This window comes from Carcharhinus amblyrhynchos, chromosome 8, assembly GCF_965287045.1.
Source record: "Carcharhinus amblyrhynchos chromosome 8, sCarAmb.v2.hapA, whole genome shotgun sequence".
Lineage (NCBI taxonomy): Eukaryota > Metazoa > Chordata > Chondrichthyes > Carcharhiniformes > Carcharhinidae > Carcharhinus > Carcharhinus amblyrhynchos.
Window position 1 is genome coordinate 12,991,849 of NC_137331.1, and position 223,817 is coordinate 13,215,665.

General features: G+C 41.5%; 1 protein-coding gene across 9 annotated transcripts; it reads right to left on the reverse strand.

The window, feature by feature from the left end:
• Positions 1 to 1,389: 1,389 nt before the first annotated feature.
• On the reverse strand, positions 1,390 to 186,019 carry lrrfip2 (leucine rich repeat (in FLII) interacting protein 2). 9 transcript variants are annotated; one of them, XM_080193702.1, is made up of 28 exons: positions 185,809 to 186,019; positions 183,012 to 183,188; positions 124,496 to 124,582; positions 111,350 to 111,397; positions 107,960 to 108,010; positions 102,170 to 102,229; positions 80,083 to 80,136; positions 79,663 to 79,728; positions 79,377 to 79,448; positions 76,302 to 76,349; positions 76,162 to 76,206; positions 71,858 to 71,914; positions 71,705 to 71,758; positions 68,985 to 69,053; positions 66,913 to 67,026; positions 49,044 to 49,073; positions 30,665 to 30,796; positions 30,410 to 30,481; positions 27,990 to 28,160; positions 24,885 to 24,977; positions 23,531 to 23,623; positions 22,994 to 23,086; positions 18,735 to 18,867; positions 18,144 to 18,193; positions 12,979 to 13,099; positions 10,166 to 10,245; positions 3,691 to 3,795; positions 1,390 to 2,502 (listed from the first exon to the last, which is right to left on the reverse strand). In XM_080193702.1, exons 2-28 carry the CDS (start codon positions 183,099 to 183,101, stop codon positions 2,392 to 2,394), a joined length of 2,199 nt encoding a protein of 732 aa, XP_080049828.1. In that variant the 5' UTR covers positions 183,102 to 183,188; positions 185,809 to 186,019; the 3' UTR covers positions 1,390 to 2,391. The 9 variants fall into 9 exon arrangements, with proteins under 9 accessions (XP_080049828.1, XP_080049829.1, XP_080049830.1 ...); XM_080193703.1 differs by lacking the exon at positions 185,809 to 186,019 and adding an exon at positions 185,484 to 185,753; XM_080193704.1 differs by lacking the exon at positions 30,410 to 30,481.
• Positions 186,020 to 223,817: the final 37,798 nt, after the last annotated feature.

Sequence of the window (223,817 nt, forward strand, 5' to 3'; positions counted from 1 at the left end):
GTCCTTTTCTAACATCCAAAACTTTTGGTACATTTATCACTCTCTCCAAATGTTCCCCACTGACATTTGATCTACTTGGCTCATTTCATCTCCAAGAATCAGATCTAACAGTGCGTCCTTGCTTGTTGGACTAGACTTACTACTGTAGAAAATTTTCCTGAACAATCGAAGAACATTTGCCCCTCTTCATTATTTATACCACTACAATCCCGGTCCCAGGGTAATTAAAGCCTCTTATTATAATTAATGTTTGCAGCTCTCTGTAATTTTCCTGCAGATTTGTTCTTCCATATCTTTTTCACCAGTTAATGATCTATAGACTACACCAAACAGTATAATTGCACCCTTTTTGTTCTTAGGGACATGCTCTTTCTCCAGCACTGTAATGCTCTCCTTAACCAATACCTCCATCCCTCCACTTTTCTTTCCTTTCCTATCTTCTCTGAACATCTTACCCTCAGGAATATTTAACACCGCAGTCCCACCCTTTCTAACATAATGTAATGGATGGTATTCATTGATCTTATTTCTCCCCACCCCCATTGTCAATGAGAAAGAAGAATTTAGTGTTCAGCCAAAACTCAATTCGCTGGAACAGCATTGGAGAATCCTGGCCACAGGCGAGATTGGAAGTTTCTGGCATATATTTCCACATGACAATCTGCATCTCGAGCTGCCTAATCGTATTCACTATGCTTCATGCATCATTATAATCTATGCAGTCACATACATGCAGTGTAACACTGATTTAACTGAGTAATTCTCCCTTTCTGACTCCATCTATTATGTAGGTTTGTATTATGTCTTTCTCATCATTTCAAGCTTTAGTTCAATTGTTGCCTAGATGCTCCCAAGCTTGTATTTTTGATCTGGACTGGTTCCCTTCCCATTATTAGATGTAGTGATTCCTCTCATTGGGTCTCATAACCTGAGTAATAAACAAGTCCTACAAACTGCCCCCCTTTCCCGATCTCTTCCTGCCCGTTTATCAATATCACAGTGTATTGGAAATCTCCCGTGATTATTATTCTACATTGACTTTACACTTCCAAAATACAGCCTCATACTGAGGAAAAGCAACTGGAGAAACATGAGCTCCCACAGGACTGGCAATCAGCCACAACACTCATCATGTATGCAAAGCTATAAGGTTGTATCAGGCCAACTGTGCCAAGTCAGCAGCAATCAATTTAGTTACTGATCTGTTACAATTAGTCAAAATAATTTACGATTTGCTTCCTTCTAAAACTTAAATGGTCGGTTGCACAAATGTTGAAGGTATTATTCTAAGATGACTGCATGCATACTGCAAGCTAAATAGCTATTTGCTTCTATGGCTTGAAGACAGATGTAGCAATCACAAAAATAAAATTCTGTGGTCTCATCATATAAAGTGCCCACAGTTTCATTTATTGTCAAAACCCCATTCACAAGCCTGTTTTTTTTTCAGAAAGATCAAACCCTTATACACAAACAACACAAGTAATACTCTGAAGATGCAGTCCAGTATTTTATACAGCAAAGGAAACAGTTCTTTCCATTTGTTATTTTTAACTCCATGAAGTGAGGAAAATGCAGCAGCAGAGATGTCCAGATTCTGCATTTTAAAACTAAACTGCAGGGACGTTTGCAAAACGTATCAATCTTACCTACAATCCTTTTGCTTAATCAAATAAGTTGTATATAATACAAAAGACAATTTGAAATTGTATTTTTGATGAAAAAATTATGTATGTCACTTTTGGCAGATACATGTCTTAGAAATTTACCCACTTTGCTTTTAAAATATATTGATTACAATATTTTAGACTGAATGATTAGTCCATAACTTATGCTGAAAGAATAACCAAATCAAGATAATCTCCTTGCACCATGTAAAAGGCACTTGAAGTGGGGATTCCTGCATTGTGGGGTGCACAGAACTATTGGCAAACGAGAGCAGTCAGATTTTCAAAAGGGACTAACGAGGTTATCTTGTGTATCAGTTCCGTTCATGCTGTCATTCAAGGTCTTTAAGCAACCACTATAACTTCTAAGCAGCAGAAAGGTTTATGTAAATCAATTTGGCGTATTAAAGCCATGAACAATTAAATCTATTTGTATTTACCTGCTAAAACCACTCATAACAAGTACACAACCCATTTCAAAGGCTATTAACCCACTGAGCTAAACAGGCATTACAATTCACAATTATCAAACATGTAGACATTAGACAATGCCATCATTCGCTCATAAATTACAAAATCTTTATGCCAACATGTATAAAACTGAAGCCTTAATAAAGGACATCTTTCAGTGTTTTAAAGTGGTTGCACCAATGGAAAAGGTCTATAAATTGTGATGCATTGAAGGTCTGCTAGTTATAGATAGAGTACATTGGCTCTTCCGTCTCTACTGCTGAGAGAATAGTGCATTTCTGTTCGCCTTCATCTTCTCTAATCGTTTCATCAAGTGGCTATTGGTCATTTCCATTTCCTCATTCTTATCCAATGCTGATCGTAACTGAGGAAAGATTAAGAACATTTGGTAATTATCATTAAACTAACACAAACGCTCAAAAATAACGAGAAGTTATAACTCCAGTTTAAAAACTTTATATTAAATGTCCACAACCAGTCCAGCTAAGGAAAATGACACTAGGTTGTTGTATATTCTGGTCTAAATGCAAAAATAAAAAACAATGCAAACATTAAATCGCTAAAAGTTTAAAGGTCACCAGCTTTAACTGGGTATATGCTTAGTTTCAATTGCCTTAAATCATTAGCAACCACGTTGAAAATTGCTTCATGTCTCATATCCTGGAAAAGCAATGCTTTTCAGGCCAACCAAAAGCTTTGATGTTCACATAGGGACTGCAGCATTCACATTAAGTGAGATCAAAGGGCAGGGATAAATCGACTGTGTGCAAAGATATAATTCAGTGACATCTGAAAAGGCATACATTTGCCTTGAATTTTACAAATTACTTTGATATTACTTACAGTTAATCAGAAAGATGACTAGCATGGTTGAAAACAGGAAAGTAAAATTAGTGGGAGCATAGGGGCTTCTGCACAATTCAGGTTAAGGGGTTTTGGAAGATGCAAATTTAAGGCACAACAGCACCACTACTGGGATGATGTAATTACAGCTGGCCAACTCTACATAGGCTGTTACATTATGAATATTGACATAGCCAAGAGTGACAGAAACACACAAAGTAAGTTTGTGCAGTTAAGAAGTTTGTGCAAGGTTTGTTTAATTAAGTATTCCTGAGAGCCTTGACCATTCTTAGCAGCCTGTAGAGAAATTTTAAAAATATTGATTTTGACAATGTAATACAGAACTGAAAATGGAAATGAAAAATAGGTATTCTAGTAAGAAAAGCCAACCCTACTGACTAGTTGTTTCACAGGAGGTCTTGGAGTTGAGCAAAAGTAATATTAAAACAATGTACATAGATTTTAAAAGTATTTAAACACTGAAATAATATTGCACAACATTAAAAGCAAAAATCTGGCAGCTAATATTACAACAGCAGACTGCAAACATGAATGAAGCAGGTGAAATGTGCGAAGTCAAAGAATGGAAAAGAATACTTGAAGAAGACCATTGATCTCCAACACGAGCACTGTGCAATCAAAGAGCTATTAATTTAGTTCCCATACAGAATGTCTATGAAATGCAACTTTTAGTAAGCATTCTGCATACCTCTCGCTGCAGTCTTCTCTTTTCTGCTTTTAGTTCATCCTCTATTTTTTCTGAGTTTTCTGTTGCTGTTTTATAACGAAGCACCTGTCCTTCGAGTCTGATAACCTGAAAATTCATACAGTAAACAGAAGCTACAATATTGCTGCCAGGGAAAACTGCAGGAATATTTTTCCACAGAATTATTAAAATTTGGATGAACTAGTGTTTGTTATAATCACACAGCTCAAAATTACATTCAAGGGTCAAAATCTTTAAACTCATTTATAATTCAATATTTTGAATAATCCTCCAAATAACTAAACTGTTAACCAATGGAGGGAAATACTTGGCCTAACAAAGAACGAAGAAAATTACAGCCCTCCAAGCCTGCACCGACCATGCTGCCCAACCCGCTACACTTCTGGGGACCATAATCCTCTATATCCATCATATTCACGTATTTGTCCAGACAGCCCTTAAAAGTCACTATCGTATCTGCTTCCAGTACCTCCCTCGGCAGCGAGTTCGAGGCGCCCCCCACTCTCAAAAAAAACTTGCCTCATACATCTCCTTTAAACCTTGCCTCTCGCACCTTAAAACTGTGCCCTCATACCAGGCAACATCCTAGTAAATCTTTTCTGTACCCTCTCCAAAGCCTCCACATCCTTCTGGTAGTGCGGCCTAAGTAAGGTTCTATAAAGCTGCAACATAACTTGCCAATTTTTAAACTCAATGCCCCAGCCGAAGGCAGCATGCATGCCGTATGCCTCCTTGACTACCTTCTCCATCTGCGTTGCCACTTTTGACTTGTGCAGTACCTGTACATTCAGATCCATCTGCCGATCAATACTCTTAGGGTTCTGCCACTTACTATCTTCCAAAATGCATTACCTCACATTTGTTGGATTAAACGCCATCTGCCATCTCTCCGCCCAAGTCTCCAACTGATCTATATCCTGCTGTATCCTCTGATGGACCTCATCACTATCTGCAAAAACCAACCTTTGTGTTGCCCACAAATTTACTAATCAAACCAGTTACATTTTTCTCCAAATCACTTATACATATATTACAAACAGCAAAAAGTCCCAGAACTGATCCCTGAGGAATGCCACTTGTCACAGCCTCCTTTCAGAAATGCACCGTTCCACTGCTACCCTCTTTTCTTTGACCGAACCACCTGTATCCACCTTACCAGTTCCGATGCTATGCGACTTCACCTTCTGCACTAATCTGCCATGAGGAACTTTGTCAAAGGCCTCAACGAAGTCCATGTAGATAAATCCACTGTGTACCCTCATCAATCATGTTCGTCACTTGCTCAAAAAACTCGATTAAGTTAGTGAGACATGACCTCCCCTTCACAAAACCACGTTGCTTCTCTCTAATATGTCCACTTATTTCCAAGTGGGAGCAAATCCTTTCGCGAAGGATCCTCTCCAATGATTTCCCTACCAGTGACATAAGGCTCACTGGCCTGTAATTATCTGGATTATCCTTGCTACCCTTAAAGGAACAACACTGGCAATTCGCCAATCCTCTGGAACCTTTCCTGTAGCCTGCGAGGCTACAAAGTTTTCTCTCAATGCCCCAGCAATTACCTCCCTTGCTTCTTTCAGTATTCTGCGGTATATTCCATCAGACCCTGGGGACTTGTCTCCCTTACTGTTTCTCAAGACCCCCAATACCACCTCCTTTTTGATCTCAACATGACTCAAATTACCTACATACCCTTTCCCAGACTCATAAGAACATAAGAAGAATTAGGAGCAGGAGTAGGCCATCTAGCCCCTCGAGCCTGCCCTGCCATTCAATAAGATCATGGCTGATGTGAAAGTGGTTCAGTTCCACTTACCCACCTGCTCCCCGTAAACCTTAATTCCCTTATTGATCAGAAATATATCTACTGTGACTTAAACATATTCAACGAAGTAGCCTCTACCACTTCAATGGCCAGAGTATTCCAGAGATTCACTACCCTCAGAGAAGTAGTTCCTCCTCAACTCTGCTCTAAACTGACTCCCCCTTATTTTGAGGCTGTGTCCTCTAGTTCTTGTTTCCTTTCTAAGTAGAAAGGATCTCTTTGCCTCTACTCGATCTAGCCCCTTCATTATCTTATATGTCTCTATATAGATCAACCCTCAGCCTTCTAAACTCCAACGAGTAAAGGCCCAATCTACTCAATCTCTCCCCCTCGTGTCCTTTATATGTATAAAAAGGCCTGGGATTGTCCTCAATCCTGCTGGCCAATGACTTTGTAATCTCTTTTAGCCCTCCTTACTCCTTGCTTAAGTTTCTTTTTACTTTCCTTATATTCCACGCTTGCTTTGTGTGTTCCCAGCCTCCTAGCCTTGACAAATGCTTCCCTTTTCTCTTTGACTCAGCTCACAATATCTCTCATTAACCAAGGTTCCCAAAACACTATACTTATCCCTCATCCTTACAGGAATATGCTGGTCCTGAATTCCTATCAACTTACACTTGAATGCCTCCCACATGCCAGATGTTGATTTGCCCTCAAACATCTGCCCCCATCTACATTCTTCAGTTCCTGCCTAATATTGTTACAATTAGCCTCCCCCCAATTTAGCACCTTCACTTGAGGACTACACTTATTCTTATCCATCAGTATCTTAAAGCTTACTGAATTGTGGTCACTGTTCCCTAACTGCTCCCCTACTGAAACGTCAACCACCTGGCTGGACTCATTCCCCAATACCAAGTCCAGTATGGCCCTTTCCCTAGTTGGACTATCTACTTACTGTTTCAAGAAGCCCTCCTGGATGCTCCTTACAAACTTCCCCATGCACACCCCAAGCACTAAGTGAGTCCCAGTCAATATAGAAGTTAAGCCACAACAACCCTGTTACTTTTATACCTTGCCAAAATCTGCCTACGTATCACTTCCTCCATCTCCCGCTGGCATATAATATGGGTGGCTTATAATAAACCCCCAACATTGTGACTACACCCTTCCTATTCCTGAGCTCTACCCATATTGCCTCGCTGTATGAGCCCTCCAAGGTGTCCTCTCACAGTACAGCTATGATATTCTCCTTAACCTGTAGTGCAACTCTCCCATCCCTTTTACATCCCCCTCTATCCCACCTTAAACATCTGTATCCTGGAATGTTAAGCTGCCAATCCTGTCCTTCCCTTAAGGAAGTCTCTATAATAGCAACATCATAGTTCCAAGTACTAATCCAAGCTCTAAGTTCATCTGTCTACCTGTTATACTTCTCACATTGAAACAAATGCACTTCAGTCCCCCAGACCTTCTTGATTAGCAACCACACCCTGCCTGCTTTTTGAGTCTTACTAGCCCTACTCTCCAGTTCCCCTCCAGCTAATTCACTTTTGCTTTTGTTCCCACCTCCTGCCAAGCTAGTGGAGTTTGCGCATTCTCTCTGTATCTGCATGGATTTCCTCCAGGTACTCTGGTTTCCTCCCACAGTCCAAAGATGTACAGATTAGATTGATTGGCCATGTTAAATTGCCCCTTAGTGCACTGGAATGCACAAGTTACAGGGATTAATGAGGTAAATATTGGAGTTACAGGGATAGGGTTTGGGTAGGATTGTTGCCAAATGGCCTGCTTTTGCACTGTAGGGTTTCTAGGAAGTCACTGCAGTTACAGATGCTACAAAGATTTCCTTATTTTGATGAATCCAAAAAAACAATATTTCTATGGCACTACAAGAAAATCAAAATTGGATATTATATCCATTTTAACCAAAGATTGCAAAGCACAGTGAACAAATAGGATCTAGTAAACAATTAGGAGAAGCATAGTATATTCAGAGTCATTACTGCATTTGACTCCTTAAATTTGAAATAGCCATCTATGAAGAAAAACATGTGAATTAATATACTAGATTTCACAACTGCAGAATAACCCAAAACGTTTCATAACCAGTTAGATACTTTTAAAAGGACAGTCATAGAACATAGAACAACACAGCACAGTACAAGCCCTTCAGCTCTTGATGTTGTGCCGAGCTATGTCCAAACCCAAGATCAAGCTATTCTACTCCTTATCATTCTGATGTGTTCCATGTGCCTATCCAATGAATGCTTGGAAGTTCCTAAAGTGTCCAACTCCACTATCACAGCAGGTAGTGCATGCCACACTCCAACCACTCTGAGTAAAGAATCTACCTTGGACATCCCTCCTATTATCTCCCACCATGAACCTTATGGTTGTGCCCCCAATAACAGCTACATCCACCCGAAGAAATAGTGTCTGCACATCCACTCTATCCCCCTCATCATAAACCTCTATTATATCACTTCTCAACTGCCTCCACTCAAGAGAGAAGCCCCAGCTCCCTCAACCTTTCTCATAAGATCTACCCTCCAATCCAGGCAGCATTCTGGTAAATCTCCTCTGCACTCTCTCCAAAGCTTCCACATTCTTTTTATAGTGAGGTGACCAGAATGCACTAAATATTCCAAATGTGGTCTCACTAAGGTCCTGTATAGTTGCAGCATAACCCCATGATCTTAAACTCAAACCCCCGTTAATAAACGCTAACACACTATAAGCCTTCTTCACGGCTCTATCCCCTTGAGTAGTAACCTTCAGAGATCTGTCAATATGAACCCCAAGATCTCTCTGTTCCTCCAAATTCCTCGGGGGAGTTGGGGGGGCCGGGGGGGGGGGCTTTCTCTGATCTCGTCAATGGCCGCCCTGCTGCCAGCAAAGAATCCTAGCTATGGATGAGATCAGACGTTTTTGTGCAAGTGAGCTCATCTTGTCAGTGAACACTTATACTCACCTGCAAAGAGAAGGTGGGAATATAAACAGAAAAATGGTGGAAAAGCTCAGCAGCTCTGGTAGCATCTGTGGAGAGAGAAAGTCAACGATTCGGACTCAAAAAGTTGACTGTTTCTTTCTCCACAAATGCTGTCAGACCTGCTGAGTTTATCCTCTAACTTTCTATTTTTATTTCAGATTGCTAGTACCTCTGGTATTTTGCTTTTGTACAAGACAGGACCTTGGTTTAAAGTCTCATCCAAAAGAAGTCCCCATCCCTTTCTCCTCTCAGTACAGCAGTGGGATGTTGGGTGGAGGTGTAATCAAGTTTCTGGAGTGGGACCCTAACCTGTTGACTCAGAGGCAAGTCTGCTATCACTGACCCTAGCTGGCAGCTCAGAAGTTTCAGATTCATTTCCCTCCATTGTGACTGTAAAAAATATTCAACACAACTGCACAACAAAGGATCGTACCCAACTCTGCAAGCAGGAGTTCTTAGAGCATGATGGAAAAATAAGCTCTTTGAAAAGTTGAGATCTTAAACACAACAGACTGGTATAACTAAATATGCCAAATGGTGGTAAAACACTCAGAATATTGATTCTCTTAATGGAGAAGTGGTGGGGGAGGCAAGATTTCTACTCTTTGCTATTTACCAACTGAACTCTTTGAATTTAAATTTACAATTGATCTACATTTATGAAATAGCAAAGCAAGTTGAGGCAACCCAGCTGGGCCACAGAGAGTGCTTGCATGAAAGCAAGGTCTTTTGCCAAAAGGAATGAACAAATCCGTCATTCTCTCAGACATCCCCCAACATTCAGCTGCGTGACAGGTTTGATGGAAGCCTGCATGTCTTTTCTCGTAGAAGAAAGAGCAGCACTGCCTTTATGGCCCATGGAGACTAGGGGAGACACATAAAATTTAAATCCATCATCATCTGTACCTTAGGAGCCTAGTTATATCATTAATGCTTTACCCACTAATTAAGCAATAATCTTTTCCAAAGAAGCAGGATCAGAAAATGCAAAGATACTATCAAATCAGGGAATAAAAGCGTAAGTAAGTTCAAGTATGGATAATCAAGAATGACGGAATGTATGTGGTCCTAAAATGGAAATCTCAGGGGTGAGTGGTGAAAAGGAACAAAAATTCATGTTTAATCAGTAGTGAAAATTAATACAGGACAAGTCTAACACTGAATAAGCAGATATTTAAAATTTCATACATACATTGCATACAGAGCATACAGCACTCACTGAATGATTAAGAAATTTACTTTTTTTTACAATCACATATAAAAGCATTTAAAACTGGTGTGCTAAAACAAGTGCTAAAGAACTATGTCACCACTTTTTCCTCAAAGTGGGGAAAATATATCAGTCTTATCTCAGTCATGAATGTCTTCAATTTCAGATACTAAATTGATTTTTTTATATAAGACATCAACACAAACTGGTGACACTTGTATCAGTTACTTCATTTAAATTCACCAGCAGATCTCCCATGTAACCACAATTTGCAACAGCATCATTCCCAGGACATGTTCGTATAGCAATTGTTCATTTGTTGTCATTGTAAATATTTTAATGTTAAATGTTGCATCAAAAAATTAAAATGCTGACAACAGGGATGAACTTGCATATCTGTGGAAATACGGGCAAAGAACTTTTGCACATAATTACAGGAATAAAACTGTTATACTTTCATACAAATGGTGACAATATGAAAGGTACTTACATTTTGCTCAACAGTGGCAATGTCCTGTTCTGCTTTAGACAGTTTAAACTTATATTCACTCAACTGTCTATTTACATCTCCTGAAAGGAAAAAAAATTGAGATAGAAAACAAAACAACTCAGAAAAACACAGTATTGTATGATTAGAACAAGTCAACACGGCTTTACAAAATGAAAGCCCTATTTGACAACATTTGAATTTTTCAGAATGCAACTAGCTTAGTAGATAAAAGGGAAATAGTAGATGTAATATATTAAATTTGCAAAAAGCATTCAATAAGGCACCACATAAAAGGCTAACACACACAGTGAGTGCTATTATGTTCTATAGTAGAGGCATAAAAGATTATCAGAGGATTAGGTAGGGTGGACAGTGACAGCCTTTTTCCTCGGATGGAGATAGTTAGCACGAGGGGACATAGCTTTAAATTGAGGGGTGATAGATATGGGACAGAAATTCAGAGGTAGGTTCTTTACTCAGAGAGTAGTGAGGGCGTGGAATGCCTTGCCTACAACAGTAGTGGACTCGCCAACATTAAGGGCATTTAAATGGTCATTGGATAAACATATGGGTGATATTGGAATAGTGTTAGATGGGCTTTATATTGGTTTCACAGGTTGGTGCATTATCGAGGGCCGAAGGGCCTGTACTGCGCTGTAATGTTCTATGTTCAAAGTTGGGGGTACAGATTAGCATGGACAGACCACTGGTTTGAGGACAGGACATAATAAGTAATTAAATATTTTCAAGTTGGCAAGCTGTGGCTTGTGGAGTGCCACAAGGATCAACGCTGAGACCTCTGACATTTACAATCTATATTAATAACTAGAGAAAGAACCTGAGGGTAATGTATTTAAGTTTGCTGACAATACAAAGCTAAGTGGGAATGCAAGATGCAAGGAGGACATGACAGGCTGGAAAGTGATAATGGAGAGGTTAAATGAGTGAAAAATAAAATGGCAGATGGGGTATGATGTGGGGAAATGGGGAGGTGATTCAAATTGTTTGTGGGAGTGGAAAAGCAGATTTTTTAAACAAGTGACTTAGCTTGTATATTTTGATGTCCACTGAGACTTGGGTGTACTTGTGCAAGGAGCACCAAAGGTGAGCATGGAGATACAGCACACAATTAAGCAAGCAAATGACAAGTATGATCCCAACCAACTGGTCATTTCAAATCATTTTCTTGCTCTTATGCTAACATTGCTGTCCTTGGCTGCTGCATGTTCCAGTGAAGCCTAACACAAATGTGAAGAACACCTTTCACCTGAAAATTCATCAAGGAGCCATAGCAAAATTGAAATCAATGGAAATCAGGAGGAAAGCTCTCCACTAGTTGGAGAATTGCCTAGCACAAAGGAATGTAGTTGTGATTGTTGGTGGTCAATCATTTCAGTCATGGGACATCACTGCAAGCTTCCCTCAGGATGATGTCTTAGGCCTAACTATCTTCAGGTGTTTCATCAATGGCCCACCCTCCATTATAAAGTCAGAAGTGAGGATGTTCACAGATGATTGCACAATATTCAGTGTCATTTGAGAACTCCTCAGATACTAATGTAGTCTGTGTGCACCTGCAACAAGATCTAGACAATGTTCAGGCATGGACTAAATGGCAAGTAACATTTGCACCACACAAGTGCCAGACAATGACCATCTCCCCATGATATTCAATGGCATCACTCTTGCTGAATCTCCCACTATCCACAACCTGGGGGTTACCACTGAACTAGTCCAACCATACAAATACTATGGCTACAGGTCAGAAGTTGGGAACTCTGCAGTGTAACCCACTTCCTGACTCCCCAAAACCTGTGTACCATCTACAAGGCACAAGTCTGGTGTGCGATAGAATACTCTCCACTCATTTGGATGAGTGCAGCTTTAACAAACTCAGGAAGCTCAACACCATTCAGAATGAAGCAGCATGCTCGTTTTTAACTAACCTAGTAAACCTTCGCTACAATACGTCCAATGCAAATATATTCTTAAATAAGAAGACCAAAATTGCATGCAGTATCCCACTTTTGGTTACACCAAAGCGCCATACAATTGTAGCAAGATCTCTTTATTCTTGTACTCTAATCCCTAACATACGGCAACATGCTATTTACTTAAATCAAAATAGGAAGTACTGGAAAAATTCAGCAGGTCTCGTAACATTTGCGGACACAGTAAAAAGTCTGACAACACCAGGTTTTAGTCCAACCGATTTAAAACCGAACTAAAACCTGGTGTTGTCAGACTTTTTACTGTGTTTACCCCAGTCCAACGCCAGCACATCCACATCATAACATTTGTGGGGGCAGAAACAGGTCTAACGTTTCAAGTTTGATATGATTCTTTGCAACTGAGAGGTAGAAATGTAATGGTTTGTACATCACTGAAAAAGAGGAAGCTGGTCAGGTGGAGCAAAAGGAAATGTCAGGGGAGAGTAAATTCCAAAGATGTCATGGAACAAAAGGAACAGGGAGTGGTTGTAGTAAAGAAACAGGGTTGAACAGTCTGTATGGTTTTCTCCCGCTTCTATTTTTTGTTATTTTCTCATATTAACAGCTAATGATCTTATTCATCCCTGCAAATGCAGTTAATTGGGAAATGACACATGCAGCTCACAGACATTCACTGGCTCAACTACTTGGGTAAGGGACCAGAATCTAAAAAGGCAGGTGGAACTGCACCCCAGCAAATGTCAGTACCTTCAGACGAGGGCAAGCTGGAGAGATGCCCGATTATTAATTTTTTTACTTTGATTAGCAGGCATAATATTTTTAGATTCCATGACATATACACAGAACGTGTATTGAACTTACTCTGCATTTCGAGCATTTGTAGATCTGTGCCGTTTTCTAGTCGATCAGAATCAGTGAGCACGTTCTCAATCTTGGAATTCTTCTGTCGTTCCTCTTCAAACTGCAATTTCAGTTTTCTGATCTACCAAAACCAAGTGGTCAAAGGATAATAAACTCAAACAACTTTTCAAAGGTGGAAAATGTTATCCAAATAAGGCACTAACAGTAAAATGTTCTTTACTGAGGGAAGTAAATAGATACACTATATATGAGCAAAACATTTAAATACTAAAAGCTCCTCTGGAATTCAGATTCAACATTGATCACACACAAATACAGAATCTCCTTCAATTAGCTGAGAGCATTTTTGCAGTGCAAGACTGATCTTAGTTTTTCAACACTTCACTTTCCTCTTTCTCTGCCTCTATCCCCAGGCCAAATAATTGGTCTGTTTAGTTTAAGATTTATATTTAGAATATATTAACAGCCTTCATATTCTGTACCCGTACACCTTGTTCCATTTCACCTGACGAAGGAGCAGCGCTCCAAAAGCTTGTGATTTCAAATAAACCTGTTGGGCTATAACCTGGTGTCGTATGACCTCTCATTTTATCTATTTATAAGAGAAGGAGATTTTGAATGAGTGACGTGAGTAGGAATTGAATAGTCCGCTGCCAGGATTTGAGGTGTCTTAAAGATTTGCACTTGTGAAAAAAGCTTAAATAGCATTTCAGAATGAACATAATCTACTGGCTATAACCATTTAGGTACACAACAGTAATTTGTTTGCTGTCAAGCAGCTTAGTTATTTCTCCAACAGCAACTGGTGCATTTCAAGAAACAAAAATAAAAATCACAAATAATTTTTAACTTTGATAAGTCACTATTTCCCAGAAACCTCATCACCAGATAATCTTAATCAGGTGAGGGAGATGGTGTGTGTGTGTGTGTGTGTGTGTGTGTGTGAGTGAGAGAGAGAGAGAGAGAGAGACAGTGCTAATCACCAAGGTGTGCTCTAGTGGGCATGGGCTCATTGCCCATCAATCTGGATGGTCAGAATCCAAAGCAGCCGATCTGATATGTTATCTCAACTGACAGACTACCCAACCAACAACTGCACAATTCTGAACCACAACAATCACTAGCTGCGTTATGGGTTTGAATCTTAAATACCCTCTGGAATGGCCTAGCAAGCCAGACAGATATAGAAAACCATTACCAAGTCCACAAAGAATGGAACTGGATGGACCACCAGGCATTGCAGGGTCACCAGTTCTGGGTTTGTCATTGTCGTTCCAGTGACCAGGTCAAAGTCCTTGTACTCACATCTGCAACTTGTGCCAGAATTTAGAGATCTGTCGTACAGTCAAGCAACAGGCTGACATTGTCACGGTCACAGAATCATACCTTACAGACAATGTCCCACACACCACCAACACTGTCTTTGGGTATGCCCTTTCCCACTGGCAGAGCCAACCCACCAAAGCTGCTGGCATGGGAGGAAACAATGGAGAGATGGTTGCCCTGTGAGTGTTGACTCCAGATTTGATCGAGTCTCATCCCAGATAAAACATGGGCAAGGGGACCTCCTGCTGATTACCACTTACTGGAACCTCCCCCAATCAGGTGAAGATCAGAATTTCACTATATTAAACACCACTGGAAGAGGCATTGAGGGTGGAAAGGGCATGGAGACTTCAATGTCCATCACTGAGAGATCTGTGGCAGGTGGTAAGGGATCCCATAGGAGGGGAAAAACCTACTTGAACTCAACCTCACCAAACTACCAGTCACACATGCATTTGTCCACTACAGCCTTGGTTTGGGTTGAACATGGTACAGTCCTCATGGAGACAAAGTTCCACCTTCATATTTGATGATTCTCTCCATTGTGCTGTGTGGCACAAACACAATGCTAAACAGGATAGATTTTGAATAGATCTTGCAGTTCAAAATTGGGCATCTGTGAGGGTGCTGTAGCCATCAGCAGCAGAACTTTATTTGACCATAATCTGCAACTTCCTGGCCCAGCATACCCTCCATTCTACCATTACCATCAAGCCAGGGAATCAAGCCTTGTTCGATGAAGAGTTAGGAGAACATATCAGGAGCAACACCAAGCATACCTAAAAATGATGTGTCAACTCAGTGGAGTCACAGCATAACAAGCCAAACAGCAGAAGCAGAATACAGTAGACACAGCTCAGCAATCCACAACCATCACCTCTGATCTAAGCTCGACATCCAACTGTGAATGGTCTTGGACAGTTGGACAACTTACTGGAAGAGGGAACTCCATAAATATCCCCATCCTCAATGATGGGTCAGCCGAGCATAAGACAATGCAAAACCACTTGCAACAATCTTCAGCCAGGTAGGATGATCCATCTTAGCCTCCTCAGGTCCCCAGCATCACAAAATCCTGGAGCTTCCTTACTCAAGAGTTGTTAACGACACCACATTTGCATCAGCAGTTCAAGAAGGTGACTCATCACCACCTTCACAAAAGCAATTAGGGATGGTTAGCACTGCTGTATCACAGCGCCATGCACCCGGGTTCAATTCCAGCTTTGGGTGACAGAGTAGAATTTATACACTCTCCCTGTGTCTGCACGGGCTTCCTCTGAGTGCTCTGGTTTCCTCCCACAATCAAAAGATGTGCAGGTTAAGTGAATTGGCCATGGTAAAAGTGTGGGGTTACAGGGAAAGGGCGAAGGTGGAGAGGTGATGCCTGGCTAAGATGGTCTTATGAACAGTCAGTGCAGACTCAATGGGCCAAATGGCCTCCTTCTGCATTGCAGGGATTGTACGGTTCTAAATGTTGGTCTAGACAGCAATGCCCGCATTGCATGAACAAATAAATAAAGCGGGATGCTCCGGATTCCCCAGTCGCTCCTTTCTTGCTTATCACCTGACAGGACTTGTTTGAGGACTGTTCTATTTCTGTTTTGTTGGAGATTTCTTCAGTTTAGATCTGGCTAAAGACTGCAAGAGCTAAGCCAACGTCAAGCAGTGAGATTAGAGCCTCACCTCTTGACCTAGAAGGTCCTTGCTGACCTTCACCTTTGGTAGTGTGGGCTCCTAGGCTGGACCTTCCCGATTTGTCGGCTTGCACCTTGCCTGGCCTTTTGACCAATCTCCTTCCTCTTGATGGTGTTGTGTAGTCTTTTCCCTATTTCCTGTCTGATCTCCTCCCTCTTGATGGTGTACTCCTGACCCAACCTAATCACTCTCAATGATGTCAGGCCACTTCAGGGATCCATCATGCTGTGGTCCCAAGGTGAATGCAAGTGACTAAGGAGAAGCAGGTGTTTTCCACTGTACCCAGGTCAGTACTCAACAGTAAGGCACTGCAAAGTCTATTGACAGCAACAGTATGAAGAATTAGACTGCAACTCACTTGGACATATTTAAAACTGTTATCCTGACAGCTAGACAAGTAATCTAACCTTAAATAGCCTTAGCTTGCTTTAATCCTGGACACTAAGTGGAATCCTGTAATATATATAGCACAGGTAATAAGTTATCGTTCAGCATTAAATCTGTAAGGGCTTTACTGGTTAAATTCTATCAAGCATTTCGTGTACAGGGCTGGGCCGAGCCCTGCCTGAGCTGACCTCTTTTCCCTTGATGGTGTGGCATGGTTCCTTCCTCAGCTTTCCCACACAACTTCCTCATTCAATGGTGTGGCTCTAGTTCCACTTTACCTGCCAATTGGTTCATCGAGTGCCTTTCACAACCTCACAAGCATGCTTCTCAGGAGTCCCAGTTATTGACCTTTGTCGTTGTTAGGCAGAGAACTCTGACACCCAATTTGCATTCATCAAGATTCTCAAACAGAAAGGACAAAATGCTGGGATTGTATCCAGGGAAAAATAAATAATCTTTTCTACTGTAAATTCTACACATCATACGACTTTATATACCAAGAGTAGCAGAATTCCACACTCAGGTTTTTCAAACTGGACTTGTGAAATTTCACATGCTGACAAGGATTCAATCAATGACTTACAGGGAGTATACCCACTGCCCACATCAGGACACAATATTTATAATTAACACCACTGGACTAGTCTGTTACACTTAACAGATTGAAATATATACACAAACTTTACACATTCTCCATTCAGAAATATGAACTATGAAGTTAACCAAGGAATAATAGCTAATATTCCTATGTTACGTTTAATTAGACAAAAGAATCCAAGCTCAAGGACTGGATTCCACAAGTACATAAGGAAATGTACTTTGTACTTCCAATAAAACTACTTTAAACAAAATAAACAGCCACAATGGGAAGACTAGCTTTTAATGTCTACTCCTTCTTGCCCAGCAAATGTTAATGATGGATCTTTTGCTTGAACTGCTGCACGTACTCCTACACTGCTGTTAGGTAGTGACTTTCAGGATTTTTACACAACAAAAATGAAGAATGCTACATCTGCTCAGAATACTGCTTTGGCTTGACACTGTTGAGATTCTTGAGTATTGTTGTAACTCCAATCCACTGCCCTACTCCCATTGGTGGAGGTATATTGTATTATTCATTATGTACTTAAATTATATTTGATGCATCTATCTACATACGAATAATACAGCTTTGAGTGATTGATTGCATGCCCAAAATATTTTAAGGTGTTCTCTAGAAACAGGTGAGATATTACAAATGCAAGAATCTTTGCTCTTTGTTCTTTTCGTTGGCACTAGGAAATGGAATTCTTCCCATTTCAGGTAGGTTGCATGCACATCAAGCAGGACCAGATCAGATGTGGCAAAGCGGAATAAACTTTTTTCTACTCTGTCCCAATCTCAGATTAAGCTACCATCGCTAGAGTGGAATCGGCTGCCATCGGTGGTGGTAGAGGCGAACTCGCTGGCGTCTTTTTAAAAGACTTCTGGATGAGTATATGGGATCTAATGGCATTGGGAGTTACAGATAGTTCTATGGCTTGGTAGGTATAGATGTGATCGGCGCAACTTGTGGGCCGAAGGGCCTGTTTGTGCTGTAGTGTTCTATGTTCTATTGCACTTCCTCCCACATCATAATTTCCTAGTTCTGAAAAGCAGTGAAAATCTATGCTACGTTGCACCTTTAGCTAATCACAAAGGTCACCAAGAATAAGTCTTCCTTTTGAATACCACAAGCTTTTTTCTGATTGCCTTCTGCTTTCTTCTCATGCAATTACCTGTGCAAGTAATTCTTCCTTTTCATCAGCCAGTTTCTTTAGCCGCACATCTATAAGACAAAATACATGTAAAAAGATTGCAAATGACAAGGTTTAAAACATTTCTATTATTTGATTTGTTATTTGAACAACTTAGTTAATAACTTTTATTTCCTGTGCCAAAAGGAAAATACTGCAAATGCTGGAAACCTGAAATAATAACAGAAAAAGCTTGAACTACTCAGCAGGTCTGGCAGCATCTGTGGAGAGAGAAACAGAATGAACAGCCTCCTTAAACTGAAACATTTACTCTGTTTCTCTCTCCAGAGATGCTGGCAGACCTGCTAAGTAGTTCAAGCTTTTTCTGTTATTATTTCAGGTTTCCAGCATTTGCAGTATTTTCCTTTTGGCATGTTTGCAAAGCAACTCAAACTCCCTGAATAAGTTCAATTGCGCTGGTGTGACAATAATTGGCATTCTGGCTTGAACAAATTGAAATAACAATATCCAGCTTGATTAAATGTTTTATAAATAGTCAGCAACCAGAAGTTTTTAAGGGTTAAGGTCTATTGTTCATTAAAATGAGGACAAGGTAATTTGAACAAGCACTACCTAGTGGTCCATCTCCTGCACCTTCAAGCACTTGAGCAGCCTCTTGAGACACAACTGTAATCGCACCAACAACTGGTTCATGATTTACATCACCATTAGGTGTGCCTTCTGGAATTATAACCAAACCGTATTTCTGAAAGATAAAATAATTTAAACTGTCAACTGCTGGAAAGCAAATACCTTTGATTTTCTATGGTTAATACAACTGGCAACCATTTCAGTCTGTTACCTTGAATAAACTGTGGAGTATATTTTACATGATAAGTAGAATATGACAATATTATTTTGAAAAAGAGCACGCCTGATAATGACACCAAAAAAGTGAACTTAGCAGATGCTGTTACATTATTTCCTTCTGCTTCATGGATATAATTTCATCAGATATGTTCAAAAACATGTGACATTAAAAAATAATCAATTCTCATCAGAGATTTATATAATCACTGGGTCATAGCAGAGTTAAAATATTGAAGAAGCCAGATTGTACCTCAGCTAATTACCTGATCCTGATGGAATGAGATGTTTTAATATAGAATTTCTCTGTTAATGAGGTCAGAAAGCTAAAAACCGATTTACCCATGCCTCAGATCCACAAACAGATCTAACCAGCAAAGTAGATATTTTAGTGCATTATATTAAATTAAAATAGAACTAGTCACTTGTAGTTTGAGGGGTAAATTGGCTTAGTCATGTTCCTGGTTTAAACTTTAAACTCAAGAGGAGGCTGTGTAGCAGTTTCCCACTGGGTACCACGATCTCCACCCACCAGATTTCTGGGGTCATCAGCTCCATGCCAGAAATAGGCACTGAGCTGTACAAATTATTTAAATGGAGTTTTAGATGTCATCAGCAGGACTGGCACAGGCCCGCTTGCGTTCCCCCACCCTCTGCCAGGCGTTTTTCACTCCAGCAGGATTTACAACAGCTCCCCACAAGCAGGGAATTGATGGCGCAACTCCCATTACACTCTGACCAATACACCTCCCCACCCCTCCCCCCCCCGAGGGTCACGGGTATGGGAGTGCCCCTGGGGCATTGTCAGTGCCAGCCTTGCTCCCAGCACTGCCCAGGGGCACCTTGGCACTGTCCCCTGTGCATCAAACAGTGCCAAAGAGGTACGGCCTCTGTGGGACATCGGTGGGGATGGGAGTCCCCGCTGCCACACTACACTCTGACTTAGTGACAGAGGGAGGGAGGTCAGCAATTGGGGCTGGATATCGGGGTGTGCAGTGTCTCACTCAGTGCTATGCTGCTGGCATCTCCAGTGGGAATACTGCCCACTGATTTTTAATGAGATTCATGCTGATAATCTCTGCAGTACACAGAGGGTGGGAGATTCTTTTTGAAAATCCTGTTGTAAAACTCAGTGGGATTTACTCCAGTTTTTAATGTGAATTTGATACTTAGAATTTTAAGAGAATTTCAGCCATTGTCTTTCTGAAGAACAAGATTTCACATTTCAGACTTCTTGTTCCTAACCTACTAAAATAAATGTTAAGCAGATTTGAATGTAAATACACATTATCATGAAAATACTCGAACAAAAAGCACCATGAGAGAGAGAGAGAAGCATCTGGTATTTCAATTACTTGCAACGTACAACTTCCTCAAAAGGTCAGCAGTGATACATGGAGTCAGTTCATTCATTACGCTGCTCAATGATGATGCGAAGCTCATCAATCTTGTCTAAGTTTATTAATTTCATTCCTTGTACAGTCAACATCCCTTGCATTTACAATAGGTGCCAAGACAACCGTCAATGACATGTTTCTAGCAACTGATGTTAATATTGCTCTTTGGTTCTCATGTTAGCTTATGATTCAGTTTTGGAACCGTTGCAATACATTCAACATTTTCTGCTTCTAGCTGGCATTTTTGTCATGATCTGTTGCAACTGCTGGGTGAGTTCATTCTTCTCTAGGTTGTCATCAGCATATCGTTCCAGACGATGATTTTCTGATTTGAAAATTCCTTGACACACTACTTTGGATATTCGCAATACAAATTAGTAGTTCATAGCTGAAAATTGTGCAATGCATAGTGCGTATGTTGCAATTTGATTCATCGTCAGGTCATCTCCATCTTAAATGTAAATGATCTTTAACTTTAAACAAATGATCTACCTCAACTCCATTCAGGAGCTGCCAAGGACCTAGGTTCTGCAGAATTTGCATCAATAGTTAACCAACCCACTAACCCATTGAACTGGCATTGGGAGCGAGATAAAACAGAATTCATCCATGTCCGAGAGAGAGTATAATGGCGTCAGGAGGAAAACCATTTTCAAGCAACCAATGGTTAGAATCTGGAATGCACTGCCCAAGTGTTTAGTGAAGCCTGTTTAAATCACGGCATTGAAAAGTGAATTGGACTATCTGAAAAGGAAGAGTGCGCAGGGATACGGGGAGGCGGTAGGGGGCTAGCATGAGGTGACCTAATCCTTCAGTTGGCTAGGACATACATGACAGCTGAATGGTCTCCTTTTGTGTTGTATCTGTTCTATAATTCTAAAATTCACTATAAATCCAGCAGAAAATTTTGTGTGGAATCTGAAATTAAGGCAATACTAGTTACTTCACAAGATTAAACAAACTGAATCGGTACCACATAGAAATCAAGGCCCATTTCTGATGGGAGGGTAACATTGGTCAGAGGTGCCTTTATTTTCAAATTCTCATTATTGTTTTTAAGCCTGCCCTCCCTGTTGTTGTAACTTCCCTCAACCATACAACCCTCTGAAATATTTCCGCCTCTAACTCAAGCCCCTTGTGGTTCCTCAGTTTTAATTTTTATTCCACCATTCATAGCTGTGCTTTCTGCTGCCTAGACGCCAAGCTCTGGAATATTCTCATTACACCTATCTGCCCCTCTACCTCACTTCCTTCAAGAGTCTTCAAACACTTTCTCAGACCAAGTTTTGGGTCTTCTCACCTAATGTCTATGTGGAATGCTGTAATACTTGATTTTATAATGCTCCTGTGAAGGGCCTTGGAATGCTTCATTGCATTAAAGGTGCTTTATAAATCTAAGTCGCTATAATAGTAATCTGGATCTGGGGCATGAAAATTTTTACTCCTCTTTAGGAACCGTCACAACACTGTCATAATCACTACATCTGCTCTGTTTAATAAGAGAATCCTACCTGGGTTTTATAAACATTGGAGGTAATTTGTGTCACTTCTCATAAAATACAGATTACACGTAGCACGCACAAGTTCAGCTAAAGAGTACTAAGTTCCAGATTGATCCATTATCTTTGAGAACTTAGAATCATAGAAACTCTACAGTGCAAAAAGAGGCCATTTGGCCCATTGAGTCTGCACTGACCACAATCCCACCCAGGCCCTACCCCCATACCCCTATACATTTACCCGCTAATCCCTCTAACCAACACACCTCAGGACACTAAGGGGCAGTTTTTAGCTTGGCCAAACAACCTAACCCGCACATCTTTGGACTACAGGAGGAAACCAGAGCACCCAGAGGAAACGAACTGTCACACGAGGAGGATGTGCAAACTCCACACAGGCAGTGACCCAAACCAGGAATCAAACCCAGGTCCCTGGAGCTATGAATGCTAACCACTGTGCTATCATGCTGCCCTTAAATAGTTAAATCGTGAAAACCTAGATAGCATAGCTGTCAAAGGTAAAACAATATAGCAGAGAGATCCTGCTTCACCAAAGAGGGAAGAAAATTGAATGGATGGAATGCTACATGAACATGGTGAGCTAGTTCTGCCTCCGGGTTACTATATGGTCCAACAATGAGAAGCATGCATTGAATGAAAATGCTATGAAGAGTCAGGAAAACAAAATTAATGAGGGAGACAAGCGAAAGATTAACAGCATCCCATTTTAAATTAAAATGCTAATTTTCTACTTCATTGTTTCACAGAGGTGGTTTTATTCTTCTTTTGCATCTCAGCATTTAAAAAACTCAGCACTGGTACACTTGGTGGGACAAGGGTAAACTTGTGGTCTAAATTCAAAGCACAAAGGAAAAATGTATTTAAAAAAGGAATTCTCCCACAGTATTCATTAGTTTATATAACAAAATAACGAAACATGTCTAGCCTTCTGCTGCTGAGAAATGGAAGAGATGGGTTTATAACACTGAAGTTTAAAAGTAATAGTTAGCCCACTTTTAAATGTACAAATATTCAATTTTCAGTCACCACACCTTTTATTGCTGCTGATTTTAATCAAAATCCCCCGCCCCAAAAAATCTTCAACACTCTTTAGCCTAACATGTCCTACCTTTGTGTTTTCCCTGAGATCAGCCAACTCATCTCTCAGTTCATCACGCTCATTTCTAATGCAGTCAAAGTAGTCTTTCTGCCTCTCTAGAGCCTGAGCATAGGGCAGCAAGCAGCATAAAGAACATGGCAGAGAAAAGAAAATGTAAATTGCAACAAAGGCATGAATATAGCTGATGAGACAGTAGGAAGAGAGAAAGCAATGGGTTGAAGTTTGGAAAAACAAAATCTCATTTTCAACTGTGACTTTTCAAGATTAACCTCTCCTTCACAGTGAACAACTATTGTAATCTGTCACACGCTTTGACTTGATTAAGCAAATAAACTACAAAAATAATTCTACATCACATTAAATATTGAAGGCAAATGGGTAAATTACATTCAACAAGTTGTTTGCAATGAAGCAATTTGTCTATGCTTAAATTCTTTACGCAGTATATCATGCTCCAACACACTGAATGGTAGAAAGGGACATATTGTTCACTAACCAGTCAACAAATAACACCCCATGCAGCCACTGCTCAATATGACCTCCTACCCCAATTTTTTTGTCTTTCCAGTTGACAGTTTCCTGCAGATCAAACACATCCCTGGTGAGGGTGTCCACCCTCTGCTGCAGACACTTGTTCTCCTACAGAAAAAGCCACAGGCGAGGAAGCGAAGTTCAGCATTGGTTGGAGCATAAAACAGATTAGGCAGTTAAGAGAAAAAAGTTTTTAAAGGTATTGAACAAAATGAACACACCAGGCCACAACAGTGTATAATTAAGAAATAGAAAACTGCAGAAAGATAAATAATGCACATTTTAAAAAGATGTTAGATGTGAGTATAAAGTTTCTCTCATTTACATAGCCAGGGTTTGTTAATGAAGGCAGCAGCTTGTAACATTGCCCAAGTATTTGCAGTCATTCCCTAAGGATAATCAGCAGGTTGCTGAAACAGGATGTAAATACAGATTATAGACATAAATGATGCACAAGTGACTTGCAGCAGCCACTTTTAAACCTATTGAAAATGCAGATAATTCGGTGCAATAATCTGAGAATACATAAACACAAAACTTAGTCAATTTTTCTTAATTAGACAGTTTAGTTTATTTATTAGTGTCACAAGTAGGTTTTCACTGCAATGAAGTTACTGTGAAAGTCATCTAGTTGCACACTCCAGCACCTGTTTGGCTACATGTAGGGAGAATTTAACATGGTCAAAGCATCGAACCAGTTTTTGGACTGTGGGGGGAAACTGCAGCACCCAAAGGAAACCCACACAGAGGAAGAACATGCCAACTCCACACAGTCACCAAGCCAGGAATCAAACCCGGGTCCCTGGTGCTGTGAGGCAACAGTGCTAACAGTTGTGCCACAGAGAATAGCTGCAGCAGATTCGTCATATCCTAAGAAGATACATAAACAAACTTTCAGGTGTGCCTGAATGAAATTTTTATTTTTCTCAATTGTTAAAGGTGACAGCAGCTAAAATACTAAAAGAAAATTCAGACCATTCTACAAATAGGGATTACTATAATTGCGTATGAACACAAAATAAACACGCTGAAATCCATTTATTTGTTTCTGCTCACATGAAAAACCCAGTTCATTTGCTGACATTATGTAGTGAACATACTATTGAGATCTTACTATCATCCATATTAATCCAATTTTTTACTAAACTATTGCAAAACTATTTGATCATATGATGATAAAACTCCAAAGATATAGGTTGAAATCTTAGCTTTTGAAATACATAGCACCCCAAAACATTCAACTCGTTGGTTACATAGATTCAAATCCTCAAGGCAGTTACCAATAAATTTTTAACAGCAATCTCCAACTTGACAATAACAAGACAAGAATCTTTGATGTGAACACAGGCCTCCTTCACCCTCCACCTACCTCTATTAGTTTGTCTCTTTGCAGAATACCCTCTTTTAGTTCTTCTACTTTATGTTGTGACACACTACACATATGTTTTTGACGTTCCAGTTCCTGAAAGATACCAAATAGTAATTTTTTCAAAACTAATTTACAATTTGTTACAGCAGTTCATCCATGATTCCTTTGAAGGCACCATCACATTTTTTTTCTGCTATATCACTGATTAGATCATGGTATGACAAGTAGCACTGTGGGCTCGTCTGCAATTCTTTCAACTCTGGGACTTGATTTAAACGCAGCACGTGCGGACACAAACTCACCTCTTATCACTGACTGAGACTGGCAGTCCTAATTAAGTAACAATGTTGTTGCGTTCTTTACCAGCCAACTTTCTTCCTTTACTAAACATATTGAAGCCTTGCCTGAGTGGTGGAGATTGAGCAGCACATAATGATGATGTTTTTCTTCTGTCTAAGCACAGTGTTGCATCTGAATCCAATCCAGATTTCATCCCACGTACACACTGGCTTGAATGCATCAGTGAACGCTGGATGATAGTTAATCTGGCGAGGCCGACTGCAGCAGCCCCTTCACCAACTGGCTGACCTCAACCAACTCAACACTAGAAATCAAATCTTGATTCTTACTAATTTGTGCACTTGGTTGTGAGGCCATATAGTCATGTTCCAATTTCTTATGTTCCTGCACGTGGCTCAGCTGTGCTCTCCTCGACCAGATTCCCTCACCATTTTACGAGCATTTGTGCCAAGTGAGGAATGACGAGAACGGGAATGAAATTCATTCACCATTAAAGAAATAAATGCATTGGAAGCAGTTTAGAGGGGGTTTACCCAACAACTAGTTTGGATGGGGATGTTATCTTACAGGGAAAGATTGGACAGGTTGAGCCTATATCTACTGTAGTTTAGAAGAACGAGGGGTGACCTGGATAAGGTGGATGCTGAAAGGATATTTGCCTTTGTGGGAGACTAGAGTTATGGATCTCCCACTTACAATGGAAATTAGTTTTTTTTCAAGGTCCAAGTGTCTTTGGAACTATCTTCCCCAGAAAGTGAATATTTTTGAAGGCAGACATAGATAGATTCTTGATGAACAGGGGAGTCATTGGATTTTGGAAACAGGCAGGAATATGGAGTTGAGGCCACAATCAGATCAGCCATGATCTTATTTAATGGCAGAACAGGCTTGAAAGGCCGATAGCCTCCTCCTGCTCATAAGTCAAATGTTCATATGTCAATGTCAGCACTACACACTCCTTCCTACGTTAAATATGACTGACGGTTTGGCCAGAAAATATTCCCCATTATAAGAAACTGGTTGTTAAAGTTGAACTATGTAGAACTGAAGGCAGATTATTGACCTAGTTAGGGAAGAGTTTGAATGGCACAGAAGAATCGGGAATATGGCAAGTACTCTAAATGCAGCATATGACCTGTGATGCCCCACAAGTGCCTCAAATAGTCACCATATTTATTAACTACTGATGATTCCTATTTGTCTGTTCTTGGGCTTCCAGTGGGCACAGAATTTTCCATGGCATTAACTAAAGAAGTGTCAGTATCATAAATAGATCAAATGGTCATCGCATATGCTGCTCATAGGACCATGGTGCGCAGAAAATGAGTGCTGTATTCACTAACACACTGATAGAGACTGAATGTCAAAAATCAATAACGGCAAATTGCGCGGAGGGTGTGGAGAGTCTGCAGAAGGATCTAGATAGGCTGGGCGAATGGGCCAGGAAATGGCAAATGGAATTTAATGTTGGCAAGTGCGAGGTGGTACACTTTGGTAGGAATAATGGTAGGAAGGACTATTACTTACGTGGAGAAAAACTGCAGCAGGCGACGGTGCAGAGGGACCTCGGGGTCCTTGTGCATGAGTCGCAAAAACCTAGCCTGCAGGTGCAGCAGGTGGTCAGGAAGGCTAATGGGATGCTGGCCTTCATAGCGAGGGGGATTGAATATAAAAGTAGGGAGGTCTTGCTGCAGCTGTAAAGGGCATTGGTGAGGCCGCAGCTGGAGTACTGTGTGCAGTTTTGGTCGCCGCACTTACGCAAGGATATTTTGGCCTTGGAGGGAGTGCAGAGGAGGTTTACTAGGCTGATACCGGAGTTGAGGGGGCTGAGCTATGAGGAGAGGCTGAATAAACTAGGCTTGTACTCGTTAGAGTTTAGAAGAATGAGGGGAGATCTCATTGAGACGTATAAGATGATGAATGGGATGGATAGGGTAGAGGTGGAGAGGCTCTTCCCGCTCAGAAAAGACAGTAGGACTAGGGGTCACAGCCTCAAGATAAAGGGGGGGTGGTTTAGAACGGAGTTGAGGAGGAACTTCTTCACTCAAAGGGTGGTGAATCTCTGGAATTCTCTGCCCGTTGAGGTGGTGGAGGCTGCCTCGCTAAATATTTTTAAGACGCAGGTTGATGGGTTTTTGATAAGCGAGGGGATTAAGGGTTATGGGGAGAGGGCGGGAATGTGGAACTGAGCCACGACAGATCAGCCATGATCTTATTGAATGGCGGGGCAGGCTCGAAGGGCTGGATGGCCTACTCCTGCTCCTATTTCTTATGTTATGTTTGGAAACTCTTTGTTTCTCATCCCACCTTTCAGTATGTTTCAAAAAAAAGCTCCATTTTTATTCTTTCTTCATTCTGAATTAGATTAACAAAGTATTTCAATTTCTTCATCATGGACATACCAAATGTAAATCAACCCTGTTCCTCAGGTACCACCCTTCAGCCAGATTTAGTGCTTAGTAGGTTTATTTCTATTTGAGTTTAAGTATGCTAGCGGTCACTTTTTACATGGAATATCTTTGGGGTAATATCAGAGATTTAATACTTCACATAAAGTATCTTGCCAAAAATAGTTTTAAAACTGTCAGAATTTTACATACAATCAATCCATTTCACGTCTACCTGAATGAAGGTGATTGCAGCTCTTGCTGCAAAAAAAAGTCAAGTTGTTTCAACTTAAAAACAAATCTACAAAATTACAACTGTTACCCGAAAGGGACCTTTTGAACAACATATTAAGAAAACACATCTTAAGGGCAAAACAGTAACTCTCAGGCACTGCTGTGGTTGCTCAGAAGTGATTACCTTTGATTTTTCCTCATTCTCTCTGTATAGTTCAGCCATCTGCTCCTCCATTTCTTCAATGACATCTTTTAGTGTATCCACTTGGTAGATGAGGTTAGATTTTTCATTGTCTAGTTGTGCATTGGAGACCATTGCTTTTTTATATTTTTCTTCTACTTCTGATAATGAATCCTGCAATTTGAAAACAACTGATATTCTGGTGACAGAATCAATGACGTTGAAAACAAATATAATCATAAGAATATGCATGCAGCAATGTATTAGAAATCTGATTTGATAGTAACATGGAGAATGAGAGGAAAGAAAGTCAACATGATTACAGGTCGCCAATTTATCATTGCAATAAACAAATATCATTTAATCTCCACAGTTGTTCACTCATAAATGTAAGAGGAACTAGAGGGGAAAGTTTGTACTAAAAGCAAATTTATTCTGTTTTGTATTAAAAGCATTTAAGGATAAGACAAGGCAAAGAAACAGCTGACAACTCATGCAAAAATTTTACCAAGTGCATTCCAAAGTCTAGGAGTCAGGTTATCTAAATCTCCTGCAGGTTTTGGTTACAGAACACAAGAACAAGCTCGTCGAAAACAAGGCATGATTTGGGCTCATGGAAAGCCTTCAAATTAAACTTTAGAAAGTAGATCTGAGTTTTGGATTTGTTTTTAACAATGCTGGTTGCCACACGTGAATATTAAAACCATCCGTCTATAAATACAATTCATATGGATTTCACAGAACCAAATGTTAAAGGGATGTTAAGCTTTTCCTAGATTTTCAGTAAACAATCTGTGAAAGTTATGCAAAAGTGAATCAATGCTCAATTTTAGAAAAAAGAAAGAAGTCTCTAACATTTAGATGAATTCCTGTGAGTATGTTGGACATAAATGCCTTCCTGTTTGGAGAAGCAAGTCAACATTTAGCTCCATAAAAATTAGATGTTGAAAACAAGCCTAACCAGCTAAATGAAACAACTCTTTCCTTCCTGGTAGAGATTACACTTTAGCAGTTTCTTGGGGGTTTTGTTCAACTTTTGATTTCTTCACCTGCATGTAGGTGAGTCTTAGGTTTTCCACACTAGAAATTATTTTTGAGTTGCCCAAATTCATTGCCTTTCCAAGTGCAGTATAGAATTTCCTTCTATTCTAGCAGTGACAAATAAAGGCTGGCAGAAAGCAAAGTCCAGGTTTGAAAAATCAAGTGACGAGATTATTAATAATGATAGCTTTGGCTATTCTGATGAGCAACCTTAATACCAGAAACCTTGACTTAAATATAGGCAGGCAAAGGAAATGTGAGGCATTGTTACAAAAAACTATTGCTAGTACTCTCGCCATGCAGAAGCACAAACTATACTTAGATTATGTTTGTTTACAGCACAATTACACAATAAAGAGCAATTATGTCAAAGATTGTTGAAATGAACATAGTCCCTTACATTTCCACGACGAAAAGCAATGCATTTTTACAGGTACTGGATATGAAATTCTTCCAAATTTAAAGGGTAGGAAGCTTATTTGCTTATTTGCCTATTTGGAAACAATGAAGCATCATCTTAACTGTCCCTTTGCAAATATCCACAGGCTCCACTCTTCCAGCTTTGAAACTAAAATAAATTCTTTTATTTTATCCTTTAGTTAGTTATTCCCTAAATTTGACCTCTTCTGAGATTTTAATATTTCCTGATTAAAATCCTTTCTCCAATTATTTTACCAAAACAATTACGGGAACTGTAAAAGCATCTTCTGGCTTTCTAGAAATATGTACTCTCTCTTCTCGCCTTGCGAACAAGTAGCAGAACAATACTTTGGGCCTTTAGAAAAACCATATCTTTGTACTTAATGGAACGCATAAAAAATTATTTACGAAGGTAAGCATTTGAAAGAACTATGCAAAATCATTTCAGACTCCGACTGCCACTGAAATTTTGACTTTACCTATCCCACATTTACAAATTTTGACCCATTTCTGACAGTTTCTAATCAGATTCGCAAATGTTTCGAAGACTGAAAATGCAGAGCTTTCTTATTGCTGTTCTATACTCACATTCCAAATGTACAATAAGTTACATAAAATGCAACCTACTGTTATTCAAGCCAAATCAGCTAATCACTCAGGTTTAAACAAGTGGAATTGTCTTTCACCTTTGTGGACCACAATTATTTTGTTCAAATACAGTTCTGTGGCTAATTGCTTTGAGATAAAGAAGTTATCAAACACCACACAGAATGTTGCTGTAAGGGTTACATTCAGATAACAGCACATGCTACAATAAGAATCCAAAATATCTATCAATGAGCGAAAACAAAAGTTAGTCAATGCTATAAAGGGCTCTGCTCTAATATGTTAATGAAGTGCAGCTTAAATTCCCAGTGTAACAGGAAACAGATAAAACATGCTGGGGGACATGGCCCTGATACCTTAAGTTCTTTTAATCCCTGCATGTATCTCCCCTCTACATCTTGTATCTGGTCCTTAAGCTCATAGATATCCTGTTGGACACATGGAATGAACCATTGGATAAATGGGAGGGGGAAGGGAACAAAAAAAAACATTAAACTGAAATAATTTTATATTTTTTGTGAACATAATGCGATAAGAATTTGGTCAACAGATAGAAACATTACAATTTACAACACTTCACCAGCTCTATGCCGCAGTTTAATAAACCTTACCCGCAATTCGCTGAGTGAAACATCTGGATCCAGTATGCTACTCGTATCCCCGCTCCCACGTCGAGAAGATGATCCCCCAAGTGAAGCCAGTGTTGCTGCTGACAACCCTGCAACTGCATTTCGAGAAGCAGGCTGCTAGGTGAAAGAGAAAGAGACTAGTAACTGTCATGGAAACAAAGAGTGAATTTCAGGATACACAACTTCTGCTCTGACTGTATGATAACTGGTAAAGCAGAGTAAGTTTAAATATTCTAAATTTGGGAGCATAATTTGGTACATGCTTTAGGAAAAGAAAGCTCAAATTTTTTTTTAGGAAAATTAGGGATCTAGGTGTATGTGTACATAGATCCCTGAAAGTTGGGAATCAAGTAGATAAGGTTGTTAAGAAGGCATACGGTGTCTTGGCGTTTATTGGTAGGGGGATTGAATTTAGGAGTCGCAGCGTCATGTTGCAACTGTACACAACTCTGGTGCGGCCGCACTTGGAGTACTGTGTGCAGTTCTGGTCCCCACATTACAGGAAGGATGTGGAGGCTTTGGAGAGGGTGCAGAGGAGGTTTACCAGGATGTTGCCTGGTATGGAGGGGAAGTCCTATGAGGAGAGACTGAGGGATTTGGGGTTGTTTTCGCTAGAAAGAAGGCGGCTAAGAGGGGATCTTATTGAAACATATAAGATGATTAGAGGTTTAGATAGGGTGGATAGTGATAGCCTTTTTCCTCGGATGGAGAAAGCTAGCACGAGGGGACATGGCTTTAAATTAAGCGGGGGTAGTTATAGGACGGATGTCAGGGGTAGGTTCTTTACCCAGAGGGTGGTGAGGGATTGGAATGACCTGCCTGCTGCAGTTGTAAATGTGCCTAGTTTGGGGGCGTTTAAGAGATCCGTGGATAGGTTTATGGACGAAAAGGGATTGGTTTAGATTAGTGGGTCATTGTTTTTTAACTGGTCGGCGCAACATCGTGGGCCGAAGGGCCTGTTCTGCGCTGTAATGTTCTATGTTCTATGTTAGTTGAAAGTGGTACGATTTTGAAAATGGTAAATGGAACTACATCCTCATTACCTCAGATATCATTCACCGCCTGAAAATATCCTTTCCACGATCTGTATATTGGTCATACTTTATGATGTGGATACTATGGTTTTGGGCAAACTGGTTTATTGCAGTCTAAGATTAGGTGAATGATTATAATGCTAGATAGTGGTTAGCACTGCTGCCTCTCAATACCAGGGACCCGGGTTTGATTCCAGCCTTGGTTAAGTGTCTGTGTGGAATTTTCATGTTCTCCACATGTTTGCTTGGCTGCTCCAGCTTCCTCCCACAGTCCAAAGATGTGAAAGTTAAGTAGATTACCCATGGTACATGTACGGGATTATGGGAGGGGTCGTCTGGGTAAGACGGTTTTTTCACAGAGGCAGTGCAAACCCGATGGGCCAGGTGGCCTCCTTCTGCAATGCTGGGCTTCTGTGGTTCTATTAACAGTGGATACTCACAAATCGACATTATCATAGGAATCACTCTCTCCATACACAACTCTCCACCACCATGAACCAGGTGGATGGTGGAATGTGAAGTCATGCTTGTGGAAGAGTCAAGAGCTTTCCTCACACCTCCCTGGCAATATCATCATTCATTAATGATTTTTGGCTACGGTCAGATAATATCAGTTGTGGCTCAGGAAGCAGCACTTACACACCTCTGAATCAGAGAACAAGCCACACTCCAGGCACTGCAGCAAATAATCCAGGTTGACATTTCATTGCAGTACCAAAGCAGTTTTGCCCCGCTGGAGGTGCTATCTTTCTAAATGAAGGCCCTCTTAGCAAAAGGTTCCATGGTACGATTGTAAGAAAAAAAGCAATGGATTTCTCCCGATTTCATTTCTAGTACTTATTACTTAGCGAACATTAGGAAATCAAGTTGTATTGTTGCTGATCATGAGACCTTGCTGTGTGCAATCTGGCAATTATATTTCTTGCACGATAGCAGGTCAAAACTATTTCACTGAGTATAAAGCACTTTGGAGATGTCTTGAGGTCAAGGAAAATGCTATATGATGCAAGTCCATTTGGCTTTCTTTTGAACAAAAGGTTAGGACCAAAAACCCAGAGAACATAAACATGAATATTTCAAATTCAGATTAAAATTTTGGAAATAAAAAGCTAGTATGAAGAGAATGCTGCAAAACTCGACCTTGCAGAATAATAATTGCAATAAAAATGGGTGGCATGGTGGTTAGCATTGCTGCCTCAGTGCAAGGGATTCAGGTTCAATTCCAGCCTCGGCCACTGTGCGTGGAGTTTGTTCATTCTCCCCTTGTATGCTTGGGCTTCATGCGGATGCTTCAGTTTCCTTCCACAGTCCAAAGGTGTGCAGGTTAGGTTGATTGACTGTGCTAAATTGACCCTAGTGTCAGGGATTAGCAGGGTAAATGAACATTACGGGAATAGGGCCTCCTGTTTGACTTGACGGGCCAAATGGCCTCCTTCTTTACTGTAGAGATTCTATGAAAGTCTTTTAGGGAAGGAAACCTGCTATCCAGTCAATATGCAACTCCAACCCCACAACAGCTCAACTCAACTCCTCTCTGAAAAGATCCAACAATCTACTCAGCAGTATCAAACAATTAAGCATAGGAACTAAACACTGGCCTTGCAGAAAATTAGTTTTAAAAACAAAGAACAAAATGGTCCTCATGAGTTGGTCTATTTTCAGTGGTGGCCTTTCCTTCTACTAAATTAGATAAAAGCCATGAGTTGGGAGTCCTACTTATTTCCTGCCTTTTGAAAGTGTTTCTACTTGATTGCGGGAAGCAATATTTGAAGTACATGAAGAAGGCTTTGTACAAAAGGCTTCTTCAACAGAGTTGTAACTTTACCTACGGTCATTAAGCTAAAATGTACAAGGTGATTCAGAAAGCCAAATATCTAATTCTTTGTACAAACCACCATGAAGTGAAACCTTAATGATGTGAAAAAGATTGAGACCTTCTCCAAAAAACCTGAAAATCGCACTGTAATTAAGAATCATGCAAAAACAACATGAATTAGAAACTATATACATCTTCAGTAAAAATATTATCCACCTATCAAACATTGCAACCACTTTCCCTGGTCATGTTTTAGGTGTGAACTTGTACAAAGTTTATTTCTCATCAATTTGACTCAAATTAATGCATCCTTAGTTAATGTTTCCTGGAACATTACCCCACACTGGAACAACTGGACACACTGGCATGCAATTAGAATGTTGTATTTCACAATGGTACACAGGTGACCTGTACCAAGCAACCTGCACATTGCCCATCCCTTCAAGGAAACAGGCCTTGGGCAGGAGGGATTTTTGAAATAATAATGGTCACAGCTGGCACACTCACAGGGAAGGCATCTGTAGCCTTCAGATTTGGAAAGGAATTGTAGGGGTATCCAAAGGTACGTGTGGGGGAAGGGGTGAAGGAATTTATATTTAACTGTGTAAGTGACCAAGATGAGGAAAGGTGAGAACCAGACAGCACATAGGTACGTCAACTTCAAAATGTTCAAGTGCTACCAAACTGATGTGCACCGCAAACACAATGGGATCAAGGAATACAGGGAGAAGCTTGAAAGATCTCAGGGAGGGAAACCTGAACATTAGCTCCTCTAGGACAACGAGGGGTTTCCATACTCACACAGGGGGAGTCCAAGTTGGGCTGTCAGTGAGAATTCTGCAGCACCATCTTCCAGTCTGCAACAATGGCATAATACAAACTTAAAATGGGGAAAAGCACTGCTGGTGAGGGCTCTGCAGACAGACTGTAGGATAGGTGCATACACTGGGAGGTGAGATTAAAGAGACACCCAACTGAACTCTGCATTCCCAAATGAGAAAGGCAAAACCGAAACATGTTAGGAGCCTTTCAATGACATTGAAGGTAATCAGAAAGTGAAGCAATGATGCCCTTTCACACGGCACTAATCTTGCAAAGGGGCACTGATCAATCCCTTTGTTTAAACTCTTGTTCACGGTATGGCAATTCATAACTCCAAACTCCAGAGCAATTAGGCAGCAGGACTAGCTTCAAAAGCTCATTAGAAAATTGGAGCCAGACAGTTCACAGATCCCCTTCAAATAACCTAATATCGTGGCTAAACATTTACCCTCATGTTTATTCCAAAGAACATAGTATTAGAGTACAGTGAATAAGGGTCTCAGTGCCTGGGATAAGTGCAGTACATCCTGTGCCTCACCAGAGCAATGTCACGGCAGTCAGTCATGTTAGGCTTAGCAGTTGAGGGTGGAGGAGACCTTGCTAGGCACCCTGCATTCACCATCATTTCAGGGCAAGTACTTTTCAATTAAGAAACAAAATCCTTGAATCCATATTCACCGATGAGTTATTGACAAAAAGAGGACTTTGAGACTCATGATGACTCACGTCTGTTTCTCACTGATATTGCAGAGAGGAAACCATGAGGAAGAAGAAGTCTGGCTTTATCGCTCCCAGTATTATCACTTAGAGGCAGGAGAGAAGATGATGATTGCAACAGGTTCACCAAAGAGAGGAGCAAAATCCTCAAGACCTTGGCTCTCTCCAGACTTGACGTCTCTGAGCGCTTCATCTTTTGTGTGGGCAGCAAGGAAAGAGGTTATAGCACTGACCAACCTGCTACTGCTTCCTTCGCAAAATCCAAAAACAGGACTGCCTTGGCAGTCTGATTGTAGAAGCCTGTTTCTACCCCACTGAACTAATTTCTTCTTATCTCAACACCATTCTCTCTCCTATGCACAGTCCCTTCCCAACCGATTTGTGATTCCTTTATTCTGGATACCCCTCCATACTCCACCAAGGTGGTGTGAGTACTCTCTGTTTCTTGCTTAAACAGAGGCTCAAACAATCCCTGTCCACCATTATTTTCCTCTGCCTCGCTGAACATTTTCTTGTACACAAGAATTTCCCCTTTAACTTATCTCACTTCCTGCAAATAAAGCACGTGGCTACGGGTACCTGTACGGGCCCCAGTTATGCCTCTCTTTTTGTAGGGTAAATGAAACATCCCTTGTTCCAGTCCGACTCAGGCCCTCTTCCACAACTCTCTTACTGTTACATCAATGACTATATAGGTGCTGCTTCATGCTATCATTTGGACCTGGAAAAACTTAGCGATTTTGCTTCCAATTTCCACCCTTCTTTCAGATTCTCAAGGTTAATCCCCCACGCTTTCCTTCCCTTCTTTGACTTTTATTTCTGACCTCCAATATTTATTACAACTCACTGACTGCCACAGCTACCTCTTCACACTCTGCTTCCTGCAAGGACCCTAATCCATCCTCCCAATTTCTCCACCTCCGTCTCATTTATTTTGATGATGCCACCTTTGAAAACAGCACTGCTGACACATCTGCTTTTTCCTCAAACTAAGATCTCCCTGTTGCAATGATTAACAGGGCACTCAACCATGTCCGACCTATCGCCTGCACCTCTGCCCCTCAGTCCTTTTCCCACTCCATCCCAGAATCATGATAGGGTCCCTATTGTTCTCACTTTCTACCCTATCAGCCTCCACATGCAAAGGATCATCCTCTGCTTTTTTCATGAACTCCAGCATGATGCCACCACTAAACACATCTTCCCCTAATCCCCATCAGTATTCTGTAGGGACCACTCCTCCATTGCCCCAACCTGTCATCCATTTCCCACAGCAACTTTCCATGCAAACATAGAAGATGCAACATCTGTCCCTTTACCTCCACCTTCTTCACTGTCCAAGACCCCAACATATGTTTCAGGTGAAGCAGCATTTCATCTGCATCTCCTTCAATTTGGTCTACAGAATATGCTGATTCCAACGCAGTCTCCTCTATATTGGGGAGACTACGTTGTGGAACACCTTTGCTCAGTCCACAAGCATGACTTCAATCAGGCCAAGCTCAAGAGCATCCTACCAAGATACAACCAACACATCTCCTGTTTCACCAGAAGCCCAAGCATTCTAAACCACTGCTACACAAATATTAAACATGCCTACCGCTCTATTGCCCACTCACACTTTGGCAAATCAGAGCACAAGGCTCCCAGCTGACAGCTCCCAAATCAGAGCACAAGGCTCCCAGCTGACAAGCAAAAAGCTGAAACGGGAGAATCTGTCAAAGAAAATCATGCAATGGTGGTCTGAGAATCGAATGCTGTCTTACAGGACTGCTTAGAGTCAGTAGACTGGTCAGTATTTAAAAACTCTGAACAGTATGCCACTACAGTAACTTCATTACTAAGTGTGTAGAAGATTGTGTACCGAAGCAAATCTGCATGTTTCCCAGCTGGAAAATTTGGACGAACAGGGATAGCCACTGCTTGCTCAAGTCTATGTCTGAGGCGTTCAAGTCAGGCAACACTGACCTATACAAGAAAGCCAGATATCATCTAAGGAGATCCATTAAAGATGCCAAAAGACTGTACCAGACCAAGCTAGAGTCCCAGGCTAGCCACACAGGCCCCCGCTGACTATGGGAAGGTCTGCAAGACATAACAGGTACAGGACAAAGGCATGAAAAATCATCAGCACAAACTCAGCACTCCCTGATGAGTTCAGCACATTTTATGCCCGTTTTGAGCTAAAGGTCAGCAAGAGCTCAGAAACCTCAGATGAACCTGTATCAGAGATCACTATTGCAGATGTCACAGCAACCTTCTCGAAGGTCAATCCACGGAAAGCGACTGACCTGGATAGGGTACCAGGACGAGTATTCAGATCCTGCACAGACCAGCTGGCGGGGTATTTGCTGACATCTTGAACCTCTCTTTACAACAATCTGAGGTCCCCAACTGCTACAAGAAGATGACCATCATCCTGGTCGGGATTGAATATAAAAGTAGGGAGATCTTGCTGCAGCTGTATAGGGCATTGGTGAGGCCGCAGCTGGAGTACTGTGTGCAGTTTTGGGCGCCGCACCTGCGCAAGGATATTTTGGCCTTGGAGGGAGTGCAGAGGAGGTTTACTAGGCTGATACCGGAGTTGAGGGGGTTGAGCTATGAGGAGAGGCTGAATAAACTAGGCTTGTACTCGTTAGAGTTTAGAAGAATGAGGGGAGATCTCATTGAGACGTATAAGATGATGAATGGGATGGATAGGATAGAGGTGGAGAGACTCTTCCCGCTCAAAAAAGACAGTAGGACTAGGGGGCACAGCCTCAAGATAAAGGGGGGGCAGTTTAGAACGGAGTTGAGGAGGAACTTCTTCACTCAAAGGGTGGTGAATATCTGGAATTCTCTGCCTGTTGAAGTGGTGGAGGCTGCCTCGCTAAATATTTTTAAGAAGCGGGTTGATGGGTTTTTGATAAGAGAGGGGATTAAGGGTTATGGGGAGAGGGCGGGAAAGTGGAACTGAGCCACGACAGATCAGCCATGATCTTATTGAATGGCGGGGCAGGCTCGAGGGGCCAGATGGCCTACTCCTGCTCCTATTTCTTATGTTCTTAAAAGCCAAGCAGCGTGCTTTAATGACTATCATCCAGTGGCTCTGACATTCATCATTATGAAGTGCTTCGAAAGGTTAGTCACGGCACAAATCAATTCCGATCTCCCAGATTGCTTGGATCCATTATAGTTTGCCCACAACAGGTCCACAGCAGACGCCATCTCCTTGGCCCTATACTCAACTCTAGAACACTGGATAACAAAGTCACCTATGTCAAACTTCTACTTATCGACTACATCTCAACCTTTAACACTATTATTCCCACGAAACTCATCTCCAAACTCCATGGCCTGGGGCTTGGCTCCTCCCTCTGCAACTGGCTCCTGAACTTCCTAACCCAGACAGCAATCAGTGATGATAGGCAACAACAGCACCTTCACAATCAATCATTCTCAACACCAGTGCCCACAAGTCTGTATCCACAGCCCCTTATGATATTCCTGAGACACGTATGACTGTGGCCAAATTCCCCTCCAACTCGATTTTCAAGTTTGCTGATGATACCACCATAATGGGTCAGATCTCAATGATAAGATGGAGTACAGGAAAGAGATAATGTGGTGAACTGGTGTGATGACAATATTTTCTCCCTCAATGTCAACAAACTAAAGGAGATAATCATTGATTTCAGGAAGTGCTGTGGTGGACATGCTCCTGTCCACATCAATGGGGATGAAGTGGGGATGATTGCGAGCTTCAAGTTTCTAGATGCCAGATCACCAAGCTGGCTTGGTCCCCCCATGCCAACACTATAGTTAAGAAAGCCTATCAATGCCTCTACTTTGATTTTTTAAATCACACGTCAGTTTGGCACGTCCGCTACAACTCTCACCAACCTTTAAAAACACACTATAGAAAGTATTCTTTCTGGTTGTTGCGGTCTTGGGCAGAGATGCAAACTACAAATGATCGTGAATGAAGCCCAGTCCATCACACAAACCATCAACCCATCCCCCCACCCCAACAACACTGACTACACTTCCTGCTGCCTCAGAAAAGCAGCCAGCATAATCAAGGACCCCATGCAGCCCGGACATTCTCTCTCCCACCTTTTTCTTTTGGGAAAAAGATAGAAAAGTCTGAGGACGTGTGCCAACAGACTAAAGAACAGCTTCTTCTCTGCTGCCATCAGACTGTTAAATGGACCTACCTCACATTAAGTTGATCTTTTTCTACATGCTAGCTATGACTGTAACACTACATTCTGCACTCTCTCCTTCACTATATGATTTGTCTGTATAATGCACAAGAAACAATGCTTTTCACTGTATGTTAATACCTGTGACAATAATAAATCAAATCAAATCTAATCTTCCTATCGCTTGCCTTTTCAACTCACCATCTTGTTTGCATGCTCACCCTTGGCCTGTTGCAATGCTCCAGTGAAGCTCCATGGACCAACACCTAATCTTCCAATTAAACAGGTTTCTGTCTTCTGGACCCAACAATGCATTCAACATCTTTAGATTGTGAACTTTCTCCTTCATTTTGACCTTTTATGCACCCCTCCCAATCAGGACCATCTGTCATTTGTTCTTCAATAGTGCTTTCACTGAGCATTGACCTTTGTTCTCCTATTAACACATTCTGCTTCTTTAAAAAAAAATTTACGCCACTATCAGCACCTCTTTTTGTCTTAAGCGCTACCACTAACACTGCCTTGGTCTTGTGTCCATGACATCTTTGTCAATCTCTCATCTGTAACCTGTCCCTGATTTTCTATTCTGCTCCATTTTTGCTACCCCGTTCTCCAATTACATAATCCATTTCTACCCCTCTTTAATTTTGAATACATATGGACTTCAAGTGTTAACTTTGTTTCTCTCTCCACATGTGCTGCCAGACCCGCTGAGTTTATCCAGCATTTTCTATTTTTATTCAATTTGCCTTCCTAATGACTTGCTGTAGCTGCATGCTAACTTTGTAATGTGATCCACATACAAGGTCACCCAGATTACTATGTTCTACAGCATTCTGTTTCACTTAAATAATATTCTGCTTTTCTATTCTTACCAAAGTGGACAACATGTTCCAACAAGAGGCAAAACATACGTGACCTCACCCTCCTGCCTGCCGCAGATGCATCTGTCCATGACAGTATGGGTAGGAGTGACCACTGCACAGTCCCTGTGGAGACAAAGTCCCATCTTCACATTAAGGATACTTTCCATTGTGCTGTGTGGCACTATCATTGTGCTAAATAGGATAAACTTCAAACAGATCAAGCAGCTCAAAACTGGGCATATATGAAGCACTGTGGGCCATCAGCAGCATAAGAGTTGTGCTCAACCACCATCTGTAACCCCATGGTCCAGCATATCACTACTTCACCATTACCACCAAGCAAGAAGATCAATCCTTGTTCCACGAGTATCCTAGATTATTCAGGGAGACAAGAGATGAAATTGCTGGGCCTCTGACAGAAATCTTTGTCTCTTCATTGGACACAGGTGAGGTCCCAGAGGATTGGAGGATAGCGAATGTGGTACTGTTATTTAACAAAGGTAGCAAGGATAACCCCGGTAATTATAGGCAGTGAGCTTGACATCCGTGGTAGGGAAATTGTTGGAGAGGATTCTTAGAGATAGGATGTATGCACGTTTAGAACAGAATAATCTCATTAGTGACAGACAGCTGGTTTTGTAAGAGGGAGGTCATGCCTTACAAATTGGAGTTTTTTGAGGAGGTGACAAAAACAGTTGATGAGGGTAGAGCCGTGGATGTCATCTATATGGATTTTAGTAAAGCGTTTGACAAAGTCCCTCATGGCAGGTTGGTGCAAAAGGTTAAATCTCATGGGATAAAAGGTGAGGTGGCTAGATGGGTGGAGAACTGGCTTGGCCACAGAAAACTGGGGGTCTTTTTCCAGCTGGAGGCCTGTGACTAGTGGTGTTCCATAGGGATCTGTACTGGGACCTCTGCTATTTCTGATATATATAAACGATTTGGAACAAGGTGTAACTGGTGTGATCATTAAGTTTGTGGACAACACAAAGATGGCTGGACTTGCAGATAGCGATGAACATTGTCAGAGAATGCAGCACGGTATAGATAGGCTGGAAAATTGGGCGGAGAAATGGCGGATGGAATTTAATCCAGATAAATGCGAAGTGATGCATTTTGGTAGAACTAATGTAGGGGGGAGCTATACAATAAATGGCAGAACCATCAAGACTACAGACACACAGAGGGACCTGGGTGTGTAAGTCCACAGACCCTTGAAGGTGGCATCACAGGTGGAGAAGGTGGTGAAGAAGTCATATGGTATGCTTGCCTTTATAGGACAGGGCATAGAGTATAAAAATTGGTGTCTGATGTTACAGCTGTATAGAACGCTGGTTAGGCCACATTTGGAGTACCGCGTCCAGTTCTGGTTGCCGGGTATCAGAAGGAAGCGGAGGCTTTAGAGAGAGTACAGAAAAGGTTTACCAGGATGTTGCCTGGTATGGAGGGTCTTAGCTATGAGGACAGATTGGGTAAACTGGGGCTATTCTCCCTGGAAAGACGGAGAATGACGGGAAACCTATTAGGGGTGTACAAAATTTTGAAGGGCATAGATAGGGTGAACAGTGGGAAGCTTTTCCCAGGTCGGAGGTGATGATCACGAGGGGTCACAGGTTCAAGGTGAAGGGGGGTGAGGTTTAACTCAGATATCAGAGGGACGTATTTTACACAGAGGGTGGTGGGGGCCTGGAATGCACTGCCAAGCAGGGTGGTGGAGGCGGACACGCTGGGATCATTTAAGACGTATCTGGATAGCCACATGAACGGACTGGGAATGGAGGGATACAAAGGAATGGTCTAGTTGGACCAATGAGCGGCGCAGGCTTGGAGGGCCGAAAGGCCTGTTTTCTGTGCTGTATTCTTCTTTGAGTGCAGGAGGGCATGCCATAGGTAAACCCAAAAATGAGTTGTCAACCTCGTGAAGTTACAACACAGGACTACTTGCATACCAAACAGCAAAAAACACAAGTAATTGAGATAAACGATCCCACGACCAGATCTACCTTTTACTAAATAACGTCCGGCATTTTTCTTATGTCAGATGTTGGGCTTCTGCCCTATAATCATCTACTTTGTCTTCTTTCTTTCTTAAATAGGGGTATTACGTGCAAAGTTTTCCAACAACTGGGATTGTCCCAGAATCTAGGGAATTTTGAAGATTACAACCACTCCATCCAGTATCTGTGCAGTCACTTCCTGTGGCCTACGATGCAGGCCATCGGGTCCAAGGGACTTGATGGTCTTCAGCCCCATTAGTTTTCCAAGTACTTTTTCCTCCAGTGATAATTTTAAAGGTCCTTCCCACCTTTGTTGATTATCTGGTATTCTTGGGATTTTGTTTTATCTACTGTGAAGACAGATGCAAAATACAGTTCAACCTGTCATTTTCTTGATTCCCCTTATTAATTCCCAGCCTCTGCCTCCAAGGAACCAATGTTTATTTTAAGTTTTTTTTTCCCATATTTTTGCACATATTCTTCCTCCCTGTCTTAATGTTTCTTGTTAGTTCATTCTCATATTCTAATTTCTCACCTGATTATATTCTAAATTTTTATTTTTATACCTTCTTTTGCTAAAATATTCTCCATCTACTAACTGAGGAATTGTTTATCGTTCTCAATACATAAAACGTCATTTCATTTGAGACTTTGAAGAAAGCTCTGGATGGTTTGAAGAAATCCAAATATGGATTTCTGAGAAAGAAGGGCATAGATTTGGGAGGTGACTACTTTGAAGTAGAGAGAAGTCATTGAGAGCATCATAGTTTGCAAGAACAGAGGCACATATAACTTTGGAGCTTCTTTGGTGCCATTATTTATTTGTTTAATCCAGACCCTCAAACTGGAGCTTATTAGCACAGCATCTATTTAGCTTCTGTTTTTACTGATATGATCCTCACAATGCTTCACCACAAGCAGACATTGAACAGAAAGCATATTATTTAAAAGAAACTGGGTAAATATTTGTAAAGGACGAAAATGAAAGGGCAAGGGAATGGAATTAAAGTAAACACCTTCAATTAAAGGCCTAACTCAGCATAAGAATAACGGGTTGATTGGACCAACTATGAAAGGTACAGCTGACAAGACGTATTTGAAAGAGACGACTATATGCTCAGCATAGATTCCAAATAAATGTATTTTTGTTACTAAAAGATTATGGTTCCTTCTTAGAGTGTGGACAATATTGGCAAAGCTGTAATTATTGCCCTAAGATGTATAGTTTTTACAACTGAGGTTTTGTCAGGCTAATTTGGAGAGTGAACTGTAAATCCTACATTGTGCGAATTGAATTAAAGCATGCGAAAAAATGCATTTTCTTTCCTGAAGAGAGACACTGATTTTCTGATGCTTTTCACGGCCAATTTCAATATTCATCTTCTGAGACTTGAACGTCTAATATTGGTCTCCAGCCTTGACTATTCCATGCACTCCTGCCTGGCTACCTAGATCCTACTCTCCATAAACTTGAGGTCATCTGAAACGCTGCAGCTCTGTCCTCATTTGCATGAAGTCTCCTAGACAAATGGCTGATTCATATTGGCTCCCATTTAGGCAAAGCCGCAAATTAATAATTTTTATAGTTTCCAAATCCCTCCATGGTATTACTCTCCCTATGTCTAATCTCCTCCAGCCACTAGATCCAAATCTAACACCTTCATCTAATTCTGGCAAAATTTTAATTTTTCATTCACAAGATTGGTGCATGTCACTGGCTAGGCTTTTGCTCATCAATAACTGGCCTCAAGGAGATTGAGGTGAGCTGCCTTCCAGAACCCATTGCAGCCAACGTGCTTCAGGTACAACCACAGTCCTATTAAGAAGAAAGTTACATAATTTCTATCCACCAACAGTGAAGGATGAAAATATAGTTCCAAGATGGTTTGCCTTAGAGGGGCACTCATCTGATGAAGGAACAGTGCTCCAAAAGCTTGTGCTATCAAATAAACCTGTTGGACTTTAACCTAGTGTTGTGAAACTTATTACCATGCCTACCCAATTCCAATGCCAACATCTCCACATCATGTCTTACAGGGGAATTGCAGGGAGTAATCCCATGCCTGTCACACTCCTGACTTGTGCCTTGCAGATGTTTGACAAGTTTTGGGGAGTTACTTGCAGCAGAATTCCCACCTCTGACCTGCTCTCATAGGTGCAGTATTTATACAGCTGATTCGGTTCAGTTTCTAGTCAAAGATGACCCCCAGTATGTTGATTGTGGCAGATTCAGCAATGGCAATTCTATTTAATGTCAAGAGGTAATGGCTAGATTCTCTCCCATTGGAGATGGTCATTGACTGCCAGTGGTGCAGTGTAGATGTTACTTGCCACTTCTTAGCCCAAGCCTGAATATTGTCAAGGTCTTACCTAATTTGGACATGGACTGCATCAGTATCTGAGGAGTCAGGAATGGTGCTGAACATTGCAATCATGACTGAACATTCCTACATCTGACTTTTTGTTGGAAGGAAGATCATTGATGAAGCAGTTGAAAATGACTGGGCTGAAGGTCCGAACACCTGCAGCGATACTCTGGGACTGAGATGCATGACCTTCAATAACTACAACCACCTTCCTTTGAGATAGTGATGACACCAACCCATAGGGATGCCACCATACAAAAAATTCCCATTCTTTTGTTAGGATTCTTGGATGCCACACTCGGTCAAATGTTGCCTTAATGTCAAAGGCATAAATACTCATTTCACCTTGAGTTCAGCTCTTTGACCATATCTGAACCAAGGCTATAATGAAATCAGGAGCTGAGCGGCCCTGGCAGAATCCAAACTGAGCACCAGTGTGTAAGTTACTGCTGAGTAACAGCAGCTTCATGACACAGTTGATAACACCTTCCATCACTGATAATCGAGAGTCGACTGATGGGGGTAATTGGCTGGGGTGGATTTGTCCTGCCTTTTGTGGACAAGACAAACCTGGTAAATTTTCCACATTTCTGGGTAAATGTCAGTGTTCTAACTGCACTGCAAGAGTTTAGCTAGGGGTGCAGCAAGTTCTGGAGCACAAGTCTTCAATACTGTTGCCAGAATGTTGTTAGTGCCATAGGCTTCGCAGTATCCAGTGCCTTCAGCTGTTCCTTGACATCATGCGAAGTGAATTGAATTAGCTGAAGACTGCAAACTATAATGCTGAGGATGTCAATAAGCTGCCAAGCATTTGAGATTTTTAATTGCTCCAGTGTTGGTGCTGTATCTTGAACTGCCTGGGGCCAGAATGCAGGAATTCCCTCCCTAAAACTAACTTAGTTCCTTCAAGATGTTCCTTAAAGATTATCCCTCTAACCAAGCTTTTGGATAGCTGCCTTAAAATTGCAACACTTGGCTTGGTGCTAGATTTGTTTCATAATGCTGCTGAGTAGTGTCTTAGGACATGCTTTTAAAGGGGCTGCATAATTATAATTTGTCAACGTTGTAATACTGAGGGAATGCTGCACTGAGGTACGGTATTTTGGCAAATTAAACCTGATTAACTTTGCTCTCAGACAGGTGTGAATGGTTCTATGAGGCAAGCAATTCCACTTGGATGTCCACATTTCACGGTAGTTAGCATCGCTGCCTCATGCGCCAAGGACCTTTGGTTCAATTCCCAGCTTGGGTCATTGTGCAGAATCTGCATGTTCTCCCTGCATCTGCACAGGTTTCCTCTGGGTGCTCCAGTTTCCTCCCCATAGTCCAAAAGTCATGCTGGTTAGGTGCATTAGCGATGCCAAATTCTCCCTCAGTACCTGAACAAGCGCTGGAGTGTGGCAACTAAGGAATTTGCGTAGTAACTTCATTGCAGTGTTAATGTAAGCCTACTTGTGACATGAATAAACTTTAAAAAAATGTCCATCTTTATGAAAAGCTACCAGACATTTCATCATCTACTCTTTCAAGTGTCTTCCCATAAATTAACAGCAGATTTTAGGTTCATTGACAACAGAATCACTGAATAATTTCTCTCCCCTTTTTTGAAGTTATTATTACTTCTAGACCCTCAAGTTTTAACTAGATTGCAACTAATTCTCTCGAAGTAGTGCCAACAATGTGACCAGGAACAGAAGCCAGTTCTTCAAGTATCCTTGTATGAAATTATAAGAACATAAGAAATAGGAGCAGGAGTAGGCCATCTAACCCTTCGAGCCTGCCCCGCCATTCAATAAGATCATGGCTGATCTGTCGTGGCTCAGTTCCACATTCCCGCCCTCTCCCCATAACCCTTAATCCCCTCTCTTATCAAAAACCCATCAACCCGCGTCTTAAAAATATTTAGCGAGGCAGCCTCCACCACTTCAACGGGCAGAGAATTCCAGAGATTCACCACCCTTTGAGTGAAGAAGTTCCTCCTCAACTCCGTTCTAAACCGCCCCCCCCTTTATCTTGAGGCTGTGCCCCCTAGTCCTACTGTCTTTTTTGAGCGGGAAGAGTCTCTCCACCTCTATCCTATCCATCCCATTCATCATCTTATACGTCTCAATGAGATCTCCCCTCATTCTTCTAAACTCTAACGAGTACAAGCCTAGTTTATTCAGCCTCTCCTCATAGCTCAACCCCCTCAACTCCGGTATCAGTCTAGTAAACCTCCTCTGCACTCCCTCCAAGGCCAAAATATCTTTGCGCAGGTCTTGTACCTTGCTGCACAATAACTTCCTTTATTTATTTTAATATGTCCTCAGTTCTTTGCATTACCTCATCCAAAAATACAGTTATGTACTCAGGAGACTGCCCAGGGAGCACAGCAAACACAGGAGAATAATCTCTCAGGAAACATATGATTCTCTGGTCATTTGTTAAATCCCTTTGGCATCTTTCAATGGTAAGAAGTCTCACAACACCAGGTTAAAGTCCAACCAGTTTATTTGATAGTAAACCCACAAACTTTCGGAAACGTTGTTCCTTCGTTAGATGTGTGGAAAGTTCTGATCAGAGAAGGGCCCATAAAGGCACACACAGTTTACAGAATACTGATTAGAATGCAAGTCTTTACAGCTAACCTGCTATTCAATTCTTAAAGGTGCAGACAATGTGAGTGGAGATAGCACTAAGCATAGGTTAAAGAGATGTGTATTGTCTTCAGACAAGACAGTAAGTGAGACATTGCAAATCATAGGGGTTACAGATAGTGCAACATGAACCCAAGATCTCAGTTGAGGCCATCCTCACGTGTGTGGAATTTGGTTATTAGTCTCTGCTCAGTGACTCTGCGCTGTCATGTGCCGTGAAGACCGCCTTGGAGAACGCTTACCCAAAGATCAGAGACCGAATGCCCGTGACCGCTGAAGTGTTCGCCAACAGGAAGGGAACAGTCTTGCCTGGTGATTGTCGAGCGATGTTCATCCATCCGTTGTTGTAGCGTCTGCATGGCCGCCAGCCATTTCCATGCCACTCAGCATTCCCTCAAAATGGATGCTACTTGCACCATTCTCAGCCTTTATCACCACCATTTACATTTCCTTTCCCTTTTTGTCGCTGACATCTGAGTCAATTACACAATCCCCTAAGTGGGCAGTTCTGGAATTAACATCTTAGGAAGGATCTACTGGCCTTAGAGTGCAACGTAAGAGAACATTTCAGAATAATAGCCAACTCCAAGGACTAAACCACGAGTTGCTACACAAAACAAGCTGCACTGCCTGAAATTTAGCACATTAATGGATGATTTAGTCAAAATTGACATGGTATTAAGGGGAACAGGTAAGTTAGAGACCATTTCTGCTGGTTGGCAAGTCTCAGACAGATAATCCTGTAGCACAGTTTCAAAACTGAGACTTTAACTAAAATCTTTGAATTGAAAAATGTTTACATTCAAGAAAATTTGAAAACATCTGCTATCCCATGAGCTTCCATTGACATTAAAGAATTTAACAACATCTGTTACAAACATGTTATGATATTTCAGGTTTTATGGATAACTATTTGAAAGGTACATTTTTGTTTTCAAACCTTTACATCAAGCTTAAAACTCTTCAGAATGGAAGGATGGACACACAACCTTCCTGCATTTGTTGTTTAAATTCTTGTCAGGCTGGTATTTCTAGAACTGGCTACAAAGAATCATTAAAATGCAAAGACTGCTCCAGGGGATGCCCATGGAATCTTCTAAAAAGCTTAAACAACGATTTAAGCTTTTAAATCTTAAAGGAATTGGGAGCAAGGCAGGGACTTTGAAGGGCCACAACATAATTAACTTATTTTCCTGGTGAAACAGTGGCAGATTAGAAATTAACATTAGAGCCCTTTTGCATTTTTTTGAATTATATAAAGGTAGCTGTAAGAAGCCATTTTGAAAGACAGGGTGCACAAGCCCCTGGGAGAGTTGTGACAAGGACAAAGAGTAAGATATTAAGAAATTATTCTGCCAAAAGAGTCCAAGCCACCTGTAGATGCAGAATTAGTGAGGAATCGGAAAGATTCTCTCTCTCAAAAATCTGATCAGCTGACTCCATCTGAAAAGACAAATCCCCAATCTTGAACTATCAAAGCCATCACACTTGACGAACACAGCCTGTCAATTCCAACTCTTCATTCCAGGTAACCCACAAGCAACGGGCCTGCAACAATATCTCAGAGTCAAAATCTCATCTTAAATGATGCTTATTTCTTTAACTGCATTTTAATCTCTGTATCTGCATTTTAGTCAATAATTTATATATTTTTAGAAACGTTCAGCAGCAGTTTTTGCAACACACTAGCCTTTTTTCTGGACTAAAGTTTGTCTGCAAGTTATTTTTAAATTGAGTCAATCACAAAGTAAAAAGGGAGGGGGGGTTGCACATAAAAATTCTTGGTTCACAAACCATTTTGGGAGCGTCTTTAAAGGGTTTGTGATAGTAATTTTATGCTGAGCATATATATTAGCAAACTATTTTCTCAGCCCTCAATGGAACTGACAAAATTCTTAATAGAATACTGAGATTAGTACTCACCCGAGAAAATGATTCCGTTTTCTCATCCAACTGTAAAGAAAAGAAATCAAGTTAAACATTAACAAAATACTAATGGCCTGATATAAAATTAATCATGCCAAACTAACTTAATGAAAATAAACTCAACATCACTGATCTATCAAACTTGAAAACAATTACTTCAGAAAAAATACAAATTAATATTTGTGTAAACTGAAGAACCAGATTATTTATTTACACAAGTACCAGCTAATCTAATGCAATGGATAACCAACAGCAGAATTTCAGAACCGTGCAGAGTTAAATGCATCACGCTAAATGAAGACTATTTAAGAATTTAATTTCTTTGTGCCCAATTTGGTCCTGGTTTCACTTTTGTCATCTTAAGTGTATTTCAACAAGTCTTTCAATCTTTTAAAAACCTTAACATTCATCAAGTGTTATAATTTTACAGTCAATCAGCTCATGTGAATCAGAAAATTAAATTAAAAAAGGACTTTTTGCCCACTTACTACTTGGCAGCTGGTATTTAAAAGTCATGAACCATGTTGATACTGCTCCAAAGTTACTGTCCCGTGGTTTAAGACATAGTTCTCCCACAGCCAACAACCATATTCATTCTGTCAAAAGTTCTTTTTCTATCAGCAGCCAGGAAGACCCATTCCTGAATGGGTTACCCCAACCTCGCTGTTGCAGTCAACAATTGCAGTAGCACAATTTGGTGGCAATATTGTGACATTCCATTCTGACCTAATTATACATAAACTTACTCATTACCTGAGTAGAATAATTACAGCATTCAATTACAGAATCTATATAAGCAGGAGGCCAGTTGGTCCAATATGTCTGTGCCAACCCACTAAATTAACAATTCATTTGGTGCCTTGCTCCTGCATCTCTGCATATTCTTCCTTTTCAAATAACAATCCAATTCCCGCCCAAATGCCTTGACTGACACGGCTTCCACCAAACTGTCAGGCAGTATATTCCAAATCTTAATCATGCAGTGTACATGGATGTTTCTCATGCCTCCAATGCTTCTTTTGCCAATTCCTTAAATCAGTGCCTTCTCACTCTCGTCCTTTCCAGTGGGGATAGTTCCTTTCAATCGACTTTGTCCAATTCCTGCATGATTTTGACTACCTCAAATTTCCTCTTAGCTTTCTCTTCACCAAAAGAGAAAACTAGCCCTTTTTCTATCTATTAGGTTTTCAAAATCCACAGTTTTTCAATTTTGATTGTGCGCTTTGGGTTTCATTAAAAAAACTCTGAAGTATACATTTCAGGAACTCCTCCTTTCTTTGCTCTTCACACTGACTATCTCAATCCACATCAGAATAATTGATGTCCTTCGTTATCACTACTAAAGATTTATTTGTCATTTGTATGCAATTACTTTGTTCCAGGGTTAACCTTGAAGCTTCTGAATGCCATTGTTCAGTCTGCTTCCATCACAATCTTGATAAGATTCTAGATTCCAGTCATTTGCTTATTTTGCCAATCACCTTACGTCTGCACACTCTGGTTTTCAACCTCCCATCAACTGTTATAGCTTCTCCTTATATACTTTGTCCAAACCTCTCAAAGTTTTGAGTAACTGAAGATTTTGAATACATCTATCAAATTTCCTCTCGAACTTCTATTCTCCAAGTCTCAAGTTCTCCAATTTATGAAGTTCCTCACCCTGGAGCCACAGTCACGAATACTTTCTTTTCTCTAGCTTCATATCCTTACTGAAGTGTCGTGACCAGAATTGCATACAATAATTCAGAGTGAAGTATGTTGCAACATCATAACAATAACTCTAAACATGTCAAAACGTCATGGTCAGCACTGGGCACGCATGAACTATTGGGTTCAGATAAAGGTACTCCTGTGCCAGAAAAATAAATGGAGCAAAGAGCTTCACTCACCCAAGATCCAGACAGCAATGCTCTTAGTTTAAATACTGTTTTTTGTTCCGTTCCTTTTATACAGAAACTCAATTCCAGCAGTAACCATTACTTGCCAGAGCTTTAGAGCATGTCATCATGACTCACTGGACCTTCTGATTTCTTCACATTACCATATTCCAAACTAAGCAAAATATCTTACCTTACTGCACCAGGTACATTCTCTGTTAAGTACTACATATTAGTACAAACTTGGGTCACTCTCTGTGTGGAGTTTGCATGCTTTTCCTGCGTCTGCGTGGGTTTCCTTACAGTGCTCCAGTTCCCTCCCACAGCCCAAATACATGTGGGTTAGGTTGATTAGCCATGTTAAATTGACCTCAAGTGTCAGGGGACTCGCAGGATAAACAGATGGGGTTCCGGAGGCAAGGCCTGGGTGACGTTGTCGTCATGCAGGCTTGATGGGTCGATTGGCTTCCTTCTGCACTGTAGGGATTTTATGATAGCATACTCAAAAATTTCTCCACTGACCTCATTGGTTAGTTAGATAACTGCAGCTGAACTGCTTTTGAATTCAAGTTCTCTGACCAATTAAGGTGCTCGCTTTTTTATTCATACATACAAAAGATGTGGGCATCACTGGCTAAGCCAGCATTTATTGTCCGTCTCAAAACTTCCCTTTGGAAGGTGGTTATGAGCTGCCTTCTTGAACTGTTGCAGTCTCTGTATCGTAGGAACACACAATGCTAATAAGAAAGGAAACTCCGGGATTGAGATCCATTGATACTAAAGAAATGGCAATATAATTCCAAGTCAGCATGGTTGGTGACTTGGAGGGAAACTTACAAGTGGTTTTGTTCACATGCATCTGTTGCTCTCATCTTTCCAGATGCTAGGGGGCATGGGCTTTGGAAGGTGCTGGTGAAGGAGCTTTGTTCAGTTGCTGCATCTTGCAGACGTACACACATCTGCCATTGTCCATCAATGACGGAGGAAGTGAATGTTGAAGGGATGGGTGGGGTGCTAATTAAATGAGATGTTTTGTCCTGGAGGGTGTTGAGTTTGGAGAGTGTGGTTGGGGCTGTACCCATCCAGACTAATGGAAAGTATTCCATCATACTCCTGATTTGTTGATGGTGGGCAAGCTTTGAGAGTCAGGCAGTAAGTTACGCGCTGCAGAATTCCTATCCTATGAATTGCTCTTGCCACCATAGTATTGGTTGGTTGATTCAGCTCAGTTTCTGGTCAATTGTAACCCTCCCGGGAAGTTGATAGCGGGGGATTCAACAATGTCAAGGAGAAATGGTCAGATTCTCTTTTGTTGCAGATGGTCATTGCCTTGCACTTGCATAGCACAAATATTAGTTGCCACTTCTCAGCCAAAGCATGAATAGTCTAGGTTTCATTGTATAAGGATACAAGCCACTTCAATGTCTGTGCATTTGGGAATGGTGCTAAACATTGTGCAATCATTAGCAAACATCCCCGCTTCTGACCTTATGATGAAGAGAAGATCTGATGAAGCAGCTGAAGATGTTTGGGACACTAGCCAGGACACTACCCTGAAGAACTCCTGTTAACAGCATCTCTGCACTGAGATGATTCACCACCGACAACCATAATCATCTTCTTTTGTGCTAGGTATTACTCTAACCAGTGGAGAATTTTCCCCAATTTCCATCAATTCCGGTTTTGTTAGAACTTCTTTATGCAATACTCAACATGTGCCATCTTAAAAGCAAAGGCAGTAACTCTCAACTCACCTCTGAGCTTCATTTCTTTTGTCCATGTGTGGATGAAAGTTATTGAGGTAATGAGCTGAATGGCTCTGGCAGAATTTAACCTGCTCGCTGACGCACAGGTTATTACTGAGTTAAATGCCACCTGATAATACTGTCACTGAATCCATTCAGCACCTGCTGATCATAGCAAAAAGAGTGATGAGGTGGTAATTGGCCATGTTGGATTTGCCTCTTTTTTTTAAGTGGACAGGACGTGCCTGAGCCATTTTCCATATTCCTAGGTAGCTATCAGTGTTGTCATTGTAACAACTTAGGTTGGAGCACAGATTGTTTTGGAACATAAGTCTTCAGTACAATTGTCCAAATGCTGTCAAGGCAGTATCCAGTAACTTCAGCCATTTCCTGATATCAAATGGAGTGAATCAAATTGGCTGAAGACTGACATCTACAATGTTGGGGACCTCAGAAGCCATTTTAGATGGAGCATCCACTCGGCGCTTTTGGCTGAAAATAGCTACAAATGTTCAACCTTCTTGTGTTTTGTGTTGGGGTTCATTGAGACCCCCCATCATTGAGGAATGGGCACCCCCCGTCCCCATCATTGAGGAATGAGATGCCCCTCCATCATTGAGGGGTGAGAGATCACCCCCAGAGAGCCTCCTCTTGCAATTAGTTGTTTAATTGTCCACCACCATTCATGACTGAACGTGACAGGATAGCAGATCGGATTCTATGGCTGTGAGATCACTTAGCTCTGTCTATCACATGCTGCTTCCAGTTTGACACGGAAGTGTGTTGTAGCTTCAATGGTTTGACACATATTTAGGTTTGGTTGATGCATTCCTTCCTGCACGCTTCACTGAACAGGGGTTGATCCTCCACTTTGATGGAAATGGTAGAGTGGAGATATGCTAGGTCATCAAATTATATATTGTGACGAGTACAATTCTGCTGCGACTGAAAACCCACAGCTCCTCATGGAGACCCCATTTTGAGTTGCGAGATGTATTTAAAGTCTGTCCTGTTTAGCAATATGGGAGACTTCAGAGGATAGTTAAGAGTCAACCACATTGCTGTGGTCTGGAGTCAGATGTTGACCAGATCAGGTGAGAACGACAGGTTTTCTTACCTAAAGGATATCAGTGAAACAGATGGGTTATGATAATTGACACTGATTCCATGGTCACTATTACTGACATTAGAATTCAAATTCCAACATACTGGGATTTGAACCCCAGAGGATTAGCTTGGACCTCTGGATTACTCATCCAATGACAATCCACTAGCCTCCCACTAAATAAATATAAGCACTCTTAGTGAGGCTTGCATACAATCAAAATTGTTAAGAAAGCAAAATAGAGAAGAAAAAAATTAATTACAAAAAGATACAATGGTTCTAATTTTTAAAAAGGTTTGTCAACATATTTCCAGCATTATCCAGAGTGACACTGCTCTGCATCAAAAAACCTATATTTCTAAGTGCTCAAAACAAAAGGAAAGAGAAAAGTCAGTGAATAATTCAATCCAGACCTTTCTGCGGCATTACATGTAACGAGTTTTGTAGATGCCTTACACCAACTTGATGATTACCTTGTTTACCCTGACCGTAAACAAGTGGAATTGAAAAACAGAAGAAAACACCTCCAAAACAGGGAGGCTAATTCAATCTCAAAGTAGAAAATTTGCCCATGTTTCAAATGCAAAATTATACTCTGCACACATGGCAAATTACTGCACTGTAAAGCCTTGCCAACACACTGGATTAAGCACCAACTGATCATTCTGCACAACACACAATATTGCCTTGGCCAGTAATTACACTCTCAGTCAACATCATTAGATTATCTGGTCAGAGTCGCATTGCTATTTGAGAGAGCTTGTTGCGATTCAAAATGCTGCCACATCCACATCATAACAGTGATTGCACTTCAGAAATATTTCATTCACTGTAAAGCATTTTAAGGTGTCCCAAGGTCATGACAGGTACTATGTAAATACAAACATTTCATTATTTAACTAGGCATGTCCCCAGTCCCCAATCTCTACCATCTCCAGACACAGCCTAATTTTGGCAAATAAGTTATACTTTGATCTTCCTTCAGGATTCAAATGTTAGGAATGAAAACATAGAAATATTTATTTTGTCTTTAAACAAAATACTAAAGTTAGTTTTTAACTGGCATAGTTTAAGGCTTTCATTAAACAAGGTGTTCCTGGCTACAGCAAATCTAGCTTTGCATGACATTATTGATAAATGTGGGGGACCCACTTGCCAGGACAGGACAGCAAAATTACTCTGACAAGATAGGATTAAAAGACCCTAATTCTGTCAGCTTGAATTCTACACCTTGGCAAATAAATTATCTTTCAACTCTTCTGACAACAATCACCACTGAAGTACCTAAAAATTTTATAAAGGAAATAGAGTCATATAGCACAGAAAAGGCCCTTTGGTCCATTGAGTCTACACCAACAATAACTACCACAAACGTCACGCTTCTCCCATTTTCCAGCATTTTTCCCACATTCTCGACTGTTATGATGTTTCAAGCATTCATCCAAATACTTTTTAAGGGTTGTAAGGTTTCCAACTTCCACTGCCTCCCCAGGGCATGCATTCCAGATTGTCATCATCCTGAGTAAGAAAAAAGTTTCTTCAAATCCCCTCCAGATCACTTGTTCCTAAACTCTCAGCAGACTAAGGAAATTTGGCACGTCAGCTACGACTTTCACCAATGTTTACAGGAGCACCATAAAAAGCATTCTTTCTGGTTGTATCACAGCTTGGTATGGCTCCTGCTCTGCCCAAGACCCTAAGGAACTATAAAAGGTTGTGAATGTAGGACAATCCATCATGCAAACCAGCCTCCCATCCATTGCCTCTGTCTACAATTCTCACAAAGCAGCCTTGACAAAGCAGCCAGCATAATTAAGGACACCACCCACCCCAGACACTCTCTTCCACCTTCCTCCATTAGGAAAAAGATACAAAAGTCAGAGGTCATGTACCAACTGACTCAAGAACAGCCAGAGTTTTGAATGGATCTACCTCACACTAAGTTGACCTTTCTCTGCATCCAAGCTATGACTGTAACACTACATTCTACACATTCTCTTTTCCTTCTCTTTGAATGGTATGGTTTATCTGTATAGTATACAAGAAACAATACTTTTCATTATATACTAATACATATGACAAAATCAAATCAAAAAAACTATGCCCTCGTGTTTGGCCCCTCAACTCAGCTGTCCCCCAACTCACCCAGTTCATCTCCCTCAATTATATACACCCTCAAAAATATGCCTCCCACAGCCTTCTCAGCTCTAAAGAAAGCAATCCAAGCCTATCCAGTCTCTCCTTATAGCTCAAATGCTCCATCCCAAGCAACATTTTGGTGAATCGTCTCTGTACAATCACATCTTTCCAAGGGCAAGGTGAGCAGAACTGCACACAGTACTCCAGCTGCAACCTGACCAACATTCTGTACATTTTCAACATTACCACCTTGCCCTTAAACTCTATACCATAACAGCCCTATTCACCTGTTCTGCCACCTTCAGGAATCTGTGAATAACTATCCCAAGATCTATCTGTTCCTCAGCTTCCTAGTGTCTTACCATTCATTTAATATTTGTTAATTCTTCTGAAGTACATCACCTCACACTAAACAGTGATTAAATACCAACAGCCACTGCTCTGCCTGTCTAACCAATCTGTCTGTATCTTTCTGCAAACTACTCTTTTTTTTCATTATTAACCACTCTACCAATCTTGATTTCATCTGCAAATTGATCATTCCCCCACATCAACATCTATATCATTTATGCACATAATGATAAGGGACCCAGCACTGAACCTTGTGATACACCACTGAACACCAGCCTCCAATCACTCCAACAGTCTTCTACCATCCTCCACCTTTTGTGTCCTGTTACAAGCCAAGTTTCCCTAAATTCCATGTGCTTCAACCTTCTCTAATCAGTCTCCTGTGTGGTCTTTGCGGAATTCCATATAAACTACATCATTCCCTCATCCACACATTCAAACACCTTATCAAAAAATTTGTTAGGCTTGACCATGACAAAGCCATGTTGACTATCCCTAATCAAGCCATGCCTTTTCAAGTAGGGATTAATACTCTCCTTCAGAATTTTCTCAGCTAGTTTCCCTACCACTGACACAAAACTCACCAGTCTGTAATTCTGTGTTTCATTGCTATCATGCTTCTTGAAACCGCATTAGCCATCCTCCAGCACTTTCGCGATAGTATGAAGTCTCACAACACCAGGTTAAAGTCCAACAGGTTTATTTGGTAGCAAAAGCCACTGGCTTTCGGAGTGCTGTCCCTTCATCAGGTGAGTGGGAATTCTAGTCACAAACAGGGCAGATAAAGACACAAACGCCATTCATAAAATAATTGTTGGAATGCAAGTCTTTACAGGTCATCAAGTCTTAAAGGTAAAGACATGAGTGGAGAGAGGGTGAAGCACATGTTAAAGAGATGTGCTTTGTCTCCAACCAGGACAGATAGTGAGATTTTGCAACCCCAAGCAAGCCGTGGGGGTTACAGATAGTGTGACATGAACCCAAGATCCCGGTTGAGGCTGTCCTCATGTGTGTGGAACTTGGCTATCAGTCTCTGCTCAGTAATTCTGCATTGTTGTGTATCATGAAGGCCGCGTTGGAGAACACTTACCCAAAGATCAGCGGCCAAATGCCCGTGACAGCTGAAATGTTCCCCCACAGGAAGAAAAAACTCTTGCCTGGTGATTGTAGAGTGGTGTTCATTCATCCGTTGTCGTAGCGTCTGCATGGTCTCCCCAGTGTACCATGCCTGGGACATCCTTTCCTGCAGCTTATCAGGTAGACAAAGTTGGCTGAGTTGCAAGCATATGTACCGTGTACCTGGTGGATAGTGTTACCACGCGAGATGATGGCATCTGTGTCGATGATCCGGCATGTCTTGCAGAGGTTGCTGTGGCAGGGTTGCATGGTCACTATTCTCCTGAAGGCTGGGTAGTTTGCTGCGACAACAGATGAATGAACACCGCTCGACAATCACCAGGCAAGAGTGTTCTCTTCCTGTTAGGGAACACTTCAGCAGTCATAGGCATTCGGCCTGCGATCTTCGGAGAAGTGTTCTCCAAGGCAGCCTTCATGAAACACGACAACGCAGAGTTGCTGAGCACAGACTGATAGCCCAGTTCCACACACGAGGACAGCCTCAATCAGGATCTTGGGTTCATGTCACACTATCTGTAACGCCACGACTTGCAAAATCTCATTAACTGTCCTGGCTGAAGACAATATACATCTCTTTAACCCATGCTGAACCCTCTCTCCACTCATTGTCTGTACCTTTCAGACCTGATTACTTGTAAAGACTTGCATTCCAACCATTATTTTGTAAATTGAGTTTGTGTCTTTATATGCCCTGTTTGTGAATAGAACTCCCACTCACCTGATGAAGGGGTAGTGCTCCTAAAGCTAGTGGTTTCTGCTACCAAATGAACCTGTTGGACTTGAACCTGGTGTTGTGAGATTTCTTATTGTGTTTACTCCAATCCAACACTGGCATCTCCACATGATGACTTACGCCATAGCCAGAGAGGAATTAAATATTTGTGGCAGAGCTCTTTCAATTTCCTGCCTTGCCAACCACAGCAGCCTGGAATGCAATTTATCTGGGTCTGGGGATTCATCCATTTTTAAAGCTATCAGAGCCTCCAAAACCTCATTTCCTTTGTCAAACTTTTCCTATGATGTCCTTTGAGTGAAGACTGACAAGAAGTATTCATTTAACACTCTTCCAATGTCCTGTGGCTTCGCGCACAGATTGCCTCCTTGGTCTCTAATGGACCCTACTCTTTCCCTGGTTAACCTCTTTCCCCTTAACATATTTACAGAATATCTTAGGAGTCTCATTAAGTCCTTTTTCATCCCCCCTCTTCGCTCTTCTAATTGCTTTCTTTGGTTGCCTCTTGTTCCTCCTATATTCCTCTAGGAACGCAGCTCAATTGCTCACTTTGGATTTGCTAAAAGCCTTTCTCTTCTTCCTTATCCAGACTTCAATTGTCCTAGACATCCAGGGTCCCCTGAACTTATTGCTACTACACTGCCCCCTGTAGGGAACATGTTGGAACTGTGCTCTCCCATTTCCTTTTTGGATGCCGTCCACTGCTCTGCTGTAGACTCTCCCACAAAGAGCTGTCCCCAATCAACTTCGGCTGGATTCTGCCTTGTTTTAATAAAATCTGCCCTCCTCCAATCCAAAGACATGTTGTGCAGACCATCTTTCTCCTTGTCCATAACAAGTTTGAACCGTATCATGTTGTGGTCGCTATTACTAAAATGCTCCCCGCCCCCGCCACAGTGAACACTTGTCTGCCTTCGCTCCCCAGAACCAAGACTGCTCCATCGCTTTTTGGGCCTTCTATCAATGGTTACTGAATCTTGATAGAACTATGATGAATCTAAAGACAGAATTTTGAAGTTAGCGTCTAATGAATGGCGAATTAGAATCCAACTAGGCAACACAAGACGAATAGTGCCTCAAGCTTTGCTGCTAATTCCATACAGCCAGGCACCTATCTGGCATGAGACCTCTAAACTGGGTTTTTGCTGCACTGCTGCAAACCTGGAACTAGCAATGCATACTGATCTTTAAGTCAGAGCAGAAAGAGAACAAGAACTGAAGCACCCATTACATGGAGCAAATTAAGAAACTGATTCCAAGCTAACAGTCAAGCACACCAAATCAACCAAAAATGTAACTACAGAACAATACTTGATTTCTGAGATACAATTAAGATAGATTCAACAGTAAAACAGGTAACGCATGCTGCTTGAACAAAAAACCCTAGGGTATTGAATGAAAAATGTAATCTAAACAAGTTAGGGCTCGTTGAGCACAATATCAGTTTGAAGAATATAAGATAGAATAGTGCATGTATTCTTAACAGGAATTGTTTTTATGACTTGAAGAACCTCTATTAAAAGTTCAAGGTACTTGGTCGGGACCATTTTGAACTAATTGAGAATTTAATCAAAATACACAGATTGTACTATAGCATACAAAATATTTGTGCCTCAATGGTCACACTGCAAGGATAGCACATGTATTTCAACATCGTTACGGTTGCCATGACAAGAATATGTTTATCAAAACAAGTACACTACCCCTACTATAAATCAGTAGGTGGAGTACTGCTGAATGACAGATTTCTGTACAATGTCTTGAATTCTTATCTCTCTGTATGACAAAGTTTTTCCATCTGAGATATTTCATAGCAATTCTTCAACATTAAAGACCCATTATATGAATTGAAAAGTCCTCGAGTTTATATCTCGATCACATGATAACACGGCATCATTTTTTTGGGCTAGAAATCCAGAGGCATAAACTAATAACTTGGACACAAACATTCAATCTGTACTTGTGGCTGGTGAGTTTAAATTCAACTAATTAAATACATCTGAAATTAAAAGCTAATATCAGTAATGGAGACCATGAAGCAATCAGATCTTCATAAAACCCTTCTGGGACACCCATGGAGGGAAGTAAATATGTCCATAAACAGTCTTGCCTACAAGCCAGACTACAACAATGTAATTCTTAACGGTTCTCTGAAATGGTCATTGTACCAAAATTGTTCTTAAAAAAACTGAAGAGAAAATGATTTAGCAACTAAATTGGGAGGTAACAAAGGCATAGCTAACCCAGTTGTGCAAAGTTATTTTCTAACAACTGGATATTTGAGCCAAAATTGGAAGAGATGTCCCACAGAGCAGTAAAGCAAGAGCCTAACAGTCACGCTGACTAGATCATCCCTCACAGAGAATGTCTCAGACAATTCCATCACCATCCCTGTCTCATCAGCAAGAGGTGGCAAGACTGGTATACATTTCAAAGGGAATGACCCTGAGGGTCCTCAATATTGACTCCAGACCTTATGAAATCAAAAGCCACCAGGTCAAACAGGGGCAAGGAATCCTCCTCCTGATTGCTACTTGAGATATTGTCTATTTCAGGGGATGCAGGGACCAATTATATGGGAGAGGCCACGAGGGTTTTTGTGAGCACATCAAGTTTTATTTCACAATGCGCACGGTGCAGGCTTCAAATCCCCAACTGCCGGATGCTTGTGACAATGTCAATGATGTCATGGAGTGATTATGTGACTGTCTTCATAAAGGGACCATGTCACACATGGTAATTCCCCAAAGTCACAATACTACCCATCATTCTTGCTCAACTGATTGATCAGCATTCCTCCATGTTGAACACCACTTGGAAGAAGCAAAGGTGCAGAATTTACATTGGGTGGGGTACTTTATCACTGAGTGGCTCAGTAGCATCATTACTGTTCTGGAGTCTTGAGGACAAAGCTGATGAGAGACCTTTACCTTGTGTGTTACACTTGTATCTCTCCATGGTAGTACTGGTAGGAGTGACCACCATAAGCCGCAGCAATTAAACAACTGAGGGGAGAAGGCTCCCCAAACATCCACATCCTCAATGCTGGACACAGCCCAGCATGACAGTTCAAAAGATGGGGGTAAAATGTTTGCAGCCACCTTCAGCAACAACTGCTAAGTGAATGACCCATTTCAGCTTTCTTCTGAGGTTCCCACGAGTCTCAAAGCCAGTCTTCAGTTAATTCAATTCTCCCATGACCTGAGGAGTACAGAGGGCACAGCAAAAATCTGGGTCCCAAAAATATCCTGCCCGTCATATTCTAGAATTATCCATACCTTTAGCCAAAATATTCCAGTTCCACTACAACTATTGCATCTAACCAACTAAGGGAAAAAAAACGCTGGGAATGTGCTGTTCAAAAGAAGCAAGGCAAACCCCATCTGCCTATTTACTCCCCCAATTTACTCTCCATAATCAGCAGAGTAATGGAGATGTTGTTAGGACTAGTACGATGTGGGATCACCAAAGTGGGAGTGGGGGTTCACAAATTACTAGGAATGACTGGAGTGAATTTCCTGTTCAGCACCTTACCAGAGACATTGCAGAAATCAAAATATATTACGTCCTTTTATTAACCACCTTTTCTGGTCCTCATTCAAATAATTACATTAGGTTGATCATGTTTTAATTTTTTTTTCAAATTTGTGCTTCATTCACTTTCCAGTTTCTGAATATCTTCTAAGATCTTTGAGCAAACATTGTTTCTTTCCTGCCTCTGGCACTAATTAATTGGTCCATAGTTCAGTGTAAAGAGAAAGAAAATGAAAGACATGATTTTGGAACATTTACATGTTGAAGACACCATTATGCCAATATATTTCAAGTGGGTCATCTGTCACTAAATTTAAATTCCTACATTAGCTTCTGATCACGACAGCAATTAACTATTTCAATACTGCTGCAGCATCTGGAGAGAAAGCAAGAGCAAGTGAAGGACAACAGATGAAGGACAGAGCAGATGATTTGGCAATGGATATGAACAAAATAATGCAAAAGCAAAGCACAAGTGGATCTTCAAATAACAGAATCCACTAGCACAGTTCACAATTTTGAAGTGGATTTGGCCTGCTTAAAAACTCGATTCACCAAAAGCTGAGATTCCAAATGAACAAACCTCTGTCAACAAGACAACATACTTCCAACTCTATAACATGGTCATCTCCACCCCTCGTCAACTCATCTGATGCTGAAACACTCAATGACATCTTCAGCATGGCGAGAATAGACCTTTTGGAACTCTCCTATCTTAGTCTCCCCAGAACCTTGCATCCATATCTTGGCCTGCCACAAGCTTTTCATGAATAGAACTGTTTCAACAGGCGAAATCCACTTCAACACATTCTGTTCATCTGCAACCCTGTACTCATGGGCTTGTATTGACTCTCAATCACTAACGTCTTGATTTTAAAATTCTCACCCTTAATTTTCAAACACTCCCTTGCTCTTCCCTGTGATTTTGTTCAACTCTACAACCTTCACTACATTCCTTGAATTTCAGCCACTTGTGCATCCCTGATTTGTTCCGTGATTTATTTGCTAAACTTCCCAAAATATTCTTTAAAGCTTATCTTTTAGACCAAACTTCTGTCATTTCTGTGGCATGATGTCAAATTCTCTTTGACAATGCTCCCATGAAGCATCTCATGTCATTTTAGTACACTGAAAGCATGATATAAATGCAAGCTGTTAATTTGAAGGGGGTACTGGCACTCAGATTAAGATTGCAAATCTAGACCTTGATCACCATACTGAGCTGTTGCAATAAATTTGCTGCTGCATAACATTACCTTGGGCCATTTTTGGGTGATCAGAAAAATGGGGTCCAAAATTCATAATCACAGTGAAAGTCCTTTAATGAATGCACAGTTGTACAGTTAAATGCCAAACCAGCTATCCTGATGTCTCTCAACCCCAGCAACTGATGTGGTGCCCGTAGTCCTAATTGGGATTAGGCAGATTCACTCATTAAATCTGTAGACCATTCTCCAATGATCACGCATCTGGCTGCAAGAGGGACCAGGCATCAGCATTTCTTAGGGTCGAACACACAACTACAGTAAAAGATGAACATGAAGAATTTCTACAATTGCAAGGTGTATGGGTTTACCATTGTGTGTTTTTGGGGCTGCTGTGGTGTCTTCTTAGTTTTGGCAGGGAGTGTTGTTGCAGGTAGAACAGAGGATTTGGTGAACTGTTGACACAATGGCCAGAGCAAGACAGGGAGATGAAGCAGAGGCTGCAAAGAGAGCAAGCTCTGTGTGATTACCTATGAGAACCTTGTGCTGACCCCCATCATGTTCCCTGACAGTGACAATAGGCTCTCTAGGACATAAGAAATAGGAGCAGGAATAAGCCATCGAGCCGCCTGCCCTGCCATTCAACAAGATCATGGCTGATCTGAAGTGCATCAGTTCCAGTTTCCTGCTTTCGCCCCATAACCCTTAATTCCCTTGTCTATCAGAAACCTATCTACCCGTGACTTAAATATATTCAGCGAGGTAGCCTCCACCACTTCAACGGGCAGAGAATTCCAGACACTCACCACCCTTTGAGTGAAGAAATTCCTCCTCAACTCCAATCTAAACTGCACCCCCCTTATCTTGAGGCTGTGCCCTCTAGTTCTGCTACTCTTTCTAAGTGGGAAGAATCTCTCTACCTATCTAGCCCCTTCATTATCATATTTGTCGCTATAAGATCCCCCCTCAGCCTTCTAAACTCCAATGAGTACCACCCAGTCTATTCAATCTCTCCTCATAGGGTAACCCCCTCATCTCCGGTATCAGCCTAGTGAACCTTCTCCACACTCCCTCCAAGGCCAATATATCCTTCCACAAATACGGCGACCAAAACTGCACATAGTACTCCAGTTGCAGCCTCACCAGTACCCTGTACAGTTGCAGTAAGACCTCCCTGTTTTTATATTCAATCCCCCTCACTATAAAGGCCAACATTCCATTTGCCTTCTTGATCACCTGCTGCACCTGCAGACTGGGTTTTTGCGATTCGCGCACAAGGACCCCCAGGCCAGCCGTTTCACCCAGCATCTCCATGCACATCCAATAAGGATTCCCCTGAATGCTGTCCCAAAGTCTTAATGAGTACCCTGTAGCAGAACTTGTCTCTGGCCTTCTAACTGCACAATCCTTCAAGTACCACGTAATTAACTATTACAACAGCGCACATCCTGATGGTTAATTGATATTTACTGCCAGGCTCGGCCATTGGTAAAGAACTGGTAGAGTCTCAAGTAGGAAATTAATGGACAAGAGCAAAGCCGGACATGATTAATTACGTGGAATTAACAACTCAAATTCACTCATGTCAGTTCCTGCTGCCCAAAATTATGGACTCGCTTGGCGATGAGAGGCAGAAGTGGTGAGATAGATGGGCAATGAGCAGGAGGGTGGCAGCAATGAAGCCAAGTTGAAAGAATTACCAAGTTAATAGGAGTTAAGGTAAAAAGAGTTAGCTTGGGGATTTTTGGATTAGTTCACACCCATGATCTCGTCATTCTGCAGAAGCTGATTTTGCAGAATTATGAAGATGGATCCCAAACCATGGGTTACATTAAAAACAAGGACATTTCTAGAGCGTCTGCAAAAAGATTTAGATTCATAACTCAGATTTACAAATAATAATGCAAAACTTATTGAGGCTTTTCATGGATTTTTTTGTTCTGATGTCTTGCTTGCCTCGATTAATTAGTCGATATCTGAAAAGTAAATTATGTTCATCTCAAATGTTCCTGAACATTATACAACATACTTCATATTCCAAATGTTTTAAGACTTCTTTGGTAGGTAGAATAATCTTTGCTCATTATTTCTGGGGTTTGTAATGGAATTGTAGCCATATGTTAAGCTGTATGATCTTAAAAGTTCTCTTATTCAGTCAACCCATCTTCACAACAAAAGAAATCATTCTTAATACAACAATTCATTTGAGCACTCATTCCCAAATTTCACTGGCTCCCCACATGCTGAGATTAGATTCTTGTTTGCGCTCTTAGATTACTTTATCATAGGCTTGTTAACACGGGCCATATTGTAGTCCCCAAGCCTTCTGGATCCAGCATTGCAAACCTGTTGAACATTCAACTGGCCTACATTTGAGAAATGCTGTAAAGCTGCTCAACCACAGGCTAGGAACTGACCCACAGCAAATGCAAGAGGAAACCAACCTGTGATTGGACGAGCAGCTAACAGCAGGGAAATGTGTTTTCAAGACAAGTCCGAGGGCCTGCAGTGGAAGTGTGTGGGCAAGAGGGCCTGTGGCTCATTCTCAGTCTCTACGTTCTCGTTCGCTCTCAACAACACACTAACACACACACTCACCCACCCTGAGACTGAGTTAGATATACAGACTCATCCTCTCAATCTCACAGTCATCTTGATTATTAAAAGTTATCTGGTTACTGCTTTGACATCAATTTCAGGTTTTGCTCAGCAAGTTGTTTCTTTTCATACATCAGCCTTGTTTTGAAATTTGCCTTTAATGTTGTGTCAAACTTCATCTTCCTGAAATTTCCTCAAATTTGAAAAAAAGAAACTGAAACAGCTCCAATGCCAAAAAGTTGAACAAGCTTGCTTTATAGTCTCATCTCACTCTAGCCCATGGAGTGAAAGTTCCCACCTTCACACACAGACGTCACCAAAACAAGTATATTCCTTATCTCTGTTTCAACAGCAGCAGCCAGGCTTTCAGTTATTGCACCTCCACCCTTGGGAACTCCTCCACTATATATTAGCCATGGAACTGAAGACTCCTGATGAAAATATTAATGCAATGCCAATGGGCTGCTTTTCATTCTCTCCAACCAACATCAATACAAAAAAGCCAGCACCTGAAGTTCCATTATCACACTTTATTTAATCGTATTTCAATAGTATCACAGTAACTTACATAATAATAAGCCATACTAAGGAATCCCAAACTATAAGCTTTCAATACATTTTAACTGCTAAAAAAGAACCTCAAAAGCAATCAACTGGCAAACTCCATGCCTCTTCAGCACATAAAAAAAGTTTCTTTAATTGCAAGCAAACTCAGAATTAGTAGACAGACCAAGCTACAGAAAACCAAAAGCTAAGTAAATACAACATTAATGTCCAGAATTCACACCTTTATGGAATTGCAGAATGGAAAGAAGAACACTTAACATAACTAAGGAAAGATTGGTGCTGGCAAACTGATATGGGTCTTTAAAGTGACAGGTTATTTGCATAAAAACATTATTAGGTTTTAAGGATCAAAGCTATAGGAGAACCAAACGTCAAACCAGGAAACCTGCATGCATCTTGTTTCCTACGTACACCTTATGGGTCCAATTATGTCAAGCCGATACAGTAAAATAAGGTCACTGCCTGTGAACACAAGGAACAGCCTTAATGCTCCCTATACTTGCGCTGAAACTTAAAGCACCTGTGATGGACAGTCTGATTTGCCAGTCTTAAACGTGGCTTCAACTTCTGAAAAGACTATATACTCATTAGGACAGAGGATGCAAAATAAAGAGAAAAAAGTTCGGTATTTGAACATGTCACAAAATCTCCACGTAAGATAATGTAGACTCCATTTGTATAGTATTTAAAGATCACTTCAGGATGCACACAACTTTCTCCTGAAGCCTTCCTATGTTAGATTCAATAATAAGAAGTCATACAAAATTCCTTTATTTTAAAAGCTAAGTTAACATTATTATTAAATTGCACATTGGATGACCACATCGAGAAAATTACGTGCAAGCCAACCACACAGTGCAAATATGCTCACTCACACTAAAGAGATCAGGCACAGTATTATCATCCAAGTCCGAGACCATGCTTCCCCTGCGGTTAGAACGGCTAAAATAGTCAGCTATCGATCCATTGTGATCAGAAAAATCAGAGGACTGCAGAGAAAAAGAAAAATTAAGTGATAAAAGTAGAGAATGCAGAACATTCTAAAAGTAAGGAACAGGACATTTTTAAAACCCATGGCAATTAAGAAATACTGCAGGCGATATTTGCAGGTACGAGTAACACAAAGTATGTTGACTTACAAGACGGAAACTCAAGGTGAGCTTGAAAATGGAAACAGCATTCATGATGAGCTCTGATAAAATGTTTTGGATCTGAAACTTTGCTTGTTCCCCAAAGATGTTGCCAGACCTGCTAAGTATTTTCATCATCGTCTGTTTTATTCCAGCATGACACAAGTTGCATTTAGGCTCCAAGAAGTCTGAAGTGCTAGACTTCTATTTACATAAAGCCAGTTACATACAGGAGTCACGGACAACTACAAGGCACTCTAACCAATATCTCATGTGGCATATCTCTGCCGCAACACGTGCATGTACAGTGCCTCCCACAGCTGAGAGATGCAATTTCTTGGATACGGCTACTTTGGATGAGATGTTAAATTTAGGCTCCATGTGCCCTTTCAGGTGGATGTAAAATATGCCAAAGCACCAAGTGGATCAAATTCTCCTGGCCAACAATTATCATTCAACCAAGATCATAACAACAGATCTGATCATCTTTCTCAGTTGTTTGTGGGACATTGCCGGGAACAAATTAGCTGCATTTTTGACATGACAACTGTGACTACATTTCAAAATATGGCATTTGAGGTCACGAAAGGCACTATGATAAAAGCAAGGACTTTGTTAAATATTGAAAGAGTTCAAATGCCCTATATAGATATAATCCAAGGTAAAATTTATACTTGTTTGGTTGGGTGCTTTCGTTTTTAACAAAGATATTTTTTGCATAACACCATTTTACTCAATTGTTAATCCAGCACTAATAGCAATTTTCTCCAGGGAATGTTGCACTGTACTGAGATTTTCCTGATCGCCCCCTGTTTACTACTCTAACTCCTTTTTTAACCTGGCTAGTTGATCTAAGAGGATCGGCGCAACATCGTGGGCCGAAGGGCCTGTTCTGCGCTGTAATGTTCTATGTTCTATAACCTCACTACAATGCCCATTCAATAGGTTTATGTGCATTCAAACCAACTCTGCTCACCAATGGTCCCTGGCCCACAGCTTATTAGTTACATCTGCAGGTCATTAGTATTACAAATCTACAGAGATTTTAATTGGTGATTTTAATTAGGACATACAAGTGTTATAAATTGAACTGGAAATCATAACTGAAATGATAGCGTTTGAAGCAAAGTTAATTTTTGATCATATTTTTAAATCAAATGTCGTTTTAAAAATTTAATTTGATCACAACCCACAAATGTTGTGGGTTGAGGGTAGAGGAGGTTGAAATAGTAATTGAAGTGGAAGCAAGCCATCCAAAATAAAGAAAATTTTCATTTTCATTTTCTAAAGAAAACATGCTTCTAAATGAGTCATGAATGTATTAACAACACTGAGTGACACACTTTCAACCAGAATGTGCAGTTATTAAACCCAGCGTTTTTAGTTCAAACCTAGCTCTGCTGCAACATCACCCTCTCGTTCACCAGCTATTTGCATATTCTCAATGTGTTTCTGTGGCTTCAGTTAAGATGAGCTTTTGTCTAAATTTTTTTTAAGCTTTTCTGTTAAGCAAGTGACAGGTTGTTGAATCCATTAACTCGTTGTTTGTGACTGAAGAATCTTTTATTTATTTCATGCACTCTTTATCCCAACCTTAAAATTATTTCGATGCATCAGTTCATAGTTCTGACAAAGAGCATTACTCAAACCTGCAACTATCATTTTTCCTTTTATATGATTATATGCATTGCTATCGATGGGATGAAAGGAAATGAAATCTTAAAATCCACGGCAACAATATTCACCTTATTTCAAACATCTCTAATTATGATCAAAGTCTCCAACCAGAACACACTCTGACATGCATACAAGCTCACCACGCTGTCACGACGCCCCCGGCTGAAGCTATCTTGGGACACGTTGCTCATTGTTTCATCATCTGAATTCTACAAACAGTTAAAGTAAATAAACTATAAAACAAGTCTTGATGACATAAATCACATTGCAAAATAAGCTTCATGCTGCTGCAAGCTTCAACAAAACAGATAACATGTCATCAGGCCTTGTCTACAAAAATCAGTTCTTGCTCTCAGACACAAATTGCACAATGTTGCAAAGAAGATGCAAGTCCTTTATTTTCACAAAAATCAGATTTTGTTAATGAGATGCACAAGTTTTAGCAAAAATGTAACAATTATGTTGCTATTGCACAACTCAAGTAGAAACAGTTCTGTATTGGTGCTCTACAATTATAATACAGAGCACTTTCATTAGTAGTGGAGGAAACACTTCAACCATCCACAAGCATAAGCATAATGCAGAGAAAATGAGCCAAAATTCCTCTGCTTTAGACATTTAAAAAAAATGAGGAATCTATCATCTGAGCAACATCAAACATAAATAATCTCTCCATCTGCTAAGGATATCAAGATCAGAACCGTGGGAGGTGTTACAACTCATACTTTGGCGTTGAAATGCATGGGTCAATTGCATTTACAACATGATTTCAGAAAGAGTGTATGCTTGCACTAATCAATATCATAACTGGCAAAGACCCGAGATGTGAGGTGCATTTGGCAAAAGTAGAGAACATTAGAAAATCCAAACAGATTTCATCAATTAATGGCTACAGCCAATCTAATGATTATTCTAGATTTTGAAAGGGATAACAACTAAAATGGTCACAAGCCTGATTCTGTGGACACCTACTGAATTAATTATCACCACCACTGGTGTAGTTTTCATCACACCTCACATTTCCCAATGTCCTCCACCAGGCAATCCCTCCCACACCAACTCAACTCGTCCACCTCTCGTTCACCTTTAAAATCCTTGTTCTTGATCTCTCAAACAAATATTACATCAAGTTTTCTAGTATGATATCTTCCCTGCCTTCCTTTCTCATCTTCTGCAACAAATAAGTTCTTGCTCTCAGTCATTTCAATCTCCATCTCATGTCCCTTTCCCTGAAGTCACTGTCCACCTGTCCTACCTTAATCTTTCCTTCCATATGAAATCCCTATGTATGCTGAAGACCATCTCCTGACCAGGCTAATTCATGTGGTCATGTGATTATTTGTCACAGACAAATAATCTCTGATCACTTTCCTAGTGTTCCTCTCCCCTTCCCACCCTACTTCCTTTGTGTTCACTCCTGGAAGGAACTCTCCCCAAGTCAATTACAACTACATTACAAACACCAAACTGTCTTTGATCCTGTTTACCACAATATTTCTGCAACCACTGATCTGCTCAAACATAGAATCTTCTCCACCTTTAATGCTCTCATTCCCACTAAACCCACAATTTACACACCCTTGCTGTTTTCATAGCCATCTCCACTTCCTTAGGTCCAAGGAATCCCAGTCCAATCACACGTTATCCGGACTTGAACATTTATGGTGGACAACTGGTTTATCCGTTTACTGGCAGACTTGGCTGGACCACAATGCTTTGCCAGGTGCTATTCTCCTCTGCCCAAACTACTCATTATTCCAGGATCATCCTGGAACACAAAGTTACTTCTTGATTTTGCTTCTATAGGACAAGTTCTTAAATCCCTCTCTCTTCCCTCCTCTGCCCTCAACTTGAAGCACAAAATAACACACTTTTCTTTGGCACGAAGACCAAGTCCATCCACTTTGTTGCTTCTTCGCCATCACTCTGCCAACAAGTGCTCCCCTAACTAACCTGAAAGTAAATTTCTGTCGGTTTCTCCAACTCACCACATGCCTAGTCCAATCTCACATTATCCCTTCAGCTTATTACCACCAAACTGCCAACCACTCATCTTCCCTTCCTGACTCCAAGTTAGCTGATATTGTCAACTACTCTTCAGGTATTGTTCACTCCCCTATACTAAAATCTACCATCCTCAAAGGATGGCAGTGGAAGCCAAAGGGAGTAGAGCAGAAGTCAGGCAAAAGAGTGAAGAGAATGGCTGGGGGTCAAGAAAAGCCATTACTGTACAAGTTTAGTCAGTCAGACTGTACTTGGAATAAGTCTGCAAATGCAGTGCTTCTGCTGGGGCTTACTCGATGAACAGCTGCAATTCTACTCAGTCATTCAGTTCTTTGATGGCCCAGGTGTCCCAAGTGTGCTGAGTAACTCAGTGAACTCTCCAAATCATGATTCAGTTATCCCCAAATTTCATGATAACAAATTATGAAAAGCAAAAAAAAGATAAGTGGTAACTTGTTATAAAAAAGGACACTAGTAAAGCAGCTTGCATTACATTATATTGCAACAGAAACACTTCCATTATCATGTACTCAGCCAACTTTCGGTGTTTATATTTGTGGTATTGCATGGTATGTATCAAATGCGAAATTAAATGAGTTCACAGCAAGAATGCAATGTGCAATTATCAAACGGTCACTGCAATGGCTGAGCTCATATGGGCTTTCATCTAACAAAGTGATTTTATACAGTAGGTCAACTCAGCTAAGTTCCTTAGCACTGGTAACAAACTTGCATCATCAGATTTTTAAAGTAACTTTTAATGCACATGCAGTGAAGATTTTTGTTTGGGACCTCAAGCATTAGTTCAATCAACAAAAACTAAAAATCATTTAGAAATCTGCAGCACTATTCTTACCATTGGGCTATTGTGCACTGAGCTTGCTCGTGAAGAATAGCTGTATTCAGATAGCTGAAGAAAAACCCAGAATGTTAAAAAGCCTACTGATGCTTCCAGTAATCCAAAACCTGTTTTTGTAAAGGTGTCATACATACTTTGCAGGAAACTTACAGTTCTCGAGCTATTTTTCTGATGGTGACTATAGAGTTTCTCATCATACAATGACACCTACAAATATAAAGTACGGGTTAATTGCGGTTTGATAAATTAGCTGAACTCAGCCATTATTCAGCTAAACAGATCATTAATGGTACCACAAATATCAAGTTCTATCTGCACAAAAGTAAACAAAGTCTATACAAACCAATTGTCTGAAGCATTCTAGTGCAACTGACTTAGAACCTGTACATGCTCGGATAAAGGGTCACAATTACCTAAAGTCAGAGCTTCATAAAGATTTGTAACTGTTACTAAAATGTCTTGGTTTTTTTCTACTTTGGTGGACAAAGCAACAAACATGACAGATTTAACTTCATTATATAAAGTTTCATATGCTGCTAATATTGCCTTGGTAATAAATATGGAGCGGAAGTTAAGTAAATGTACTTTCCATAGGCGAAAGAAAAACTGGTTGCTTTTGGATTCCAATAGGCCTACTAGGCATCGGCACTCTTCCTTGAAATCAGAAGATTGTGGTTTCAAGTGCTGCGATTTGAGCACATCATCTCGGCTGACATTTCATTATTTCACTGTCAGAGGTATTGTCATTTGATTCAAGCGTAAAGGTGAGATCCAGACTCAAATGTACACAATGTCAGTGCCCCGACCCGAGAATATTCAGCCCACAATGTTCCAATAATTTTCCTGCAGTAGGGTTTGAGCTTATTCAAATCGGAATGAGGTATCTCTGTACAATTATTTTTGCTTTGACAGATACTTAGTGCCTTTTTAATTCACATTATCTATTATTCCTAGCTCAATTTTACTCTGGAGAAAAAATAAGTTGCTTCATGTCCCACATCAGGTTTGAGTGTAAAATCTGGACTTAGAATCCAGGGCAGCACTGAAGGAATGCCATCTTTCAGAAAATCACTAACCTTCTCAGTTGCACACAAAATATTCTGTGGCATTATTTGAAGAGAAGCAGAGGAGTTTTCTTTGTACACTGGTCAAGATTTGCCCCTCACCCAGCACAAACAGATGATCCAGTTATTTCTTTCATTGCTGTTCTGGGAGCATACGGTGCTCAAGTTATTTGATGTGGAAATGCCGGCATTGGACTGGGATAAGCCCAGTAAGGAGTCTCACAACACCAGGTTGAAGTCCAACAGGTTTACTTGGTAGCACGAGCTTTGAGTGTCACTCCTTCTTCAGGTGAATGAAGAGTTGTGTTCGCAAACAGGGCATAAAAAGACACAAACTCAATTTACAAAATAATGGTTGGGATGCAAGTCTTTACAGGTAATCAAGTCTTATAAGAAATAGGAGCAGGAGTAGGCCATCTAGCCCCTCGAGCCTGCTCCACCATTCAATAAGATCATGACTGATCTGATAGTGGTTCAGTTCCACTTACCTACCTGCTTCCCATAACCCTCAATCCCCTTATTGATCAGAAATCTATCTACCTACGACTTAAAGGTACAGACAATGTGAGTGGAGAGAGGGTTAAGCACAGGTTAAAGAGATGTGTATTGTCTCCAGATGGGACAATTAGAGAGATTTTGCAAGCCCAGGCAAGTTGTGGGGGTTACAGATAGTGTGACATGAACCCAAGATCCTAGATGAAGCTATCCTCATGTGCGCAGAACTTGGCTATCAGTTTCTGCTCAGCAACTCTGTTTTGTCATGTGTCATGAAGACCACCTTGGATAAAGATCAGAGGCTGAATGCCCGTGACTGCTGAAGTGTCCTCTGACAGGAAGAGAACATTCCTGCCTGGTGATTGTCGAGCGGTGTTCATTCATCCGTTGTCGTAGCTGGTCTCCCCAGTGTACCATGCCTCAGGACATCCTTTTCTGCAGCGTATCAGCCAACGTTGGCTGAGTCACAAGAGTATGTACCTTGTACCTGGTGGATGGTGTTCTTACGTGAGGTGGTGGCATCCACGTCAATGATCCAGTGAGTCTTGCAGAGGCTGCTGTGGCAGGGCTGCGGGGCGTCGTGGTCACTGTTCTAAAGGCTGGGTAATTTGCTGCAGACAATGGTCTGCTTGAGATTGTGCGGTTGTTTGAAGGCAAGAAGTGGGGATAGCCTTGGCAAAATGTTTGTCTTCATTGGTGACATGTTGAAGGCTCTGGAGAAGATGTCATAGATTCTCCGCTCCGGGGAAGTACTGGATGATGAAGGGTACTCTGTCTGCCATGTCACGTGTTTATCTTCTGAGGAGGTCAGTGCGGTTTTTCACTGTGGCGCATCGGAACAGTCTATCGATGAGTTGAGCACCATATCCTGTTCTTATTAGGGCGTCTTTCAGTGTCTGTTCTGATTCTCCTCAGCCGAGCAGATCCTGTGTATACAGAGGGCTTGTCCGTAGGGGATGGCTTCTTTAACGTGTTTAGGGTGAAGCTGGAGAAGTGGAACATTGAGACTCCTTACTGATCCAACATGGAATCTCCACATCAAAGAATTTGAGCACAGTAAGCTCCCAGAACAATGAAATAAATAACTGGATTATCTGTTTTAAATGTTGGTTGAAGGGAAAATCCTGACCACTGTACAAGAAAAACTCCCCTGCTTTTCTTCAAATAATGCCATGGAATATTTTGTGTGCAACTGAGAAGGCTGGTGACCAGTCTGAAAGGTGGCACTCCTTAAGTACTGCACTGGAATTACAAGTCCAGATTTTACAGTCAAACCTGATGAGGAACATGAAGCAACTTATTTTGGGCTTGTGATACAGTGAAGTACTGAGATGACCATCCAACTTTACAACAACACGGAATCACTGAGCAGAAACTGCTGGCCAAGTTCCGCACACAAGGACAGCCTGAACCGGGATCTTGGGTTCATGTCACACTTTCTGTAACACCCACAACTTGCCTGGGCTTGCAAAATCTCACTAACTATCCTGGCTGGAGACAATACATATCTCTTTAACCTGTGCTTAACCCTCTCTCCACTCACACTGTCTGTACCTTTAAGACTTGATTACCTATAAAGATTTGCATTCCAACCATTACCTTGTAAATTGAGTTTGTGTGTATATACGCCCTGTTTATAAACACAACTCCCACTCACCTGAAGGAGCAACACTCAAAGCTTGTGCTACCAAATAGACCTGTTGGACTTTAACCTGGTATTGAGAGACTCCTTATTCTACTCAAATTGTTTCCCACAAGAGTACTTGATTAGCTGCCAAAAATATCTGTGTGCTGAGATCCTGAAAACTTTGTTAATATTTATTGGATTGCAGTCCAAGGAGTACACAAATGTATATGGAATTTTAACAAATGTCACATTTTAATTCTCAACAGGACAACTCAGCAGTTTAATAGTGCAGCTTCTATTATCAATCCAGAACTAGAATAATAATTATTGGAAATTTGGGCACTAACATTTACCCTTCTGCATCAACTCCTCATCCCATCCCACCTCCTCTGTTAAAATACAAACTCAGCCTTCGGCCTTCAGACAGTATTTCCATTACTCAGTTGGGTTATAGGTCATGGAGCAGGTGGTTCCATATTTGCCCGCAGCCATTGGGCAAGGGTTCTATTAATTTTCCTCTATATAAACCCGTTTAAGTTCAATTAACTATATTTGCTCTTCGATACTTTTACTTCATTTGGGGATGTCAGGCTAGAAATTCTCATTTAAGTTACAAATGGATGAGATATGGGCCCATGAAGAAGTTTCTGCAAGAATATCAGACAAGTTTAATATCACATGCAATTTTGCAAAGTAGCGATGCTACTTTAATACTTGACAAGTAAAGCACAGCAACATTAATACCTACTAGTTCAACACTCAGTCTTATTTGCAAATGCAATTTAAAACATTGCATGCTAAAATTGCATTTCTTTCTGATAAAAGTCATCAACCTGAAACTTTAGCGGTTTCTCTCCACAGACAGTACTTGACCTGCTGCGACTGCTGGCATTTTACTCTTTGTTTTGCATTACCAGCCCAAATCATTGAGTATAGGCATTATTACAAATATGTCATCCAGAAGCTTTTTGTTAAGAATTATTTCTGAGCTTTGTTTTTCAAGATTTACTTGGTCTACAAGGAGCAATAAAACATTAACATTGCACTTAATATGTTCAATTGCATAAGCATGGAGTTAAAAATGCAACTATTGCTGGTTATCAAAGACCCTTTTTTCAGTGTTGTCATATCCTGATTTTTAAAAAAATAACAGTTTGTAGTTGTTACTGGCCAAACTAACTTGCAGTTGCAGATAAACTATCACTACCATAAGCAACTACAATGCTTCAACCTTCTATCTACAGCCCATGCAGTTACTGTATACCAACCAAACTTTGGCTTCGAATTAGGCCAGTGCCTGAATTAGAAGATGCCTAAAGAAGCAAAGATATATTTATTCATATGAAACAATTTTTGCAGGAATTTGACTTCATTATGAAAAACTAATTGTAAAATATATCATACAAACCCTGTAATTCTTGGGTGCTGTAAATGGGCCACTATAGAGGGAGGATGGCTATATTGGAAACAAAGGAATGAGGAATCCAAATGAATAAGTACATCCTGAATTATGAAATATCATTCATAAGTTTATCACAAGTGAAAAATGACAGTTCTTTAGCCAAAATAAAGAGTAATACAAACTGAGTGGAGAAATCAATATTTGAATTATTCCTCACATGGATAACAGATTTTCAATAAGCTGTACACAAACAAAAATTCTTTTCTCCATTCATATCTAGAGGAAGGGAGAGGGTTGGTATAAATTCTGGTTCTGGCACCAAACAAGTTGAAAAGAATAAACTGTGATATTTTAGGGTATCATTCTATAACACTTCCCTTTGTGTGTTTTAAAAGGAAAAGAATTTCCACTATAAAAGACAATGGGCACAATTCTCTGGTCCCCTCCCCACCCCATGCCCTCTGTGTTTTTCACAGCAGCGGTAACTTCTGATTTCACTGTCATCAATGGGATTTCCCATTGAATCTAATCCCGCCGGGAAAGCCCCCAGAAAGGGTACGTTGTTTGTAGGACTGGAAGATCCTGCTGGTGGGAACAGCCGTGAAAATCTCACTCAACAGGCCCTAAACACTCAAGAATTTGTATCGAAGCCAAGTAAGGCAGCGTGGGGGATCTCAACAAAGTATTAATCTCAACTGATCCAGTCTCATCCATGGCCCATATTAATCAGAACAACTGTAGACATTAAGCAATTAATCATTATGTGTATCATTTCAAGGACAATAGTTTCAAGTGGGCAGGGCACAAGATATCAGCGGAGAACACATTCCTGGAATAGGTGACAGTTGATTTATAGTTAACAAGTCTACTAGCAAATAGGTGCAGGGGAATGTACTATGGAGATCAGTCAGGGTGTTGGGTAAAAGTCAACAGAGCAAAAGTACAAACAAGCAGGGGCAGACAATTTTTCAGTTGACACATTTCTTGGTAACTGCTAAAAATGCTCTGGCAAATCAATTTATTCGAAATAGTCATGTGCCGAAACAATTGGGATTTCAAGCTGAAGCTCCAATCGACTCCGAATTGTTTTGAGAAACAGCCAGAAATTAGCAAGATTCTTTCCACTATTATACAATAGTCAAACAATATATTTTAAGCAAGTGGGCAGAGCTCTAAAATTATGACAAATTGTATATTTATGTGTTAACAGTCGCACAAAGTTGATGGAGTACATCTGAAGGCATCTTACAGTTAAAATGTACAATACAACTCACAAAAATGAGTTCTAAATATAATAGTTTGTGTGCTAAATAAATGACAATTTGTTGCTTTCTTGGAAAGTGGCCTGTTCAGAAATCAGCTATGCCATTACAGTTTCCTCAAGTGCTTCTACAAATCCAATGGTGCAAGTTAGTTTCCAGAAAACTTGGACAATTCAAATGGTCTCAAAGCATACGTTAGTATATCAATTCATGAAAGCAAAAAACTGGTAATTTCCGAGTCTGATTTGAGAAAACAATTTAAATTCAACATGCATGACCGGACGCTGTAAGAAAAAGAAGCTGGAGTAGGGAGTTTTACAGACTATGAAATAATTACTTTTATTTGCTCACAAGATGCAATATTGCCCACCCTGAATTGTTCTCAAAAACGTGATGATTTTGTGACAATCAAAAGAAGATGCATATAGCAGCAATTTGCAATCAAACATTACTGGGTGACCAAGATCAAATGTAGCTGCATTCCCCACAAACTACACAGAAAATGTATCCAAAAGTTATGAAATAAAATGTACTAGTCAAATGGTAATTGTGACATTTCTACTATTAAAAGACATGTTGCAAGGAGGGGGAATTAAAGCCTTCCTCAATGAAACCTCTAGATAATAATGGCATCTCCAGGTCTATGATCCAAAATGCAACTGAGTGAAAACCTGATTCTACTAAAAGCTGGACGATTTCTCTCAAGGCATGTGGTTAATAATTGCAGGATGTAATTGCTAAAAGAGGGCATTCTTGGGCTGATCCCAGGAGACAGATTCAACACGGGTGCTTGCACATACAAGACCAGACTCCACTGAAACATTTTAACGCTCTATCTCTTTCCCTACCCCCCTCCCCCTATCCTCCAGGTTCAAAGTTGCTCATTCTACCAGCAAGATAGAGTCAGAGATTCCCTCTGAAAGGTCTGCAGCCCTTGAAAACTCACGGTTAGAGTAGAAATTTCAGAACTGCATCATGTGTTCTGTAAATGAAGCTGGAACTATTAACTCCTTCAAATGAAAACTGGTATCTCTATTTATTCTCACTGAATTCCAGTGAATGGGTCACAGCTGTGGGACAAGATTCTGCTGAGCAACAATGAGTCTCCTAAATGCTGCTTTATAAATTTCAGATCGGGTCTCACTAATGCATTTTGTGACAAAAAACATGCGCCCACCCCTCCATTCTAAAAAAGCAGGTAATCTAAAATCCAAAATGCAGCAAAATGCTCAATTTCAGAAATCAGATCAACATTTCTGAAAGTGGATTTCTCCAGCAATAGTAAGTTTGTTAACTTTCTGCACATTGTTTTAATCAAAATTTTTTTTACACCTCATTTGCTTAACTTATTCTCACTCCAAAAGACAATCAGCACCAGCCTTATGCACATCTCCAGTTTTAGATTTACAGAACTAACCTGGCATTTGGTTACTGGCAGATTCACATACAAAACAGATCTTTGAACATCAAATTACAATGTACATAAGCCCTTAATTTTGGGACAGTCTTCGATGCTGTTAAAAATTTGAGGTCTTAGAATTCCAAGTTATAATTGTCTATCTAAATGAACAAAGTCATAACATGATGAATGCAAGTTCACTTTTTTTTTAGATTCTGTTCAATACAGGAAATATAAGCAATACATAAAATCAAGATTAATTTTACAAGTTGCAATGGCTTGTAAAAATGGTGCATGCAATCTCCGAATTGGAATCAATTTCAACACTTAAGTAAAGACAATACAAAACTAATGTCCTAGAAACCCCAAGTTAAGCTGAACGCAAGATGCTTTACTTAAGTAAATAAACATAAGACAGACCCGAGTATAACTGGAGAAGGATTTAGCGCTATTTAAGGTGCTGTGCTTTCTTTGGTTGTGGTACATTCCACTCTGTGAAAATCAAATCATAGAAAGAATGAATTACTGTAAACAATACACAGTCAAAACATATCTGAAGTTGTTGCTCTGATACAAATACAAATAAAAAAAAGGAACACTATTTGTGGCTTCTAAAGCAATACGACAATACAAAAGATCTAGACCTCATAGCTTTACAGAGAAATTCAGACATTTGCCTCAACAAACCAAACATTAATCAACTAACCAAGGAGCCACTACTGGAAGTGGAGCGCTTCATCCTGACTGCATGAACATCACTGTGAATTGAACTCTGGTAGTGAAAGGTAAATTGAAACATTAAAAACCCAATCAGTACAAAACCGATACGTTACAAACATTACTCATTTTAATCATTAAAGCATTGGCATAACAGAAAAAATCTGGAAGATTTAATCTTTATATCGAGATTGGCAAGCATTAATGCTTGGAAGATGTTTTATATTCATAGATTTACCAAGTAAAATTCCTTATTAAATTTCAGGATGGAAATTATAACATAACTAGCTCAACCATGAAAGAAAAGATTTTCACATTAACCAAGATGCAGAATGTATTTGCAATGTACGGTGCCTCACTTTGTACAGGTTAAATTTTAAAACCAACTGACAGCATTCAGTTTACATACAGCTCGGGAAGTTTTCTCGAGGTGAGCAGATTTATCCTTTGCACGAGATGCCATCTACAAATGCACAGACAAGGAAATAAGAAGGGAAAATGAAGAACAAGATAGAGACAAATAAATCTAGAAATAGTTTTGATTGTAAAGGTAAAGATGCGCATTAAGACTCTTTCCTCTCTCCTCCCCTCTGCAATATAGAAAAAAACCTAAAATGGTAGTAATTCTTTGACCACAAGAATACAGATTATATTCTGACTACCCTGGAAATTTGGTGATCAGGTTGTACACGCTTCTAGGGCATTAACTGTCGTGCTAAGTAGCTTTACAGAAAGCCACCTATACTTTCAAATATGCTTCACACCCAACTTATATCTTCATCATATTTCAATTGAAAACATTTCTAAACCTCAGCCAAAACAATGCTGGTAAATGTAATTGAGATAAGGCAACAGATGTGTTTGTTTTGGGCAAGTTCCCTACAAAATGCTTATCTTTTCAAATGGAATTTCCATGGAAGTAGAGCACAACACTGAAGGTCTTGAAAAAAAGTGACTAATTAAATAGTTGTTGCATTTGTAACCACAAAAGGCTAGTACACAGGCACAGCAACTACAGGAAAGCTAATAAAATGTTATCATTTATTGTGAAGGGAACTGATTGCAAAAATACGGAGGCTATGCTTCAGTTGTACAGGGCATTAAGATTACACCTGGAGTATTGTTAATAGTATTGATCTCTTTGTTTAAGCAAGGATGTAACTGCATTGGAAGTAGTTCAGAGAAGGCTTACTAGACTAATACTAGGAATTGGCAGGTTGTCTTACAAGGAAACATTGGAGAGGTTAGGTTTTTATCCATGAGAGTTAAGAAGAGCAAGAGGCAACTTGATTGGATGGTTCAAGATCTGAAGGGGAATAACAGGGTGAATGTGAAGAGGATATTTCCTCTGGTCAGAGAATTGAGGACTAGGGATCACTGTTTAAAAATAGTTGTCCATTCAAGACAGAAGAGGAGAATTTACTTTTCTCTCAGAAGGTTGAGAGTCTTCAGAACTCTCTTTCTCAAAAGGCAATGGAAGCAGTCTTCCAGTATTTTGAGGCAGAGGTAGATACATTTTTGACAAGCAAAACGGTTGAAGATTATCGGGGTAAGCAGAAATATGGAGTTGATGTCACTATCAGATCAGCCATAATCTTACTGAATGGCAGAGCAGGTTTAATGGGCTGAGTGACCTATTCCTACTTCTAATTTGTATGCTTGAGTGGTTTCATGCTACAACTCATAAAATTTGCAAACTTGTCAAAAAACTGGCTGCAGTGACTGAAAAATTGGAAGGATGAGGAATTTGTCCTGCAGAAAATGCCCAAGGTACAATAGATCAGAGTATGGATGAACCACTGGTCTGATCTTGAAATAGATGTATTAAAGTGGGTCTTCAAAAATCAGAATGGTTACATCATTAGCAGACGTATAATGCCTATGTAATGAACTTAGATGGGTCAGATCAAAAGGAGTTCAGCTAGTTGGTTTGGCCACTTTGTATAATGAAAATGTGTAATATTGCACCAGAACACCAAAAATTGCTTAGTTGACCAAAATACTTCAGGGCCAAAATTTAAAAGTTTTCAGTGATTTAGAGCGTTCTAAGGTGCAAGTACTCATTATGCTGTATCAGAAACATGGTTGAAACAACCCACGAATTGTGTTATGCCCAGCAGTGGAAACATGCTGTTTGGCTTCTGTCAGTACCACTCTGCTCCTGACAAAAATCTGTGTAATAACCATCAGATCTCACCACTTGTAGTGGTTGGTATGGTTCAGTGCTCTAGAGTCAGAGGTTTACAGCATGGAAATAGGCCTTTCGGCCCAACTTGTTCATGCCGCTCCTTTTTTTTAAAAACCCCAAGTTAATCCCTCGATACCCACCTTACCCATGCAACTGTCTAAATTTTTTTAAAAGACAAATTTGAATCCGCCTCTACTACTACCTCTGGCTTGTTCCAGAGGCTCACCACCCTCTGAAAAAAATTGCCCTTCCGGACCCTTTTGTATCTCGCCCCTCTCACCTTAAACCTACGCCCTTTAGTTTTAAACTCCCTACCTTTGGGAAAAGATATTGACTATCTAGCTGATCTATGCCCCTTATTATGTTATAGGCCTCTGTGACATCATTCCACAGCCTTCTACGTTCCACAGAAAAAAGTCCCAGTCTCTCCTTATTACTCAAACCATCAAGTCCCGGTAGCATCCTAGTAAGTCTTTTCTGCACTCTTTCTAGTTTAATAATATCCTTTCTATAATAGGGTGATGAGAACTGTACACAGTATTCCAAGTGTGGCCTTACCAATGTTTTGTACGACTTCAACAAGACGTCCCAACTCCTGTATTCAATGTTCTGACCAATGAAACCAAACATGCCAAATGCCACCTTCACCACAAACATGTAGGCCTTGATCTTTGTTCTGTAACTCTCCCCAGTGCTCTACCAGTAACTGACTAAGTCCTACCCTGGTTCAATCTACCAAAATGCATCACTTCGCATTTGTCTAAATTAAACTCCATCTGCCATTCATCAGCCCACTGGCCCAATTGATCAAGATCCCGTTGCAATTGGAGATAACTTTCTTCACTGTCCACAATGCCTCCAATTTTGATGTCATCTGCAAACTTACTAATCTTACTACTTACTACTCAGATTAAATGACATAGCAGAATCTGTGCTGCCAGCAAGTCAAAAGTGGGTTTCGGAAAGGCAGAGGCATTTTCAGTATGATCTTCATCCCTCGGGAAATTGAAAAAAGTTGACAAAGTCAAATGCGACAATAATAAAATCAGATCAAATCAAACCAAATCTGCCAACATGGATTATATCACATAATCAGTAAGCAGATGGACACAAGTGGTTTAATCAATCACAATTCTCTTTATTTCCCTCTCCCCTCCCTACTCAGGTTTCCATCTCCTTGCCATTATAGTTTAAACCCTCTCCCCACCAAACTCACAAACGCCCCTGCACTGGTCCTGCTGGGGTGCAACACATCCAACAGCTGCAGGTCCCATTTTCCCCTCATACAACTCCAATGCCTCAGGAATCTAAATCTCTCTCTCTCTCTTACACAGTCTCTCCCACCACGCACTCTTGCGATCTATTCTCCTATTCCTGATCTTGCTAGCATCTTGCACTGCAAGTAATTCTGAGATTATTGCCTAAAGATAGAAACGAAAGATAGAGAAGTAGAAAGCAGAAGAGAAAGGCACAGGTAACAAGGGCTAAAGGCAAATCGAAAGGAACAGCATCTGAATGCACGGAACATTCGTGGAAAGGTAGACGAATTAACATTACAACTACATATAAATGGGTACAATATGATTGCCACTGTTGTGTTTTTTGCAACAGAAAACAATGTACCTTTGTATTTGCCTTTGTTTAGATTTGGGACCCTAGTTTTGGACTGGACTATTTCACTTTCTGTACCAATGAAGAATTCTAGCATGTTATGGTTACTCTTCCTTGTAAGACCCCACACAACAAGATGAATGCCTTCTCATTGCACAATGCAAAATCTAGGATAGCTTTTTCACTTCTTTGCAGGGTGACCAAGACTGGAAACGGAATGTCAAAGGGCTTTCAATATTTAGGAAGGACAGGCAAAAAGGAAAAGGGGAGGTGAACTCAATGCAACACAAACGGTATTGCCTCAGACATTGAGGTGTTGAAAGAATCTGGCTGAAGCTAAGAAGCAACAAAAGACGAATACTCTGCTGGCCTCCAAACAGTTGTGGTTAGGTTAAGAATGGCATGAAAGAAGAAATTCAAGATGCACATAACAAGAGTGCCACAGTAATCATCAGCAACTTTAATGTACCAAGGTACGAAAGGACGTGGCAATGGCAATAGTGGAGACGTCGATTGTCACCTGTCAAAGTTCTGTGGATTCCGGAACAGTCCCAGTCAACTGGAGAGTGATAAATGAAACCCCGCTCTTTAAAAAGTGGAAAAGTGGGAATTACAGACCAATTAGCATATCAGTAGTAGAGAAATGCTACAGTAAATTATAAAGGATGTGGTAAAAAGACACTTAAAAAATATCAATGGGATTTGACAAAGTCAACATGGATTTATGAAAGGCCAATCATGTTTGACAAACTTACTCGCATTTTCTGAGGACATAAGAATAGGTAAGTGCAAACGAGCAGATGTGGCATATTTGGATTTTCAGAAAGCTTTTCATGAAGTCCACCTAAGAGGTTAGTGTGCAAAACTAAAACACATGGAACTGGGGGCAATATATTGGCATTTATTGAGATTTGGTTAGCAGATAGCAAACAGAAAATACGAAGAAATGGGTAGTTTTCAGAGTGGAATGCAATGGCTAGTGAAGCACCATCAGGATCAGTGCTTCAGTTATTCATAATCTATAACAATGGTTTGGATGAGGGAATCAAATGCAATATTTCCAAGTTTGCTGACAATACAAAACTCAGTGGAATTGAGAGTGGTGAGGAGGCAGTAGAGTGGTTTTAAGGCAACTTAGACAAGTTGAGCAAATGGCCATGATAGATGCAGTATAACATGCAGTGCAATCATTCACTTTGGATGGAGAAACAGAACGGCAGAGTATTATTTAAATGATGAGGGTCATACCTCAAGTACTGTGTAGCTTTGATCTCCTAAAAAGCTAAATCTGCCATAGAGGGATTGCACCAAATGGTTTACCAAACTGATTCCTGAGATGGCAGTACAGTTGTACGAGGAGGGTTTGTGTCGACTAGGCCTGTATTCACTGGAGTTTAGAACAAAGGATCTGACTGAAATAAAATCCTGACTGGACTGGGTAAACTTGATGCAGGGATGATGTCCACCCTGGCTGCAGGTTCTAGATTAAGGGGTCATGGATACAAGATAGGCCATTTCGAACTGAGAGAAGGAGAAATATCTTCACTTCAAGGGTGAACCTGTGGAATTCTCTACTACACAACACTGTGGAGACCAAGTCATAGAACATATTCAAAAATGAAACACAGATTTCTAGACACTAAAGGCATCAAAGGGTACGGGGAAAGAGGGAGAGTACAACATTGAGATGGAGGATCAGGCATGATCACAAGCTCCGAATGGCCACTTCTGCTCCTATTTTCCACATTTTCATGTATGATCAGCCATGATTTGTACTGATGAGAGCAGGCCCTACGGGCTGAATGGTCTGTGTTCCAATCACATACACTTTATGAACCACTATTGCAACCTGCCACCTTCAATAATTTGTGCACACTCAGGACCCTTGGTTCCTGCACCCACTTTGGTACTGCATCCTTTATTTTGTACTGTTTCTCCATGTTTCCTGTCAAAATTGATTATTTCATACTTCTCTGCATTAAATTTCACCTGCCACTTGTCCACCCAATCCACCAACTTGTCTGTTCTTTTGAAGTTTTATGCCATCTTCCTCAGTCACAATGCTCGTAAATTTTGTGTCATCTCCAAATTTTGCAACTGTGCCCTTCACGAAAGCTATGAATGTGTGTCAATAACAGCAGGGGTCCTAATACAGACTGCTTGGGAATTAGACTGTAAACATTCCTCCAGTCCCCAAAGTAACGACTGAACACCACTCTGCTTCCGGTCACTCAGCTAATTTTTGTGTCCAATCTGTCCCTCGTTGTGATAAACATTACCTTTGCCCACAAGTCTGTTGTGTGGCACTTTATGGAAATGCGTTTGGATGTCCATGTACAACACATCAACAGCATTACTCTCATTATCTCAGCATAAAACTTAAGCATGTTGGTCAAACATGATTTTCCCTCAACAAATCCCTGCTGGCTTTGCTTAATTTGCCTTCATTTGCCCAACTGATGATAAATTTTGCCCGAAATTATTTAAATTTTCCAAAAGCTTCATCACCACTGAGCTTCAACTGATTGGTCTGTAGTTGCTGGGATGTTTTGTTTTTGGCAAATATTAATCATATTCAATCTCCTTTGGCATCATCCTTGCGGCTAAGGTGTTCTGAAAAATTATGGCCAGTGCCCATGACCTCCACTCACTTTGTGGGGTGACACGGTAGAACAGTGGATAGCACTGCTGCCTCACAGCACCAGGGACCCAAGCCCGATTCCCAGTTTGTGCCACTGTCTGTGCAGAGTCTGCACGTTCTCCCTGTACTGCATGGGTTTCCTCTGGGTGCTTTGTTTTCCTCCCACAGTCCAAAAGATATGCTGGTTAGGCATATTCTCTGTGTAGTCCAACAAGCGCTTGGAGGGTGTTCAGACTAACTTTAACACTTCGGTGTTAGCCTAACACCAGTGTTCAGACTAACTTCAGACTAACTAACGGTGTTCAGACTGAATGCGAATACTGTCACTAGCGAGGTAGTGCTTGATAGACTAACGGGACTGATGGTGGACAAGTCCCTAGGACCGGATGGAATGCATCCCAGGGTTCTGCAGGAAATGGCAGAGGTGATACTGGATGCCTTAGTGATTATTTGCCAAAATTCACTGGATTCCGGGGAAGTGCCGGAAGATTGGAAAACGGCTAATGTTACGCCGCTGTTTAAAAAAGGTAGCAGACAAAGGGCAGGGAATTATAGGCCGGTTAGTTTAACGACTGTAGTTGGAAAAATGCTTGAATCCGTCAAAGAAGAAACAGCGAGGCACCTAGAAAGGAATGGTTTGATAGAGCAGACTCAGCATGGATTCATTAAGGGGAAGTCGTGTTTGACGAATTTATTGGGTTTTTATGAGGACGTGACTAGTACAGTAGACAGAGGGGAACCGGTGGATGTGGTGTATCTAGACTTTCAATAGGCGTTTGATAAGGTGCCTCATAAAAGGTTGCTACAGAAGGTTAGGGTGCACGGAGTTGGGGGTAAGGTGTTAGCGTGGATAGAGGATTGGTTGTCTAATAGGAGGCAGAGAGTTGGTATCAATGGGTGCTATTCTGATTGGCGGTTGGTGACTAGTGGAGTGCCCCAGGGATCGGTGCTGGAGCCTCAGCTATTTACCATTTATATAGATGATCTGGAGGAGGGGGCTGAGTGTAGGGTGACGAAATTTGCTGATGACACGAAGATGAGAGGAAAAGCAAATTGCGCGGAGGGTGTGGAAAGTCTGCAGAGGGATCTGGATAGGCTGAGTGAGTGGGCGAGGACCTGGCAGATGGAGTATAATGTTGGCAAGTGTGAGGTTATCCACTTTCGCAAAAATAATAGTAGGAGGGATTACTATTTAAAGGGCGAAAAACTGCAGCATGCTACGGTGCAGAGGGACCAGGGGGTCCTTGTGCATGAGTCGCAAAAACCCAGTCTGCAGGTGCAGCAGGCGATCAAGAAGACGAATGGAATGCTGGCCTTCATAGCGAGGGGGACAGAGTATAAAAGCAGGGAGGTCTTGCTGCAACTGTACAGGGTACTGGTGAGGCCGCAGCCGGAGTACTATGTGCAGTTTTGGTCACCGCACTTGTGCAAGGATATTTTGGCCTTGGAGGGAGTGCAGAGGAGGTTCACTAGGCTGATACCGGAGATGAGGGGGCTAAGGATGAGGGGGGATCTTATAGAGACGTATAAGATAATGAAAGGGATGGATAGGGTAGAGGTAGAGAGATTCTTCCCGCTTAGAAAGGATAGCAGAACGAGAGGACACAGCCTCAAGTGGGGGGGCGGGGAGACGCAGTTTAGATCAGAGTTGAGGAGGAACTTCTTCACTCAAAAGGGTGGTGAATCTCTGGAATTCTCTGCCCGTTGAAGCAGTGGAGGCTACCTCACTAAATATATTTAAGTCATGAGTAGATAGGTTTTTGACAGACAAGGGAATTAAGGGTTATGGGGAGAAAGCGGGAAAGTGGAACTGATCCACTTCAGATCAGCCATGATCTTATTGAATGGCGGGGCAGGCTCGAAGGGCTAGATGGCCTACTCCTCCTATTTCTTATGTTCTTATGTTAACTTCATTTCAGTGTTAATGTACACCTATTTGTGACATTAATAATGCAGCCCAGGCAGTGGCACCATGACTGGCTCTGTTTTTCAGCAGATAAGGTCAAGAGACAGAACAGCTATAGTTATAGGGGACACTATAATCAGGGGCACAGACAGGCATTTCTGTGGCCGGGCAAGAGACTCCAGGATGATATGTTGCCTCCCTAGTGCCAGGGCCAAGGATGCCACCAAATAGGCATGAGACATTCTGCAAAGGGAGGGCGAACAACCAGAGGTCACGGTACACATTAGTACTAACGACACAGGCAGTGTGCAAGGGGAGTTCGGTAACAAGTTAAAAAAGACCTCCAGGGTTGTGATCTCAGGATTACTTCCCGTGTCACATGTCAGTGACACTAGTGTGGGAACCAGAGCAGTATGTCAGCAGGAGAAATAACCGAGGGAGAGCTCTAGACTAAGGTCAGTCAGATTAAGAGGAAGAGCAGGCAGGGAGTAGTTGAACACTGAGAGACTGGTGGTCTGAAGTGCATTTGTTTCAATGTGAGGCGTATAACAGGTAAGAACTTAGAGCTTGAATTAGTACTTGGAACTTGATGTAATTGCTATTACACAGACTTGGCTGAAAGAGGGACAGGATTGGCAACTGAACATTCCAGGATTGAGATCCTTCAGGCAGGATGGAGGGGGAGAAAATATCACAGCTGTACTGAGGGAGGACACCTCAGAGGATTCAGGCTACGAGGCAATACGGGTAGAGCTCAGTAATAGCAAGGGTGCAGTCACAATGTTGGGGGTTTATTAGGGGCCTCCCAAAAGCCGAGAGATAGAGGAGTAGACATGCAGGCAAATTTTGGAAAGATGCAAAAATAACAGGGTTGTTGTGGTGAGTGATTTTAACTTTCCTATATTGACTGGAACTCTCTACTACTAGGAGCTTTGATGGGGCAGAATTTGTAAGGAGCATCCAAGAAGGTTTCTTGAAACATTATGTCAATAGCCCAACTCGGAAAGGAACCAGGTTAGACCTGGTACTGGTGAACGTGCCCAGCCAGAAGTTTCAGTAGGAGAGCATTTTCAGTAGGAGTGATCATAATTCCTTAGGTTTTAAGGCGCTTGTGGATACGGTAGTAAGAGTGGTCCTCGGGCGAAGGCTTTAAATTAATTACAACAATATTAGGCAGGATCTGGAGAGTGTAGGTTGGGGGAGACTGTTGGAGAGGAAATCAACATCCAACATTCAAATGACAACTGATTGAAATTCAGGACCGTCATGTACCTGTGACAATGAGGAATAAGTGCGGCAAGTATCGGGAACCCTGGATAGTGAGTGATATTATGAGCCTTGTCAGAAAGAAAAAGGAAGCATTCGTAAGGTCTAAAAAGCTTCGAACAGAAGCTCTTGAAGAACATAAAGAAAATTGAAAGGAACTTCAGAAAGGAATTAGGAGGGCTAAAAGGAGCCATGAAAAATGTCCTTGGCAAACAGGATTAAGGAAAATCCTAAGGCACTTTGTATGTACGAAAAGAGCAAGAGGGTAGTCAAGGAAAGGGCTGGTCCACTCAAGGACAGTGGAAGGAATCTATGCATGGAACCAGAGGAAATGGGTGAGATACTAAATGAATACTTCGCCTCAGTATTTACCAAAGAGAGAGACTTGATGGATCCGGAGCCTAGGATAGGCTGTGCAGATATTCTGGGTCGTGTCACTATTAAGAAGGAGGTGATGTTGGACATCTTAAAAAATTTAAAGTAGATAAGTCCTCACGGCTTGATGGGATCTATCCCAGAATTCGGAGGGAAGCAATGACAGAAATTGTTGGGGCCTTGACAGAAATCTTTGTATCCTCAGGTGAAGTTCCAAAGGACTGGAGGATAGCCAACCTTCTTCCATTGTTTAAGGACAACAGGGATTATCCAAGAAATTATAGGCCAGTGACCCTTCTGTCAGTGGCAGGGAAATTATCGGACAAGATTCTTCGGGACAGGATTTATTCACACTTGGAAACAAATGGACTTGTTAGTGATAGACAGAAGGGGAGGTCGTGCCTCACTAACTTGATCAAATTTTCGATGAAGTGACGAAGATGATAGATGAGGGAAAGGCAGTAGATGTTGTATACATGGACTTCAATAAAGCCTTTGACAAGGTACCTCATGGTAGACTGGTACAAAAAGATGAAGTCACAAGGGATCAGAGCAAAGCTGGCAAGATGGGTACAGAACTGGCTTGGCCATAGGAGAGAGGGTAGCAGTAGAGGGGTGCTTTACTGAATGGAAGGCTGTGACTCGCGGTGTTCCACAGAGATCAATTCTGGGACCTTTGTTGTTCATATTATATATAAATGATTTGGAGTAAAATGTAGCTGGTCTGCTTAGTAAGTTCGCAGATGACAAAAATTGGAGGAGTTGCGGATAGTGAAGAGAATTGTCAGAGGATACAGCAAGATATAGACCGGTTGGAGACTTGGACGGAAAAATGACAGATGGCGTTTAATCCAGACAAGTATGAGGTAATGCATTTTGGAAGGTCCAACGTGTGGAGGAATTATACAGTAAATGGTAGAATCCTTCGGAGTATTGACAGGCAGAGAGACCTGGGCGAACAGGCCCCAGAGTGTGGCAGCTGGGAGAATTTCACAATAACTTCAATGAAGTGTTAATTTGAGCCTTACTCGTGACTAATAAATAAACTTTACATGTCCAATCATTAAAAGTAGCAAAGCAGGTGGATAAGGTAGTCAAGAAGGCATGTGGCATGCTTGCCTTCATCAGTCAGGGCACTGACTATAAAAATTCACAGGTCATGTTGCAGCTGTATAGAACCTTAGTTAGGCCTCATCTAGAATATTGTGTACAATTCTGGTCGCCACACTACTAGAAGGATGTGGATGCTTTGGAGAGGTACAGAAGAGGTTCACCAGGACATTGCCTGGTCTGGAGGGTATTAGCTATGAGGAGAGGTTGGATAAACTTGGTTTGTTCTCACTGAAACGATAGAAATTGAGGGGTGACCCGATAGAGGTTTACGTGTGTGGCATGGACAGAGTGGATAGTCAGATGCTGTTTCCTAGGGTAGAAAAATCAAATACTAGGGCACAAAGGTTTAAGGTGTCTGAGGAGAAGTTTAGAGGAAATGTGCAAGGCAAGATTTTTTTTTTGTGCAGAGTGGTGAATGTCTGGGTCATGCTGTTCGGGGAGGTGGGAGCAGGTACGATAGCAGCATTTAAGGGGCAATGAGACGAAGATATGTTTTGGATCGAAATGGAAGGGTACGGACTCCATAAGTGCATTGGGTTTTAGTTTAGGCCAGCATCATGAATGACACAGGCTTTGAGGGCCAAAAGGCCAGTTCCTGAGCTGTACTTTTCTTTGTTCTAATAAACAAAATAAACTTCCAACTCAGTAGCTTCGGATGCACTCCATCCTGTCATAGAGCCTTGTCAACTTTTAAGTGGAGTGTCTCCAATACTTCATGAATATTAAAACAAACAACTGTCTGAATTACCTCCTCTTTCATTAACCTGCTCATTAACTTGTTCTTCTTAAAGACAGATACAAAGTATTCATTTAATTCCTCAGTTATGTCCCTGCCTCCATGCACAAAACTTCTTTTTGGTCCTTGAATCAACCCACTTCTCCTTTTATCACTGAAAGAAAGAATTTTTTTGGGACCAAGATCCAGGACCACAGTTCCCAGTATGCCCGTGATTCTGAATCAAGTGCAGAGCATAGCAGGAGTTGTACGACATGTCTGATTTTAGATTCCCTTCGACAGCTGGGGGAGGGAATAGCCCAAAACATGCAACCAATTAACCAGCATTTTGGCATGGAAACCCATCCATAGGATATTGGCAGTGAAAAAGAAACTCACGGGAGAAGGTTATTGTGGAGCTGAAGAGGTGGCAGTAGGTTACCAACTCCTTACAGATGGAGCTCTGAGAAGCCCTGCAGCAGTTGCCAGATCAGCGAAACTGAAGTGAAGCCATTTGCTTCATGAAACTGACAGTTTGGGCAAATAAAAGGCATCAAGAAGATTGACAGCATTCATTGGCACCAGCACAGTTGGGCAACTGGAACTGTTCCCAAGTATGTAATCTGTAGCGTCCTTGGCAAAAACTGTGGAACTTGGTCTTGGACAAGCTGCTAGGAGATGAGCAGATATTGGGGCAGCCAGAGCTGAAGTCCGATTGCTTGATTACTTATTACAGGCAGAAGGAAGGCGGTGGCTTCCAGACTGAGTTGGAAATGAATTTGAAGGAAGTTCATAAACTATATCCTCAAAAGAAAGGATCTGAAATCCCTAGGGAGGAAGATAAGAATTGAAAACATATTTCTGACTCAGTGATCACTGACATCTGGGTGGGTTACTGAGAAATGCACAGGGCCTGTACTGGTTGCGTCTGCCACTTAACGTTCAGTTTGTGGTGTTTACGGCTACCGTTAGCCTATTATCTCATGTTGTGGATGATTTTTAAAATGCTGGCTTGGCCGGCATTTGTTGCTCAACCTGAATTGCTCTAAAAAGGTGTTGGTCAGTTATCTTCTTGAACTGCTGCAATCCATGTGATGTAGGTAAACCCATATAGTGCGAATAGGAAGGGATCTAAGATTTTGACCGAGCAACAGTGAAGGAACTATGACATAATTCCAAGTCAGGATGGTAAGTGGCTTGGAGGGGGAACTTCCATGTGGTGGTTCCAATGTGTCTGTTGCCCTGTCCTTCATTGTCCTTGTGTGGATTTGGAAGGTGCTGCCTAAGGAACATTGGTGAATTCCAGTAGTGCATTTTGTTAATAGTACACATTGATAATAAGAGCTCCATTTACTGTTTGATTCTTGTAGAGAATAATTCCTTCTGTTTAAAATTGTGGAACAATAGTTTTATTCCGTAAGTAACTAGCATTTTATCTACATTACTGCAAAACGTATAGATCCCTAATTGGATCATAACACCACCTTCTCACAAATTATCGGCCTATTCTTTTGAGTTTTCTTTTATTAACTGCCAGTTTCTTCTCAAACGCTAACTTGCTCTTTTACTGAGCCTTTGAATCTTCTAGATTTAATCTGGTTCTTCGTTGTATTAGCCCTGCCTATTCATATGACACATGGCATTTTTTCTGCTTCATCTTGACCTCCATTTCCTGGGTGACAAACGAAACTCTGGATGCTTGCCCCACCTTTCCCTTTCATGGGAATATATCTTGACTGTATCCAAACTAGCCTATTGCTCAGTTATTCTTTTGTCTGAAAATATCAGGCAAACATTTCAATATGTGGGATCACCATTGATGCTGGCATTCCCTCATTCCTTATTCTTAGCTTAGTATAGTGGTTGCCCTTTTTGCACATCCTACGTTATCATACATGATCCCTCCCGATACTTGGTCCACTTGGCCCCTCATTCCCATAAAATAGATCCAGCATCATTTCCTTTTTCTTCGGACTAAAGACACTGTCCTTTGTCACAATGACAAAGTGCACAGAAGGGTGTGTTGTCTGCCTGGTGCTCGGGTACAGGATGTCGCAGCTGGGCTGCAGAGGAACCTGGAGTGGGAGGGTGAGAACCCGGTCGTTGTAGTACATGTGGGTGCCGGCGACGTAGGCAAAGTGCGGACTGAGGATCTGGGGAGGGAGTATGAGAAGCTGGGAATGGAATTAAAAAGTAGAACCGACAAGGTGGTCGTCTCTGGGCTACTGCCTGAACTGAGTGCAGACGGGCGTAGGATTGACAGGATAAAGGAAGTGAATGGGTGGCTCAGGGATTGGTGTGGGAGGAATGGGTTCGAATTTATGGGGCATTGGCACCAGTATTGGGGTAGGTGGGACTTGTTCGGGCGGGATGGGGTTGGTCTGAATCGTGCTGGGACCAGAGTGTTGGCGAATCGAGTAAAGAGGACTGTAGACAGGGCTTTAAACTAATTAGGGGGGGGGAGGGTGCGAGGGTAGGTGACGCTACGAGGTCTAAAGTTAAGGATAGGGTACAGGTAAGGGAAGAGGCCGAGGATGTCCCAATTGGTGGCGTTACGGCAAATAGGGTCCAGGTGAAGGCTGGGATGAAAGCACTTTATCTGAATGCACGAAGCATTCGGAATAAAGTGGATGAGCTGGTGGCGCAGATCGACACAAATGGATACGATCTGGTGGCCATTACAGAGACGTGGCTGCAAGGTGACAGGGACTGGGAGATGAATGTACAGGGCTATCAAGTGTTTAGGAAGGATAGGCAGGAGGAAAGAGGGGGTGGCGTAGCTCTGCTGATTAAGGATAGTATCAAGGTGGTAGCAAGGGATGATATCGGAGCCAAAGAGCAGAAAGTGGAATCGTTGTGGGTGGAGATTAGGAACAGCAAAGGGAGGAAGACGCTGGTGGGTGTCGTCTATAGGCCCCCGAATAATGATCTGGAGGTGGGGCGGGCTGTTAACACGCAAATAAGTGCGGCGTGCAGGAATGGGACGGCAGTAGTTATGGGAGATTTCAATCTGCATATTGATTGGTCGACCCATGTTGGACGAGGTGGGCTCGAGGAGGAGTTCCTGGAATGCTGCCGGGATAATTTCCTTGAACAGTGTGTGTTGGAGCCGACGAGGGAGCGAGCTATCTTGGATCTGGTGCTATGTAATGAGGCGGGTAGAATTAGGGACCTTGCGGTGAAGGATCCTCTTGGAGAGAGTGATCATTGTATGGTGGAGTTTCTGGTGCAGATGGAGGAGGAGAAAGTGGGTTCCCGGACACGCGTCCTTTGTTTGAATAGAGGGGAGTATGGTAGGATGAGAGAAGAATTGGCGAATGTGGACTGGGGGAGTGCGTTGGAAGGTAGGTCTGCTGAGGAGCAGTGGAGGATCTTTAAGGAGATCTTTCTTGGTGCTCAGCAGAAATTTATTCCGATGGTTAAAAAGGACAGTAGGAAGAGAGGTAATAAGCCGTGGATAACGAAGGAGGTGAAGGAAAGTGTTAAATTAAAAGCGGAGGAATTTAGAGTAGCTAAGAGTAGTGGGCGAGAAGAGGATTGGGAAAGGTTTAAATGTCAACAAAGATTGACAAAGAAGTTGATAAAGGAGGGTAGGAGAAGCTATGAGGCTGGGCTAGCACTTAATATAAAAAAGGATAGCAAGAGTTTTTATAAATATATAAAAAGGAAGAGGCTGGCTAGGGTGAACGTTGGTCCTTTAGAGGATGAGAAAGGGGAGCTAGTGGTAGGGGATGGGGATATGGCTAAGGTCTTGAATAACTTTTTTGTTTCTGTCTTCACGGAGGAGGACGTGAATAATTTGCCGGGTGTTAGCGATGGAAAGGTGGTAGGAATGGAGGGTCTTAATGACATTACTGTTACTAGAGAGGTGGTGCTCGACAGACTGGAGGGGCTGATTGTGGACAAGTCCCCAGGACCGGATGGAATGCATCCGAGGGTTCTGAAAGAAATGGCGGAGGTGATAGTGGATGCCTTGGTGGTTATTTTCCAGACGTCGCTGGATTCCGGGGAAGTGCCGGAAGATTGGAAAACGGCTAATGTTACGCCATTGTTTAAGAAGGGTGCCAGGCAAAAGGCGGGGAATTATAGGCCGGTTAGTTTAACGTCTGTGGTAGGTAAAATGTTAGAATCCGTCATTAAGCAGGAAATTGCGAGGCATCTTGAAGGGAATTGCTTGATAGGGCGGACGCAACACGGTTTCATTAAAGGGAAGTCGTGTCTGACAAATTTACTGGAGTTCTATGAGGATGTGTCTAGGGCAGTGGATAGAGGAGAGCCGGTGGATGTGGTCTTTCTGGATTTTCAGAAGGCGTTTGACAAGGTACCTCACAAGAGGTTATTGCAGAAGGTCAGGGGACATGGAGTTGGGGGTAGGGTGTTAGCGTGGATAGAGGATTGGTTGTCAAATAGGAGGCAGAGAGTGGGGGTCAATGGGTGCTATTCGGATTGGCGGTTGGTGACTAGTGGGGTGCCCCAGGGGTCGGTGCTGGGGCCTCAGCTATTTACCATTTATATAGATGATCTGGAGGAGGGAACCGAGTGCAGGGTGTCGAAATTTGCTGATGACACCAAGATTGGGGGAAAGGCAAATTGTGCGGAGGGTGTGGAGAGTCTGCAGAAGGATCTAGATAGACTGGGCGAATGGGCCAGGAAATGGCGAATGGAATTTAATGTTGGCAAGTGTGAGGTGGTCCACTTTGGTAGGAAGAATGGTAGGAAGGACTATTACTTACGTGGCGAAAAACTGCAGCAGGCGACGGTGCAGAGGGACCTCGGGGTCCTTGTGCATGAGTCGCAAAAACCCAGCTTGCAGGTGCAGCAGGTGGTCAGGAAGGCGAATGGGATGCTGGTCTTCATAGCGAGGGGGATTGAATATAAAAGTAGGGAGGTCTTGCTGCAGCTGTATAGGGCATTGGTGAGGCCGCAGCTGGAGTACTGTGTGCAGTTTTGGGCGCCGCACCTGCGCAAGGATATTTTGGCCCTGGAGGGAGTGCAGAGGAGGTTTACTAGGCTGATACCGGAGTTGAGGGGATTGAGCTATGAGGAGAGGCTGAATAAACTAGGCTTGTACTCGTTAGAGTTTAGAAGAATGAGGGGAGATCTCATTGAGACGTATAAGATGATGAATGGGATGGATAGGATAGAGGTGGAGAGACTCTTCCCGCTCAAAAAAGACAGTAGGACTAGGGGGCACAGCCTCAAGATAAAGGGGAGGCGGTTTAGAACGGAGTTGAGGAGGAACTTCTTCACTCAAAGGGTGGTGAATCTCTGGAATTCTCTGCCCGTTGAAGTGGTGGAGGCTGCCTCGCTAAATATTTTTAAGAAGCGGGTTGATGGGTTCTTGATAAGAGAGGGGATTAAGGGTTATGGGGAGAGGGCCGGAAAGTGGAACTGAGCCACAACAGATCAGCCATGATCTTATTGAATGGCGGGGCAGGCTCGAAGGGCTAGATGGCCTACTCCTGCTCCTATTTCTTATGTTCTTATGTTCTTATGTAAAACAAACTGATGTGGAAAATTCTCCTGAATGCACACTACAAACTCTTGCTGCTCTCTGTTCTTTACACTAATCCTAAAGTTTCCCCCCTCCCACCATCCCAACGTTGCTCTCTAATCCTTGTACCTTTGATTTCCTTCCAGATTTGTTCCTCTGCATCTTGCCCACCACTTGGTGCCTCTGAAGGTCACTGAGCAATGTTATTACATTTTTTTGTTCCTTAGTTCTAGCTAAGCAGATTTTGTCTTTCATCTTGCTGGGGTCATCTCTCTCATTTAAATCAATGCCGTCATCCCATCTCTTTTTCAGTTGTCCTGAACACCTATCCAGAAATATTTAGTGTCAGTCCTGCCCTTCTTTGGACCATTATTACAACATATTTGCACATGGCTGTGCTTGTAACTCGCCAATCTGATTTACCACACTCCACACGCATGTAACTCTACCTGAGACTTGATTATTTGCCTTCTTCTCCTGATTGCTAGCAGTCACTCATTCCTTGACTCCCTTCATACTCTTAAGCTGTGGGTGATGCACAATTCACAAAGCCCTGAACTGCCTGAATGCACTGCAGTGAGACCAGCTCAAATTCTGAAACACTGAATTAGCATTGCTGCAGCCAATCACATTTCCTATCCATAATCATGATTCAGACACTGGAAGCATCTTGAAGTTTAAAAGTGGAACAGGATATGCTTCCAGAGCAGCCCTTCCATTCCTCCATCCATTACATAATAAAACTTAAAGGTTCATCAGCTACTCACTCTCAAGTCACTTAAATACAGGACAGGTAACTGAACTAATGGAAAAAAAATTTTGAACTTTAAATTCCTAACCTCCTTAGACGAACTCTGCGACAGTGGAGAAGGGAAAGAAAGCTAGAATATACATCACTCATGGCCTTCCTGTGATGCCATTTTCTCCCCGATCAACTTCATGCCAATCCCCAGCCCTGCTTCGGTGACTCTGACCTGAATAGTGTCATTTAGTCTATGCTGACTCCTCTGTTCCTTCTGCTAGGAACAGTCACCTCACACATCTCTGCAGTAAATTCTATTTGTGTATTGCCTACTCATTCTGCTAGCCTATTTATATCTTATTGCAGGCAACTGACACCATTATTGCTGTCAGTCACTTCTCCAAGTCTCCAGTTCGAATAAACAAACAATTACGATTATTTGTGTTCACTGCTTTCCAACATATTTTAAAAATCCAAGCTGACACTAACTCTCCTATTGCAAGAGCATCAATTATAACTTAATTTGAGAAAACAGTGAAAGGCAGCTCACACTCATCAGCAAATGGTAATATATGGGATACAGGAAATATCATCACAAAAGGAGTTCAAAGCACTTCCACCCAGTGGTGTACATTTTACCATGTCTTTTGATTTAAAAGTGAACTGGAATAGTATTTGTAAAGAGATATAAAAGGATATTGGTGGTGGGCAGGAAGGTGAGGAGAATAACAAACAGGACTTGAGTGGATAGCACCAGCACCATAAGCACAAGGTTTCCTTCTGAATTGCTATTTTGAGAATGCTGTGAGAGACAATGGGTTTGGAGTTTGGTTACCTTTCTATGATGAAAATGCAGTTTGGGAATGTCAATATCAAAAACTGCAGGAAGCTGTACAACACTGGCACAGTGGAAAGTTTAAGAACTTTCAGGCCAGTGAAACTAAAAGCATTACATAAATCCTCTGTCTCATCCTCAATAATCCTACTATTTGGAGAAAATTAAAAACATCTCAGACAGATATATCTTTCTGAAAGAAGAGTTCTAACTAAAACTAAAAAATAAATCACGTCCTGAGCATAAACTAGATAGATTTTTCAAGTTGAATCCTCCTCAAGCTAATCATTGTGCTACAGCAGGACCATTATTATCTGACAGTCATCTCAAGTTGATCAGATGAACAATTATAAATGTTATTTAGTGTACCAAATGAATATGATCCCAAGAGCTCAAAAACTGAATAAAAACTGTTGCTTTTGATGTCAATTTAGTGTTGTTCATCTTAACCTTCAGTATAATTCCACTAACGTTTTAAAATTGTCTCTGTTCAACTGGGAACAAAACAGTTTTCAAAATGGTGGCAATTGCACCAATTGGCAAATTTTTCTGGAATATCAGCAGGATTCTACTGTCAGGGTAAAACTACTGTGATGCCACTGTGCCTTTAAGAAAAGGTAATTTTAATCATGTTCTCCTCAGTTTGTAAGCAAGTCTTTTTTTTGTTTTTCATGGTTGCCGACCTGTCTGATGAGATGTCCTTTTATTGATGCTTAAAAGGCATCTTGTTTATTTTAAATCTGGGTTTAATGCAATGCCCTTGAGTTTTACAAGCTTACGGCTCTTTTGAATTGTTGGGGGAAGAATAATTGACAGGTCAGGTGACAAGAATTCTTTTACTTTCAGCTTTGGCTGCTGACCGATGTTTCGTTAGGTGTGGAATCCAGCCTAATAAGTGTTTCTGTGCATCTCACTGGTATTAGAGATTATGCTGGCTAATTTGGAAGCAGTCGTTCTTCATTTCTGGAGTGAAAATTTTGCTGTTGGTGATTTGCTAGCTAGAAGCCAGAAGTAGCATTATATCTGCCTCAACGTGCTGGGGTTTCCAAAACGGAGAAATTTTAATTACCTATCCCAAGGATTAATTCACAGCAGGTATTGCTGAGATGCAAAACCATGTGAGTATTCTTATTTTTCTGTGCTAAACCTTTGGCAGGTGTATGTTTGTAAGGAGGTTTGTCGTATTGGAACAGTGCATTTAGCTGTTAAGGTTTATACAATTTTTTTTTTGTAATTGGTAAAAGCTATTGCTAATTTTCTGTGTTAACTATATTCTCAAATAAACTTTTTTGATAAACACTCTCCAGTGGGTCATTTCAATCATACCTGAAGTGAAACATCTCATGCTTAGCTAAGCCAAATTTGAAGTGCAAAACTTATGGTTTAGGTTGACTTCATAAGATACCTGGAGTTTCTGACCTGGGTTATAACACTTGCGCCATATAGTTTAATAGATTATTAAACTATTATATTTAATTATTATACACAGTGAAACTTAAGTATCCTGGTTTAATTAAAATCAAACTCACATTTAGGAAGTCATTGCAGTCCATATGTGGTGATACCAAAACAGAATTTAAAAAGTGAACCATGATTCTTTTCATTATCTACGTTCAAAGGTAATGATAAGACAACTCTGGCAGTCAATAAATGCCGAGTCCCCAAAGGCAAGCTTACCTTGAACTAATCCATCAAAACACAACTCTCATGTTCTTTTCACTTCAAAATTTCATTTTGAAACATGTGCTATAACACTGGCACAGTAACTGGGTCCCACTGAAGACTCGTGAAAAATTTGTTATTCAGATTAAGGATCACCATTTTTAAAAAACGCCAAAATATTTGAGATGTCATCTGTGATTGTGCTATCACCAACGCAAATTTATATTAGGTTTGAAGGGAACTAAATGATAGGCGAGCATGGATTTTCTCACCTGTGTACACAAAATCATTAACAATAATTAGAAAACATTAATCAGAAAACACAAGATGCAGAGTTCCTTTCTCTAAATGATTCCAGGAGTTGTCTTCAAAAAATCAAAAAGATAGTTTGATCTTTGATGATATCTGGATTTAGTTACATTTACTGATTTGTGGTGGAGGCAGGAGGAAGAGATAGGAAAAAAAAGGATATTTTTTTTAAATGAAGTGACATATGAAAACTAAAAGTTGACTAAACAGTAATAAAGTTAACACATGCAAAGTATTCATGCAGCAACCTTGAAAACTGGCAGTATACTTCACTCAATGATTTTTGCTGATTAGCAAAGCTGCAGGTAACTAGTTGTTTGGTAGTACAGAACTAGAGTATTGCTGAAGAAAAAAAGACATAATCAAAGCTCTTCATCTTGCACTCATGAGGACATTTTGCAAGAGTACTGTGGTATATGGATTTCAGTACCATAAGAACATAAGAAATAGGAGCAGGAGTAGGCCATCTAGCCCTTCGAGCCTGCCCCGCCATTCAATAAGATCATGGCTGATCTGTTGTGGCTCAGTTCCACTTTCTCGCCCTCTCCCCATAACCCTTAATCCCCTCTCTTATCAAGAGCCCATCAACCCGCTTCTTAAAAATATTTAGCGAGGCAGCCTCCGCCACTTCAACGGGCAGAGAATTCCAGAGATTCACCACCCTTTGAGTGAAGAAGTTCCTCCTCAACTCCGTTCTAAACCGCCTCCCCTTTATCTTGAGGCTGTGCCCCCTAGTCCTACTGTCTTTTTTGAGCGGGAAGAGTCTCTCCACCTCTATCCTATCCATCCCATTGTGATGCTACCCCAAGTCCAAATATTGGCTAATGGTATCAAACATGATATCTCTTCTGCTGTTTGTAACAGGAAATGTGCAGAATGAACCCAAACAGCCTGTCTTGCAAATTTGAAAGAAGTGTCAACATTAGATGAGATCTGGCAATTGAACACCATTTCAAGTGGCACATGGCACATGGAGCATGGAGCACACAAGAATTATAGGGAGGGGACAGCTTGATCTTGGGATTGGACCTAACTCAGCACAACACTGAGGGCCAAAGGGCCTGTACTGTGCTGTAATGTTCAACGTTCTATTTGCTAAATAACCCTCAGTGCACTAAGAATTATGCAGACAACCCATTTAAGACCATCAACTGGATTTGCAGTGTGGCGCTTTTGAATATACTGGAAGCTACATATAGGACCTTGTTCTTTGCAGACAGAACAAACATATACACACATTAAACAAAATAACTAAGAGCCATTTGGTGATCCATGCTCCAGGGCAATGCCTTGGCCATTGTCAAACTGTCTGATTTAAATTTCAAACAGTTAACTGTCAGTCATCATCACCAGGTGCAGTCTCCATGACAATGCCTCCACAAGTGCACACTTGTCAAACAAGCAGGACTTCCTTTTCACATAGTATAAATTGTTGTTTACCCATAGATTGGAATTCTTGTGCATCCTGATGTGCAAGATGAAAAGTGTTTTTTTTGTCAAAAAAGCATAGGTAGCACTTTTCAAGCTGTGTTGACACTGCACACAATCAATTTGCGAATATCTCAGTTTTGCAGTTGATTAAATACATGCAGTCGATTATAACAATAGTTAACACCCAACAAATTGTTGCTTTACAAACCACAATTTCATTGCGTCTTGAACTGCTTCTATGAGACACACCCACATCAAGAGAGGAGTGCTTTGAAGAGAATAAGCATGGTGAAAATGACAATGTATTCTAGGATCATAACGCTCCAAAATTCTTCTTCAAAACACATCTAGATCTTGCTTTGGGCTTCCAAACGTAGCCATGGTTTAATATTTGGCACACAAAAGAAAAGTCATAGTAGAGACAAAACTGACTTAAATGAACTGCTGTTATATTTCTGCTGCCTTCCAATTGACGACGAGAAAGTCTTGAAAACGTAGACAGAAGTACTTCAGTATGGTTAGCATGCAGATACAGCAAACAATTCAGAAGGCAATTGGCACGTTGTCCTTGACTGCAAGGGGATTGGTGCATAAGGATAAAGTCTTGTTATAACTGTGCAGGGCTTTGGTGACACCACACCTGGAGTACTGTGCACAGTTTTGGTCTCCATACTTACAAAGGATATGCTTCATTCAAGGTTGGACAGCAAAAATTTGTAAGATTTATTTCTGGGATGAGGGGATTAGGCTATGATGAGAAGCAAAATAAGATGGGTTTATAGGTGCTGGAATTCAAAAGGATTCGAGGTCATCTCATCAAAATATACAAGATTCTGAAGGGGTTCGATTGCAAAGTTATTTTCCTGAGAAATCTAGGCCATCAGGACACAGTCTCAGAATAAGGACCAAGCATTTTGAAACAAGACGAGGTAAAATCTCTTGCCACAAAGTATTGGAAATCTCTGAAATTCTTTATGACGGAGATCCCATCGTTGAATGTTTTTAAGACTGAGATGGAAAGCTCTTCGGTGCTTTAGCGGAGTGGATGGAAAGGTGGAGATTATATGGATTGTTGAAGCAGACTCCTGCTTCTATTTTTGATGTTCTTATGTATGTTATGGATGCTTGGCAACTTTCAGAGAGTATTTCTCCAGACAAGTAGCCAGCCACAACCATATGCTCCACTCATAAAACAGACTGAAAATTGAGAGAAGGGTGGCAAACTGCCTGCCAAATACATGGAAAAATTACAGCAGTGTTTAGATACATCACATGTATCAAATTTAGTCACAAAACTTTCCATTTGTGGACATATTTATTCATTCGTGTACGTTGTCACTCAACAAATAGCAATTGTATTAGCTATTTTCAGAAGCATACAGTATTAAACTGCACTAAGGAGCTACTGAAAGGAAAAGTCATTACAAGTATATTTGTCCGAAATTATGCTCTGGACATGGCAAGTTCCCAACAGTGCCCATCAGAAAGTGAGGCATGCACACCCATGACAGCTATTTTGTTATGGAAACATATAGCTGCAATCCCAGAAGCCCAAACACAGACTCCCTACCCCCTGGATGTGTATTATCCTTCCTGAGCACGCAAAGAAAAAAGCCAAACTGTTCTTCAGAAGGTTATAACTAGCTGAGAATGAGCAAAAATAAAATTATTTAGGGAACAACAGTTAAAGACAAAAAAATTAAAAGAATGTTTGCCCTGTTTTCCAGGGAAAGCAAACTGAGCGAAAAGAAAAAAAGCTTTACTGAACCTTAGGCCGCACTTGGAATATCATGTTCAGTTCTCGTCACCACCCTACCAGAAGGATGTGGAGGCTTTGGAGAGGATACAGAAAAGATTTACCAGAATGGTGCTTGGTATCAAAGACATTAGCTACGAGGAGGTTGGAGAAACTTGGTTTGTTCTCACTGGAATGATGGAGATTATGGGGTGACCTGATAGAAGTCTACAAGGTTGAGAGAGACATGGACAGAATGGATAGTCAGAAGCTTTTTCCCAGGATGGAAGACTCAATTACTAGGGGGCACAGGTTTAAGGTGCAAGGGGTAAGGTTTAAAGGAAATGATGAGGCAGATTTTTTTTTACAAAGAGTAGTGGGTGCCTGGAATTCATTGCCGGGTGAGGTAGTGGAAGTGGATACAGTAGTGATTTTTAAGGGGCGTTTTGACAAATACATGAATAGAATGGCAATAGAACAGAATAGAAAAGTGATAAGGCCCCCGGAAGGGTAGAGGGTTTTAGTTAAGTCGGTCAGCATGGAGGGCCGAAGGGCATGTTCCTATGCTGTAATTTTCTTTGTTCTTTGAATGCATTAACTATGATTTGCTCATTGGCTGGAAACAATAAACAGAATAACATACATAAGAACATCAAAAATAGAAGCAGGAGTCTGCTTCAACAATCCATATAATCTCTACCTTTCCATCCACTCCGCTAACCTGTTGATTCCTTGAGGCACCAAAGAGCTTTCCATCTCAGCCTTAAAAACATTCAACGATGGGATCTCCGTCGTAAAGAATTTCAGAGATTTCCAATACTTTGTGGCAAGAGATTTTACCTCATCTTGTTTCAAAATGATTGGTCCTTATTCTGAGACTGTGTCCGGATGGCCTAGATTTCTCAGGAAAATAACTTTGCAATCGAAACCCTTCAGAATCTTGTATATTTTGATGAGATGACCTCGAATCCTTTTGAATTCCAGCACCTATAAACCCATCTTATTTTGCTTCTCATCATAGCCTAATCCCCTCATCCCAGAAATAAATTTTATAAATTTTTGCTGTCCAACCTTGAATGAAGCATATTCTTTGTAAATATGGAGACCAAAACTGTGCACAAGGCAACCAAGAAAACTCTTGCTTTCCAAGCTTGTAAGGGACACTGAATGACTCCAGGAACATCAATATGGTTAAAAACATTGATACCCCAATCTCTTTGGAAGGTCATGGCCATGTGCAACATTTGTTTACACCTGTGATTCCTAACAATTAGCTTTTGGGGTTTTGCCTTTTCGTCAGGTGACGAAGGGGGCAAAGCCCCGAAAGCTAGTGGCATTTGCTACCAAATAAACCTGACAGATTTTAACCTGGTGTTATGAGACTTCTTACTGTGTTTACCCCAAGTCCAACGTCGGCATCTCCACACCATGATTCCCAACAGTTTCCAGACTTCAGGCACACAAAATCTTGTGCATGGAGAATAAACCACAGTAATTTTGTGGTATCTCTTTTAAGGTACCAACTTAATAAGCTAACTCAAATTAACTTACTGAGTTCTACTCATTTCAGTGAAACATAAATTACAGTACCAGTGATCTATTCAATGAATGAATCCATCTTTTATAAATTGGCCAAGTGTCTCAAAAACAAAGAAAAAAAGATACACAAGTCTGAGGTCATGTACCAACTGACTGAAGAACAGGTTCTTCCCTGCTGCCACCAGGCTTTTGAATGGACCTACCTTACATTAACTTAATCTTTTGCTACAGCCTAGCAATAACTGTAACACTACATTCTGCACTCTCGTTTCTTTCTCTATGAACAGTATGCTTCGCCAGCATAGCGGCTAAGAAACAATATTTTTCACTGCATGCTAATACATGTGACAATAATAAATCAAACCAAAATGGTAGGAAACTGACAATTAATAATTTTGTATTTTCAAAGCTTCCTTTTCATTCTCCAAAAGCTCACTTGCAGACTCTTAGTCTACTGTACAACTTTTATATTCATTACGTCTACTTCTGACGCCATTCTACAGAACATGCAATTTTGGAAGGAGAAAAAATTGGCACACAAAAACACAGCTAAAATGAATTCTCAGCAAGAAAACAGAAACTCAATTTGTTTCATGTGAAGAAGCCACAACGCTTCCGTCTTAGCCATCTTTCTCAACTCAAGACATATACATATACAGAAATGTATCTTTGGAACAGTTTGAAATACAGACTTGCAACACAAAATTTCTCACTGGAAATCATAACTTGTACACTTTTCACTGTGCCACATTCTACAGTACAATATACTGTAATATTATTCCAATATAATATATTACAATAATTAGTGCTAAAATTACATGGTCAAATGTAATGTCCATGGATAAAATTTTTTTTTAAATTATTCTTATAACAATGTCCCAAACTAACTCTTCTCTTTGTTTACATTATTACAAAACTATTTCTCTTGTTTTGCCTCTCATTTCTTTTTATTTATTCTCTTTCCAGTTTTGTAAACTTAACAAAATTTTAATTACCTTTTTGGGAACCTGGTTAGCATATGGCACTGCTTTTTGCATTGTAAACAGAGACATATCCACAAGTACTACTTCATTTGCTATCATTCCTAGTTACTTGTTTGATGATAGACTGCACAATTTCCACTTCAGTTAATGGAGGTAGTATTTTCTGTTTCTATTCAAGACTGAAGATCTGTACTTGCCACCATTCTTCCCACAGTTCATCTCTCATCAGTGTATTATCTACGGACTAACAACGAAAATATGGAGACAATTTGCAAATATCCTGTGTTATGTTCAGGTATATGAAGTTAGGAGGTTAACAGTGAACTTGAGACAAAAACAAAAATAACAAACATAAAACATGATTTGTAGGCGCCTAGAGGAATAAGGAGATATGATTGGTCCAGCAACAAGATTAGCACGTGTCGAGAAATTGAGGTGCGAATTGCCATATCAGAAACATTGATCAGATCACCAAGGCTATAAAATTGGTAAATTCTAAAGGCAAGGAATTTGAGTTATAAACAGCTGAATCCACAGTGTGGCATAGCAAAGCAGCTCAACAGTATAACTGCCAACACACTAAGTGGGGAAGGAGGCTAGTTTTCCATCTAACAGCCAAAATCTTCAGAGGCCAGTTCCATCTGTGATCAGAGCCACAGAGGCCTGTTCCATTTAACATGTAAAGCCACAGTAGTTTGCAGATTTTTTTTGTAAAAGGCGCAGTTTTCATAACTTTGCTGAACCAACAAAAGACATTTTCCTCAACTTAGCCATCTAAGCTGTATTCTGTGGTATATTTGAGCTGCATTTGACTTAGAGTTACTAAATTACATGTTGATTGGGAAAGAGGGGCGTCTCAGTAAGTTCAGGGAACGTGGATATATTTTGGGAACAAGGGGTAATTTCAGATAAAACTGTTTAGTTATTAATAGATTTAACTGTCATAATATAACTCAATTTTTGTCATTTTTTTGGCTTTAATAAATCTCTAATTGTTTACACCACAAATGTATTGGTTCCTCACATTATTCCAATCAAATAAGACCGCCAAGAACCTGTGTTTCAGCTTATCATTAGGGTTTTGAGGCACGCTCACAGGTAACATCTGCTGGATTCTCGGCAAAAGTAAAATGCCTTATAGGTTGAGGGAGCTAGGTCTTTTCTCCCTGGAGAGAAGAAAAGGTTGAGAGGCGACCTGATAGAGGTTCATAAGATGTTGACAGGTATAGACAGGGTAGATTCTCGGAGGCTATTTCCCAGGGCTGAAATGGTCGCTACGAGAGGACACAGGTTTAAGGTGCTGGGGAGTAGGTACAGAGGAGATGTCAGGGGTAAGTTTTTCACTCAGAGGGTGGTGAGTGAGTGGAATCGGCTGCCGTCGGTAGTGGTGGAAGCAAACTCGTGGGGGTCTTTTAAGAGACTTCTGGATGAGTACATGGGATTTAATAGGATTGAGGGTTATAGATAGGCCTGGTAGGTAGGGATATGATCGGCGCAACTTGTGGGCCGAAGGGCCTGTTCGTGCTGTAGTGTTCTATGTTCTAAGATGAGCCAGTAGAAGGTTGGACAGTATTACTGATGGATCATGTGAAGTACTAACTCTTTGTCTGCTAGCACTATGAACAGAGACAGGATCCTTATTTGTTGCCTGATAAATAAAAAGGAAAATAAATCAGAATGGTTTGAACTATCAAAATAATCAAGTTTATGGAAATGAAAAAGAAAGTTTTCTTTTACAAACCAGATGATCTTGGCTAGGCTTATAGGAGTACTTGGCACGCTCTGTATTCTCCTGGGAGGAAGACAGCGAACAATATCAGAAACACAACTGAATATAGCACTGAACAGGGAAATAATTTCCGACCTTTCAAGCGATGCAAAAATTCATTACATTCAAAAGGCATCAAGTAAATACTTGCTCAAAAACCATGCACAAAGTATTCGAGATTATTGCTGCAGGGGAGAAGCAAAGTGAATAACAGCAAGTAGTGGTTTATGGGGTTGAGTATTCATCAAAACACAAGGCCCTTCTGGTCCTCACTTTTTTTTTTCCAATCTCACTTGGTCTCAAGTAAGAGACCACTGTTGAATCCAAGAATCCTTTAACCCTATCCAAACAAACCCTCCAGGGAGCGCCCACTCCACAGCCAAATAAATCCAACCAACGATATCACTTTGTCCTCAAGCACAACCTGGATATTTAATTATCAATTTTCTTATTGCTTAATTATGCTCTAAGGACTTGCCCCTTCCTTGATATCTGCCTCCACTTCTGGAGTTCTGGTCTTGACCAATATCCATTATTGGTCCATTATTTAGGGATAGCTAAGATCCCTTAGCTATCTTGACTACGCTTGATCATACCCTGCTTCCTGTAAAATCTCAATTTAATCATCTCCTAGGTTTTCCAATTATGTTACATCTAGTTTGACGTTGCCATACCTGTGTTTCCAATATGTTTTCCTTTATCCTCATCTAAGGATCACCTTCCACAGTAACTGACATGGCCTTTGCCCATTTCCATACCATTTCCACACTTCTGCTTTCAACATTTCGCCAGCCTCCAAGAACGTCCCCAACAGACGAAGCTTCATCTCATGTTCTATGTATTACCATCAGTGAGTTTCAGATGGCAACAATTCAATGGACTTATATGCAGTTAAAGTCAACTATGGTTTAGTTTGCAATATATTGGGAGAGTCTGCAGGCTATGGAGAACATTACAGACAAGAAGAATTTGGTTATCATCTAAACATCTGCAGGGGAAGCAGTCAGTCTTGGAGATCCAGAGAGATATTTACCTTTCAGCTTATTAACTCCAAAGGCCTGGAGGCTAATTTTAGCACTTCAGTTTCTGCTCTGTTTGGAAATCAAAGTTGGAACGAACTGCCAGAAAACTAAATCAAGAAGTTACTGATCTTTAAATCACAAAATCAGCTTGAAAAACTCATCTTAGATGCCAGAAGCTGATCACTGCTATAACATTTGCTTACATTCTTTGTGATGGTCTATAAATAACAGAAAGTTAATTACTGTCACTTGAATATCAACACCTCCTTTGAGGACTAAATTTAACCTTCAGTCTTGTTGGTCCTAAAATACTGGAAGGTGAGATCATTTCTTACGTATCCTTGTACTACTCGAGCTTCTATCTGTAACTGCTTGCTAAAGAACATTGGTCATCAAGACATCTTCCCAGAACAGAGTGCAACCCAATTTAAGAAACTATAGCAGTAATTTGAGTCGGCTGCCTTAAATTCAATTCATGATTCAAACAGAAGTGATAGGGCTATCACCAAAATGACAGAAGTTACTTTGGGAACCTACACCAGGACTTTGACATGGTTGTGGTGGCACCATAATGCCACTTCTGCCTGCAGAACACAAGCACATAAATTCTGAAATGCAGTTTAGTTTCTTAGAGGCAAAAACAGACAAGATCATAGCACATACAAACAAAAAAAGAAAATGATAGGACTCCAAATCCAAAAACAGTGAAGAATCAGTCCATATAGAGGATAAGGTGTAACACAGCAGAACAGTCTCAATGCAACACAGACAGCACCCATACTTTATTTTCATGAAGAATGCAGAGCATCTGCTTGTCTCCCTATAACATATTACTGTAAAAACATCCTGAAGAAGAACGTGTTCTTACTCAGTGATAGACAGGCCCAAAACAGCAGTGTATCAAGCCTTAGAGCTTTGTGAACTGTCCAGAAGAACGCTTTGACAACTTTTATCCCATGACTCAAAGAAATGGCCCAAACAATTGGGAAGCTGGGGAATGGATTAACCAAGTACAGGCCTTGAGAGTGCAGGGAAGTTGCAGCAAGGAATTGACAAATGATTGGGAGACAACAACTGTTCGTGCATGGGCATTATCTTGGCGTGGCACAAGATTTTCTGGTGGCGTCGCTGTTAATTTTTTTAAATGATTAGAGAAACAATTGTTTCCACTAGCAAATGGTATCAAACTCTAAAGATTAAACAAATAATGAATAATAATGCACACAAGACATTCAGAGTTTGACAAGCTTGATCAAAAATAGTGAAGAAGGAATTTTCATAGTACTGCAAAATGTAAGGTTGAGAGTAACAGAGGGAAGGTACCTGCTAAATGTGAATGTCACTAAGGTATGAACAGCAAGGACATTAGATCACTAAAAGCCTAAGTACCAAGTTCCACGGATGTTCAATAAAACTCTTTTTAACTGTACATAACCTAAATTCAGAGACATCATTTTGAAACTATTTGGTTCTGCCGAGACCAGACGTGGAACACTGCTTACGGTTTTGGTCACCCTGTTGAAAAAGAACATTCCGTTATTGGAGATGGCATAAAGAAGGGTTACACAATAACCCTTGACAGATGCCAGAACGCAAGAGAATGTAGTCTGACGATTGCTTGATTATCCTGGCCTTTTTATCTTGGGAAGAGTGGAACTAACTGGGGTTGGGATGAGGGTACAGAAAGAAAGATGCATTTAAAATTATGAAAGGGTGCCACTGAATTCAGTTAATTTATAAATTCTGTACATGGCAGAAAAAGTTAAAGCAAGAAATGCAAGAGGAAATTCTAAACTTCTGTAAAAGGGCAGCATGAAAAGATCAACACAGGTTGTGGAAAAGGTTCTCATCAACAAATGGAACATAGGATTATTAAAAATGCAGTAAAAAAATTGCGACAGACTTGACTTAATGGTTTCCTTCATTTAGTTATTAATGCATGCTCAAATTTTAAAAATTGGGGCCATTAGTAAAGTTGGACATTCATTCAGCAAACATTTTAATCTGATGACTGAAAAAGACAAATTTCAATCCTCATCACCAATACCTCTTTGAAGAGAAGGTAATTTTGGTAATGGAAAGCAAAACCCTCCTGCCCATGAGCAGGAATTGAAGTTTTCATTTTGTTTGTTTGCAGGTACCACTTATTGCTACAACATTTGAATTCTGTATCTTACATCAATCACTGATGTGTTAATCTGTTAGATTAATTAAAACAAAAACATCCTGTTAAGCCAGACAAATGCACAACAAGTCAGCAGGTACACTTATCAAACTGTGTATATTAGTTATTAAATATTAGGCATTAATGCACACCAGCACCCAACATCAGGCACCGTACCATCCACTGATGGATCTCTCCCCATTTTCTACCAGACGAACGATAAATCTGAAAGGGAAGGGCAAGAAAAGAAAAATTCCGTTTGAAAATTTTTTTTGCCATAAATATTGACAGCTCAGTTTCATACTGACGTGACAGAAAACAAAGTTCAGAATCTGCTGAATTCAAGTTAAACAAGTTTGGACACTTGTTGCAGGTTCAGTTTGTGCAAGCTGAGCCAGTACTAAGCTATCAAAGGAGCTGAATATTCAGAGTCTGAGACAAAAACAGCACAGGAGATAAAAAGTTAAAAAATCAAATCATGAAAAGTAATTTCAAGATACACACATTTTTTGCTGAGTAATTGGAACTTAGTAGTGAACAACGATGCCAGAAGGCTCACAGATGAAGTCACTAGGATAAATACGTGCAATAAAGAATGTGACCAGTTGGCATAGACTCAGCAGGACAAATGGCATCCTTTTACACTGGAAATAAGTCTGCAACTTCAACAATATTAAATTGTACTTTAGTACTGTTCTATCCTTCCTGTTTGAAGCAAACAGTAACATGTTTATTGTCACATATGCAAACTGAGCTTTCACAACTAGAAACCAAGGTAGTCTGTCAAGTCTATACAAGCAATAATAAATGCAAACAAAGTACAAGTAGTAGCAATTTCTTTGCACACCTTTTTAAGATACAAAAAAATTGACTGCCAGCATTAAAGGATTTTGTCGCGGCTGTGAGCAAACTTGTCAAATTTTCCGACAATGCATTTGGCACCAATATTTAGCACCGTCATTTATGTCACCTTATGGGACACTATTCCAACTAAGGGTCACAAGAAGGTTTCAAAAGTATTACAGATCTTCAAACTGCTCTCAGCGAGTGGTGGTGGGGGGTGGTGGTGGTGGTGGTGGAATAGCCAATCTCAGCACTTTTCGCAAAAAACCCTCATCACATTATTAATGCCATCTCAGAATTTTGATTAAGGCTCAACTCATAGCAAGGACAAAATTCCAGATTCCATAAAGTTACAAGCAAAGAGTGAATTTAAACCTTTGTTTTATTTCATAATAAAAATCAAAAATACACTTGGTTGTATTTTCTAACAAACTTAAAAGAAGTTGGGTATGAACTTAAGCATCTTTTGGATATAACTAGAATTGCTACTTTTGTCATTTTTGTTAAACTACTGATAATTCAGTTTTGATCAAAAAGTTCTTTTATAGCTACACTGTCACCACTACTTTATCATTCTAAACTTCACAAGAACTCAAATTTCCCATAATTGGGACAACTTCACAATTGTTAACATAGAAACTAGAAACAGACGTAAGCCACTTGGACCTTCAAACCAACTCCATCATTCATCTTGATTATGGCTGATTATTGAATTCAAGATCCTGATCTTCCCCTTTCACCCTATCCCTTTAGCCCCAAGAGTTATACCTAATTTCTCCTTGAAATCAGACATTTTTGGGCTACTCAACTACATTATGTGGTAGTGAATTCCACACATTCACCACCCTCAGGGTGAAGACATTTCTCCTCACCGCAGTTCTAAAAGGTTTACCCCTTATCCTCATGATCCCCACAACTTTCCCACCACTGGGAATATTTTTTATGAATCTACTCTGTCTAACCCTGTTAGCATTTTATAAGTTTCTATGAGATGCCCACTACAGTGAATGTGATCCTAACTGACTTAGTCTCTCCGTCTATAACAGACCTGCCATCCCGGGAATCAGCCTGGCAAACCTTCACTGTACTCCCTCTATGATAAGGGCATCCTTCCTCAGATGAGGACACCAAAACTGCACACAATACTTCAGGCGTGGCCTCACCAACACCCTATAATATTGCAGCAAAACATCCTGTCCCTATACTCAAATCCTCTCACCATGAAGGCCAACATACCATTTGCCTTTTTCACCACCTGCTGCACCTGCATGCTTACTTTCAGCGACTGATGCACGAGGACTCCAAGATCTTTCTGGAGAATCCACCTCACTCAATTTACACACATTCAAGTAATAAACTCTTTTCCTATTATTGCTACCAAAGCGGATAACCTCACATTTATCCACATTATACTGCATCAGCCATGCAGGCACTCACACACACAGTCTATCCAAATCATGCTGAAACATCTTCCACACAGCTCATCCCTCCCACCAAACTTTGCATCATGTTAATTTGGAACTAATACATTCAGTTCTGTATTCCAAATTATTAATATTTAATATGAACAAATGAGGTCCCATCACAGATCCCTGTGGAACCCCCCTAGTTACCTGACTGCCAATCAAAAAAAGACATATTTATGCCAACTCTTTGCTTCCTATCTGGTAACCAGCTTTCTATCCATCTCATGACATTACCTGCAATCTCATTTGGTTTAACTTTACATAGTAGTCTGTTATATGAGATCTTATCGAAAGCCTTCTCAAAGTCAAAATAAACCACACCAACTGGTTCTCCTCGGTCAACTCGGCTATTTGAATTCCAATAGATTCACAAGCATGATTTCCCTTGTGTAAATCCATGCTGGTTTTGTCCGATTATACCACTGCCATCCAAATGCCGAGCTATGAAATCCTTGGTAGACTCCAGCAATTTCCAACTGGTCAAAAAGTTCCCTGTTTTCTGTCCATCACCCTTTTTGAATAACGGGCTTACATTAGGTATCCTCTAATCTGTAGGTGATTGGACTCCAGAATCCAAAGAATTTTGGAAAATAACCACCAATGGATCTACTATTTCTAGGGCCACTTCCTTAAGTAATCTGGGATGAAGATGATCAGCATCTGGAAATTTATCTGATTTCAATCCCATCAATTTCCCCCAAACAATTTCTCTATTAATGCTGATTTCCTTCGGCTCCTCACTAAAATATGTTTCTCTCAGCACTTCTGCTACATTATTCGTTTCTTCCTTTGAAGACTGAAGCAAAGCACAAGTGTAATTCCTCAGCCACTTCTTTATTCTGTGTTATGGATTCTCCACTTTCTGACAGTCAGGGGCCTACATTCATTTTTGTCAATCAATGGTAGATTGATCCCTTCTCAAAACATAATATAATTAATTGGAGCAGAAATACACTTTCAAATCCATTGAGTCTGCTCCACTAGTCACTAAGATCTATGGTTGATCTGCTGTGGCCCCATTTCTTGCCTGTTCACCATAATCACCTCCTCTCCTTTGTTCAATAATCTGTTCATTTTCATTCTTGAAAATATTCAATGTCACAGCCTCCACAAGGAGAAAGTTTCACCACCTGAGAGAAATTCCTCAGCTCAGCCTTAAATGGGCAACGCTTTATTCCGAAACTATGCTCCTTCATTTGAGATTCCCCCATAGCATATACCCTGTCAAACCCCCTGGAATATCATGTTTCAATAAGATCACCTCCCACTTTAAATTCCAGCAAGTATGAGCCCAACCTGCTCAGTATTTTTTGATAACACAATCCCTTCATCCCAGGAATCAAGTAAACATTCTCTGAATTGCTTCCAAAGCAAGCATCCTCCTTAGTAAATGACATCTGAATGCACCGATGGCCGATGCAATTCTAACGAGATATCCCGACTTTTGTATTCCCCCCCCATCTTGCAATAAAGACCAACATTCTATGACATTCCTACTTATTTGCATGCCAACTTTTGATGTTTCTTATGCACTGACCTCTGCATCGCTTTGCAACATACCATTCTACAATCTTGCTCCATTTAAATATTCTGTTTTCCTAATCTTCCCGAACAGGATAACTTCACATTTTCCTGCTATCAAATTGTTGCCCACTCGTTTAACACATATCCTTTTGCAGACTCAGGGTCCTCCTCCCAGCTTGCATTTCCATCTATCTTGAATTACCAGCAATACAGTTGGGACAGAATTCTTCCAGCTAGGACCAAGTCCCATTACGGGGCAGGGGCTAGGAGTGTTTCCCATTGCAGTGGCAGATAGGAAATGATCAATTATGTATCCACTGTCATCTTCCATGGCAATGCTGGCTTGATTGCATGTATGTCGCTGTCATATCTGGGTGCTAAGTTTAAAAGGTGCCCATCATTGACCCACTGACCAAGAAGGGAAATGGATCACTTTGACTACACTAAAGCTGGAAGATCCACCTGATAGATGCGGATTAGTGGAGGGCAATTTGGTTTCACGCTAGCCATCTGTAGATTCTTTGATCCACCATGGTGGGCACCAGTGGAAGATCCTAAGGGAAATTCATGCCAGTGTAAAACCTCTTGGGGCCTCCTGCCTAATTTTACCTCCCCACCTCACTCACCACTGAACCTGCTAGCATGGGACTGAGAGAATTCCACCCTTGGACTCGTCTGCCAAATCAAAGAAGATGCTAAATATTTGAGGCCCAATCCAGTAGGACTCAATTAATTTGTTTGCCAACCTGAATATTATCCTAACTCTGTTTTTTGTTCTTTAATCATTCCTCTTCCAAGCGGATACTGATATAAAAATAGTAAGTTATAAATTCCCAGTCGAACTGTTCTCTCTGAGGAATTATTTAACAATTCAATGCCCAATTCAAAATGATAAACAAGGTATTGCAATAATAAACTCATTGAGCCACCTCTTGGTAGAACAATAATTTTTTGTCAGGGTGGCACAGTGACAGTGGTTAGCACTGCTGCCTCATACCACCAAGAACCTGGGTTTGATTCCAGCCTTGGGTGACTGTGTGTGGATTTGTATATTCTCACTGTGACTGCATGGGTTTCATGCGACATGCACAGGGTTATGGGGATCGGGTGGAGGGGAGGACCTGCCTGGGTTTAAGTCAGTGCAGACGAGATGGGCCGAATGGTATTCTTTTGCACTGGCGGAACTATGGTTCTAAAAGAAAATGAGGTGCAAGGAGATTCGGATTTTTCAAGCTGAATCTGTGGACTTAAATGACACAATCGCTTACTCACTGTAAGCAGCCACAGAACAATTGAATCCAGACTTTGACAAAGAGTCATCTGGACTTGAAAAGTGAGCTCTTCTCTCTCCTTAGAGATGCTGCCAGACTTGTTGAGATTTTCCAGCATTTTCTCTTTTCATTTCAAATTGAAGTTTCAGTGTGACTATAAATTCTTTTTTTGTTGTTAAAAGCTATCAAGCAATTATTTGGTACCTCAGCTATTCCCTTTACTTCCATGCATACATTTCCCTTCCAGTCCCAAATCAATCCAACTTTACATAGGACTTTTGGGCTCCCTTTTATATTAGCTGCCAGTCTCTTCTCATGATTTCTTTTTTAACTTCCTCTCTGAACTTTCTATATTTTGCCTGGCTCTCAATTGTACAATGTGGTACATGCGCCTTTTCTGTCCATCTTAATCTCCATCTCATTTGTCATCCAGGGAGTTCTGACTTTATGTATTATCTTTTGCTCTCAGGGGAACACAACCTCAAAAAGTACCTGAACAATTGCCTCTTCAAAGACAGTCCACTGTTTTACAATTTCGTCTCCCAAGTTTTGATTCTTCTCAAAACCTGCATCTGTTTTGTTTTCACCTCACTGAAATTGGTTGTCCATCAATTAATTTTTACCCTTGGATTTCTTCCTGTCCCATTCCGTTGCAAACCTAATCCATATGGCACTGTAATCACTATCTCATGTTCCACTGCTGACAGATCCACCTGACTCACATCATTCCTACAACCAGATCCAATAATTACTTGTTCAGAAACAGATTTTAAAAAATGCCCCTCAAATGCACAAAGCTTTCCCCATTTGCCGTTTACATTACTTTTCCACGTTATATTAAATAAATTCCCCTATTGATTATTTGCAGTTTTTGCATCTCTCTGGCCAACAATTAGTGGGAAGTATAAAGAAATATATAGATAGAGGAACAAATTTACAAGGAAAATTATATCTAGTGAAATAGTACTTCTATATTTTTAAGCTCCAACGAATGAGACTTTATTCTTGACCAATCTTCACTCCCCTCCACTATCATATTCTCATTAATCAATACTGCCATCATACCCACCTACCTGCTTTTCTTTGCTGAACTTGTATCTAGAAATAATTAATACCCAGTGTTGCCCTTGAGCAAGATCTCCATAACCACCACATACTTCCAATTCGCTCTCTGCAGTTCACCAACCTTATGTGCCACACTCTGTGCATTCAATTCATGTATAGACAATCACTTAGACTTGATCTCATTCCCTCTTACTCTAATTCTACTTAATGCTTTACTACTTCTTACTCCAGTGCGATTTGCCACTCAAATTATTTGTGTATATTCTTTGTCCTCACAAATCCCAATACTGCAAAAGATGCATTTTCTTATAAAATCAGTCATTGGTGCAGTTATGCGCACATCAAATTCTGAAGCAACATATTTTAAACCATTGTGACATTAGAATAACTGGGAAGAAACCAATATTTTAAGAAGGTGCTTTGTTGAACTGAAGCATTTTGGATTTTGATAGACTTCAATTGTAGTCAGGTTATGGAAAACTGGTACAGAGCAGATTATTCCATAGTTAATTTTACAAAACCTAAGCCTTTTAAAAAGGGTGTGTGTAGTTTGAGGATTAATAAGAAAGCATTTTATTCCAATGGATGATTCCAACAAATTTTCACTGATCCTTCCAAAGCTGTTTCATAGAATCATAGAAACCTGACAGTGCAGAAGCAGGCCATCCGGCCCATGAAGCCTGCAGCAACAATCCCATCCTGGCCACATTCCTTAAACCTCTTTAACCCGCTAATCCCCGACACTAAGGGGCAATTTAGCACGGCCAATCAATCTAACCCACACATCTTTGGACTGTGGAAGGAAACCAGAGCACCTGGAAAAAACCCAAGCAGATGTGTAAATTCCACACAGTGACGCAAGTTGGAAATCGAACCTGGGTCCCTGGCGCTTTGAGGCAGCGGTACTAACCATTGTGCCGTATATAAAAATAGAAATACCATTTGGATTGAAACAAACAGGATGAAAATGCACATATGCTATTTAATCCTAACAGAAAAGTTAATTTACCAGGCTATCAATACATTTTTCACACTACTGACTGTGCTATACTCACACAGTGCATTGTAATCATCCAAACAATAAATAAAAATGTTTGTTTCCAATAAATCTCAGCTATCTTGTCAGAGTCGGAAACATTGAAATCAATAATAGTTTATGTATTCAGTCATGAATAGGTCAAGTCTGTTCACCATAAAACAATATCGAATGTGTTTACACACGTGTACACTTACAGTCAACCTGATCTGAAAACTCTCATGTCAGAACTCGTCCACCATTCATCTTTCCATATATCCTAATACACATGGCAAAGAATACAAGAGAAGACACAAATTGAATCTTTTTTTGCCACAATTACTGGTTTGGTTTTAGTGCAAGTTCTGCTTTGCACGGTTTTACTGTTAGACAACTTAGACAAGACATAAGTTTACTAATTTCTTCCAGAAGATCATTGTCAAACAAGACTTTCATTGTGGCACCAACTGAAATGATAATAGTTTCATATATAGGTATGAATTACATTTATAATTTCATAAAACTGATGTTCTCCAGATGTGTCAATAAAGAACAGAGAAAAACTTTTCATCAGGGCTCCCACATGGCTCAGGTCATTAAACTGAGCAGTATTCTGTCTCACCAATTCAACTGTGCAGAGTTAATTGTATGTTGACAGGCCGAAGTTGCAAAACAAAAACAGGAGGGGTTTCAGATTCCTAACAGCGTACGGTGATATTAATTACAATGTATAGTCGATGTATTGTGGGCAATTATTTCTTAGTGAAAACACAGCAATGATCACTAAAGCCTCATCTGCTTCGCCATTAGGTCATGGATGACCGTTACTTCAATTCTATTTATCCACTCTTGGGCATCAAAATTTCAGTTGACTTCTCGGGGTGGGAAAGTAGTTTTTTTGTACCCTTTGGGAACAAATGCATCTTGATTTCAATTGCAAATAGCCTCCATCTAATTTGACAATTCCCCTACCAAAATGAACAGTTTCCCTGTCTGATTTTACACAGATTATTTTAAAATTTGTATCATCTTTCAACCTCAAAAAATAACAAGCCAAGTTTATACAATCTGTAACATTTTACTTCTTTAGACCTCAATATCATTCTGGTAAATCTATGCTGCTCACTTCAAGGCCAACATATCCTCCCTGAAATGATGTGCCCAAAACTAAACACAGCATTTCAGAAAGGGTCCAACCTAGGTCCTGTACAATAAATGCATCACTTATATTGCTTTGTATTCTAAACCCATTGAGATATGGTTCAAATTTCATTAACCTCTTTCATAGCACTACATCCATACATCTGGTCATCTGTGGACATAAATACACTAAGTTTCTCACCTCTTGCCACTCAAAAATATTCGGATTTATTTTTCACGCATACAAAGTGAATGATCTCTGGGATCCTAAATACCCATTACCATAGTTGTGCATATTATTAGCAATTGGAGCTTGAATAAAACGCCGCAGCAATCTTCAAACATGCAGCCTATTTCTGGTCCATTTGTTTCAAGTCAAGGAGGCTGAAGTCAATAAGCATTTAACTTTAAACACAAAAGACAACAGGAACACAAGAATCGGGAAAAGGCCATTCAGCTCCTTAAATCTGCTCTGTCATTTATGATGATCATTGCTAACCTAATTCTGGCCTCAACCCCAATTTCCTGTCCTTCCCCCCCATAACACTCGACTCCCCCGACAATCAGGAATCTAACTTAGTTTTAAATATATTCAATGACCCTGTCGCCAACGCTATCTTGAAGAGAATGCCACAGACTAACAAACCTCAAGAAAATAAAAAATAATCTCTTAAAAGGGAAACACCTAATTTTTAAACCGTGTCCCCTTGTTCCAGACTCCCTCACATGGGGAAACATCTGCTCAGTTTCTAACCTGTCAAGTTCACCTGGGATCTTGTATGTTTCAATCAGATCACCTCTCATGTTCTAAATTCCATTGGTGAAAGGCCCAACCTTTCCTCAGAAGATAATGTCCCTATCCCAGGAAGCAGTCAATTAATTTTTCGTGAATTTGTTCCAATGCAATTAAATCTTTTAAGGACGCAGGCCATACTTGTTTAAGAGTACTCTAGAATAAAAACAAAAACAATGTGGGATGCTGGAGATTTGAAATAAAACAGACCATGACACTTTTAAGTCTAATATGACTATTACTGGAAACTTTGTTCCTCATGTTCAAATCCAGTAGGACTTTTAACTTTGCTCCTCTCTCCACATATACTGCTAGAACTACTAAGTTCTCGAGCATTTTCTGTTATTATTCTAGTACTCCAGATGCGGTCTCACTGAGCCACTATAGTGACATTTCCACATTTTTATTATCTATTCTCTTTATGTTAGGGACCTGAACTAATGGACATTAAGTCAGATTAGACCCTAACATTTTTTTTTGGCATAGATGTGAGGAGAGAATGCTTCATTCCATGTGTGATTCTACAAACAAATTAGGGTTCTTTTATCAAAGTAAGTTTTATTCATAACACAGTTCATATATAGCTCGAACAAAATGAAGGGCTGGTGAATGGCAGATGGAATTTAATTTCTATAAATGCGAGGTGATGCATTTTGGTAGATTGAATAAGGGCAGTGCTTCTTTAGTTAATGGTAGGGCGTTGGGGAGAGTTACAGAACAAAGAGATCTAGGGGTACATGTTCATAGCTCCTTGAAAGTGGAGTCACAGGTGGCCAGAATGGTCAAGAAGGCATTCAGCATGCTTGGTTTCATCGTTCAGAACACTGAATACAGGAATTGGGACATCTTGTTGAAATTGTACAAGACAATGATAAGGCGACACTGCACAGTGCTGGTCACCCTATTATAGAAAGGATATTATTAAACTAGAAAGACTACAAAAAATATTTACTACGATGTTATCAGAACTTGTTAGACTGAGTTATAAGGAGAGACTGGATAGACTGGAACTTTTTTCTCTGGAGCACAGAAGGCTGAGGGGTAATTTTAGAGAGCCCTATAAAATAATGAGGGCACAGATCAGCTAGGCAGTCAATGTCTTTTCCCAAAGGTAGGGGAATCTAAACTAGAGGGCACAGGGTTAAGGTGAAAGGGGAGAGATACAAAATTTTTCAGAGGGGCAATTTTTTCACACAGAGGATACAGTGCGTCTGGAACAAGCTGCCAGAAGTAGCAGAAGCAGGTACAATTTTGTCTTTTAAAAAGCATTTAGACAATAACGGGGTAAGATGGGTATAGAGATATGGGCCAAATGCAGGTAATTGGGATTAGTTTTGGGGTTTTAAAAAAAAGGGCTGCATGGGACAAGTTGGGCCTAAGGGACTGTTTCCATGCTGTAAACCTCTATGGCTCTATGACTGGTCAGAGAGAGAGAGAGCAGCTTGTAGGCTTTTATCTTTTAACAGCCCCTTCCAACGACTGAACAAAGGAAGCTCTTTTTCTCCGCTACAAACCTAACTCCTCCGATTAATTACATCACATGACCGTATACATCTAATTTACATCTGTGACTTTAATCAAAAAGGCCCCAGGAGTCCTCTCTAGTTATGAACTAAAAGCAATTAGTTATACTCTAAGTAAATACCACAGGACTAAAATGAGTAATTATCCTACTTTCCAGCATCTGTTCATTGCTCCAGACAGTGACTGCTTTGAAAAAAACACCAACTTTCAACACTCTACAGAAAGATAGATTAATAAACACAGTCTCATCATATTATGTTATAAACACTAATATTCTAGTTACCTTCCAAATCACTTGATGCATTTGCATACATACTTGATTCCTAATTCATGCAGCAGGGCACGGAGATCCCTCCGAACTACATAATTCTGCAATCTCTACATAAGTCACAATGCCAAATTGGACAAGTTCACATTTTTTCATGTTATACCTTTAATTTTTAACCACTCACTTAACCTATGTAAATTCTTTACAAGCTCTATATCCTCTTGACAACTTACTTTCCTACCTATCGTTGTGTCATTAGCAAATATAGCAACTATACATTTAGTCTCTTCATCCAAGTCATTGAAAGAATTTCTAAATATCTGATGTTCCAGCATTGATCCCTGTGGCATTGCACTAGTAAAAACTTGCCATTCCAAAAGTGACCCATTTAACCCAACTCTCTGCTTCCTGTAAGCTAATCAATCCTCCATCTGTGCTCATTTGTTATTCCTGACAGCATGAAATCATTTTTTGTGAAATAACCTTTGATGTAGCATCTGATCAGATGTCTTTTGGAAATCAATGTCCACCACATTCACAGGTCTCCTTTTCACCACCTTGCATGCAACTATTCAAAAAAGAAACTCTTGAATTAAGTGAAGCACATTTTCCCTTCACAAAAGTACGTTGACTGCCCGATTTCAATATGATGTACATATCCTACAATTATTTTCTTAATAATGGATTCTAGCATGCTCCCCATGACAGATGTTAAGCAACCTGGCCAATCGTTTCCTGCTTTCCATCTCCCCTGGAGATTGGCAGTCTGTTAGGACCTTTCCAGAATATAGGGAATTTTGAAAGATCACAACCAATGCATCTACTATCTCTACTAGTACTTCTTTTGAGACCATGGCACGCAGATCCTGGGGACTTGTCCGTCTTTAGTTTTAATAGTTTCCAAGTCCTTTTTCTGAGTCCCTCCCTTTTATCTCTTGTTTTGTGTATTCTCCATTGTAGTTAGACACAAAACATTTGTTCAACACGTCTGCCATCACCTTGCTTCCAATATTAATTCCCCAGTCTCACCCTCTAAGGGACAAACACACCTCAGAAAGAGCACCTGGATAATACAATTCATCAGCTAATATTTAACTGATAAGCAGAGAGATTATTCTGATCCCAACTATAAGAAGCTATACAAATCACAGAAACCTCAAGTTGACAGTGTGCATTAATGAATACAAGTTAGTCAAACAATAGTAATAATAGATATAAGTGAACATAGTTCGGCCATAAGCAAAGTCAGCTATAACACCGATCTTCTAAACAAAGTTCTGTAATCACAATAGTCAAATATGCTAAGAAATCAGTAAGTGACTTCAGATACAAGCCCAAAAATTCTCCATTGCAGGAGTCTTACTTTTAAATAGATGGTGAGAGGTGAAATTACACTGTACATTTTTCAATGTATCCTGGCAAAGGGCAACAAAAGGAGAAATAGATCAATTATTAATTCAACCTAGTAAAGCTGTTCCTTAGTATTACATGGAACTCTTCTCCACAAGGATTCCCTCAGTGAATGGATTACCAGTAACATTATTAGAAGGAATACTCAAGCAAGTCCAAAGCCATTTTTAATAGCTGATGCAAGGAATCTCCCATATGTTTTCCAACATATATAAAAAGACAGCTCGTTTTTGTGTTACATGTACAGATTGATACAAGCTAATACAGGAAGAGCTTTATAGTCTTCAAGTTGAATTATTATTGGCCATTTATAACAGAAAATGCTTTCACAAGGATAAAAGAAGCCACTTGAACGTTGCACAAAGCCTTCTTGCTGATATCCATAATGGTAGTGCAACAATTAAACCAGCACCAGCAGTATGCCATCTTCCAAATAGCTCAACAAATTCAGGTAGAAAGGTGATAAAATAGAATATATGCACAGGTTTGAACTTTAAATTATTCGCTGTCCATGTTGCATTTTCCAGATCTTGAGTTGGTAATGCACTGTTTGGTGAAGAAACAACTCAAACTCCAAGTGTGCAAGTGCACAGAAGGGCCTCCAATGGTTACAATCCAATACTCATAGCCACAGTTAATTTTATACTTCTATCACCACTACTCAGAGGAAAGCAAAGTCAAAACAGTTAACCTGGCAACTTAGATCTTTGTTTATCTCATCTGTGCTACGACAAATAAGGTGAGGAAGACTTGTTATAGACACCAATGACAACAACTTTATTGGTATCTCATATTAACAGTTTCCTGCAAGAGCAAGAAAGATCATGTGCACATGAGCTCTCAGATTTGGTTTAAATTGGTCCTCATCTCTCAGCAACAGTGCTGCATTTTGATTTGATGTGACTGACTGAAGTACACGCCTGTTTTCATTAGTCATCACATCCTTCTTTCTTCCAGCACCCAGAAAACAATACCTTTACATGCTTGATTGGATTTGCTCATACCTCTTTCTGTTGCCGCTCCAGTTCTTTCATACGAATATCGCGTGCTTCTGCTCGAGCTGCCCGCTTAGCTGCAAGCCTGGCCTCTGCCTAAAAAAGTAAATTAAAATTATCTTTCTGCAATTCAATGGTATTAAGGTACCTCACAAGAGGTTACTGCAGAAGGTCAGAGGACATGGAGTTGGGGGTAGGGTGTTAGCGTGGATAGAGGATTGGTTGTCAAATAGGAGGCAGAGAGTGGGAGTCAATGGGTGCTATTCGGATTGGCGGTTGGTGACTAGTGGGGTGCCCCAGGGGTCGGTGCTGGGGCCTCAGCTATTTACCATTTATATAGATGATCTGGAGGAGGGAACCGAGTGTAGGGTGTCGAAATTTGCTGATGACACCAAGATTGGGGGAAAGGCAAATTGTGCGGAGGGTGTGGAGAGTCTGCAGAAGGATCTAGATAGGCTGGGCGAATGGGCCAGGAAATGGCAAATGGAATTTAATGTTGGCAAGTGTGAGGTGGTCCACTTTGGTAGGAAGAATGGTAGGAAGGACTATTACTTACGGGGCGAAAAACTGCAGCAGGCGACGGTGCAGAGGGACCTCGGGGTCCTTGTGCATGAGTCGCAAAAACCCAGCTTGCAGGTGCAGCAGGTGGTCAGGAAGGCGAATGGGATGCTGGCCTTCATAGCGAGGGGGATTGAATATAAAAGTAGGGAGGTCTTGCTGCAGCTGTATAGGGCATTGGTGAGGCCGCAGCTGGAGTACTGTGTGCAGTTTTGGGCGCCGCACCTGCGCAAGGATATTTTGGCCTTGGAGGGAGTGCAGAGGAGGTTTACTAGGCTGATACCGGAGTTGAGGGGGTTGAGCTATGAGGAGAGGCTGAATAAACTAGGCTTGTACTCGTTAGAGTTTAGAAGAATGAGGGGAGATCTCATTGAGACGTATAAGATGATGAATGGGATGGATAGGATAGAGGTGGAAAGACTCTTCCCGCTCAAAAAAGACAGTAGGACTAGGGGGCACAGCCTCAAGATAAAGGGGGGGCGGTTCAGAACGGAGTTGAGGAGGAACTTCTTCACTCAAAGGGTGGTGAATCTCTGGAATTCTCTGCCCGTTGAAGTGGTGGAGGCTGCCTCGCTAAATATTTTTAAGAAGCGGGTTGATGGGTTTTTGATAAGAGAGGGGATTAAGGGTTATGGGGAGAGGGCGGGAAAGTGGAGCTGAGCCACGACAGATCAGCCATGATCTTATTGAATGGCGGGGCAGGCTCGAAGGGCCAGATGGCCTACTCCTGCTCCTATTTCTTATGTTCTTATGTTCTTATAAACAAAAATTAGGCTACAAGTCCAACTCAAGCAGGAAAAGAAAGCACAACACAAATATTTTGCACTTTATAATGAGCAACATTTTTACACTGAAAGCAGTTTCCAAGATGTCTAGATTTTCATAGCAGATTTCTAATTCCTAACTCATCTTAGTGACAAATTAGGACACCTGAATCATTGAGTATTGCTGGAAAAAAAATGACATAGACGAAGCTTTTTGTTTTACATTCATTAGGACAATCGCAAGAACACCAATGCCATGGGAAACAACCACATTATATTGTATGAGGAGTGCTGATTGGTTGGGACATGGACATAGAGAATGCACCAGTTAATGGTGGGTGACAGTTAACTGCCAAGCATTGTTTGAAAATTTAAACTAGGCAGCTTGTCTGATTAGTCAAGACATTGTCCTGAGAAATGAATCAGCAAATGGCGATCATTTATTTTGTGTAGCTAAAGCAGTTCAATGTGCAAAAAGTTATTTTTGCCTGCTGAATATCACACAAACTCATGAACAAACGATATTCAGCACAAGATGATCTGATCAGGATTGCCATTAACCCATAGGATATCTTTGATGCCCCTACTTTGGCATCAAGCTTGTATGGTAAGCAAATGGGTTGGGCTGTATTTACAAGATTGCTGAAAATTCCCAACTGATACCACACGGAACTGTAGGAATCCCATCCGTGGGCTGACTTGTGCCAAGTGGCTTGTCCATCACACAAACTCATTGACAGCCCTCAGCCCTTAACTTTCAGCACTGAGAAATGTCCAGTCTACCACAGATTACCCTGAAAGAGGAAGGTATCTCAAACATTTGAGCATCCTGTTGTTCACCTAGCTGTTTCATGCTGCTACCATGCAGTATCAACACCTGAGCCATTAGTCACTAACAGGATACTGCCATCTGTAGTTGGGCAAACCCAGGGAGCATGGGCTGCATCAACAGGGGAATGAATGAAAAAGGGTTAAACAGACAGCCTGATTGTAGTGTTCACACTCACTGTCAGCAAGCACAACTGATTAGCACATCCCAGACAACAGTAACACAGTTGCACCCCAGGTGAGATCTTTCAGAGGCTACCACAACACTAAGAGAATCAATACCGCTTAACAAGACTTCACAATGTCTAGAGGAGTCATTGTGCCTCGAGAAACTAATCATCAGGGAAATGGGGACAATTAACACACCACTGAAATTGGCTGGACAAACAATGCTCTGATATCGTAAACAGGTAGACAGGATATGTCCAGAAAACCAATAAAGTTAAAGCACACAGGACAATGGATCCATGTGATCAAAACAGAATTGTAACAAATTTCAAGCAACAATATTGTGACCTAGTGTAAATGTAATGCTTTGTAACGTAAAAATGATTTAAGAATGTTTAAGAACCTTTGAGGAGCAGAGTAACTCGGAAGCAAGCTTGAATTACAGCTCGGAGTTCTGTTTTCATACATGCATGTTGAATAAAAGCCATTTTTGTTAAAGTTCGATACTGTCTCAAAAGACTCATTTTGTTTATTCCCTCCAAAACTGAACCAGAAAGATGCTCTGGACATCACACAAATGAGTAATGTGGTATAGGAATTACAGTACCAGTTTGATGTCAGGTCAGTAGGCCATACATCAAAGAGACTGGTAGATTGTATCAAACAGCATGTCCCTTCCACCTCTTTGCAACAGGCAAAGTACAGGTTTTACCCAACCAATCTCTGCTTGCAAACCACAAAACATTAGACATGATTCTGTGTCCAACGAAAGAAGTGATTCTGGAATTAAACAACATTTGTTAATAATCCTCAATGTGCTAAAAATTATGCTGACAACCGATTTAAGATTCTCACAGTATAGCACATTTGCGTATCCTGGAAGCTAATATATTAGAACATAGAACACTACAGCACAAACAGGCCCTTCGGCCCACAAGTTATGCCGATCATATCCATACCTAACAGGCCATAGAACTATCTGTAACTCCCAATCCCATTAAATCCCATGTACTCATCCAAAAGTCTTTTAAAAGACCTCAGCAAGTTCGCTTCTACCACCACCGACGGCAGCCGATTCCACTCACTCCCCACCTTGAGTGAAAAACTTACCCCTAACATCCCCTGTGCGCACAGTGCCCTGTACTTCAGACAGAAAGGACATGTACAAACATTGTGCCTGTTTCAGTTAACTAAACTGAGTGATAACCATTCCTCAAGGCAAAGCCTTGATCAGGGTCGAGCTCCTGGTTTAAATTTTCGAACAATATTTGGCAGCTGTCAGTCATCATTAAATCGGTGTGGTGCATTCCCCATGGCAACATCTCCACCTAAGTGCACTTACCAAGAATCAGCACTTCCTTCTTAACATATGTATGTAGTTCTTTATCCTGACATTGGTATTCTGGTGATTGTTGTGGTGAGTGCAAGACAAATGGCTTTGACAAAATGCATTCTGAAGACTTAAGTTGTGTGCTGTCAAATGACTTCTTGATTACAAGGTACGAATGATTCAAGTTCTTGAAATCAAAATGTCTATAGTTTTAAAGGCACTCAACATGTAACATCTTAAGGAAGCAGGAATTATTCCCCAGCAAATTTGGCATTATTCTTGCTTAACAGATCAACAGATATACAGTTGCTTCCTAGTTAGCATAAGAGACAAAGAACATCTGAAATAGTTTTTCCTGTGGTGCAGTAACCCAGAATAACAGATTATAATAGCAATGGGCAACCTAAGCTTCTAAATGGGCTGCATGAGTGACACTCCATCTCAGTGGGTTGCAAGGTCGAAATGGGGCACGTGCACTAAGCAGAAAACCATGAATAAGATTAAATGTTTTCTACAACACCCAATTATTAGTAACACCAAATCTCTGAGTTATAGAAAATGCTTAACCATTCACATTGTAACAGTCATCAAATTGAAATGGCTAAAAAAATTTACTTTTACCTTATATCATATTCAATGCATTTTAATTGGACTCAGAGGGAGTGCACAACTATCAGTGAATTTTGTACACAATTTGTATGCACCTCACTTCACGTATCCTTGATTTATGTGCATATCACTTGAGCTTTACTGGTCAGAAATAACGGTGCAGCTGGAAACCAACAGAATCTGGTAACTCTGCGCATGAACAACAGTCAACTAAACGTCTCATGGGCCGCACTCAGAACCCTGATGGACAGCCCGCAGGTTGCCAATACTGGGCTACAATTTTCTAAAGCTAGACCGATCAGTAGTGAATCGAGAAACCACACTTTCACACAAAGAAGCAGCACAGAATTCATGCACACAAATATTGAGTCAACTGAACTTTTAAAGACAGCGATTGGAAATAAATGATGCACAACTGGATAAATGGATTTAAGGGACAGATCAGTCACGATCAATGAAAATGGTGGATTACAATCTGAGGTCTAAATGACCTAGCCCAATTCTTAGGTTGCCACAAAAAAGCCATCTGATCATCTGTTTTGGTGATACTGGTTGAGGGACTGAATATAACAGGCAAATTGGCTTGCTCTTCTTCAAATAGTGCTATTAGATCTCACCACATCTGAAGAATTGTGTCTCAGCGCTCATACACTATTCCCTCTATAAAAGAAAACTCTCATTTATATCGCCGTTTCATGACCGTCAGATGTCCAAAAGCACTTTGCAGCCAATTAAGTATTTGTTGGATGTTTAACGTCAGAACGACAGCAACTAATTTAGGTACAGCAGACTCTCACAGACAACATTTGTGTTTTTTGTATAATGTTGATTGAAGAATAAATATTGGCAAACACAGTGCTGCGAACTTCCCTGGCATTGTTCAAAATAATGCCATAGGATTTCTTATGTTCACCTCAGTTGGAGATGGGGTGGCATGGTGATACTGTATTTAGGGTTCGATTACCTGCTTGGGTCACTGTCTGTGTGCATGAGTTCCCACCAGGTGCTCTGATTTTTCTCCACAGTCGAAAGATGTGCTGGTCAGGTGCATTAGCCATGCTAAATTCCCCCTATGTGCCTGGACAGGGGCTGGAGTGTGGCAGCTAGGGGGTTTTCATAGTAACTTCACTGCAGTGTTAATGTAAGCCTACTTGTGACAACTAATAAACTTAAATATTAAGTGGGCAGATGGGGCATGTTTTAACATCTCATCTGAAGGACAGCATCAGTAACAGTGCCTCAGGGATGAGTGTGGGGTCCACTGTTACTTGTGATTGATATTAATGATTTGCATGAGAATTTAGGGGGCTTGGTTAATAAGTTTGCAGATGACATTAAGATTGGTGGCATAGTGTACAGTGAATAAAGTCATCTCCAACTGCAACAGGATCTTGATCTTGGGCCAATGGGCTGACAAATGGCGGATGGAGTTTAATTTAGATAAATGCGAGGTGATGCATTTTAGTAGACTGACTAAGTCCTGCTCTGATTCAATTAATGGTAGGGCATTAGGGAGAGTTATAGAACAAAGAAATGTAAGGGTATATGTTCATATCTCCTTGAAAGTTGAGTCACAGGTGGACAGAATGGTGAAGAAAGCATTCAGCATGCTTGGTTTCATTGGTCAGAACACTGAATACAGGAATTGGGACATCTTGTTGAAGTTCTACAAGAAATTGGTGAGGCCACACTTGGAATACTGTATATCGTTCAGATCAGCCAATTATAGAAAAGATATTATTAAACTAGAAACAGTGCAGAAAAGATTTACTCGGATGCTACCGGGACTTGATGGTTTGTGTTATAAGGAGAGGCTGAATCGACTGGGACTTGTTTCTCTGGAGCATAGAAGGCTGAGGGGTGATCTTATAAAAGTCTATAAAATAATGAGGGCACAGATCAGCTTGATAAGTGAATATCTTTTCCCAAAGGTAGGGGAGTCTAAAACTAGAAGGCATAGGTTTAAGGTGAGGGGGGAGGATATAAGTGTTAAGAGGGGCAATTTTTTCAGAGGATGGTGACTGTCTGCAACAAGCTGCCAGAGGTAGTAGTAGGGGCAGGTACAATGTTGTCCTTTAAAAAGGACAGTTACATGGGTAAAATGGATATAGAGGAAAATGGGCCTAATGGGATTAGTTTAGGGATTTAGAAAAATAAGGGTGGCATGGACAAGTTTGCCCCAAGGGCCTGTTTCATGCTGTAAACCTCTCTGACTCTATAGCATCTCCTCAGTACTACACTTGAACATCAGCCTTGATTTTTCTGTTCAAATTCTGCAGTGGGATTTGAACCCATAACCTGCTAATCTGGAAGTGAATATGCTACCAACTAAGCCTTAGCTCAAATTCTTTTCTAGTTCTAATTCTCGTGCATGTTGCCTTCCCTCCCTTGATGTAACACAACACTGAAATGATTTCATCCTCAAATAAGGATACTCCACCTCCTCTATTTTCTCTAACCTTCACATCTTCATGCCTTCATTACCTCTAGATTTGGCTATTCCAACTTAGTGTCATTCTCCCGTTTTTCTGCTCTGTGAGGCTAAGATCACACAAAACTCTGCTGCAAATGTCAAATCTCAAAGCTGGTCCAGTTCCCTTCCTAATTCTATGTTTGCTGACCTACATTAATTCCCAGACAAGCAAAATCTTGATTTCAAAATCACTGTTTTGAAATATTTCAATCACCTTGTCTCTATAACCTCTTATTTATGCAATTTCCTTGAACCCCACACGTCTCTCTCCATCCCCAACTCACCCCCTGAGATAACTTTGCTCTTCTAATTCAGGCTCCCTGTGCATTCTCAATTTTATTTGCTCCACCATTGGTGGTCATGTCTTCAACTACATAAACAATATGCTTTGGAATACGCTCCCTACAATCATCCACCTCAATCTGTGACTTTGCTTCCTTGACCAAGCTTTTGGTCATCTGCCTTAATATCTCGTTGTATGTGTTAGAGGCACGATATAGAAAAATAAATTGCTTTTGTTATTCTTCAGCCATGTGTCAATATGACTTAAGTTCATACTCCAGCCAACAAACTAAGAGCTGGAGAGAAAAGAGATGGAGATATTTACTGCAGATGTCTTCAGTTAGAGCAGTCTATACTCAAACAACAACACACTGTAATTGAGACTCAGAACCTGTTCTGCTTTAAGAGTCAATTATTTATAACTTCAGTTTTACTACCAAGCTCTAAGCACTCAGACATTGGACAAGAAAAAAAGTAATTAAATGTTGGTCAAGCTTGTACAAACTGCTGCAAGTAGTGCAAAGTGCAGCACTTGCTTCCTCCTCTTATTAACTTACACATTGCACTTAGTTTATGATCACATTAGATGACCACTTACACATAATGTATGCTGCCACTCAAGATAAAACTGGCGCCTGATTCAACTTGAATCCGACAAGTGATGCACCATTGTTGAATCTGTCCAATTTTAATAAAGAAGCCAGATAAGAAATTAGTGAAAGAAAAAGGAGATCAGAACACCTGGCTTTGCAGGAACACAGTGAATTTCATGTCAAATTTATGATGCACCTATTGGACAACCCAAGTGGCACAGTGAAGTGGCCTATATTTTCTTCATGATTTCCACTCATCAGTGCAATCTGGAGAGAATCACTGATTCAAAAGTCCATTTTCCACAAAGCAGCCCTCACCAACTAAACTGATCCCATCTAATAGGTCAAAAAAGTGCAGGTTCTATGGATTGCCTCCATTCAAAATTTTTTATTTTAATTATCATTCCAAAAAATAAAGTCAAATTGAATCCAATTTATGGTCCCCATGAGAGAGACAAGCAAGATCCAAGCTGACAGGATGAAGCATTGCACCCCACCTTCAGCTTGATCTGGTGCTTCATCTTAGTCAAAGCGCCGAGATAGCTTTGCAAAATTGCATTTAGCGATGCCTTGGTTGAACCTCATTGGCTACACTGATCATTGACTGTACCCTATTGCCGTGCGAACTACATGATTGATCAGGGTTTCCACCCCTGCCAGATAATTTCAGCCTATAATGCCTAGACTTTTGTTAAACAAACACCCATGGACACTCAAACAGTTTTACTAATTTTTACCTGTATTGACCAGCAAACAGTTGAAGCTTGACCCAGATCAGCTTCCTTTGCTACAATTACTTTAAATTCAGCTGAGGTTTGTTTAAATTAAATCAATTGATCTGCCCTTGCTAAATACAATCTGGTGATCTGATATGTCCTGTGTTTCTACAAAAATTAAGACAGTAGTAATTAGTCAATTGAAAAAGATCAAGGGCATTAATTGTTCTCGGCAAGGTACAAGCAAATATAAAAGTACTGATCAGGAGAAGTGATCACTGGAAATGGTTCAGGCCCACTGGATCAATAATAATTGAACTTTCAAAGAGGAAACGGGTCAGGGAAAAAGTGAACACATGCAAAAGAGTAAAAGGGACTTTAAGCTAGAGCTCCTTGGATAAAGATATACAAGTTAAAATGAGAGACAAAAAATGCATATGGCAATTGCAAAGTTCACGAGCACCAAGCTAAATATACAAAGTGCAGAAGAGATCCAAAGGGAATAAAAGGGACAAAGAGATAGGGAGAATAGTGTGACAGCTAAAGGACAAACTGCTAGTCAGAAGTAGAATATAACCAAGGAGCTAAAAGCAAAGAACATCAGCTTAATAATGACAAAAGAAAACAACTGGAGAAACTAAAAACAAAAAAATGCTGGAAAATCCCAGCAAGTCTGACAGCATCTGCGGCGAGAGAAGAGAGACAACTTTGAGTCTAGATGAGTCTTCGGTAAGCTCATATTGCTCTGACGATGAGTCATCTAGACTCTAAACATTGGCTCTATTCTGAGCCAATTCCAGACCTGTTCAGATTTTCCAGCATTTTCTATTTTTTGCTTTAGATTCCAGCACCCACGGTATTTTTCTTTAACTGGACTAAAAAACAACAAATCTCCAGGATCTGGCCAATGCAGAGATGACGAACAAACTTAAGATTTTCCAAAATTCCCACATTTATAACACCCTCAAAAGATTGCAAGTTAACAAATGCAACATGATTATTCAAAAAAACGAGTTAGAGAAAACAGAATTCAACAGACCAATTACACCAATAAGGGTTGGGAAAATTGCTGGGATCTATTAAGAAAATTTTAACAATACATTTAGAAAACCATCATATGATCAAAGTCGACACTATTTTAACAGAGCGAAACAGTGTTTGACAAATTTATTATACAGTTTTTTTGAAAACGTAATTGAATAAAGGGGACTCAGTACATGTCAAATACCTGGATTTCCAAAGGTATTCGATAGGGTGCCACACTAAAGAACAGGATGCATGTAGCGGGGCAATGCAGTAACATTGACAGAGGACTGGTTAGCAGGCAAAAGGAAGTATGCATGATTTTGATTGGATTTGATTTATTATTCTCACCTGCATCTTGGGACACAGTGAAAGTATTGCTTCTTGCACGCTACACAGACAAAATGCACCATTCATAGAGTACACAGAGCAGAAGGAAAGAAGTGCAGAATATAGTGCTACAATCACAGCTAGAGAAAGATCACCTTAACATATGATAAGTACATTCAAAAGTCTGATGCCTGCAGGGGAGAAGCTGTTCTTGAGTCGATTGGTATGTGATCTCAGACTTTTTTCCTTTTTCCTCAATAGGTTGGTGGTGAGCTAGACATATAGAAACTATCTCAGCTTGTAATATATCGAATATATCCAAGCTTGCTGACAATACAGAACTGGGTGAGAGTGTACGCGAAGGAAAGGCAGACTGAAAAGCTATACAGACAAGCTAAATGAGGTGGCAACGAGGTAGCAGATGGAGAATAATGCAGAAGTCTTAAGTTACTTACTTTGGTAAGCTAAGAGATGAAAAGCATAATTTTTTAAAGTTATGAAACTCATACTTGTTGATGCACAAGATACTTGGATTTACTCATAGAAGGAGCGCAAATGGTTTGAATGGAGCTACTAGGATAATAAAAGGCATGTTGGCCTTCATTGCAAGGGGATTGAAATGCAGTTGTACATGGCTTTGGTAACACACCTGGAATAATGTGTGCAGTTTTGGTCTTCATAGTTGAGGACAAATACACTTGCATTAGAGACTGTACAGCAAAAGTTCATTAGATTGGTACCTTGGGTGAGAGTTGTCTTATGGGGAGAGGCTGAGTAAATTGAGCCTGTGTATTCTGGAGTTTAAAGGAGTGAGAATTGATCTCATTGAAAGATACAAGGTTGTGTTCGGGCTTGACAGGGTGGACAGAGTTATTTTAGGATCAAAAACCAGAAAGCATTGATTTAAGGCAATTGCTGAAAGCAGCAAAAGTGATGAGGAATAATACTTTTTCACACTGAATCATTTAAATTTGGAATAAATTATCTGAGAATGCGGTGGAAGCAAGTCAAATTGAGGAATTCAAGAGAGAATTAAATGATTATTTAAAATTAAACCTCGTGCATAGTTACAAGGAAAAGGTTGTAACATGATGAGTTCAACTGGTTATCGTAAATTGGTTGTTCGTCCAGCTATCAGAATCTTCGGATTTGCTCAGCAAATGCTAACCATTCATAGAATCACACCTCACACACTCAATCACATGAAAATGCTGGGACATATTCTTCTTGTTTGCAGAGAACATATGTTTAATCTTGCACTTTTTTGAATTAATTGGAAGCAAGGCGAGTCTATTGTTCCCTGCTGTTTTCTCCATGGCAATCCTTGGTCAGAGTCATTTGTCAACCAATCAGCACTCCTTTCGCATGAATTGTTTCGGTAGTTTGAAATTTGGCATTCCTTTGTCTGATGAATGTAAGGTACAAAACTTTAACACCAGGTCAATATTCTGTACTGCGCTACCAAGTGACATTTTCCCCACTATTAATTCAGCATTTGTGTGACCAAGTGGCCATCTGCCTTAGCAAATAGAGTCAACATAAAATTGGACACTTCACATTAATAGGTAGTTAAACTGTTTCTACAAGTTAGCAGAAACAAAAAAAAAATGCTGGAAAACCTCAGCAGGTCTGACAGTACCTGTCGAGAGAATGGAGTTAATATTTGGCTCTATTCTCTCTCCATGCAGGGGAGATCTAGTAGTACTAATTCCGAAACTCAATAAATGTTCTGGGGACCAGGGTTTGAATCTCTCCACAGCAGATGGTGGAATTTGAGTTCAATTTTTTAAAATCTGGAATTCAGAATCTACCAATGACCATGAAACGATTGTTGGTTGTTGGAAAAACCCATCTGGTTCATGGAGATCCTTTAAGGAACGAAATCTTCCACCCTTAGCTACTCTGGCCTACGTGCAACTCCAGAGCCGTAGCCATGTGGTTGACTTGCAACTGCCCTCTTAAAAAGGGGAACTAGGGATGGGAAATAAATGGTGGCAGTCAGTGACACCATATCCCATGAATGAATTTAAAAAAAACTTCTGTATCAAGAAAACCCTGAGTTCATCTGTTGACACGACTTCAGTGAATTGAATTCAGCAGTCCAGTCAACTCACTAATATTTGTGCTTCTCAGGCAGTCAGCCTAGTTTGGGGAAAAAACTTAATTTTATTGTGTAACAGATATTTCTTTAATTTGCAAGTGTTTTAATAAAGCCAAGTTTGAACCCTAGTCCTTTGTCTGTTTCATAAAGTAAGGGCATGTTTTGTGTAATAAACTTGTCAAAATATCTATAGAAAATTTCACTGGCAACAGTTACCACCATGGCCAGCAGTTGTTTGACTACTGCTGGAACTTATTGCAGCAGTTTCTATAACTGAGTAGCTGGTTAGCACATTTCTAACAGCAATAGTCATTCAGCTTCATGTGAAACTCAAGCCACAGAGGCCAGCTATGACAGCAGATTTCCCTTCCTACAAAGGCATTACTGAACCAATTGTACCTTTTTTTCTTTTTACAATGATCTGAGAGCTTGTTAGGCACATTTATCAATTCCCGACTCTTATTTCTAGATTTTTTTCAAACCAAATTCAACATTTCAAACTGCTTTATGGGATTTGAATCTAGTAAGAAGTCTCACAACACCAGGCTCAAGTCCAACCAGGTTATTTGATAGTAATCCCACAAGCTTTCGGAAACGGTGTTGTCAGGTGCATGAATCTAGCACAGGTCTTAGGATTATGAGCCCAATTAATTACTTTGACAATGGGGAGATGGTAGAGTTGTGGTAATGACATTGCGCTAGTAATCCAGAGGCCCAAGCTGATCAACTGGGGACAGTGGGTTCAAATCCCACCATGGCAACTGAAGTAAATTGTCTCAATAATAGTGATCACGAAACCACTGCTGATTGTTGCAAAACCTATCTGGTCCTTTAGGAAAGGAAATCTGCTATTCTTCACCCAGCCTGGCCAACGTGTGACTCCAATGACAGCACTGTGGTCGACTTGCCCTCTGAAATGACTGAGCAAGCCACTCAGTTCATGGTCAGAATGGGCAACAACTGATGGCCTTGCCAACGACACACACAACCCATGAGAATTTTTTTTTCAAACAGCATCATACTACTATACTTCTTTTGAAGTACCACAATGTACATAGTCATTAAGATATCAGGAATGAGAAATTTACGGTTCTAACTGGATTTGAAGCAAGCCAGAAAGTAAGTAGTAAGGGTGTGGTTTTAATTTTGGGTAGATTTAGCCAAGAAGCAGCATGGACAGATGTGGAATATCTTCTTTGAGCTGTAAGCTTTTACAGCATTTTTCGAACTTAGTAAGTACAAAGACATTTTGCTCAACAAAGCGAACAGATGAAAACAAAGGATGGAAGTGGAAAGATTACGTAAATGGGGAACTTCAACTACCCAGTTGGGAAGAATCAAACAGCAAGGCAAATGAATAAGTAAGTGTAATGCACAGCATTTCGAGAAGTGAAACAGATAAATTACACAAGGCCGTGCATATCTTGACTTGGAAATAAGAAATGGCGACATACAGGAAATGAAATTGTGACATCCTTAACAGTGACCAGACCTTTATACATTCAGGTTCAGCATGCGAAGGAAATTCAGAAATATGAAGTGGAAGGTTCACAGCCTGATGGGTATTCATGAAGACACCAGCAAAGTGAAGGCATCAAAGCAGCATGGTTAAAAGAGTTAACTCTGTATCAGGCTAAGGACAGAGAGTCAAGGCTGCACAGAACATGTGCAGTGAAGAACAGGCACAAGTTGACTTGACAGTGGCTGTAGCTGTGCCTTGAACTGACAGTGAGTGAATCTAGACCCGTGTTTTGTGCTCCTGAGAAGAAAATACAACTCCTTGAGAGGCACTATTCCTCAGCATTCGTGACCAAAAAGAAAGTGATTGATTAGAGCCCGAATCTATGTGACTGGGAGCATTCTAAGTGCAAGCAAGATCTGCATAAGGACAGAAAGAATTAGATCGGGTGCGGTTACCTGGAACCAACCACTGCATAAGAAACAGCAAGACCCCAAGTATGGGATTTGGAGACATCGGAACAAAGCCCATCATAAGGGGGTCTGATCACCCCTGATTTAACCTGAACAACAAGGTTAAAAGAGGTAACTCTTAGCCTGATACAGAGTTAACTCTTTTGACCTTGCCACAGGTAATATCTAAATCCAAGACGTGAGTTTGGATATTTTGTGGTATCTCTTGAATACCTAGTGTCTCAGAAAATAAGTCAGAGATTGAATACCTTGTGTATTCATAAGGACATAAGAAATAGGAGCAGGAGTAGGCCATCTAGCCCCTCGAGCCTGCCCCGCCATTCAATAAGATCATGGCTGATTTGTCGTGGCTCAGTTCCACATTCCCGCCCTCTCCCCATAACCCTTAATCCCCTTGCCTATCAAAAATCTATCAACCAGCGTCTTAAATATATTTAGCGAGGCAGCCTCCACCACTTCAACGGGCAGAGAATTCCAGAGACTTACCACCCTTTGAGTGAAGAAGTTCCTCCTCAACTCCATTCTAAACTGCCCCCCCTTTATCTTGAGGCTGTGCCCCCTAGTCCTACTGTCCTTTCTGAGCGGGAAGAGCCTCTCCACCTCTATCCCATCCATCCCATTCATCATCTTATATGTCTCAATGAGATCGCCCCTCATTCTTCTAAACTCTAACGAGTACAAGCCTAGTTTATTCAGCCTCTCCTCAAAGTTCAACCCCCTCAACTCCGGAATCAGCCTAGTAAACCTTCTCCGCACTCCCTCCAAGGCCAAAATATCCTTGCGTAAGTGCGGCGACCAAAACTGCACACAGTACTCCAGCTGCGGCCTCAGCAGTGCCCTATACAGCTGCAGCAAGACCTCCCTACTTTTATATTCAATCCCCCTCGCTATGAACGCCAGCATCCCATTCGCCTTCCTGACCACCTGCAGGCTGGGTTTTTGCGACTCATGCACAAGGACCCCGAGGTCCCTCTGCACCGCACAAAGTAGAGGTTGAATACTTTGCGTGTAACAAACTTTGTGTATTAAAATTTGTGCAGTAGATTCTGCTGCTTTTGTGGGGTAACTTGGTAGAGTACAATAAAAGGAGACTTGTTGCACAATAATTTGAGAGCTTGAGTGTCTTTGTCCACGGTGTCAGTTGACCCAAGTTTGAGGGCAACAAGTATATCAGTTTAATAGAACTAATTTCATAGAATTGTGGGACAGCTTAAGTTAACCAATTCTGGAAGTTCTTCAAAAGACATCTTAAAAGAAGCTTAACGCTGAATATGTAGGGTAAACAAATGAGCGTGTAAAATCCAGCATTCATAAAAAGGTAACAACATTAACTTTACAAATCTTGCATTGAACAAGATGAATGGAGTTTACTCAGATAAAGGGAGGAATGTTCAGAATCATTTAGTAAAGACTGTTGAAGAGGCAGAGACCTGAACAAAATAACAAATTATTTGAAAAAAACAAGTTGATAGAGAAAAGAGAGGAATACAAATAAATATACTAAGTAATTGTCTCATCAAATATTCATTAGGAAACACACAAGCAATAATACATCCTTTACAGTAGGCAATAAGAAAGATCAATCACCATATAAGGAGGATAACCATCCCTAAAGACAGTAAATTCACGGAGGGATAATACTTATCCTATAAAGTACTAAAACAAAAGATCATATTTGTGAGCATCTAATAAATGCAGAATGAGTTAATGAATGTCATGGGAATCTCAAGACTGAAAACAAAGCAATGCAGCGCTCAGTTTCAGAAATGGTGGCAAAACAGATCCAATTAACTGCAGGTCAATTCTACTTAGACTCATGAAGGCAGCATAATGAAATTAGTTTTAACTGAACATAAGAATTCCCTATGAAAACCTAGCACACAGCATCCAATTTGTATTCATAACAGCCCAAGTAACTCAACTCCTAAATTAAGAGCGAAAAACATCCTATAGTATGGCATACTTGAACTGCCAAAACTGATTCAATAACACTACGCACAAAACACCATTTCTTAAGGTCAAAGTTAGAAATGGAAAATAAACTTAAGTGTAGAAACACATTAAAGAGCACTAGAGCAGGAGTAGACGATTCAACCTCCTGCCATTCAGTTAAATCATGCCTGATGCAAATCTCCATTTTGGTACCAGCCTTCATCACACTTGCCAATCAAAATTCAACCAAATTTCCTTTATCTTTATCAGTCTCGAACTGCAGTGTATTCCTGTTTTAGTACTGGCATCAGCATTTCATTAATTGAACTCTCCCAAACAAAACCTTCAACTACATTTTCACTTGCCTGTCTTGTTAATCCTCAAGTCAACGACCTTCTCCAACAAGAGAGAGGAACTAGCCATGGCTGCTTGACACTCAGTCACATTCCCATCATTACATTGCCCACACGAGAAACACCCTGGGAGTCGCCATTGCTCAGAAACTCAACTGGCATAGCCGCAAAACTAGTGTGGCGAGAGTGTAACTTACTTTCCAACTCCCCAACTTCTTCCAACTCCTTGTATGTTCATACAAGGCACAGGTCAGAGTGTGATGGAATACTCCCCACTTGCTGCGATGACTGCAGCTCCAACAACATTGATTGGCACTTCATCAACTAACAGCCACTCCCTTCACCACTGGCAATGGCACTGTGTAAACCATCTACAAGATGCACTGCAGGAACTCACTCACATTGGAGCAGCACCATCGGGAAGTTCCACTCCAAGCCACTCATCAACCATGCTTGGAAATATTGCTGTTTCTTCATCGTTGCTGGGTCAAAAACCTCGAACTCCCTCCTAACAGCACTGTACCAACACAACATGGACTACAGCAGCTCAAGATCGTCAAAATCAACCACCTTCTCAAGGAAGACATCAGCATTAATACTGGCCAAGTTAAAAACGTTGACATCTCAAATAAATTTTAAAAAGCCAGTTTTTGTACATGGTTTGGGCAATGGTCCATAGATTATTTACAACCAGCTGCTGCATTTCAATTTAGCTCTTCTGATACTCTTCTCGAAAGGAACAGAAGAAAGTGTTGTTATGTTTTTGGTCACAACATGAACTTTGGACAACTGATAATTCACTCTGCCTGTCCAGGTGCTGAGCAAACAACTGGTGGGAGTCACATTGAAGATGGAGAGATGGTACCAAGTAGGATACAAGAGGAATTGCCATTTGCAAGCTGGATTCACATGATGAAATTGTGGATTTGTACCAATGCTGAACTTAGCCTAAATCAGGTCTTCCAGGTCAAAAAGTTCCTAAAGTGAAGCACAGTGAGGACTTCTTTCAGGGAATCTTAATCCACTTTGATTCCATATCAGATTGGGATGAGATTGTGGATTTAGGCTGTGCAGATAGTGCAACTAACTGTTACAAAGGTAAAGTGCCTGGTTTGTTTTTTTTGGGAAAGGGGATTGAGGAATATAGAATTAAGGTGGGTAAATTAAACTGGGTAAAAATATAAGCTCCAGTTGGCCTACCTCAGTTTCTAGATTAAACAAAGCACCGATAATTAGGCATTGCATCGACGGCTTCATCTTTTATCTGAACCAAGGATTCCTCTTCACTGTGACTGACGGAGCCTTAGAATGTATCTTGCCCATTTCCCACACTTATGCCCTCACCCTTTTTCACCTCAGGATTATGGGATTCCCCTGTCTTCCTTTTCCATCCCACAAATTTCCACATTCAATCAATCATCTACCTTCTCCAGCATGATGCCATCAAATGCATCTTGTCTTTTCAGTGTTTCAAGTGAGTGCCCTCCATGCTACCTTAGTCCCCACTTCAAATCATGCCCACCACACACATCCCTTACTCGTGCACATTCCCACCTAAGTATTGGAGTTACAACACCTGCCCTTTCGCCTCCTCACTACCCACAAAGCCCACAAACATTTCTTGATGGTCAAACATCAATTTACTTGCACTTCATATTCTGACATTTCTGCTCATGACAAAGTCTTGCCTTCATTGGATAGACCAAACAGATTGAATATCATTTCACTGAAAAGGCCTGCACAGCGTGCAAGCATGTTGCAAAACTTCCGGTTGCTTTCCCACTCCGCTCTCATCTTCCTGCACTGTTCCGACAAAGTTCAAACTAGGCTTGAGGAAATAGCACATCATTTTTAAAACTGGCAGTTGATTGCCTTCTTGCTTTGTTTAATTCAGCAAACGAAGATCATCCCCTCTAGGTGCATTTTTTGGTTTGTCCCTTCAACATCCCCATCAGCCTTACACCACCATTCCTTGATTTCCTCTTTATATATGCTGCCTGACCTGCTGAGTATTTCCAGAATTTTGTGTTTTTACTTCAGATATCCGACATTCTGCAGTATTGTGTTTTTGTCATCTGACCTGCTCCTAATTCATAGACTCATATGTTCAAGGTGCAATGGAGACATTGAAGCCCTGAAAATAGTTCAGCCAACAGCGAGAAGACTGTTCAAGGAATATCTGAAAAAATTGATTTTTCAGCCTTGTAAAGCAATAGCAGAAATTATCTTCAACTCGGTGAACAAAGGAAATAAATTCAAATTCAACTCTAACACCTGACAAATGGCTTTAAGTTGAAAAATATTAAAACTTCAGCTTTGCTGTCAATAACTCCTTACTTAGGATTACATGAAATGGAATTTCTTACAAAGTGGAAGAACACAAGCTGGAATCATTAAGAAATAACTGGATTACGGTAGAGATAAAATAGTAAATTTTACAGTTTCACAAATAAGTTAAATGGAGTCATTGTTGAATTATGATGTAGTTCAAAATCAACACACCACAATTACTGTTTTTTAAATATCTCTTTCCCAACCAGTTTTTTTTACAGTCAGCTGCTAAACTTAATGATGCAAACATCAGGGGCTGACCAAGAATCTTGGGGGACGTTTTCCCATCCCATCCACCAAGGGACTAGTAGCCAGTCTGAACTCTCCCTTTGGAGGTTGTTACTAATCATAGCATGTTTGAACAAGGGAAGAAAACAAGTCAGCCTGGGCTCCTGCTTTAGGTTAACAGCCAATGACTCCTGCTGTCTAGTATGCACATATTGATGTTGGGGAAAGACAGAACAAGACTGGTCAAGTAAATGAATACCTGGCTGTCCAGATTCACGTGGAGAATGAGGAAGGTATCTGAAAGCATCAAGCATACCCTTGGTTCCTCAAGAGTTGATGCATTCCTGAGATAAACATTGCTTAAATCCCAAGAAATGTGCATCAAATCATTCATTTGGGTTTGCAAATCTATTCAAGGGCAACAGTGGCACAGCGGTTAGCACTGCTGCTTCACAGTACCGGGGACCTGGGTGCGCATGGAGTTTGCGCATTCCTCCTGTGCCTGCTTGGGTTTCCTCTGGGTGCTCCGGTTTCCTCCCACAATCTAAAGATGTGCAGGTTAGATGGATTAGCTATAAGAACATAAGTGCGGGAGTAGGCCATCTGGCCCCAAGCCTGCTCCACCATTCAATAAGATCACGACTGATCTTTTCATGGGCTCAGCTCCATTTATTCACCTGCTCACCATAACCCTTAACACCTTTACTGTTTGAAAAATTATCTTTCCTTGCCTTAAAAACATTCAATGAGATAGCCTCAACTGCTTTATTGGGCAGGGAATTCCACAGATTCACAAACCTTTGGGTGAAGAAGATCCTCCTCAATTCAGTCCTAAATCTGCTCCCCTTAAGCTTGAAGCTATGCCCTTAGTTTCACCTGCCAGTGGAACTAACCTCCTTGTTTCTCTTATCTACTCCCTTCATAATCTTGTTTCTCTAAGATCTCCACTCATTCTTCTGAATTCCAATGAATATAGTCCCAGTCTACTCAGTCTCTCCTCATAGGCCAACTCTATCAACTCCAGAATCAACCAGGAGAATCTCCTCTGCACCCTTTTCAGTGTCAATATATCTGCTCTCAAGCAAGGAGACCAAAACTGTAGTGCTCCAGATGTGGCCTCAACAGCACCTTATACAGCTGCTACATAACCTCCCTGTTTTTAAACTCCATTCGTCCAGCAATGAAGGACAAATTCCACTTGCCTTCTTTGGGCAGCATGGTTGGTGCAGGATTGGAAGGCCGAAGAGCCTGCTCCTATGGCTATAATTTTCTTTGCTCTTTGTTAATTACCTACTGCAATAGCATGCCAACTTTTTGTGATTCACGCACAAGGACACTCAGGTCCCTCTACACAGCAGCATGTTGCATTTTTTTACCATTTCAGTAATAGTTCATTTTGCTGCTATTCCGATCATAATGGATGACCTCACATTTACCAGTGTACTCCATCTGCCAGATCCTTGCCCATTCACTGAGACTATCGATATCCCTTTGCAGACTTTGTGCCCTCTTTGCTCTGCCACTCATCTTAGTGAAATCTGCAAATTTTGACACACTACACTTGGTCTTCAACTCCGAATCATCTATGTAAATTGTAAACAATTGTGATCCCAACATGAGTCACTGATCACCAAACCAGGAAAACATCCATTCACCCCCACTCTGTGCAGTCTGTTAACCAATCCTCTATCTGTGTTAACACATTACCTGTAATACTGTGCACCTTTATCATATGCAGCAGTCTTTGGTGTATCACCTTGTCAAATGCCTTCTGGAAATCCAGATACAACACATCCACAGTACCCCAATGTCCATCGCGCATGTAATTTTCTCAAACTTATTCCACCAAATTCGTCAATCTAATCAAAAGTTAACCCCACTGCCCTGACCTATAAGAAATTTCTCAGTTACTTCAACAATTCCCAATTGAAAGCCATCATCCACATCTCCATCACATAGACAGGACATACCGGATTTGAACAACTCACTTGGTTTCTTTGTCTTGCGTTGCTATTGCTTATTCTGTCAACCACATTAAAATCAATTTCCTCGACTTCTTGACTCTTCTATCAATGGCAAGTTTTCCCCTGTTCGGTTCTCTTCAGGCCCTTCAAGATGACCAACACTTGCATCAAATCTGCTCGCAAATTTCCCTTCTTAAAAGGAGAACAGACCCAGTTTCTCCAATCTATCTGGGTAACTGAACCCTTCATTCCTGGAATCATTCTGCATCTTCTGTAACATCTCCACATCCTTCCTAAATTATGGGCTCCTTAAGAGGTAAAAATACCTCAGTTAAAGCCCAGCCAAAATTTAATAAAGATTGTTGAATAATTTGCTTATTTTTGTACTCTTTGCTGCTCTTTAAGAACTCCAAGATCCCTCTCAAATGCTTTCTCAACCTGCCAAGCCAGCTTCACATATTGTGCACATACCTTCCTGGTTTGTCTGTTCCTGAGCCTTCGTAGAATTGGAATGTGTGGGTTGTGTGCAAGAAGTACTCATGCAAGATTCAACTACATCATCCATATAATCACAGCAGATCTTGATTCTTGTTAAGCTTTCACCCACAGCTCCATGTGGTAAGGCAGCAACCACAACCCAATGACTGCATTGGTTCATAGAACAAACAAAAATTTGAGGTGTCCACATGCAAGGGAAGAATACGTATCTCAATTCACCTTTTGTCAGTGCAAACAAAAGTTGTCTTGACAGATCTAGCAGACAGAACAGTATTCCCTCATTAGTACTGCAAACTTCACATTACACTGTCTGAATAGTTGTAAAGTTCATCAATACAGGTGCAGAAGGCACTGCCAGTCATCCACTGCAGATGACACATATAATGTCTTGATTTGTCAAATCACAAGCATCAGATGTGCAAGGCAGAATACAGTTATCCAAGTACAAGCCACCTCTATTCTAATCAATTCATATGCAGGCATTTCTTAGGTATACACTTCATTGGCTTCCTCACACATATGTATTCCTTTTGTATTCATCCATACATGGTATTGTACATTGTCAGCAAGACAAAAAAAAAGTATAATAACAAAATCTTATTTGGAGTTTGTACGTTTCCAAGAAGAAAGCTGATAAAGACAACAACTCCTGACTCCAGTGCAACACAGCTCTGGTTGGCAAGAAGCTATAGCAGAACGATACTGACATTGCTGCTACAAGCAAAACTTTCTAGTGGAAAAGAGTCAGCTAAGAGTCAGCACAGTCCAAAGTCGTAATTGTTAGGTGGACTGACCATGCTAAATTTCCCCTTCATGTCAGGGGGACTAGCTAGGGTAAATGCATGGGGTTATGGGGATAGGGCCTGGGTGGGTTTGTAGTTGGTGCAGACTCGATGGGCTGAATGCTTCCCTTTTGCACGTAGGGATTCCAAGACCCCATGAAGAGCGCTATCAGCGAGGAATACATTTTCTGGTTAGGCAAGTTGATGAGTTAGATGCCAGAGGCAGGCACAGTTTTGCTATCAAGTCTGATATGGCTAACAGTTTGGCTTTTGTTCCAGGGAGTATACCAATAGTCTCCTTGTTCTGAGAACAAGTACGCAACAATCAGTACATTTGCCCTAATAATGAAGAATTCCAAAGATATCAAGCATAAATTCAATGAAGAACTGTACAGAGCAACTGCAAATACCCCACAGAAGAAAAAGCTCATTGTAATAGGAGACCTTAATATGAGGGTAGGAGCTGACTTTCGGGCCTGGGACAGAAGGGATCAAAGCTGAGGGAAGTGCTACTGTAATGGCATGCTTCTCATGAGTCTTTGCATCCGCTGTAAATCACCATTACCTTCAGACAGAACACAAAGTACAAAAACATTTGAGTGCATCCACAATCCAAACACTGGCAAATTCATTTCTTCACCACCCAGCAGAGCAACATAAAAGATTTCATCAGGGCTCGGAGAGGGCCGGTGTGAGCTCTACAGTCCACAGGATGTTAAGTTGCAAATTAAATTTACTATCTCACCAAAAACATCAACATGCCAGAGACTGTCCCCCCACACTCACCCTTCAACTTAAACAGAATCTCCAACATTGTTTATTACCTGAACTGCGTGCAAGTTGGCATAGGATACATAAAATCAGAGAGATGAATATGTGGCTCAAAGACTGGTGTGGGAGAAGTTGATTTCCGTTTGTGGAGCATCAGCATCAGTACTGAGAAAAGTGGGGCTGCACCACTGGGATGGCTATATCTGAACCACACCACCCTGACTTTTGCCATTTCTTCACTGTCACAGGGTCAAAATCTGGAACTCTCTCCCTAATAGCATATGGAGTACTGATACCACGGACTGCAGTCGTTCAAGAAGGCAGCTCACCATCATTTCTCAACAGAATTTAGGGGTGGGCAACAAATACAGAGGACTGACCCTTTAACTCAGGAGAACAGCTGCTTCCTGTCCACCTTGTCCATGCCCCTTGTAATCTTGAACATCTCAACAAATGAGGTCATCCCTCAGTCTTCTGTGCTCCAATGAAAACAACCCAAGCCTATCCAACCTTTCTAACTTAAATGTTCCATCCCAGGCAACATCCTGGTAAAATCTCCTCTGCATCCCCTCCAGTGCATTCACATCAACAAAGAACAAAGAACACAGCACGGGAAACAGGCCCTTTGGCCCAATGAGCCCGCGCCACCACTTCTACATCGAGTCCCTTCTTCCACCCATGACCCTTGTCTACACTTACAGCACTCCACATTGGAAACCAGATTGAGGGGAGACTAATTTAGGGACAATTTGTTACACCAATCAGCCTAAGAGCACATCTTTGGGGTGTGGGAGGAAACTGGAGCACCCAGAGAAAACCCACGCAAGCACAGGGAGAATGCACAAACTCCCACAGACACTGGCCCAAATCCATGTATCTGCACAGCAAACAGTGATAGTCACTGAGCTGTCGTGTTGCCCGTCAGATGGTCCAGTTTAAGCGTACACTAACAACGTGAAGCACTAGGCTACTCTCGAAACATCTAAAAGCAGCCCTTGCACGACCCACCGCATGTATGCCCCTTGTTGGGCAACAAGACGGACTGAAGCACCTGTGGATTACAAGAGGAAAACATCAATAACATGGACATCTTATGCAAACATTCAAGGGAATCCCCAGAAGCTCAAAAGTAAAACAAGCGAGCCAGAAAATACACTGGAAGGTCCATAGGAATCAAGTGATTCCCAGGGACGTCCCAAGGCTCTTGATCCTTATTTAAAAGTCTCCTATATTCCTCTATCTCCATCCCGCTCATGTGCCCAAGCATCCCTTAAACAACTCCAGCGTGCCTGCCTCCACCACCTTACTTGGCAGTGCATTCCATACCCCCACAACCCTGTGTGTGAAAAACCTCCCTCTAACATCCAAATTATACCTCGCCCCCCCTCACCCTAAGCCCATGGCCCCTCGTAATATTTGTTTCCAATCTAGGAAAAAGCTTACCACTGTTTATCTATACCCTTCATAATCTTACACACTTCTATTAGATCTCCCCTCATTCTCCATCTAAGGAAAACAGCCCCAATTTGCCCAATCTTTCTTCATAACCCAGTCCTTCCATACCAGGCAGCATCCTGGTAAACCTCCTCTGCACTCTCTCCGTGGTCTCCACGTCTTTCCAGTAGTAAGGCGACCAGAACTGGACACAGTACTCCAAATGCGGCCTAACCAACGTTCTATACAACTGCAACATTAGACACCAGCTCTTGTACTGTATACCCTTTCCTATAAAGGCTAACATACCATAAGCTTTCTTCACAACCTTCTCCACTTGTACAGCCAGCTTCAAAGACTTGTGCACTTGCACCCCCAGGTCCCTCTGCGTTTCTATACTCTTCATAGGTCTACCCTTTATCATCTAACTTTCCCCTACATTATTTCTTCCAAAATGCTTCCAACAATGTGGCTACCAGAACTGCACACAGTACCCCAGCTGTGGCCTCACCAAAGTTCTACACAACTCCATCATGGCATCTCGGCTTTTGTAATTTATAGCCCAATTGGTAAAGGCGAGTGCGCCATATGCCTTTTTCACCATCCTATTTACCTGCCTTTCTGCCTTGAGATCTATGGACAAACATGCCAAGGGCCATTTGCTCTTCGGAGCCTCCCAGTGTCAGACGTTTCATGGTATACTTTCTTGTCAAATTACTCCTTCTAAAGTGCATCACTTCAGTTTTCAGGATTAAACTCCATCTGCCACTTGCCTGCATTTTTGTCTACATCTTCGTGTAACCCAAGATACTCAACCTCACTGTTAGCCAACCAGCCAATCTTGGTGTCATCAAACTTACTGATCCTACTCCCCACATAGTCATCTATGTCATTTATATAAATGCACAGATTCCTGTGGTATGCCCCTGATCACTGGCCTCCAGTCACGGAAGCAGTCATCTGTCACCACCCTCCGTCTCCTACCACTAAGCCGATTATGAATCCATCTTGTTAGATTACCCTGTATCCCATGTGCATTAGCCTTCTTAATAAGTCTCCCATGTGAGACTGTGTCAAATCCACGTAAACTACATCAAGCGCACTACCCTCATCCGTACACTTTGTTACATGTTCAAAAAATGCAATCAAATTTGTTAGGCAAAACCTCCTTCTGACAAAACCATGCTGGCTATCCCTAATCAAATCTTGCCTCTCCAAATGGAGATAGATTCCCTCCTTCAGAATCTTCTCCAGGAATGTCCAAACCACAGACGTGAGAGTCACTGGCTTTTAGTTGCCTGGCTTACCTCTACTTACCTTGTTAAAACAAATGCGATACGTGCTTTCATTGCTCGAGACATGGAATATAACAGCAGGAAGGTTATGCTGCAACTTTACGTAACACTGGTGAGGACACAGCTTTCTGGATTATTGTGCGCAGTTCTGCTCACCACAACATAAAACAGATAAAACCCTAGAGGATACCAAAGAGGCATACGAGAATGTTGCCTGAACTGGTGAGTCTCAGTTGAGCAAAGACAGACTAGGTTGTTTCCTTTGCAACATCCAGTACTGGCTGTTGGCAAGCAGTCTGATAATTTGATGACAGTGGAAGAATCAAGAAAAGGTGGTAGTGATGTAAGACTGAGTGCTGTCACTGCATGTATGAAAACTAACACTGCTTCTGGATGGTGTTGCTCAAGACCTGGATGTAGATGAGAAATAGGTGGTGATCAAGGATAGATCTGAGGTAACAGAGCAGGAGCAGAAAGAGAAGCCACCACAGGTGATTCACTTATTTGATGTATAACAATGGAATCCTGCCCTGAGTGCAGTTCTACCCAGCTGGAGAATAACGTCGTCATATTCGAGGATGATGCAATCAACTCACATCAAAGACTGAAAACGTCAAGAAAGGCAAGGAGAGGTGTTTTGTTTTTGTTACAATCACATCAGATATTATTTATGACTTTGAGAAGAATAATTTCAGTACTGAGGCAGCACGGAAGCTGATTGGACGGATTCAATCACAGAGTTCCTGCAAAGATGGGCACATATCAGGAAGTTGACAACACATTCAAGGAGTTCGCAGACAAAAAGGGAGGTTGGGTGGCAGGTTGTAATGATGGTGGAAAGGGTGAAAGTTTTTTTTAAAAAACATGGCAGATTTGAAAACTGGAGTGACATTACTTGATTAAAAACCATTATTATCAGCCAATATTCTCCACTTTGATTTGGGGCAGCATGGTGGCACAGTGGTTTGATTCCCAGCTTGGGTCACTGTCTACATGGAGTTTGCACGTTCTCCCCATGTCTGCACGAGTTTCCTCCCACAGTCTAAAGATGTGCAAGTTAGGTGAATTGGCCATGCTAAATTGTCCCTTCTTGTCAGGCAGGCTAGCTAGGCTAAATGTATGGGGTTACAGAGATAGGGCATGGTGGGATTGTGGTCATTCCAGACTTGATGGGCTGAATAGCCCCCTTCTGCATTGTAGGGATTCTTAAAAAAAAAAGAGACCAGGAGAGAAATTTAAAGAGTGCTGGTAATGCTTAGTAGATCAAGTAACATCTGGAGGAGGAAGAGAGTTAATGTTCAAAGTTGATGGCCCTTCATCAGAACTGAAGATAAAGATGGAATGCACTGGGGATCCAGGTTCAAATCCCACCCTAATCAATAAAAACCAATTTTTAAAAATCTGGATTAAGAATCTACTGATGACCATGAAGCCATTGGTGATTGTTGTAAAAACCCATCTGATTCACTAATACCCTTGAGGGAAGGAAATTTGCCATCTTTACCTGGTCTGGCCTGTGTGTGAATCTGGAGCCACGGCAATGTGATTGACTCTCAACTGCCCTTGGCTAACTAGGAATGGACAATAAACGCTGGCCAGCCAGCGACACCATGTCCCACAAATATAAATATACTCTCTTCTGAAATTCATTTTAAGGAAGTTGGAGGGGGAGGAATAACAGCGAGGTCTCTGATACGGTGGAGGGCAGTAGACATGAGAAATCAAAAGGAGTGGTAATGGGATAGGCTCAGAAAAAGGTGTGTTGAAGTGAGGCACAAGGTGAAGGAAGAAAGAAATACTAAACAGCATGAAATAAAATGGAGATCATGGAGATACAAAATGGAGAAACAAAGTTTATGATCTTGATGACCTATATAATGTGACTACTAGAGGTTGGGAATACTGCATTGGCAAACTCATCTGACTCCAGAAAACCTGAACACCATCTTGAAAGGTGGAATACTCTCCACTTTCTTGGATGAATGCAGCTCCAACAATACTCATGAAGCTAGCCATCATTCAGGACAAAACAGACTGCTAGATTGGCACTTCATCCAGCTTCATTTCTTCCATCACCAATGCATTGTGGAACCAGTGTGAACCATCTATAAGATACACCAGCAACTCCCCAAAGCTCCTTTGACGCCATCTTTAAAATCTGCAACATCTACCACCTAGAAGTACATTGGTAGTAAATACATGGGAACACCACCACCTGCAAGCTCACCACCAAGCCACAGACCACACTGACTTGTAACTATATTACCTCTCCTTCATTGTCAATCCTGAAACTGTCTCCCCACCAGAACAATGGATATGTCGAGACCACTTGGGCAGCAAGCGGCTCACCACCTTCTCAGGGACAATTATTGGTTGGCAATGAAATGGTGACTCAGCCACAGATGTCCAGATCCCTTGAAAGTTCTTTTAAAAATTCAAATAAAGTCCAGGTGTAGAATGGAGGATAAAGTGGAAAAATCTTTCATTGCTTAACATTCTCACTTTCTGGCCACAGATAAGTTTTTTAAAAATTTGCATTCATATTGCACTTTTCAGGACTACCAGACATCTCAAGGTGCTTTGCAGCCAATTAAGTACTTTTAATGTATTGCCATGGTTGTAAAGCAAGAAACTCAGCGGACACTTTTTGCTCAGCAAGCACTAACAATCAACAATGTGGCTTTGCCAGATAATCTGTTGCTCTGATGTTGATTTCAAATGCCAGGACACCAGGGAAACCTCCTTGCTCATCTTTGACATAGTGCCATGGCTTCTTTTACATCCAACAGCAACATCGGGCTTCGGTTTAACATCCCACCTGTTCGATGCTAGCTTTCACAGCACAGCACGCCCTCAGTGCTGCACTCGAGTGTCAGCCTTAATTTTTTTCAGATCAAGCTCTGGAATGAGATTTATCCAAGAACCTTATGACTCAGAGGAAAGTTACCAAAAAGCCAAAAAAACTGTGCAAGCTCAGCTCCATATCAGCTGGTTTGAACTGACAAAGATTACAATATATGGCCTTGCGCCTGGTGCTGCCAGCATTCGGTTTCTCATATCTCTCATCTGTCCGAGACTTGACCCAGAGCTAACTTTTCCATTGAAATGAGCCCAACCATCTGTCATGCCTCTGGAAAGTGCAAAAACTCAACTCTTGTTGAGTATTACATAGAACTGCAAGCAGAATAATCAGCTGCCCGGTTCAATCTATAAAGGTCAAAGTATGCAAAGCTAAACGTCCCTCAGCAACCTGCCTGACTCATCAGCTCCTCAGATAACACAATCATGTTTCTACCAGAAGCATCAACTTCATTGAGAGACAGATTTTTTTCCTTTCACCCACAACATTCTCTGCTTTTCACGTTGTGATTATCTGGAAGTTTAAATTTGCTTGAGTTGCTCTTCAAGATTATTTGAAAACACAAACAGAAATTCAACTCATTTCAGGGCTCAGTTTGGCAAGAAATCATATAGCCTAGAGGTCGGAGATCCAAACGGTGTCTAAGTCACTTGATTTCAACTGAACAAGCAAATGATGTGTTACAATTGACCTTGTGCCCTTTCCCATAAGAAGCAGAAAAACACAGCCTAATTTCTTTCACATCAAGGCTAATCAATGATCTGTGTTCAAAGTGCATGATCTGGTCATCAGGAGGTGATTTATTGTCACATATATTAACAGACAATGAAAAGTATTGTTTCTTGTGCACTATACAGACAAAGCATACCATACATAGAGAAAGAAAGGAGAGTGCAGAATGTCCTGTTACAGTCATAGATAGGGTGTAGAAAATGATCAACTTAATGCGAGGTAGGTCCATTCAAAAGTCTGATGGCAGCAGGAAAGAAGCTGTTCTTGAGTCATTTGGCACATGACCGCAGGCTTTTGTGTCTTTTTCCCCAAGGGAAGAAGGTGGAAGAGACAATGTCCAGGCTGCGTAGGATCCTTAATTATATGGGTGGTTTTTCCGAAGCAGTGGGAACTGTAGACAGAGTCAATGGATGGGAGGCTGGTTTGCGTGATGGATTAGGCTACATTCACAATAATTTTGTAGTTTCTTGCAGTCTTCGGCAGATCTGGAGCCATACCAAGCTATGATAGCACCAGAAAGAATGCTTTCGATGATGCATCTATGGTGGGCTAGCCTGGGGGGTCTAGCTTGGTCTGGTATTGTTTTTTGGCATCTTTGATGGATCTCCTTAGATCAGATCTGGCTTTCGTGCATAAGTCAGGGTCATCTGACTTGAACGCCTCAGACCTGGACTTCAGCAAGCAGTGGATATCCCAGTTTATCCATGGTTTCCAGTTAGGAAACACACAGATTTGCTCCTGAGCGCACAATCTTCTACAGATTTACTAACGAAGTGGGTTATAGCAGTGGCATACTCATTCAGGCTGGTCACAGAGTTTTTAAACACTGACAAATCCCATAACAGATCACCTGTTTCCTTTGACCAACAATGCACGACATTCTTTGGTGGGATTCTCCCATTTCAGTTTTTGCTTGTAAGCCAGAAGCAGGAGCACAGCCTTGTGGTTTGATTTGCGAAAGCATGGGTGGGCAATAGTGCAGTCGGCATGTTTGATATTTGTCTAGTAGTGGTCTCGGATATTTGGGCCTCTGATGGAACAGGAGACAAGTTGCTGATATCTTGGTAGGGTGCCCTTGAGCTTGGACTGGTTGAATTCCCTGTCCATGATGAATAAGGCTGCGGTTTTCATGTTTGCGTGGGGTAGGATGTAAACTGCTGTCGAATAACAAGTGAACTCCCAAAGGTTGTAGAGGCGGCAATTTGGTGTCAGGTATTCTAGGTCCAGGGAGCAGAAACTCGCCAACGTTGCTACATCTAGGCACCATGAGGTGTTGGTTGGGAGGCAGACCCCACCTCCCCTAACCTAGCCTGAGGCTGCTATACAGTCCATTTGATGGATTGAGAAGCCCTCTGGTTGTAGGGCACAGTCCAGTGAAGCAGGAGTGAGCCATGTCTCCATCAGTGTACACAGCAGTCCCTAGTTCTCTTTGAAAAGTGAGCTTGGCTTTAAATTCGTCCAGCTTGTTTTCTGGAGATTGGATATTTCCCAGGATTAAGCTGGGGAGGGGGTCTTGGGACTGTATTGTTTCACTCTCACCTGCAGGCCTGCACGTATTCAAGCTTCCTGGAGTGACTGCTTCTTTTTGTGCCCAGGAGATGGTGAGAGCAGAATGCAGTGTTAACAGTATAGATGCTTCCAATTAGGATTTAGGATTGGCCAAAATAAAAAAAAATCAGTATGTAGGTTCGTACAAGTTAAGATGCCATTTAGATAAGGCATAACATAGTGATGTGGGCCTTCTGAATCTGCACAAATAGTCAAAGCAATAAGAAAAATATTTTCATTGAACGTGACAGGTTAAAAAAAAATCATTTTTATTCAAAATAGTGGCCAAGGTGGATCCATATTCATTTTAAATCAAATGATCTAAACTTTCCACTGGTTTCATAAATCTGCTTAACTAAAACCAATGGCTACAATTGTGGACTTAAATGAAAACCATAATGCAGGGGTTCATTCAGCCTACAACTCCTAGCCTTAATCTGAATCAACAACTCATGTAAAGAGTCCCATCATACATCTTATTGATTAGTTACTCCTAGTTTAATTTTGGACCTCAAAGTTTAGAAAGCTTCGTTTGAAGTGCTGCTAGATAAATCGAACTTAAAATAAACAGATTGAAATTTCTGTAAATTAATGTGAACAATATTGTGAACGTTTGAGTCCCTTAAGGCTCCACAAATCTTATCTATGCAAAGACAAGACTGTGTATATCTATGTGTCATTTATAAAATAAAGAGATCAATATGTCATTGTAATATTTCTAGCAAAAAGGGAAAGAAAATTCAAATCCAAAAAGTATTGTCCTTGAATATAAATAGGCTGAAAATTTAAAATAATTAACTTGTTTTAAGAAACAACAATCAAGTCATAAACTGTTTGAGCACTTTCTTAAAACTGAAAGAAACATTCTTCAGCAAACAAGTTTGGCCCTTTTACATCACAAACTTTGATTTCAACCGCCTCAAATTTCTAGGCTGCATTAACAATCACAGACTCATGCTTTTTTTTGCTATCCCAGACTTAGTATTTGGTATCAGGCACTCGAGATCAAATATTATGCGGCACAGATGCAAAGTAAAAATCCCACCCATTATCCATCAACTTAACCTCAGCTTCACCCAAGATTCCAACAATCCCACATCAACCATCTTTATGGCTTCAAAATGGCATTTCCATTTTACTTCAAATTCAGAGATAATTGAACACAGTGCAAGATTAACTGGCTTTTTTTGGTGAAAAGCAAATTACTGAGGATACTGGAATCTGAAAAATAGAACATAGAACACTACAGCACAAAGAGGCCCTTCAGCGCACAAGTTGCACTGATTATATCCCTACCTACCAGGCCTATCTATAACCCTCAATCCCATTAAATCCCATGTACTCATCCAGAAGTCTCTTAAAAGACCCCAACAAGTTTGTCTCCACCACCACCGACGGCAGCCAATTCCACTCACTCACCACCCTCCAAGTGAAAAACTTACCCCTGACATCTCCTCTGTACTGACTCCCCAGCACCTTAAACCTGTGTCCTCTTGCCACGACCATTTCAACCCTCGGAAATAGCATCTGAGAATCCACCCTATCTATACCTCTCAACATCTTATAAACCTCTCTCAGTTCACCTCTCATCCTTCGTCTCTCCAGGGAGAAAAGACCGAGCTCCCTCAACCTATCCTCATAAGGCATGCCATCCAATCCAGGCAACATCCTTGTAAATCTCCTCAGCACCCTTTCAATAGCTTCCACATCCTTCTTGTAGTGAGGCGACCAGAACTGTGCACAGTACTCCAAGTGAGGTCTGACAAGGGCCTTATAAAGCTGCAGCATTATCGCCCAACTCCTAAACTCAATCCCTCGATTAACGAAGGCTAGTACACCACACGCCATCTTGACTACATCCTCCACCTGCGAGGCCTATTTAAGAGTCCTATGGACCTGGAGCCCAAAGTCCTTCTAACTCTCTACACTGCTAAGAGTCCTACCCTTGATATTATACTCCTTCATCCCATTGGACCTGCCAAAATGGACCACTACACATTTATCCGCATTGAAGTCCATCTGCCACTTCTCTGTCCAGTCTTGCTGCAACATCTGACATCCCTTCAGACTACCCACTACACCACCAACCTTCCTGTCGTCAGCAAATTTACCAACCCATCCCTCCACTTCCTCATCCAGGTTATTTATGAAAATTACAAACAGCAAGAGTCCTAGAACAGATCCTTGGGGCACTCCAATGGTGACCAACCTCCATGCAGAAAAAGACCCATCTACAACCACTCTCTGCCTTCTGCAGGCAAACCAGTTCTGGATCCACAAAGGCAACAGCCCCTTGGATCCCATGCCCTCTCACTTCCTCAAGACGACTTGCATGGAGGACCTTATCAAACGCCTTGCTGAAGTCCATTTGGACCACATCCACCGCTCATCCTTCGTCAATGTGTTTAGTCACATTTTGAAAGAACTCAACTAGGCCTGCCCTTGACAAAGCCGTGCTGACTACTTTTGACCATACTAAACTTCTCTAAATGTTCATAAATCCTGTCCCTCAGTATCCTCTCCATCAACTTACCAACCACTGAGGTCAGACTCACCAGTCGGTAATTTCCTGGCATATCCTTGTTCCCTTTCTTGAAGATAGACACCGCATCCACAATCCTCCGGAACCTCTCCCGTCTCCAATGACGATGCAAATATCATCACCAGAGGCTCTGCAATCTCTTCCCTCGCCTCCCACAGTAACCTGGGATACATCCCATCCGGACCCAGCAACTTATCTATCTTGATGCAATTTAAAAGTTCCAACACGTCCTCTTTCTTAACGTCCACATACTCAATCTTTTCAGTCTGCCACAAACCTGCAGTACAACCACCCAGATCATTTTCCACCATGAATATTGAGGTAGAGGATTAATAAAGCACCTCCGCCATTTCTGCCAGTTCCACACAGACTTTTCCCCCTTTACCTTTTATAGGTCCTATTCTTTCACATCTCATCCTTTTACTCTTCACTTATTTGTAGAACGCCTTGGGGTTCTCCTTAAGCTTACCCACCAAGGCCTTCTGATGGCCCCTTCTGGCTCTCCTAATTTCCTTTTTGAGCTCCTTCCTACAACCCATATACTCCTCTAGATCCTTAACATCTCCTAGCTCTCTGAACCTTCTATATGCACAAACAAGAACACAAGATGCTGGAAAATCTCAGCAGGCTTGATAGCATACATGGAAAGAACATAGCTACATTTGGAGTCTGGATGACTCTTCATCTAGAGTTGAGAAAGCCCACCAATGCTTCAACTTCCTCAGAAGGTTAAGGAAATCTGGCAAGTCTGCTACAATTCTCATCAACTTTTACAGATGCACCACAGAAAGCATCTTTTCCCGATGTATCACAGCTTGGTATGGCTCCTGCTCTGACCAACACCTCAAGCAACTACAAAAGATTGTGAATGAAGCTCAGTCCATCAGTCAAACCAGCCTGTCACATCTGTTTCGGAAAAGCAACCAGCATCATCGAGGACCCCACGCATCCCAGACATACTCTCTTCCATCTTCTTCTGTTGGAAAAGGGGCAGCACGGTGGCACAGTGGTTAACACTGCTGTCTCAGCACCAGGGACCCAGGTTCAATTCCCAGCTTGGGTCACTGTCTGTGTGGAGTTTGCATGTTCTCCCCATAACTGCATGGGTTTCCTACAGGTGCTCCGGTTTCCTCCCACAGTCCAAAAGACATGGTTAAGTGCATTGACCCCAACAGGCGCTGGAATGTGGCAAGGGGAATTTTGCAGTAACTTCACTGCAGTTTAATGTAAGCTTCGCTCGTGACTAATAAACAAACTCCAACTTTAAGAAGATGCAAAAGTCTGAGATCATGTACTGACTGACTCAAGAACAGCTTTTTCTCTGCTGCCAGACTTTTGAATGGACCTATCACACACCAAGTTGATCTTTCTCTACACTCTATGACTGTAACACTACATTCTGCACTCTTCTTTGCTTCTCTATGTATGGTATGCTTTGTATAGTATGCAAGAAACAATACTTTTCACTGTATGTTAATACATGTGACAATAATAAATCAAAATGATAATTACTAGACTCGCGGAATTTGAAAGGTGCATACAGCCAACTACGCACGAGGAAGTAGCAAAGGAAGAAAATTATATAATTACCAGTCCACTCAGAAACAGGGGACAGCCTGAGAGGCCAGTCCACAACTCAAGCCAGGGGCTAGGCTTGCATCCAAATCCTAGGGCCAATGCACTGCAGAAATTGTCGTGAAGGCAGTTTAAATATCTTCACTGTACCAGCAAAAGACATTTCCCAGACATGATCATCCGCTTTGTATTGTGTCATCACATTAAGCTGGATCTGACTTATAGATTTATTTAATTTGAATTCTGTTTGGGAAGGCAGAAGTCTTGAGGAATTCATGGATCATCGTTTGAGGCGGGGGTGGGGATCAATTTCTACATAAACCGCATGTTTAGAATTCATATACCTAATTGCCTTGTAGTTCCACTTGTGTGTATTTACCTTTTCTTTCACTTAATATAAATAGTCTTTCAGAATTGTTATATGACAATTAGACTAATTCTTCTCACTGAGGTTCCAAGTGAATCGTCACACTGAATTCCAAAAACGAAACTATAAATGACCAAGAACCAGTGTTTCAAGTTGGGACACTTTACAGATAACATCAGCAGGGTTTGTGATACTCTGCAGAACACGATCTAAATGCAGCTTAGGGACCACTTGTAACTCAAATCATAATCAACTATGTACTAAGTGCCCTTATTGCAATTAATAAATCTTACTCACTTGTTTGTCCTGATTGAAATCTAAGAAAACAAAGATTTGGAAAGGGTATTTTTCTGTGCTGTTGCCTCAATGATTAATGAAACACAATTTAGCAACACAATATGCTGAATTAGTATCCACTGTTTGAAATACAGGCACAAGCTAATAGTAAGAATTTAAATGCTGTGTGGTCCTAAGGCTTCACAGCATGCTTCTGTGAAAGGTAACCGTTAAGAAACACAGCTCAGAGAAAATAATGAAATTTTTCTCCAACTCCAACAAACAAAAAACAATGATCTCAGCATGACGATCAAGCTCTCAGGGTATTTGGTTATTCAGGTCTCATATGCCCCAAGTATGGTCATGGACCATTTCCAATTGCCAGAAGGTCAGAGAACCTAATCCTCCTGTGCTATTTCTAATTCTCTGGTTTAAGCGTGTGCTGAAAGATTTGGAAAAACCCGTTCTTAATGTAAAACACACCCTTTGCCAATAAACTCTCAGAATGCCAAGGTTTGTTCAGATTAATGGACATTAATAGGAACACGAATTTAAACTGAATATTCGATTCACCAGTCCCTATGTAGCTTGACAAAGACAAAAAAAGGACATCCTTAATAATTTTCAGTTCTTTTCATGACCAAATATTCATTCAGCTTTCACAGTAGTTTTGGTTAAGAGTCCTGTCCATACAAATATCAAACCATTGGAATGGAATGGGGAAACTATTCTCTTGAGCTATCATACCCCTGGATCCTTTCATTCACAGTTCAACTTAAAGAATCTGGTTAATCGACTTCATTACTGTCTTCAGCCTTTTCAAACCTTCAATTACTTGTTCTCAAAACCCTTTCACCAGTCAGAAAATATCCAATTCACCCAGGCTATTCTTGTCGCATGCCATTTTGAGTTACATCATTCTCTTAAAATGGTCTTTTATAGCTTGGGTGATCAAAACTATACAATATTCAAAGTGCATACTAAGTTCGAGAGTTCAAATGACCAGCTTCAACTTATAAATTAAACACGATTAAACTGTATTCAAGACTCCTGTTCGGAGTCAGCTGACTTCATTGAATGAAACGCAAATAGTCATTTCCATTTTTGTCGCTTAGACCAGCATTTTATATTGTGCCAATGTAGAAATTCAAAAAAAAACTATCCTTTGCCTATCTACTTAATTCAGTCTGATGCCTTTGAATGTCGTTGTCATCTTGTTTCCTGTCAGTCAAGTTAATATTAACCCAGTAATGTCTGGCCCATATATGCAAGTTAGCCAAGACTGCAGAAGGGATAAGGAACAATTTTGAGTGTGCATTGTTTAATGTGAAATCCAAAAAGCTACACTCATTTTCATGCTAACATAGATTGAGCAATATTCAAGAAATTTTGAACAACTCTTAATTTTTAAGATGTGGAAAATATATCCTCAAGCACCTGATGATAAAACTGGATACCAAGGAGAGGTATTTGAAAAGGTTAAGGGAAGATTATTTAAGCAGTGGTCAAAAGAATGGATTTTGTGGAAGGTACTGAAGCAGGTACTGAATTAGGAGAAGGAGTAGGGCATTTGGCCTGTGAGTATATTAAGGAACTACAAAAGGTTGTGAATGTAGCCCAATCCATCATGCAAACCAGCCTCCTATCCATACTCTGTCTACACTTCCCACTGCCTCGGCAAAGCAGCCAGCATAATTAAGGACGCCACACACCCCAGACACTCACCCTTCTGCCTTTTTCTGTCAGGAAAAAGATACAAAAGTCTGAGGTCATGTACCAACTGACTCAAGAGGAGCTTCTTCCCTGCTGCTGTCAGACGTTTGAACGGAATTACCTTGCATTAAGTTGATCTTTCTCTATACCCTAGCTATGACTATAACACTATAGTTTGCACTCTCTCGTTTCCTTCTCTATGAATGGTATGCTTTGTCTGTATAGCACGCAAGGAACAAAACTTTTCACTGTATGTGTGCAGTTTTGGTCGCCACATTTGTGAAAGGATATACTGGCCTTGGAGGGAGTGCAGAGAAGGTTCACTAGGCTGATACCGGAGATGAGGGGGTTAGCCTATGAGGAGAGATTGAATAGACTGGGTCTGTACTCATTGGAGTTTAGAAGGCTAAGGGGGGGGGATCTTATAGAGACATATACGATAATGAAGGAGATAGGGTAGAAGTAGAGAGATTCTTCCCGCTCAGAGAGGATAGCAGAACTAGAGGGCACAGCCTCAAAATAAGGTGGCGGGGGCGGGGTTTAGATCGGAGTTGAGGAGGAACTTCTTCACTCAAAGGGTGGTGAATCTCTGGAATTCTCTGCCCGTTGAAGTGGTGGAGGCTACCTCACTGAATATATTTAAGTCACAGGTAGATAGGTTTTTGATAGACAAGGGAATTAAGGGTTATGGGGAGAAAGCGGGAAAGTGGAACCAATGCACTTCAGATCAGCCATGATCTTGTTGAATGGCGGTGCAGGCTCGAAGGGCTAGATGGCCTACTTCTGATCCTATTTCTAATTTCCTATGTTCTTATGTTAATAGATGTGACAATAATAAATCAAATCAAAAGCCATTCAGTATGATCATGATGATCATCCAACTCAACAGCCTGATCCCATCTTTCCCCCATATCCTTTGATCCCCTTCACCCCAAGAGTAAGATCTAACTCTTTTTTGAAAATGTTTTTGCGTCAGCTGCTTTCTGTGGTCATGAATTCCACACACTGATAACTCTTTGGGTGAAGAAATTTCTCTTCATCTCAGTCCCAAAGAGGTTTATCCTATCCTATGACTCCCCCACCGTCAGGAACATCCTTGCTGCATTTACCCTGCCTAGTCCTATTAGAATTGTGCAGGTTTCAATGAGAACCCATGCCCGCCTCATTCTTCTGAACTCCAGCAAATAGAATCGTAACTAACTCAATCTCTCCTTTTACATCAGTTCTGCAATCCCAGGAATCAATTTGGTAAATCTTCACTGCACTCCCCTCTATAATAAATGCGTTTTTCAGGTAAGGAAACAGAAACTGCACACAATATTCTAGGTGTGGCCTTGCAGGGCTCTGTATAATCAGAGCAAGATATCTCTGTACTAAGATTTAAGGAATGTGATTGTGGGTGTGAAGTAACTGAAGACATTGTCAAAGATCAAGCTGGGGTTAGGAAGGGCTCACTAAGATTGAAGAGAATGCAAAGAAAGCCCAAGTCAGAAAACAAAAGGTCAAGTATGGAGACATGTTGAGCAAGAAGAGATTGTAAAGGTAGGACAAGCAAGGCCATGGAAGGATTTGGAAGTGACTAGAGTTTGAATTTGAAAGTAGGCACTCGTATTTATTTCCGGAAGAACAGAAATGAAAAGCAGGAGAGCAATATTAAACTTGCACTGAACCTTGCTTAGACCACACAAAGTGATATGTACGGTTTTGGTTGCTACATTACAAAGGACTAGTAAGAATGGATAAAAGGCAAATCCAGAACTACAGGGCCAAACCATTACAAAAGAGTGAAATGGCTGGGTGTTTCTCTTGAAAAGTGAAGGCTGACAGGTAACCTATCAGAGGTCTTTAAAATCGTGAAACATTTTAATTGTGTGAAACCTCATGTTTCCATTTGTTGGGTTGAACGAAATTAAAAGCCATCAATGTAAAACAGTCACCAAGAAATCAAATATGAATACAGAAGAAACTTCTTCACACACAATAGTGAGAAAATGGAATTCACAATGCTAAGGAGTTGAGGCCAACTGCATGCAGGCATTTAAGCAAAAGTGAGGCAAGCACGAGAGAAAAGATAAGAGGTTAATATGAATAAGAGACATAGGAGGAAAGATGGAAGGACACTCAAGTGAAGCATGAATGCTGGCATGAACTAAATATGCCAAACAGCTGTGATCTTTACATAATTCATGATGTGTAGAGCGAACATAACAACTCGGAGCAAGAGAAAACCATAAGATTCGTCAAGTGGGCAGCACAATGGTTAGCACAGCTGCTTCACAGCTCCAGGGACCTGGGTTTGATTCCTGGCTTGGGACACTGTTCATGTGGAGTTTACACATGCTCCTCGTGTCTGCGTGGGTTTCCTCCGGGTGCTCCGGTTTTCTCCCAAAGTCGAAAGATGTGCAGGTTAGGTTGATTGGCCACCGTCCAAATCTCTTCAATCCGTGTTCCAAAAATCTAATTGATCTCAGCACTCATATTCTCATATTCAGGGTGGAGAATTTCAAAGAATCAAAACCTTTCAACTGAAGAAATTTCTCCTCCTAAGAACTGGAGTAGGCCATCTGGCGCCTCAAGCCTGCTCTGCCATTCAATAAGATCATGGTTGATCTTTTTTGTGGACTCAGCCCCACTTACCCGCCCGCTCAGCATAACCCTTAATTCCTGTACAGTTCAAAAATGTATCCATCCTTACCTTAAAAACATTCAATGAGGTCGCCTCAACTGCTTCACTGGGCTGGGAATTCCACAGATTCACAAACTAGTGTGTGAAGAAGTTCCTCCTCAACTCGGTCCTAAATCTGCTTCCACTTACTGCGAGGCTATGCCCCCAAGTTCTAGTTTCACCCATCAATGAAAACAACTTCCCTGCTTCTATCTTATCTATTCCCTTCATAATCTTCTACGTTTCTTATATCTCCCCTCATTCTTCTGACTTCCAATAATTCAAGGAGTATAACCCCAGTCTACTCAGTCTTTCCTCATAAGCCAACCCTCTCAACTCTGGAATCAGCCGAGTGAAACTCCTCTGCACCCCTCTAGTGCCAGTATATCCTTTCTCAAGTCAGGAGACCAAAACTGTACACAGTACTCCAGCGATGGCCTCACCGGCACCTTATACAGCTGCAACATAACCTCGCTGTTTTTAAACACTATCCCTCTAGTAATGAAAGACAAAATTCCATTTGCTTTAATTACCTACTGCACTTGCAAACCCTTGAGATTCCTCTACAAGGACACCCAAGTCCCTCTGCACACCAATTTTTACCATTTAAATAGCCCATTTTGCTGTTATTCCTACCAAAATCGATGACATCACATTTACCATAGTACTCCATGTGCCAGACCTTCGCCCATTCACTTAGATTATCTATATCCCTTTGCAGACTTTCAGCATTCTCTGCACATTTTGCTCTTCCACCCACCTTTTTGTCATCTATGAATTTTGACACAGTACACTTGGTCCCCAACGCCAAATATCTGTGTAAATTGTGAACAACTGCAGTCCTAATACTGGTCCCTGAGGCACAACACTAGTCACTGATTGCCAACCAGAAAAACACCCATTTACCCCCACTCTTTGCTTTCTGTAGCTCACCAATCCTCTATCCATCCTAATACATTACCCGCAGCACTGTGCACCTGTATCGTATGTCACAGTCTTTGGAGCAGCATGTTGTCAAATTCCTTTTGGAAATCCTGAATCATCTAAGTTTTAAATGATCAATCTTTTATCCTAAAATTGTGCTAGATTCCCGAGCCAGGAGGAACAACACCTATGCTGTCTACAACAGTATCTTATCGTATCAAGTTCCTTTATCTCATCGTAAGACAACCTTGTCATTGCAAGGACACCTCCCCCCTCCAAACAGGAGGAGCACCACCCCCTTCCGACACACACACACACACACACACACACACACACACACACACACACACACACGAGGAGTCCTCCCCACTCCCACACCAGAGGAGTCCCCATTCCCCACCCCCCCCATACACATACCCCACCCCCACCCCCCCAGAGGAGTCTCCCCCCACTCCCCCAACACACACCCCAGAGGAGTGTCTCTTGCCCCCCAACACACCCCCCCCAAAGGAGTCTCCCACCCCCCCCCCCCCCCCCCCCCCCCCCGCCGGAGGAGTCTCCCACCCCCGCCGACACACACCCCCCGTCCCCAGAGGAGTCTCCTCCCCGCCCCAGGAGGAGTCTCCCACCCCCCACACACCCGACACACACACCCCCAGGAGTCTCCCACCTCCCCCCCCCCACACACCCGACACACAAACCCCCTCCCACACACATACCACCCCCCAGAGGAGTCTCCCACCACCCCCCCCAACACACACACGACACACAAACCCCCCTCAGAGGAGACACACCCCCCCCCACCGAGGAGTCTCCCACCCCCCGACACCGCCCCCCCCCCCGCCCCCCCCAGAGGAGTCTCCCACACACACACACCCCCTGACACACTCACCCCCCCCAGAGGAGTCTCCCACACACACACCCCCTGACACCCCCCCCCACCCCAGAGGAGTCTCCCACACACACACCCCCTGACACCCCCCCCCACCCCAGAGGAGTCTCCCACACACACACCCCCTGACACCCCCCCCCACCCCAGAGGAGTCTCCCACACACACACCTCCCCCCCCCCAGAGGAGTCTCCCACCCCCCCTCCCACACACACACACACCCCCCCGAGAAGTCTCCCACCCCACCCCTCCCACACACACACCCCCCAGAGGAGTCTCCCACCCCACCCCTCCCACACACACCCCCCAGAGGAGTCTCCCACCCCATCCCTCCCACACACACACCCCCCAGAGGAGTCTCCCACCCCACCCCTCCCACACACACACCCCCCAGAGGAGTCTCCCACCACCCCCCCCCACACACACCCCCCAGAGGAGTCTCCCACCACCCCCACCCACACACACCCCCCAGAGGAGTCTCCCACCACCCCCCCACACACACACCCCCCCCCAGAGGAGTCTCCCACCACCCCCCCACACACACACCCCCCCAGAGGAGTCTCCCCCGCCCCACACACACACCCCAGGAGAAGTCTCTCCCCCACCCCCCCGACACATACAGGAGTCCCCCCCCGCACCAGACAAGATTCCCCCCACCACCCACCAGCACCCCCCCCCCACACACGCCAGATGAGTACCCCCTCCCCCCCCACAAAAAAACCGGAGGTGTCCAAGTTGCTTTGGCAACATTCACCATTCACTTTTGCACAAATGTTGTAGCCCGGAGGTAATGTCATGATACTCAACATTCCAATATCTTTCCATCACATGGGCAGCCAAGAATCTGTCCCACTCTTACCACCTGCCATTGGAGTATGTTGGAAGGATTTATAAGTTGATACTCAACCCGTTTGGCCACATTGTGATTGCATCTTCCTTGGCCATCAAGTACTGGAGTGGGACTTGCTGCTGCAGTTTGTGGCTCAGAGGTAGGGATTGAGTCACAATATCTTGAAAAGATCTCAGTGTATTTTTGCTTAAATATAAACCAAAATTCCAGATCTGGTCTCACCAAAAACACCATATAATACTTGTTTAATCTTCTGCTCCAATCCCCTGAAATAATGGCCAACATGCCATTTACCTTCCTAATTGTTTGTTCTACCTACGTACGAACTCAGTGATCCTTGAACCAGTACACCCATGTCCTTCTGAACATGAACATTGACGAGTTCCACATCTTTTAAAAAAACATTGTGTTTCTGTTCTTACAACCAAAACGAACAACTTCACATTCCTTACATTTTACTCCATCTGCGCTCTTGTAGCACATTTACTTGTTTCTATATGCACCCGCCCTCCGCACACTTAGCTTTCCATCTAGCTTTGTACAGTTGAGACATGACTGTCCGTCTCTCATCCGAGACATTAATATTAAGTCTAAATAGTTGGACTGATCTTTACAGCACTTCAGTAGTCCCTTCAATTGCGCCATTTATACCAATACTCAGGTTAACGAAAAGGAAACAATCATTCCCAACTCCATGAGACCTCATGTTGAGCATTAGCCTTTTGCTTGGCACCTTATCAAATGCCTTTTGGAAATCCAAGTATAGGAAATCCTCTCATTTCCGTTCATTATTTTACTAATTTATTCAATCACATGCTCTGCGAAGGCAGTCCTTGGGTCATTGTTTGCTGATGGGTTCACCCCGAGCTGCTTTCTTGGCAATTTTTGTCAGTGGTGGCTTGCCATTCCTTCCATTCTCTAGAGCAGGATGAGTAAGGAAGCAGATCCCAACTCTGCCTCTGCTGCAACAGGAATTGAACCTGTGTTGTTGGCATTATTCTGATCCACATTCCAGTCATCGAAAACAGCAACAGAACCAACTGGATACACCTACTGGTTACACGTTTAAAAAAAACTAGAATGAATTTGTCCAATAGGATTTCCTTTGGATAAAAGCATGTTAACTTGTTTTACTAATACAATGCTTTTCTAAGTGCATTGCTAAACCTTCTTAATATGGAAAAATGAGCCAAATGGTCCGATTCTACTCCTGTATCATATGGTTTAATATTAGATTCTAGCATTTTCCCAATAAGCGATGTTAGGATAACTGACCTGCAGTTCACTATTTTCTATCTCCTTCCTTTCTTGAAAAGTGGAGCATGGGGAGCCAATAGATGTTGGTGAAGAAAGGCATGCTTGAAAAGCAAGACTTATTAAAGGGCTACAATGCAATCAGTTAAGCTGCGAACATATTGTAGTTCATGAAGGGAGGAACTTGGATGGCCAGTGAAGTTACCAGTGGATTCTGGAGAAATCATGGCCAAAATAAGAGTTTCAGTGGAAAAGTGGTTTGTGATAAAAGCAAAGTCATGATGGAAATACATGCTTAGAATAGTTGTCATGAAGTATTTGTTAGAAAATTAATATTTGACCTAACACACACACTAAGCTTATTACCTGTCAATTTAGAAGACAAGATGAGATGGATCAGGCAAGGAAAATATAGGCCAATCTGACACTTGAACGACCCATTTCTGCACTTGAACATGACTTTCACACAACCTTTCTCCAGTGATTCATACATCACTTTAAAAAATTAATGTGATTTAAGACTGCAATAACTTTTAAATAAATTTGTAACTTCATACTGAATGGGTATCTTGCAACATATTACTAATGTTTCGACATAAATCGCAACAGTGCTAAAGTACAAAACATTCTTGTACTTCCCATTAGCTGGTCAGAAGCTTTTGATGACTACTCTTGCCTCACAGTCAAAAGATTATGTGTATAGTTCAAGCCCCATTTCAAGGCAAAAGCCAACTAAAATGTCAAACTGTTTGAAATGCTGTCTTTTGGCTGAGATATTAAAATGAAGCCCTGTTTGGTCACGTAAACATGAAAGATGTCGTGATGGGCAATCCTGCTCTGGTGTCAACCTTCACCAAAATAATTTTACATTGCTGCTTATCGAACTTTTGCATTGTGGAATTAGTTGTAATGGTCCTGCAAATTGGACATGCTGACCTCCCTCTTAATTCCCCAATGAGCAAACATTCCTCCTCTCAGGATTTCCAAATGTTTATTATTTAGAGCTTACGTATAAAGGACAGAATAAAAAGCTGGAACCGCGTTTCAGATACATCAACTTATTTTTAGACAAAAGCTTCACAGCTCCTTGTGACTTTTCATTCAGTTTTATTAACAGTTACTGGTTTACCTTACAATATTTAGCAGTTAGTGAACATCATTCAAAATTTTCAAAACCCTGGTTATAGGAGTCAGTAATTCAGTCCTTTCAGCCTGTTCTGCTATTCAACATGATCACAGCTGACCTTCTATTTCAATGCCAAATTCCAGTGTTCTCCCCATACCACTTGACACATTTAAGAGTCTAGAAATTGATCTTTTTCCTTCTTCAATATATTGGCTGAATTGACCTCCATAGCTTTCTGTGGTACAGAATGCCACAGTATCAACATCCTCCCAGTGAAGAAGTTTCTTTTCATCTCGGTACTAAATGGCCTACCCTGCGATTGTGACCCTTTTTCAAGATCACACCATCCCCACAAAAAACAAAACACATTCCTGTATCCAGTACATCCAGGCCTTTCAAAATTTTAGACATTTCAATTAGATCCCGTTTCATTCTTCTAAACTCCAGTGAATACAGGTCGAGTTGATACACTCATTCCTCATACATATTCCTCACACAAAAATTATGCCAACCCAGGAATCAGACTGGTGAACATTCGCTGCATTCAGACTACGGCAAGTACATTCTTTCTTGGATAAAGGAGACCAAAACTGCACCCAAGACTGCATGTGTAGTCTCACCAAGGCCCTGTTCAGCTGCTCCTTGCTCCTGTACTTAGGTCCACTTGCAATAATGGCCAACATACCATTTGCCTTCTTAATTGCTTGTTGCAACTGCATGCTTGCTTTCAGTGACAGATGTCTGAGGACACCCAAGTCCTTCTGCATATCAACATTCCCCAATCCATCACCAATGAAACAATACTATTATTCTGTTTCACAATCCCAAGTGGATAACTTCACCTTTGTCACAGTTAAACAGCATCTGCCTTGTACTTGTCCACTCAGCTTGTCTAAATCACCTTGAAGCCTCTTAATGTCATCCTCACCACTCATCTTCCCACAAAGTTTCATGTCATCTGCAAACTTGGAAATATTACTTCTGATTCTCCATTATAAATTCTCCTATTTTGGACTGTCATGGGAACATATTGATGCTCACTAACCTTTTTCTTCTCACATACTTATATAAGCTTTTACAGTCTTTTACGTCACAAACAAGTTTACTCTCATACTCCTTCTCCCACCCTTCTCTAATCAATCCCTGTCCTCCTCTGCTGAATACTGACTGGCTTCCAATCCTCAGGTTTGATACTTTTTCTTGGAATTTCACATGACTTCTCTTGGGACCTAATACTATCCTTAATCACTATTGTAAGCCATGGTTGGGCCACTTGTTGTGTTTTTATGCCAGAAAGGAATTTATAACTGTTGCAATACATATATTCACATTTTAAATATTAGCCATTCTAACCACCATCATGCCTTTGAGTGATGTTCTCCAATTTACAATTCACACCTGCTTTGTTTCCCTTATTCAGATTTGGCTTCCTTCACTTTCCATCCTAATGAAGAATTCTATCTTATTATGGTCATTGTTCCCTAAGGGACTCCGCACAGTAAGATTAATTACCCCTTTCTCATTGCATAATATCAAATGGACAATCGCACATTCCTTACTTGGTTACTCAACATGCCGTTCGAAACCCATCTCATATAGACTGCGAGAATTCATTTGTCACAGTACTGTTTCTTATTTGATTTGCTCAATCTGTATGTAGATTCAAGTCACCCATGATTATTGAAGCACCCTTGTTAGATGCATCTCGAATTTCCTGCTTAATGCCATCCCCATTGTTCAGAGTCTTACTGACTATTTCCACTAATTTTTTCCATCCCTCGTTGCTTCTGAACTCCACCCACACTGATTCTACGCCTAGGTTTTCTGAGCCAATATCCTCTCACAGGATTGCACTGATTAAATTTTTAAACTAACAACCCCACGTCCTTCCCAAGTGGTTAGCACTGCTGCCTCACAATGCCTGGGACCCAGGTTCAATTCCAGCCTTGAGGAACTGTGTGGAGTTTGCATGTGTTCCCTCTGGGTGCTCTAGTTTCCTCCCACAGACAAAAGATGCGCAGGTTAGGTTGATTGGCCATGCTAAATTACCCCTTAGCGTCAAGGAGATTAGCAAAGTAAATACTCGGAGTTAAGATAGGGCCTGGATGGGATTCTTGTCAGTGCAGGCCAAATGGTACTGTAGGGATTCAATGAAATATTGCATACCCAAGGGTATTCAGTTCTCAACCTCGGTTACTCTGCAGTTATGTCTCCACACTCACAATATCGTACCAACGGATCTCAACTTGCACTGTTTACCTTATTTGTTTACCTTATTGCAAATACCCCATGCATTCAGATACATTGTCTTTAGGCTGGTTTTTTAAAATTTTGTTTTTTGTTACACGTTTTTTGTACTATGGCCCCAGTTCCTGCTAGCCCCCATTGTTTCCCCACTCAGGTTCCTTCCCCCGTCAGTCAAATTTAAACCCTCCCCAACAGGACTGGCAAATAACCCTACAAGAATATTGGTCCTTGTTCTGCTGGTGTGCAATCTGTCTAGCTCGTACAGGTCCCATCTTCCCAGAATTGGTCCCAATGCCTCAGGAGTACAAATCCCTCCCTCCTACACCATCAGTGTAGCAATGCATTTAATGTAATCTATCGTAGCCTATTTCTGCTCTCACGAGTACTTAAACTGGGAATAATCCTAAGATTACTACCTTTGCGGTCCTGCTTTTTAATTTGTCCAGTTCACTATATTCAGCTTTCAGGACCTCATTCCTCTTCTTACCAGCTGTATTGGTACTAATGTAGACCACAAGTTCTGGCTGTTTAATCTCCTCCTTGACAATGTCCCACAGTAGTTTAATGGTATCTTTGATCCTGAAACCAGGGGGACAAAATACCATCCTGGTCTCTCGTCTGCAGCCACAGAAACATCTGTGTGTTCTCCTTAAGAATGAATCCTCTGTCACTATTGCTCTCACTCTTTTGGTCTCTTCCACCCCGTCCCATGCAGCTGAGCCACTTGTGGTGCCAAGGACCTGGCACCTGCTGCATTCACCTGAAAAAGCACCTTTGCCAACAGGATCTAAAACAGAAAACTTGTTAGAGAGAGGGATGGAGCCAGAGAACTTCAGCACTACCTGGCTGTCATCCACTCCCTTTGTGTCTGCAGTCTTTATCACCTCACTGTACATGGCATCTATCTACAAACATCTCATTCTTGCAAATGCTCCAATGCCATCAGATGTAACTCCAGCTCCGAAATGTAGATTTCAAGTAACTGCAGCTGGAGATACTTCCTGCATGAATGAAGATAATGCTTTATGTCAAATAATGATTTTTAACTTAACAGCTGAAAAAATGGATTTAACTTTTACAAGCAGACTTTTTAAAAACAGGCGGAAGTGACTTGAATTCAAAGCACAAGATGACTAACCCTAATGCATTTCAATATATCCCACATTCCAATCATCAGAATGGAGTCAGTCCATGATATGCCCATAAAGGACAATCATTTTAGGAAAGTGTGCCAAGCTCATACCTCCTGCCACATTAGCACAGCATCTTATACAATCATCTCAGGTATTCAACTATTGGAGACAGGACATTAGAATTAATCATTTGGACAAGAGGACCTTGACTAAATTAGATATGGGCTAATCAAGTCACCTTTGGAATACAAAGACAAATGTATTTTTTTTTCGAGTGTCACTGGCAGTTGGAGAAGCTAAGTCATATTAAGCCAATCCTTGGTAGTTTTTAAACAGCAAAAGTGAGGACAAATACTTTAGGGAGAAGACCAAAGTGGTATCCCTCTCTCCTGTTCATTCCATATCACCTGTTTACTGGCTGTGATCAAGGGGCACCCTTGGAACATAGAAGCAGAAGGAGAAGGTGAACTTTCATTGCACTCCCTTGATGGCAGTAACATTTTGAGAGACAAGGTTATCAAATTGCACACTGCCCTCGATGAGGTCTCACCAAGGTTCCATACGCTACTCCTATACTCAAATCCTCTTGCAATAAAGGCTAACATACCATCAGTCTTCCTAACAGCTTCTTACACCAGCACATTAGGTTTCAGACTAACTGACCCAGGTCCCTTTGTACATCTACATGTTTTAATCCCTCATCATTTAAGAAATACTTGACACATACGTTTCTCCTACCAAAATGGATAATTTAATGCTTGCCACATTGTATTCCATCTGCCATACAGCACTGGAGAGGGAGGATGTTTCAGGGAGGTTAAGGACGGAATCTCTTTTGCCATAGGTAAGGATAGAAAAAGATGCCATAACACTGATTGGTGCACATGGTAAACAGATCACTAGGATGATCGCGGTTGACAGCATGGAAACAGGCCCTTCAGCCCAACTTGTCCATGCTGCCTTTTTTTTTAAACCTCTAAGCTAATCTCAACTGCCCTCATTTGGCCCAAATCCCTCTATATTCCACTAATGAGTGGAAGGGATGAAACAAAGTAAATTTGCAATGCAACTATTGAGGTACAAAAATTTTAGAATAATTATAATGGGGATTTCAATTATCCAAATATAGACTGAGTTAGAAATCACGCAAAGGGTCAAGAGGGACATAAATTCTTGAAATATATTCAAGATAATTTTCCACAGCAGAATATTTCCAGTCCAAAATATTGTTCAACCTGTTTCTAGGGAGTTAGTTGGTTTAAGTGGATCAAATATTAGTGGGTGAGTATTTAAGGGATGGTGACCATTGTCTCATAGGTTGGTCATGGAAAATGATAAGGAACAACCCAGGGCAGGGATAATTAATTGGGTAAAAACTAACTTTGTTGAGATGAGAATGCATCGGAGTTGGAATCAAACGTTGGCAGAAAACATGGTGATTCAAAGAAAAAGCCTTCAAAGTGATATCAAGGTATGCTCCCTGAAGGAGAATAAGTTCAGTGCCCTAGATGACAAGAAGTAGAAGTGAAAATGAATGGAAGAAATGTATGACATTTGTAAGAGAAAATACAATGAAAAGTCAGAATGAATATAGAAAGACCGGAGGGGAAGTGAAAAAAACATAAAAACAAGGAGAGCATGAAGAGAGCCTTGCAGCTAATGGAATCTCAAAATATAAATAATAAAAATGATGGTAAAACAGAGATTGGGTTAAAAAGGAGATTTGCACTTTGAGGTAGGAGAAATTAGTACTTTGCATCTATATTTACAAAGGAAGATGATACTATCCAGGTTGCAGTGAGACAGGAGATAACTGGTACATGAGAAAAAAATTAGAATTGAGGAGACAACTTAAGAAAAGCTACCTTTACTTAAAACAGCTAACATACCAGGACTGGGTGAAATGCATCCAAGGGTACATGAGAGAGAGAGAGAGAGAGAGAGAGAGTGAAAACTGCAGGAGGAACTAGTGGTAATCTCACAAGTCTTCCTTGAACACAGAGATGTCAGAGGACTGGAGAACTGTCAATGTTATACCCTTGTTCAAAAAAGGGGTGCAAGAACAAAGCCAGCAACTACAGATCTCAGTTTGACATCAGTGGTAGGGAAACTTCTGGAAACTGTAGCTCAGGCCAAATAGACAAATGCAAAATCATAAAGGAAAGAGCATGAATTCATTAAGGGAAAATCACATTCAACTAACTTTGGATTTTTCTGAGCAGATATCAGAGAAGGCTGATGAGGGCAATCTGTTGATGTGATGTGTATGGATTTTCAAAAGGCAGTGACACAGGGCAGTTGATAGTGTCATAAACTTGCGAGCAAAATTCTACCACATAGAATAAAACAGATAGTCAGCGCTGGGATAAGAAATTGGCTGAGCGATGGAAAACATGATATTACTAAATGGCTGTTTTTCAGATTGCAGGAAGGTCTGTTGTGAAGTTTTCCAGGGGTCAGTGTTGAGATTCCTGCTCTTCCTGATGCATATTCATGATCGAGACTGTTGTTTTCAAAATTTGCAGATGATACAAAGATTGAAATGTTGTCAACTGTCCTGAAGATAGCCTTTAATTTCAAAGGAAGTAGACAAGTTTGTGATTGCACAGAGAAGTGGTAGATGGAGTTCAATACAGAGAAATGTGAAGTGATTCATTCTGGCAGGTGAAATATGGAGAGCCAGAAAAAATAAAGTGAGAAGCTCTAAAGGAGATGTGGGAACAAAGGGATCTGTGCATTGAGGATGGCAGGGCATGTTAAATTATCAGTTAACATATACACAAAGTTTATTAATTGGAGCATTCAGTACAAGAATAAGGAGGTCATTTTGAACCTGTTTAAGACATTGGTTAGGTCTCCTATGGAGCATTGCATCTGGGCACCATACTTGAGGAAGGATGTGAAGGCAGTGGAGTACAGAGGAGATTCACAAACATGTTTCCAGGGATAAAGAACTGTAGCAACGAAGATGTGTTCAAGAGATTGCAACTGCTTTCCTTGGAGAAAAAACAGCTGAAAGGAGATTGATAGGGGTATGGACTGAGTAAACAGCGAAAAATTGTTACCATTCAAGACAGCATCAAGAACTTGAGGGCACAGATTCAAAGTAACTGACAAAAGGAATAAGAGGGATACAAGGGAAAATGCTTTCACCCCAAGGGTGGTTGGATTCTGGAATGAACTTCCTGAAAGGTCTTGGAGGCAGGTTAGCTTGAGGTATTCAAAAGGGAAACTGGATTACTATGAAAATAAAACGTGCAAGATTTATTCATTCATGGGATGTGGGCATCACTGGCTGGGCCATTATTTATTGCCCATCCCTGAGGGCAATTAAGAGTCAACCACATTGCCATGTGTCTGGAGTCACATGTAGGCCAGATCATGCAAGGATGGCAGATTTCTGTCCTTAAGCCCATTAAGTGAACTGGATGGGTTTTCACAACAATCAACAACGGTTTCACTGTCACCATTATACTTGTAATTCAAGATTTTTATTGAATTCAAATTTCACCATCTGCCATGGTGTGATTCAAGCCTGGGTCCCCAAAGCATTACCCTGGGCTTCTGGATTAAATCGCCCAGTGACAATACAATAAAAAAAGCCTCCCCAAATTACAAGCATAAGGCAGGGAGTGGAACTTAATAGAATGCTCATCAGACAGCACAGTGGGCCAAATGCAGAAGCACGTGCACTGTAAAAATTCTGTATCTCAGCATGTAATGAACCCAGATTTGTCTTAACTAAAGATTTTATTTTTGCATCACAATATAACAATTTATGGTTTTTTGCTTATTTACATTCATCTTCTATTCTCCCTTGATCAGTTTCTTGGTCTTCCTTTGCTTGCATTCTAAAATGTTGTCAGTCTTCAGTTTTACTACTATTTATGAAAACTTGATATGCCTTTTCTTTTAATACTTCATTTGCCATGCTTGACTGACACTTCTTGTTAGATTTTTGTACCTCAAAGGAATGCATAACTGCTGTAAACTATGTAATAATTCTTACCTGTGTACTGGTTTTTCCCAATCCACCTCAGCCAATTCGCCCCTTATACCTTCATAATTTCCTTTGTTCAAATTTAACACTGGCTTCAGATTAATTAACCTCACTTTCAAACAATGTAAAATTTCATACTATGGTCACTGATCTCTGAAGAATTGTTGACAAAAAGATTAATTTAGCCCTTCTTTTTACATAATACTCAATCCAAAATATCCTGTTCTCCAGTCGGCTCCTCCACACACTGCTCTAAAAAAGACAAACACTCCAGAATCTCATCCTCCACAGTAACATTTCTCATTAGATTTGCCCAGTTTATATGCTGATTGAAGTCACTGTATTACCCATGTTACATGTTTCTCTATTTTCCTGATTAATACCACAACCAACACCACTTATAAGCAACTCCACCAATGTTTACTGTCTCTTGCTGTTTCTTAACTTGACCCAAATAGATTCCACATTTTGTTTTTGCAATCCGAAATCCTCCTTTACTACTCCTAGCCTTATCAGCACAATACCACCTCCTCTTCCCTTTTGGCCGTCCTTTTAAAATGTCAAGACCTGCTGCCGACAGAGAAAGAATCCAACCCAGCACCACCACCTCTCAAAGAGCAACCAACTCAGTTGTCTACATCTTTAAATCAGAAGGATCGAGACCCCCAATTTAGTCTGAAGCAAGAGAAGTCATTAAACTGCAGATTGTACACTCTTAGTTCTTGCTTATGGACTGCATTTTGGCCAATATATCCTTCCCTACTCTGAACATGTATTTATGTACTCGTGAACTTCCAGGGTGAGAAAGAGAAGGTATGCATTGTGTGTACAGACTAAAGTCATATTATTTTACTTCAATCTGTGGTCCAATCACCTTTTATGATCACAGCACAAACAGTTACGTAGTTGCTTAACTGGCAAGTATGTCCTTTTCAAGCAAAAAGCCTGTTTTGATGAACAGCGTGAAGAGCCTTTTGAGTCCTCCTCACATTGAGCATCTGAATGTCAGCGACTGGTTAAATCAGCAATTTGAACTCCAGTTCATGCTGAAGTCAGATTAAGCTTTATCAGGGGTTGAATAATTCAGGGTTATGGAGCAGACAAACAAATCATTCAGCGTGCCAATCCTGATTGTTACCCTAGAAAATGAGCAACATCAGAACCTCAAAAAGCAGTAGCAGCCCCTCCTAAAGCAACCCCTTCCAAGAAGCATCAGAAAAATAAATAGATGCCAAGACAGAAAGAGACTACAACCATGGGGTGGATGGAATTGAGAGGCTGATAGTGCTTACAGAGAGGCCAAGGATACAGCTTTAGTTTTAGCAATCTTTAACTTTGGAAAAATCACTTCATTTCAACACTGCGTATACTAGCATGTGTGGGGTGTCAGGGAGGGGTAATACCTTTGGTGGCGGAACATGTCACGTCCTTTCAGGGCAGTTTGTCCATCTTTGGTCCCCTCCTGGCACTCAGCTCTCACCTGCGGCTCCCCGTAGCTGTTTGCACGCGACAGCGGCCACACCCCAGGCACGGCCGCAACAAGCTGGCTAATCCAGGTAAGGGTAGCCGATGGGTCTCAACCCTCGGTGAGATAGGGAGATGTCTATCCCAGCATGTGAAGACAGAGTCCGGTGGATTGAGCAGATGAGACCAATGGAAGGTCCAACGGACAAGAAGGTGGTCTCTGCAAGCGTCGTGGAACACGAGGAGCAGGTCAAGACAGAGGACGTCCTAGTCATCCACTGAGGCTGAGCAACTCTCCCTCACTTTAATCCAAATCAAGTACTAGTTTCAACACCATCATCATCAGTGCCCTGTTCAACCCTTGAAGTCCTGTGGCGATGGGCGAGCGGCGAAGCAGGTGTGGATACACTGGGAGCTGTAGTCACGGACCTGCAGTCACGGACCTGCACGCTGGCGGCTCAGGTCTAATGGTCATTTTCCGCTGACCGAAGCAGCAGTGGAACTCGGGGTCTACCTGGGCGACTAAGTGGTCCTCTTCAGGAACGCACTGCTCACCTCCGTGAAATGAGCAAGGGGCTAGAAAAGGTGCCCACACACTGCCTGCCTCACTACACCCTGGCCAGTTTACCGCAGCTGGCAGGGATCCCATCTTGAGGTCGAACACACAAAATAAAACACAAAGGTGACACTGCTTACCATTGGCACTTGGAACGTGTGCACGCTTTTGGACAACCCAACAGCAGACAGACCAGAGAGAACAGCCTTAGTTGCCAGAGAGCTTGCAAGATACAACATTGACATTACAGCCCTGAGCGAAACTCGCCTTGCCAACGTAGGTCAGTTGATTGAAACTGGAGGTGGATACACTTTTTTCTGGAGCGGTCAAGGCAGCGATAAGCGTCGTGATGCTGAAGTTGGATTCGCCGTCAGGAGTCACTTTGTTCGGAAACTTGATAGTCTACCCAACGGCGTGAACGACCGGCTTATGACATTACAGCTTCTGCTACAGAACAGAAGTCAAGCCATCCCAGTTTCTATGCCCCCACAACGAACTACCCGGACAAGATGAGAGACAAGTTCTACGAAGAACTAGACGCCCTATCAGCAATGAGCAGTACCGACAAGCTGATTTTGCTTGGCGATTTCAAAGTAAGAATAGGGTGTGACTCTGCAATCTGGCAGGGAGTCATTGGGAGGCATGGAGTGGGCAAGTGTAACAGTAATGGCCTACTCCTACTGAATACCTGTGCAGCACACGATCTCCTAATCGCCAACATAACCTTCCGTCTGCCTACCTGCAACAAGACCTCCTGGATGCAGCCCCGCTCTTAGCATTAGCAACTTATCGACTATGTCATTGTCAGGAGAAAAGACAGGCAGGATGTCAGAGTAACCAAAGCCATGTGTGGTGCTGACTGCTGGACAGATCACAGGCTCATTGCCTCCAAAATGAGGCTCCGCATCAGACCCAAGAGGCGACCACAAGGAAGTAAGGTTATGAAAAGAATCAATACGGCCAAGCTAAAGCAGCCCAGCATAGCTTCAGCACTGGCTGAAGACTTAGAAATCAAGCTTGCTGACCTAAACCTTGCAGGCGGTGCTGAGGACGACTGGGAACGCTTCAGGGATGCTGTCCATATATCTGCGTTGAAGACGCTCGGGCCCTCTGCCCGCAAGCAGCATGATTGGTTCGATGAAAATGACAAGGAGATACAGGCTCCACTTGTTAAAAAGCGCCGTCTTCATCAGGCCTGTCAGAACGACCCATCTTCAGCTGCCAAGAAAAATGCTTTTACCAGCGCTCGCAGGACAGTCCAGAATAAACTGCGTAAAATGCAGGATTTCTGGCTGAGCACCAAGGCAGATGAAATACAGGGATATGCTGACAGAAACGACTTGAAACGGTTCTATGGAGCCCTCAACACTCTATGGACCTCAATCTCTCGGGAGTTCCCCCAAGTACAGAAGGTGCAACTTTCATTAAAGAGAAGGCTCAGATCTTGCAGAGATGGGCTGAACACTTTGAAGCCGTCCTCAACCGACCATCATCTATTAATGATGAGGCAATAGACAGGATTCCCCAGGTTGATATCAACAGTGTCATGGATGACCCACCAGAAGTAGCCGAAGTCACAAAAGCTGTCAGCCAGCTATCCAGCGGCAAAGCCCCAGGGGCAGATGCCATACCCACAGAGATCTATGAAGCTCAGCGAGTTGTTCCAGTCCTTTTGGAAACAAGGATCCATTCCTCAGGAACTTAAAGATACTTCCATCGTACACCTCTACAAGAGGAAGGGCAATCAGCAAGTATGCAACAACCACCGAGGAACCTCGCTGCTCTCCATCACAGGAAAAACCCTCACAAGAGTCCTGCTAAATCGTCTGGTCACTCATCTGGAGCTGGGCCTGCTTCCAGAGACACAGCGCAGCTTCCGCAAAGGTCGTGGGACTACTGACATGGCTTTTGCTGCGCGCCAACTTCAGAAGTGTCAGGAGCAGAATCATGAGCTCTACACAACCTTTGTTGACCTTGTGAAAGCCTTCGATACTATAAGCCGACAAGGCCTGTGGAGGATCATATCAAAGTTTGGCTGCCCCCGCAAATTCATTCAGATGGTACGCCAGTTCCATGATGGCCAGAGCACTGGGTGGCAGAGAATCCTCTGAGGCATTCCCAGTCACCAATGGTGTCAAACAGGGCTGTGTGCTCGCACCCACACTGTTCAGCATGATGTTTACTGCCACACTGAATGACGCCTTCAAGGACAGTGTTGCTGGAATGAGCCCCAAGTACAGAGTGGATGGGAAGCTTTTCAACCTGAGGAGACTTCACGCTATTACCAAAGTGAAAGAGACTGTTCTGAGAGATTTCCTCTTTGCTGATGACTGCGCCCCATATGCTGGCTCAAAGCCAGAGATGCAAGTCAGCATGGTCAAATTTTCCACGGCTAGTGACAACTTTGGACTCACCATCAACATTAAAAAGACTGAAGTGATGCACCAGCCTGCTCCTCATGCACCATACACAGAACCCAAACTCACAATCAAAGGGCAGAAACTACAGGCAGTGGACCAGTTCACTTATCTTGGCAGCACCCTCTCCCAAGCAGTGACTATTGATGCAGAAGTTATCTGCAGAATAGCAAAGGCAAGCTCTGCTTTTGATAGACTGTGCTCCACTGCATGGGAACGTCGAGGAATCAGCCCAGCAACTAAACTGAAGGTTTACAGCACCGTGGTACTCACTACCCCCTCCTGTATGCCTGTGAAATGTGGACTGTGTATCGAAGGCATGCAAGACAACTCCATCATTTCCACATGACTTGTCTTCGCAGAATATTACGCATCAGATGGCAAGACGAAGTACCAGACACAAAGTTCTCTCTAGAGCAAGTATACCATCAGTCCACACACTGCTGATGACAGCGCAGACCCGGTGGGCATGTCATGTCATCCGTATGTCAGATGAGCGCGTCCTCAAGCAGCTCCTTTTTGGGGATCTCTCTGCTGGAAGACGCTCGCATGGAGGGCAGAAGAAACGTTTCAAAGACACACTCAAAGCCCCCCTGAAGTCACTTGACATTGACACGACCACCTGGGAAACGCTGGCACAAAACAGTGTATTGCTGAAGCGCAACTTAAGCGCGAGCTGCGCCAAGTCCAGAGCCACCAGCGCAACAACTACAGTGTCTACACAAGTCTGTCCAATATGTGCCAGGACATTCCGTGCCTGAATTGGCCTGATCAGTCATCTTCAGACACACCGCAACCAGCCTCAAAATGGCTGATAGTGTCGCGATCCTCATGATAACGATGGACCAACAACTCAGCATATACAAGCAATGTGAGAACACAATTAGTGCTAGACATACCAAGAAATGTGATGGAGAGGTAAAAAAAAGCTGCTAATGGACAGGGGTGGGAGGAGGAAAAAGGACATCTAATCCCTTAAGACCTTTCTATGAGCAAGAGGTGGAAGCATTCCTGCTTCTTCTGGTCAGCATGTAGTGCTGCCAACTTCAATAAAATATTGAAATTGCCAACCCACCACTTAGTAAAGTATTCACTGTACCTTTGAACTGCAAATTAATAAGTTGTGGTACAGATTTCTTCAATTTTGAATATCCAACCTGAACTCAGAGTCATTGAATCTATAGTGTAGGAGGTTGCCATTTGGCCCATCGAGCCTACACCGACAACAATCCTACCCAGGTCCTGTCCGATCCCTGTAAATGCACATATTTACCCTCCCAATCCCACTGACATTAAAAGGGGCAATTCATCATGGCCAACCAACCTAACGCACACATCTTTTCACCGTTGGAGGAAACCAGAGCACCCAGAGGAAACCCATGCAGGCGTAGAGAGAACGTCTGTGTGGAGTTTGCACAGTCACCCGAGATTGGAATTGAACCCGGGTCCCTGGCGCTATGAGGCAGTAGTGGCAACCATTGTGCCACCATGCCACCCACTCACCCCATTCATCTGTGCATGCTCAAATTATGGACAAATTGTACCACCCTCCAACTTGTAAGCAAATGCATACTGTTTCTCCTACAGATTCTGGTCAACACTCAAGCATCTAACAATTTGAAAAGTTAATGCATGTTATGCACCGTAGAAAACTTGTTTTAGAAAATGCAAACAGAAGGAGACACCTAACCATTAGCTCATGAATTATTACTTAACACATTTGACATGACAAAACATGATCAGGTGACAGCTGAGTAAATCATGAATACTAAGATATAACCCTTACACAAGATAGAACAAAATGAAATTCCAGGACTTCCTGTATCTCAATTCAATTTGGAGATCAACAGATACAATTGTTCAGAATGCCACAGTATTCCTTTCCGATGCTGAAATTGTGTTTTGCGCCACAAGAACTGCAATTTAGTTCATACAAAATATATCACAAGCCTCTGCTGACAACATGGTGTAGCCTATTTGAAGAAAATTTAAAGCATATGTTTAAGGTAAGCCAATGATGTCCCATCATAACCAACAATCATAGCAAGATTACAATCATCTAAATATGTCCAAAATGAAATTTTAACCAACCTCTCTGGCAATGTGGCTCAGGGCTTCATCTTCAGCTGAGAATCTATCTTTAATTGGTGTTCGTTTCCTTCCAGCTCCAGGTGTCCCCATTCTCTCCAGATACGTATAGACAATCTTCTACAAGTTTAAGACCGTAGGATCAATACCATTTATAAAGGAACTCCTTCCACAGTTGCGCTGTGAACACAAAATAAAACTTTTTACAAACTTCACTCTTCTACAGGAAATATACATATGGGTTATGAATTTAATGCTCACAATTCAACGTTAATTGGCAAATTATCTGCAAACCCCATCGAAGCTTCACATTAATTTCAATGAATAAACACAAATGCTTTGTGTTCTTATTAGTTATTTCATGGAAATACATTCCAACAAAACTTTAATCTCAATCAAATTTCAATGTTATGTTCCAACTATTTTCTTTCTTACAACGTTAAAATTGTAAATTAAGGCAAGAATCAGATTAGTGATTTGACTCCATTTTTCATATGAATGACAAACCACAAGCAACTTTATTGAAATATTTGAGGGAAGATGGTGACCTAGTAGTCATATCACTGGAATAATAACCCAGAGGTTCAGGCCAATGTTCTGCAAATATAGGTTCAAATCCCACAACAGCAGCTGGTGGAATTTAAATTTGCTTAATAAAATTTGAAATTAAAAAGCTGGTCTCAGTAGTGGTGAGCATTATACTATAATTATTTGTTGTAAAAGTCTGTTTGCTGCCAGCGTAACGCATCCATAACTGCAAGCGCAAACTCAAGCCTTTTGGGGACCACATGCAACATAGTTCACGCACCATCATCACAACTTGGAACTGCAAATATTAGTTGCTGGCAGCATCAAGTTAACATTTCTTAATAAAGTGAAGCAGTCTCTTTGAAATTGTGGCTTCCCCGCAATTTTTGAACCTCTCACCCCACAGCCTCTTCTCTTTAATCCGAGTCCGTCATTGGAAACAAGCCTCATAGCTGCAAATGGATTGCAGCCATATCCCTGAAACCATGGGACGGCCACGCTTGATTCCTTCCCCCACCCTCCTGGGCTCAGAAAATAGGTTAACAGCTTCATGGTTCAAGTAAGGTCCAACCAACACTGTTTCCTAAAAATGACACCATTGGTTTCTGCACACGAAGGTATTGGCAGCCATCTTGCATGGCCACATTGTGTTGGCAGGAGACACAGTGATCATAAAAACCCATCTGATTCACAAATGGCCTTTGGAATGAAATCTGCTGTCCTTAATCTGGCCTGATCTATATTTGACTCCAGACCCACAGCAATGTGGTTGACTCTCAACTGCCTTCTGAAAGATTATGACAAGCTTGGATAGAATGGATGGTCAGAATCTTTTTCCCAGGGTCAAAGGGGCATAAGTTGAAAGCAGGGCAAATTTAAAAGAGATGGCAGGAGTAAATTTTCCACACAAGTTGGTGAATGCCCAGAATGCACTGTCGAAGGAAGCAGTGGAAGCAGACTCTATAACAATGCTCAAGAGGTATCTGGATAGATACCTGAATAGGCAGGGAATAAAGGGATATGGACCTAGCAGAGGTAAGAAAATATTAGATTAGAGAAACATCTGTGTCGGCACAGACTTGGTGGGCCAAAGGGCCTGTTCCTGTGCTGTACTGTTCTTTTTTCTTTAAATGACCGAGCAAATCACAAGGGAAATTAGGAATGGGCAATAAATGCTGTTCTTGCCAGCAACCCTCATTCCACAAAAGAATATATTTTTTAAAAAATGGCCTGATTGCTTCAGATTCCAGAGACACACTAATTGGAAGGTAGAGGGCAGCTCCACTTTTCATAGTGTTCCAGAGATCAGATGTAACATCAAGTTACTTCAATGCATATTCATTGCACTTTCATTGTGCAAACAGACAGCAATACTAAAGTTAAAAATATTCTCAACTGCAGGTTTATTGTGAAGTGTTACACCGCTTTATTTATACATCAGCTTCAAATTAGAAAGATATCCCAAGGTACTTAACAGAAATCTGATGAAAATAGAAATCAAACCCAAGAGACAAAAAAGGATCATCCAAAAAGCTTGGTCAAAAGGTGAATTTCATTGAGAGGTCTGAAAAGAGCAGAACTTGAAAACCAAGGGATTTGAGGATTTAAAATCAGTGCAATTGGAGGCATTACCACCCATGTAAAGGAAGGGGTGGCTGGAAAAGGGCGAAAAACACAAAAGAGTTAACAGGAAAAAGCGCTGCAAAGTTGGAGCTCGGAAAATGGGCCACAGAAAGAACGTAAACACAAGTGTATGAATGTTAAAGAGTTAAGAGGGTAGGGCAGTAATCAAAGTAGATAAGAACTGCCAAGCAGGACTTGATGTGGCAGCAGTGTGTCCTAATCTAACACTGATCTCCCATTACCCGTGTCCCACTGACTCTTCGTAACCGTGCATTGAAGTTTGACAGCGAATTACTCAGGAATGCAGCATGACTGCCCTCTCACCAGCTGTCGCCAAGGAAACCCACTCCACCTCAAACTAACTCGGCAGGTTTAGATCCATTTTTCAGAAAAAAGTTACGCTGGAGAGGAGCCAGAGGTTGAGTGTAAACTGCAGCGGTGCGGTGCGCTAGGGCCCAGCCTGGTACAACACAGCGCTGCTGCCTCACTCCAGTTCAATCCACCGCGGCCACAATCCCAAGGCAACAGGACAGAGAACGAGAGGGTTTTGCAGGCGCCGAGGATCGGCGCGGGATCCACCCAAACAGAAGGCGGTCTGTGGCGGGGGCTGAGCAGGCGAGCGCCGGGCCCAGGAGCGCAGTTGTCTTACCGGCGGCACCGCCCCCCCACCGCTTCCACTCCTTCAGCCGAAATCAAGCAGCCATTCGCCAGGTCACGGAGTTCAGCTGCCTTTCACCGACTCAATTCGTCGGCAGGATCAAACATAGCCCACGGCCTCACACTCCTTTCTTCGCTCGGATCGGCTCTGACAAACACACAGAGCCGGCTCGCTGCCAAAGCTGCTGTAAATTCAAACCCTCCCCCAGCCTCCTCCTCGCCCCGCCCTCCGACACCGACTCGTGCGTCAGATCCGACAGTTTGGCACGCGCCCACTCCGCCTCGTGCCCCGCGCTGGGGGGAGCGCGCGCGCCCTGCTGCGCGTGCGCACAGGCGGCGAGCGCTGGGTGGGAGGGAGAAATGCGCGTGCGCAAGCGCCGGTCGCCCTCCTGCGCATGTGCAGTGGTGGTTGGATCAACACTTGAGATGCACTCAATTCATGTCCAGCAACTGAACATCCCCACTATTCGCAAAACGAAGAGCATTGATGTGGGCTGCTGCACTCGGTGCATAGCCCATTACATATCTTTCTGAAAAAAACAGTCCAGATGTGAACTCGATCCTCTGAACTTTGAATTTGTCCTGTTCAGGCACCCTGAGCGCGTGATTGTGCCATTTGGCTGTGTTTATGATGCCCTTGAGTAGTTGTCCTCAAGATGGATGGCATCAGGCGTCCTTGTGGTATGCCTAGTGGCTGCACAATTTGTTGCATTGGCCTCAGGAGGATAGTCCATTTTCACCACTGCAAAGGGCACTGATTACAGACATAATGTGTTTGACTCTGTGATGTTTTGCGGTACTGGTTCAAGTACCTGCAACAAGCGATGCCTGCCCGTGATGCAGAGAACACCATCTGAGGTAACCACATAGCTGGCTGGTTGTGGAGCGGTTTGTTGTGGCCATGTGTGGTTTGGACCCTCATCATTTGGCCTGGCTCCAGAGCACCTGACTTCCTGAGCAATTCTAGAGTCTTCAGGCGTTACCTCTTCATCGCTGACTCATATGTTGAAGTATTGTCACATCAGAGAGGCTGACAGCACTGGGTTGAGTTTGTTGAATGCAGCAATATGGTGCGCTTGCCAACACCATTCGTATCTTGGTGGAGGAGCTGATGGAAGGGTCGTTGTAGCAGGGAATGAACGTGGATGAATAATTTGCTATACCAAGGAAGGACCTTGCAGCATGCGTGTCCTCAGGAATGGACATTTTTTCCATTGCCATTGTCTTATCAGGATCTCGTTTCCCACCGTCGGTAGAGAGTAGGTGACCCATGTAAGGTCCCTTGTTGACCCTGAATCTGCATTTAAGCATGGTTGGGCTTCAATGTGTGGTCCTGATACTATCGAGGACCAAACGCAAACATGTTCTTGCATTGTAAGACAACAGACTCAGATAATATGAACAATGATTTCACAGGACAGTCCTGCAAAGAGTTGTTCAGTGTATTTTTGGACCATGCACCATTGGAAGACCTCGCTGCCACTCTCATAGGGCACATAGAGGAAACAGTGCTGTGTTGCCTAGTGTGTCTGCCTCTGCTGGTGGGGAACCCCCATGCTACTGACACATCACTTCTTGTGTCCAATTCATTCCAGTGTGCATGTGCTGAAATCAGAGAATAAGCTCTGATGGATGGAGATGCGGGAGGAGGGGGGAGATGGATAGGAGAGAGATAAAATGAGAAAAAGGTGGAAAAGGGAAGCAAAGGGGGAGAAAAGGTAAGAAAAGGGGGGACAAAATAGGGGGAAAGAGTGGCGGGAAATAAAAATAGAGAAAGGCAATAAAGAAAGAAAAGATAGAGATCAATTAAAAATAAAAGGGAAACAAAGAAGACAAAGTGGAGCAGAGCTAATTATTTGCTGAATTTGATGTTGAGACCAGAAGGCTGTAATGTGCCTACCCGAAAGATGAGATGTAGTCTTCCGGTTTGCATTGAGCTGCACTGGAACATTGCAGCTTCTCAGCTGTTCAGCCTTTCACACCTTCTATTCTCTTTATGGACTGCCGTTAGCAGCCTTTCCTCTTGTTTTTGTGGCTATGACTCATCTTTCATTCTCTCACCCTACAGTATAAATATCTCCCACTTTCTATGCCTTTTAGCTTTGATAAAGGTTTCGGGACTCAAAACATCAGCTCTTTTCTGTTCTTACAGATGCTCATGATGTGGGTAGAACTCTCCATTCACCTGACGAAGGGACTAACCCGAAAGCTTGTGAGTATATTATCAAATAAATAGGTTGGACTAAAACCTGGTGTTGTCAGACTTTTCACTGTGCTTACAGATGCTGCCAGACCTGCTGAGATTTTCCGGCATTTTCTCTTATGTGCCTAGAACAGGTGTGCTGTTGTCTGAAAGCAAAAATAAGAAAAAAACCAAAACTAGCAAAAAAGAGGAAACAAAATGGGCAGAGATCATGGTCTGAATTGTTGGATGCCCTATCAAGTCTGGAAGGCTGTGAAGTACCCAGTTGAAGGATAAAGTGCTGTCCATGAAGCTTACTCTGAGCTAACTGAAACATTGCAGTAGATGGAAATGTCAGCATGAGAACAAGGTGGAGAATTAAAAAGACAGGCCACTGGAAGCTTAGGCCTTTCTTTTTGACTGAATGTTCTGCAACACAGTCACCAATTTGCATTTAGTCTCCCCAGTGTAGAGGAAACCATATTTTGATCAGCGAATACAATGGACTAAATCTCTTCAACTTGATAAAGGCCTTGGACAGTGAGGGGTAAGGACGTAAAAGGACACGTGTTGCACCCCTGTGCATGGAAAAGTGCCATGGGAAGGGAACAGGGTGTTGGGGGAGGGCGGGGGGTGAGTGAAGAGTGAACCAAAGTATCATGGAGAAAACAGTTCCTTTGAATGCTGAAAGGAGAGGAGAGAAAAATGTGTTGAGCGATGGCATCACACTGGAGTTGGTGGTAAATGACCTGTTTAATGTGGGGGCTGATGAGGTAGAAGGAAAGGATAAGGGAATCCCTATCCTGGTTCTAGAAAGGGTGGGAGAGGAGCAGAAGTGTGTAAAATGCGACATTCACAGTTGAGGGCCCAGTCAAATGGTATGGCAATTATGGGGGATTTTAATCTCCATGCTGATTAGTCAAACCAAGGCAGCCTTGAGGAAGAGTTCATAGAATGTATTCACAATAGTTTTCTCGAACCTGCAAAGGAGGAAGCAATCATAGATCTGGTCCTGTGTAATTACAGTAAGAAGTCTCACAACACCAGGTTAAAGTCAAACAGGTTTATTTGGTAGCACAAGCTACCAATTGAACCCAGTGTTGTGCTTATTCCAGTCCAATGCTGGCATCCCCACATCCTGTGTATTGAGACAGGAATAATTAATGATCTCACAATTAGGGATCCTCTTGGAAGGAGCAATCGCTGTATGGTTGAACTTAAAATACAGATGGAGGGTGAGAATGTAAAATTCAATACCAGTGCCTTGTCCTTAAACAAAGGAGAATACAATGGGATAAGGGAGAAGTTCACTAAAGTAGACTGGGAGCAAAGACTTTATGGTGGAACAATTGAAGAACAGTGGAGGACTTTCAAAATGATTTTTCAGTGCTTAACAAAAGTATATGACAATGAAAAGGAAGGACTGTGGGAAAAGGGACAATCAGCTGTAGCTATCTAAGGAAATAAGAGGATTTCAAATTGAAAGAAAATGCATGTAAAGTGACAAAGATTAGTGAGAAACTAGAGGACTGGGAAATCTTTAAAGCTCAACAGAAACCTACGAAAAATGCTATAAAGAAAAGTAAGCTAGATTATGAGAGTAAACTAGATCAGAATATAAAAACAGATAGCAAAAGTTTCTACAAATATATAAAACGAAAAAGAATGGCTAAGGTAAATATTGGTCCTTTGGAGGATAAGAAAGGGGATTTAATAGTAGGAAATGAGGAAATGGCCGAGGCTGTGGACAGGTATTTTGTGTCGATCTTTACAGTGGAAGACACAAATGACATGCCAAAAATTGATGACAAGGAGGCTATGGCAGGAGGGGATCTAGAAATGATCATTATCACGAAAGTGATAATTCTGGCCCAGATGAAATGCATCCCAGGGTACTAAAAGAGATGATGTGGATATGCCGGCGTTGGACTGGGGTAAACACAGTAAAAAGTCTGACAACACCAGGTTTTAGTCCAACCGATTTATTTGATAGTAAACTCACAAGCTTTCGGGTTAGCCCCATCGTCAGGTGAATGGAGAGCTCTGGCCTCAGACAGAGCATATAAAGCACAGACAGTTTAGAGATTACTGAATAGAATGCGAATCTTTACACCTAACCTGCTGTTCAAGTCTTGAAGTGGCTGACAATGTGTGTGGAAGGAGCACTGACCACAGGTTAAAGAGATGTGTATTGTCTCCAGACAGCACATTAAGTGAGGTTTTGCAAACCCAGGCAAGTCACGGGGGTTACAGATAGTGTGACACATGAGGACGGTCTCAACAGAGATCTTGGGTTCATGTCGCACTATCTGTAACCTCCGTGACTTGCCTGGGTTTGCAAAACCTCACTTACTGTACTGTCTGGAGACAATACACATCTCTTTAACCTATGATCAGTGCTCCTTCCACACACATTGTCAGCCACTTCAGAACTTGAACAGCAGGTTAGGTGTAAAGATTCGCATTCTAACCAGTAATCTCTAAACTGTCTGTGCTTTATATGCTCTGTCTGAGGCCAGAACTCTCCATTCACCCAACGAAGGGGCTAACCCGAAAGCTTGTGAGTTTACTATCAAATAAATCGGTTGGACTAAAACCTGGTGTTGTCAGACTTTTTACTAAAAGAGATGGCAGGGGAAATACCAAATGCACCTGTGGTAATTTACCAAAATTCACTGGACTCTGGGGTAATTCCGGTAGACTGGAAAACTAAATATGATGCTACTGTTTAAGAAAGGAGGTCGACAGAAAGTGGATAATGATAGACTGGTTAGCTTAACTACTGTCACGGGGAAATTACTCGAATCTATCATCAACGAAGAAATCATGAGATGTCGCGGATTGGGCAGACGGAGTATGCGTTCATGAAAGGCAGGTCATATTTAACTAATTTACTGGAATTCTTTGAGGACATTACAAGCACAGTCAACAACGTGGATCAGCGGTTGTGGTTTATCTGGATTTCGAGAAGGCATTCAATAAGGTGCTGCACAAGTGGCTGCTGCATAAGGTAAAGGTGTATGGCATGACCTGTAATGTATGAGCATGGATAGAGGATTTGTTAACTAACATAAAGTAAGGAGTGGGGATAAATGGTGTTTTTCTGGTTGGCAGGAGGAGATCTAGAAATGATCAGTGCTCCTTCCACACACATTGTCAGCCACTTCAGGACTTGAACAGCAGGTTAGGTGTAAAGATTCGCATTCTAATCAGTAATCTCTAAACTGTCTGTCCTTTATATGCTCTATCTGAGGCCAGAACTCTCCAAACACCTGACGATGGGGCTAACCCGAAAGCTTGTGAGTTTACTATCAAATAAATCGGTTGGACTAACTAGTGATCAGTGACTAGTGGTGTGCCTCAGGGATCAGTGTTGAGACTGCTATTGTTTACATAGATGATTTGAAGTTGGGGACCAAGTGTAGTGGGTCAAAGTTCGCAGATGACACTAAGATGAGTGGTACAGCAAAGTAAGCAGAGGATAATGAATGTCTGCGGAAGGATATAGATAGTTTAAGTGAGTGGCAAGGGTCTGGAGTACAATGTTGGTAAGTGCGAGGCCATCCATTTTGGTAGCAATAACAGCAAAACAGAATATTATTTAAATGGTAAAAAATTGCAACATGCTGCTGTGCAAAGGAATCTGGATGTCTCTATGCATGAATTGCAAAAAGTTGGTTTGCAGATGCAACAGATAATTAAGAAAGCAAATGGAATTTCATCTTTCATAGCTCAAGGGATGGAATTTAAAAACAGGAAGGTTATGTTGCAGCTCTAGAAGGTGCTGATGAGGCCATACATGAAGTACTGTGCATTGTTTTGGTCTCCTTACTTGAGGAAGGATGTGCTAGCACTGGTGGGGGTGCAAAGGAGATTCAGAGTTGAGAGGGTTGGCTAATGAGGTGAGACTGAGTAGACTGGGACTAAACTCATTGGAATTTAGAAGAACAAGGGGTGGTCTTATAGAAACATATAAAATTATGAAGGGAACAGATAAAAAAGAAGCAGGGAGGTTGTTTCTACTGGGCGGGTGAAACCAGAACTAGGGAGAATAGCCTCAAAATAAGGAGGAGCAGATTTAGGATTGAGTTGAGGAGAAAACTCTTCACCCAAAGGATTGTGAATCTGTGGAATTTCTTGCCCAGTGAAGCAGTTGAGGCTACCTTGTTGAATGTTTTTAAGGCAAAGATGGATAGAGTTTGAACAGTAAAAGAATCAAGGGTTATGATGAATGGGAGGGTAGGTGGAACTGAGTCCACGAAAAGATCAGCCATGATCTTAGTGAATGGTCGAGCAGGTTTTAGGGGCCAGATGGCCTATTCCTGCTGTTAGTTCTTTTCTTATGTCAACTAGTTGTGAGGAGTCTTCAGTTGAGGAAACAGAGATCTCCTATGATGGAAGGCTGCATCATCAGAACCAGCAATCAAAGACAGGAACTAGGAGCATAAAATGATTGCCACAGAGTGCAGAGAAGGGTGTGAGGAGCTGTCGTCGAGGTATTGGTGAGAGTCAGTGGGCTTATAATGCATATTATTAATTATGATAAATAGATTGCTGCTTTTAAGATTACAAGTCACCTTGTTCACTTTTTATTTTAATAAAACCATTGCATGTTCATGATACAAAGCTGCAACTGGATATTGTTGGTGTCAGCATAGTTCTGTTGGAAGCATTCTTATCTCTGAATCAGAGAATGTGAGTTCAAACCCCACTCTAGGACTGTAGCACATATTCTTGGTTGACACAGTACAAAGTGATTAAATTTGCAAAGAACATCAAGCTCAGAGGAATGCTAGAGAAAGCATCTGTTTGCCAATACTAAATTACTTCTCTAAACATAATCTTGGGCCAAGCTATTTAAATCAAATATTATGACATATAAATTAAAATCAATTTAAGCTTTATTTTGACAGACTTCAGGTACACCAGAAAAGTAGCAGCGTAGACTATTGCAAGAACAGAGATAAACTTTCGTAGAATCAGTGCAAAACAAATCATTTCAATACAGAGCAAAAATTAAAATGTTGGATGACATAAAGCAGTAGAACATAAAACTAGAGGAAGTCATGATGAAACTCTCATCCTCTGGTCAGACTACATTTTGATTATACTCAGTTGTCAAGAAGCAAAAACAATATTCAAGGTCTAGAAGACATACAGAGAAGGTTGATCCAGCTCAAAGTTAAAAGGAAAGACTGAACTTTGGGCTTTTCAACCTAGGAAGGGTGTATATTGAGCAGATGTATATTGCAGCTTCAGTGTATCATGGTGATTGTCAGTACATTTTTGTTGAGGAAGGAGAGAGTGTGCAGGTGAACTTGGTCTCCTCTTGTGTGATCTTCTTAGCCTAGATGTTGCAAAATTTTCTTTTGCAAGAAAGAAAGTGAGAGTCCTGGAAAGCGTATGACAGCTTTAATTGATTGAAAATATTCAGATGGGAAAAAAAGTTAAGAAACAAATTCTCACCATTTGAACTGGGAAGAAAGCAGTGAGTGATGGGAATTCCAGCACAAGCATTGGGAACAGAGAGCTCTATTATTTGGCAAGACCATGGCTGACCTCAGTTTCACTTTCATGTTTGAGTTGAAGTATAAGCTTGGAGCTGTCTCCATGCTTGCCTCTACACATATCTACAGATCCAGTTCCATGTTAACTCGTTCTGTAAGAAGTCTTATAACTCTTCCTGTACCAGACCTTTAAGCTATACTACCCCGCAAATCTTTTTCCTATGTGCTTACAATGCATTCCTGTTTACCTAAAGCATTTATATTATTCCTGCTACTCATTCTTTCCCACTTACCCGCTTCCCTTCCCTCCCACTTCCACAACAACCCCTGCAAATCACTATGGTTACAGGATCAGGTGGTCTAGATGCTTTATAATCTTTCAGATCTCATCTTTACAGCAGTTGGAGGAATGGTAGGCTCTGTTGTGCTGGGTAAACCTTAATGAATAGGAGGTCACTTTGAATATGTTCTGGTCGGTTATTCTTAATTCTCTGTTTTTGTCCTTTGAAGTTGAACCGCTTCTTCTCAATTCCCCATTTAGTGTCATCTATGGTCATTGGCTTATCCCATTCCTTATGGGGAGAACAAACTTACAGCTCGTTGACAGTGCTAATTCTGTTTTTCTTCCTATGTGTGGTTTGCCATGATGCATGTTGGGATGGATGATGTCTCTTCCCATTGTGTGGGTGTGACTTATCAGTCAACACGTCTTGAAGTTTAGCTTTCTGTGTAACAACATTCTCATTGGTTTACTTCCTTGCCTCACTGAGGTGTGCTGTGTTTGGTTGATGGCTGCTTCTCTGTTCCAACATTGTCTATCAGGCTAATGATTGTACTGGCTGGAGGTTGCAGCATCTGTGTCATGGTGTCTTGAGGTACCTTACCAACAGATTTCAGAGCTCAAGGCTCTTCCTGCTACTGAATTACCTCTTGGCTATCTTCTACTTGAGGCATTGTGGTAGCTATCTGATTGGCTGGCTGCTCTGACCAGTGAAGATCTTCTGACACCTGCAAAGAAAATGGACAAAACTGACTCTCCAAAGAGTGAAGACAATTCAGAGCTAGGTCCCAGTCAAGAGTATCTTTTCTGCTGTGGCTCTGAGAAACTTGCAGTTCTGTGTATTTGATAACAGAAGTTGTTTTGGAATCATCCATTTTAAGACGTTTCAGAGTGACACAGATATCTCTGCTCAAAAGAGAAAAAGATTGGTTAGGGATGACATACAAGACTTCAAAAATTGTTTGTTGCCATCCCTTAATGGTTCCAGAATCATGTCTTTAACTGGAAGTTAGACTCCTCCAGGCCTATACAGTGGTGTGTCTGTTGTTTATAGCCAGAGTTTCTCAGCCACAGTTCATTGACTAAGAGAACCATAATACTGGCTCCCATAAAGTTTGTGAGATGACAAAAACCCCTGATCTTTGACTGAGAAACATGGTTCTGTTTCCTCTTGGTGTGATACCCCTATCTTTTGCATCATCTTGGTATCATCTGTGTGTCTGCTTATGTTAGCTTTGCATAGCTTTCCAAAAGTGTCCAAAGCAGTTGCAATTAAAACATTGTGCAAAGATTGCAGGTATTGATCACACCTGAGGATCACCTGGCTCCCCACTCACCTGACGAAGGAGCAGCAATCTGAAAGCCAGTGGTGTTTACTACCAAATAAACCTGTTGGACTTTAACCTAGTGTTGTGAGACTTCTTACTGTGTTCACCTGGCTCCACAGGACTAGCCTGGTCACATACCCTCTAGTGGTCAGTTAGGCTATTGCTTCACTTGGCTGGAGTGTCAGTGCTCCTCTGCTGTTTTACTCATTGTAAGAAGTCTCACAACACCAAGTTAAAGTCCAGCAGGTTTATTTGATAGTAAACGCCAAAAGTTTTCGGAATGCTGTTCCTTCGTCAGGTGAGTGGAAAGTTCTGATCAGAACCAGAGCATAGAAAGACACACACAGTTTACAGAATACTGATTGGAATGTGAGTCTTTACAGCTAACCCTGCTATTCAAGTCTTAAAGGTGCAGAGAAGGTGAGTGGAGATAGCATTAAGCATAGGTTAAAGAGATTTGTATTGTCTCCACAAAGCCCACAGGGAGATCTATCAACACCCCCCCATGTCCTTCATGGCCATCATAACATCTTCCTTTACAAATCACGGTGGGCGGGTGGTACTTTATCTATCCCCATTTTAACTGTTTCTAAGCCAGACCCTTATTCTCCAGCCTTTCAGGATCTTATATATTTCTCATTGTTCTAAACACCACTGACTACAGGCCAAACCTCACTCAACCTTCCCTCATAAGATAAACCCATTAACACAGGAATCAGTCAATTGAACCTTCTCTGAAATGCTTCTTATGCAATTATAACCTTTTTCTCCTTTTATATTCGACTCCCCTCGCAATAAATGCCAAAATTCCATTTGGATTCCTCATGACATGCTGCACCTGCATACTAACATTTTGTATTTCACATCCAAGAACAGGTAATTCCCTCTGTACTTTAGAATTCATTTTCCCACCTATCCCAGGACCAGCCCAATGCCTCAGAAATCTGATGCTGTCCCTCCTATAGTAATTCTTCTGCATGTGTTCAATCAACCAATCCTCCTGTCCCAATGCTCACCTGCACGTGACTCTGGGAGTAATCCAGAGAACCTGGAGTGAGAACTTGGCTATGCAGCTGGAGAGAAACACCAGTTTTTAGTATGAAATGGACACATTTGACAAATATTTGGGAGTTTCTACCACATATGCACATTGGAATGTCATCTCCAAATGGACTGGACGTTATTACTATCCAGGCTGGAGTGCACCGGTCTCTGGACAGGTGTTTGCTGCTGTCTTGTCTTATCTGGACAGAAGCTTGCTGTTATATTATCTGATTATTGATGAGAGTTCATTGCTCTCTAATCTGATTCTGAACTGCACCTCACTGGTATCTCCTCATTCTTGAGTGGAGCTCACTGCTATCCTATCTCATTGTGCTTTGAGCACACTGTATTCAGAATGGGAGCTCACTGCTATCTATTATCAGTCCGAAAGGAGCTAATTGGTATTCCTTCATTTTGGACTGGAACTTGCTGTTAGCTTGAGTGAAGCTCACTGATATCTTTTCATTATGGACAGTCATTCATTGCTAACATATCCACTGTAGACAGGATTTCCCTTGTATCTGGATAATAGAACTTTCCTGGAGTTCATTGGTATCTCATTTTATTCTGGATTGAAGTTCATTCTGGAGTTCACTGTTATTTGAACTGAGAATCACTGATATGAGGGCTGGAATCTACTGGTATCTCTGACGAGAAAAACGGATCATGCTAACAGCTCTGACATAATTACTGACCGAATCTTAAGTCTTATTGACAAAAACTTTATGGCCATGAAAATAATGCCACATCCTTGGCAGTCTGCCCTCTGATTCATCTACCACAGCTGAACTTAATCGCATCAACCTTTTCAGCAACTACAGAGGATGGAAGCCCACACCACGTTTCTAAGAGGGACCCCTGACCAGACTTCTTGATGGAGTAGAACAGAAGTCGGATAAACTCTATCCCAGCTCCTAGAGACAGTATCCCACAAGGTCACCATCCCTGCTGAGTGCAAGCTCGCTGCAGAAGAGGACGGGGCAACAGTGTCATAAGAAGAACGATGTTCTACACTCAGCCAGTAAGTGAGCCTCATGCAGAATTTTTCTGGACTCCTTCGCACACTCCTCTTATCTCCACATTCTCCCCTTACCCAGCCACGACAGCCTTTGTCAACACCTGTCAGGAGGCTCTCCTCCCCACTCCCCCAATCACCATCTTCCCACCTACTCGCTACAATGCGCTTCACACACCAGTTCACACTCAGGACACAAGCCTGCACACCTCATCACCATTTTAAATGTCAACACTCCATCCTACATTCTTCCTAGCCATGTCATTGCAGGAGAAAATCAACCACAACAAGCATGAGCCAGCACACCCAGCCAGAGTAATGCTGGAGCTCAGAATCCTGACACCATTCGAGGAGAGAGCACTCAAGCTGTCTGGGGAGGAGGAAGACTGTGCTTGTGCTTATGGTGAAGTGGGGACAGCAAACAAATGTGAGAATCCTCAAGACCTGCTGGCATTCCTCAAATCTCAAGTGATTCATCAATATTCCCTCCTTTATTCCCTGAAATGCACTCACGCCTTCTCTTGCAGGCAAAGCAGTTGAACAGGGCGGACCATTCCACACCCAGCCCTCCCCCCTCCAGCGGACCCACAGAGCTTGAACAGTTCCAAGGGAGACTTCTCGGACCCCACCATTGAAGAAGCATCACAGCTGTCACCCACAACAAGCACCAGCACAGATACTCACCTCGATGGGTTCAATATGTGGAAAGGTTTCTGGTGTCAGTTCCCAGTGCTGAAGTGCAGCAGATGGAGGCAGGGATGTCCCACAGAATCGGCACTCAGAGGAATGCTGGAGGCCAGAACTTTGCTGGGTCCCAGCCAGATGATGTGCTCCTGGCTCTGGTCATCCCAGATCTGCTGGAGTTGCAAATGCGGAGTCACAAGTATCAGGAATGGATGACAGCTTTCCTCCTCAGGCTGCAAGGCTGACTGGAGGAGTCCCATCACTTTGTCTGAAAAGGTGGTGCCATCACTTCAGCGCACCAAGGCTGTTGCAAGATTTGATATCAACCATCCAATTGATCACAACATTACCCTTCAAATAACCAGACCAAGTCACGGAATTTTCTTAAACAGCTCTTTTAATGCAAGTGAGAGGAAGGACCCTGGACATTGACAAATCAGTGCCGCTAACTAGCCAAAGTCCAGAATTCAGGAATACATGAACAGTTATAGTTTTAAATTCAATTACAAGTAATCAGCATATACCTATCAGGATATAGAAATTATCTCTATCCACTCACAGTTATTGATTGAGGTTACATCATTCCTATGGTATAGATACTAAAACCAATCACAATCACCTCACGCTTGCTTAATTATAATATCCAATCAGCGTGAAAACTTAATCATGTTAGCAGACCTAATCCATCCTTGTTACAAGTTATCAGTGATGGCCCAGTTTGTGTCAGTCTTTGGCCTTTCGTTCCCTTCTCCCAGTTCCAGATGTCTGGTTTAATTAATCTTCTCAGACTAAGGGCCTTGGAGCTTATCTGTGAAGTCTTTTACAAAGACCTTTTATTTTCTCATAGCAGCCATTGGGATTTTTTACCTTGTATGATTATTAACCCTTTCAAAGGCTAACACTGCAAGATTGACATCCGCAATGGAGACCTTGGCACAGGACATGCACTCCATGGCAGGAAATGTCATGATTTTGATGTCTGAGAACTTCAACTACGTGGTACAGGCACTGTTGAAATCCTGCTCATCCCCAAAATGAGAGGCAATCAGGGAATCCCTTGTTTGACATCCAATTCTGGCCCTGTCCAATGCTCAATGTTCTTCCTCCTCCTTGACATCATCAGGCCCAACACCGTCCTCATCTGAGGATATCTGGCACTTGCCCATTTCCTCCAGGTCCAGATTGTCTCCTGTCTGCAGTACTAAGTTATGAAGAGTGCAGCAGACCACAGTAATGCGGGAGACCCTCTGGAGCCTGTACCGCGGGATACCCCTCAACCGGTCCAGGCACCCGAACCACAGCTTCAACAGTCTAACTGCCTTTTCCACCAACGCGTGTGTTGAAGCGTGAGCTTCATTGTATCGAGTCTCCACTTGTGATTATGGCCTCTACACTGGCATCATCAGCCACCTTATGAGTGGGTACTGCTATTTTCCTTGAGTCCAAAAAACAACCAACTTCAACAACTATGTTTCCCATCACTCAGCCAGTTTGGCATTGTCTCTTTTATTCCTTGGGTTCGAGCTTTCCTGACAAAGATCGCACTGAATCATACCTTCCAGCCAATGTTGCAGACTTCTCCATCATCTTCTTTGGGTATGTCATAAGAACATAAGAAATAGGAGCAGGAATAGGCCATCTAGCCCTTTGAGCCTGCCCCGCCATTCAATAAGATCATGGCTAGTCTGAAGTGGCTCAGTTCCACTTTCCTGCTTTCTCCCCATAACCCTTAATTCCCTTGCCTACCAAAAACCTATCTACCTATCCTGCTGTGCCAATTGGATAGACCCACCAGAAATGTAACACATTGGTACGTATAGGAAGGAGTGGCCTTGGCAGTCCACAAGATTTCCTCCATCCCTATGAAGACTTATGGTATCAGGTCAGATATGGGCAAGGAAACCTCCTGCTGATTTCTCGCAACTGGTCTTCATTAATGAATCTATATTCCCACATTTGAGATACTTCCAAGTGGTGCTATCTAGTGGGTGCAGTGTAAATGCTAAGAATGAGAACCAGGCATGTGCATAAGGAATGCGAGTGGCATGTCTATAGCATTATGCTATAGTGCCATTTCAGGATGTGCAGTAAGAATAGTTGACCAGTGGCCTGACGAAGATCAAAGGAGATGAAGATTATAGTCATTGGCAGTGGTGGAGTGAACACACAGGAGATGATGTCAAGGAAGTGAAGATGATAGAAGGTGCATTACTTGTGATTAGAGTGATATGGACTGAAGAACAATGTGAATAGAGTAGAAATTACAGGAAACGTTTGGGTGATATAGCCATATGCTTCTGTTTCCTGACCCAGTCAGGTTATTGAACTACTTCATGCATTGAATTCATGATATCTGGATCAAACCCTCACTGCTAACCTCCTCTGCTAACTCTATCCATTCATTCTTGATGGTGGCAGCAGGCTGCTTTATCCCACAGGCTAGAACAACAACACCTTCCTGATCTTTAATGCCCTTGTAGCATGTCCAGGGATGCATCTAAAAATATTGGCACAAGCCCACTCCCAGTCATCCTTCAACTTTAAAGTTATTAATGTCACAAGTCAAGTTACATTAACACTGCAGTGAAGTTACTGTGAAAATCCTCTAGTTGCCATACTTCGGCACCTGTTCAGGTACACTGAGGGAGTATTTTCAGATGGCGAGAGGAATCCAGAGCACTTGGAGGAAACCCACACAGACATAGGGAGAATGTGCAGACTCTGCACAGACAGTGACCCAAGCTGGAATTGAACCTGGGTCCCTTGTGAGGCAGCAGTGCTAACCATTATGCCACCATGCCACCCAAGTCTTCATGGTTTATAAACTTCATGGTCATTAAATGTCCCATGATCTATCCTTCCTGTTTATTTTGTTAAACGAATTTGAAACTTGGTACATATTCTGCACAGAGGGGAGGGGGAAGAGTTATTCTGTTTGTTCCACTTCATTGGCAGAGTTGGAATGGTCAGATGGGTGCTCAGCTTTATGCTTTGCCAATTTTGCCATAAGACCTTTGGCAGGCTTTCTATCGTTCCTGTTTCCATGTTATTTTTAGGGCCAGCACTTAAGTGAATCAGCAGAAGCTGTTAGATTTCTTCAGCAGTCACTTTCATCCATTAACTTTTTTCTTATTTGGCAAAGAAGCTTTCTGTCAGATTTTAATTGTCAGTATATCGTTGGCTTCTATTTAATGCAAAAACAGATTACTGCAAGTAGGCTAATTGCTAATTCTCAGACCGTGCTTTTTGTGTAAGGCAAACTATCAGAAAATTAGTTCTGGATTGGGACAAGATCTATCATGGGAAATAAGATGATATTATTGAGAGAAAAAAAATTTCAGTAAAAAACTGAATTTGTAACTGTTTCAGTATTTATTTCACAGTAGTCGTTTCCTTTAACCCAGACATAGTTGGTAATGTATCAAGCAAGGAAAATAAAGGTGATGCTTTCAAGGTCTATATAATTCCATTTTGATAACATTCAATCTCTTCACAAATATTTTTAGTAAGAAGTCTCACAACACCAGGTTTAAGTCCAACAGGTTTATTTTGGATCACAAGCTTTTGGAGCGCTGCTTTTTCATCAGGTGAGTGGAGAGTTAGGTTCACAAACAATCTTTGCCTATATATGCCATGTTTGTGAACCTACTCTCCGCTCACAAGATCAAGGAGCAGTGCCAAAATGTTTGTGACCCCAAATAAACCTGTTGGACTTTAACCTGGTGTTGTGAGACTTCTTACTGTGCCCACCCCAGTCCAATTCTGGCATCTCCACATCATAGATATTTTTAGGTTCAGCATCTTTTGTTTCATCACAGAGACCCATACTCTTTCTTCATGGGTGAATGGTCATGGCTGATAAGGGATCATGCAGTTAATCTTTCTATGTTGCCAAAACTGTGGTCTCTTTGGAGTTTCAATGGTAATGGAGGCGAGCAGAAAAGTGTCCGTATGAGGCTTCTTGAACAATGCTCTCATCACCCTGTGCTTCTGAACGACAAAGATTTCCAGTCCAGCAACGCCCCCATTTTAAAATTTGTATCCTTGGTTTCAAACCCTTCATTCACCTCATCCATCCCTCCCAATTCTATAACATCTGCTGATCCAAAATCCCTTTCAAGATCTTTGCACTCTTCCAATTTTGACATCTTACAGGTCCACAAGTTGAATCACTCCACCATGAGCAGACATGCTTTCAGCTGCTTTGAAACTGGCTCAGAAGTGTATGGAATGCCCAAAACTTAAGCAAAAAGATAGTAAAACATTTTGCGTTCCCTTAAGCAGTGCTACAATTCCAAGACATTGGAGATTGCAGAAAGATATCAGTTTGAAACCAGGAATGAGATGCGCAATGAGGACAGGCAGCATAGTGGTTAGCACCAGGGGCACATTCATTTCCAGCCTTGGGAGACTGCCTGTATGGAGTTTGCATCTTCTCCTCATGTCAGTATGGGTTTCCTCTGGATGCTCCAGTTTCTTCCCATAGTCCAAAGATATGCTAGTTAGGTTGATTGGCTCTGCTAAATTGTCCCTTTAGTTCCCAAGATGTGTGGATTAATGGAGTATATACATGGTGCTGCACGGATGTTCTGTCGGAGAATTGGTGTAGACTTAATGGGCCAAATGGCCTTTTTCTGCTCTGTAGGGATTCCATGATTGGAAACTTTATCATAGCTTTGAACAAACTGTTCATTCATTGCAATACTGGAGAATTTCAGGGAGACTATTGTGGGATCGATTTGTGTGCTGTTTCAAAAGTGAATGCATTTGCAGTAAGTTGCTGACATTGCCAAAGTTTACTGTCGACAGAACTTGACAAACATCATTGTCCATGGGCATGATGGAATGTGACTCGAGAAGTTTGCTTAAGTAAATAAGCTGCGGCTGAATAAGTTGAAAGCCCCAACAAAATATCTTCAAGTATTTAGTGAGATCAGCAAACTAATTCAAGACCAATTTTCCCACCCCTTTTTTGGGCATACTTAGTTTCACAAATCTCTGGGACTCTGTGCCTCATAAGAAGTCTCACAACACCAGGTTAAAGTCCAACAGGTTTATTTGGTAGCACAAGCCACAAGCTTTTGGAACGCTGCCCCTTCAGCAGGTGAGTGGGAGACCTGTTCACAAACAAGACATATATAGATACAAACTTAATTTACAAGATAATGGTTGGAATGCAAGTCTTTACAGGTAATCAAGTCTTAAAGATACAGACAATGTGAGTGGACAGAGGGTTAAGCAGAGGTTAAAGAGATGTGTATTGTCTCCAGCCAGGACAGTTAGTGAGATTTTGCATGCCCAGGCAAGTTGTGGGGGTTACGGATAGTGTGACATGAACCCAAGATCCCATTTGAGGCCTTCCTCATATGTGCAGAATTTGGCTATCAGTTTTTGCTCAGCGATTCTGCATTGTCGTGTGTCATGAAGGCCGCGTTGGAAAACGCTAACCCAAAGATCAGAGGCCGAATGCCCTTGACTGCTGAAGAGAACACTCCTGCCTGGTGATTGTCGAACAGTGCTCATTCATCCGTTGTTGTAGCATCTGCATGGTTTCCCCAACGTACCATGCCTTGGGATATCCTTTCCTGCAGCAAATCAGGTAGACAACGTCGGCCGAGTTGCAAGTGTATGTATCTTGTGCCTGGTGGATGAGGTTCTCACGTGAGATGATGGCATCTGTGTCAATGATCCAGCACATCTTGCAGAGGTTGCTGTAGTACGGTTGTGTGGTGTTGTGATCACCGTTCTCCTGAAAGCTGGGTAATTTGCTGCGGACAATGGTCTGTTTGAGGTTGTGCGGTTGTTTGAAGGCAAGAAGTGGGAGCGTGGGGATGGCTTGGCGAGATGTTTGTCTTCATCGAATGACATGTTGAAGACTCCAGAGAAGATGTCATAGCTTCTCCATCCCAGGGAAGTACTGGACGATGAAGGGTACTCTGTCCGCTGTGCCACATGTTTGTCTTCTGAGGAGGTTGGTGCGGTTTTTCACTGTGGCACATCGGAATTGTCGATTGATGAGTCAAGCACCATATCCTGTTCTTATGAGGGCATCTTTGAACATCTGGAGGTGTCTGTTATGATCCTGTTCATTGAGCAGATCCTGTATATGGAGGGCTTGCCCATAGGGGATGGCTTCTTTAACGTGTTTAGAATGGAAGCTGGAGAAGTGGAGCATTGTGAGGTTATCCGTGAGCTTGCAGTGAAGTGAAATACTGAGGTGACTGTCCTTGATGGAGATGTGTGTGTCCAAGAATGCAACCCATTCCAGAGAGTAGTCCAGGGTGAGCCTAATGGTGGGATGGAACTTGTTGATGTCATATAGTTGTTTCAGTGACTATTCGCCATAAGTCCAAAGGAAGAAAATGTAATCGATATATCTAGTGTATAGCATCGGTTGAAGATCTGGCCACACCTCTGCCACAGCAACCTCTGCAAAACGTGCCAGATCATTGACACGGATGCCTTCATCTCACGCAAGAAGACCATCCACCAGGTACATACTCTTGCAAGTTGTCCATCTGATGCGCTGGAGGAAAGAATGTCCAGAGGCATGGTACATTGGGAGACCATGCAGACGCTATGACAACAGGTGAATGAACACCACTCAACAATCACTAGACATGAGTGTTCTCTTCCCGTTGGGGAAGACTTCAACAGTCACGGGCATTCAGGCGCTAACGTTTGGGTAAGCATTCTCCAAAGCAGCCTTCATGACAACACAGAATTGCTGAGCAAAAATTGATAGCCAAATTCCGCACATATGAGGATGGCCTCAACCAGGATCTTGGGTTCATGTCACACAATCTGTAACGCCCACGACTTGCCTGGAGTTGCAAAATCTCACTAACTATCCTGGTTGTAGACAATACATATCTCTTTAACCTGTGCTTAACCCTCTCTCCACTCACATTGTCTGTACTTTTAAGATTCGCATTCCAACCATCATCTTGTAAATTGAATTCATATATGCCCTATTTATGAACAGAACTCCCACTCACCTGATGAAGGGGCAGTGCTCTGAAATCTTGTCGCTTTTGCTACCAAATAAACCTGCTGGACTTTAACCTGTTGTTGTGAGACTTCTTACCGTGCTTACCCCAGTCTAACACCAGCATCTCCACTCTGTGCCTTGACAGAGTGCCTCGGGGATTCACACCAGTAAGTGAGGGGGTGGGCCTCATCTCGCGAAAGGCTGGCAGCTTAGTGTTGAGCTGGCCACTGCGCATACACCAATCTGTCAGTGGGGAGATCAGCACATGTGCACTGCCACACACACACCCCACCATTTGCCAGCATCTCGATTGCCAGCTTCCCAATTTCTTTTATTGCCCCCTGCCTATTGATCACCAGCTCTCCTCCACCCCCCCCCCCCCCCCCCCCCCACACCGGATTGGCATCCTCCCCTCCCACTCCCCTCCCTACCCAGGGCCAGCCCCAATTGCCAGCCCCTAAATCCGGCCATGTGCAGTCCCGATTGCCTCCTCCCTCCCTCTCCCACCAATTCCATTGCAGAGAACGCAGGGTGTCCTCTCCCACCACCACCACCAATCAGCCCTGTCTCCAGTAGGCCCCACCCCTTAGCACTGTCCATTGCCTGATGTGCAGTACCAAGATGCAAGGCTGGCACTGTCAAAGGAGCACCTCTCCACCCCCAACCTTCCAGGAGAGCCTCAATGGCTTCTGTCCCCCCAGTGGGGTTACCATACCTGATCCCCCTTGATAGGGAGCAGCTTTAATCCACACTTCTACCAGAAGGGGCAGAGGAGACAGTGATGAGCCCAGAGATTACTTGTCCTGGGTTCCCCAGTCATATTGAAATTGTAATCAGCCTCGTGCCCATTTCTTGAAAAACATTGCCTGGGAGACTTGTGATCAGTGAGACGCCAGTTACGAGTCTTGCTCCAGGCTCCTTGCTGATGTCTCCCAGCCCCATCTTTTTCACTCAGAGTATGGTTAGGGTCTGAAATGCATTGACTGAGAGTGTGATGGAGGCTGATTCAATCAAGATATTTCAAGTGGGAATCAGATGATTACTTTTAAAGGAACAAGGTGCAGGGTTACACATTGAAGGTGGGAGAATGGAACCAAGTAAAATGCTCTTTCGAGAAGCCAGTGCAGACACAATGGACTGAATGGAATCTATCAGCACTGCATCAATTTTATGATTCTATGTAAAGAGAAAGTAGAACAAGATTTGAGACTTGGAACATTATTTCTAAAGTAGAACAGAGTAATTGGGTTACTCCCATAGCGGTAGTACCAAAGTCAGGAGCTCATGTAAGGCAATGTGGGATTACAAAGAAACTGTAAATCAGGTAATTCACCTAATACTTTGCCAAAATGGAACATCTGTTCACAATGTTATAAGAAGGTCAGTTATTTTTCAAAGTTAGATCTGACAAACGCCTGTCTGCAACTTTCATCAGATGCTGAGCCCTAGCCATATTTGACTATTAATATACACAAGTCAATTTCAGTTTCATTGGCTGCAATTAGATGATTCTTTTTCAAATGGGCAATGAACCAAACATTGCAAAAAACTCTGGGAATAGTGTGCAACTTGATTAAGTCTTCTTCCAGCTCTGAACAGGCAGGGCAATATTTTCCATTTTTGACACCCTGTGCAGTGGTAGACAGGTCTCATGGTGCATTTCTCACTGGGCAGCAAGGCAGGAGTCCATGTCCAATTTCACGCTTGGAAGCTTATTAACTGTGCATGGAAGAGCTGTTCTCCAAATCACATGATGCTGTGGGAAATGATACCCTGCCATTACCAAATGGGGTTGAAGTAGATGCCATATTTAAATGTTATCTGAACACTCTCTCTAGCCCAGCTGTGTAGAAGAAATGTTTCAATATGGCCGTGCCCAAGAAAAAAGCTGCACCAAGTTTCTGTAATGACTCCTTTCAGGCCCTTATCCATGGAATCCCCCAGCACCAGGATGTCTTCTATCCCAGGGATGGCTCTAGGAGGCTCCCAAGCCCCCCTCACCGACCTGGGAGGTGGTTGAGAGGGAGGTCAACTTATCAGTATCACAAGAATCGCCATCTAGTGCAGGAAGAGGATAAGTGATCTCAACTGCTCCATCAGAGTATGTCAACTTCCAGCTCACTCCAATCTCTCACACTGATAATGGCATCATCCACTCCAAGGGTTACACTGCTCAGGGATCTCACACAATATTAACAGGGGAAACATCAGCACTGATTGTCTCATGGTGCTTTAACATTGTAAGAAGTCTCATAACACAAGGTTAAAGTCCAACAGGTTTATTTGGTAGCAAAAGCCACTAGCTTTCGGGCCTCTGACCCTTCATCAGGTGAGTGGAGAGTTCTGATCACAAACAGGGGATGTAAAGACACACACTCAGTTTACAGAATACTGATTAGAATGCGAGTTTTTACAGCTGATCAAGTCTTAAAGGTGCAGACAATGTGAGTGGAGAGAGGATTAAGTATAGGTTAAAGAAATGTGTATTGTCTCTAGGCAGGACAGTAAGTGAGATTTGCAAGCCCAGGCAAGTCATGGGGGTTACAAATAGTGTGACATGAACCCAAGATCCCAGTTGAGGCCGTCCTCATGTGTGCGGAACTTGGCTTACCTCTCTATACTTCTTTGAGATGATCCTTAAAACCTATCTCTTTAACTGTTTGAATCACATTGAATGAGGCAATAAAAACCAGCTGCAATCAGTATTATGTCCCCGCCAAACTACATTTAGTGCTGCAACAATGACCAGTTTGGGTTCCAAGCTGTTGGTTTGAGTGAAAAACCAAGAATGCAATTCAAACAAAAACATACAATATAGTTTTGTTCAGCTATGTATGGTAACTCTTTTTGAAATTATCTGACAGTAATTCAAATTCAGGATGCCAAGGCATTAGCTTGCTTTGTTCATATCAGAAAAGATTTGTCTAAAATTAAAGAATGCGAGATGAAATTAGTTAACTCTTATCGTTGATAAGAGACTGAATACTTTATGAAAATTAATGATAAATTAGTTTAATATTAGAATTTGTGAACCTTTCATTATTTTCCTTCTGTAGAGTTAGCATTGTCTCCTATAAGAATGTGTGTTTCCGCATCTTACTCACTGGACTCATTTGGCAGCTAAAACCTAAAACAAAGTCAAGTGTGATGTTGTGCAGTCAGGATTGGCTGCTTTTTTATGAATAGGGTACCAGTAGCTGAAGAATCCCCAACAAGGTATAATGTTCATTGTTATGGGCATACTTTGAAAAACTACTGAGATATCATCACTGGTTGAGCCTGGAGGCCTCATGGTGTGCAAAGATAAGATTATTCTGAAATTACAGAAATATCAAGAATCAGGCAGGCAAAAAAAAATACAAAAAATAACACCCATGATAGCAGGCTAAGAAGAAGTCAAGGCAGAATGAGATTGCAATATTATGGTGGTGTGGAGAACTAAATGAAAAGTCTGATGTTCTAAACACTCCTTGTGTGCTTTGACATCAGCAGATGTCCCAAAATGTTAATGTTTACTGACAGATGGTAGGTCAGAATGGCTGCCAAATAGACTCAGATGGTACTGCAGATAAAAATATAGGGAATCAGTTTAAATGCCAAAGCAATTCATACAATAACCAGTGACCAAACCTCTCTCACCCGATTGTGTACACTTTTCAAAGCGAAAGATTTTCTGAATGTAAGAAACTATGATGTGGGTATGCCGGCATTGGACTGGCGTAAACACAGTAAAAAGTCTGACAACACCAGGTTTTAGTCCAACCGATTTATTTGATAATACTCACAAGCTTTCGAGGTTTCCCTCTTCGTCAGGTGAATGGAGAGTTCTGGCCTCAGACAGAGCATATAAAGCACAGACAGTTTAGAGATTACTGATTAGAATGCGAATCCTTACACCTAACCTGCTGTTCAAGACCTGAAGTGGAACCCACTCAGGGCCTGTAACCTGTGATCAGTGCTCCTTCCACTCACATTGTCAGCCACTTCAGGTCTTGAACAGCAGGTTAGGTGTAAGGATTCGCATTCTAATCAGTAATCTCTAAACTGTCCGTGCTTTATATGCTCTGTCTGAGGCCAGAACTCTCCATTCACCTGACGAAGAGGGAAACCTCGAAAGCTTGTATTATCAAATAAATCGGTTGGACTAAAACCTGGTGTTGTCAGACTTTTTACTGTGAGAAACTATCACAGAGGGTAGAAGGTCTCATTGATAATTTGTTCCTCTTGATTACAAGTTCAAACTACAGTGAGCTAAATGGTATCTGTTTGGTTAGGTGAGACAAAGGATAAATCACTAAGGAGGGTTAGAGGATATTAACTGTGGAAAGTCAACAAATCTTATTTTTATCAGCCATTGGTGTGGTGATTATCAGAACAAACATGTCAACTCCATTGAAAACTAATGCAAAATCCTTGGAAAGAAATGTATTGAAATATATGTAGCAATGATCTGTCTCAAAGGAATCAGAGGGAATGGTCCTGTGTTTCAAAACTAAATTTCTTCCGTCTCTAGCTCTGCATTTTCTCAACAGAAAGGTAACCTTCTGACAAAACTCCAAATCCCTCCAAGTGATTCAGCAGGCTCTCTTCCCCCTGCCCACCAGCAGTGTCCTTTTAAGAGTCTGTTTCTCAATCCTCTGAACATAATCAAATTGAATTCCAGTGGCAACCGATCCTCTGATGACACCTGGCTTTTAAAATCTCTGTACACTCCATCCCTTTAAACTAGGAATCCATTCTCACCAGCATTCTGGTTAGTAGTTAACTAAATCTTCCTTTCCCCTTGCTTGGTGCAGTTTCTCTGCTTCTTCACCTAGTAGCATCTATCTTTCTCTCTCCAGATTTGGCTTAATGAGACCGAGAGTCTGTGTTCAACAAGATCAATGCCCTTCTTCTGTGTCGAGATATGAAAGTTGGCACTCGTGTTTCTATGGTTTTCAATCCAGGCCTCAATCTGCATGAAAACCAATTCACATGGGCCTCTCTGAGCAAATTTCAGCATGATTATCTTTCTCATTTCAGAATATTTTGTCTTACTTTAAATTAAAAGACACCATTCACAACATAACTGCCTTATAAAGTCTCACATTTATAGCACTTAGCTCTAAAATTATAAAAAGGTATTATCATAGTAACATAACACTACAAAAATATAACATTGAAAACACTTTAACCATGACCATATTACATTCAATACAGGTAGTATTCTTTCCCCTTCTGTCACATTTTGTATCTTTTCCTGGCAATATTCTAAGGCTTAACCTGTGTGTGATAGATAGGATTCAAATTCCAGCTTTTGTGAGTTGCAAGGGTCTCATCTCTCTTTCAAATTTGTTTTTTTCTACTGTTCTTTTGATTTTCAATTCAATCTTTGCAAAAGATGGCCTTTTACATTTTGCCTAGGTTGTATAGTATTTTCCTGTCGTGGGTTAAAAGATTACGTTGAAGTTTTCTACTCTTCATGTTGCTTAATAAAATCTGTAGTGGATGTGCAGTCTGGACCAATTGAAATCGGAGGAGAAATCTGCTGTTATAACATTTCTTAATCTCTGGATTTCGATTGTTCTTCTTTAAAGTTGAGGGTCTCATTTTTCAATACGCTGAACCACTTTGTTCAGATTTTAACTCTCGTTTTCCATTTTCTTCTATGTCTACATATTTTTTAACATCCAAATCAATGATGTAAGTCTCCACTGGCCAAACATCTGAATTAATCTCACCCTGTTTAAATTCAGGTTCAACTTTTATCTTTAGGTCTGTTTTCATGATTTGATCCTTCAGTACTTTTTCTCCCAGGAAATGCAAGTTTAACATTGTCTACTTTTATGTAAGTTGTTCAATTTTTTTGGCTAAGATCAATGTAGTACCAACATGCTGTGCCTGGTTGAAGTCATTAGGTTACATTTCAGCTTCATTTGAAGCAATTTTTAAAAGTGGCATCTCGGCCTTTTGGCTAATGTGCAAATGAGATCAAGCATTGGAGGTGGAGCTATGCCGACTCCAATCAGCTTAGACCACGTAGATCAAGCCCGAGACAGGAGGTGAGAGTCCTGTCTTGTCAGCTTGGATCAGGAATGTCTCAACTTGTTGAGACTCTGAATTGGACTTGATTGGATTGAATTGGAATAAAAACAAAAAAAAAATTCTGTTTAGCTGCCGTAAGAACTTTGTTCAGTTTATGTCCATGATCAACCAAAAAATCTTGATATTCCCTTCCGGTCAGTTGGCAAATTCTTTTAAATTCCTTTCAGTTATTGTTCTTCACTCAGTTCATTTTGATCAAGAGTGACTGCTTCTCCATTTTGAAGTTTAGCTTTACATGCAGGAACATATGTCCTTCTTCGCAGCTGTCAGTTTTGGTTGCAGCTGTTCCAAAGCAGTTATTTCCTTTTATCATTAACTTCGAGTACTGTTGCTATCTGCTCTGTCAAATCTTATTCATGCTTTGCAACACCTTTAATCCATACAGCTTTACTTCATCCCCAACTGGCATTGACCCTTTATTTGCAGCCTGATGCTGTAATGTTCTCCTAAAAGTATCAATTTGAGCTTTTGACTCATTGGATACTTCCTTAATTGAAACAGTCATTTGCAGAACAAGGTTAGATAAAGTTATGTATTTTTATATATACTTTGATTTTCAAAAGCCTCAATAGTTTCTTTCAGAACTACTGAAGATGACAATACATTATCCTTGAATCGGTCATTTCATAACAAAAATATACACCATCACTCAGTAAATTAGGTTCAATTCCCACAATTCCAAAACTGGAAATTAAACCCCATTTTAAATTAACTTTTATTTGGAAAGAGATGATTTTTAATCATGTATATTGTATTTTTATGTTTTGGGCATAATCTTTCGTTTAAAGTTTTAGTTTCATTTTACTTATTGCCTGTAAGTCTGTGAGTTCATTTAGATGCCTGCATTGGAATAAGGCATGATAAACTTAAAGCAACCTCAGGGTTGTTGCCGAGCAATCAGGGGGCCTGCACAGAAAAGTGAAAGCAGTTTCAGTGCAGCTGGAACAAGGAGGTGTTCACGGTAACTGCTTGAACAGAGATGAAGAGAGGCTGCAGAGAGCAGGCCCCAACTAAAGAACAGAGAAGTCCCAGAAACAGAAGAAAGTACCAGAAAGACAATGAAGTCAAGGAACAAAGAACAAGAATCTGGGTTAAGATTCTGATCAATAAAGTTGAGATGAGGAACAGAGCAAGGCTCCCAATTAAAGACAGGGCTGCAAAATGCAAATCTAGCAATGCTGCCTTACGAAAAATTAGAAATCCAAATTGATCTTTAAAAGTTGGTCACACCTTAATCAGGCCTGTGAAGCAGTGGTGTTCTGTCAGCATGGCTGGCTTACAGATTGTGTGAAAGGTAAAGCTTGAATACACGTGGTGATCCAGAACAGAGGAATACCAGAAGGAGAGGTTGAAAGTTGGATCCTTGGTAAAGACACCTGAATGAAAATATTGTTTGGGAGAAGATCCTTATGCATGTTCTTTGAGAGCAGGGATTGGAAACCCTCATGTGGAAGATAGAGTTCTAGTGGGACCAGCTGGCTTTGACCATGACAAGCATCTGGGAAGAATTGATGAGAAATCTGTTCAAGTTGTTTTAGGGTGACATCTGTCACTTGGTTTTAGAGTGTAGAGTGTCTGATCACATTTCACCTTTGGGTTTACCTGGATTGTGTACTTACAAAAAATGTTAGAGTAAAAGTTGGATCTTGTAAATTGTGTTATCCTTACAAATCTATGCATATCTGTAAAGTGAAAGTTGGGGTGGAGTAGTATGTTATAGTTCATCTTTTTTGTTTAATAAATTTTTTATTATTTTGTTAAAAGTTCATCAGCTGACTCTGATGACTCTGTTCAATAGCCACCTTCCAAATATCGAAACAAAATAAAAATTAGGATCTATCAAGCTGGGTTCTAGCCTGGGATTTGACTTGTCCAAAAGTAACATCAGCTGGAATCGTAACACTCTCTATGATTCTATTTTGTGCTATAATCCCTACTGTGCAAAAGGAGGCCATTCATCCCATCAAGCCTGTACCAACAACAATCCCACCCAGGCCCTATCCCCATAATCCCACTTATTTACCTTGATAATCCCTGAGGGGTAATTTAGCATGGCTAATCCACCTAACGTGCACATCTTTCCTGTGGGAGGAAACTGGAGAATTTGGAAGAAACCCACGCAGACAAGGGAAAATGTGCAAACTCCAAACAGATATCACTCCAGTCCTTGGAGCTGTGAGGCAGCAGTGCTAACCACTGTGACACCGTGATGCCCTAGTGATAGGTAAACAACTTCTATCAATACCCTGTATCTAAAAGACATTTCGTAGCTTATTGCATCCCTCTAGTATTGGAGGTCTTGGGCAGAGTCTGCCTCTGAGCCAGAAGCTCTGGGTTTGAATTCCACCCCAGAACTTGATGTCTAAGGAAGGTGTGTTCATCATGTGGCCAAACAGGTCAAGTATCAACTTGCAAATCCTTTCAACGTGCCAATGGCTGGTGGTAAGAGAGACTACTGGTCAGCCATGCTTGATGTGGAGTGGCGCCCCTCAACTGAAAAGTCTCTGGTAACAAACAAATGACCTTTCCAGGAATTACTAGCTGTCAAAACAGATAGAAAACTCTCTTAGTTCACCAGTTGGAACTGGAAAAGCACTGGAAATGGTACCCCTCCTGCGGTGGATACAGGTTTGTCAACATATTTAATCACAGGACCAGCTATTTCTGAAGGAATGCTATGCGGCTACACAATTACGACTCTCTTGCTTGTTGAATTCTAACAGTTAGCCTTTATATGTCTTTTCTTATGACAAAGATAATATGTTGAATCAAATTTACCCTCCGACTTGAGTGTACCCTGGGTCTTTGATCCAATCTTTTATCTCTCCAGTTTCTGTGAGACTTCACAAACAATGGCCTGTTGCTAACATGTTTGCGAGACAGTTCATAATCATCAGGCAACTTACCTTATCTTAGAAACTTTATGGTTTTCCAGATGGGACATTATTCGTGTAGGGACACTACTTTTAAATTCTTCCATCAGCATCTCTTCTCTAAGGCTTTCAGAATCTTTTTCAATCATTATAGACCTTTACAACCTATTGAATATCATTTCTTTCTCTAGCACATTCCACAAAAGTATGATTCTTTTCTTCCTTAAATTTCTTGATTCTGTAAACTATTGACATCAGAAGACCATACAACAGAATTAGGCCACTCAGCCTATGGAGTTTAATCTGCCATTCAATCATAGCTGATATTTTTCTCATCCCCATTCTCCTGCCTTTTCCCCATAATCCCTCATCCCCTTATGAATCAAAAATCTATCTATCTCTGTCTTAAAGACACTAATGACCTGGCCTCCATAGCCCTCTGCGGCAAAGAGTTCCACAGATTCACCACTCTCTGCCTGAAGAAATTCCTCCTCATCTCTGTTTTAAAGGATTGTCCCTTTAGCCTGAGGTTGTGTCCTCTGGTTCTAGTTTTTTCTACTAGTGTAAACATCCTTTCCATGTCCACTCTATCCAGCCCTGTAAGTTTCAATAATATCCCCCCTCATCTTTCTAAACTCCATCGAGTACAGACCCAGAGTCCTCAACCATTCCTCATATGACAAGCTCTTCATTCCAGGAATCATTTTTGTGAACCTCCTCTGGACCTTTTCCAAGGCCAGCACATCCTTCCTTAGATACAGGGCCCAAAATTGCACACAATACTCCAAATGGGGTCTGACCAGAGTCTTATACTTCAGACCCTCAGAAGTACATCCTGTTCTTGTATTCTAGCTCTCTTGATATGAATGCTAACATTGCATTTGCCATCCGAACCACCAACTGAACCTGCACAATAACCTTAAGAGAATCTTGAACAATGACTCCCAAGTCCCTTTGGGTTTCTGATTTCCTAAGCATTTTCCCATTTAGAAAATAGTCTATGCCTCCATTCCTCTTTCCAAAATGCATAACCTTATACTTTTCTACATTGTATTCCATCTGCCACTTCTTTGCCCACTCTCCGAACGTGTCCAAAACCTTCTTCAGCCCCCCTGCTTCCTCAATTCTATCTGTCCCTCTACATCTCTGTGTATCATCTGCAAACATAGCAATAGTGCCCTCAGTTCCTTCTTCCAAATCATTAATGTATATTGTGAAAAGTTGTGGTCCCAGCACTGACCCCTGAGGCACACCACTGGTCACCGGCTGCCATCCTGAGAAAGACCCCTTTATCTCCACTCTCTGCCTTCTGCCAGTCAGCCAATCCTCTATCCATGCCAGGATCTTATGCTTAACATCTTGGGCACTTATTTAACAATCTCCGATGCAGCAACTTGTCAAAGGCCTTCTAGAAATCTAAATAAATCACGTCCATTGGTTCTCCTTTATTTAACTTCCTTGTTAGCCCCTCAAAAGAACTGTAACAGATTTGTCAGACATGACTTCCCCTGACAAAGTCATGCTGACTCAGTCCTACTTTATCATGCACTTTCAAGTACTCTGCAATCTCATCTTTAATAATGAACTCTAAAATCTTGCCAATGACCGAAGTTAGACTAACCGCCTAAAATTTCTCGTCTGCTGCCTTGCGCTCTTCTTTAACAGCGGTGTTACATTAGCTACTTTCCCATCCTCTGGTACCCTCCTGCCTCTGGTGACTCCTGAATCTCTAATTCACAGAGATTGAGCACAACAGTTTTCAAACTATCACAAGCACTTCTAATCAACATTTCTGCAATTAAATCATCTGATTTTCTTTTGGCAAATGCAGCCTTGTAACAATTTTCTCAAATGACACAAAATATATTTCACGTCCTTCCTTACTGAATTGAGGAATTTAGTGAATATTCCTTGCCAAATTAAAACCAGGAGTTAAATCTGAGTCCACATCATTAAAGCCTTTCTATGTCAAGTTTAAATTTTCCATCAAACTTGTGTCAGTCGAGTTTCTCTTTCTCTGCCTTTTATCTCTCTTTGAAATTCAAGATTTTCCTGTTTCGTTGTTTCTTGGAACTCAACCTCAAGTTTTCACATTAATATTTCTTATGCCCTGCCCTCCCACCCCCCATTCACATTCTCTTCCCCTCTTGAATTCAAGTTATTTAATTTGTAATTGAATCCGAGCTAACAAAACTGATTGCTATTGCAAATACCTTTTTTTTTGTCCACAAGGTTCAATTACTGAGCCAATACTTCAACAATCTCTGCCTTTATAGTCATATTTTTGAGTTGACTCCAAGTTACTCTGACACAGTCTTCATATTATGTTTTAACAGTCAAGTCATCTCTCTTTAGCAATGCTTGAGCATGTTGCTTAATATGTAGCCATGTTGATTTTTCATTGAATAAAGGAAAAGTAAATGAGAAATTTTGTTCATTTAAACACTGGAAAATTCCAATACATCCATTTTTTAGCCTCCAAATTTATCTCCCAAAAAAGCCCACAATTTGTTACAATCCCTGCAGAAACAGATAACTTTTTTAAAAAAATGAATTTCTCATGACCAACACAAAGAATTCACATGAGATTTCATGTTTTAAGACTTATACTGTAACAAATGAACAAAAAAAACCTTGACAACTAATAGACAAAGCCACAGGAAATGTACCCCTAGTCCTCCCCAATATAGACAACCAAAAACTCCACTCCATGGTTAGGGTTTTCCAGTCCTGTCAGCAGCGAGATTTGTGGCAGCTGGGGGTGGTCAATATAGCAGGACATGAAAAAGTCAATGTCCTGACAGTGTGAAATGATGGCTGAAACTTGCATTCCCAACCACCACGGACACTTCCAACCATTTTGGACTCTGAAGCTTGTGCTGCAAAACAAATCTGTTGGACTTTAACCCAGTGTTGTGAGACTTCTTACTGTGGTTGAGTATGCCCAGAGTGGGAAACATTGATCTTAAGTTGCTGATGTGACTTCATTCAGGATCATTTTTTTTCATGGCATTTTAAAACAACAGTTGTGTTATTTATGTTGAAATCCTAAACCATGGGTTTAAAAAAAGGTAAAAATCTGAAATTCTGTTGAGTAAAGTCTCAGGACTGGGACATTGCAGCAGAAGAGTGGGCACAGCATGTTCCCCCACACTCCCTGCAGGATCTTGGCATCACCTGGGTATAGAGCCTTCCAACGTTGCTACGTTGGTTCATATAGATAGAAGACCGCAGGTTGTTTGTTGAAGAGCTCACCGGTAAATGAAGGCCCGTTCTCCAGGTGGTGTGTAAGCAAATGTGCTCTTTGTTCTTCGCGCTCCAGGTAGCCACTGTCAAATTGCACCAGCCACTTCCAAATCCCCCCAAGACATTGGGGCCAGGATATCTGAAAACTCTATGGGAAAGGGCTGCTTACAGTAAAAACTCTGACAACACCAGGTTTTAGTCCAACCGATTTATTTGATAGTGAACGCACAAGCTTACTATCAAATAAATCGGTTGGACTAAAACCTGGTGTTGTCAGACTTTTTACTGTGTTTACCCCAGTCCAACGCTGGCACATCCACATCAAGGGCTGCTTCCCAGGAGCTAGGACCTTATTTTTGTTTTTATTCCAATTCAATTCAATCAAGTCCAATTCAGAGTCTCAACAGGTTGAGACATTCCCAATCCAAGCTGACAAGACAGGGCTTTCACCTCCTGTCTTGGGCTTGATCTACATGATCCAAGATGATTGGACTAGGCAGAGCTCCTCCTCCAAGGCTTGATCTCATCTGCATCTTAGCCAAAAGGCCTAGATGCTGCTTTGAAAAATTCTTCAAACAAAGCTGAAATCTAACCTAATGACTTCAAACATGTCGATGTTCAAGCAGCATGTCGATACTACAGTTGATCTGAGCCAAAAGGCCAAGAAGGAGCTGGGACTTTATTATGGCAATTGAGGACAGTGGTTTTCAACTAGTGTCAGAATTGTCAAGAGTGCCCTGGGGGATTACTTGGTTTGGAAGTGTTCTTCGTTTAAGTAGCATGTACAAGGTGAAGGTGTCAGTATTTTAGGTTGTTTCCCATCGAATGAATCGGGCATTAGATTTTGTTTTCCAGAGAATGTGTCAGTATTTACACATTGTTCAAAGTAGTGTGACATTCTTTGGAAATTTTCTCCAGAGGGTATCAGTATGTAGAAGAGATCGTAGCGTGATAATTACTGTTTAGTTTCCACTCCCCCCCCTCCACCCAGCATTTAAAGATTGTTCCCAGAAGAATGTTAGTATTGCAAGAATGCTAACAGCAGTATTTTCCTGCTGTTTTAAGAGAGGATTTTGCCGAGGGAATACTCAGGAACTTTAAGCTTCTTATCAAGACAATGTGCCAATGTTCAGCTATTGTTGTCCAGGGACGTGTCAGCATTCAGAAATTGTTACCCAGAGTATTTTACATTTAGTGATTGCTCCCCCAGAAAATGTCAGTGCTTCAAAATTGTCCTGGAATAATGTGTAATTTTGAGCTTGTTATCAGAGAACATTTACAGTTTGATTTCAGGATATTGTGTCAGTCTTTCCAGGTTGCTGCCCAAAATCATCTCATTTGTTGTCACACAACAGAAAGGATTTGTTCCAAACTTGGTCATTTCAATGCAGAGCAGAAACAAAAGCTTTGACCTCACCGAATCAAACAGACTGGAGTAAAGTTTGTAACAGATAAATCACGCCAATTGAAAGTCATACTTACTTTACTGTAAATATTTATTGAATTACCCAGGATGCTAAATTAGATTTTCATATTTGTTTCTCCTTCATACTTCTCTGATTGAAAGAAAAGCTTGTGAGGAGGAAAAAAATGGATGAGTTTGTTGTGTTAAAAAAACAGTTTAATTTACAATTTGAGAGCTGCACACCAATGTATTCATGACATTTCTACTAAGAATGTAATAGTTACTGTGCTGCGTTCCCAGTTCTGTCTTTCATTTGTTTTGATTCTACATTTCGTTAAGTGTGGTGCTGGGTGTTATTTTAAAAGGAAATGCATCCTATCTGGTGCTCAGCCATCGGTATCATTGCTCTTCAGAATCCCATGTGAAAACTGACAACCAGGTGTTTCCATTTCATTCAGGATAATTGCCTTGTTCAAGTGTTTTAAACAGTTTGAGTCATGTCCAAGAGACTTCACGATAAAAACAGTGTGTGTGTGTGTTAGGGCTAGACTTGAGAGGAAAATGTGTGCAAAGGAGGTGGAGGGAATAAGTCTGAGTATGCGAGTGACTATGAAAAGGCTTGAGGAGTCTGCGTGACTGTGACAGAACATGTATGTTGCATAAAGTTAAATCTCACGGGATCCAGGATGAGGTATCTAAATGGATACAAAATTGGTTTCTTGACAGAAGCCAGAGGGTGGCTGTGGAGAGTTTTCAAACTGGAGGCCGGTGACCAGCGGTGTGCCTCAGGATTCAGTTATTTGTCATTCATATTCATGATTTGGATGAGAATATTGGGGACATGGTTAGTAAGTTTGCAGATGACACGAAGATTCATGGCAGAGTGGACAGTGAAAAAAGTTATCTCCAATTGCAAGGGTTTCTTGATCAATTGGGCCAGGGGGCTGACGAATGGCAGATGAAGTTTAATTTAGACAAATGCAAGGTGATATATTTTGGTAGATTGAACCAGGGCAGAACTTACTCAGTTAATGGTAGAGTGTTGGGGAGAGTTACAGAACAAAGAGATCATGGAGTAGATTGGTCCTTGAAAGTGGAGTCACAGGTGGACAGAGTGATGAAGAAGGCATTCACATGCTTGGTTTCATTGATCAAAACATTGAATACAGGAGTTGGGAAGTCTTGTTGAAGTTGTACAAGACATTGGTAAGGCCACACTTGGAATACTGCATGCAATTCTTGTGTCACCTTATTATAGGAAGGATTTTATGAAACTAGAAAGAATGCAGAAAAGATTTACTAGGATGCTACCGGGACTTGATGGATTGAGTTATAAAGAGAGGCTTGAATAGACTGGGACATTTATCTCTGGAGCGTAGGAGGCTGAGAGGTGACCTTATAGAGGTCTATAAAATATTGAGGGGGATAGACAAGGTAGATAGTCAATATCTTTTCCCAAAGGAAGAGGAGTCTGAAACTAGATGGCATAGGTTTAAGATGAGAGGGGAGAGATACAAAAGTATCCAGAGGGGCAATTTTTTCACACAGAGGGTGGTGAGTGTCTGGAACAAGCTGCCAGAGGTAGTGGTAGAGGCAGGTACAATTTTATCTTTCAAAAAGTATTTAGATAGTTACGTAGTTACAATGGTATAGAGGGATGGGGACAAATACAGGCAATTGGGATTAGCTTAGGGGTTTTAAAAAAAAGGGCAGCATGGACAAGTTGGGCCGAAAGGCCTGTATCCATGCTGTAAACCTCTATGACTCTAGGTATCACATATCACATAATTGACAATCTTTATGCTAAATTAGCTGGAAGTTTGAAGTATACTAAATTGGACATCAGTTATGTCTATCAGCATCCGGAGTTGATGACAATCAACTTGCACAAGGAGTTGTATAAGTATGTCAGATTGCCTTTTGGACTCATATCAGCCTATATCATTTTCCATGATAGGAGAGTTTCTTGCAGGGTGATTTATCTGGACGACATACTAATCACTGGCACTGAAGAACACATCCGATTTAGAAGAAGTGTTGAGACATTTGAAGGAAGGAGAGGTTGGGTTGAAGCCTGATAAATGTAAATTTCAGTCAGAAGTTACTCATTTAGGATTCAACCTTCTACTTTAATAGGATTCAAAGTGTCTACATCCTTTGGAAGAAAAGATGAAAGCCATCAAGGAGGTCCAACAGCCAAAGGATGTATCCGTGCTCAACTCATTTCTGAGCAATTACTGTGGCAGATTTTTAAAAAATGGTTCTGTCATTTTAATCTCATTTCACCAACTGTTAAAAAATATCAAAGATGGAAACGGGGAGAAGAACAAAATGAAAACTTTCACAAACAGAAACAGGCTCTGCGGTGGTCTGCCTTGTTGGTGCATTGGACCCAAACAAACCCTTAATAGTAATCTGTGATGTTTCACCGCATGGAGTGGGAGCTGTTTCAGCCTCACCCAGGTGCACAGATATCACATGCAGAGGCGCTGAGCCAGTTACTTTTGCCACAAACAGTAGTATCACTTCCTCATGAGATTATACTGGCTCTACATTTGGTAGACACCATGTCAATTTCAGCAGAAACATGAAATTGTGGACACAAAAAGACACTGTATTGGTAAAGAAGATGGTTATGCAAGGATGGTGGTATGAGAAGTCAAATTTGTTAAAAACCCTATTAAAATAGAAGGTTGAAAATAACCTGTGAAGATGGAGTGTTACTGTGAGGGCCCATAGCTTTAATCCCACCCCAAGGGAGACGACTTCTATTACAAGAATTTCATGGCTGTCATCCAGATCAAAGTAAAGTGAAGGCCCTAGCAAATGACGGATTATGTGTAGTGGCTTGGCATTGACAAAGTCATAGAATGGATGATTAATCTATGGTACAGTTGCGAAGCTCAAGAGACTTTGCCACCACCGGTGAACTTGCATCCTTGGGAGTAGCGAGACCGTCTGTGGGCAAAGTTGTAGAGAGATTATGCTGGGCCTTTTATGAGTCAAATATTTCTATGCTAGTGGACGCACACTCCAAGTGATTTTATGTGCAGTGCATGAAGTCTACAATAGTCCCGGGCACCATTAACAAGTTAAGAAAGATCTTCATTATCCGTGGCATACCAGAAATGACAGTGTTGGATAAAGGCATATCATCCAGGGTGGAAGAATTCCAACAACTTCTCAAGTCCAACGCATTTGCCATGTGAGATCAGCACCTTACCACACAGCATCAGATGGACTGGCAGAGTGCACGGTATGGACATTTAAGTCATCAATAATAAAAAAAAAACAGGTGAACAGGACCCTTCCTTTACACATAACCAATTTTCTACTATCATACAACGCCAGCCAAACGTGACCATAGGGGTCACAACAGCCAAGTTACTGACTGGATATCAATTACAAACAAGATTGGACATGATATTCCCAATTTCGCAGAGATGATGGAGCCTAGGCAAGCCTCCCAGATGGAAAATTGTGATGCAGGAAAAAAAAAACAAGTGTATTTAAAGTGGAGGATATCATATTGGTTAGAAACTTTGCAGCAGTCCCAGCAGGGGTGACTGATAAAATAATGGAGCAAACAGGACAGGTCTTCTACATTGTGGAGGTATAAGGCTACAGGCTTAGGAAACATATAGACCCCCTGAGGAGGAGAGCAGTAATGGACATAGAGGAAGCCCAGGTGACCCCTGCAGGTAGTTTGAGGCTGCCAAGCCCAGTTACTGGAATTTCAGAGGAGAATGTGGGGCCTGAGCAATCAATGAATGAGGAGATGGTGGAGCACAAAACAGCTGAAGAGCCATTAGATCCACGATTAATGAACCTGCCATTCTCATTTAAATGCAGACGAGCCTACCACCAAACTGAGGTGCTGTAACAGACCGAGGACATTTTGAACCTTTTTATGAGTTTTCCAGACGTTTTTCTGGATACCTTTTTGTGCAAGAGCCTGTCATATGATCATGAATGTTGTTCTTTGTTTTTCCCCTTGGGGGTGGGGGGGGGTGTGTTCTAAATGCCCATGACCAGCGAGGACCCTATGGATCGCTCTGGCAGGAAGCTCTCTGCACCCAGAGCAGTGACACTGAAAGTTCAGCAGAGGCGCTGACTGCAGCCAGGGCTGTGAAGGTAAGATTCCAGTAGGACCGATGTCAGTGCAGAGTAGGGTAAGAGTCCGGGACGCAGACCACGGGTCAAGGAGGGACTAGCATTTGGAGCCCATGAGTCCAGAAGAGCAGTCACACTTGTAGCCTAGTCTTAACTTGGACTGTACACTAATACGCTGTTGGCAATAAAGCTTTTATAGTTAAGCTGCATCGAGTCCCCATGTTGTATTACAAATAGGATGTAAACTAAGAAATTCCTGACTCAGATGTTAAAGTGATACACAGAAAATCAAAGAACAAAGAGAACAAAGAACAAAGAAGAACAACACAGCACGGGAAACAGGCCCCTCGGCCCAACGAGCCCGCGTCGCCGTCCCACTGTCTCAGTGACCTATTCATGATTTTAGTCTACGTCTAATGTGCGAGGATCAGGGAGGTCCAATTTAGGGACAATTTAGTACCCAATCAATCAGCCTAAAAGCACATCTTTGGGGATGTGGGAGGAAACCGGAGCACCCAGAGGAAACCCACGCAACCACGGGGAGAACGTGCAAACTCCCACAGACACAGGCCCAAATCCATGTGTCCGCACAGTAACAGAGATAGTCTCTGAGCTGTCATGTTGCCCTCGAGATGGTCCAGTTTAAGCACACTAACGACATGAAGCAATAGGCAACTCCCGAAGCAACGTCCAAGAGCAGCCCACTACAACCTGCGACATGCATGCCCCTTGCTGGACTTAAATGCCTGTGGAGACAAAAAAAATTCATTATTAAAAAATTCATTATTAATCAATTAGTTAAAAATCAATGACTGCAAAAGGGAAAACAAAAATTACAAGATAGTATTTTGGCTGAAGACAGGCATCATGTGGAGCAGCTCTGACAATTATACAGAGTCTGGAACCTCTGTTTTTAAACAAATAATGACCAATGTGACATAAAAACTGAACCCATGTTCACATTTGTGACCAATGCAACCTTTCTGATGGTAACTCCAGGGTTGTCAACTGTTTTTGGAGATGTTGTTTAAGGGTTCATCACATGACCACTTACCTGCAGATATCCCACTCTCCAGCTTTTAGTCGACTGATATTTCCCTCCCACGCCAATTCACAATAAACAGGCCCTTTTATCAGGATTAGATAAATACCAGGCATTTTTCTTCTAATCTTCAATAGTTTTGTCACTCATAAATGAAAATAACACTGAAAAAAGACCAAGATGCTCTCAGCAAAACTATGGAAGGTT

Bases quoted from the DNA above. Each gene is read 5' to 3' on its own strand.
- lrrfip2 (XM_080193702.1), bottom strand. From the start codon at position 183,101: ATGGGGACACCTGGAGCTGGAAGGAAACGAACACCAATTAAAGATAGA. The intron at 24,978-27,989 runs GTAATCACTTCT...GGTATCTTTCAG, and splicing joins AGAATGAGGAAAAATCAAAG to GAACTGGAACGTCAAAAACA. The intron at 23,087-23,530 runs GTAGGAGGTCAT...CCCTATGCTCAG, and splicing joins GGAAAGACAAAAAAATTGGG to GCTCTAGAGAGGCAGAAAGA.